We start from the raw sequence: 288,358 nt of genomic DNA, 5'->3' as shown, positions 1-288,358 counted from the left end.
AATATAAAACTTGCTTGAATCTGATTGTCTAGTGCTGCGTCCGGGTATTGTGTGTGCATGTTAGCTAAAGGAACTAGACATTTATATTAGACGGAGAGAGTCAATGTGGTATGCATACGTGGGAGACATTTGGAGAGTTCTCACATTGGGTGGCCATGCACAAACAGTAAGCGGTATACCAGTTCAATCTCTGGGGGGGTCAGCCGACACCCATTCTTCGAGTGGCGGGTGCTCGTCTGGATCTGTCATTCGTGGGTCTCCTTGGCTTCTTATCAGCACCCGCTTCGTTTGCGTGTGTATCCCAGCGCAGTCTGGATGAGGCGTCCACCCTGCCCTGGGGCTTCCTTGGAGCATTGTCCACCGTGTCACGGACCTGCCACCGTCCTGTCCATCCCCTGTGTGGGGCTGTGGAGGGCTGTTCTCTGGGGCTTTTGCAAGCGTCTTGTTCCCCTTTGCAGGTGTGAGTGGGGTGTATGGGCTATTCCCGTTGCGGCTCTTTTCCCAGGCGGCCCCGTTGTGGTGTGGGAAACAGGTTTTTCGTGTTATGAATGCCCGGGTGGGGCCTCTTCAGCAGTTCCCCAGTTTTACCAATCACTGGGACCGGGGCTTTGGCTGGTTGTCTGGGTCTGGGTGGTCTGACCCTGGTGTTGACCAGTGGCAGTGTTGGTGATTGTTGCTTTTTCGCTAGGCGTTTCCAGAAATGCTTGCAGAGGTTGTCAAATTTCTTCTGGAATGCTTCTGCCCAGTCACAGGGTGTCGGTCGCTCCTCTTGTGCAGTGGGGTCGTTGGCCATCTTTGTCAGGCCTCGTGTCTCCCAGTATTTGGATGCGTGCCCTGGAGTCATTATAGGTGAGTACTTTCTCCGCTTTGGCGGACCGGGATGACCCCCACCGGTCCAGGGGGGGGGGAACTAGGGCCCTGTCGCAGCTGCTCGGGTTGTCGCGGCTTCGGAAGAGCGGCCGTCTCTCCCACGCTCGCCGGGTTTATAGACCCCATACGTCCGTCGGGTGAGTGTGGCTTGAGGTGGCACTTAAGCGGTATCTCTGTGCTCAGGGCAAGGTCACCTCTCTCGTGGGTACCTTTTCACCGTGTTATAGCGCCGTGTGGGCTTGGTAATGTCGTTTATTCACCGCATGTAGTAGGAGCTGTTAAGTGTTGCTTCTTTCCAGCTCTGCGGTCAGGCCCCGCCCCACAGTGTGCCTTATTTTTAAAACATAAGGTTAGACAGAAAGGAATTATGTAAAAAATTGATTATTTGAATATTTACATGGCAAAAGTATACTATAAAAGTACTGTATGTTAAATATTCTGGTGTGCAATCATGCTAGATTTATAAGATCCCTCTTGTTAAAAGTTTCTCTTACTTATACTTTTTCTACACTGGATTCTGTTTTTATTTCTGCTGTGGCCGTGTACCAGAATGTTTCTGATTTCCACTATTTCTTTCAAGTTGGTATAGCTGTTCCCTTTATCATCACCAAAGCTCATAATTCTCCTTGTTCACAGGAACTGAGTGGAAGGTAGTCCTTGAATTGTGCTTCTATAATGAATGATATCTGTTTTCAAAAGACTTTGATATATAGGTGTGATGTGTAGGTCAGTTCTCATGTTGCACCATGTAAAATGAATCTGCCTCTAATAATAACTGCTTTTTCAGGCAAGAGATAATGATGGGAATTTTACACTCTGAACTAACAGAAATTATAGGAACACAACTAAGACTATAATACCTACTAATTTCTACAAAAGTGTAATTTAAAGAGGATAATGCATGCTTAAATTTAGCATTACTTCTGGATTGGAAAAAAAATAATAAAGTTTCAGGTCAGTAAACGTTACTGTAAGATTGACCCATCATTGTATGAGCCTAGACATTCTGCTACCTGTAAAGGGTTAATGTTTCCTTTCATTTATTACAAGGTGATTTTTATAAAAGTGATGATTCATATAATTATTGCATGTTACAAACGTAAGTCTTTAAAGCTTTTTATAAAATCTTTTAAAATGCCACCCGGGTCATAAGCCTTAGAAGATCTTTGGTTGCTAATAGCTCTAGAAATTTGAGTAATAGAAAGATCCTGTTCTAGTGTGTTTTTGACTCATCATTACTACTTAACCTCTGGAAAAGCTTGTTGAGACAGTCATTAGAAGGCTGGCATGAAGACGTATGCAAGCGTTTATAACATTTAGGAAAGAGTCCTCCATTTCTTTCATCTACAAGTTAAAAGAAAATTATGGGATTCTATTTATTGCTTGATTATGACTCAGAATCCATTTCAAATTACATTAAATTATTTGGTTTTACTGTGACTTAAAAAGAAAGTTGGCAATGCTGATGGTAGTTTCACATTTAAAGGGACCCTATAGGCACCCAGAGCATTTCATCTTATGCACTGGGTGCACTGGGTGCAGTGTCCCTGATCCATTAACCCTGCAATGTAAAACATTGCCGTTCTAGGGAAACTACAATGTTTATCTAGCAGGGTTAAGACTGCCTCTAGAGGTGCTTCCTGCTTTTTCACTTGAGTTTGACTCTGTGAAACTACGCTGGACATCCTTGCACTTTGCATGAGTATGTCCAGCGTCTAGAAAATCGCTATAGGAAAGCACTGAGGCATTGCTTGCCTATGGGGAAAGCCTAATGCATCTGGTGTTTGCCATGCATGCACATTAGGTCTCCCCATTGGCTGACGTTGGTGGAGGAGGAGCGCAACCCAGCTCAGAGGGACACCAGCACTGGAATTGGGTGGGTGTAAGAAGTTTTTTTTAACCCTTTATTTGTCAAGACATTTTGATGACATTTTGTGGAGTAATTGTTACTCAAATCCAAAAGACATGTTCGGCAATTAATTGTCTTAGCAACTCCACCAGGACACTGTTAAACAAGCATGTCAAACTTGCGGCCCGTGGGCCACATGCGGCCCACAATGGATATATTTGTGGCCCACCTGCCCTGGGGCCACTTTGTGCTGTGGCTGCAACCAGCCACAAGATAGGAAAGATATTTCCTGTCTGATTCTTGTCTTCCCTCCCACGGCCGATCATGTGCTCCTGCAGGCCACCCACTCCTGCTTGGGGGGCACTGTATTAATTGGGGGGATTGAGGGGATCAGTCTATTAAATTGGGAAGGGGGAGCAGTGTATTAATTTGAAGGAGGGGGACAGTATATTAATTTGAGGAAAGGAGGGGAGCAGTGTATTCAATTGGGGGAGGGAGTGGGGCAGTGTATTAGCGTGGTGGGAGGAGGGTCAGTGTATTCAATTAGAGTGGTGAAAGATAGGGGAGGGTATTAGATTAAGGGGCAGTGTATTAGAGTGGAGGGAGAGGAGCAGTGTATTGGATTTGGGAGCAATGTATTGGATTTGTGGGCAGTGTATTAGAATGGGGGAGGGGACAGTGCAATAGATTGGGTGTGCACACTTAACGCTCCTCATGGAGATGCTGATTAGCCGCACAGCTTGTTGCCACACCATTGTGTGGAAATCTATTCACAAACCAGACTTAACATAGGGCACGCGGTCATGCGTTTAGACTGGAAGAAAGAAGATTTAATCTAAGGCAAAGGAAAGGTTTTTTTTACTGTAAGAACAATAAGGATATGGAATTCTCAGCCTGAAGAAGAGGTTTCACAGATGTTTAAACAGCAACAGCAAAAACAGAATATTGAATGATATAATTTTTCAACTGTAGGGTAATATTTTCTTGATCCAAGCGTAAATCTGACTGACAATCTGGGGTCAAGAGGGATTTCTTTTTCTAGTTTGTTGCAAAATTGGAAGTGCTTCAAACTGGGCTTTTTGCCTTCTTTTGGCTCAACAGCAAAAAACAAATATGAGTAAGGCTGAAGTTGATGGACACGTCTCTTTTCAGCCTATGTAACTATGTAACAAGATAACATATTTTCTTTTTTTACAGCTGTGCAACAGCATACATTCACCATTTCAGTCCCATTACCAAACGTTTCTTAATATGTCAAAGTATTTGGACTGAAACATTGGTTATATGCAAATGCACGTCTTCTTAAAATAAATTAGCTCTTAAGTTTACTTTGAAGCCCTACGAGTGTGAGGACATCCAGTGTCAGTTAGGCAACTTTTTTCATGCTGTACTTTTCTAAATAAACCCTACGTTTCTATGAAAATGTAAGGTTTTTTGGGGGGGGTTTTTTACGGCCCACATAAACTTAAACCTTGTTTATTTGACCCGTGTTAGCCTTTGGCATGCTTGCAGTTTGTTCAGCACATAAACACCTTACCTGTGATTGCTCCCCCCCTATATAATTTTGTATCAGGAAAGGTTTTACATATATCAAAATGTACAATTATATGGGTAGCAAAATCAGAACAGAGCATAATAAAACACACACATGAATTTTAGTTGGTGTGATCCCAGGATAATATGTTGAAGAAAGAAAGATAAGCACTAAAGGGATAACATATGCTGGAGGGGGTAGGCAGGGGAGGTGGAAGGGGTAGGTACCAAAGGTGTGGATACTTATGAACCAATTTACACTTTGTGTTTGCACACATCTGACTTGCCAACATATTTATTGTTAACAACACTAACAACACACATCATGCTTAGGCAAGCTTACTGCTTATTTATACTTAAATAAGTAATTTTTTTGCTTGTTTTTAAAAAAAAAATATTGTATGTATTAAGAGTCTGCACAAGACTCCAAGAGAGGCAAAATGTGTTTTGAAGCCTGCACCAGATGCGAAACACGCTTCGAACCATTAACTGAAGTCTTCACGAAAGGTGAAATGCGATTTGAACATAACTGAAGAAGCCTCTATGAGAGGCGAAATGTGTTTTGATTGATCGTATATGTTTTACCTTTATAAAGGATCTTACACACTTTTACAAGAAGATTCCTGGATTCTTCAATATCGTTTTGGTGGGCCTTGGTCCTACTGATAATATGTGAGTATATATATATCTAGTGTACACTTGTTATGCTTACAGTATTTTCCAATGTTATTCACATCATCCATACAGCATATGAACATTAGACAAAGACTGCACTATTATTTTTTTTCTCTTTTTTGTCTTTGTATATGCCATAGGCCCCCTGTTTCAATATATCAGAGATATGTTTTTTTGTTTAGTGCTCTACCATTTGTGTATGTTTTTAATTTGGTTCTTTACTCCTCGATTTTTTTTGTTAAACTTTTTTTTCACTGTGCACAGAGTGGCACAACAGCAATAGAATGATAAACAACAATATAAAGCAGAACAGTATGTGGCATTTGAAAACACTGTAAATGCTGCAGTTCAAACTAGTTATAAAATAAAGAGATAACCACTGAGGTCCAACTCACTAAATCTTGACAGTAATGCACAAGGTAAACCAAATTTAGACGTTAGGGAAGTACGCCATTTGAAGGAGTGCGCTGTGGTTATAACTCATGCAGCTAGAGGTTGGCAAAGGTAAGTGGAGCAGATTCATATGGACCACAAGCCTCAGGTTGGACAAATCAGCGCCGGGGAATCTCGAGCAAATTATCCCCCGACACTGCAACAAGATTATTGGCATCTGCGGTCCGTAGGAACAAATGGCCAGGAATTAGAGCCTGAGTTTTGGTAGCTCTTGCTCAGCATATCTGATCTGTTAGGTAGTCAGACTCCACCACCCTACTCTTAGGTTTTTAGTCAGATAGCAGCACGTGATAATGTTTACTATCTTGAACTCTTTGCGTTCAGCAGCAAAAATACATTTATGTATGCCTCTTTCTCCCATCCATCCTAAGCCCCTCTGTGTGTCTCTTTGCCCCAGCACCTTGCCTACTTATCCCTTTCAGCCCCTCTGTGTCTTTTTCTTCCTTTTCCCAGCCTCTATGTGTGCCTCCCCAGTCCATATTTTGTTTGCCCCTTCCCCAGCTCCTCTCTTGCCCCTTTCCCAGTGTCTCTTTATGTCTCCCCAGCCCCCCTGGATGTCTCCCCTCCAAGCCTCTGTCTCTCTCTTTTGTGTCTTTTCACATTCCCCCCTCTCCTCTCCAAGTCTCTTCCCACCATCCTGTGCCTGAAAAATGGAGAGGTCAAATGCGCCCGTGACCATTGCCACGCATGCGCATTAGGTCTCCCCCGCCGGCTGACGTTGGCGGGGGAGCAGCGTGGGCGGAGCCTGACCCAGGGCCGAGGGACTAGGGAGAGGGGGACCTATTCAACCTCTAGTGCCTTGGCACTATAGGATCCCTTTAACCATTCACCAGGAAGAGACCATGGTTAAAAAAAAAAAAAGAAAAAAAAGGATGCACATAGAAGTGATGTTGTTTGATGGTCAATGTGTCTTTTCCCAATGTTTCCTCCATTTACCTGTTATCTTGGATTTTAGAAATGGCAGAGAGCTTCTCCAGACTTTCAGCATAGTCATATATCTTGTCAAGGTGATTTTAGTAAATAGGGCGTGTTCAGCAGAACTGAGCCTTTCAGTTAGTTTAAGCAAGTTCTTTTTTATTAATTAAGAAATTTAATGTGATGTTTTTCAACGTTTTGTGAATACTTTGTTAGAGGCAACTAGTGTCTGCTGCCTGTGTGGGTCTATATAGAGTTGATAGATAGTGACAGAAACATTAAATACAAGACAACTTTGTCAGAATCACTCAATGGGTTATTAACTAAACTATGAATTAATGCAAATTCTAAATAATCTCAAAGAAGCCAAAAGAGCTAAACTGAAATTATAGGTGATTTTTTTTTTTTTTTTTTAACAATTTCACTATTTTGGTCCAAATTTTTATATTCACTAGAATTCACAGTTTAGAGGATGATTGCCATTGCTACATATGTCATGATTTTAAAATCCATTTTTTTTTCAATGGTATTTAAATATTTAAAAAATGTTTTATCGGTAATGTTTGTTGCTTTTCCTCATAAACTATTGCATGCTATGCATGTTGGAAATAATAAATTATATAGCTAGAGAGTCATATCACACCAAACATTTGGATTACTTCTTCTACTTCAAAAATGGTCTTGTGTAAGGTTATTTAAATCCCACATCTGGAACAAATTTACTGTGTCTGTTTAACAGAGGAATCAAACATACCATTGTGGTGATTTATATCTTTCTAATTAAGAAATGCAATTATATTCAAGATAAAGAAAAACATTCTTATCTTGCAATTATGTTAATTAGTCATTTTTGTCATTAACTTCATATTCTCAACTTTTTATAATCTTCAACACCTAAAAGATGAGTAGATTATTTTAGGTTCTGAATTAATGTTTAAACATGCTTAGGGTGTAATGTTAAATGGATATTAGTGGTAGTTATAGGCTGAGAGTTATATTATTACCTGTAATAATATAATATGGTATTTTGAGTAAATTCGTCAGTTACAAATTTAACTTTGGTATGTGACCAATTGGATGATATTGTCTATCTTGATTTGTAGGTAGAAGTAATATACAATGTTTGCTCCATGTTATTACAGGAACATTTCGTTCAGTGATATACAATGTGACTTGTTTGATTGCCTGTTTAATACCTTTTAGTCCCAGTCTTACAGGAGGAAGAGGGGTATCAAGTTTTGAAGAAGTCTATCCGTAAAGTTGAGGATGATACTAGGTTTTAAATATCAAAGATTTGTGTTTGATAGATACATCATCGTTTCTTCACCACGTCATTGAGGTTGTTGTTTATGATTCATGTTTCACAGCATCAGCAATATGCTACCAGAATATAGCTCAAATTGGACTTTCGTCACATCTTTATTTCAAAGACATGTGGATACACAATGAAATCGGTTTTCCAGTAATTGTGCTTTACCTGAATAGTTACATATATAGATATTATGAACTGAATTACTGTCTAAAACAGGGACAGGCAACCTTCTGCACTCCAGATGTTGTGGACTACATCCTCCATAATGCTCTTACACCCATAATGCTGGCAAAGCATCAGGGGAGGTGTAGTCCAAAACATCTGGAGTGCCAAAACATGGGCGCATTGAGTGCAGAGGAATTGTTTTGGGATGCACATAATATCTTTAATATAATTAATTTACATAATAAAACTTCAAAAGCCCTTTTCTTAAATTTGTATAGTAGATAACCCCCTTATTTGTTATCCTTATGTGGGATTGCCATATTTAAGGATACTAACTTAGGGAACTATCTACTAAACACATGTATATAGATAAGCACACATAACCACACATATTCACACACACACACACACACACACACATACACACACACACACAATCATAGACCTATACACACATAATCACAGATCTATACACACACACACAATCACACAATGCAAACACACATATATAATCACACATGTACACACACATCACAAATACACACACAATCACAGACCTATACACACTGTCACATACATACACACATAATCACAGATGTATACACACACACACACACACACACAATGCCATACATACACAATCACAAACCTATACACAATCATAGACCTACACACACAATCACATACATACATATATACAATCATAGACGTACACACACACAATCACAGATGTACACACACAATTACAGACCCACATATGCACATACAATCACAGACCTATACACACAATCACATATATACACACACAATCACAGTTGTACACACACAGATGTGCACATACATTCACAGAACTATACACACACTTACATACACATAATCACAGATGTACACACATGGACATACACACATATACCTATACACACAATCACAGACATATAGACACTTAATCACAGATGCACACACACAGATACACACAATACACACAGGTATACACACAATCACAGACCCACACACAAACAATGTGCTCTGGGAGGGCTGGAATGGATCCTCTGGTTGCTGGTGGGCTGGAATCTTTGTGCTATTCCTGCACAGGTACCTTGCGCGCCCAGTAGTGATGCCACTGCTGGGATGACGTCATATCCCGGCGGCTGGCTCACTGCAGGGCATACGAGAGAGCTGTCCCGGTGGAACACACTATGTAAAGGGCTCCCTGCCTCCCTCGCCACCTGGCCGCATGTTGGACACCCCTGGTCTAAAATATTGTATACACTGTTGATAAATCATTCTAACACCAATGACAGTGTGAAATATATATTTTCCGCGTGAGCCTTTTTTTTTTGGACAATTTTTATAGTGTCATGCTTGCAATTTCGTCATACAACAGGTTAGAGAATATCTCCCTTATACAGTGTTTACAATAGTTGTGTAGCGTTGCATAACCTCGTCATATACAATGAATAGATTTGTATATCTTCACACGTCGCAAGGACCAATTGTATTTTAAGTAATGAGCTAAAGACAGAAGAGAAGTAATGAGAAGGAAGAGGTAAGAGAGTTGGAATGTGGGTTAAGAGAATCAGCTGCGCAGCCAGCGAAGCATGAGGGAGCAGAGGAGGTGACGAGGCTGGGAGAGGAGGACGAGGGTGTTTGATGCTTGGGACCAGTCCAACCATTTCGGGGTGCCTCCTGGGCCTACCAACCTCTGAGTTGCCTGTTTTGTTAGTGATCAAACTCCTATATGTGTCCTTCCTTGCTATTGTGTGTGTGTTTTTTTCCCTCCTCTCATTGGTTATTCAGCGCCCTGTCTTGTGTGTATGTTTCCCATATCTTTTTTGCCAAGGTGGGTTTAGGTCCAAACTGGTGTTGATGCATGACTTCATATGTCCAGTTGAGCGTGATTTGGTTTAGTAAGTGTGTAAGGTTAGGTGGTTTCCAGTATCTTGCAATGAGAACATTCGCTGAGGTAAGTGTGTGGTATGTGAGTGCTAGGTGTGTTTTGAGTAGTCGTTCGGGGAACATATATAGCAGACATAATTCTGGTTTAGAGGCTATTGGGGATTGAAGTATGTCCGACAGGAGTTTTGTTACCTGGATCCAGAAAGGTTTAAGAGTGGGGCACGTCCACTAGATGAGAAACATTGACCCTACTTCCTGCTCACAGCGCCAACATATATTCGTGGAGTTTGGCCATATCTTGTGTATCTTCTCCGGTACTAGGTACCATTGGTATAATATATTTCTAGATGTTGGGCACAGGAGGTGAGACCCCTATGTACCGTGTACGCTTTTTCCCATTGAATCGGCCTGAGCTCGCTTCCCGTGTCTCTGCTCCATACCTCTTTGTATGGTTCGCATGGTGATGTTTGGCTGCGTGATAGCATGTGAGAGCTTTGGGAGAGGGCTTTCTGGGTGGATTTGCATGACAGGCATGTCTTTTCGAACAGGTAGGTCAGTCGAACAGGTAGGAGTCTGGCGGGTAGGTCATATTGCTCTTTGAGGTGTGGAAATGTTTTTAGGCATCCATCCTGGTATAGGGGGAGAACGTGTGTGATGCCCTTGTCTATCCATAGTTTGTGGTTGAATCTGGGGATTGTTATGCTAATGGTTTGTTGTGGTGGTGTTGCCATTGGTACTTTGGGGTAGCTAACCATTATCCTTCTCACCCCGTCCCATGTGTTTATAAGCAAACGAGTGGTGGTAGGCAGTCAGATAGTTCTGGTCTACAGTTACTGTCTGTCCAGAATATAGTGTGTGGTCTATCCATTTTGAGCCAGAATGTTTAAATTTCGGTCCATTGTGGGGGGTGGGGGTACACATTGCGCTCCACCTTTATGAAAATTGTATAGGTTCTGTAACGGATCACCTGGCACCCCGACCGGATACCTTCCGTTGATGGATGCTCCTAGTGCTTCCCGAGGACTCCAAGCACCCTGCCAGACACTATAACAACACTATAACAACTGCAGACCCCACGAACCACCGCAGCTTGGTTGGGGTCTCGCCGTCTCCACCCACTCTGGACCCAAGACCAGGGTCCAGCTCCAGTAGGTCAACCTCTCCAATTCCAGAGAGCAGGAACAAGAACCAGCTCTTAGCAGAGCTTAGTGATTATACCCTGGGGGAGTATAGTGATTATAGCAATCCCCAGAGTGTAGTTCTCCAATCCCCCAAACATGAGCCAAAACTTCATGAAGGTCCAAGATGATCTGATTTTAAATAACACTCACAGACTTTTATGCAAGTCCCCATGCAAGGGGACATCCCACAGGGAGGGACAACATGTAACCAATCCCGTACAGTAAAACATAAAACACACCCAGCACCAACACATAAAATCCTCCCCTCTGCCTGTGATATAATTACTGAACACAATGGGTTAATGTACTTTATCACAGGCAGGAAAAATACACTTTTTCTACATATACTATAACTCTAAAAATATGCATCACATTCACACAAAATTACATATTCACAATCAATCCATTCAGGGGAACAACATATTTAAAAATGGCACGAATCAGACCACTTTTCAAAAGTTAGCAAAAGTATTTGTAAAACCCACTGCCAGCATGGCTTTCCGGCCCAAACCAGTTTCACAAGAGTCTTCTATCCTGGAGACAATGGAGAGGTAATCCAATTATATCCAGGGATAAAGACAGACTCCATTGAGCACATGTAAGCAAAAGACACAAAAAGACACAAAAATACATAACTCCTATCATACTGAACAGAACCCCCACATTCAACCCATCCCCACATGGCTTGGATCTGAGCGCTAAAAATATTCGAACAGCGCTCAGATGCCACAAACACAGTCAAATCGCCATGGGGTTTAAGTCTAGCATGGGCTGATGAGAGGGCCATAGTCATGAGGCAGGAGGCTGGCACTCAGGCTCCTCCAACAGCCATGGGAAAAGGGCCGCTTGTCACCTAACCATCTAGGGACAAAAGGCGTTTTGTCACAGGTTCGGTATACTCCATCGACTACCGGCTTATATAAGATTTTGGTGGCTATCCTACTCTTTTTGTTTTGCCAAATGAACTTCAAGAATAGGTTTGTGGTCGATCTTAAGTAAGTGGTTGGTAGGGGTATCTGTAGTGTCCTGAAGAGATATAATAACTTAGGTAATAACGACATTTTGATGGCCGCTATTCGGCCCAGCCATGAAAGGAATTTCCCCTCCCACGATTTGAGTGTGTTTTTAAATTCCTTAAGTAGTTTAGAATGGTTTGCCTGGAAAAGTTCAGAATGTTTTTTCATGGGTTTGATTCCTAAATATGTTAAGTAATCTAAATGCCAGTCCAGTGGGAATGCATCTTTTAGTCTTTGTCTCTCTCCTCCCCCTACCCCCACCGTCAGTGCTTGCCTTTTTGTGATATTCAGTTTATAGTACAAGGCAAGCCTTTTTTTTCTAACAGAGTGGATTGTAATGGTGACAATTTACATAGTGACATAGTTGTAAACCACTCACTAATTAGTAATCTCCAATTGCTATCTGCTGTTATTAAGTGACATCTTAGGGCAGCTATTTACAGACAAGGTTAGAAATGAGCCAGTACTGCCAAATTGTTATGTTTTTTTCCATACAGCTAACATGTTATACCTAGGAAAAAATGCAGATGTTTTGGGATCCTGATTACCAGCATACCAAATTGTTTCCTACAATCCGAGGAAACCTGTTACGCATTAGAATATTGTAGACTTGGATTATTGGAAATTGACTTCAAAACAAGAATAGACACTAGGATATCATCAGCGAACATAATTTCAATGGAATTGTGGGAGGAAAATCGAATTCTTTAGGCAATGTAAATCAGTGTGGGATCCAGTGCTCACATTTAAAAAAGAATTAGAGGCAGACCTGGCAGGAATCATTATTGATACAGGAGGTTAACAGAGGAACCTGTCAAATCAGACCACAGCTAGGGGCTGATATAAACTACTGTCATTACCTGAATAAATGTCAGGGATCTTACAGTATGGCTGCCTTGTGCATCCCCAGTGCATCCTGCCAAATACCATGTCAGCATCCAAGGATGATAATACACAGGGTATAGTTAGTTAGCTTAAAAATGTTCCTACACTTCCCTACAGGTTTGCCAATGTCCCTTGTGCACTTGATGTAATTTGTTAATAGGATGCAAATTCTCCATTGTGCAGTGTTCTCTTTGCTGCAAAACCAACAATACATAGACAACCCTTTCTGTACTTTGTTACATCTGTCCATTCAGTCATTTAAATTGCAGCTCCAATTCGACACATTCACTGTGAAAGAGATTCAGCATCTGGCAAAATCATAAATAACCATACTACTAATCTGTGACAAAACATATTTTCGCTAAATTTTGGATCTCAGATATGAAACTGATGCAGGCTGGGCAAATTGTTAAAATGTGAAAATATAAACCATCATGTAGTTAACAGTAAATCAATTCAGTGTATAATCAGCATCATTGTAACACATATATTTATCACCTTCCTAGTGTAGGTAGCTCTTTTCACTGTCTTTGGTTTTAATCTAACTCACAGTCAGTGCTGAATTAAGTATCTTACACTTTTTAATGGTTTTACTGTCTTTTTAAATAGATTATCTGTGGGTTTATAATAATGTAATATTCATATAACAATGGCTATATATGTAATAAATCTATTTATATAATTCTAGGAGTTTTCTAAATTTTGTTTTGTATGCATTTGTTTTTATTTTTATAATTTGTTTATCCCTCTTTGCATATACAATGGGACATTTCTAAAAATGGCGGTCCGGGATGATCTGAAAGGTGTGGGACTAGGAATGAGAAGATCCGGGAGTAATAAGATGACGCCTATAATTGTATGTGGATGAGTATGATGCGAGTATTGGAGGGCGGACACTATGACGTCAGAAGTGACACGATGCACCAAAGGGGAAGTGCCGCAGCCATTTTTCAACGCCAATTTTAAACTTTAACCCCTTAAGGACCAAACTTCTGGAATAAAAGGGAATCATGACATGTCACACATGTCACGTGTCCTTAAGGGGTTAAAAGAAAGATAATATAGGTTATTAAAGGGGCACAATAGTCACCTAAACAGCTTCATCTTAATGAAGCAGTTTTAGTATATAGATCAGTGATGGTGAACCTTTTTGAGCCCGAGTGCCCGAACCGCAATACATGCCAACTTTTTTTCCTCAAAGTGCCAACACGGCAATTAAACCTCAATACTGAGGTTTAAGTTTAGAAAAAAACAACTTGTACAGTTGTCCAAACTAATTAACAACTTTTGTTTTAAAAGAAGGACACAACAGAGAGTTCAATGATACAAATTTTAAATAATGATATAAATAGATAGAATTCAGCTTATATTTATTAGTATCTCCAACAAATGCAATACATACACACAGACTGCAGAACACATTCTCACACCGGCTGCTAAATACATACACACACCGTCCGCTACATACATACACACACACACACTGTCCACTAAATACACACACACACCATCCGCTAAAAACACAAACACACAGTCCGCTAAATACACACACACAGTCCGCTAAATACACACACAGTCCGCAAAATACACACACAGTACGCAAAATATACACACAATCCGCTGAATACATACACACATACTGCTGAGTACATACACACAGACTGCTGAGTACATACACACAGACTGCTGAATGCACACACACAGTCTGCTGAATACATACACTGCTGAATACACACAGACATGGACTGCTGAGTACACACACACAGACTGCTGAGTACATACACACACACACACACACAGACTGATGAATACACACACTGTTGAGTACACACAGACTGCTGAATACATACACACACACACACACACACACACAGACTGCTGAATACACACACACACAGACTGCTGAATACACACACAGACTGCTGAATACACCCACAAAGACTGCTGAATACACACACTGCTGAGTACACACAGTCTGCTGAATACACACACACACAGTCTGCTGAATACACACACATACAGACTGCTGAATACACACACATACTGCATTGAGGGGTGCAGTGTATGTGTGTAAGGGTGTGGAGTGCTTTGTGTGTGTCTGAGGGGTGCTGTGTGTGTGTCTCTGGGGTGCTGTGTGTGTGTGTGTGGGTGGGGTGCAGTGTGTGTGTGGGGGGGTGCAGTGTGTGTATGTGGGGAGGTGCTGTGTGTGTATGGAGGTGCTGTGTGTGCGGGCGGGTAGGGGTGCTGTATGTGTGGGCGGGTAGGGGTGCTGTGTGTATGGGCAGGTACGGGTGCTGTGTGTAGGGGGTACGGGTGCTGTGTGTAGACGGGTATGGTGATGTGTGTGGGAGGTAGGGTTGCTGTGCTGTGGGGGTAGGGGTGCTGTGGGGGTAGGGGTACTGTGCTGTGGGGGTAGGGGTGCTGTCCTGTGTTGGGGTTAGGGTTGCTGTGCTGTGGGGTTAGGGGTGCTGTGCTGTGGGGGTAGGGGTGCTGTGTTGGGGGTTGGGGTGCTGTGGATGGTAAGGGTGCTGTGGGGGTAGTGGTGCTGTGCTGTGGGTGGTAGGGGTGCTGTGCTGTGGGTGGTAGGGGTGCTGTATTGGGGATAGGGGTGCTGTATTGGGGATAGGGGTGCTGTGCTGTGGTTTCTAGGGGTGCTGTGGGCGCTGTGGGTGGTAGGGGTGCTGTGGGTGGTAGGGGTGCTGTGCTGTGGGTGGTAGGGGTGCTATGGGGATAGGGGTGCTGTGCTGTGGGTGGTAGGGGTGCTGTGGGTGGTAGGGGTGCTGTGTTGTGGGTGGTGAGGTGCTGTATTGGGGATAGGGGTGCTGTGGGGATAGGGGTGCTGTGCTGTGGGTGGTAGGGGTGCTGTGGGTGGTAGGGGTGCTGTGCTGTGGGTGGTAGGGGTGCTGTGGGTGGTAGGGGTGCTGTGCTGTGGGTGGTAGGGGTGCTGTGGGGATAGGGGTGCTGTGCTGTGGGTGGTAGGGGTGCTGTGCTGTGGGTGGTAAGGGTGCTGTGGGTAGTAGGGGTGCTGTGGGGATAGGGGTGCTGTGCTGTGGGTGGTAGGGGTGCTGTGGGTGGTAAGGTTGATGTGCTGTGGGTGGTAGGGGTGCTGTGCTGTGGGTGGTAGGGGTTCTGTGCTGTGGGTGGTAGGGGTGCTGTGGGGATAGGGGTGCTGTGCTGTGGGTGGTAGGGGTGCTGTGCTGTGGGTGGTAGGGGTGCTGTGGGTGGTAGGGGTGCTGTGCTGTGGGTGGTAGGGGTGCTGTGGGGATAGGGGTTCTGTGCTGTGGGTGGTAGGGGTGCTGTGGGGATAGGGGTGCTGTGCTGTGGGTGGTAGGGGTGCTGTGGGTGGTAGGGGTGCTGTGTTGTGGGTGGTAGGGGTGCTGTATTGGGGATAGGGGTGCTGTGGGGATAGGGGTGCTGTGCTGTGGGTGGTAGGGGTGCTGTGTTGGGGATAGGGGTGCTGTGCTGTGGGTGGTAGGGGTGCTGTGCTGTGGGGGTAGGGGGTAAAAATACATTAAAAAACAAAACAAGGGGGGCGGAGCCAACAGCCGAGGCGAGCGGTCGCAACTTCAGCGAGCTCCGTGCTGCACAAGCCAATATACTGCCCAAATCTACGAATATCACCCCCAAAATCGAGAAAAAAACCCCTCACTGCTTACCCCGACGATATAGGGAGCAATGGGGAAGAAAAACAAAAAAATTAAATCGGACGGGACTCGCCCAGGCGCAAGCATTGGAGACTTATGGCGGAGAGCATGCGAAGCCCAAGAGTCCCACATGGCGGACTATGCGGACTTTGCGGACGACCTCACCAACTCTGATGCCGTAACCTCGGACCAAGAAGAGGTGACCATACCCACTACCTGACCACAGATGCAGCCTAAGATTCCGTCGGATACGTCCCCGGTCACGAAGGCCGAGATGAGGGAGCTGCTGAAGGAGCTGCGACTAGGCCTCCAGGCTGACATGGCGGGTATGATAAAAGATATTCAGGGCCTGTCAGACCGACTGAGCACCGTCGAACGAGACTCCAAGAGCTATACCCAACAACTCACCACGCTACAACAAGAAGTGGCCTCCTTACAACGCCAGCACCTGCAAGTAGACCAGAAAATGGCGGCGATAGAAGACACGAGGCGGGCTCAAAACCTCAAAGTAAGGGGAATTGCAGACTCAATTTCCGACGCCGAAATCCCCCACCTCATACGACGCCTGGTGAGCACAATCCTCCCCACAAAACAGGCCAAAGTATGTGCATTGAAAACATATTTCGCATACCCAAACCCACGACGGCCCCCCGGGACACGATAATTACATTTCAGAAGCGCCAAGACAAATCGGCACTACTGGCCGCCCTTAGGGATCACTCTCCTTACACCTTTGAAGATATGTCCCTCACCTTCTATGCGGACCTGTCTAGAGGTACGATGGCATGGCGCGCATCCCTTAAGCCGCTCACCGCCTTACTCCGCACACACGGCATCAAGTACCAATGGCGCAAACCCCATAAACTACAGGTGCTTAAGGGGGAAGATTCTTACCTAATAGCCGACCTAACAGAGGCAAGAAGACACCTAACGGTTTGGGGCCTTCCTCACGACGCACTGCAACAACTGACTAGACACAACGCCACTCATACATGGAATCCAGCCACCTCCGAGACATTTGTCCCGAGAAGAACCTCCCCAACGGGACTATCACTGAGCCAGCCATGACACCTTCCGTGAAATAAGGATCCTCGCTTTTCCGCCGCAACAGTTCCCTGGTTTATAAGAACTGCACTGTTCATACAGTGGATTAACCCCTAACGGACACAAAGAATGGCAAGTGCATTTTTCTCCGACTTGACCTCCCACCTTCTGAGGAACTATCCACATGCTATAGGGGCACCAGGCCTTTACCTGACCGATGTAGGCTGAACAAGAAGGAATTACAAACTGTTTGCCTCGAGGACTGAAACTATTTGAGCCGATCAACCCACTACCACCCAATGGACTTACTCTTATTCCGAATGACTCATGCGGGTTTTCTCCGGCATTTGGCCTCAGTGGACTATTCATTATCAAAGTTTGTAATGCTAGTTATGTATAAGTAGTACAGGAGTAACTATGCCTAAGCACTCCGGGTAGAGTGCTGAGCGAAAGATCTGAGTCCACACGGACATCCATGTGAGGACGGTTACCCATTACCCACTGCCTGCAGGCACATACTAACTTTACTTCTTACTTTATGGTTTATTTCAGGCCGTTGGCTACCTTTATTTTTCCTTACAGGGGTGTAGTGAGACACTCAACCATGGTACTTGCCGCCACCCCAGCCTGAGAGGATACTAGATTGCCCTTTTCGTTCTGGCGGCTACCCATAAGGTACCGCAACTTACCCAACTGCAACACTTTAAGTTTTTATTGTTAGATTTGTTCATTAGCACTTGTGTGCTCAACTTGCTCCCAACAGCTGATATACACGAACCTATACACCTCAACAGAGGCCCAATGGGGCCTGAAATCAGCCCCTCAAACCCCCCCCCCCATACCCTAGATGACCAACCAACTACCAATAGCGACACACAGAGGCGTAAGTCCAGCGACATTATTAACCAACTCTCCCACACCCTAAGACACACGCCTAGCCATGGAACCTACTTACTGCAAACGGCAGGCCACACAAGCTTGCACACTATTACTATGTCTTAGCATGTTCTCAGCCTAATGTTACCTTCTTAATCTACCTAAACTGCTTCACCAAAGCTGGACTAGCCAGATCTGCCTGATTGTTGTTGCTCGACCCAAACTACCTACTTATTTTCGGCAGGTTGCCTTACCTTTACGGAGAGGCAGTTTCGCAGGTGTCTTAAAACCCAGCAAACTAAGCAAGACGGCATTCTAGTCGACCTGGCTTAATATTATAATCAGCATATAACACTGACTCTGGACCAGACGAGCACGCTTAGACTGTTCATTGTTATACACTTAACTCACCAGTTAAGCTCACCATCGTACTGATCTAGTCCTATAGTACATAGTGCTTCCTGATTTAACCTATTCTGTTAACCTATTCTGTTAACCTATTCTATTAACCTATTCTAGTAACACTCTCAAGTCTGACGTTCCCTAAGACTGATTCATCAGTCAGATGTCCTGTACTGTATGCATGTAACGTTAACTACCCGGCAACAACTGTTTTTACCCAGACTTGCAGGTTAATGCACATACTAGAAGGTGATAATACATAGTAACTTCATTTTAACTCACTTGCATGCTAAACTACAGTGAAGTATCTGTTAACCACTGTTCAACCTGTTATATCGAATTTGTTTATGCTCAAAAAAAAATAAAAAAAAATGTGCAATTACTAATGCCATGAACAATCCTATATGAATCTTTATATGAACGCTGTTGTGGCGTATGGAAATGTCATGTAACTACCTGCACAATCAAAAATAAAGAATTAAAAAAAAAAAAAAAAAGATATATTAATTCTGTACCCCCCCTCCCTTCCTCTTACCTTTGGTGAAGGAGGGGTGGGGGGGGGGAGACACAGCCATCCCTGGTAGTCCGGTGGTAAGTATGTTTCTGGCAGCTAGGAAGCAGCTCTCCTGTCCTTCCACGTGACGCTATGTGGAGCGTTGCCAAGGTAACGCGCGGCAACGCTCCACACAGCATCGCGCGGAGGACAGGAGAGCTGCTTCCTAGAGCCCTCCCCCTGTTCTCCCGACACGGAAGCAGAGTAGGCGCATACTCTGCATACAGCCAGCAGCCCCCTCTCCCGGCGTCCTATGGCTGTGTGCCAACAGAGAGGGCCCAGCGTGCCACCTGTGCCACGCATGCCATAGGTTCGCCATCACTGATATAGATCATGCCTCTGAAGTTTCACTGTTCAATTCACTGCCATTTAGGACTTAAATCACTTTGTTTCTGTTTATGTAGCCATTTCCGCACCTCCCCGGTCTCTGATTGACACAGCCTGCATGAAAAAAACTGGTTTCACTTTCAATCAAATGTAATTTACCTTAACCCCTTAAGGACCAACCTTCTGGAATAAAATGGAATCATGACATGTCACACACGTCATGTGTCCTTAAGGGGTTAAACAATTGTATCTCTTGCTCTGTAAATTGAACTTTAATCACATACAAGAGGCTCTTGCAGAGTCTAGCAAGCTATTAACATAGCAGGGGATAAGAAAATCTAAATTAAACAGAACTTGCAATAAAGCAAGGATAAACATTAGATTACTCTTTACAGTAAGTGTTTATGAAGGCTGTACAAGTCACATGCAGGGAGGTGTGACTTGGGTTTATAAACAAAATTATGCAGCGGCATGATCCATACACCAAAACTGTTTCATTAAGCTAAAGCTGTTTTGGTGGCCAGAGTGTCCCTTTAATATGCACCTGTTGAAGGTGTCCAGCTGAAACGCATTGTGACAATTTTATTCTTGAATGACTGGGATGCTGCATGTAACTTTTTGAAATGTAAGTATTTTTATGTTTTGTTTTCAATACATTTGTGTATCTTACTATAACCTGCTATATATTGTCCCATCTTATGTTCACTGGGAGGAATACACATCTGAAGTTTGACTCAAGGAACATCTGTGTTCTGCTTGAGTTGATATACACAAGCCAGTCATGTGCAGGCTCATTGAAATGTGAGTGGGATATAATAAAGGAAATATTTTTAAAGTGATTGCATGTACTATACAGACTATATTGCTCTATGTGAGCATTTCTGTTTTACAGTATCTTTTACAAATAATCTCCATAAGGTGAACATATATTTATTTAATTGCTATATCACTAATATTATAATTGTTCACCATTTACTGTGCTGTCCACTTTTTTGTAAATATTCTGTAGGTATCTTATGGGCCCGGAGCTGAAGGTTTGTGTAGGTGTCATGGTATAATTACATTACTTGGCATTGTAGTCGTATATGGAACTATCTTTGTATACTGTCCGTTCATTTATGGAACTATCTCTGTATACTGTCCGTTCATTTATGGAACTATCTCTGTATACTGTCCGTTCATTTATGGAACTATCTCTGTATACTGTCCGTTCATTTATGGAACTATCTCTGTATACTGTCCGTTCATTTATGGAACTATCTCTATATACTGTCCGTTCATTTATGGAACTATCTCTGTATACTGTCCGTTCATAAGACAATCTCCATATGGTTATATAAACTGATCAGTGCATGCATGTATAAAACTGTCTCTCAACTCATATTTAAAATTCAATGCATGCTTATCTGAAACATTTTCTTTTATGTGATTATACTAAATACACAAACTGTTATGCAAATAATGAACTTCATCTGGAACTATATCTTCAGACAAATAAAAAACAATCAAACAGATTTACAAAGCACCATGACCATACTTGATCTGTCAGTGACCAATCTCTGGAAAACCTTAGCTTTTTTATTTTCTTTTCAATGAGCCGCAGGGGAACTATCTTTATAAGAATGTATTATTAGGACTACAAGTGAAAATGCATATTACCTATTTCAAATTATGCTGAAATATATACATGGAGTTTCTGCTTAAGGTGGCCAGATACAGATTTAAACTCAGTCACTGACATATTCATTAGCAAGACGACTTTCTACAAAGACAGACAAACATTAATGTTTGCTGCTCTCCTTGTGTGAATGTTCAATAGGCCATGTATCTCCATGGAAATCCGCTGTAACCATGATCCTCCAATCACAGCCAGGTGCATGCTATATGCAATTTTTATAGATTAAAGTAAACTATCCAGTATTTGCAGCACTCACATCACTGGTGGGAGCTACAGCTTGTCTTGCTCAAAGAAGTTCTGCTTGTGTTCAACAGTTTTAGGGGATGTGACTTTATGGGGATGTGTTGTATTTTGGGGTACTTATTGGACTTTGTAAAAATGTGTGTTTTTTTCTGCCTGGGGATAATTAAGTTAATGCATTATCTGCCTTAATTATATCACAGGCAGAGGGGAGGGATTGTGTACGGTATGTGGGAGTGTCATTCATTGTCACATTGTTTTCATTGGTTTGTACACTTTGTGTCCCTGTGCCCAACAAGGTTCACCTGGGCGTCACCGTTGTTGGGAAACCTGCATAAAAGGCCAGCTTTGGCTTCCATTAAACAGACTTACTTCACCCTCAATCTAGAGTCTTGTTTCTTATTGGGGGGAAGCTGCTATATCACTACAAGGGATTGCTATAATCACTATACTCCCTTGGATTCTCTGAGCTCTTGAAGAGCTATTTCTGCTTGACTCTCTGGAGGAAGAGAACCTGGGGCCTTGTCGTAGGTCCACTGGAACCTGGAGCCTTGTCATAGGTCCAGGGTGGAGCCTTGTCGTAGGTCCAGGGTGGGTAGGAGACGGCAAGACCCCAACCAAGCTGCGGCGGTTGAGGGGTCTGCAGTGCTTATGGTGTCTGGTGGAGTGCTTGGAGCCCTCGGTGAGCACTCTGAGCATCTGTCAGCGGAGGTACCCAACCCGCGGTACAGGAAGCTCCGTTACAACGCCACAATAGATGGTGGCTTATTCTGAGCCTGCCATGAGGCCTACCAGGTGGAGGTTCAGGAAGCTGCGAAAATAGTTGCCCCAAGTGACGCTGCAAGCTGAAACACTTACCTGAGTTCACAGAGAGCAGACAGATCTTTGTAGCTCCAGCAGTTATCACAGCAGCAAACACACCACTCCTGTTACTTTTTTCTGACCACACAATCCACTATATACGAGCTGGTGCTTTTTTGGCTCCCTACCACTGAACGTGACTGTGTAATGCCTTTGATGGGAATCAGCTAGTTGGAGTTCCATGCCCAGGTCTGGATCAAAGCAAAAGGTCTCCCTCTCCTCTGGATCCCACACACTGCAGTTAATATTTTTTGCTGACCAGCCACCAAATGCAATTGTTATGGTTCCCTGCTTCTCTTTATTTATACCTTTGTTGCATGGTGCTATCATTTTTTCCCCTCAAGTTTAAGTAGAGGAAGTATGTGCACACATCCTTTCTTAGTTGGATCAACCAAAGCAAGTCCTACCTGAGGTATGAAATTGAACCTATTCACATTACATTGTGAAAGGCTTTGGGAAAACAAAGGTATAGGGCTATATTGTATTAAATTAAATTACATTACACCTATGTAATAGAATTGGAATTTTTCCTTTGACTTCTATGAAAAAAAAAAAAAAAGCGTTTCAGTTACAATGGATTAGATTATTTCATTTAATAGAGTCTAGCCTATAAGAGTGAAATAATAATCACACAATAATTCAGTTTAATAAAGGCCGTAGGCCATATATTAATAAGTGCAATTTGTTATCTACACTCGAGGAAAGACCTTGAGCACAATTGAAATGAATGCTGGACATTAGCCAAACATGCTTACAATAGTTTATAAATGATGTTGTAACTCCATCAAAAATCAATCTGAAAATAGTTTTTAGTTTCATGGTCTCCATGAAGAAAACGGTTTAAGGGACTCTCCAGTGCCAGGAAAACAAACCGTTTTCCTGGCACTGCAGGTCCCCTCTCCCTCCCACCCCCCATCCCAAGATGCTGAAGGGGTTAATACCCCTTCAGTGACTCACCTGTGTCCATCGCCGATTTCCCTTGGTGCTGGTTCAGGGTCCGCCCACGCTCCTCCCCCGCCGACGTCATCCAACGGGGGAGACCTATTGTGCTTGAGTGGCCGCAGGCGGGGGAGACCTAATGCGCATGCGCGGCAATGCCACGCACGCGCATTAGACCTCCCCATAGGAAAGCATTGAAAAATGCTTTCCATGCTTTCCTATGGGGATTTCAGCGACGCTGGAGGTCCTCACATAGCGTAGGACGTCCAGCCACGCTATAGCACAGAAAATCTGTGCTATGAACGAGGAAGTGCCCTCTAGTGGCTGTCTAGTTGACAGCCACTAGAGGAGGAGTTAACCCTGCAATGTAATTATTGCAGTTCATGAAAACTGAAATAATTACACCTGCAGGGTTAAGGGTAGTAGGAGTTGGCACCCAGACCACTCCAATGGGCAGAAGTGGTCTGGGTGCCTGGAGTGTCCCTTTCAGTGTTCAAGCATATCTTGCAGCTCAGTGTGTTTGCTCTAGAAATTTTTATCTCCTGCTCCATTTACCTTTAATCACACACAGGAGTCTGTTACAAGCTTAAGCAGAAAATTAATACCGATACCAATACATCTTAGTACATTTCTAATTTTACAATACTAATTTATTTTTAACCACAATTTGTCAAATACATAATACTCTGCTCCATTGACTCTTTGAAAATTGATCCACAATAGATGCTTTAATTAATATTTATCATAATGTGAGATTTTTTTGTCAATATATTAAATAATGCACTAAAATAACAGAGTACCCAGTCCTAAAATAAACCTTAATGCATTTCTATACCTCCTCACTTTACTTTAAGTCAAGGCAATGGCTAATCTCTACATCAGCGGTTCCCAAACTGTATGATGGGCAAACAGGGCCACCGCAAAATATTTCCCCAGGAAACATAACTGCTGAACAGGGGCCCGGTCGGGTGCCGTGGTCCTTTAGCCTCGACCAGGTCCCTGTAATGTCAGCTGGCTAGGAATAAGTGACAGCCTGTCACTTTCTACCAGGGCCGGACTGGCCCACCGGGATACCGGGAAATTTCTGGGGGCTGCGCATGTATGTGCACACGCTCTGAAGGGGCTGGCTGGCGGCCGCGTTGCACGCTGGAGCCACTGGGCCGGGTGGCAGCCTCGCCGGTCCGGCGGCACTCCTGTCACTAATGCTGAGGGCTGAAGGAGGAGGGAGGAGCATGTCTACCATGCTCCCTTGCGGTTCCCACAATTCCTTGCACAGTATGTGGGAACCGCGAGGGAGCATGGTAGAGATACATCCTCCTCCCTCCTCCTTTAAAAGACCACTATAGTGCCAGGAAAACATACTCGTATTCCTGGCACTATAGTGCCCTGAGGGTGCCCCCACCCTCATGGTCCCCCTCCCGCCGGGCTCTGGTGTGAGGAAGGGGTTAAACTTACCTCTTTCTCTAGTGCCGGGCGGGGAGCTCTCCTCTCCACCTCTGATCCTCCCTTTCGGCTGAATGCGCATGCGCGGCAAGAGCTGCGCGCGCATTCAGCCGGTCTCATAGGAAAGCATTTACAATGCTTTCCTATGGACGCTTGCGTGCTCTCACTGTGATTTTCACAGTGAGAATCACGCAAGCGCCTCTAGCGGCTGTCAGTGAGACAGCCACTAGAGGATTTGGGGGCTGGATTAACCCTATTATAAACATAGCAGTTTCTCTGAAACTGCTATGTTTATAATAAAAAGGGTTAATCCTAGAGGGACCTGGCACACAGACCACTTCAGTAAGCTGAAGTGGTCTGGGTGCCTAGAGTGGTCCTTTAACAAAACAGCAGCAACATTACATATAAAATAAAAGGTTATATTCTACAAAAAGAAAATAACCTTTTATAAATAACCCAAATATAATTGCATTCTGCATCAGAACTTCCTCGAAAAGTTTAGAAATGACTTTATAGTATACCTTTTATCGACACAACAAGACATTTCTTCAGCATAAAAATAGTACTTTTTAAAACGAAAACTTTGGAAGAAATATATTGTGTTGCCAGAAGTCAACCACAGTAGGAACAAGACTATGCAAAAGTGCTTGAAATACAAATATACATTTTAAATTCCCCCTTTTCAGATAAAGCTTTTCCAAAGTAAATAAATTATATTGCTTTCATATAAATAAAAAGAAAAGAGCAAAGAAGAACATGAGCATAAATTACTTGTGCAATTCATCACAAATAGTTGACACTTCAATCTAATCCAGCAAATGAAAATAGTGAAGTTTATAGAGTTGTATGAAGTAGGCAATTTAAACATGCTATAGCACAAGGTCATCAGAAAATGAATTCTGGAAGATGTCCCTTTTTATTCCTTTCTCCTTCTGAATCTATCAAATGGAAATGAACCTGACTGTGTAAATGACAGGCCCAATGTCCATTCATGAATAACAGGGATGGACCTGGAGATTTCTGCTGTTTTTGCATGCCCTTACGGAGACTGGGAAGCAACATCCTTCAAGCACTAAAAATAAAGATAATTTGGTTGCAAAGGTGAGGCATACCCCAAACTCTATTAACCGTGAATGATTTGCTCAGCATTTTTCAGTTATCTCCTTGCATTTACTTTGTGAGCTACAGAACGTTGTCATTAATTCTAATTACATTTCCTTTGGCGCTATATCTATGTTACATGGGGTGACGTGGCTTACAATTGATTGATTAACCAAAACAATCTAAAGATTCATTTTTTTAAGTGAAAGGTATGCATGATAAGAGATGTGATAGATCTAGTGTTTGTGATACCATCTTAATTCTTGCCTGAAGGGTTACACTCTGCCATTAATTCTTTTACCACCTGAGACCCATGTTTTGCTATCTCCTGGTGTTTTTTGATGTCCTTCTTTCCTGTGACACAAGAGAACATATTAAGAAAGTGATAGAATGCACCCACGCGAACACTTTGTAGAACCAGATAGTAACTTTGTTTTTGCTGCTGGGGAACTCATGCTATTCTGAATGTGCGGTGTGAACGTGCATACTAGGTAGGCTGACTGACATGCTGAAATATTTCCTATAAAGTACCCCAGGTTTTTACAAATTATTTTCTAAATGTTTGCTGCTGTTAATACAGAGCTTAGTACATTTTTCTGTAAATGTAAATCTGAAATCCTGTATTCTCATCTATTCAGCAATATCTTGATTACACTGATTGCTCTATGCCCGTCCAGTCACGAACCTTGTGCTCCCTGTGTAACCTTTCTGTATCATACAATTAGCCTGTGGAAATCACTATAACCAACACAAACAAAAGGGAGGATTGGTAGAATGAGCAAAACAGGCACAGTATCTGCATTTCTTCCTCTGCAATGGAATGCTAGCTGTGAAGGACCATAACTAGTTAATCCACAGAGACACAAGAATGCTGTCCTTCTGGAAAGAACATAACAGCTGTTTTGTGGTTTCTAGATGTATTGCCCAGGTAAAATGCTTGACACCATCAATGACTTATTATTGCCACAATATTGGTTTCAATTTCACTTTCCAGCTTTTTGAAATCAATAAGGCAGATTAGGCCGCAGACATTGGATGATTGACTGAAAACAAACAACAAATAATACCTAAAATGTGTGCCATTTAGATGAAAGAAGGACCAAAGTGTCCAGAAATTAGCAGTATGAAAGGGATTCCATAAAGGGTTTTCCAGAGATTTGGATCGTCAGTAATAACACTCAACCTTGAGCCATTATGTCACTGGGAGTCAAGCCCATGTCTCTGTTGAAGCCTGTTTGTATTCTATACCACTTCTGCAGTACCTGATTCACATAGTGTTCATGGATGTAGTGATTGGTTCATGCTCCTGTGATGTATGGTTTAGTTGTGGTGCAATGGTGTTTGTGTGAGTAATTTATAAAATTCTATTTGTAATAGTGCACTCATACTATCCTAGTTGAATGCACATGCGTTTTGCAGCAGATCTCCTATCTAATTCTGTTTCTCTGCTTTCTCTTTTTTTTTTTGTAAATATATTTTTATTTGTTTAACATAGATTCATATATCGTGGAAAAAGGGTGAGACTCGCAGGTCTTGCACGTATCCAATGTGATAAATAACTTAACTTTAAGTTCTAAAGATGCAGACGCATAGGTCTGGAAACATATTGGGAAAAGAGGGACACGCAGGCCCCGTAACGTACAACTTGTAACCATATTGACAGATATTATCAAGCGATCTTGTGGTTTGTGTTTTTTCCCTGTGAGTGCAGGTTCATGAATTTGTTGACTTGTTTGCTTTTGTGATGGTGTATCGCTATCAGTTTGTGTATGCTAATATTGTGAGGTTGTTGGTTTGTTGTTTGTTGCAAGTTTCGTTTATATTATCGTTTGATATTCAGTTTGGCATCACGTTTTAGCTTGCCAGATAGTTAGGACTCGCTCTTTTTTTCTTTTATATGTTTTTGTTTGATATGGAATTGCTCAGAGCATTAAACATGACTGGGATTTCATATGCAAAAGCAGTGAAGGACAGCGGAAATCACTGACAGAGGAACAAATATGGCGGCTACTGGGAGAAAGATTCAGTGCTCACAATAATTAGCTAAAAAAGTCAAACATAAGTCAAATAAATAAGCATTACCAGTCAAATGGAGTGTTTGCAAATTAAATCCTAATGGCAAACATGTTGCAGAAATAGTTGATGTGAAATTCAAAATAATAATCTAACTCAGCCATGGTCACAGCGTGGCTATTTTTGCCTTGTTTTATGTATTTGGATTTAATAGTTGAATAAAATAAGAATGTTGGGATAAAATAATCCATAAAGCCATGATAGAGTCCATTTAAATATAAATATTGCAATTGTGTATTCAGCCGTGATATAAAAATCACGTGATCTACAAATGCAAACCTAAGAGTGTGAGTCCTTAAAACCAGCAATGTAATCAGCATAATGTAATAGGGATCTCTCTCTCTCTCTCTCTCTCTCTCTCTCTCTCTCTCTCTCTCTCTTTTGTATTACCTAACGCCATGTGTGTATTGCTCACCATGAAGGTGGTTAAATCTAACAACTGCCTTAATCAGGCCATGTGTCCCTAATACAGACATTACACCTAATCCATCACATGCTGCAGATGTGCTTGCTTGGAATTTCTCACAGTTTGTGGTTTCCTAATGAAATGTACAGTGAGTGGCTATAATTTACAATGCTCTTGTAACATTCTGTTGAGCTATGGAAGCAGCTTAAGAAACAGCCAGCAATGCACCTTACAGAGTGCAATATCAGCATGTAAATTACAAGGTCTATTGAACATAAATTGAGACCGTATCAAAAATTCACTGTATGGCAGAACAGGAGTCTGTGTCTGCATGGTCAAAAGTCAGTGTTTCAGTCAAGATGTGTGGACGGTACTATAGCTTCAATATGTCATCTTAGTTTGGAAAATAAGCCCTATTTTATTTAGTCTGTGACAGTTTGGGAATCTGCCTTATCAAATGTCAGTGCTCGCGAAAGTACAAAGAAATTCCTAAACATAGAATATACAGAGACAAATCAGGCTGGCAAATTTAAGTGCAATTTAGTTTTGGGTAATTGGGATATTTACTATCAGATCAGATCAACAAACAAATCCTTTATAAAATCTAATTCTGTCATGTTTGCGTTATGCCAAAATTTATTTAAAAACAATTTGAAACCATATTGAAAAAAATAAAGAAATTGAGTGGGAAAAATTGAGGTTTGGGGTTTGTGATGCTAAAAAATGCAATTAGGCATTAGTCAGGGAGCCAGGGAGTGCACTGCTAATATGAGGAACTTGAAGGCACTGCTGTTATAGAGACAAAGTCCAAAATCCTGTCTTTCTGATGATTGGTACTGAGTGCAGCCCCCTGCAAGCCCCTCCATGTTAGCAAGTCACTTATATAAAAGTATAAATTGGTATTAAAGTTCAGAACTGCATTTCCCAGATCTCTGTCTGACAGGTTGGATGCTGAGCAACACAATCTAATAAATTCAGTCAGTAGGCACTGTGACAGTAGGCACCATCACCTGGACCTTCAGACAGACAATTTATGTAGGTTGCAGGACTTTTCTTATGTTTTCATCACCCTGTACCCATTATAGGTGCAGGGTGTGTGTAATGTAATTGTTTAGTGTTAAATGTTAGTGTGCTGTCTTGTATTGCTAATGCTTGCAATCAACTAGGTGGATTTGGCTGAGGAGCCTGTACAGCGCCACCTGTTGGTTGCAAGGATTTAGCAACCACTGTATGCACTACCTGAATAGCAAGGGTTGCTACTTTGCATATTCAGGGAGATTTGCATATTGCTATTTCAAGCAGGAGAGATGTTTTGTGTTAATTATTGTCTTTCCCACCCTTTATAAATATGTCATTATGTTATTATAAGTTCCTGTATGTTGTCTAATGTGATTTGAGTGTTTGTATTTTATTGAGTTGTCACAGTAAGCTTAATGTAATCATCATATGGGCTAGTCCCAAGAAAAATAAAATTTTGTATGTCAGGAACTTGTGTCCAGTGTGAATTTGATGGGATTTTAGTAATTGTTTACCTGTTTTAAGACAGATGTTATCACCATACATACATTTATAAGGACTTTTATATAGCTGGATACACATACACACATAGTAAATTTTCATTATTTGTATATTAATTTACAATTTTATTGAACTAGGTTGGCATCTTTGGGTATGGTTGCAGGCAGCTACAGTAGTGGGTTCCTGAGATTCATTCACATGTTAATTATAAGATTTGGCATATCTATACAGCCTACAATCTCCTTCCAGGGCTAACTGTTGATATCAGTTTAAAGAGTCTGGTACTCAAATACAGTCTTTAATGCAATATAGCTCAAATAGTGATTTCTAGGTTTGTTAACTTTTGCAAACTATTTATTATAGGAACAGACAGAAAATATACATATAATATACAATCCTCCTTTTTATGAAAACACAAAATAACATCACATTTAAAAAAAAAAAAAAATAATCCTGATAATGGCAGGGCAAAAACCTGATTCCTATAATAATATAACCAACATAGGAAATTCAACATTACTAAACAGCCTGCTAACTATGTATTACACCCCACAGATGATATAACACAAACATAAATGCGAGTAAAAAAGATAAGCCATCAATGGATCCTAATAGCCATCACTCCATCACGAGCAGGAGCAAGACAGAAATAGCCCATGCATGGCATTTATTGTTTAAAGGGATACTATGGTGTTAGGAATACAAATCTGGGTTGTACTCCTCCTCTTCCGACGTCAGCCGATGGCAAAGGGCCTTCCCCATAGGAAAGCATTGCTTTAATTATTTCCTATAAGGATTTTCTAGATGCTGAACACCCTCTTACACAGTGTGAGGACATCCAGCATTGTGCAAGAAGCGCCTCTAGTGGCTTCCTGGGAGAGAGCCACTAGAGACAGTCTTAACCCTGCAATAAAGTTCTCTAAAACTGTAATGTTTACATTGCATGGTTAAGGGAACAGGAGCACTGCTCCCATACCACTTCAATGAGATAACGTGGTATGGATGTCTATAGTGTCCCTTTATCAGGGCCAGATTAAGAGCCCAGTGGGCCTGGTGCTGACAATTATGATGGGCCTAATTACAAAATCGTATTGACCAAAAACACTAAAACAGTCCTACCTCCTAAGCGTCATGTATCTGATGGAAATGGTGCTGGAGGGAAACTCATAGGATGCAGCTATGAGAAAACATCCTATGCTAATCTCATGCTTTCATCTTTCAAGTAAACCCATACCCCCTAACAGCAGTGTCCAGTAAGTCTACGGATGGGGTAAAAGGGTGGGCCACTGACAAAAATCACATAACCAGAACTGCCGAAAGAGGCGAACATACACAAAAAGGGGGCATGTCTGTGTCCCCATATCTCCCAGTCCCTTAGTGTCTGTGTCTCCATGTTTACCAGTGTCCCCGTGACACTAGGGGACATTGAGAGACATTGGGGCACTGGGAGACATGGGGACACTGAGATACTAGGGAACACTGGGAGACCTGGGGACACTGAGACTCTTGGGGACACTGGGAGACATGGGGCACTGAGGCACTGTGATACATAGGGGACACTGTGAAATATAGGGGGCACTGGAGACTTGATAAAGACCTGGGTACAGGTCAGAACGTTGCGGTGTCCAATAAACCTGCTTAAATCTATCACAGTGAGTGCCTCAGACATGGGGACACTGGGAGACATTGGAACACTGAGACACTGGGAGACTAGGGGACTTTGGGAGACACTAGGGACACTGGCACACTACAGACACTGAGAGACACCAGGGACACTGGGAGACACGGGGATACTGAGATACTAGGGACACTGGCTGGGAGACATGGGGATACTGGAAGTGCCCCATGTCTCCCTGTGTCCTCCAGTGTCTCCGTGTCTCTCAGTGTCCCCTAGTGTCTCAGTGTCCCCATGTAGCTCAGTGTCCCCTAGTGTTTGTATCCCCATGTCTCCCAGTGTCCCTTAGAGTCGGTGTCCCCATGTCTCCCAGTGTCCCGATGTCACTAGGACACTAGGGGACACTTAGAGACATTGGGACACTGTGAGACATGGGGACACTGAGATACATGGGAACTCTGGTAGACTAGAGAAATCTGAGAGACTAGGGACACAGACACTAGAGACACTGGGAGACATGGGGACACAGAGACACCAGGGACACTGGGAGACATGGGGACACTGGGACACTAGGGACACTGACTGGGAGAGATGGGGACACTGAGAGACAAGGGGCCACTGGGAGACATGCAGCCACTGTGTCCCTAGTGTCTCAGGGTCCCCATTTTCTCCAGTGTCCTTATGTCATCTAGTGTCCCAATGTCTCAGCGTCCCCAAGTCTCTCACCATCCTCATGACTCACAGGCTCTGGACTCTCTGTGCAGAGCTGCTTCCCCATGGATCAGTGAGTAGAGAGAAGCAGGGAGGGAGATGCTCCCTATTCCATGGGCCTGGGCCTGGACCTGGAGCTGCAGCTCCACCAGCCCCTATATTAATCCAGCCCTGCCCTTTATACAATATGAATGCAGACAGAAAGCATCTTACCTTGTTATTATATACAAGCAAAGAGCAATTCACGGCATTGAAAGCTGAATATGCTTTTGTCAGTGTGTCATATGGTGTTTCAGTACAATGCTAATTGCATCAAGGTGGATTAGAATTCAGCTTTCAATGGACAACGTCTGTATCGTTTTCACACAGCAGTAAGCCTTGAAATATCTGTGGATATGTTCTGTTATGCAAGGGACAATTGTAGCATTTATAATACGCATTCCTACAAGATGCCAAAAAATACATTTAATAAAGTGTTCAACAATGGCCTTTTGACTAACATCGGACAATAACACTGGTGTGTTTGTGACAGAGTAATAGTACACTGTGTGCGTTTTTTGCCCTTTTACAATTTAATTTCAGCTCTCCTAAAGTTCAGATTGTGATACTGTTTGGCAATTCTGCTAATTGATTTTTTTCCCTATTCTGCGCACTAAGATAAAACTGAGTGATGAGCCTCTCTGCTTAATCCTTGAGATTTCTGAAGTGTTTGACATTTTTATGTAATTGATTTTTATTTGGAGTATCCATATCATTGACCTTTATGGTGTCTAATTTCATGTGTGGTTCGCTTTCCTCTCCTTAGAGAAGAAAATGGCCAGAGTTTCAATGGAGTGATGTCATCTTTGCAAAGAGGTGTTAAGACACTTTACACACCTTTAGGTGCACAGCATATAAAATGCATGCGGCGGTGACCTATAAAATGCATGCGGCGGAGGTCTATAAAATGCATGCGGCGGAGGCCTATAAAATGCATGCGGCGGTGACCTATAAAATGCATGCGGCGGAGGCCTATAAAATGCATGCTAGTAGAGCTTATGAATTTGTTTATAACCCTGGCAATCATCTCCATTTATTTTATGATGTAACTGCTGAGTCAGCTTGAGTTAATTAAGGGAGTGGTTTCTTAATTTTCACCTATGTGACTTTGTGTGTGACTATAAAACCCACAGTAGCAACTCACTGAGCTTGCTCACTAAGAGATTCTCTGTCTTAAAGTAGTATATCTTTAAGTAGGAGTTGGAACCCAGAGAAAGTAGAGCAACACAGAAGTTAAAACACAGATTTCAAATCTTGTAATTGTTGTAGTGGGGCAAGTATGAATGCTAGTGAAATTTGAGCTAAGGTTCACTGCACAGCCTGCTGTATTAATTGATTGGGAAGAAGAGCAACTGCTATCTTAAAATAATAAGGCTGCACAACTGGGTAATTTTTAAATAGATGTTTGCCTGGATCTTGTCACAACTGATAATGTTGACTTATTTTCAAACATTTAAGTTAGTGAGCACTTGGGAAATAGTGACCATAATATGGTATAATTTGAGATAAACCAGAAGAAAACTAATTTATATGGGCTGTACAAAAATGCTTAAAGGGACACTATAGTCACCAGAACAACTACAGCTTATTGAGTAGAATCATTACCTTCAGGCTTTTTGCTGTAAACACTGTCTTTTCAGAGAAAATGCAGTGTTTACATTACTTCACTTCACTGGCCACTCCTCAGATAGCTGTTAGAGATCCTTCCTGGGTCATGGCTGCCTAAAATGCATCCAAACATTCAGTATCTCCTCCTTCTACATGCAGACACTGAACTTTCCTCGTAGAGCTTCATTGATTCAATTCATCTCCATGAGGAGATGCTGATTGGCCAGTGCTGTGTTTGAATCATGCTGGCTCTTCCCCTGATCTGCCTCCTTGTCAGTCTCAGCCAATCCTATGGGGAAGCATTGTGATTGGATCAGGCTACCACTTCAGATGATGTCAGCAGACTGCTTGTTTTTTTTACTATGTTTATGGAGGCATGAGGAGCCCAGGGGGGCTAAATGGTGGTTTTAACACTATAGGGTCAGGAATACATGTTTGTGTTCCTGACCCTATAGTGATGGAAATCGTAGAAAGGCAAGCCAAGGTCAGTGGGAAGGAGAAGCAGCAAAGTCAAACAGTTCAAATTCAGCAACAGGGGGCGTGGCGGACTAAGCAGCAAGCAAGATGTGCTTAGACGGAGCTCCGCTGAAGAAACTAAACAATAGAGGACAAAACCCTTTAAAAAGCTCCAAAAACAACAAGCAACGACCCCCCACCCAGTCGACAAGATGGGGCGCAAAAACAAAAAAACATACACGCAAACATCCCGCAATATGCCCGACATCAGGCTCTCCTTCGAAAGACCTACTCCACGAGTCGCTCCCAAGATGGCGCCTGCGGAGCTGAGTGACAGCGAGGCCTCTGAGGCATCACAAGAGACAGAACAACCCACCGGCACTAACCCTGCAAGCTGCACTAACCGTGAGTCGAGCTCCGACGATGACTCCTCACCGGTGACCAAGAGGGACATAAGGGACCTCCTCTTGGAAATGAGGCAGGTCTGGAAGGCTGACTTAAGAGCAACACAGGCTGAACTAGGGACCCTGCGCACACAAGTTGCGGATGGGGAAACTAGAGAGAGAGCCAGAGACCAAGAGCTGCAGACAGCACAGAAGGAGATCCAAGCGTTCACCCACCAAGTCCAGATACTCACCAGAAGTGTGACAGTGCTATAAACAAGGCACAGACGGAAGAACATCCGACTTCGAGGAGTGCCAGAACAGATCTCAGGCGAGGAACTCCTGCCCTTCCTACACCACCAGCTGCACCACATGGGAGCCAAAAGAGACACTAACCCAGAGCTGGTGACTGCAGCGTTCCGGATCAGAAAAGCCGCAACCGCCCCAGAGGAAGCCCCTAGAGACATTATAGCTGTCACTAAGGACAATGCAGCTAGGTCCATTATAATGTCACGCTCTAGAGAGCTCAAAAGTGTCAGATTTCAGGGATCGACTGTAGCTATATATGGGGATCTCCCGTTCGCGGTGCTGGCAGCCAAAAGGCAACTAGCACCTGTGGCACAACAACTGAGAGAGGCAGGCATTAAATATAGATGGGGAGCGGAGGGTTACTTAATTACCCAAAAGGACGGAGAAACAATTACATTAACCCCCCACGGAGACCAAGCGGCATTCCTCCACAGCCTGCAAAGGTCCAGTACTGACCCAGTGCCGGCCCAAAAGGCCAAGACCAGCACAAAACGCTAACACTCTCCACCCGACGAGCAGGGAACACCACACAAACCGGTACACGACCCACCCGGCATCCACACAGGTTCCGGGGAGACTTTTCATGAGATACAGGATACAAACCTCGCTCGACGGGGGAGGGTAAGATCGTAAAGGGCCAATAGACACATGATTGTCATACTTCTCCTAAGCTTAAGAGCAATGCAGACAAGATACCATGTATATAATTGATGTTTAAACCCTACTTCCACCATGTAACAGACCCTGTTAGGAGGGGAGACCCCAAGCCGACAGCGACTTACACATATACCAATCTTTGACGCAGGTCCCCACAAGAACCCTTACTGACATAACCCCCACAGATGTACTACATAGATGTAATACTATATGAATAGACTGAATTAAGCAGTTGTTAAATCGTTGTCTATGTCACTATATTTCTCTCATAATGTGATTCAAGTGTGTTTTGTGTGAGAAAACTCAATAAAATACAAATTATAAAAAATTAAATAAAATTCAGCAACAGGTAGAAGAAACAGGAACAAGCTTGATTATAGCGTACAGGAACCACAGTTATCTAGAAAAGGTACAGATACAGGAAGTGGCTTATATAGGCCAAGAACTAGACACAGCTGAAGAGAGTTGGCACTAATATCATTGCTTGTAGAGTTAAGGTGATCAGATCTCAGGTAAATCTTCAAAAGGCAGGCTGGTGAACTGGTAAGGAAGAAGTAAGCAGCATTGAAACCATGAGTTGAAACCCAGCAGAGTCAGTTCCTAACAATTGCTCTCCTTTGTTTCCTGTTATCTTATGCACTTTACTGAAGGGATCTGCCTGGTGATCAGAAGAGGTTGTGTTGCCTCCAAAAAAGCACAGAAGTCCTTACAACAATATTGCACTACTTTCTTTTCCTCCTATTTTTCATATATATGAGCATTGGCTCGCCCAATCCTGTATGTAGGGGTAAGCTTTTATATTCAGTTGTAAAAATGTTATATTACTAGTTTTTGGGAGTGGGGGACATCACCTAAGCATCGAGTATCTGTATATGATAGTTTAACACAAGATAAAGTTCTACAGAAACGAGATAACGTTAATGTAAATAAAGCCCAGGCCATATGGTATTCACCAATGTGTGCTTAGGGAGCTTAGTGTAGAAATATCCATACCACTGTTTTTAATTTTTCAGGACTTTTCTCTTTCAGGAACTGCACCAGAGGATTGCAGAAAAGCAGATATGGTGACTATATTTAAATAGGCTTCACAAGCTCAACATTGAAACTATAGACCATTGAGCTCAACATCTGTGGTTGGGAAATTACTTGTATCGCTTTTAAGAGGTAAAAATATAATTATCAGTATTCAACATGGTGTTATGAAAGACAAGTCATCGCCAAACTAACTTAATTATGTCCTATGAAAAAGTTAGTAGAAAGATTAGGGTGAACCAGCATGTGTGATCTACTTGGATTTTTCTAAGGTATTTGATACAGTACCGCACAAAAGCTTACAAGTAAAACTGAAATCAGTTGGTTTAAACGTAAAATCGTGTTCTTGGATATAACGTTAGCATAGTAATTAGAGTGCAGACAGTAGTTGTAAATGGAAAATTTTTAAATTGGAAAAAACTGGTAAGTGGTGTGCCTTGTGGTTCTGTCCTGGGCCCACTTCTCTTTAATCAGTTTATAAATGATCTTGGAAGTCATTTGTTGGTGTTTGCAGATGACACAAAACTAGGTAAGAAATTACAGTCTGAACATGACAGAGAGATTTGGATCAATTTGGGAAACTAGGTAGGCAAGGAATACAGATGTATGTAAAGTCATGCATTTTGGAATAAGGAACCGACAAGCCACATACATTAAATGGGGTTGAGTAAAGCGTAACATTAAATTAATAGGACTTGAGAACAATTTATAGATCATAAACTAGGCAACGGTATGCAATGTCGATCTGCCGTTGCTATAGCTAGTAAGGTGCTTTTGTGTATAAAAGTGGGTATTGATTCAAGTGATCAAAATATAATTTTGGCTTTTTATAAATCAATGGTAAGACCCCACCTTAAATATGTAGTGCAATTTTGGGCACAGGTTTTTAAGAAAGATATTGCAGATCTATAAAAAGTGCAAATATCAATTGATATGTACAGTTGTGATCAAAAGTTTGCATCCCCTTACAGAAATTGTGAAATTTTGGCTTTGAAAATATGAATGATCACGCCCCAAAAAATATTTTATTGAAAGATAGTGATCATATGAAGCCATATATTATCACATAGTTGTTTGGCTTTTTTTAAAAATCATAATGATAACAGAAATCACCCAAATGGTCCTGATCATAAGTTTACATATCCTTGAATGTTCGGCCTTGTTACAGACACAGAAAGTGTGTGGCTGCTCACTGTTATAAAAAAAAACATGAAAAAAAAAACGGTGTCCCCTCTCCCGAGCCCCCACCTGTGCCGCGCGAGTGGGACCTACTGCCCCCCTGGCCCCCACCCCTGGGCGGCGGGTGGGGGCCCTCAATTAGAATAATGGGGGATACCCATTGTCCTTCCCCTGCCCCCACCCTTGAGCAGTGGATGGGGGCCCTAAATTACTTCAAGGGGGGGGCTATTGTCCTTTCCCCTGGCCACCACCCCTGAGTGGTGGGTGGGGGCCCTAAAGTAAAATAATGGGGGGACCTACTGTCCTCCACCCCGGCCCCCACCCCTGAGCAGCAGGTGGGGGCCCTAAAGTAAAATAAGGGGGGGCACCATTTGTCCTCCCCCGGCCCCAACCCCTGAGCAGTGGGTGGGGGCCCTGAATACCAATAAGGGGCGAGGGGACCTATTATCCTCCCCCCGGCCCCCACCCTTGAGCGGTGGGTGGGGGCCCTAAAGAAGAATAGGGGGGACCTTTTGTCCTCCCCCTGGCCCCCACCCCTGAGCCGCAGGTGGGGTCCCTAAAGAAGAATAAGGGGGGGACCTATTGTCCTTCCCAATCCCCTAGTCACCCCTCTCCCAAATTTTTTATAAATCCTTACCTACCCCCCTCACCCTAAAAATAGTGAGGGAGGAACACTGTAAGCAGTGGTGTATCCTGGTTTTGTGCTGCCCTAGGCAGGACAAAACTCAGGCGCCCGCCCTCCCCCCGCGCCACCCCCACCCAACCTTTCCCCCCGCCCCGCATTCTAAATACACACACACACATTCACTGACAGATACGCATACACTAGCTAACAGAAACACACACTCGCTAACAGAAACACACACACACTAACAGACACACTCACACTCAGTAACAGACAAAAACACTCATTAACAGACACACACTAACACACACACTCACTCACTAGCAGACACAAACTAGCAGACACACACACTCACTAACATACACACACACTCACAGGCAAACACACACTAACAGACACACACACACTAACAGACACACACAGTCAGACACACACACACACACACACTAACAGACACACACACACTAACAGACACACACACTAACAGACACAGACACACACACTAACAGACACACACACACTAACAGACACACACACACTAACAGACACAGACAGAAACACTAACAGACACACACTAACAGACACACACTAACAGACACAAACACTAACAGACACACACTGACACACACACTAACAGACACACACACAGACACACACACTAACAGACACAAACACTAACAGACACACACACTGACACACACACTAACAGACACACACACTGACACACACACACACACACACACACACTAACAGGCACACACTAACAGACACAGACACACACTCATCCACCCACATTAACACATTTTTTTTAAATTTATTTTTAACACATTTTTGTAAATTTATTTTTAACACATTTTTTTAATTTATTTTTAACACATTTTTTAAAATTTATTTTTAACACATTTTTTTTAAATTTATTTTTAACACATTTTTTTTACATTTATTTTTAACACTTTTTTTATTTTTTTATTTAACACCCCCCCCCAGCCTCCTTACCTTTGGGAATGCTGGGGAGGGGGGGTGTCTCTTCCTCCCTGGTGGTCCAGTGGCTGCTGGGCGATCGGGCGGCACTGCCTGGTGGGCGGGTGGCCGGCCGGCGAGGGAGCACTTCCCCATAGCTGTCAGGGGAAGTGCTCCCTCGCTGGCCGGCCACCCGCCCGCCCGCCAGGCAGTGCCGCCCGATCGCCCAGCAACCCGCCGGCATGTCTGTTAGCCGCAAGGCTAACAAGACATTTGCCTTGGGCATTTGGGGGCGGCTTTTTTTGCCGCCCCCTGGAAAATGCCGCCCAAGGCAAATGCCTTGTTTGCCTCGCGGCTAATACGCCCCTGACTGTAAGTACCCTGTAAAAAAAGAAATAAAACTTATCATTTGATGTCTTCTTTTTTCTAAAATCTTCTTTTTTCAGCCCCAAAAAAGGCCAAATAAAAACCCATAATATCCGGCGCACTTTAAACATTTTTTTTTACCTGTCAGAGCCCTCTGATTGGATGGCTTAAACCAACCAATCAGAGTGCTCTGAGCCAAATTGCAGGGCGGGGGGAAAGCTTTATAAGCCTTCCCCCACGCTGCGAGCTCAGTCTGCACAATGCCCTCCATGGGTGAATATGGATTACTTTTTCAGCATCTGAGTTTTTTTTTCGTCTGATTTTATTTTTGCGCTCTGTTTTTTTTTTTTTAAAGAAGACATCAAACGGTAAGTTTTATTTTTTATTTTATTTTTTTTACCGGTACTTAGTCATTGTTTCCCCCTTACTATTTTTAGGGTGAGGGGGGTAGTTAGGGATTTATAATTTTTTTTTAGGAGGGGGTGACTAGGGGATTGGGGACCCCTAGTCACCTGGGGGGGGCATTTTTATTTAGGGCCCCAACCCGCCACTCAGGGGTGGGGGCGAAGGGGGCAGGACAATAGTCCCCCCTATTGGTATTTAGGACCCCCACCCGCCGCTCAGGTCACAACCATAAGCGCTATGTTTGGAGAGGGGTCAGCAAGGCCTATAGTAAAAAGAATACCATCCCCACTGTGAAGCATGGTGTTGGCTTAATTATGTTTTGGGAGGGTGTGAGCTCTAAAGGCACAGGGAATCTTGTAAAAATTAATGGCAAGATGAATGCAGAATGTTATCAAAAAATACTGCCAGACAATTTGCATTCTTGTGCATGAAAGCTGCACATTAAACACTCTTGAACTTTCCAACATGACAGTGACCATAAGCACAGGGTCAAGCTGATCCTCCAGTGGCTACAGGAGAAAAAGGTGAAGGTTCTGGGGTGGCCATCACAGTCTCCTGACCTTAATATCATCAAGCCACTCTGAGGATATTTCAAACATGCGGTTCATGCAAGATGACCAAAGACTTTGCATGACCTGGAGGCATTTTGCCAAGACAAATGGGTAGCTATGCCACCTGCAAGAATTAAGGGCATCAAAGACTATTACAAAAGACTGCATGCTGTCGTTGACGCTAAAGTGGGCAATGCACAGTATTAGGAAATAAGGGTATGCAGACTTTTGAACAGGGGTCATTTAATTGTTTTCTTTGTTGTCATATTTTGTTTTATGATTGTGCTATTCTGTTATAACATACAGTTGAATATGAATCCCATAAGAAGTAAAATAAATGTGTTTTGTCTGCTCACTCATGTTTTCTTTAAAAATGATACATATATCACCAATTCCCCTAGGGAATGCAAACGTTTGAGCACAACTGTATAAGACAACTATTTTAAATAATTTGGAGAGCACATATAGGATTAGTGTAATCTGTATTTGTGTATAATCATGTACCAAGGTTATCCTAAGGCATGCTAGAGGTATAATGCAGATATTGGTACCTTTCTAAATATGTGATGGCAGTGCCGAGTGATACATGATTTTTACATCTCTCTACTGGGCAAAATTGGCTAAAGTGGAAATTTGAATCCTGATACACGTTTTGATGGCCACTAAAATGTTGATTGCCCACTATTGGAAGAACAAAAGCTGTTTATCTGGAGACTGCTAAAAAAAAATCAATTCAAAATCCAACTAAATATGGAATGTGGTCTTAAATGGATAAATAATAATTTTTTTAAAAATAGCATATACTGTAATAATTGGTTAGAGACGTTTGACATACTGTTGATGTAGTGGGATTTCACTGTAACTTATCAGCATATTGGACTTATTTCAAAGATGCAAAGTCCTAGATATTTAGATTGTTGGCAACAGTGGTATCCAGCAGGTAGTGGTCGCAGTAGTTGAAGGTGTAATTTATGATATGTACAGATTCAAAATTTTGTAATATAGTAATTGTTTTCCTTTTTAATACTTCATGTGTAAAATCGCAACTTTACATGTCTTTGCATCCAGATTTTATAAGTATTTTATTTTTATGTTCTATAAATAAGAATATTAATTCCCCCCCCCCCCAAATAAAAGAAGAAGACTGACAAAAAAAAAAGATACGGACAATACTCGATTACTTATCTTTCATTAAGTCATGACTTTTCATCATAAAATAGCAAGATCGTGTAACTTTTGTTCAGAACACAGAAGCTCATATTGTGCAAGTTAAAAGCTGGTGACAACTGAGGAGAAAACATCACAGATGGGCTTGAAATAATATTCCTAAAAGCAGACTCATGCAATCAAACCAATAATTTTTTTTTTTTAAAGTAAGGTTTATTAGTTATTCTAGGATGCAGGCAGACATGGCAATTTGGTGCAAGAAAAAAAAGGGGCCACACAGAAGGGAATTCTATAATTGAGAGATAAAAAGGGACACTGGCAATATGGAAGGAGAATTTAGTCTGTTTGTGGTTTAGTGGGGGCCTGGTCAGTGGTTTAGGATAGTCCTGGCCATTGGTTTAAATGGGGGCCCAAGATTTCACATGGCAGCTTTGGAGTGACATAATACTTCTAAGATAGGCCTCTGCAAAGATGGTGTGATGGACCGCCTGGCTCCCCGACTGGGTGCCTCTGCCAATCGCTGCTTCCTAGCTGTTGCCGAGTACCACAAGCACCGCACCGGACACCATAAGCACTGTAGCCCCTTAGCCGTCGCAGCTTGGCTGGGGTCTCGCCGTCCCTTCTCCCCCTGGACCAAATTCCTGGATCCAGTTCCCATTGAGAAGACCTCTCCTCCAAGGGAGTATAGCAGGTATAGCTGTGTAGCTCTTACAAGAGCTAGTTTGTTGCAAAATTGGACATGCTTCAAACAGTTTTTTTTTGCCTTCTTTTGGATCAACCGCAAAAAAACAAATGTAAGGAAGGCTGAACTTGATGGACGCAAGTCTCTTTTCAGTTATGTGACTATGTAACTATGTAACTATGATTATAGCAATCCAAGGAACAATCCCAAGAGCAGGGATTATAGCTGGTATAGCTTTCCCCTACAAGCACGAGACGAGGCTCTGTGTTGAGGGTAAAATATAACTAATTTTTTGGCAGCCACAACTGGCCTTATATGCAGGTCTCAATGCAAGGGGCACTACCTCCTGGACCTGAGAGTAGACTACAGTAAAAACATACACACGATTACATTGGCTTTCAGGTCCAGGACACTCCAATACAAAATAGGTCAATCCCTCCCCGTGCCTGTGAGATAATTACTTGAGTACACATATAAATAAATTATCTCTCAGTACAAGAAACATGCAATACAACAACACCCCAAAAGTACCCCTTCAACACATTGGAAACCCCTTTGATAGCCCCGATCTGGGGGACCAACATATCCAAAAATCACCCAGATTGGTTCAGGAGTTTGGGATTTCCATGGAAGTCATAATTTTGACCAAACGTGCACATGGTCTTATGCCCAAAACAGTTCCAGGGAATTAGGGCCAACGGTCGGACTCTTTTTATGGAGTACAAAAGTACATAAATCACATACGTTTTTAAAGGGCCCATAGTCTTTTGGCAGGAGGCTGGTAAGCAGGCCTCTCCAAGAACAGGTGGCAGAAGCATTTCTGCCACACATATTCCCCCCAAGGGAAGACTAACCAGGTACCTGACCTGCTTCTGGTCGGTACCTGAGTTAGTCGGGCAACCCACCCAAAAACAATTAGTTGGCAGGGTAGCCTCCAGCACCAGGCTCTGTCCTACAGGTCCAAGGCTGCTGAATGGGTGTTAGTTGCAAAAAAAGGAGCTGTGGCTGGACAAGGCTTACCGGGCACTAAAGTGGTATGCCACCTGGCGCGACCACTGGATGGCTGATGACAGTATGCCGGAGGCTGAGGACTACAATGACCTGGGCTTACTGTGGGAGGCCTTTGAAGAGGGCAGTGATTTTGGGAGTATCCCAGAGCCGATAATCAAGTCATATCCCCTGATAGCCCCGGTCTGTGGGACCAACATATCCAAAAATTACCCAGATCGGTTCAGGGGTTCGGGATTTCCATGGAAGTCACAATTTTGACAAACCGTGCACATGGTCCTATGCCCAAAACAGTTCCAGGGAATTAGGGCCAACGGTTGGTCTATCTTTAAGGAGTACAAAAGTACATAAATCACATAAGTTTTTAGAGGGCCCATAGTCTTTTGGCTGGAGGCTGGCAAGCAGGCAAGCATTTCTGACACAGATGGAATATTTTTAACTGTTGAGGGCCTTGAAGTCCATGGTTTCTAGAATGATGGCCTATATGGATGATGCCAGGAAGCTCACCTGTGTCAGATACACACACTAACAGACACAAACACTAACAGACACACACTGACACACACACTAACAGACACACACACAGACACACACACTAACAGACACAAACACTAACAGACACACACACTGACACACACACTAACAGACACACACACTGACACACACACACACACACACACACACTAACAGGCACACACTAACAGACACAGACACACACTCATCCACCCACATTAACACATTTTTTTTAAATTTATTTTTAACACATTTTTGTAAATTTATTTTTAACACATTTTTTTAATTTATTTTTAACACATTTTTTAAAATTTATTTTTAACACATTTTTTTTAAATTTATTTTTAACACATTTTTTTTACATTTATTTTTAACACTTTTTTTATTTTTTTATTTAACACCCCCCCCCAGCCTCCTTACCTTTGGGAATGCTGGGGAGGGGGGGTGTCTCTTCCTCCCTGGTGGTCCAGTGGCTGCTGGGCGATCGGGCGGCACTGCCTGGTGGGCGGGTGGCCGGCCGGCGAGGGAGCACTTCCCCATAGCTGTCAGGGGAAGTGCTCCCTCGCTGGCCGGCCACCCGCCCGCCCGCCAGGCAGTGCCGCCCGATCGCCCAGCAACCCGCCGGCATGTCTGTTAGCCGCAAGGCTAACAAGACATTTGCCTTGGGCATTTGGGGGCGGCTTTTTTTGCCGCCCCCTGGAAAATGCCGCCCAAGGCAAATGCCTTGTTTGCCTCGCGGCTAATACGCCCCTGACTGTAAGTACCCTGTAAAAAAAGAAATAAAACTTATCATTTGATGTCTTCTTTTTTCTAAAATCTTCTTTTTTCAGCCCCAAAAAAGGCCAAATAAAAACCCATAATATCCGGCGCACTTTAAACATTTTTTTTTACCTGTCAGAGCCCTCTGATTGGATGGCTTAAACCAACCAATCAGAGTGCTCTGAGCCAAATTGCAGGGCGGGGGGAAAGCTTTATAAGCCTTCCCCCACGCTGCGAGCTCAGTCTGCACAATGCCCTCCATGGGTGAATATGGATTACTTTTTCAGCATCTGAGTTTTTTTTTCGTCTGATTTTATTTTTGCGCTCTGTTTTTTTTTTTTTAAAGAAGACATCAAACGGTAAGTTTTATTTTTTATTTTATTTTTTTTACCGGTACTTAGTCATTGTTTCCCCCTTACTATTTTTAGGGTGAGGGGGGTAGTTAGGGATTTATAATTTTTTTTTAGGAGGGGGTGACTAGGGGATTGGGGACCCCTAGTCACCTGGGGGGGGCATTTTTATTTAGGGCCCCAACCCGCCACTCAGGGGTGGGGGCGAAGGGGGCAGGACAATAGTCCCCCCTATTGGTATTTAGGACCCCCACCCGCCGCTCAGGTCACAACCATAAGCGCTATGTTTGGAGAGGGGTCAGCAAGGCCTATAGTAAAAAGAATACCATCCCCACTGTGAAGCATGGTGTTGGCTTAATTATGTTTTGGGAGGGTGTGAGCTCTAAAGGCACAGGGAATCTTGTAAAAATTAATGGCAAGATGAATGCAGAATGTTATCAAAAAATACTGCCAGACAATTTGCATTCTTGTGCATGAAAGCTGCACATTAAACACTCTTGAACTTTCCAACATGACAGTGACCATAAGCACAGGGTCAAGCTGATCCTCCAGTGGCTACAGGAGAAAAAGGTGAAGGTTCTGGGGTGGCCATCACAGTCTCCTGACCTTAATATCATCAAGCCACTCTGAGGATATTTCAAACATGCGGTTCATGCAAGATGACCAAAGACTTTGCATGACCTGGAGGCATTTTGCCAAGACAAATGGGTAGCTATGCCACCTGCAAGAATTAAGGGCATCAAAGACTATTACAAAAGACTGCATGCTGTCGTTGACGCTAAAGTGGGCAATGCACAGTATTAGGAAATAAGGGTATGCAGACTTTTGAACAGGGGTCATTTAATTGTTTTCTTTGTTGTCATATTTTGTTTTATGATTGTGCTATTCTGTTATAACATACAGTTGAATATGAATCCCATAAGAAGTAAAATAAATGTGTTTTGTCTGCTCACTCATGTTTTCTTTAAAAATGATACATATATCACCAATTCCCCTAGGGAATGCAAACGTTTGAGCACAACTGTATAAGACAACTATTTTAAATAATTTGGAGAGCACATATAGGATTAGTGTAATCTGTATTTGTGTATAATCATGTACCAAGGTTATCCTAAGGCATGCTAGAGGTATAATGCAGATATTGGTACCTTTCTAAATATGTGATGGCAGTGCCGAGTGATACATGATTTTTACATCTCTCTACTGGGCAAAATTGGCTAAAGTGGAAATTTGAATCCTGATACACGTTTTGATGGCCACTAAAATGTTGATTGCCCACTATTGGAAGAACAAAAGCTGTTTATCTGGAGACTGCTAAAAAAAAATCAATTCAAAATCCAACTAAATATGGAATGTGGTCTTAAATGGATAAATAATAATTTTTTTAAAAATAGCATATACTGTAATAATTGGTTAGAGACGTTTGACATACTGTTGATGTAGTGGGATTTCACTGTAACTTATCAGCATATTGGACTTATTTCAAAGATGCAAAGTCCTAGATATTTAGATTGTTGGCAACAGTGGTATCCAGCAGGTAGTGGTCGCAGTAGTTGAAGGTGTAATTTATGATATGTACAGATTCAAAATTTTGTAATATAGTAATTGTTTTCCTTTTTAATACTTCATGTGTAAAATCGCAACTTTACATGTCTTTGCATCCAGATTTTATAAGTATTTTATTTTTATGTTCTATAAATAAGAATATTAATTCCCCCCCCCCCCAAATAAAAGAAGAAGACTGACAAAAAAAAAAGATACGGACAATACTCGATTACTTATCTTTCATTAAGTCATGACTTTTCATCATAAAATAGCAAGATCGTGTAACTTTTGTTCAGAACACAGAAGCTCATATTGTGCAAGTTAAAAGCTGGTGACAACTGAGGAGAAAACATCACAGATGGGCTTGAAATAATATTCCTAAAAGCAGACTCATGCAATCAAACCAATAATTTTTTTTTTTTAAAGTAAGGTTTATTAGTTATTCTAGGATGCAGGCAGACATGGCAATTTGGTGCAAGAAAAAAAAGGGGCCACACAGAAGGGAATTCTATAATTGAGAGATAAAAAGGGACACTGGCAATATGGAAGGAGAATTTAGTCTGTTTGTGGTTTAGTGGGGGCCTGGTCAGTGGTTTAGGATAGTCCTGGCCATTGGTTTAAATGGGGGCCCAAGATTTCACATGGCAGCTTTGGAGTGACATAATACTTCTAAGATAGGCCTCTGCAAAGATGGTGTGATGGACCGCCTGGCTCCCCGACTGGGTGCCTCTGCCAATCGCTGCTTCCTAGCTGTTGCCGAGTACCACAAGCACCGCACCGGACACCATAAGCACTGTAGCCCCTTAGCCGTCGCAGCTTGGCTGGGGTCTCGCCGTCCCTTCTCCCCCTGGACCAAATTCCTGGATCCAGTTCCCATTGAGAAGACCTCTCCTCCAAGGGAGTATAGCAGGTATAGCTGTGTAGCTCTTACAAGAGCTAGTTTGTTGCAAAATTGGACATGCTTCAAACAGTTTTTTTTTGCCTTCTTTTGGATCAACCGCAAAAAAACAAATGTAAGGAAGGCTGAACTTGATGGACGCAAGTCTCTTTTCAGTTATGTGACTATGTAACTATGTAACTATGATTATAGCAATCCAAGGAACAATCCCAAGAGCAGGGATTATAGCTGGTATAGCTTTCCCCTACAAGCACGAGACGAGGCTCTGTGTTGAGGGTAAAATATAACTAATTTTTTGGCAGCCACAACTGGCCTTATATGCAGGTCTCAATGCAAGGGGCACTACCTCCTGGACCTGAGAGTAGACTACAGTAAAAACATACACACGATTACATTGGCTTTCAGGTCCAGGACACTCCAATACAAAATAGGTCAATCCCTCCCCGTGCCTGTGAGATAATTACTTGAGTACACATATAAATAAATTATCTCTCAGTACAAGAAACATGCAATACAACAACACCCCAAAAGTACCCCTTCAACACATTGGAAACCCCTTTGATAGCCCCGATCTGGGGGACCAACATATCCAAAAATCACCCAGATTGGTTCAGGAGTTTGGGATTTCCATGGAAGTCATAATTTTGACCAAACGTGCACATGGTCTTATGCCCAAAACAGTTCCAGGGAATTAGGGCCAACGGTCGGACTCTTTTTATGGAGTACAAAAGTACATAAATCACATACGTTTTTAAAGGGCCCATAGTCTTTTGGCAGGAGGCTGGTAAGCAGGCCTCTCCAAGAACAGGTGGCAGAAGCATTTCTGCCACACATATTCCCCCCAAGGGAAGACTAACCAGGTACCTGACCTGCTTCTGGTCGGTACCTGAGTTAGTCGGGCAACCCACCCAAAAACAATTAGTTGGCAGGGTAGCCTCCAGCACCAGGCTCTGTCCTACAGGTCCAAGGCTGCTGAATGGGTGTTAGTTGCAAAAAAAGGAGCTGTGGCTGGACAAGGCTTACCGGGCACTAAAGTGGTATGCCACCTGGCGCGACCACTGGATGGCTGATGACAGTATGCCGGAGGCTGAGGACTACAATGACCTGGGCTTACTGTGGGAGGCCTTTGAAGAGGGCAGTGATTTTGGGAGTATCCCAGAGCCGATAATCAAGTCATATCCCCTGATAGCCCCGGTCTGTGGGACCAACATATCCAAAAATTACCCAGATCGGTTCAGGGGTTCGGGATTTCCATGGAAGTCACAATTTTGACAAACCGTGCACATGGTCCTATGCCCAAAACAGTTCCAGGGAATTAGGGCCAACGGTTGGTCTATCTTTAAGGAGTTCAAAAGTACATAAATCACATAAGTTTTTAGAGGGCCCATAGTCTTTTGGCTGGAGGCTGGCAAGCAGGCAAGCATTTCTGACACAGATGGAATATTTTTAACTGTTGAGGGCCTTGAAGTCCATGGTTTCTAGAATGATGGCCTATATGGATGATGCCAGGAAGCTCACCTGTGTCAGATACCTGGTTGAGATCCTAATAAGAACATCCAGGGTGAAGAAAGTTGAATCAGCACCTCCTACCTTTTCAGAGAAAGTATCTGGACTACATTTTTTGAGTTTTTCACTATACTAGGAAATGTTGAGAAGTAATCAGAAACTGGTCAGAAACTAGGTACGGTTACTGCATATACACCCTGTTCCAAATTATTATGCAAATTCCATTTAAGTGTCACTAAGACTAAATATTTTGTTTTTCAGTTTAACTCATGGATGGCATTGTGTCTCAGGGCTCTTTTGATCACTGAAAACAATCTCGGACAACTGTGATAATTAGATTGCCAGGTGAGCCCAATTTAAGGAAAAACTACTAAAGGAGGGTGTTCCACATTATTAAGCAAAGCACCATTTTCATGCAATATGGGGAAGAAAAGGGATCTCTCTGCTGCCGAAAAGAGTGAAATAGTTCAATGCCTTGGAAGAGGTATGAAAACATTAGATATTTAACGAAAATGTAAGCGTGATCATCGCACTATTAAGAGATTTGTGGCTGATTCACAGTACAGATGGGTTTGTGCAGATAAAGGCACATTGAGAAAGATTTCTGCCAGATCCATGCATCGGATCAAAAGAGCAGCTGCTAAAATACCATTACATAGCAGCAAACAGATATTTGAAGCTGCTGGTGCCTCTGGAGTCCCACGGACATCAAGGTGTAGAGTCCTCCAGAGTCTTGAAACTGTGCATAAACCTTCTATTCGGCAACCACTAACCAATGCTCACAAGCAGAAATGGCTGCATTGGGCAGAAAAATACATGAAGACTAATTTTGTCCTGTTCAGTCCTGTTCACTGATGAGTGCCGTGCAACCCTGGATGGTCCAGATGCATGGAGTAGTGGATGGTTGGTGGACAGCCACCCTGTTCCAACAAGGCTGCGACCTCAGCAAGGCGGTGGTGGAGTCATGTTTTGGGCCGGAATCATGGGAAGAGAGCTGGTCGGCCCCTTTAGGGTCCCCGAAGGTGTAAAGATGACCTCTGCAAAGTATGTGGAGCTTCTGACTGACCACTTTCTTCCCTGGTACAGAAGCAAGAACTATGCTTTCCGTAATAAAATCATCTTCATGCATGACAATGCACCATCTCATGCTGCAAAGAATGCCTCTGCATCAATGGCTGCTATGGGGATAAAGGAGAGAAAGTCATGGTGTGGCCTCCATCCTCCCCTGACCTCAATCCTATTGAGAACCTTTGGAGCATCCTCAAGTAAAATATCTATGAGGGTGGGAGGCAGTTTACATCCATACAGCAGCTCTGGGAGTCTATTCTGACATCTTGCAAACAAATTCAAGCAGAAACTGTCCAAAAACTCACAAGTTCAATGGATGCAAGACTTGTGAAGCTGCTATCAAATAAGGGGTCCTATGTTAAAATGTAATGTGACCTGTAAAAAAGGTTAAAATGTTGTTATAAGTTTGATTGAAATAGCTTTTGATTTCAGTAAATATGCTGCAAACCCAACAAATGACAATTTTCAGTTCTTTACAACCTATAAAGTGTTTTGAAACTTACTGTGCGTAATAATTTGGAACAGTGCATTGTAAGTTTTTAATGTTTTTAAAAAAATACTGTTATCATTACGAGGTTTGTTTAATAAAATGTTAATTGTACTCTTAATAGTTGATAACATGAGAATATTGCTGACTGTTATTTACATCAATTATTTAGGTAAATGCAAAAAATATAATTTGCATAATAATTTGGAAAAGGGTGTATAAGCACTAATAATGAACAATAGAATTATATGATATTTCAATTAGTAATGACAACCAACACATCGTACACAGTAATACAAAAAAAATGCTAAAACAACATGTTGAAGGGATTATGAATTACCAACAAGAAAGAGAAAAGGCTAGTAGTTCATAGGAAAAGTTATAAAAAAAAATAGCACAAGAATATCCTTAGTCAGCACTGTCTTTATTGTTTCACCTCTGTTTTTCTTCTGTGGTAGTATAGAATATGTTAATAATGTGTAGAACAAGATATATAAAAAAATATAAAAAACATATAAAGAAAAATTGAATGGCACAGAATGTTTTAATATTTCATACTGAAATGCTATTTTGGAGATTAAATTGCTGGATGCATATCTCTTTTTCCAAATACTATTAAAATATGTTGCAGAAATGTAAGTGGTCATTGGAATCCATGATGATATAATTCATACAGAAAGGAGATACACACATACAAGTGTATTTAATAAACATCGAACAGTGGCTCGGGAAATTTAGGCTCGGGAAAGAAAACAAGCATGATAATAAATACAGAGGCTTCAACAATTTTGATTTAGATGTCACTGCTCTCTGCAGTTCACTGTTTAATTAGAGAATACATTCCCTACTATAGCCATACTCAAACTGACCAGCATTTTTATGGAATGTAACTTGACATCTTATACTGTAATAAAAACAATATTTAACAAATGCCTCAACATTCCAAATTCATTTAAAAGCAAACATTAAATAGAAATTCTGAACAAATGTAAATTAATGCAGACTACATGGCCTAGCCAAAATAGCGAGTAGTTGTAGTGAGTATCTCTAGTGGGGATACTATACACTATGACATATATGGACATTGCATTTGAATATTGTAGTGTTAGTGGGATCACAATCTTGCCACTCCAATACTTTACAACAACACTTTTGTCCTTTTTGTATTGTTGTGCAATTTCCTGCCTCTTGAGTTTAGGTGCAGTGAGGTAAACAGGAAGTAGCAGGCCCAGTCTGATTGTCTGATTGTCAACCTGGAGGGTGAAACAAAGTTAATTTATTTAAAAAAAATATCAATTTCTTTTAAAATTTGCAATTTTTATATAATAAGAAAAAGAGGACATGCTCCACAGAGAAAGTACTCTAGCAAGCTGAAGTGCTTTAGGAGTCTGGAATGTCCTTTTTTGTCAATCTTAATCCTGCCATAGAGGAATTAACAACACTCTAGAATTGAAAAACTATATGATTTTAATACTTCAAAGATGTGTATTAGAAGATCCTATTCTCCTTCTGTTCCTGGAGATAACTAAGCAACTGCCAAATCAACATTAATGAACATCTGTTGATTGATTAGTTATCACGAGAAGGAAAAGACTATCAGCGTAATTAACTAAACATTGGATTTTGTCTGGATGAACAATATTCAGTGAAAGTGGCAAAATTCTGACTGGAATGACAATTCTCATATTTGCTAACATCAATTATGGCCGAAATTCAGTCACTCTGACTAAATCTGTATCATTCGGTTGGGAACATTCTGAGTCTATTAAAAACGCTTTTCCCCTCTGAATTCCATACAATGTATAGGATTTGGAATGGGTTTTTTTTAATAACAAAATCAGAAACAAACTCACCAAGCAGGATGTACATTCGCAAATTATCATTCAGTTTATTTTTGCAAGCAAATAATTATTTGAAGTACTATATGCTAGCAGCTAGTGGGCAAGTAATTAAAAATTCCTCAATGGCACGAAGGTTATTCATTTGACAGCTGGTCATCTCATGGGGGTCGATATTCATTCAGATAATAAAACATTATGCAAGAGAAGGCTTGCAGTCAAACAGTGCAATGACAATATTTAACTGTGTATGCACCATATGCAATTTCTTGAGATGTCAGTTTTTCAAAAATATATATGTTTGTGTTTTTGTTTTACATCATTGTAAAGGAAGGGGCTCCTATCATTAGATTCAGTTTGGAAGTATATATTGTGAGCTTAACCCCTTCAGGACGGAGTCAATAGTGCACGTTCTGATCAAAACAAAACGTAAACCGAAACTGGAATTTGCGCTATATGTCTGTTCACCCGTAGTTCCCCTCTTTCAAATGATATGCACCCACACTTATTATATATCATTTTGTTCAGGAGAAACAGGGCTTTAATCTATCATTAACTATTCATATATGGAACATCATTTATTATGAATAAAAGTAAAAAAAATGTGAGAAAATAAGATTTTTTTTTAAATTTGTATTTCCGTCTGACATTTTAACTGTGAATGTCATAATACATAATACTAAAAAAAATGCACATATTTGTAATCAGCGATGTCTCACGAGTACAACAGTACCCCCCATTAACAGGTTTTATGTTGTTTTGGAAAGTTACAGGGTCAAATATAGAACATTACATTTTCAAATTGAAATTTGCCAGATTGGTAATGTTACCTTTGAGACGGTGTGGTAGCCCAGGAATGAGAATTACCCCGATAATGGCATACCATTTGAAAAAGTAGACAAGCCAAGGTATTGAAAGTGGGGTATGTTTAGTCTTTTTTAGTAGCCACTTAGTCACAAACACTGGCCAAAGTTAGCGTTCATATTTGTTTTTGTGTGAAAAAAGCAAAAAACGAATATTTGGCCAGTGTTTGTGACTAAGTGGCTACTAAGAAAGACTGGACATACCCCACTTGCAATACCTCGGGTTGTCTACTTTTGCAAATGGTATGCCATCATGGGGGTAATTCTCATTCCTGGGCTACCATACGCTCTCAAAGGCAACATAACCAATCTGGCAAATTTCAATGTGAAAAAAATGAAATGCAAGCCTTATATGTGACTCTCTAACTTTCCAAAACACCATAAAACCTGTACATGGGGGGTACTGTTATTCTCGGGAGATTTCACTAAACACAAATATTAGTGTTTTAAAACAGTAAAACATATTACAACAATAATATAGACCATAAAAGTGCAGTTCGCTTGTAAAAAATGCAAAAAACGTCACTTTTACTTAAAATATCATCGTTGTAATACAATTTACCAGTCTGAAACACGAATATTTGAGTTCAGCCAAGTCTCCCGAGTAAAACAGTACCCCCTATGTACAGGTTTTATGGTGTCTTGGAGAGTTACAGGGTCAAATATAGTGCTTGCGAATTAAATTCTCTGCACTTTCTCCCTGTGTTGTCAGGCATGTCAATCAAATTTTAATTAATCAAATCACATAATTACATTAAAAGATTATTTAAAAATACATGTAGAATTTTAATATATATGCTTTTATAGGTATTTAAATTCTACGTGTATACTAATGTAATCTTTTATGTAATTATATGTATTTATCTATATATATATATTTGCGGTTATTTGTATTTTATATATATATAGATATATATAGAATGTCATTCTAAGTGTATTTTGTTACCGATATATATATATATATTAATAACAAAATACAGTTAGAATGAAATTACATATGCATATATAATTTATATTACATTTTGCTTCAATATTTTATTTATTTATTTTATTATTTTATTTATTTATTATTTTAATTATACGTATTTATATATAATATATATGTACATCTATTATATATATAATATATATACATATTATATATATGTAACGTCATTCTAAGTGTATTTTAATATTAATATATATACTTATATTAACATTAAAATACACTTTGTATGACGTTACATATATATAATATGCATATATATTATATATATAATATATACATATTATATATATATAAAAATATATTTAATTTATTTTTACACTTGTGTTTTATTTATTTTTTATACTTCCCACCAGCAGGGTGACTGTCTGATATTTCAAACAGTCCCCCTGCTGGCAGATCCACAGCCAGCTATAGGGGGCCATGTGATCGCTCTTTGAGATTTGCCGTGGGAGGGCTGCCTGGGCTGTGAGGCAGTCCTCCCGAAGCGGATCGCGGCGGAGGTAAGTACATCTTACCTCCTGGGGCTGCAAGCCGTTACGGCGTGCTATGCCGTCATAACGGCTTTAAAGCCCACTTAACCCGTGACGGCATAGCACGCCGTAACGGCGTTAAGGGGTTAAAGGACTTATAGTGCCAGGAAAACAAACTCGTTTTCTGGGCACGATAGGGTCTTTAGGTCCCCCCCACACTCAGGGTCCCACTCCCGCTGGGCTGAAGGGCTTAATCTCTTACCTTTCTCCAGCGCCGGGCTCCCTCCCTCTTCCAACGTCATCCGCTGAATGCGCATGCGCGGCAAGAGCCGCGCGCGCATTCAATCAGTTCATAGGAAAGAATTTCTCAATGCTTTCCTATAGACGTCAGCGTCTTCTCACTGTGATCTTCACAGTGGCTGGATTAAGTAGAGGCTGAATTAACCCTAATGTTTAACCCTAATTAACCCTAATGTTTACAGCTGCATGGTTAACCCTAGATGGACCTGGCACCCAGACCACTTAATTGAGCTGAAGTGGTCTGGGTGCCTATAGTTGTCCTTTAATCAAGTGCTGGCTAATAAAGCTCAGTCAGGGGACTGGTGAGCTCTGCTCTGAGCATGCCCTTCTCTAGCAGGCAGGGAGATCAGAGGATCTCTGTGCATGGCCCTGAGCTCCCTCCCTTCATTGAGGGAACATGGTCTGTACCAATTTTCAGTATGGACCACTTTAAGAGGGCCCTCATGGTTCCCCCTGCACACTGAGTCATTAATTGAGTTCAAACATTTTGTGTTCCTATGCCCATGACCTGAACTAAATTCTACTACATTTGGTTTCAAAACATCCCATAAATCCACCATGACTTTTCAACTTGTTGTTTAGATCTTTGTTTAATGTTCCACTTGTTTATCTTTGTTTCATTACTGATAACATTATTTCTCCTAATTGACTGTTATTTTATAGATACAAGATGTAAGACTCAAGTACAAATACTAAATAGAACATCTATTTGTAATTAACAACATAACGCTAAGGCTATAAAAACATTGCATAAAAAGACTTGGTTTATGAAGAAATTGTACCACAGGCTAAACTGGATTTCATCTCACTCTATTCAGATATAACATCCATTTTTACTCTTCAGATATAAGGTTATTAAAATGGTTAACCAATTCTCTGCTGCAGGCTAAAGAAAGTTGGAGAACTATAATTATTCTATGTCTCACTAATAAAAAAATGGTCAATTATGTCTCTATCAACACCCTAAGGAAAAGCAATAAAAAGCTTCACAAAGTTTCTGTGCAGTAAATAGTTGTTTTAGTGTTTATATTTCTGTATGTAGCAAAGAAATGGAAAGTGCTAAGGGAGTTGGGAAAAACATTTTATGGGATTTTCTAACAAGAATTACTGCCAAATTACTGAAATATGCTAGCACAAAATTGACTTAACGGTATGAATACAATGTGGAGGTAAGCAACAGTAAGTTTTATGTGAGATCAGGGGAACAGAAGTTTGACACAGCACTGCAGATCGAGACAGAAGGAATAATAATCTAGAATTATTTTTCACCCTCTTTATTTACTATACAAAACCAGGCAGCCTATACTTATTGACACATATATTGGCAGATTTCTCACATTTTAATTAGGGTTACTCATTAAAGTGTAAAATGTCAGTAATTCAAAGTGATTTCAAAAGGAAAATTTAACTTTTCATTTTTTTTTATATTGTTTACTTATTCCTATATTTAACCAATATGTATTTGTGGCTCAGTGGCGGCTCTCTAATTGGGCAGGCTGATCTTTATGGGCCTAGCTCCATAACCAAGGGCCCAACACCGGCAGGGAGCCTGGTGGCTTGCCCTGTATGCCGTCCGATGTGGGACCCTTCCGCACAGTCTACCCTGAGCGGGAGAGATCCCAGCACAGCCTCCAGCCTGCAGCTCCACCGGGTGCAGAGCTGCAGAGTGTCTCGCAATCTTCAGCCAGCAAGAAAGGAATCTTCCAAATATGGGAACCATTATCCCACTGCCTATCAAGAATCTAATAGGGATTCAACCAAGAAAAAACACTACACTAGACCAAATATCCCCCTCCACAAAAGATTTGACTGCTTAGAAAGATCCCCTGAACGAGGGTTTTTTCAGGGTATATATACCAAAGACAGACACAAAGATCACAAAATTTTGAGATCACTGGGGAAATGAATAAGAAGTGTAGAACAAGGGGAAATCGAAGAGGAACAACAATACAGAAAAAAAAGACAGAACAGATGGGAACCATAGGACCAGAAGGTATTTTTAATTTGGCCAACCGTACCCTTACTACTTCTCAAAATAGACTTCTAGGGAAGGGTCTTAAATATGCTCCCACTAAGGCCATAGATAAATTTAGCATATATGTGGATCTTCAAAGATTCAAAAGAAAATTATGTTTAAAAAAGGTTTTTCTCAATAATACGGATCCTCGTCTTGATGAGTTTATACACTCTGACCTTAAAGAACCTTCCTCTTTTTATCCGTATTCACTTATTTCAGATGAGATAACTACTTTTGAAAAAATGGTAATAAGAGAGGTTAATAGTGTAAAGAAACCAAAGAAATGGGAATTTAATTTAAACTATGAAGATAGGAACACTTTAAAGAATCTAAGGAAAAAAGTGATTAAGACGGCTGATAAGGGAGGGGGGATTGTTTTGATGGAAAAGGAAGAATATATCAAGGAATGCCAGAGACTATTGGGAGACGAACAGACGTATAAAAAAGCTAAAAGGGGACCCTATAAACGAGATGAAAATTTCCTACAATAAACTTATATATAGAGGAAAATTGTCAGGTATTTTGAACAACAAAGAATTCCAATTTTTAAATGTTCTGCATCCCAAGACCCCCATCTTTTACCATCTCCCTAAGGTCCACAAAGACAGCCACCACCCCCCATTGAGACCTATTGTGTCTGGCATCGGCTCTATATCCAGTAGACTCTCCCAATATATAGACAGATGCTTGCAATCTGTGGTTCCACAATGTCCTAGCCACCTTAGCCCCTTAAGGACACATGACAGGTGACATGTCATGATTCCCTTTTATTCCAGAAGTTTGGTCCTTAAGGGGTTAAAGACACATTGAGCATCCTTAATATTTTAAAAGATCAAGTATGGGAAGATGGTTACTATTTGGTTACAGCTGATGTTAGCTCATTATACACCAACATTACTCATGAACGCAGATGTAAGGCAACTAGGTTCTTTTTGGAAGAGTTTAATGAGTTTCCCAAGGACCAGATTAATTTGTTATCGAGGGCATCCAATTGATCCTTACAAACAACTACTTTTGGTTCAGGGAGGATTTTACCTTCAGATCTTTGAGACAGCGATGGCCAGCAGGTTTTGCTCCTAGTTACGCTAACTTGTTTATGTCTTCGTGGGAACACGAGCATATGTACGCAAGGTGGGACTGGGATGCGAACCTGGTGCTTTATCATCGATACATAGAGATTACATTATTAACCCAGTCTTTCGGCACACTTTAAACACCACCATAATAGTGATCCCACTCAATTGATGTTTATGGGTATCCAATAATTCATTTAAATTGGAGAGGAGAAGATCCCATCAAAAAGATGGGGCAACAGGAAATGAGGTGGATTTTCAATCTTAACACCATGATCCCAGCTAGTTTGAATAGCGACTTTGAAATGTGCCATTTTTATAATATTTGCATTGGATTTGTATACATTCCATTCTCGAGTTCAGTTATGAGCAGGTTCTCTATTTGGATAATGTGCTTCTTTTCTTTAATAATGAATTTAACATCACTCATTAATATAAGAGACTGCCATACTGGATATGAACAGATGACACACTGATTACTTTTATACATTTTTTGATTGTTAGTGGCATTATTTTTCTACATCATTGTGCAATAGAAGTTATTCTTTCTTTTTTAAGTTTTAAAATCTCAACTTTGTCTAATGTATCTTTCCCTTTAATGTTTATCATTATAATTCCCTTCTTTCTCCCCCCTCTATATGGAGCAACTAAAGAAAATTGCTTTCAACTAGCATTGATTTGCACACGATCAGTTTCAATAAACCTGGAAAAGCCTCATTGAAATATGGCGGGCATGGGCGATACGGCAATGACGAGCACATCTAACCTCGGAAGTAAGGGGATAAGGTGTTGTCAGGGGTCCGCGGGCGGCTAGGAGGGTAGGCTGCTCGCAACTTGCAGCACTCACCCTCAGTCCATCGCCGCCCGTGGTCTCCCCTCCTCCTACCTGTCGGCGAGCGGCGTCTCCTCTCCGCCGCTCACCGCTCGCATGCTTCACGCCTCCCAGCGGCAGCATGTATAACGCTGCATGCTGGAAGGTCGTTAATTTATGCAAACGCCGGGGTCACATGAGTGACCCGGCGTTAAAGCAACAGTACCACAATCACAGTGGGAGGCTTAGATATCTCCCACGTGTGATTATTAATTCTGATTGGAAGTTATCCAATCAGAATTAAACCTAGGGTATTTATACTTACCTTTCCTGTTCCTCCCTGCCCTGTTGTGGTCTTTGCTGTATAGTATTGATTCTGAACTTGTGATTTCTGGTTACGTACTCTCTGGCTTGTTATACTGACTTTGTGACTTTCTCCTACCCCTTTGACCTCGGCTTGTTTATCGTTATCCTGTCTTCTGGTTCCCCTGACTCGGCTTGTCTCCTGACTATTCTGTGTGTGCTTAGCCCGGCCACTCTAAGGTCCGGTACGGCACCTTTTCTGTGTGTGTGTGTGTCTGTTAGCGTGTTGGGTTCCAGGAATCGTGACATTACAACAGGGCTATTATGGAACCTGCTGTCATTCCACAGCTCCTAGTTAATCAGGAGGCTAGAATGGATGGTTTAGACCATCGTATGGATCAGTTTGCCCAGGCTTTACAAACCATACTGGCTCGTACGGCCCACTTGCAACCTGCCGTTCCAGAAGTTGTTGCTGCTGGGTCAGAACCCAGTCCTGATCCAGCAACCGCTCCTGCTCACGTGGTTCACATGACGCCACCTCGGCGCTATAGCAGTGATCCAGCATCGTGCCGTGGTTTCCTCAACCAAATTGATATTCATTTGGTGATGAATCCGCGCTCCTACCCCACTGACAGAACCAAAATTGCTTTTCTGATCAACCATTTGTCAGGGAAAGCTCTAGCATGGGCCAACCCCATGTGGGAGAACACATCCCCAATGTCCTTTGCAGACTTTCTAACAGCTTTCAAATGTACGTTTGATCAGCCCGGCCGGGTTGCTTCTGCTGGCAAAGCTCTGCTTAGGATCCGACAGGGCAGTAGATCAGTAGCGGATTATACCATTGAATTCCGCACTCTGGCAGCTGAAGTGGTTTGGAATAACCACTCTCTCGTAACAGCTTTTCAGGAGGGTTTGGCCGCTTACATATTAGACGAAATAGCATCCAGGGAATTGCCTGTTCTTCTGGATGATGTAATAGATTATATCATTCTAATTGACAACCGTATAAGAGAGAGGCGTAGTCAAAGAAGGATAAATACACAGGCATTACCTGCTTTACCCAGTACTGCACTACTAGCATTACCTCCCCCTAATCAACCACCTCCCGAACCCATGCAATTAGGTGCTGTAGGCTTATCTGAAGCTGAAAGAACGTACCGCAGAAGGGAGGGCTTGTGCCTTTATTGTGGTAAGAGGGGGCATCTCCAAAGTAACTGTCCTAGTTTACAGGGAAACTACAGCACCTAAGGCCTAGAGAGGGGTCGGCCTCGGGTGTTATGGTTTTTTCCCCTCATGTGTCCATCTCCAGACCATTCATTACGGTTACTCTTTTGGTCAATCAAACCACGGTTACAACTAAAGCCTTGATCGATTCAGGTGCTGCAGATAACTTTATCGATGAGAACTTTGCTAAAAACGCAGCCTTGAATCTGATCCAAAAGGCCACACCCTTGGCCGTTGAGGCCATAGATGGTAGACCACTTGAGAAACCTCTGGTGACCCATGAGACGCAAGAAATGGTTATGGCCGTGGGTGCCTTACACAAAGAAAGGATAACCTTCCAAATAATTGACTCCCCTACAGCTTCCATCATACTGGGCTTCCCCTGGTTAGTTAAGCATAACCCGGTACTTGATTGGGGTTGTTTGGATATACTCTCCTGGGGGGAATCCTGTCAACAAGACTGTATGCTCCGTTTACGTCCAGTTTGTTTACTCAATGTGCCTACAGCTAAACCACTTTCTGTTTCTGTCCCTCCTGTGTATGCAGACCTCGCATTGGTCTTTGAAAAAAGGGAAGCTGATAGACTACCCCCACACCGGGATTATGATTGTGCCATAAACTTGTTGCCTGGAACAATGCCTCCTAGGGGCAAGGTCATACAGGAATCCTTATGTAAAGGTTTTATCAGAAGGTCCTCCTCTCCGGCTGGTGCTGGTTTCTTTTTTGTTGCCAAGAAAGAGGGCGATTTAAGGCCATGTATAGACTATAGGGGCCTGAATAATATAACAGTTAAAAATGCGTATCCTATCCCTCTCATTACTGAGTTGTTTGACCGTGTCAAAGGTTCTAGATTTTTTACCAAACTAGACCTCAGGGGAGCTTATAACTTGGTTCGTATAAAAGAAAACGATGAATGGAAGACAGCGTTCAATACACGCAGTGGGCATTACGAGTATCTAGTTATGCCTTTCGGACTGTGTAATGCTCCTGCTGTCTTTCAGGACCTCATAAATGATGTCCTTAGAGATTTACTACACGTCTGTGCCGTGGTCTATCTCGATGATATACTTGTATTTTCTCCTGATCTGGAATCTCATCATGCCCATGTGAGGAAGGTACTTAAGAGATTGCTACAAAATGGTCTTTATTTTAAATTGGAGAAATGTTTATTCGACCAAAAATCAGTACAATTCCTAGGGTACATCATTTCTGAACAGGGGTTCAGCATGGATCCTTCAAAATTAGAAGCCATGTTGTCTTGGCCTCTTCCTCAAGGCCTTAAGGCAAAACAGCGATTTATAGGCTTTGCCAATTATTATCGCAGGTTTATTAAAAACTTTTCATCAGTCATTTCTCCTATCACTAAACTGACTAAAAAGGGTTTTCACCCCAGGGTTTGGACTCCTGAAGCCACGAAAGCCTTTGAGACTCTCAAAAAGGCATTTGCCACTGCCCCTGTGCTACACCATCCCGATCCTTCCCTTCCCTTTGTAATGGAAGTAGACGCTTCAGAATCAGGTGTGGGAGCTGTATTATCACAAAGACTATCCTATAACGAACCCCTCCACCCCTGTTGTTACTTTTCTAAAAAATTATCTGATTCGGAAAAGAATTACGACGTCGGGAACAGGGAACTATTAGCTATTGTGATGGCTTTTAAAGAGTGGAGATACTTATTAGAAGCAGCCAGACACGAAATCCTGGTTATAACTGATCATAAGAATCTCTCCTATATAGCTGATGCTAAAAGGTTGTCCTCTCGTCAAGCCAGATGGTCCTTATTTCTTTCACGCTTTCAGTTCATTATCACATATAGGCCTGGGTACCGTAATGTCAAGGCTGATGCTATCTCCCGACAATACGAACCTTTGGAGTCTATTGCCCCCGCTCCTGAACCCATTGTACTCACGTCTAAGATAATAGCCGCTACCCGTTATTTCATCCCTTTTCCTGGATGGTATCAAGGCATACCAAACCCAAGCACCCTCTGAGACACCTGTTGATAGATTATACGTGAAAGAAAAAGATAGAAAGAAATTGTTAGTTTTTTTTCACACCGCCAAAACGGCTGGTCACCCAGGTGTTACCAAAACATACAAGGGTCTCCTTCAACAGTTTTGGTGGCCTTCACTTAAGCAAGACGTAGTGGATTATGTGCAGGCTTGTCGTGTTTGTGCACAGTGTAAGTCCCCTACTGTTAAACCCCCTGGTCTCCTGCTGCCTCTATCCGTACCCAAGAAACCATGGACCCACTTATCCATGGACTTTATTGTTGATCTTCCTTCATCCGATGGAATGACAGTAATTTTGACTGTGACTGATAGGTTCTCTAAGATGGCACACTTTATTCCACTCAAAAAACTACCTTCTGCGGTTCAGTTGGCTCGGGTGTTTGCCAACGAGGTTTTCCGCTTGCATGGTATACCACAGGATATCGTATCCGACAGGGATCCTCAATTTGTCTCTCGGTTTTGGAGGGGCTTTTGTGCTGAGATGGGGATTTCCTTGTCATTTACCTCCTCCTATCATCCACAATCCAATGGAGCTGCCGAACGGGCAAATCAATCTGTGGAGTTGTATTTACGCTGCTTCACAAATGCACACCAGGACAACTGGTCTCACCTCCTTCCTTGGGCTGAATTCGCCAGAAACACTGTGACTTATTCGTCCACTGGCTTAAGTCCTTTTTTGGTTGCTTATGGGTTCCAACCCTCTGTCCTTCCCGGCGTATTCTCCGACAAGGGAATACCCGCTTTGGACGAGCACCTAACCTCCTTACGGAAGATGTGGGATCAGGTCCATGCTACTCTTTCTCGAGTGGCTGTTACTCAGAAGAGATTTGCTGATCGTCGTAGAGGTGCTGCTCCTTCTTATGTTCCGGGTGATAGGGTTTGGTTGTCCTCTAAGAATCTCCGCCTCAGGGTCCCCTCGATGAAATTTGCGCCCAGGTTCCTTGGCCCCTACAAGGTATTGCGTAGGGTCAATCCTGTGTCCTACTCCCTGGCCTTACCTCCTTCCATGTGTACACTTTTCACACCTCCCTTTTGAAGCCCCTGCTCTGTAATCGATTCTCTGGTCCTCTCAGGCATCCGGATTCCCTCCGCGCTGTCTCTAGTGATGTGTACGAAGTGGCTGCCCTGCTTGATTCTCGTTTTTCTCGGGGTCGCTTGCAATATCTGGTTGAATGGAAGGGATACGGCCCTGAGGAGTGGTCCTGGGTTTCTGCCTCTGACGTGAACGCGCCCTCTTTGGTCCGCGCCTTTCATGCGCGGTTTCCTTTGAAGCCTTCGGCTTCCCGCCCGTTGGGCGGTCCTCGGGGGGGGTTATGTCAGGGGTCCGCGGGCGGCTAGGAGGGTAGGCTGCTCGCAACTTGCAGCACTCACCCTCAGTCCATCGCGGTCTCCCCTCCTCCTACCTGTCGGCGAGCGGCGTCTCCTCTCCGCCACTCGCCTCTCGCATCCTTCACGCCTCCCAGCGGCAGCATGTATAACGCTGCACGCTGGAAGGTCGTTAATTTATGCAAACGCCGGGGTCACGTGAGTGACCCGGCGTTAAAGCAACAGTACCACAATCACAGTGGGAGGCTTAGATATCTCCCACGTGTGATTGTTAATTCTGATTGGAAGTTATCCAATCAGAATTAAACCTAGGGTATTTATACTTACCTTTCCTGTTCCTCCCTGCCCTGTTGTGGTCTTTGCTGTATAGTATTGATTCTGAACTTGTGATTTCTGGTTACGTACTCTCTGGCTTGTTATACTGACTTTGTGACTTTCTCCTACCCCTTTGACCTCGGCTTGTTTATCGTTATCCTGTCTTCTGGTTCCCCTGACTCGGCTTGTCTCCTGACTATTCTGTGTGTGCTTAGCCCGGCCACTCTAAGGTCCGGTACGGCACCTTTTCTGTGTGTGTGTGTGTGTGTGTGTGTGTCTGTTAGCGTGTTGGGTTCCAGGAATCGTGACAGGTGTATGATGCCACTTCCGGTACAGACTTAATGAGAAAACTAAGAAAATCTGAGGCGAACACACACCTCTTGAATGCAGAACTGGAATGGCTAATGATTATAAAGAATCACCAATGATAAACCAGACCGGCATATTTAAAAGAGGAAATCATATGGAGCAGACGATACCGATTGAGAAAGCCTGTGAGAAGGGTGAAACGTGTCTCGGATAGAGGAACTCTGCTGGACATTTACATTTGCACTTATATTTGTTGTTTTTATTTGTTTTTAAATACCAATAAATTCTTTATACCTTTAAGTCCATTCCTGGTCCTCTTGAACTGCTCTAAGAAGAGTGGTGTCCTCTATATAGACACCCAATCTATTCAACCCAGAGCCAGGTATTTAGGCTCTGGACAAGGTGAGCAATCACTCAAGTTGTTTACTATTCACTATATTTTCATACCTACTACACCATATTGTTCTTTGCTGTGTTGCTTTTGTTCCCCTATATTGAGGAAAAGTACTGTGACTCAAAGGGGAAAGTGCCGCGAGACAGCACTAAAGCGGAAGAGATTTGAGCCTGTCCTGTATTAGGCTCTTCCACTTGTGAGTTGACACTTTGCTAGATTACCTCACAATATACGCTACTTACACAGATTTAAACTATGTATTTCCTCTTGTGTTTTCTTTCATATATGTATTGAGACCACCTGGACCACATTATCGTTTTTATTTTATGATAAGACCAGACAACCCTTATTTAGGGTAGGTGTTCAATCTATAATACTTATCGCTCCACTCTCAAGGATAATTGCTTTTTGGCTCTTTTCCACTTTCTCTTTGTTTGCGTGATTTTGGTGGGTGAGAGGGATACCCACTAGAGTGTTGTAGTGTAACTCCATCTGACACTATTAACAGTTAAGTGCCTTTATTACACAGCTTTTTTTGTATATATTATTATGAAATGTTTATTATATTAAAGTCTATATAAACTATGCGTATAATAAAGAGCATTAAATTCCATCTACATATTGTGCTAGCAGAAATGCTAGAAAATGTAGAGATTTTAGTTTACAGCTCTTAAAGAATATGGTCCCTCCCTTACCTGTCAATTACATCCTCAACATTAGACATGTGTGCCAGATTGAGTGACAGGTGGTCCTTTTGCTCCCTGTCACTGTGTTACTCTCCCAGCAGGCGCTTGCTGGGGGAGTATGGGATGCACTTACGCCAGCGTGGTGGAAGTGAATCCAGCATGTTAATGTCAGCACTGGGAATTGCCATGCTTAGGGGAGTGACCCAAGCAGGGCCAATCAATCCACACTCACACACAGCCAAATCCCATATACAATCACACTTAGCCAGTGACACATATACACACAATCACTGTCTGCCAACTCTACACATGCATATTACACTCATCCAACCAACACAATCACACTCAGCCAACCCCCACACAATCTCACCACATACATCCCACTCAGGTGCATTGCCTATGGGATGTTAGAAGAGGCAGTAAGGGGGGCCCTTCTTTGATTTTTTAACAAGGCCCTGTGACTCCTAATTACTCCCCTGCATGAACCATTTTATATTGTAATGGTGGGGATTTCTACTTTCTAAACATGGGTCAATACAAGGGAATGTCACTAAGTTCCAAAGTGTTGATAGTAAAATTCAATAGTCTGGGCTGTTAGAGCTTTCGTGTTATTTTAGGGGTGATCAGCCTCAGCTATCTATAGGTTTGGGGGGCTCCATGGTGAATTCAGGTAAAAGAACAAACAAGCAAAGGATTAGATTATATTTTTGCATTTACTAAAAAAAAAAAGTGTTTTTAAAAGGATGAGAATTTTCAGAAAGCATATGGCAGTCACGTTACAGCAGAAATACAAACAAAGCATGTTCTACCAAGTCGGAAACTGTTAAACGGGGAGAAACAGTGTATCCAAAATGCCGGCATTGTACAGAAAAATAAAATTAAAAAAACATGTATACAAACTCATGAAGTTTCATTAAGTTGTAAAATGGTACCATCTGGGTCTCTTTTTTTATTTGCAATGCTAAACAAGAACTATACACAGAGTGACGTTATGCTACATTGCCAAATTACAGCTAAGCTCTGAAGCTTTTGTCTAGTTAAGTGGAATATCATCAGATTGGCAGTTTTAGATCTATTCATCTTAAACTGTGTTTATTGTTCTTTCAAACATTTTTGTATATTTAATTTTTTTTCATATAACACATATATGTCAGTTTTTTCTTTTTGACTCATTCCAGCTATGTTTCCTTCTACACTAGCATTAAAGTGCCATATAAAGCACTCTCCCAGTGAAAATCTCTGATTTCCATATCTTTTATAAATAAATGCAATTCAAAGAAGGAATTTCTTGGGATACACTGTTTCTGAAGGAGCAAGACAGCAAAAGCAATACATTTTAAAAATGTAATCCAAAGCTTGTCAATTATAAAGTCTCACATTGTAAAATGCAATGGGCAGGCAAGATATTATAAACAAATTAGTAGAATTAACACAGAGTGCAAAGAAGCACAAACAAATCAATGAAATGTGACACAATATGTATACCTCCCAAGTGTCCCTGTTTAGGAGAGACAGTCCTTATTTTGTGCCTATATTCTACCTTAATGTTTCCATTTTCTAGAAGCTGCACATTGTTTGTGTGTCCGCGTGTATACCAGAAATCCATAGCAATAATACATGTAGTGGAGCTGCAATACTAAGATCCAAAATCTCCACTGGGATTCTCGGAAGCAGGAAAGGAAGCGCTGTTTAGGAGATATAGCCCATTCCCCCAGTTACTGGACGACACACAGTTCTGGGCAGGGCCGCCATCAGGGGGTGACAACCGTGACAGTTGTCACGGGCCCGGCGGCCCTGGGGGGCCCGGACTGCTCTGGCAGTCCTGGGCCCCACTTTCCCTCTCTGCACACATAGATAGCGAATATCGCTATCTATGTGTGCAGCCGCGGGCCCCCGGCTCCCTGTTACCGCAGAGGGGGCCCAGGCAGCACACAGCTTCTTCTCTCTTGTAATAACTCTCGCGAGACCCGGTTGCCGTGGCAACGCTCCGCGGGTCTCGCGAGAGTTATTGGAACAGAGGAGAGAAGAGAAGCTGTGTGCTGCCTGGGCCCCCTCTGCGGTAAAGGGGAGCCGGGGCCCCCCCACCGGACCACCAGGGATCATGGAATCTCCCCCCTCCCTGGACAAGGTAAGCGGGGGGAAACATGTAATTAGATTAAAAAAAAAAAAAAATTATGTAAAAAATTTTCCCCCGTCCTCTGAGTCCCACTGGGTGGCCCATGCACTTAGGGCCACCCGGAGGGCTTGTATCAGCAGGGGCCCGGTCGGGCGCTCTTTCCCCCCACGACCGGGCCCCTTGCTTTCCGGCAGCCGGCTGGGAGGGAGTGAGGATGGGGGATCCTCACTCCCATCATCCTCAGGCACCACACTGGACCCCATAGAATCCACCCTCCAGCAAAAGGTAGGAAACTGGAGGGTGGGTTTAAAAATGTACATTTTACATGTGTGTCAGTATGTCTGTGTGTCAGTATGTCTGTTTGTCTGTGTGTCAATATATCTGTCTGTGTGTCTGTATATGTCTGTTTGTCTGTGTGTCAGTATGTCTGTTTGTGTGTCAGTATATCTGTTTGTCTGTGTGTCTGTGTGTCAATATATCTGTGTGTGTCAGTAGGTCTGTCTGTGTGTCAAAATATTTGTGTGTGTGTCAGTATGTCTATGTGTGTGTGTCAGTATGTCTGTCAGTGCATGTGCATGCATGTGTCAGTCTCTGTATTTGTCTGTGTGTGTCAGTATATGTGCCTGGATGTGTGTCAGTATTTCTCAGTGTATATGGGTGTCAGTGTGTCTGTCAGCCAGTATCTCGGTCAGTGTATGTGCCTGTGTGTGGGTGTCAGTATTTCTGTCAGTGTATGTGTGTCAGTATGTTGATCACTGTGTGTGTCAGTATGTCTGTATATAAGCCTGTGTGTGTCTGTCAGTACGTCTACCAGTGTATGTGTCTGTGTGTGTCAAATATATGTACCTGTGTGTCAGTATGTCTGTCAGTGTATGTGCCTGCTTATCTGTATGTAGTCGGTGTATGTATCTGTGTATCTGCTTGTGTGTCAGAGTATGTACCTGTGCATCTGAGCCGCAGCTTTATATACAAATACACCCCTCCATTCAAACTTCAACACTACATACAAGCACACTCCTACATTCAAAATCAAACACTACACATAAATGCACACTTGCATTCAAACTCCAGTACCACATACAAACACATTAACACAAACATACTTCATACAAACACATGCTTACATTCAAACACACAAAACAGTGCTAAATACAACCCTGCAAGCATGGGAAATTGGTAGAGCCCCACCTGTCAAAGCATTGTTAGAGTTGCACGACAGATGGGGTTCTACCTTTAGTCCAATCTTGCAATTGTGTGTCCCAATAAAATTAATTCTATTTAATGCCGCCACTGCATTGGGATGGATGCCGTGATTGCATACCAGGGAGTGAGGGGCGACGGCGGCAGGGCCCAGGGGGCCCAAGCAAGCGATTGCCCAGGGTCCAGTCGTTATTAAAGACGGCCCTGCACACACACACTGCATACACTGACACAACACACACACTGCATACACTGACACAACACACACTCTGCATACACTAACACAACACACACTGCATACACTAATACAACACACTCTGCATACACTGACACAACACACTCTGCATACACTGACACAACACACTCTGCATACACTGACACAAGACACACTCTGCAAACACTGACACAACACACACTCTGCATACACTAACACAACACACACTGCATACACTAATACTACACACTCTGCATACACTGACACAACACACTCTGCATACACTGACACAACACACTCTGCATACACTGACACAAGACACACTCTGCAAACACTGACACAACACACACTCTGCAAACACTGACACAACACACTCTGCAAACACTGACACAACACACACTCTGCAAACACTGACACAACACACACTGCATACACGAATACAACACACACACACTGCATACACTAACACACACACACTGCATACACTAACACACACACACTGCATACACTAATACAATACACACACTGCATTCACTAATACAACATGCACTCTGCATACACTACACACTAACACACTCACTGCATCCACTATACTGACACACACTCTGCATTCACTACACTAACACACACTCTGCATCCGCTACACACTAACACACTCTCTGCATTCACTACACATTAACACTCTGCATTCACTACACTAACACACACTCTGCATCCGCTACACATTAACACACACTCTGCATCCGCTACACATTAACACACACTCTGCATTCACTACAAATTTACACACACTACATTCATTACACTGACACACTCTGCATTCACTACACCCTAACACACACTCTGCATTTATTACACCCTAACACACACTCTGCATTTATTACACCCTAACACACACTCTGCATTTATTACACCCTAACACACACTCTGCATTTATTACACACTAACACACACTCTGCATTCACTAAACTATGCATACACTCTGTATTCACTATACTGACACACACTCTGCATTCACTACACTAACATACACTCTGCATTAACTGTACACACAGCATCCACTACACAAACATCCTGTATTCACAGTACACACACTACATCCACCATAAATTGAAACACTCTGCATTCACTATACACAGACACTGCGTCTAATACACACACTACATCCACTACAGACACTGCATCCACTAAACACATTTCATATAGTACATACAAACACTACATCCACTACACAAACACACACTACTCAAACACACTCTATGTTCACTATACACACTGCATCCGCTACACAAACACACACTCTGCATTCACTGCACAAACAGTATCTAATACACACAAACACTACATCCATTACACACATTCTAATTTACTTCCACCATACACACCACATTCAGTCCTGCATCATTGTCAGCGAACTAGGTAGGGCGTGGGCGGGCCCGGGAGGGAGGGGGGGGCAGACCTTGTGCTTTGTCAGGGGCCCCAAAATTTCTGATGGCAGCCCTGGTTCTGGGAGTCAACTGAGGTTTATTTGGTCACACATGGCTTTTTGGCACAGACCCCTACATGGGGTCTCCAACACAATACAACAGGGGTTTCAATCCCAAGATCCTGATGGGAGATTGAGGAGGGACAAAGCATTTAGTTTAAACGCACTGCTGGGGAAACAATAGGACAGGAAAAAAGGGGGAGGGGGGAAAGGCACAGACAAGCAATCCATTTAACATACCCTGCACCAATAATGTGCACAGTGTGACCAAAATACAAAAGGAATCTGGGGAAAATATACGAATAAGTGTAACTTCCGCCACAAGTAATGAGTCTTTTTAACTTCGATAAATGTGTTTAGATATCAGTCTGTATAAACAAGATACGTTGTTCTTGTTCTAAATTACATTTTAGTTGAATAAATTGTTATAAGCAAGTCACATAAAATTTCTCAGAATAGCCCTGCCCCTGGCCACACCCCCACTCACAGCCCTAAACTTAAAGTACACCTCTATGTCTATTTTAAATGTCGGGTGGTATGCATTATAACCCAATAATAACAGTCACAAATATATATAGTGGTGTTTGTGCAAATAAAAAAATTTAATCAAAAGTGAAATATTACGTAAAGTAAAATTATTCAAGAAAGTCAAGAACTATTTCAGGTGCAAAGTAAAATTCTATTAGTTTCCATGGTGATTGCTCTTAAAGGAGCACTATAAGCATCATAACTACTGCCCAGCATGATAATAGAAATTTGTTATAGGTCAAAATGATCAAGGCAAAGAATGTTCAGTTCTGAGGTAAAATATGAAATTAAAGAAATACTCAAATCACTTTAACCACTAAAGCTTATTGTAGTGCTTATTGCAAAGATTCAGCTGTCCATCTGGTTTCTGTCAGAACCTTTTGAGTGGTTTGAAAAACAAACAAACAATAACTAAATCTTGGTCCCTCAGCTTTATTTAGGGCAAAATTGCACTTTTGCATTAGCCTACTTGACTTTGGATTGCAGAGATTGAACCTTCTGGGAGACGATTGTTTTGTCTTGATAAATATAGTAGATAAAAAGGTTTCATTATATACCTGAGCATATGATGACAGACAATAGTGGCAAGGGAATATTTCATCACGCAATGTGGACCTTGAAAAGAAAGTAGAACATAATTTTCAGTTATACAACAGTAGTTAATATAGCTACTACATATATGCTTAATGTAGTAGATATAGTGCAAAGAATCTATGGTTTAAAACCCTTATTTTTTTTTTTTATGTAATTTATAAAATCCTCTGTAAAAATCTACAATACCCATACCCAGGTGTAAGGAAGTATGATGTGGGCCCACCCACATGTACTATTTTTTTTTTCTTAAATTCAAACAACTTTGCTTCCTTGGATTGAAAGAACAGAGGAAATGAATATGTTAATATTTATAAAATAGTAACAATATTTTGATTCATAAAAATGGTAAGTGAATGTGAAAAGATGTGTTCTATTTTCTTACCCCATTTAGCTTTTTCACTTATTTTATGTTCTGTAAAGGAAATATATTGGCTTATAAAGAGCCACGCGTAAGGGTAAAATGACTTACTGAGGAGATGGTATGAACACAGTCTTCAGCATAACAGGAATATTTATAAAATCTCACAGCACACACTTACTTTGGGTTAAATAAATATACAGCAATGGGTGCAGTCAGGTATTGTGAAAATTGAGTAATTAGTAATACATATATCACTAGCCATTTACAGACATTTCATTAGACAGATATGCAAACATAAATATCTATGAGTAAATTGCGACAAGCATCATTCATTAGTGTACCTTTGGCAGATAGTAGATGTGGCTCACATGACAAAATCCTACCAGTGGTTGGAAAATGCAGGACTGAAAGACAGCACAGAGGCATTAATCCTAGCAGCACAGGAACAGGCATTCAGCACCAGATAAATAAAAGTGGGGGTCTACCACACCAGGCAAAACCCAAGGTGCAGACTGTGCAAAGAGGCCTCTGAGACAAGTATCAGATTTTACTTTTAACATTATGTAAAGTCATGATTTTATTAATGGCACGGAGTGAGTATTGTGCTTTCTCTTTCTTTATTTCCCCTCAGCAGCAAAAGAAAATATGAGAGAAAATCATCAGTGAAAATATAAAATAGCATAGCAACACTGCAACCAATCAGGATCCAGTACAGTCAATAAAGGTGTGGTACTCCAAGACTCTTCCTCTTTCTTGCGTAGTCATCTGAAGACCACTAACACTGGAACCAAATTAAACCAACAGAACAGGAAACCTTGAAACGAAAACTCTAACTTTAACCGGAAGTTACTTCGGAATGATAATCCAATGAAAGCCAATGAAGAAGATGTATTCAAGCTAAAAGAGAAGAAAAATATGGTAGTATTGAAAGTTTGTGACTCAGATTCAACAACGATCTATCTAGACACAGTCATGACAATAAAATACTGGTAATAGATTCACCATAGAGCATAAAACCCAGGTACTCACCACCTAACTGTGTACGCGGCAATACTTACCAGAAACTATGGTTGGTGGACCAAATAGAAAGAAAATATATAAGTAAATCCGAAAAGGGAAGGGAAGGCAGGAATAATACTCGCCTCCATGTCATTGATAAAATCATGACTTTACGTCATGGTAATAGTTAAATCTATTATGCTTTTTCAAAGCTGAGCAACAACTAGAGAAGAAAAGTATTGCACTGGACAAGATAAAAATTACGAAATGTTGACTCATTCGCAGCTCATAGAATGTCTTCCAATCTACAACCTACCATCGAGGCCTTAGATACCATAGACAAAATGAGAAGAGAATACTGTGGTATCAATTCCTGCTGAGAATAATAAGCACTTGACTCAACGCGCCAAGGTTGGTGTGGACACAGGCAGGTGAGGCACTGGAAACGAGATGAACAGAGGTTCGAGCTGAGACAAACGTAACAATACTGTCCATCGTTCATATTCTTTAAGATATAACACTGGGTTTTCTGGGAGAGCTGAGTAAAAGACCTCTTAAGTCGAGGATTTCATCCTATGGGAAATATTGAAGGACATACCGTTCAGAACAAACACACGTGCTTGCCAGTCCAACGACATGTTTACATGAAAGTAAACAAAAAAGCATTAGCAGCTTTGCACACAACTGTTTAAGTGAAAGTTCGTGATTTGAAGGCCAAGCATCCAAAAAATTTAAAATCATGTTGTCATTTTCTCAAGCAGGTCAGCTAAGAGACGATTGCCAGGGTTAATGTTTGTTCTTTATTGGTTTGTTCTTTTGTTTATTCATGTTGTTTATTTATTTTGGTATTGGTACCTGGTGCTTGGTCCTTGTTTGGTTGCACCCTGGCTCAGAGTGATGGGATTGAGTTTAAAAAAAATAAGTCTTCATTATGTTTGTCACATGTTCCTATATTTGTTAATAAATGTATTTTTTTTTATAGAATAGTTAACTTTTTAGTTTTACTGACATTATTTATCAACCTAAGAAATCTATGCATATGTCAATGACATTACAAGACATTACATTTACAGGTGGAGTCCACCATTCATGTTATTCCCTGGTTGAATGACACTGTCTTAGACAGTTGTATATTCCATTTTAATTATGCTGTCAATGCATTTTGCTGCTAATTGACATATAGACCTGCAATGGTGTTTGTTTTGTTCTCAGTACTGTTATAGTAACACCTATTCAAAGCACACACATACTCTAAGCAATGTTTGAACCTATTAACTTTATTGGAAAGCAAAATTAATGTTTCTTGATATTTAATGTTTTTGTTTTTTTTATTAATGGTTTCTTGGTATTTAAAATGGTATTAATGTATCCATTTTATTAATCTTTTGGATGATTTACTAAACTAATATTGGTAGTTTTACATCATATATAGGAACTCTCTAACTACACCTCCCACAACATTCTAAGAATATAATGAAATGATAGACAATGCATTAAAGGAAAAAAAAGAAAAGAAAAATTTAATGTAAGCAATTTAAATATTAGCTTCTGAGAACATGTGGTCTGACATTGTCTTATAAGTGCATACATTGGATTATCCTTATATAAACGTACTGTAGACATTGGATTATCCTTCTATAAAATTACTATAGACATGGAATCCCATAACATTATACAATGCAATATCTAAATTAACAATTTTGTGTTATCTTAGGAAGATTAATCATAAAAAGGATCTTTGCTAAAGTGCTTAACATCTGAGAATGTCTCTAGCTCACAGGGGAATTTAATCATCTCTCAGAATAAAGCGGAGAGCTCACATTTAGATAGAAATTCATCCTTCTTATACACTAAAAGGCAGAGACCCTCTACATCCAGAGTCTTCATATCCAATCACTGTACCAAATCCTTACTCTAAACTGCTTAAGGAAATTAGACAGATCATTTAGCTAATTACTTTTACATCTTTTTTTCCCTCTTGTCTTTTTCTCTCTCTTTTTTTTAAAAGAAAAAAACCATGCTTGTTCTTTAAATTTAACAATAGTTATTTTGATTTGATGCATATTTTAATCTTGGTGTACATTAGATTTGCTAACTTTAAATGACAATGCGTGACAGTAAATCTGCTATAATCTGCTGATAATGCTCTAAGACTGCCATAGGTATTTAGACAACTATTACTGGTGCATATCATTTGACAATATCTAAACTCTTATCAGGGACCCTTTGCTACTGTGTATTCATAGCACAAATGATAATGCTCAATACATTTAGAAATGTAAGCAGCAAACTGTCCAAGTACATGTGGTATCTCATTATCGAATGTGATAACAAGAAGATAGGATGGGAATAAATTTGTCTGCAAGCTTGGTAAGGACTGGAGCTGTGAGTATTTTTTTTATTTTTTTTAACAACAGTCTTGTGCAATGATGGCCAGATTTATCCTTACTGCTGTCCCAATGCCAGTTTCCTTAATGTACCCCCTTCATATATACAAAAATGCAAACAGTTGTTGTATGTGAATGGATGGGTAAATGTGGCTAGTTTGGGGTAAGTGATTGGATGTAAGGTTTCATATATGGTGGAGGATAGCTTGTGATGTGTGTGTGGAGGGAATGCTGCATGTGGTGTGGTTGTGGGGATGCTGTTTGTGTGTCTGCGTGTGTGAGGGCTGCTGGTGGGGTTGTGTTTGCGGTGCCATCAGGGGGTGACCACCATGATGGTTGTTACGGACCCGGCGGTCCTGTGGGGCCCGGACTGCACAGGTAATCCAATGCGAGACATTGCAGGTCTATAAAATGGTGACCTTTTAGCATTTTATATAACCTTTGGTCATTTCAGCAGAACGGTATTGTTATATCGTCAGGGCTCCCTAACACTACTTAACTATGGCAACATTCCCACGCTGCTGTCTCCTGTGACGCCTCCCCTAACTGCTGAAATGCTATAATGGCTGTTGAAAGAGATGAATGCTAGGGCCAGCTTACATGCATGTACAGTAGAAAAATTTGGGGTAACCAACTAATGACTTAAATATACCCGAATGCCAGCCTATTTAAAACCTCTCAAACCTGTGATGTCCCTAAAGCTGATTCCTTTATTCGGGTGCTCGGCATGTCCAACGCTGGACACTACAATCAAGGCCCTTTATATAATGCAATACATATGCGTTGATGTCATGACCAGTGATAACGTGGAATTGCGCCATTCTCACTGCCCCTGAATGTTTTTGGGGCGTGGCCTTAAAGCAAAAGACATTCCCATATAAATAGGGTGCATTTTATCTTGTACAGTGCTCTATTGTGGTTCAAGTCTTGTTCCCTATAGTGCTACCTTTTTCAGTATAGTTTATCTATTTTATGGCTCAACTTGTTCTTGGAATTCCTGCTCTCGGCTATTCCTGGTGTCCATATATAATTGGCTATCCTTTGACTACTCTATTTTTGTAACACGTTAAGATGACCATTCTGTGGTGCAGTAATACATTCTCTTTTAGGTGTGCGGTTACACACTGCCTGCTGGTGTTTACTCTACTGTGACATGGATCATGGAAAGATCTTAAATATACAACACGTAAGACTGAAGTTGTATTAATTTACCAATATAAGATAAGTAGAATTATCTTATATGAGTAAATGTTAGCTTAGAAACAACTGCAGACTTTAACTGAGTTGGTACAATTGGTAGGATTGGAAGTATGGGGGACATCAGGATAATATTGTAGGGAGGTGACAAGGAACAGGTCTCCAGGTCAGGGGAAAAAAGACTTCATCCCAAAAATATATTTGATAACACCTCCTCCATTTTACCTTATGGTTAACCAATGCCTAGCCATGTATATGACTTACACACACACACAATGTTACAAATACACACAGTAGCACATATACACGCTCATACACAGATACACAAAAACTGTTACTCATAATCACAGATACACACACACACTGTTACGCATACATACACTGTTACACATACAGACACACACACACACTTTTCCACAAGCAATTTAAAAACAAACAGTTTATTCCCCACATTCTATGGTTACCTTCCCTGTTGTGTAGTTGAGATTCTTTACCCCTAGTTCCCCCCGAATCCTTTCCTAGTAGGTCTTCCCTGAACACACCTTGTTTTGCCACCTCTGTTCCCTCGACGTCAGTCCATTCCTTTCCAATCTATCAAATTAATTCTCTTGATAAAAAAATAATAATTTGGTCTCTTGTTTCCTTTAATCAATGGTAAGAGCACACCTTGAATATGCTGTGCAATTTTGGGCACCTGTTCTAAAGAAGGATATTATGGCACTAGAAAAAGTTCATAAACAAAGATCTCGCATTTAGACTGGAATAAAGGAAATTTAGTCTAAGGCAAATAATTTTTTTATTTTTTTTACAGTAAGAACAATAAGGATGTTGAATTATCTGCCTGAAGAAGTGGTTTTATCTGAGTCTATACAGATGTTTGAACAGCAACTGGATAAATACTTGCAAAACCATAATATCCATAGATACAATTTTAAAATGTGGGGTAACAGCTTCTTGATCCAAAAAGAATCTGATTTCCATTCTAGGGTCCAGAAGATTTTTTTTGTTTGTTTCTAGCAAAATTAGAAAGTGCTTCAAACTGGATTTTTTGCCTTCTTTTGGATCAACAGCAAAAACAGATGTGAGAAAGGCCGAACTTGATTGACGCAAGTCTCTTTTCAGCCAAAATATCTATGTAACTAACTACTATGTAACATTTCCGGTCTATTTCCTACCTCAGAGAGGCAGACATACAACAGGTCCTTCCTTCCCTTACCCTCCTGTGATGATCTGTTGTCTTTACCCTCCACAGATAGATTATCTCCTGTATTTACCCTCCAGAGATAGCTAATCTCCTCAACCCCATTTCCTTTTCCAGTTAGTAGAGTCTCTAGTCTCCTTGACCCTTTCCTCTTATGTATGTCTTTCCACCCAAGTCTCACCAACCCTTCTGCTTTTACAATTTCCCCTGTTCACTTTCTATACCTTCTCTGTCATTCTTCTGTCTTGTTCTCTTTTCTGATATTTGTCCCCAGTTACCTTTTTTTCCAGTAACCCTTTTCTCCCCACTCTCTGATCTGTTCCCTTCTCCTCTGAGTCCTTGAGGTTCGGCATCACAGATGGAGTACAGCCAGATTTCTAAGAGCTCAAAGTACAGATACTCACACTGCTCACACTGTGCATATGCTATGACACATGACTACAAGGTGAAAGCATGCCCCTAGGAACTGTACTGAGTTTAAAGCTATCATTGTCTGTGAGTAAGGGGAGAAAGACCAGGGTTGCATTTTACCATTTATACCAATGAGCCCTGATTCTCCAGTTGCCTGGCCAAACACAGAATAGGGTACTCGGGGCTGAATGTAGTAAAAAAAAAAAAAAAGTAATTTCCATTTTTTATTGTTAATGCAAGATAAAATAAAGCATGATTTGTCATATAATTCTTTTTATTTATGTTGTAAAATTACAGAATTTCTTCTGTAATATAATTCGTTTTTTTTCTTTTTAGAAAAAACATTACAATGAAAAATTGAATCAGTTTGGATTTAGGATTCAAAATATATTCCTATGGCTCATTTAGGACCCTGCTGTGACTACTAGAGAGTGAACAATATAACTATGGCTTCTGCTTTATGGCTATCCAGCCATGAGTTTTTCCATCAAGCACAATTACTATCCCACAGTGCTGAATGTTGGCCTGTCTTTCCAGTACAAATAATGTCAGTATAAAAATGTGCAACTATGAAACTAAAACACCTGGTCAGGTAATAGGGGCAGGGTAATAGTAGAACTAAATATACTGGCAGGACAGGTAGAATGTAATTATACAGAATCTTGGCCAATAAACTTAACTAGCACAGGTGGAGACAATTAAGAGTTAGTAAGATGCCAATAGTAGAGTAAAAAAGAAACATACAAATACAAAAAGAGAAGTCCTGCGCTTAAGCAGCAAGGACTACAACACACATCAGCCCCAATATATAGTAAAAACCAAAGAAAAGAAAATGTTACTTGCGCTTTTTCCTTAATCCCTATGTATATTTAGACAAATGGAGGTCATTTAGTTGCTCCAATGGCCATTGGAGGGATGCCCGCCTGCCAACGTCAAGGCAGACCCCCCTAAGCGGGTCCTAACACTGACCCTTCAGCCTGCTTCCTTGAGCGTCTGGCAAAGATATCTCTAATGAGACAGAAAGGGGTATTTTTTATATACACCCCTTTACTTATTAGCCCTTAATAGGGAACACATGGGATGGGTAGCAGCATTGTAACCAGGCTGTGTGATACAAAGTAAATACAAATACAAAAAGAGAAGTCCTGCGCTTAAGCAGCAAGGACTACAACACACATCAGCCCCAATATATAGTAAAAACCAAAGAAAAGAAAATGTCTGAATCAAAGTTAAAAGAACAGGCTAAGTACCATATTCACTTAATCGTAATGAGGTGATTTTTGGGCATAGATGCTGCCCTTGAACATCTATATGAGAAGATGATAAATTATTCCAAAGAGTTGTAGTTAATCATGTTTACTACAGTACAGTTTTAAGGCGTCTAATTGGTTTCCATTTGTTTTTAATGGAACTGAAACTTACTTTGCAATAACTGTCCTTTCAGGGATATTGCTTGGGCAAGTAGGTCCTATGTGGATCCCCACTCGTGTCTAACAGGGTTTGTAAAGCTGTCGGGACACTCTTATTGATGCAGGTGCAGACCAAATATATTATTAAGGGACACATTATTAAGGAACACAGTAGGGTCAGGAACACAAACATGTATTCCTGACCCTATATTATTAAAATCACTTGGCCACCGCTTATCCTCCAAAATATACATAAAATCTTACCTTATTTTTAGAGCCACGTGGGGGCCGCTGGCACTGGTTCCACCCCCAATCCACCTCCTTGGCTGACATTATCAGAAGTGATGATGTCAGCCAATTGGATTGGCTGAGTTCATCAATTCTGATGATCTCAGCCAATGAGGTGTGGCAGGGGTGGAGCCAAACACTGCCCTGGCCAATCAGCAGCTCTGCCTAGAGATGCATTGAATCAATGCATCTCTATGAGTAAAGTTAATTGTCTCCATGCAGAGCGTTAAGACGTCTGAGGAGTGGCCACTAGAGGTGTTTCTAGGCTGCAATGTAGGCACTGCTTTTTTTCTGAAAAGGCAGCGGTTACAACAAAAAGCCTGCAGGGACAGGCTATAAACACCAGAGTTGATAATAAATAAAAAGAATAAGACAGCGCTAGATAACTTTTGGCAGCAACCTTAACCCCTTAAGACCGCAGGACGTACCATGCCGTCCTTATTTGGGCGGCTCTAAACGCCGCAGGACGGCATGGTACGTCCTGGGCGGTCTTACCCCCCACGTGGCCGGCGGAACATGGCCGCTGCAGATCGCAGTAAAAGCAAACAGTATTATGACATTCACAGTTAGAATGTCACATAGAACTAAGAAAATTTAAAAAAAATCATATTTTCTCTCATTTTTTTATATTTTATTCATATTACGTTATGTTCCATACCTAAATATTTGATGTTAAATGAAAGCCCTGTTTCCCCTGAACAAAATGATATATAATAAGTGTGGGTGCATTTAATATGAAAGAGGTAAATTATTGTTGAACAGACATATAGTCAAAATCTGTGGTTTGTTTACATTTTTTTTGGTTCACAACTTGTACATTTGGCTGCGGTCTTAAGGGGTTAAAAAAAGGGAATCCCTCAAACCCTTTAAAATAAGATAAATAAATACAATAAAAAAGGCTGCGCACAAATATAAAATCCAATGGTTAAACAAAAAAGGAGAGAATTAGTCCAGCTATTATGTCCTTACAAGTGTCCTTGGATGTTGAGGTCTTCTACTTGTGTAGTGGTATCACTTGATATGAAAGATAAAAAGGAACAAGGAACAACCAATGGTGTAGTACGTAAAATTCAGGTATAGGCGTGAAAAATAATAGTATAAAACTCACATTTACCAGAGCTAATGTCCAGCTCTGGAGTGAAGTGCGTACAGCGGTTTAATCCCCGCTTATGGGATATAAAGCAGGTTCCTCTCCGTGAGTGGTTTTCAATTCTCGGGATAAAAAGAAGAAACAGCCAATAGTGCTCACTGTATGGCAATATAAATAAGAATAATAAAAAAATTTGTACTTACAAAATAAGAGCAGACACACTGCTCTTTGATGACAGCTTGGGTGGATTGATCCCCACCTAAGGATTTCTTTGGGTACAGGAAACTTCCAGGAGTATTCAAGGTTTTTTATAAAACCAGTAAAAAATGATAAAAATAACAATAAAAAGCCAGGGTAAAATAGAAGTTATGTGTCTATAAAAAAGATAATTGGCACAAGCAAATGACCAAAAAATACTTTAATATATAAAACACAATATTTTAAATATCCATAACGCGTTTCGTCACACAATGACTTTTTCAAATGGAATAACATGTTTAACCTGGCAGGTAGATATTATATAGGTAACAAAAATAAATAAAAATGAGACAGCGCTAGGTAACTAAAAAGCAGCAACCTATTAAAAGGGGATCCCTCAAACCCTTTAGAGCTAGATAAGTAAAAAATAATAATAAAAAGGCTGCGCTTACGATAAAAGCAGACACAGTGTAAAGTCCAAAGGGAGGAAAAAGTCCAACTGGTGTGTCCTTACAGGAGGTCTTTGCTGGTGGTGTCCTCTACCAATGTAGTAGTTCCTCTCATATGAAAGACAAAAGGGAAGAGATGGACAACCAATAGTGTAGTTTGCACAATACTGATGTGGATAGAAATAATAATAATAGTTGAGAACTCACATTTACCAGAGCTACTGTCCTAGCTCTGGAATAAAGCGCATACAGCGGTATAATCCCCGCTTATGGGATTTAAATGGGTTCCTCTCTGTGTTCTTGGTGTCCAATTCTCAAAAAGATAAAAAGAAACATCCGATAGTGCTCACTGTTTGGCAAAGTGAATAAAATAATAAAAGGGTATACTCACAAACCAAGAGCAGACCGACTGCTCTGTGTAGACAGCTTTGGTGGATTGATCCCCACCTAGGATTTCTTTAAAATGCAGGAAACTTCCAGGGTTTTTATCAAGGTGTAATAAAACCAATAAAGATTAAAAAGCCAGGGTAAAATAATTAAGTTTCTATAAAAAAGATATTTTGGCACAAACAAATGTCCAAAAAATACTTTAATATATTATAAAAACACAAATATAAATATCCATAACGCGTTTCGTCAGAGACTTTTTCAAATGGATTAACAGAAATTACCTGGCTAATAGATGTTATATAGGAGCATAACTGGTTTAAATTTGGCGCCAAAAATTGGTCTGACCAATCAGAAATAAGAACATATTAAAAAGCTTTAAAACGTGTGTTTAAAATAATCATATGTAGTTTATAATAGTATAACTTATTCCTGATATTTCTGAAGAAAAACGAGGGCAGGAAAGTATAGATTTAATCCTTTAAAGATAGTCATGTGACAAAGTACTTCCGCATTTTCGGAAGTTTTAGCCGCAATGTCTTATGGGAGTTGTAGTTAAATTTTTTTTTTTTTTTTTTTTTTTTTTTTTTTCCCAAAACGGAAGTTAAACCGAACTGACTCATGGGAAATGTAGTTATAATCACAGAGTCAGTAAAAACTGGCCAATAATAATTGCTTAAGGGAGTTAAACACTGCAGTTAAAAACTGGATGAATGATAAGAGATATTAAAGAAAATAGGGACTTAAATAATTAATTGGATAAAAACAAATAGTTTTTAAAATAAGAGCAAGTTATTTTGCAGTAAAATGGAAGTTTGGAAACAGCTTAAAATTATAAGTCTATATGGAAAACATTAAGAACATATACATTTAAAGGTACAGGCATAGTTAAACATACAAAATCATAAAAAGTTGTGTAAATCAAAATCTGCATTAAGACCATGGGGTATAAGAGTCTGAAGATTATACACCCATTCCATCTCTGTTTTTCCAAGCAGCTTTTTTATATCACCTCCACGCCAGGAGGTGGAACATTTTTTTATACCAATGCATTTTAGTAGGCGTGGGTCTTTATTGTGCATAATGAAATGTTTGGATACTGTATGATTTAAGTATCCATTTTTTATATTCCTGCAATGTTCGCTCAGTCTTATCTTCAGGCACCTTGTGGTCATCCCCACATATTGGAGGCCACATGGGCACTCAAGCAGGTAAATCACATTTTTTGTGTTGCAGCAAATAAAATCATAAATACTATACACTTTTTTTGTCCGATTCGACATAAAATTTGTGACTTTGGATGGAATAAAATTATCTGTAGTTTTACACACAATGCATTGTTTACATTTATAGAAACCTTTCGTCTGGGGAAAAAAGGATAGATTTCTGGGAGGAGATTTTTTAGTAAAATTTGTAGTTAAAATAGATTTAAAATTAGGTGCTCCTCTGAAAACAATATTTGGATGATTGGGTATGATGGGATTAAGTATTTCATCGTGTTTCAGTATATGCCAGTGTTTTCTTATTATTTTTTTGACATCATTATTTTTGTTATTAAAATTAAAAATAATTGGGAGTGCTATTGGTTCGATATTTTCTTTATTTTTGTACGTCAGAAGTTCTTTTCGTTCTTTTTGTTTAACTGTATTAATTGTAGTATTTAGATCTGACTCTAAATATTTTTTTTCCATAAATTTACTTTTTAAAAAATCTGCTTGCTCATTAAAATCAGTGAGTTCAGAACAGTTTCTACGAAGGCGTAAAAACTGACTTTTAGGGGCACTCTCGAGCCAAGGCTTATAATGGCAGCTTGATCTGTCTATAGCCGTATTTACACATACTTTTTTGAAGAACGTTTTTGTTTGAAGTTGTCCCTTGTTAATAAAAATATTGAGATCTAAAAAATTAATGGATTTATTGCTAAATTCATGTGTAAGAATAATACCCCTATCGTTATTGTTTAAATGATTAATAAAATCAATAAGATGGTGCTCTGGTCCATCCCAAATAAAAAAGAGGTCGTCTATGTATCTGAAGTAAGAGACTAGGTTTGCCCGCCATTGGTGGTTGCCCCAAATGGCTATAGATTCCCAGTCAGCCATAAACAAATTGGCATAACTGGGGGCAAACCTAGTCCCCATAGCAGTACCTCTCTTTTGTAAGTAAAATGAATCTAAAAACCAAAAGTAATTATTTTTTAAAATAATATTGATACCTTCTATTATAAATAGATATTATAATAGATATTATATTATAATAGATATTATATAGGAACATAATTATTGAATTTTTTGAATTTTGGCGCCAAAACTTGGTCCATCCAATCAGAATTAAAAGCACGTTTAAAACTTAAAATACGTTAATAACTTAATAGAAGCTTTGTTTATAATATAGCAACATGATTCTAATTAATATAAATCAAAAACGAGGGTGAGAAAGTATAAATTTAAACGTTTCAAAATGGTCACATGACCGGCATCACTTCCGCATTTCGGAAGTGTAGCCGCAATGCTCAATGGGAAATGTAGTTTAATTTGGCCGCGAGCGTTAAAATTTAAAATACGTTAAATAACTTAATAGGAGCTCTGTTTGTAATCTAGCAACATAGTTCTAATTAATATAAATCAAAAACGAGGGTGGGAAAGTGTGAATTTAAACGTTTTAAAAGTTTTAAAATGGTCACATGACCGGCGTCACTTCCGCATTTCGGAAGCATAGCCGCAATGCTCAGTGGGAAATGTAGTTCAATTTGGCCGCGAGCAACGGCCGTTTCCAATTACATTAAAACTTAGACATACCGTATATACTCGAGTATAAGCCGAGTTTTTCAGCCCATTTTTTGGGCTGAAAAACCCCAACTCGGCTTATACTCGAGTCAGAGTCTGTATTATGGCAATTTGCATTGCCATAATACAGACTGGGGGGAGAGGGGGGCTGGCAGAGCTGTACTTACCTTTCCTGCAGCTCCTGTCAGCTCTCTCCTCCGCGCCGTCCGTTCAGCACCTCGGTCAGCTCCCAGTGTAAGTCTCGCGAGAGCCGCGGCTCTCGCGAGACTTACACTGGGAGCTGACAGAGGGAGCTGCACAGACCGCGCGGAGGAGGAGAGAGCTGACAGGAGCTGCAGGAAAGGTAAGTACAGCTCTGCCAGCCCCCCTCTCCCCCCCACTGAACTACCAATGCTGGACCACCAGGGAAGGAGAGCCCCCCTCCCTGCCATATATCAAGCAGAGAGGGGGGACGAAAAAAAAAATATAAATAAAATAATAATAAAAAAAAGGGGTATAAGGACCACTATGGGAGGGGGGGGGGTATAAGGACCACTATGGGAGGGAGGGGGTGGGTTAAGGACCACTATGGGAGGGAGGGGGGTATAAGGACCGCTATGGGAGGGAGGGGGGTATAAGGACCGCTATGGGAGGGAGGGGGGGTATAAGGACCACTATGGGAGGGAGGGGGGAGGGGGGGTAAGGACCACTATGGGAGGGAGGGGGGGGGGGGGTAAGGACCACTATGGGAGGGAGGGGGGGGGGTAAGGACCACTATGGGAGGGAGGGGGGATAAGGACCACTATGGGAGGGAGGGTGGTATAAGGACCCCTATGGGAGGGAAGGGGGGATAAGGACCACTATGGGAGGGAGGGGGATAAGGACCACTATTGGAGGGAGGGGGGTATAAGGACCACTATGGGAGGGAGGGGGGGTATAAGGACCACTATGGGAGGGGGTGGGATAAGGACCACTATGGGAGGGAGGGGGGGTATAAGGACCATTATGGGAGGGAGGGGGGGGGGTATATGGACCACTATGGGAGGGATGGGGGGGGGATAAGGAACACTATGGGAGGGAGAAGGGGGATAAGGACCACTATGAGAGGGAGGGGGTGGGATAAGGACCACTATGGGAGGGGAGGGGGAAGTAAGGACCACTAGGGGAGGGGAGGGTAAGGACCACTAGGGGAGGGGTGAGTCAGGACCACTGGGGGGGGGGAGTGAAGGAACACGGGGGTGGGGAGGTAAGGACCACTGAGGGAGGAGGAGGGGAAGTCAGGACATATGGGGGGGCGGCAAAAAATGTTTTGCCTACGGCGGCAAATATCCTTGCACCGACCCTGCACACACTGCATTCACACACTGCATTCATGCACACACACACTGCATTCATGCACACACACACTGCATTCATGCACACACACGCTGCACTCATACACACACACATACGCACACACTGCATTCATTATACACACACTGTAAATAAATATTCAATTAATATATTTTTTTTAGGATCTAATTTTATTTAGAAATTTACCAGTAGCTGCTGCATTTCCCACCCTAGTCTTATACTCGAGTCAATAAGTTTTCCCAGTTTTTTGGGATAAAATTAGGGGCCTCGGCTTATATTCGGGTCGGCTTATACTCGAGTATATACGGTATATTTACCCATATTCATCTGATGTTAATTCAGAGATAAATTGTAAAAAACGAAAATGCCAAATATTATTTATGGACAGTTGAAAATGGTCACGTGATTATCGGCAATAGAGGCCGAAATGGATTATGGGAAATGTAGTTAAAAATGGAAGACTAAGAGGCAAATACCCAAAGGGGACTAGTAAAATAAGGGGAATAATATGGGAAGAAAACATAAATACATTTTAATAAAAGGAACAAATACACCTTATATTAAAAAGGGCCAATACTGGCAAAATGGGCAGGATAAATAAAAGGTTGGGTTATTAACAGGTAACAATAAGACCATGATATATGTAAATAAAATATGTAAATAAAATGAATGACAGTAAAATCTTGCTTTAAAGGTACAGGCATCAAATTATATAAATATTTATAAAAAATTATGTAAATCAAAATCTGCATTGAGGCCATGGGGTATAAGAGTCTGAAGTTTATACACCCATTCCATCTCTGTTTTTCCAAGTAACTTTTTTATATCAATCCACCCAAGCTGTCATCAAAGAGCAGTGTGTCTGCTCTTATTTTGTAAGTACAAATTTTTTTATTATTCTTATTTATATTGCCATACAGTGAGCACTATTGGCTGTTTCTTCTTTTTATCCCGAGAATTGAAAACCACTCACGGAGAGGAACCTGCTTTATATCCCATAAGCGGGGATTAAACCGCTGTACGCACTTCACTCCAGAGCTGGACATAGTTTTATACTATTATTTTTCACGCCTATACCTGAATTTTACGTACTACACCATTGGTTGTTCCTTGTTCCTTTTTATCTTTCATATCAAGTGATACCACTACACAAGTAGAAGACCTCAACATCCAAGGACACTTGTAAGGACATAATAGCTGGACTAATTCTCTCCTTTTTTGTTTAACCATTGGATTTTATATTTGTGCGCAGCCTTTTTTATTGTATTTATTTATAAACACCAGAGTAACTATATACCATTTTTTTTGTGTAAAAGATGCTCCCATGTATGAGATGACCCCTGTTTTTTGAGCCCAAAATTAAGAAATATCTATTTTAAACATCACAGAGAACAACTTTGATATTTTAGAGGTGACTTCTGAAGAGAACAACACACTTATGATTCTCATGCCTCCCCTGAGCTACAGTACTCTGTGAAGTTAATGACTCCATAGTGCATGGTGGGAGACTAGAGCTCCCTCAATACAGCAGGTGGTGTGAGGGCATGCTGGGACATCACATCAGTATTCCATCTGCTTCCTGATCACCATTTCCTCCCCCATAAATATAAATCAGAAAGCAAGACCTACCTGATGTGATGCAAACCTCAGGTAGGTGCAGGGCCGGACTGGGAATTAAAAGCAGCCCTGGAAAAAAAATATTTACCAGCCCCATAATGCGTTGCGCCAGCATAGTGTGCAGATACAGAGTTAGAAAATATAACAAAATTAAAAATTATTACTCGTGGAAAAAAAGCACATATAAGCTTTAAAAAAGTGCAGATTTATTTTAAGCAGACGTGCCTTTGCATGTAATCAATGTTTCAGTCCAACTACCATGACATATTATGGAAAGCTTGGTAATGGGACTGAAATGGTGAATGTATGTAGGGCACAACTGTAAAAAATTACGTTATCTTGTTTATTTTGAAGTCCTGTGGGTGCGCTCTTCACTTTAAATATGTTATTGTGCTGGAGTATGCACCTAGCAACAAGACTGGGCCAAAATCTGGTTATTACATATAGTACATATCAATGACATGTCTCTGTGTATTATGCATATATAAATGTACATGAATATTTGTGTAAATATTAAAGGCATAATTATTTATATATCTCTCTCTCTCTCTTGTGTCTCTTTCTCTTGTGTCTCTCTTTCTCTCTCTCTTGTGTCTCTTTCTCTCTCTCTTTCTCTAGTGTGTCTCTCTCTCTCTCTTGTGTCTCTCTCTTTCTCTCTCTCTTTATCTTGTGTCTTTCTCTCTTGTGTCTCTTCTGTCTCTCTCTTTATCTTGTGTCTTTCTCTCTTGTGTCTCTCTCTTGTGTCTCTCTCTCTCTTGTGTCTCTCTCTTTCTCTCTTGTGTCTCTCTCTTGTGTCTCTTGTGTCTCTCTCTTGTGTGTCTTGTGTCTCTCTCTTGTGTCTCTCTCTCTCTCTTGTGTCTCTCTCTTGTGTCCCTCTCTTGTGTCTCTCTCTTTCTCTCTTGTGTCTCTCTCTTTCTCTCTTGTGTCTCTCTCTTGTGTCTCTCTCTTTCTCTCTTGTGTCCCTCTCTTGTGTCTCTCTCTTTCTCTCTTGTGTCTCTCTCTTTCTCTCTTGTGTCTCTCTCTTGTGTCTCTCTCTTTCTCTCTTGTGTCTCTCTCTTCTGTCTCTCTCTCCCCTCCCTCCCCCCATTTACCTGAGAGGAGTCAGGGGGCCGGCCGCTTTCCACGCTGGAGCTGCCGCAGCCTCGCCGGTCCGGCGGCACTTCTAATGCTGAGGACGGAAGGAGGAGGAGGAGGAGGGAGGAGCATGTCTCTGTACCATGCTCCCTCGCGGTTCCTGTGCTGTGAATTGTGGGAACCGCGAGGGAGAATGGTACAGAGACATGCTCCTCCCTCCTCCTCCTCCTCCTCCTTCCGTCCCCAGCATTAGAAGTGCCGCCGGACCGGCGAGGCTGCGGCAGCTCCAGCGTGGAAAGCGGCCGGCCCCCTCAGTGTGCCACCGGACCGGCCATCCGGTGGCACATACCTCTGCAGCCCCCAGGTGCCGCGGCCCACCGGGAAATTTCCCGGTATCCCGGTGGGCCAGTCCGGCCCTGGGTAGGTGGTATGTCCCTGGAGCTCAGTTGGTGGTAAGTGCTGATAAATGCTTCAGCTCCCACGCATATTGGGACCTCTTCCTCCTTGCCCCAGCATTTGGAAGTGGATCGGAAGGGAGGGAGACCAGTAATGTGTGTGGGCCGTGGCACACTGAAATGTGGCAAGCGCCATCTTGGCTTATGCCGCGCTCCTTTTAACCCCTTGAGTGACATTCCGTATATAAGACAACCCCCAATTTTAGAATAAAAAAAATATTTTTCAAATATAGTCTTATACACAGTAAAATACAGTAATTGTTCTGGTGACTATAGTGTCTGTTTAAGTCTACCTAATGTGACTTGGGCTTGGTAGTTAAGTAAGTCAACTGTGTAATCTCAGAATCATACGTAGAATTCATTGCAAAATCAACTTGTCTTTTTATACCTCCAAAGGCAATAAAAAGTACTGAAGGATTGAAGGATTGGAGGAAGGCAGATGTGGTTACTATATTCCAAAAAGTGTTTAAAATCTTTGTCTGGAAATTATAGATCTGTGAACACAAGTAAGCTTAACTTCTGTGGCTTGGAAAGTATTTAAAGGGTTATTATAAGGGGGTAATATTTAAGAATTCATTAGGAAGAACATTGTTACTGGCAACAATCAGCATGGTTTTATGAAACATAGTTCATGTCAAACTAAGTTATTTGCATTTTCCTTACGAAGACGTAGGTAGAAGTATAGATCATGGTGTTGCAGTGGATGTGATCTACTTGGATTTTGCCAAGGTGTTTGATACAATTCCACACAGATTTAGTCTAGATTTAGTCTAGGAAAGAAAAGGTTATTTTACAGTAAGAACAATAAAGATGTGGAATGCTCTTCCTGAAGAAATTGTTTTATCATAGTTTGTACACATGTTTAACCAGAAACTGGATTTACACTTACCAAAAACATAATATTCAGAGATATTTTTAATTCACGGGGTAACAGCTTTTTTAACCAAGGAAAGATATGACTGCCATTCCAGGGTCCATAAGAATGTTTTTCCTAGTTTGTTTGCAAAATTCAAGAATGGCTTCAAAATGTTTTTTTTTGTTTTTTTTTTGCCTACTCTTGGATCAACAGCAAAAACAGATGTGAGAAAGGCTGAACTTGAAGGATGCATGTCTCTGCCTCTTTAACAGCCTATGTTTCAGCCTATGTAACTATGTAGTAGTAAATTGATTAATAACAGCATCTAGATGTCAGGACATAATTGGAAACTAGTAACAATTGTACCATTCCGAGTTAAAGGAACACTATAGTCACCTACATTACTTTAGCTAAATAAAGCAGTTTAGTGTATAGATCATTCCCCTGCAATTTCACTGCTCAATTCACTGCCATTTAGGAGTTAAATCCCTTTGTTTCTGTTTATGCAGCCCTAGCCACACGTCCCCTGGCTATGATTGACAGAGCCTGCATGAAGGAAGTGTTTATGGAAGGCTGTGCAAGTCACATGCAGGGAGGTGTGACTAGGGTTCATAAACAAAGGGATTTAACTCCTAAATGGCAGAGGATTGAGCAGTGAGGTCGCAGGAGCATGTTCTATACACCAAAACTGCTTCATTAAGCTAAAGTTGTTCCAGTGACTATAGTGTCCCTTTAACCCCTTAAGGACCAAACTTCTGGAATAAAAGGGAATCATGACGTGTCAGACACGTCATGTGTCCTTAAGGGGTTAATGCTTTTATAGTATAATTACTTTAAAATAATGTTATTATGAGATGAGCAATGGGATTGGGGCTAAATAATGTGATTTGGGTGGAGGGTGCTGGGTTTGGGGTTGCCACTCTCTGTGTATTAATGTTCCAATTTATAAAAGGGATCTATTTTTGCTATTGTTTACTGACAAATAAATTTTTTTTTGTAGAAAACAAACACATATATTTTAAATTAATTATCATATCTCATTTTTATTTCTTTGAAATCAAAAATGTGAAAATATGCCATTATAGCAAAATGTTGATGCATTGTAACATACAGTAACATGATAGGCATTAAGTTCTCTGCAGTTTTCACCACAGGCGAATAAAGTATCTTTACAATAAGCTGTGCCGTATACACGCTGACCTCTTTGTATAAAAGAATGGAAAAGTGAAAACCCAAACCATTTTCCACGGTTTGCAGTTATTTTACACAGATCCCAGAAGTCTTGCAAGAGAAAGTTTATTTTGCAACTCTATGTCTAGCAAGTACGAATTCCTTGTGAATTATTATTTTTTCTGTGTTTGGGTTGGGGTAATGTGATTGAGGCTTGGAGTGATTGGATATGGGATTGACAATGTGATTGGTGCTAAGGGTGATGAGAAAAGGGATTTGATTTGGGTCTTGGTTATGAAATTATAGTATAGAAAATGTGGCATTAGGGATGGCTTACTAGGCTTGTGGCATTAGGGATGGCTTACCAGGGCTAAGGTGATAAAATCAGACATGTCTAATGTAATTCAGCAGGAGGCAATTAAATTAAGGGGCAAGGAAATAGGGATTATCATGGGGGTAATGAGGGAATTATGGAGCCTCATACTAGAGCTTTGCAAAGTTTTACTCAATCTAAAGTCTCCTCTGCATAGCAAAAATACTTTCAGAACAAACATTGCAGGTCCTTCTTACTTAGTGAATATAATAAACTAGCAACTACTACACAGTGTGAGTCTCTCGCTGACTACACATAAAACAAGTCTATATACAAAAGTAAACTGAGTGGTTAAAACTGCCACCAGTGCAAATAAGGGAGCGCTTTAAAAATACTTACCCTTATATAATAAAAGATAATTAAACAACAATTTGCTAAACAAAAGAAGTGTGTGTGTGTGTGTGTGTGTGTGTGTCTTTGTAAAGTACAGATGTTGTGTCAAGCAAATTTATTTAATGTAAAAAATGTACTTACATTGAACAAAAATAACAAAACTAACACATAGGATTAGCACATTTATTGGTGTGATACCAAAAGCAAATGTATGTTTATCATTTTATAATTGCAGAGTTGTGTTTTAATTATATTTCTTAAAGTTCTCTGTTTGGTGTCTCTGCAGGAATTCATGAAACCCTATTACTTTTTTACCCTGTCTGTCTTTTTCAATGTGCCTACTGGGAAAAAAGGAATCTCATGCTGATTGCCTGTTGCAGTAACAAAATTTGCATCTTCACATAAAAAATTTAGATAAAAGTGAAGGAACAATTACAAAATGTTTGTTATTTTAACTCCATGGACACACGCACACAGTTATTATTGTGCTCCCTTACCTTCGGTCAAGAGTTTATATAGCTGTGGGAATGCCTAAAAGTGGAGTGATGCATCATCACATAACAAGAAGCTCCTCACTCAATGTGATATAGAAAGACCATAGTCAAAGAATCCAAAATCCCACTTAAAACAATGTGCAAGGAGTTCACACAAGCCATTAGACTATATTGATGTGCTAACTTTTGGCTTCCCTAGGCCACATTGAGCGAAGAGGAATTGTCTTGGGCCGCATATAAAATATATAATATAATGAATTTATATAATAAAACTTCAAAAGCTAGTTTCTTAATTTTTATATTTCGTTTGTTTAGTAGATACCTATCTAATTTGTTATCCTTATGTGCGACTGACATGTGTAAGGATACCAAATTAGGGAGCTATTTACTGAACACATACACATGTATATGCATTATTATTATTATAATAATTGCCATTTATATAGTGCCAACAGATTCCGTAGCGCTTTACAATATTATGAGAGGGGTATTTAACTATAAATAGGACAATTACAAAAAACTTATGGGAATAATAGGTTGAAGAGGACCCTGCATTCTAAGGAGGTGGGGTGTAAAACACATTAGGACTGGAATTTGCAGTCAAATAAGGTGGGCTGCCCTTTAGGAGAGAGCAAGAAACAGATATGCGAAGTAGATGTTAGTCTTGGAGACTATAAGCTCTCCTAAATATACACATAACCACAGATATACACATTAAATCACAGGTATACAGACACACATACAATCACAGACATACACACAATCACAAACCCACACATGTACACTTACAATCACAGACACACATACACACAATCACACGCACACACACACACACACACACACACACACACACGTAATCATATATATATATATATACGCACATACATACACACACAAACAATCACAGACATACACAAACACAATCACAGACCAACACACATGCAATCACAGACAAACATAATTACTTTCATACAGACACAAAAATCACACAAAAACATACATAGTGACACACAGACACATACTAACATACATTCAGACACACACACATATAGGGACATACACACACAAATACTGACAGATATACATACATACCGGCATACATACAAACTGACATAATATACATACTGAAATACATACACATAAATATAGATACATACACATACTGACATACATACTGAAATACATACATACATACAGATACATACATACATACACATACTGACATACATATATACAGACACATACATACAGATACAAAAATACATACACATACATACATACATACATACAGACAGATACATACATACATATACATACACATACTGACATACATACATACAGACACATACATACAGATACATACTGACATACATACACACAGACATACAGAGACATACATACATACACATACAGATACATACTGACATACATGCACATACAGATATACATACATACATGCACATACACATAGCTAATTTTTCAAACCTTTTTTTTGCAGGAGGGTGGCTGGGGCTGATAGGAGTTAGCGTGGCTCTTCCGTCCTCATGGCCTATCTTTCTCCCCTCAAATACACCCAAGGACGTATTAGCCGCGAGGCAAACAAGATATTTGCCCTGGGCATTTGGGGGCGACTTTTTTGCCGCCCCTTGGAAAATGCTGCCCAAGGCAAATGCCTTGTTTGCCTCGCGGCTAATATGTCCCTGGGTGTATTTGAGTGCAGTGTTAGCGTTGGAATGTAGGAGTGCATGCATTGCCACATGCATAGATACACACACTGACACATATATACACACACACACAGACATGCAGGTACACATACAAACTGACACACAAGTACACATATATAGACACAGGTATACATACACACAGGTACACAAACACACTGACACAAACACAGCCAGATACACACACACAGTCAGATATACACACTGACATAAACACAGCCAGATACACACACACCGTCAGATACACACACTGACACAAACACAGCCAGATGCACACACTGACAAAATGTCAAAAATACAACCAGATAAACACACACAGTCAGATACACACACACACACACACAGCCAGATACACACATACAGTCAGATACATACACTGACACAAACATTGCCAGATACACATGCTGGCACAAACATCGCTAAATACACATACTGACACAAACACAGTCAGATACACACACACACAGAGTCAGATACACACACTGACAAAACCACAGTCAGATACACACTCACAGTCAGATACACACACAGACAGATACACACACTGACAAAAACACAGCCAGATACATACACTGACACAAACTGTCAGGTTTCCTGCCCGCTTACCTCCTGCCGGAGATCCGGGTGCCGCGATCCCCTCCGGCATTCCGTCTGATGCTACACGCTTGTGTGTAGCGTGTATAAGTATGCGCCTGAATAAACTACCGAATTCTTCATTTGCCGAACCGAGCGTGGAATTTGGTAGACCGAATTTGGCGCATGAAAAGGATGTCAGAGGTTATATTAGGAGGTTAGGTACCTTCCACGAATAGTGGTCAATTCCAGGCGGAATTGGACCAATCAGAAGTAAGTGATACCTATTTATACTTACCTCTCCCATTCCTTGTTGCCCAGTTGTGGTTTTTGGTAGCCCAATAGCTCTTGTATTACATTTATCCTGTCCTCCGTACTCCTTTGACCTCGGCTTTCTTCATAGGTTTCCCTGTCTTCTCTACTCCTTTTGACCTCGGTTTGTTACTGACTCTGTGTATTCGTAAACCCAGTCATCCAGATACACACTGACTCAGACCCAGATACACAACTTATAAGTATCAATTTACATAGTTTAGCCACACTCCTATCTCCTTAGCTTTACAGAATGGCTTCCCTTAGGTCTAGTTGGAGCTCGATGGCTGAGGTTGATTGGAGTCTGAGGAACCTGGCTGCCTCAGTTCCTCTCCTCCTTGTTGGTGTGTGCCATCTCCTCCTCTCAGGGCCGGATTAACATAGGGGCTGATGGAGCTGCAGCTCCAGGCCCAGGCCCATGGAATAGGCCCATTTAAAAAAAAAAAAAAAAAAGTTTTTTTTTTTTGGTTTTTTTTTTACACACACTTCTCATAGGTTTGCCACCTGACTGGTATTTTACTGGCACAGCCAGTATTTGAGGCTGCCTGGCCATGCCAGTATTGCAGTAATATCAGCAAATGCAGGTATTTTTCTCAGAATAAATGGAGATTACTCTGCAATACCAGCACCGGCCAGTAGGGGTCACTGTGTGTGGAGAGATGCAGGGATAGGAAATTACAGCATATCCCTGCCTCTCTCTACTACTCACTGATCCGTGGGGGAGCAGCAACACAGCACAGAGTCCAGACAGCAGCTCTACAGCTCAGGTAAGTGAGGGATGGGGGGAAAGGCAGCAGGGACACATGGGGACACTGAGACACTAGGGGACACATGTGGACACTGAGACACTAGGGGACATATGGGGACACTGAGACACTAGGGGACACAGACACTAGGGGACACATGGGGACACAGACACTAGGACACACTGAGACACTAGGACACATGGGGACACAGACACTGGGAGACCTGGAAAACATGGGGTCACTGAGACACTAGGGGACACTGGGAGACACTATGTCCCCATTTCTCTCAGTGTCCCCATGTCCCCCATCCAGTGTCGCTAGTGTCTCGGTGTCCCCATGTCTCAGTGTGCCTAGTGTCCCCATGTGTCCCAGTGTCCCTATAAGTCCCAGTGTCCCCATGTCTATGTCCACAACTGTCCTCATGTCTCCCAGTGTCCCCAAGTATCTGTCTCCCAGCCAGTGTCCCCTAGTCTCCCAGTGTCCCCTAGTCTCCCAGTGTCTGTGTTCCCATGTCTCTGTCCCTAGTGTCTTAGTGTCCCCAAATGTTTCAGTTTCCCCATGTCTCCCAGTGTCTGTGTTCTTAGTGTCTCAGTGTGCCTAGTGTCCCCATGTCTCCCAGTGTCCCTATATGTCCCAGTGTCCCCATGTCCCCCATCCAGTGTCACTAGTGTCTCGGTGTCCCCATGTCTCTGTGTGCCTAGTGTCCCCATGTGTCCCAGTGTCCCTATATGTCCCAGTGTCCCCATGTATATGTCCAATACTGCCCCATGTCTCCCAGTATCCCCAAGTGTCTGTCTCCCAGCCAGTGTCCCCTAGTCTCCCAGTGTCCCCTAGTCTCCCAGTGTCTGTGTTCCCATGTCTCTGTGTCCCTAGTGTCTTAGTGTCCCCATGTCTCCCAGTGTCTGTGTCCCTAGTGTCTCAGTGTCCCCATTACCCCCAGTTTCCCTAAATGTCTCAGTGTCCCCATGTCTCCCAGTGTCCCCATGTCTCCCAGTGTCCCCATGTCTCTGTGTCCCCATGTCTCTGTGTCCCCGGGTCTCTGTGTCCCCATGTCTCTCAGTGTCCCTGCGTCTCTCAGTGTCCCCATGTCTCACTGTGTCCCCAGTATCCTAGTGACATGGGGACACACTGAGTCATGGGGACACTGGGAGACTGGGTGACATGGGGACACTGACACTGTGATACACTGGGTGACTTGCGAGACTGAGACACTGGGAGCAATCCATCTATACAGCAGAATCAAACTGTGAGTAGTTTGTTGGTGATTTTACAGAATTTTCTCTGATGTCACTCCTTGTGATTATACAAATGATTAAGGCTGGTATTTTGTTTCAAGAAAGGTGGCAACCCTAACTACTCTTCACATACTCTTGCTTAACCCCTTAAGGACACATGACATGTGTGACATGTCATGATTCCCTTTTATTCCAGAAGTTTGGTCCTTAAGGGGTTAAAGGAGCACTATAGGGTCAGGAACACAATCATGTATTACTGACCCTATTATGTTAAAACCACCACCCTGGCCCATTCTTGGCTCCGGAAGTATAGTAAAATATGCTGCTGGGTCTGCATCTGAACTAACTGTCTGCTGACATCATCAGAAGTGGTGGTCTGAGCAAATTACAACACTTCCCCATAGGATTGGCTGATACTGTCAACTAGGCAGATCAGGGGCAGAGCCAGCACAAGCTCAACATAGCCCTGGACAATCAGCATCTCCTCATAAAGATAAATTGAATCTATGCATCTCTATGAGGAAAGTTCAGTGTCTGCATGCAGAGGGTGGAGACACTGAATGGCAGGGCTGCACACTAGGCAGTACTGCCACAGGAAGCCCCTCTAGCAGCCATCTAAGGAGTGGCCAGTGGGGCTATTTTCTCTGGAAAGACAGTGTTTATTGCAAAAGGCCTGAATGGAATGATTCTACTTACCAGAACAAATACAAAAAGCTGTAGTTGTTCTGGTGACTATAGTGTCCTTTTAAGTTTGGAAGCTTAAGAGGGATGTATGGGAACAAAACCTGTGTGGACTGGCTGACAATAAAATTAGTTTAGGTAATGCTGTTGGTCTCTCTAACACTGTGGCATGTACCCTTTATTCTACACTCACTACATACACCTTTTCTCTGTCTCAGACTATATACCAGGAACTTCTGCCTGCTAGTAAGAAGGTAAGGAGACAAGTGGACCAGCGAGTGCTAGGGGACAGTCCTTAGAAAGCATTGAGCGAGCGCATCATTAGATGCATTTATGCCAAGCTCAGGGTGCTGTCTGCATAGTATGCCCTTAGTTGGACAGCCTGCATCATTGGCGGGCAGCCTGACATGCATTCATGCCAGGCTGTCCTTCAAATTCTTTGGACAGACATGCCCCCTTTTTGGGCATGTTCTCCCCTTTTGGCAGTTCTGGTTACGTGATTTGCACCAGTGGCCCACCCTTTTACCCCGCCCATTGACTTCCTGCTTCACTGGACACTGCTGTTAGGGGGTATGGATTTACTTGGAAGATGAAAGCATAAATTAGAGAGAGATTAGCATAGAGTATGTGTTTTCTTATAGCTGCATCCTATGAGTTTCCCTCCAGCACCATCTCCATCAGATACATGACGCTTGGGAGGTATGACTGATTTTGTGTTTTTGGTTGATAAAATTCCGTAATTAGGCCCATCATAATTGTCAGCACCAGGCCAAGTGTGCTCTTAATCCGGCCCTGCCTCCTCTTCCTCCTCTATGTGTGCCTCCTCCTCTCCAAGGGCACTCTGATACTTGGGAGGAAGTGATCTCACATCACTTCCTCCTAGCAGGCAGAAAGACAAGGGCCTGGTCCAGAGCACACTTAAAGGGCCACTTTAAGTTACCTGCTGCAGCCCACCGGGAAATTTCTCAGGATCCCAGTGGGCTGTCAGGTCCTGGTTGCAGGCAGGGCACCCACAGGGCAGTTGCTTTGGGCCCCTAAGGAGAAATTGTGCCCGGGGGCCCTGCTCCGTTTGCCACATGTTAAAGATGGCCCTGGCTGCACCATAGAAAGCAGAAGCCACACCTATCCATTCAGGCCCGCAAAGTCATCCTGCACAATCATCAGACTAGAGGCGTGCATGCCGATAATGTGGATTCTTAAAGTGGAAGTACCCATGAAGCAGGTAGGACACCTAAGGAGGTGTGTCCATTTTCTCCTACTTAAACCTGCTCATACCTGATACCTCTGCTTCCTGCCATGTTCAGTGTCTGCATTGCACCTGTCCTGATTATCTGGTATCTGACCTTTGGCTTGTCTCCTGTTTATGAACCTGTGCTTTTTGACCTGACCTATTGCTTGCCTAACTTCAGTTCTGCTGTATCCTTATCTTACCTTGCTTCAGACACTCTCAGCCAATTGCTGCATTTGGGACTTTATCTACTTAACTGTGACAGGTAAACTGTGCTGCCTGACCTGACCAAGCTTCTGCCATACTCTTATCTGTACCTTGCTGTGGACACTCTCAGCCATGTACTGTTTTTTAGGCTCTATCTATTGTTTGTAAACCTGCTCCTAAGAGCACAACCTAGCCTTCAGATGCCCTTCCTGTTGAGAAAACTGATATTTCCCGGAAGCCACAGCACAGTAGATCTCATACTACTGCCGTATGGGCATCCCAAATAGTCTTTTTTGGAAAACCCCCAGAGTTCCTTTCATAGGGAAATAGGATCATAGTTCAGAAGAGACCATGAGCGCAACCGCAGGATTCCTAAGGAATGAGTCATTAAGTCTTCTGGAACCGCAAGAGTTGCACAGATTTTTTTTAAACAAATATAAGCTAGCTAAAGGGACACTATAGGCACCCAGACCACTTCAGCTCATTAAAGTGGATGTGTCGCAGTTCCCCAGCCCCCTTAGTACTGCAATGTAAATCATTGCAGTTTTAGAGAAACTACAACAATTACATTGCAGGATTAAGACTGCCTCTAGTGACTAGAGGCACTTCCAGCTTGCTAGGTGACTTTCTGTTATCTAACTGATGCTGGATGTCCTCTCGCAGGCCAAGGAACTTTGGATTCTCTGATTACCAAAACCAACAGCATCTGGTTAATTAAATGTATGCAACAGGTGTCAAACTGAACCTAAATTGTGTGAAATTACAACTAATAAAATCTAATCAATAATTTTCTAAGTAAAAACCACAAAAGTGCCCAAACCATTCCACTTACAAAATGTTTTGTCTTTAAATAAAAACACAGGATTACCCTTTAGAGAAACTAAACTAAACTAAGCCATGGTGACTCCCATGGAAAAAAGGAAGAAGGTGACTCCCATGTAGGGAATGGGGAAAATAACTCCAATGGGAGAATGGAGACAGATCTATATCAACATGTCCATTGAAATTAGGGCATGTTTTTCTTTTAAAAATTACTCCACTTATAAGGATCATTGAATTAGGAATTGTCAAAAGCCTGCCAGCTTCATTCACAAAAATGTTTGTAGCTGTACCAGTGAAAATACAGTCAAAGGAAAAAACAAGTCAGTAAACAAAATAATTAAATATAATGTTTTTGACTTTCTATTGTCTGTTTGACTAAATAAACGGCACTTATTTCAATGCTACATTGCTGATTATGTTCAGTAATAAAGCAGAGCTATCAAAACAGCACAATATCTACAACACTTTACAGAAGCCATTTTGAAAAAAATACATTTTTTTTTAACTAATACCCAATATAACTAAAAAGATAAAAGCAACAACAAATAAATTAAAAGTATTTAGGTGGTTAAAATGGATATTAAAACAGTTCCTAATGTCTGTTGTCCTAAATAAATGGCACTTATTTAGACTTTGCATTGATGATTTTGTGCAGTAGTAAAGCAGAGCTATTACAACAGCACAGTTGACAGCATTTTACAGAAACCATTTTGAAAACTACAGAAACAAAAAAACATTTTAAACAATGCACAATATAACTCTCTGAAATGTCTTTTTAGGAATTAGACATTGTGGCGGAGCTCCCTGTACCCTTGGCTGGGTACCTCCGCCAAGGACCGCTTCCTAGCTGGAACAGGGGTTGACTGGGCCCTGCAACTGCTCCTTCCTGGAGCCGAATGGGGAATTAGCTCTAGTCCTTACAAGGACGTTTCCCGTTGAATCCCCTGAAAGCTGTAACAGCAGACACAGGAGTAAATCTTCTTTCCCTCCAATAACATGACGACACACAGTTTTGGAGTGTAAGCTGGAATAGCATTTTAATGGTGCCACACTTGGCATTATATGACAATCTGTCTAAATTAATTTCTTCTTTGCCAAGATAATCCATCCACCTCACAGGTGTGGCATATAAAGATGCTGATTAGACAGCATGATTATTGCACAGGTGTGCCTTAGGCTAGCCACAATAAAAGGCCACTCTAAAATGTGCAGTTTTAGTGTATTGTGTGAGTCGGGCAGTGCATATAGAGTGCAGGCAGTGTTTTCCTCTAACTTTTGGGATTAAAAGCAGTTATCTATATTCTGAAAAAATATGGCAATTATATATGTTCAAAACAACAGAGTTTGAAGGTGAGGGCTAGAGCTGACAGCTGTTTCCCAGATGAGAAAGGGAAGGACTAATATATTTATACACAGAATATAATTGTTTTCATTTTCTGTTTCATTTTATTGCCATACACATCCAATCTCCTGCAAAACTCTTGAAAATAGACAGTAGGAATTTAAAGAGAAAAATGCAATTAGGATTTTGTATTCTGCCTCCAAACCTGGTGCTATTTTTGTTGCAGTAATGAACCAATGTTACAGAAGGACTTTGATAAATAACCACAAATGCTCTGTGTGAACCTTATGTCACATACAATTTGTTTCATCATTCGTGGAGTTTCCAACAAAAATTAAACATGGAGGCTATATATCACTGTTTCCTATTCGGTAGAAAGCATTACAGTCAGATTTATCAGTGATAGAAAATACATCTATAGAAAGGGAATTACTTGGGGCAAAAATATGCTTCTTGTGCACTATTACGGTTTTAGCCAAAAATTAATTTTTAAGACAGCTCTAGATTTATGAAACAGAGTGCCTTACTCGTGATATGATACTCCAACAGCTGCACATATCCCAACAGCAAGCATTCTGAGGATAATGGGACTCGTAATCTAGGTATCTAGTGATAAAGGGTGACTACTTTTGTTGTTTTGATCAGGGACCTTTAAGAAAATGTATTATGTCCTGGCCAGTCCATGGCAGCATTAACTATTGGGTAGCTTCACCCACACACAGCAGAAATGATGGTAAATAGGACACCCAAACAGATTTTATCCTGTCCATAGCAGCAAAATGATTTGTTCATTTTTAGCGGGCCAAGTTTTTATTTTATTTTAAGCTCCTATGGCCAAATTTTAAAGTGTACCAGAGAGGGGGAGAGTTCAGCCTCTTTCTTCCTAAGAATTACGATATACAGTCCCTTTAAGATGTGTTTCTATGGGTGCACCCTTTATATTTACTGGGAGTCTGAACTAAACTAAACTTTCTTTAAAAGGATATGGTAATGGTTTATGGGGTGCATGAGGAAGGGACTAATTTACCCTTATGTGAGTTACCCTACTGCAGGTGAAACCCATGTCTGCAACAATCTAGCCATGCAGGTCCGCTGTCATAAGCTGAGAGCATCAGCTAAGCACTCTGAGCCAAATCCTGTATGTGACGAATTGCACTTCACCACTGGGTTTTGGAGGGGCCTGCTTGACAGCCTCTTGCCCCTTGGATGTATTGCTGCTTAAAAGCACTTTTTGTACATATTGGATTCTAAAACATTGTTCCTGCCCCTTTAAATACAATTGGAGAGGATTTGCACTTTCAAAGTGGCACTTCGGAAACAGTCGAAGTGTCGAAGTAGTCGAAGTGGTCGCCATTCGACATACGAACACGTGGCGGCGGGCATTTTAATTCAGTCGAACACGTTCAGCAGTGTTTGGTCGTCGAGTTCATGGATCTCAAATCGGTCACCCGAACACCGCTGAACTTTACCTTCTCCCGACTTCGACACTTCGACGGAAATCAAAGTGCGTTCGACAATTCGAACGCCCCTTTAACTTTGAGTAATTGCACAAACGGCCCTGTTCATGCATTCGAACGGAACTTAATATTTGAACTATTGGAAATAGACAGGTTGCACGGCCAAATTCTCTGGAACTGTTTTGGGCATGAAAATGTGCATGCGGTCGGTCAAATATGACTTCCATGAAACTTTTGAACCCCTGCTCTGATCTGGGTGACTTTTGGATATGTTGTTCACCCAGATCAGGGCTATCTGGGGATATCTGGGGATATGGGGATATGTTGTAGTTTGGGGTACTTTTTGAGATTTGTAAAAATTTATGTTTTTTCTGCCTGTGGATAATTTAGTTATTCCATTAGCTAGCTTAATTATATCACAGGCAGAGGGGAGGGCTTGCTGACTGTATGTGGGAGTGTTACTATGTTAATTATTGTTCCTATTGTTTTGGTGACTTTGTGTCCTGTGCTCCACAAGGTCCACGTGCGTGGTAACCTTGTGGGGAAAATGTGTATAAAAGAAATGCCTTTCTTCTCATTAAACCAGAGATCTGCTTAACCCACAATACATAGCCTCGTCTCGTGTTTGTAGAGAACTGCTATATTCACACTGGGGATTGCTATACGTTGTAAATTCCCCTGGGCTCTAATCACTTAGCTCTTTTAAGAGCTGTTCCTGTTACGCTCTCCTGGAGGAGAGGTCTCGTCCACACGGTCCTGGATGTCAGAGGTTGATCCAGAGTGGAAGGAAGATGGTGAGACTCCAGTTAAGCTACGGCGGTTGTGGAGTCTGCGGTGGTTGTGGTGTCTGGTGCGGTGCTTATAGTCCTCGGCGTCAGTTAGGAAGCATCCGTCAATGGAGGTGCCCAGTGGAGGTGCAATGGAGGTGCTAACCATATTAGCATAATGAAGGTATCTGAAAAGAGAAGCCAGATTCCTGGGAGCCCCAGGTAAGTTGTCAAACCATTTTAAAATTGATTGTGTTGCTTTGAGTGTTCCTGTAAACAGAGGTGTAACTAGAAACCACAGGGCTCCACCATACTTCTACCCCCTGCCACCTTCCCATATGTCTACCGCCCTGTCCCTTACATTTCCCCCCACACATGCATACAAACGCAGACACTCACATAGACACACACACATACACACAGACACACGCACACATACAAACACACACACATTCATACATACACACACACACACATACATACAGACAGACACACACATACAGACATACATACACATTCACACACAGACATGCATACACACACATACAAACATACACATATACAGACACATATACAATATGTTTAAGTCACCTTCCAGTTTCCTTCCTTTCAGGTGACTTTCCCTGGGGTCCAGTGGCTCAGCCTGATGGGAGTCAGAGTTCCCACCCTGACTCCCTCCTCTCCTTCCTCCTCCCGTGAGGTTCCCGGTGGTTGCTGGGAGGAACTCACTGGGGCAGTCACTTCCTCCCAGCTCTGATGTCATCACAGGGGGCCCGATCATGCTGTTAAAGCACACACACACACACACACACATACACACACATACAGACATACACATAAACATACATACATACATACACACAGACACATACATACAGACACATACATACACACACACATACATACAGACACACACACATACACACACACATACATACACACACACACACACATACATACAGACAGTCATACACACACATACATAAACACACAAACATTCATACATACACACACATACACAAACACACACACATACATACACATATACAAAAGGTTTAAGTCACCCTCCTGTTTCCTACCTTTTAGGTGCAGGAGAGTGACTTTCCCTGTGGTCCAGTGACTCAGCCTGATCACTCAGCCTGATCACTCTAACTCCCTCCTCTCCTTCCTCCTCCTGTGAGGCTCCCGGTGGTTGCCGGGGCAGTCACTTCCTCCCAGCTCTGATGTCATTACAGGGGGCCCGGTCGCGCTGTTAAAGGTCCCCTGGAAATACATTGCCATTGCCGGGTGGTCCTAACAGCAAGGGGCACCCAGTGGGCCTCTTCAATTCGGCCCGGCGGTTCGACCGCGCGGGCCAGGGCCGCGTTACTTAGCTGGCGGGCACCTCGAACTCAGGGGTCCGCAGAGCGGCCAAGCCCCCTGGAGTCATGGGCCCGGTCGCAGCTGCGACCCCTGTGACCTCAGTAGTTCCGCCACTGCCTGTAAGTAATTAACAAACATGCCCCATTGTAGCTAATCAATCAAGTTTTTCAGTCCTTTTTATGTAACGTATAGCTCTATTCTGCACATTCACTGTATGGAATACCTTTTCAGTGATAAGATTCTAAATTCAAAGCACAAACAAACCAATAAGAAAAAAAAAACTGCATAATTTGCCTTTTCTCAGCAGTTATCTAGCAAACACTTTAGGTTTAAATGTGTTTTCAATTCCCGACTCTGCATGTTAACAATGAATATGAAAATAATTGTCTGCTTCGTGCAGAGGAATTACTGTATGTTAATATTAAGGTAAATATTGTTAAACTTAATATGCCTTTCAAGTGAGATGTTTATTTCATATATTGTTCGTGCAATTTTCAATAATCTGCCAAATAAGATATTCCAGCATAATAAAATAAAATCCCTTCAAGTCGAATTATTTACAGATTTAACGGGTTATATGGGCATACTCCTGCGAGACATGAATATATTAGCTAATATTTATAAAAGGCTAATTTCAGACACAGTGGTATGCTAACCTGGCTGGTAATGCATAGCCATCTTCAATGATATGTTTGCAAATACCCCAAGAACTCTATTCACATAATAGCTATGCAAGATTAAAATTATAGCATTGATTTTTTAACTTGTTCATGCTCATCATTAAATCAGATTTTGTATTTAACTAATTAATTCTAGATTACATCAAAATGTGATTTTAAACACGTCTTTCCTTTTTTCAAGAGGCATTCATTTTGAGGGGATTCAGATTTGAATGAATACATGACTTAAAATGGGGATTACTTGTTTTATGTGACAAGAATATTGCCTTTTAATCATCAGAGTAGATTGATTCTCATGAAATAGTCCAGGGGAAATCAATTTCTGCTTTTATAAAGCACCAGGAGGGGGGATCCATTAGTTACTGAGGATCTTTTAACATTACACTAAGGAATATGTTCAGAGAAAGCCACAAGCCATTACTTATCAATAATTGTCAGAACAGAAAAGAAAAATGCCGTTTTCAGTTTAGATACTTTGGGGGGAAAGAGACCTAACAACTGTTTTAAGCCATAACAAAAGCACAATGAATTTTTGAAGAACTTCAAAGGCATACAAAAAAAACGAGGGCTTAAATATATATTAGGACTCCAACGCAGTTCAGAGCCTACTAAAATTGGAAACACGTTTTATATATATATATATATATATACATAACATTTATTTTATGCAAGGTACAGAGTTAGCTTATGCATTCGTACTTTACTGTATCTCTGTAAAAGGTATTCCTGTGGGAATAATTCCTAATTTTTATTATTCTTCAAGTGAATATAAATGGAATTACAAAAGTCTCTAGAAACCATTTTAACAGATAAATATAGGATCAGTGTTTACAACGGTAGATCCACAGTATGTATAAAAAGAGAACAAAATGTACAGATAATGACCCATCATGCAAATTACATGGGTTACTTAAAGAGACAATCCAGGCACCAATTAATATTTTGCAGAATACACAAATCCTGCCTCTTTAGCCACACCCCTTCACTTCAGAAAAAAACTTCCTTATTAAAGGTATGCACACAGCTCAACCACTGACAGTACTGGCTGCTGTGAACAACAAAACAACCTGCATTAGAAAATGGCAGCAAAGGGCACTCAAATGGCAGATGAAATTTAATGTGAAAAAATGCAAAGTTAAGTACTTTAGGACACAAGCAACTTACACCCTAAATGGTAGCGAATTAGCGATAACAACAAATTAGAAGAATTCGGGAATTATTATAGAGAATAAACAAGGCATAGTGTAACTAGGAAACACTTACTTAAAGAAATGAAAAGGAGGGCTTTCAGCAGTGGTGGTGCTGAATGGCTCATGCAATGCCTTTTAACTGCCCCTTCCTCTCAAGTTGATTTACGCCCACAGGAATTAGCATTAATGGACATTTTGGAACCTGAGGAGGAGGAGGCTGCAAAAGGGGAAGACTCTGAGGAGGAGCAAGGAATGTCCATATGCCTGAGTGATAGAAGTTTGCTTCAAGGAAGAAAGAAGAGTGACTAAATCAAGAGTGATTTATTCCCCTCCACTTATTAGAGGAAGCAAGAAGACGAGGATGGCGGGGAAGAGAAAGAAGAAGTCCAGTCAGCCTGCTGGTATTGGGCAAGTGCCGGTTATTGGTGACGGTGAGCAAGACGGTACCTCGTTTGCCGTGCCCTCCGAAGGAGCAGATAAGTCGGCTGGTGAGTCCTTTCCTGAGGTTTCTCAGCAGGCTAAGCTAGGATAGGCACTGGGTGTGTTACTTCAGGCGGGCAGTCCAGCTTTAGCCTGGGTTCAGGTGGATTTTTAAAAACTCTCACAGTCACCTATGCTTAGTAATAGCGCAGTTAGTCCTCCTGTCAGGAATAGTACAACTGTTAATCATTCTTGCTTAAAAGAGGATTGGCTTGAGAAGCTTCTCCATTTGGTTTTCATGTGGCAAATTGAGTCAAAGAAAAGATATGGAATGAAGAATATTTAGATATTCTTTCTTTGTTACCAGCATCTAAGGATTTCTTGTTAAAACAAAAAAGAGAGGGGGGAGGGGCCTGACCGCCATGCTGACCGGTCGCATGGCGGTCAGAGGCTCCTGCAAAATCTAGCCATCTGGGCCGAAAACTATGGCAAAAAATTTCTCATCTCAGCCTAGAGGTACAGCAAAGTGAGCAGGGAGCTGTGGGCACTACTGCAGACCCCGAGATCGGGAGCTTTGGAGACCCGGAGGGTTATACTCAGCTTTGGAGCCTGCGGCCTAAACGGGAGAGAAGCAGGGTGGACGGCCGCCACCCTGCTCTATATTCTAGCAGCCACACAGCAGCCCTGTGACACTCCTCACAGGCCCCGTCCCCCCCCCATGGGCCGGGGGGGTTATCCCGGTCCACAGTGGAGAGATCCGGCGCCATCAGGAGCAGATCCCACAAACCTTAGCCTGCTCCCGGACACCCGCGCTTTCTACACAAAATGGCGGCCCCACAGTCTGAAATAGAAAAGCTGACTACCAGCAGACAGGAACCACAACACTGCGGCAGGCTGGCTGGAACACCCACCCCTGGACTGTCTAACCACACCAGCAGAGGAAATGGCAGCCCAAGCCTTTGTGCCCAGCGATTGGGTCCGACCCCAATGCTGCCCTCCTGGGCATCGAGATGTGCGGGGATGTTCCTCACATCGCAACCTGGACGAATCACCCCAGCCAGGACCCCCGGATACAGAAGCAGGGCTTAAACCGACAGAGTGGTATTTACCGAATTCTCCTACTTGCTGGAACCCTGCCATCGCTTCCTGCACACAAGTCAGCAGCGGGAGTGTGCCAAAGATCACATACCGGAGGGGACTGTGTTCTGTCCTTGCCTGTAGAACCCAGGTTGACTTTTTGTTTCTCACCACCTTTTTCACACACCACTACACTTGCGCTGTATATTATATAGATACAAACAGAGTGACGAGAATGTTTTAAATGTCCGGAATCTTAATACCTACTCTGTGTTTATACTACTCAGGCCTGATGTGCTTACATAGAATGAATGTCTTAGAAGCTAACACAAATAGAAGCTAACACAAAAGCGGCGATGCATAGATGGCGCTGCGAGGATACTCTACAAAATAAGCGTGGTCAAAATTTATACTTAAAGCATGTTAACACTAAGAGTCATGAGACTAGCCAACTATATTGCTATTAACTGCTCTTCTGACGCCATTACTTATTTCTCAATAACATAAAATGTGCATTATTTCTCATGTCACACAATTGTTAAGCTCTACCTGACGTTAAGCATGCACCAGCTGTTGTGGCTGTGCAACCCTGTATGTCTTGCTTATGCACAAATAAAATAAAGAATTTAAAAAAAAAAAAAAAAAAAAAAAAAAAAAAGAGAGGATGACAGGAAATGCCCGGTCGTTTAACAACTGGTTACAAGCTTTTTGTATTTTTGCTAGTTTTTATTGTGAACGTCATCCTGATAAGGCTAGTGGCCTTTTTCAACACCTAGAGTCAATATTGGGGGCTTATAAAAATTTTGGTGGATTGCCTTGGTACAATTATGACAAAATATTTTGTCAAAAAACTATCTGTCCATAAGAATTTGCGTTGGGGTATGAAAGACGTGGGCTCTTGGGTGAGTATTATGCTTCCAAGCAGATTCCCATAGAGTCTAGTGAGATCAGGCTAATATGGCTCAGCTGCATCCTAAGGGAATTTGTTGGTCATTTAACGAGACGCCATGTATATGGCGAATTCGAAAACATGAATGGATTAATTGTGCTGGGAGTCATCCTTCCTTTCGGTGCTTTAAGAGACAGGGTGTCGTCAGGGAGCAGATTCCAAAAAGCATGGACTCCAGTGAGAATACCAAATATGCTCCTTTATTTAAAATGTGATCCAAATCAGCAGATAGTGCAGCTAATTAAAGAGGGTTTTTAATTTGGTTTTAAAATTCCTGTTTGTAGTTCATCAGTTCAGTTTGTTGAGAATCTCAGTTCAGTTGAGTTAAATTTAGAGGTAGTTAGTGAAAAGATCATGAAAGAAGTTTCTTTAGGGAGAATTGCAGGCCCCTTTTCTGTCTCATCCTTTGCGCATTGTAGGGGGTCTTCGTTGGATTCTGTTCCCCAAAAAAGAGAAGGGTGCCTTTAGACTAATTCACCATTTATCCTACCCCAAAGGTGATTCTTTGAATGACAAGGTGGACAACTCCATTATTTCAGAGTCATACTCTGCGTTCGAGGATGCATTGAAATGGGTGAGGCATTGTGGGAAGAATGCTCTCATGGCGTAAGTTGATATTGGGTCAGCTTTTAGATTACTCCCAATTCATCCTGATTGTTTTGGGTCATTGGGTTTCAAATTTGAAAGTAAATTTTACTTTGATAAATGTATGCCCATGGGTTGTGCTGCCTCTTGTTTTTATTTTAAAAGTTTTGCGTGCTTTCTGGAATGGGTTCTTAAAGATGTTTCAGGTTTACAATCAACTATTCATTACTTAGACGATTTCTTTTCATCGGGCAAGCTAGATCCTCTGACTGCCTCCAGTTATTGAACACTTTCATGTCTATTGCTCAGCAATTTGGCATTCCATTGGCAGGGAAGAAAAAGGTCTGGCCTAGTACTTGTTTGCAATTCTTAGGTATAATTATTGACTCTAAAAGAATGGAATTTCGTTTACTTGAAGATAAAATATTTAAAATGAAGCGAGAAATTGCCCAATTATTAAGCGTTAAGAAAACGACACTTTAGAGACTACAGTCTGTGTTAGGTTCTTTTGCATGAAGGGTAATGCTGATGGCCAGGGCCGGACTGGCCCACCGGGATACCGGGAAATTTCCCAGTGGGCCGTCAGCACCTGGGGCCGGGCAGACACCTGGGTCTGCTGGCGGCCGCAGGGGGAGCTCTTTTGGCGGCCGCAGGGGAGCTAGCTGTTCTGTCTCTGCTCCCCCGCCCTCGCACGCAGCTTAATGAGACGTCATATTCCGGCCCCGGTCTCTTTCTAGCACGCGAGAGCGGGGGAGCAGAGACAGAACAGCCAGCTCCCCCTGCGGCTGCTAAAAGAGCTCCCCCTGCGGCTGCCAGCAGACCTCCCCCAGCGGCCGCCAGCAGACTCCAAAAAGGTTTGTTGGCTCCTTGATATATTTTAAGAATATTTTAAGATCACAGTGACCACGCTTGAATATTCCTTTCGCTCCCTGGTACTTTTGGTTATCTAGGAAGTGGTCTTCTACCAGCATTAAATATATGCCTCTGATCATAGCTGGGGTAATATTCAATAGGCAAGGTTCCTATTCAATCGTTCTGTAATAAGCATTTTTCCCTAAAGTTATCTTCCTCCAGACTGTCAGTTTCCACACCACCAGTGTCCCAATCATACCTTCCATAAACTCCCAATTCTCCTTTCTTTATTTGCACCCTGATTTTACTATCCACAAATTTACTTGTGCCAAATACTCAATAAAAAATATATATATATATGGTTTATTTCTTTAAACTATCAAGATTCTCATTCCTACTCCTTCTTTATCTTCTTTTTCAGAATATATTCCAAAAGTGTTCTAAACCTTATATAAATTTTACATAGTCCACTAATCTTTTAATCTGGTCTACATCCCTTAATCCTACGCCTTATACTTGCAGTATCAGCCACCCTTTCATCTTTCAAACTGCTTCTAGAATATGCAACCACCTCTTTCTTCTCGCAATGCTTATAGTTCTGTTTCCTCCTCGCAGGTTCTCCAGTTCTACTGTGCATCCCTCCTTTCTTGGCTAGATATTATGAGTATATACAGGGAGTGCAGAATTATTAGGCAAGTTGTATTTTTGAGGATTAATTTTATTATTGAACAACAACCATGTTCTCAATGAACCCAAAAAACTCATTAATATCAAAGCTGAATATTTTTGGAAGTAGTTTCTAGTTTGTTTTTAGTTATAGCTATTTTAGGGGGATATCTGTGTGTGCAGGTGACTATTACTGTGCATAATTATTAGGCAACTTAACAAAAAACAAATATATACTCATTTCAATTATTTATTTTTACCAGTGAAACCAATATAACATCTCAACATTCACAAATATACATTTCTGACATTCAAAAACATAACAAAAACAAATCAGTGACCAATATAGCCACCTTTCTTTGCAAGGACACTCAAAAGCCTGCCATCCATGGATTCTGTCAGTGTTTTGATCTGTTCACCATCAACATTGCGTGCAGCAGCAACCACAGCCTCCCAGACACTGTTCAGAGAGGTGTACTGTTTTCCCTCCTTGTAAATCTCACATTTGATGATGGACCACAGGTTTTCAATGGGGTTCAGATCAGGTGAACAAGGAGGCCATGTCATTAGATTTTCTTCTTTTATACCCTTTCTTGCCAGCCACGCTGTGGAGTACTTGGACGCGTGTGATGGAGCATTGTCCTGCATGAAAATCATGTTTTTCTTGAAGGATGCAGACTTCTTCCTGTACCACTGCTTGAAGAAGGTGTCTTCCAGAAACTGGCAGTAGGACTGGGAGTTTAGCTTGACTCCATCTTCAACCCGAAAAGGCCCCACAAGCTCATCTTTGATGATACCAGCCCAAACCAGTACTCCACCTCCACCTTGCTGGCGTCTGAGTCGGACTGGAGCTCTCTGCCCTTTACCAATCCAGCCACGGGCCCATCCATCTGGCCCATCAAGACTCACTCTCATTTCATCAGTCCATAAAACCTTAGAAAAATCAGTCTTGAGATATTTCTTGGCCCAGTCTTGATGTTTCAGCTTGTGTGTCTTGTTCAGTGGTGGTCGTCTTTCAGCCTTTCTTACCTTGGCCATGTCTCTGAGTATTGCACACCTTGTGCTTTTGGGCACTCCAGTGATGTTGCAGCTCTGAAATATGGCCAAACTGGTGGCAAGTGGCATCTTGGCAGCTGCACGCTTGACTTTTCTCAGTTCATGGGCAGTTATTTTGCGCCTTGGTTTCTCCACACGCTTCTTGCGACCCTGTTGACTATTTTGAATGAAACGCTTGATTGTTCGATGATCACGCTTCAGAAGCTTTGCAATTTTAAGAGTGCTGCATCCCTCTGCAAGATATCTCACTATTTTTGACTTTTCTGAGCCTGTCCAGTCCTTCTTTTGACCCATTTTGCCAAAGGAAAGGAAGTTGCCTAATAATTATGCACACCTGATATAGGGTGCTGATGTCATTAGACCACACCCCTTCTCATTACAGAGATGCACATCACCTAATATGCTTTATTGGTAGTAGGCTTTCGAGCCTATACAGCTTGGAGTAAGACAACATGCATAAAGAGGATGATGTGGTCAAAATACTAATTTGCCTAATAATTCTGCACTCCCTGTATATATATATAAATATATATATATATATATATAGCAAACAATCAAAAAAGGGAGCACTCCAGGTCTTTAGTCAAGTGGAAAAAATTGTATTTACAGTATCAAAACATGATACAAATTCTGTGCAAAGAGAATCAACGTTTCGACCCTGCTGGGGTCTTTATAAAGATCTTGATAAAGACCCCAGCAGGGTCGAAACGTTGATTCTCTTTGCACAGAATTTGTATCATGTTTTGATACTGTAAATACATTTTTTTCCACTTGACTAAAGACCTGGAGTGCTCCTTTTTTTTGATTGTTTGCTATATTTGGACGCAGGATTGCACCTAGGCGTTTGTTCTATTAGAATTTGAATATAGGAGGAGTGCCTTGTTTACCTATTTATATATATATATATATATATATATATATATATATATATATATATAGTTATATATATATATATATATATATATATATATATTACTTAACTATCTGGGGTGGCAAGACATTGCCTTACATATTACATACAGCAATATATGGCGCAATGACTTATGGGGTTGGCATAACCACTATAGTTTTCCCTTTAACCCCACAGGGGTTGGCATAGATATTTTTCCAGGGCTGCTTTGTATCCCCAGTCTTGCCCTGCTGATGGCCAGGGCCTTTTCCAGACATATGTCTAGAGCATTAGCGGGTTTTTTAAATCTGCATCATCGTGCAAATATCCAGACAGATTAACCCCTTAAAGACACATGACATGTGTGACATGTCATGATTCCCTTTTATTCCAGAAGTTTGGTCCTTAAGGGGTTAAATAGGATTTACAAGTCTGGAATGCGTTTTTAAGTAATTTTATCAGTTCCATGATTTGGCAGAGTGATTTTGTGTCCAATTGGGAGTTAGATATTTTCACTAATGCAGCTGGTTTGCAAGGCTTTGGCATTTATTTCCAAGGGAAATGGGCGACCGCTTGGTGGCCTCTGACCTGGGAGAAAAATGGATGGACTATAATGATCAACCTTTTGGAGCTCTTTCCTATAGTAGCAGCCTTAGAAGTATGGGGTTCGGAGTTGGCAAATAGGAGAATTACTTTTCATTGTGACAACTTGGGAGTTGCTTGGGTAATTAATTCCCTTCGAGCTAAATCGATCTCCGCTATTAATATATTGAAAAGATCTGTTCTAATTTGTTTGGTTAAAAATATATGGGTAAAAGCAAGATATGTAAGTGGAAAAAGTAAGTGTATAGAGGATTCCTTGTCCCGTTTCAACTTCAAGTCTTTCAGGTCCCTCACACCTCTAGTGGAAGAATGTGGAACAAGGTTGCCCAAGCACATCTGGGATCTAATTTCGCCCAGATAAGTCGATTGCTGGGTCTATCGTTGTCTTCAATTACTTGGAAAGCATATTTACTCGCGTGGGATGAATGGAATCGGTTTATGGTTAATCTAAATAAGGACGCTACTGATCCTAACATACAGGATACTATTCAATTTGTTATCAATACAATTCAGTCAGGAGCTTCTAAGTTTTCCTTAAATAGATTGTTAGGAATATAATTTTTCCTTAAGGTTTTGGGTAAAAAAATCTATTTTTAAAGAATTTGTTATACAGCAAATTGTGAAAGGAGCTTGGGTTAAGAAACCACCTGTTCAGGATAACAGGGCACCTATTTCATTTCAACTATTGGGTGATTTGGTTAAGAATTTGGGCTCCATCTGTAATGATTCTTTTGAGATTCAATTATTTGCCACTGCTTTTATTTTAGCCTTCTTTGGAGCTTTTAGAATTTGTGTGTTAGTTTCTACTAACAAGTGCCACTCCGGCATACAATTTACCAATGTACACCTTCACGGTAAAACTTTACAGATATTAAGAAGATCAAAAACCGATCGACTGGGAAAAGGCAGATGGGTTCAGTTGGGAGCTACTCATCATGGCAATTTATGCCCAGTTAAAGTAGTCAAAACCTTTTTAAATATTCTCCCAAGAGTTCATAGTAGTTTTTTAATACATAGTTCAGGAGTTCTTCTTTCCAAGTTTCAATTTTGTAAAGTTCTCCAGTTATGATGCAAGCAGTTGGGTATTCAAGGGAAAAGGATAACATCTCATGCTTTATTTGTTTAGTATTGGTACTGCTACGGAGGCAGTATCACAAGGTTTGTCGAATTAGTTGGTTAAAAAAGTAGGGCGATGGTCATCAAATAGATACAAAATCCATGTTAGGCCTTAATGTTTTGTTAATATGATTACTTACTGTTTCTCTTTTCAGATAAAGGACCAATCATAGTGTGGATTGTTGGTCATTCATTTATCCACTGGGTACAGAGAAGAGCTGTGGAGAGATCGTACTGAGAAAATAGAATTAACAGTGGGAGGGTTAATGCGTTCGCGCTGCTGGCAGGTCACAAGGGCATCGGCATGGTCTGTGCGATGCCCTCGCGGACAAATAGTGCAGAGGTCCGCACTGACAGTGCTTGGATTGGAGCGCTTGTCCGCGAGGGCACTGTAAGGCAGGAAACCACAATATGTAAGGCCCCCTGAAGTAGCAGCTGGCGCCAAAACAGCTGAAGTAAATTAGTATTCAAAATAGCTGTAAAGTTTGGATTGGAGCTGTTCGCCGCCCTCCCTCCCTATAATTTTATTTTATTCCATGTCAAGGTTTTTTTATTGGGGTTAAGGTCACCTGCCTATTTTAAAGGGAGGGGGGACTAGCTGAGTTTGGTGATTTATATGTTTAAGTTCTGGCTAATAGGGCGGAACTCTGGTGATTCATGTGTTAAATCTCGGGGGGTTTAAAGACTGGAGATGTTTGGTTACAAGTTATATATTTTAAAGTGATTTAGTTACGGTATGTTATGTTTTGTAAACTAAATAAAAGACTTTTCACCACATATTTGAGTCTGTGTGTGTTATTATTTTACTGTACTTATTAGGTGTATTTATTAAATGTTGTTGTGTTTGGGTATGTCAAGTTAACCCCTGCAATGTACAAGCACTGACAAAACTTAAGAACAACTTTCTGATGGAGAAGTTTACAGCCCAGGTCAGAGGGACCATGAAAACCTTAATGAAGGTGCGGACCATCAGAGACCTATACTGACGGCTCTTAGTGGAGACGCAATTGAAAGGAGTGGGCGTTGTGCATGAAGTTGCTCCTTGTCCCAATTTCCGCTCCAACATATTCTCTTCCTCCTCTCTCCTTTATGTCTTTTCTTCTCCTACTCTTTCTCTCTAACCCACTGGCTTGACTCCTGAAGGGGATATTTCCTTTAGGGGGGGCAGAGGGCAGCAGCATGTTCCAGCCTTCTCATAAATTGATGGCAGATGGAGGTGTTCAAAGAATGTCCCTGTTTCACATATGTGTCTTTCTAACGTGTTAGTGACGCAGTCTACATTATCAAGTGATTTGGTACTATAAATACAGATCGCTGTCATCGCATATCAATGTTATTTTATGACACAACACACACGCTTGTCCTCCTGCACTATATACATGTATGCGGTATACATCAGGCCAATGTTGTTGTACACTACCTACTGCTCAACCGAAAACACAGGATGAGGGGACAAAAAAACAAAACAAAAAGACAATCATCCTAAAAATTATAATCTGCTAAATAGTGAATTATAGCTAAACTATGGTGATCTGCAGATTTTCTAATTCACAGATATAACAATCTCTTAAAAAGAGCTATACAATATATGTGTACCTATGTCAGCTGTTCTCACAAATCAGACACTATGAATACTCTGGGTGTTAGTCTTTCTTCCATAACATTTTAGCAGTGAATAAATGCAGTATGTACTCATTTCACTCTTTAAATGAGTCTCTTGGTGTATGGCAATGATTTTTTTTATTTTCTGTTAAAGGTGAATTACCTCTTTATTGCTTTTCTCAACTACTAAACAATTCTGCCGGATATTGACATTGTGAAACACCTTAACATAACAGAATTTACAGTTTTCATTTTAGGTTAGTTGCTGTTATGGATATCGGCCATGTCCATAAGATATTTTAAAATGGCAGAAGCTATTATTTTTTACACTCTTGGGACTAGCTAAGTGCATGTACTTGTGTCAAGGAATCAGTTATCTATGCAGGGCGAGATAATAAAATGTCTTCAACCTACATGGTCCATTATTAATGCCCTTTAACACAAACCAAATTTTTAGAGCTTGTTAAACCCAGGAATAATTACAAAAAAAAGTAATAATAAAATAAAATGCAAAACATTTAAATATAAAGTACTCTAGATGTAAAACTTAATTCATAACATGAAGAATACCCATAACAGCTAATACACTGTGTCTACTAGGTGACTGTGACTGTTCAATTAATTAACGGAGGGTTAATGATTAACATCTGTGCTGATGAATTAGAGAACACAAGAACTGTGACAGGTTTATTATAAGTGCCCTGATTTCACCGCAAAGATGATTATGTTCTACTAAAATGAACTGTTTTAAACTTATTTTTTCTTTATTTGTTTAATATAATTATATATAGTACACAAATATATGTAATATATATATATATATATACACATTACACCAGTAAAAAAGGTATATTTTTTATTTAAGTATATAAAGGTATATTAAATATATATACTGTTTTACAGGACAGAGCCACCAGTCTCCACACAGAATATAACTACGTGATGGGTGTTTACCAGGCAAGGGCTCTTTTATTTCTGCTAAAATAAGAGAGCAGTTAATTAGTATCATCTGCAGGGTTTCTAGTTTAAATGAATACTAGAAACTCACAAAGAGTACACACTGAGAAAAACACAGGAGCTAGAGGAGCAAAGAATGTAGGCTTAGAACTGTTATAATTGGTCTATAATTACTATGGCTTCATGTTGGAAGATAATAATCTTGCTACATGTTTGTCCACTTGGAATCAGTATCCCTGGGTGCCTTATTACCATAACAAGTGTGAGAAAACCGCATGCATGAAATTCAAAATGCTGGACCTCAATGGGCAGTTTGCACTGAGGGACGCAGACTCTAAGGAGAGGAGGTGTACAGATAATGGATGATTACTGGCTCTGTTTTGTGCTCCACTTCACAAATTTCTATAAGGTGCATACACGCAGCCCACCTCTAAATAACACTTGGGAGTTGAGACTGAATACCGGAGTGATCGAATGTGTTGATGCTTCATATTGACAATTTATTGACGTATAATTGTTTTATAGCAGTACGGAAAATCTTATGGAAATGGAATTAAATATGTGGAACTGCCTTTAAAAGGTACTCCGGAAGGTATACAAATATAGGTAAATTATCAACGAATGTACAGAGTTACAATCTCTTCAATTAATTCCAAGTATTATCCCCAAAACTGTAGAATAAAAAAGTCCAGGAAAGTTTGTAGTATATATTACATAAATAAAGCCAAATTCCCCTGATTGAGAAAAATATATCCAAGCACAATCCTTATACGATTAATAAATACAAGACAGAGTCTCTGAAAATATCAGGTCAGTTGTCAGTGGAATAGTGTCAGAGTCCCCACGAGTATCATACATTTCAATATTAAATGGGACATGCTTCTATTTACCATACCTCCCAATTGTCCCTATTTACAAAAAGACAGTCCCTTTTTTGGGCCCAAATCCCTCTGTCTTCTTTTCTATCCTAATGTCCCTCTTTTCCAAGTGCTCCACTTTCTTCTTGTGTCTGAGTGTTTGTTACACATCAATAATACTCACAGTAATGTGTCTTTAAATGCGTTATTAAATGTGTTTAGAAATCAGTCTATGTAAATAGTATACATTTGTCTTGTTCTAAATGATATTTTGGTTGCATAAATTGGTATAAGTAAGTCACCACAAATTTCCCAGAACAGCCCCCTGGCCTACACCCCTACTCACTGGTCTACACCCCTACTCACACCCCAGACTGGGGATACAAAGCAGCCCTGGAAAAAAAAATCTATACCAGCCCCATAAGTCATTGCGCCATATATTGTCGCATGTAATATGTAAAGCCATGTCTTGCCACCCCATATGATTGAGTAATATATATATATATATAAAAAAAAAAAATATATATATATATATATATAATATATTGCTTTTTCTAATATAAAATATTGGTGTTTTCAGAGTAAAACATTTAATTATACAGTAAGCATACTCACATGCAGACACAGACAATCTCACTGACACACACAAGCTCATTGATACACAGCCTCATAGACAAACAATCTCACTGATATACATAAGCTCATTGACATAAAAACACAAGCTCACTCACTAGCAGGCACACACACACATGCAAGCAAGCTCACTCACTAGCAGGCGCACACACACACACACAGCTTAATGTAGTGGTTCTGGTGTCTATAGCCTGTCCCTGCAGGCTTTTGAATGTAAACACTGACTTTTTGGAGAAAAGGCAGTGTTTACATTGCTTCCTAGTGACACCTCTAGTGACAGACACTCAGACGATCACTAGAGGCGCTTCCTGTGTCAGTGCGGATTGGCTGAGATCATCAAGCTTGATGATCTCAGTCATAGAGGCAGGGCCAGTCGAGGGGAGACCAGCACGACGTTGGAAAAAAAAAAGCTGAGTAAAACACTATTTTTAAAAACACACACAGACACCACGACAGACACACACACACACACACACACAATGACACATACATATACCATGACAGACACACACACACACACACACCATGACAGATACACACACCATGACAGACATACACACACCTTGACACACACATATACCATGACAGACACACCATGACACAGACCATGACACAGGCAGACACACACACACACCATGACAGACACACACACACACACACCATGACACAGACAGACACACACACACACACATCATGATACAGACACACCGTGACACAGACACACACACACACACCATGACAGACAGACACACACACCATGACACAGACACAAACACACACACACACACACCATGACACAGACACACACACACACACACCATGACACAGACAGACACAAACACACCATGGCAGACAGACACACACAGCATGACACAGACAGTCACACACACACACACACACACACCATGACAGACAGACACACACAGCATGACACAGACAGACACACCCACACACCATGACACAGACAGACACACGCACCATGACAGACAGACACACACAGCATGACACAGACACACACACACACACACACTCCCACTGACAGACTGACATTTGCTCTTTTTGCTACCTGTGGTTGGGCAGACAGATAGGTGTGCTGGCGACTGCAGGGAGAACTTGGATGGCGGCTGCAGGGGAAGCTGTGTGTTCTGTCTCTGCTCCCCAGCACGCAGCTTAATGAGACCAGGGCCGGAATACGACGTCACATTCCAGCCCCGGTCTTATTAAGCTGCGCGCGAGGGTGGGGGTGCAGAGACAGAACAGCCTGCTCCCCCTGTGGCCGGCATCCAAGTTCTCCCTGCGGCTGACATCCAAGTTCTCCCTGGGGCCGAAGGTCACCCAAATGTCTCCCTGGCCCCAGGTGCCGACGGCCCACCCGGAAATTTCCCGGTATCCCGCTGGGCCAGTCCGGCCCTGCTCACACCCCTAAAATTCTAAAATTAAAGAGTCCCTCTTTGTCCTTTTGAACTATTTGAAAGCATGCCCGGACTGGACATTGGGAAAACCGGGCAAATGCCCGGTGGTTCGCGATGGCCAGGGGCCGAGGCTGGCAGGGGTGATCACAGGATCTCCTCTGCCAGCCCTAGTAAGGGCGGCACTACCCGAGCGCTGGCCCTGCTTTGTGCCTTCATGGCTAGATCAAAAATCTCCCTCAATGGCCCACAGGCAGTGGCATGCGGCCAGCGGCGAGGGAGGGAAGGAAGGAGGAGGCCGGAGGCAGAAGGTTCCTCAGCCTGCAACCAGAGGAGCTGCAGGCTAAAACTGCTCACCCCCACCGGAGCACCAGGGCACTGTCCCCCTCCCTGAGGAAAAGGTAAGAAGAGGGGAGAGGGGACATAAAGTTTATTTATGTATTTTTTTTTAAATAATAAAAAATAATATGCTTATTTACTCTTATCCCAACCCCCCAATATATAGGCCCTATACCAGCACAGTCACACACAGCACCCTTTACACACACACAGAGCAACCCTCACACACACAGAGGACCTCTCTCACACACACAGAGCACCCGTCACACACACACAGAGCACTCCTCACACACACACACCACCCCACACATAGCACCCTTCACACACAGCACTCCACACACACACACAGCACACCTTACACAAAACGCACTCTTCACACACCTCTCTCACACAGAGCACCCCTCACACACACACACACACACACACACAGAGCACTCCTAACACACAGCATCCCACACACTCACACACACATACACACACAGCACCCCCACACACAGCACACCACACACAGCACCCCCCCCACACACAGCAACCCTCACACACACTCACCCCTCACATACACACAGCACTCCTCACACACACACACAGCACCTCTCACACACACATCACCCCTCTCACACACACACTGCACACCTCTCACACACACACTGCACCCCTCACACACACATTGCACCCATCATATACGCTGCACTCTTTCACTCATTATGTCCCTTATACTCACACTCTGCATTCCCTATGCACACACTAGATCCCTTGTACTGCGTTTCCTAAACACAGTCCAGTTCCCAGTCCAGCTCTGTTTGGAAGTATACAAGAGTTCCTAATTCTTTAACTATTTTCAGGCAGGTTCCCCTCATATTCAGCACCAGTCCAAAACAACACCCTGACATTTTTTTGACAATCCAAAGAGTAAAACTATAACAGAGAGCATTATAGTTGTGAACAGAAGTGTGTGCAATTCAGATTGACTATATCAATGTATCGTACATAGGGTTTCCAAAGCTCCCAGGTTTCCAGAACATGTATCACTTTTTCATGCTCATTGTACTATGCATAGTATGCCACAGGAATTAAATACAATTAATTAATAAAGGCAGTTCCTCTGTCATTACATATTATTTCTATATATTGCAGGGCAGTATTTTCATGTATTGCCCCAAAGCATGAAGATACAGGGACAGATCAGATTTCCCATTAAGCAGAGTGGGAAGCATTTATAAATTTTTTAGCTTAAATAGATACTATAGGCATCAAAACAGTAATCAAAATTATTCAAATAAGATTTTTTGTAAAAAAAAAAAAGCAATCAAAACAGGTCAACGCAACAAATGCTTTACTTGGTTTCCCCAAATTCAACTGCAAGAGCAACTTAGAATGACTTCTACAGTCTCAAAACAAGCCCCAGAGCATTACCGAACCACCAGCATACTTAACTGTCGGCAGAGTGTTCTTTTCAGCAGATGCTTCATTCCAGACATACAGCTGATCCATTGGGCCAAAACGGTCTAGTTCTGTTTTATCATTCTACAGAACAGAATCCCCAAACTTCTGTGGCTTATTTATACGATTTTGAGCATATTGGAGCGCTTTTGGGTCAGTAGTGAAATATGTCTTTGAAATCTGGCAGGGAAACCTTCTGCGATAGTATGCGCCTTACTGTGCTCACTGAAAGCACAGTGCCTGTTATCACCAAGTCTTGCTGCCGGTCTTATGCAGTCATTCAAGGGTTTCTCACAACTTGCATCTCAGAAATGTTATTGCAGTCATCAATAGCTTCCTTTTTCTGCCCTGTCCAGGTAGTGTAATCACTGTTCCTTCAACTTTAAATTTGCAAACTGTGCTTCCAACGGTGTGCCTAGGAACATTCAGTAACTTCGCTATTTTTTTGTATCCTGTTCCTTGTTTATGACGGGCGATTATCTCTTCTCTTAACTTTGTGGACCATTCTTTTGGCTTAGCCATATTTCTAACATGCAGTCAAACGTGATACTCAACAAACTCCTAGCCCGTTCAGATATTTCACATGTACAAGCTTGAGCACACCAGGTACAACTAATGAAACCCTTGATTAGCTGCATCAGGTGTGCTTGAAACAACACCTGTTTGCATATCTGAGCTGTTGTGAGGAATTCTACTCATGAGATTGAATAATTTTGAAACTGGAGAAGTCATTATAAGCTGTACTTTCAGTTGAATTTGGGGAAACCACTTGAAGCATTGCATGTGTTGAGCTATTTCAATTGCTTTTGGTTTTTTGTTCATTGCAAACAGCTGACAGTCTGTAAATTTTGACAATAAACCTGATTTTCAATGGGGTTGCATATTTTTTTCTGCTATAGATCAGCCCCCCTGCAGTCTCACTGCTCAACTATATCAGCTTGTTTCTGCTTATACAAGTCTAACCACAGCTCCCTTGACTGTGACTCACACAGCCAGCATAAAAAATGGTTTCATTTTCAATCAGATGTTAATTTAATTAGATGTTTTTATCTCCTGCTCTGTTAATGCTATAACAAAGCAGGAGATAAGAAATCCTAAAATAAATAGAATGTGCAAAGGAAGTTTAAACATTACATGTCTCTTTACAGGAAGTTTTAGGAAGGCTGTGCAAGGCACATAAAGGGAGGTTGACTGGGGCTGCATAAACAAAATGATTAAACTTCTAAATGGAAAATAATTGAGCAGTGATACTACAGGGGCATGATCTATACACCAAATCTCAGCTAAAGTTGTTTTGGTGACTATAGCGAACCTTAAAGTGGACTGATAGGGAAGGATAAGTATCCGCTACTGCAGATCAGCAATCAATCACAAGAGGGTGACTGGACTACAGAAGACATAAGAGGAAGAGTTCTTTTAAAACAACCATTCAAACTACACATGCCATAAACACCCCTTTTACATAACCCTAAATTTAACCCCTCCCAAAAAAACTAAAGTAGGTCCCTAATTTAAGTACTCAAAACATAAACCCTCAAAAAACATTTAATTTAATATGAAGTGTAATTCCCTTTAAAAACCAAACATCCAATGTACCCAAATACTAAATTCAACCCACCTCTATCCCTACACCCAATTAACCTATACCATAACTCGCCTAGGCATTCGCCTAGGGTGCCGGCCTGCTGTGTCGCCCACTGGGATATTTTCTGGTGGGCTTCCCCTGTCCTGAGCAACAGTGCTGGGCGAGCGGCTCTAGAGCCAACCCCCCTCAGCGCCGGGCCAATCCTCCAGTCGCCTGAAAATGGGGGCGCGTGGAGGAGCCTTGTCACAGGGGGGCCCCGAAGCTGTCCTTTAATCGGTATTGCAGAGCAGGCACCTGCTTCCCCTGATGGCAGGTGCCTGCTCTGCCAATGAATGCCAGAGGAGGAAGGCGATGGCAGTGTGGGTGGTGAGGGACGCTCTTCTTGCAGCTTCCCACTCCTCCCTTGCACACCCTCTGTGATGCCGGGAGCCGGAATATGATGTAATTCCAGCCCCGATATACTAAACAGCATGCTGGAGGAGTGAGGCGCTGCACCACACTGGACCCCAGGGTGGTAAGGATGCTGGATGTTTTAATCTGTGTGTCAGTGAGTGTGTGAGTGTTTGACTATCAGTGAGTGTGTTTGTATGTGTGTGTGTGTGTGTATCTGTCTGTCTGTCAGTGAGTGTATGTATGTCAGTGAGTGTCTGCCTGTGTGTGTGTCTGTCAGTGAGTGTACTAGTGTTTGATTGTCAGTGTGTGTGTGTGTCTGTCAGTGAGTGTCTGCCTGTGTTTGTGTGTGTGTGTCAGTGAGTGAGTGTATGTATGTCAGTAAGTGTCTGTTTGTCTCTGTGTGTGTGTGTGTGTGTGTGTCTGTCTGTCAGTGAGTGTATGTATGTCAGTTAGTGAGTGTATGTATGTCAGTGAGTGTGTGTGTGTCTGTCAGTGAGTGTCTGTGTGCCTGTCAGTGAGTGAGTGTATGTCTGACAGTCAATTTATGTGTGTGTGTGTGCCTTGCCATAACTACAATCCCATTTCAAGTGTTTAATCAGGTTAACTCTAAACTAACTCTGATTTATACCTTAAACTCCACTTTACCCTTACCTCGTCTAATACTATTTTTAACACCATATGCATACAGCTGTATATACTCGCTATATTAAGACATTATAAGCAGAAATATGAGCATACATATGCAATTGTCGAATATTATGATTTATAGAATTGTTTATGCCTGCAATGTCAAGATTTTTTTTTTGTTGCCTATGGGAACCTGACATGTAAATCCTGCCATGTGAGACATAGGATGTGTAGGGAGAAAAACGTGTTTTTTTGGGGGGGGCAGGGGGGTTTGCAGAAAATTTAGATATAGAGAACTCCCCCTAAATGGCAACTGTTATCAAACTTTCACTTCTCATTTTAGTAGTTTATTACATTTAATGGAACTTTATAATTATTTTTAAAATTATTATTAGGATTTTTTTTAAAATCACCTTTTTACCTGGCTGAACAGCCAACATGTCTGTAAAATGTGTAGTTCCTTTATCAATTTATTGAATTTATGAATTTGGTAAATACCCCTATTATGTTGCAAGTATGAACTAGCATGCTCATGCCCAAAGATATAATCTCATTGTTTGAATAATTTATTATCATGTACTCCCTTTGGAGTGGTTAGGATAAACTAACTAAGCAACCTACTTCTAGTACAAAGTATAAAATATTAGTGTGGCAACTTTCCCAGTTTAGTATGGGATTTCCACTAGTGCCCCTTTACACAAAACAATTCAACCTGCTTTATCTAAACACCTGGTCACTTTAGTCTGCCATTGCAGTAGCATTTAATGTTCTACTGCAGTGTGATTGAAACAAGGTACAAATAAAATAAATATATAGATATATACACAAATTTCTCAAATGTTAGATTGAGTGTTGATGACTGTATGTTAGATAGGAATCAGTAAATATTTATTTTTAAATAAAGATTAATATTACTTTGCTGAGCAGCATTACATTAGAGTGAAGTGCTCTTTATGCTGAAATAAAAAACATCTTATTGAACAGAGGTTCCTGCCTTGATTAAATATCATATCTAATAAAATGGTCTTGCCTTCTTATCTGAAACCGTTAAATCAGAAAGTTATTGACAGGTTGGCTATGACTAATACAAACGTGATTTTATTTTATTCCCTGGCCTTTAAATTAATGAAAATGCTAAACAGTGCAGGCTTATGATTGTAGCTCATTAGCACTTTGTTTGCATCTCATTTACACCCATGTCTATTATCTATAAATATATGCTTTCGGCATGTCATTATCTCCTAATATGAGTGTGAACATTGTATTATAGGTTAAATAGGTTAATGGCACATTAATAATCTAACATATAGTCCATCAAGGGTTAGGTTTAATGTTTGAATATTGATAAAACATTGTGTGCAAAATCCATCCATCCATCTCTCCCTTTTATAGACTTTGGCTGGTTTTTCCACCAATTAAATGTTTTGGAGACCCCCGAGGCCAGAATTCTTAAGAAGAAAAGAAGCGCTAATAGGGAGCTATGTTAGAGCAGGAGAAACGTTTGAAGAAGAAAGAATCCCAGCATTGACGGGCAGAAGGGAAATGTTGCCTGAGACTGTGTGTATATGTAACCCATGTCTGAGTTAACACGATACAGCAGGTGGAATCAAGGGCCACTGGCAGCACATCAGCTGTCAGTTTTATATCGAACCCACAACAGGCAAGGTCACCAGTGCACACAACTTGCGGCAAGAGAGAGTAGTCTGCAATAGCTGCCGAAGCCTGTCTTGATCCAAATATTTCACATAAGAGAGTTCCAAAGCATTGTATAATAATGCTGTTTGCACATACGGTGGTGCCCCTCTTTTTCTGAATCTGCCATAAGAAATCGCTCTTCTGGCTAAAGGCTAAAACCAGTAGGAGGTCTGAGATTTAAACGTAAACAAGGGGACATTTTATTTAAAAAACTTGAGTTTTTTAGAAATCTGCAAGCGCTAACATGTTTTATTGGTCTGGACTCCTGTGTGTCCTTGTTGCCATGTCTTCTGCTTCCTCAGGTTGCTCCTGCTTCCATCCACTGTGCAGGACACATATACACACCATGCAGGACTCTGCTTTAACCCCTTAAGGACCAAACTTCTGGAATAAAAGGGAATCATGACATGTCACACATGTCATGTGTCCTTAAGGGGTTAATCGTGTGACAGAGCTTTTTACATACATTGTCCCAGCCAGAGTCTGAAACATCTGGGCCTAGATAATAGTATTAACAATATTCACACCTGGGCCTTCACAGTGCTACATTCAGGAATGTCCGCTAGAACCCACCCTTAACGCTACAGTTGGCAACTAGGCTGAGCCCTGTGCTTCCCAAATGGTTGTGTTAATGTGCCGGAATATAATGTAACATGTCTTAGGCTCTGCTCTTTTGCTGTATTTAGAAACCCATGGGGAAGTCAAAGTGGGCGCGCAGGGTGCCTTTGCTTTGGAAATAGATTTATATTGTCTGTTGCTCCAGCCAGTGCTCATTATTGCTGCTTGTCCAACATACTTGCTGAAAAGAAAAGGCATCACCTGCTGACAGGGTTCATGCACAATGTGAACGTGCTGGGAAGGTGTGTGGATACTTCACAAAACAGCCTTGTTAGGTATGTGCTTCTCTTCCATGCTTCCTCCCTGTGATAGGTTATGAGGTATTCAGCTGCCATGGTGTATGTCCTGGCATTGCACAGACATATCATGTTGTCCTCTATCATACATTACTGCCACAAACCTCACCTCAAGGTGAATCTAAATAATACAATGAAAATCACCTATAATTTGTATTAACCTTTTCTTCACATGATGCTCTGTTTTCTTTTAAATGTTTATTACAAATTTAGCAATTGATGTTGCAGTCCAAGTTATATTATAAATATATCTAAAAAACTATTATTTGTTTCTCTACATACTATGCTCACTGACTGAATAGGGCAGAATTTATAACAATGTTTGGAGGGGTCAGGAAGCCAAGATGAAGGTACTCAGCTTCAGGACAGAAGTAAAATACAGTATGTGGATTTTTACATCTATTTTCTAACCAACACATACTTATTAAATATAGGAGAAAAGTAAATATTATATTACTATTACTGCAGGAAGTAACATTTCCCTTTTAGATCCAGGGATACAAAAACATAATACCTAATAATTGTAATAATAATTCATAATCATCCCAAGACATAATTTCCCCCCTTTAATAGTACTATAGCTCTGTTGTTCATCTGAGGTTGTTTTTACCTAATTTCAAGACCTACTAAGGAACAGATGATTGTTATTATAATATATATATATCTGTTATGCATTATCTGCATATCTTTTTTCAAATTATTTTAGTAAGCATTTTTCAGAATAATTCTAAACAAAAATAGTAAGCAAAATTAAGTGATAAAGTTAAGGAATAAAATAAGGAGGGGGATACCAGAAGGAGTTTCCATCCTTAAATATATAATTTAAAATTGAATTATTCAATATTTTACTTTTAATTATTTTTACTTACTAACAAATAGGCTTACTGACTGCAGTCTTTAGCAGACTTAAAGGGACACTATAGTCACCTGAACAACTTCAGCTTAATGAGGTTGTTCAGGTGAGTGCTACAGCTACCCGGAGCCTTTTTCTTGTAAGCACTGTATTTTCTGAGAAAATGCAGTGTTTACATTGCAAGCTTGGAACACCTCTTGTTGCAGTCAATCAGACGGCCACCAGAGGGACTTCCGAGTTCAGAGGCCCTAAAAAGGCCTCTCGTCCGATGCATTCTGGGTGAATGCATCAGACGGGCTATCAGCACACAAAGCACTGTGAACGCGCTTTGTGTGCTGATAGCCTGTCAGCACTGCTGTGGGCGTGGCTTCAGCTGACAGCTTCAGCTTCAGCTGACAGCTGAAGCCCGAACCCACAGGGACCTACTCTCCTTCCCCGGCCCCCACCACTGAGCGGTGGGTGGGGGCCCTAAAATTATCAATAAGGGGGGGGACCTACTGTCCCCCCCGGCCCCCACCCCTGTGCGGCGGGTGGGGGCCCTAAAATTATCAATAAGGGGGGGGACCTACTGTCCCCCCCGGCCCCCACCCCTGTGCGGCGGGTGGGGGCCCTAAAATTATCAATAAGGGGGGGACCTATTGTCCCCCCCCCCGGCCCCCACCCCTGAGCGGTGGGTGGGGGCCCTAAAATTATCGACAAGGGGGGGGACCTACTGTCCCCCCCCGGCCCCCACCCCTGTGCGGCGGGTGGGGGCCCTAAAATTATCAATAAGGGGGGGACCTACTGTCCCCCCCCGGCCCCCACCCCTGTGCGGCGGGTGGGGGCCCTAAAATGATCAATAAGGGGGGGGACCTATTGTCCCCCCCCGGCCCCCACCCCTGAGCGGTGGGTGGGGGCCCTAAAATTATCAATAAGGGGGGACCTACTGTCCCCCCCGGCCCCCACCCCTGAGCGGTGGGTGGGGGCCCTAAATACAAAGGGGGGGGGGACCCTAGTTAACCCTCCCCCCCCCCCCCCAAAAAAAAATTATCTCCCTACCTACCCCCCTCACCCTAAAAATAATGAGGGGGGAACATTAACTAAAAACCTGTAAAAAAAAAAAAAAAGAGATAAAAAAAACTTACCATTCGATGTTTTCTTTCTTCTAAAATCTTCTTTCTTCAGCCCAAAAAAGGCCAAATAAAAATCCATAATAACCGACGCAATTAAAAAAAAAAAAAAAAAAAAAAACGAGCGCAAAAAAAATAATCCATCTTCACCCATGGAGGGCTCCGCGCAGACTGAGCTCCGCAGGGTGGGGAAGGCTTATAAAGCCTTGCCCCGCCCTGCAATTAGGCTAAGAACACTCTGATTGGTGGGTTTAAACCAATCAGAGTGCTCTTTGTCATTTTACAAGCGTGGGAAAGTTCTTTGGAATTTTCCCACGCTTGTAAAATGACAGAGCACTGTGATTGGATGGATTTCAAGCCATCCAATCACAGTGCTCTGTGTCATTTTACAAGCGTGGGAAAGTTCTTTGGAATTTTCCCACGCTTGTAAAATGACACAGAGCACTGTGATTGGATGGATTTCAAGCCATCCAATCACAGTGCTCTGTGTCATTTTACAAGCGTGGGAAAGTTCTTTGGAATTTTCCCACGCTTGTAAAATGACACAGAGCACTGTGATTGGATGGCTTGAAACCCATCCAATCACAGTGCTCTGTGTCATTTTACAAGCGTGGGAAAATTCCAAAGAACTTTCCCACGCTTGTAAAATGACACAGAGCACTGTGATTGGATGGCTTGAAACCCATCCAATCACAGTGCTCTGTGTCATTTTACAAGCGTGGGAAAATTCCAAAGAACTTTCCCACGCTTGTAAAATGACACAGAGCACTGTGATTGGATGGCTTGAAACCCATCCAATCACAGTGCTCTGTGTCATTTTACAAGCGTGGGAAAATTCCAAAGAACTTTCCCACGCTTGTAAAATGACAAAGAGCACTCTGATTGGCTCAAACCCACCAATCAGAGTGTTCTTAGCCTAATTGCAGGGCGGGGCAAGGCTTTATAAGCCTTCCCCCGCCCTGCGGAGCTCAGTCTGCGCGGAGCCCTCCATGGGTGAAGATGGATTATTTTTTTTTGCGCTCGTTTTTTTTTTTTTTTTAATTGCGTCGGTTATTATGGATTTTTATTTGGCCTTTTTTGGGGCTGAAGAAAGAAGATTTTAGAAGAAAGAAAACATCGAATGGTAAGTTGATTTTATCTCTTTTTTTTTTTTTTACAGGTTTTTAGTTAATGGTCCCCCCTCATTATTTTTAGGGTGAGGGGGGTAGGTAGGGAGATAATTTTTTTTTTTGGGGGGGGGGAGGGTTAACTAGGGTCCCCCCCCCCTTTGTATTTAGGGCCCCCACCCACCGCTCAGGGGTGGGGGCCGGGGGGGACAGTAGGTCCCCCCTTATTGATAATTTTAGGGCCCCCACCCACCGCTCAGGGGTGGGGGCCGGGGGGGGACAATAGGTCCCCCCCTTATTGATCATATTAGGGCCCCCACCCGCCGCACAGGGGTGGGGGCCGGGGGGGGACAGTAGGTCCCCCCCTTATTGATAATTTTAGGGCCCCCACCCGCCGCTCAGGGGTGGGGGCCGGGGGGGGACAATAGGTCCCCCCCTTATTGATCATATTAGGGCCCCCACCCGCCGCACAGGGGTGGGGGCCGGGGGGGGACAGTAGGTCCCCCCCTTATTGATAATTTTAGGGCCCCCACCCGCCGCACAGGGGTGGGGGCCGGGGGGGACAGTAGGTCCCCCCCTTATCGATAATTTTAGGGCCCCCACCCGCCGCTCAGGGGTGGGGGCCGGGGGGGGACAGTAGGTCCCCCCCTCATTGATAATTTTAGGGCCCCCACCCGCCGCTCAGGGGTGGGGGCCGGGGGGGGACAGTAGGTCCCCCCCTTATTGATCATATTAGGGCCCCCACCCGCCGCACAGGGGTGGGGGCCGGGGGGGGACAGTAGGTCCCCCCCTTATTGATAATTTTAGGGCCCCCACCCGCCGCACAGGGGTGGGGGCCGGGGGGGACAGTAGGTCCCCCCCTTATCGATAATTTTAGGGCCCCCACCCACCGCTCAGGGGTGGGGGCCGGGGGGGGACAGTAGGTCCCCCCCTCATTGATAATTTTAGGGCCCCCACCCGCCGCTCAGGGGTGGGGGCTGGGGGGGGACAGTAGGTCCCCCCTTCATTGATAATTTTAGGGCCCCCACCCGCCGCACAGGGGTGGGGGCCGGGGGGGGGACAGTAGGTCCCCCCCTTATTGATAATTGTAGGGCCCCCACCCGCCGCACAGGGGTGGGGGCCGGGGGGGGACAGTAGGTCCCCCCCTTATTGATAATTTTAGAAAGCGAGCTGAGCTGTCAGTCAGACAGCTCAGCTCGCGAACGCGCATTCCGCGCACATGCGCGGTAAAGCGCTCAGGTTCTTCATAGGGCGGCATTCAATGCCGCTCTATGAAGAACGCGATTGGTCCAGCGCGAAGCCGTCCCATTGGGCCCCGCGATTTCGTCATTTTGACGAAAAAGGGGGCGCGGCCTAGCGGGGAGCTCGGCGCTGGAACGGAGGTAAGTGTTTAATATAAAAACACCGAAATTTTTTTTTTTAATCAATGAAAGTTCATATAAAAGCAAGAAGGAAGGCTGGGGAACCTGTCTTTCTTGCTTTTATATGGTGACTATAGAGTCCCTTTAAAAGCAAGGTACATTAATTGTGGTAATTTCAGTCTGCAGGAACAGGAATGCTGTGTATTATAATGCCTAAGGTTGGCTCAATTTATAGAACTCATAAAACCTAGGAGCTAACTACTATTTATTATTCTAACAAATAGCACTGCAGTCTGTTCTCAAATATTTAGGTATGCTGCTAGACCTCAATCTATCCTTTGGCCTATACATTGAAAAAAAAAATCTCCTCAAAACTTTATCCAAATTTAGGTGCCCTATACAGAAAAAAAATCTGCCTAAGCCCTACAGTAAGGAAACAGATAGTGCAACAAATGCTAATGCTGGTAATTTAATATGGGGATTTAGTGTATGTACCTGCGCCGCAAACCCACCTTTATAAACTTAAAACAGTGTATAATTCTTTCTGCCGTTTTGTACTAAGATGTAATTACTTGACCAGGACCGTCTCTAACATTAATAGATCCCTGGGAAAAGCATTTTATTGGGACACACACAAACACATACACTGACAGACAAACTGACACCCACAAACACATACACTGACAGACAAACTGACACCCACAAACACATACACTGACAGACATACTGACACACACAAAGACATCTACACTGGCAGACATACTGACACACACAGACACATATACTGACAGATATACACATACACTGACAGGCATATTGACACAGACATACACTGGCAGATATACTGACACACACACATACACGGACAGACATACTGACACATACACATAGACATACACTGACAGCCATACACACACACGCAAAATGGTACACTTTTAAACCCACCTCCCATTTCCTACCATGGAGGGTGACTTCCTTGGTGTCCAGAGTGGCAGCTAAGGCTGTTGGGTGCTAGCGTCTGGCTCTACTGGCCCAGCCCCGCTCTTCTCCTCTCCGCCTCCTTGGTGTCTCCTGCACAGCTGTCTGTTCTCTTTGGGATGAAAATGACTTGTGTTTGTCACTTCCTCCCAGCTGGCTGCCGCAAAGCAAAGTTTACAAATGCCCACCGGGTGGCCTTTAGTACATGGGCCACCCTGCGGTCCTCCTTAGTATGTGGGCCCTTGGCTGCACCGGGTTCCCATGGGCGAAAAAATAAATAGATGAGGGCAGTGGAGCCTACGGGGCAGCTGCTTTGGGCCCCCAGGAGTACCTGGGCCCTGAGGCAACTGCCTCGTTTGCCCCGCTTTAAAGACAGCCATGTACTTGACCCACTATGTCAACAGCTAAACTGGCTATTGCTGGAATCCCGACACACTCTTCATCTTTCAAGCCTTGTACACAAGAGCTTTTCTGGGAAGCTCCCACCCTGTTCTATTTAGCTGTTCCCACCTCCTATGGCAATATACCTCAGCACAGAATGCACCTGTCATGGTTGAATATATGTATTACCCGTTATGTGTTAAATTTATATATGAGTGTATGTGTATGTGTGTGTGTGTGTATATATATATTGTATATATTGTATCCCATTGTAACAATGCAATGTTTTGTAGACCCAAAACTACAGAAATCTTAATGTATCCTTCCTGGTAAAATATACAAAAAACTCACAATAAAACATTCAATAATTATTTAGCCTGGTTTTACTGAACAACTACATACACATTAACAACCTACAATTTACATGTGAGTTTTATATCTGAATTCCCCATCGCTTATATCAGCAATAATCATATTGTGATAAGCTTGTTAGACATAGCTTAGGTTTCCTAGTATATAAAATATAATTATATTAAGTAAGCAAGAACGGTAAAGGACAATTAAAAAGTAATAAAAAGAGAATTTTTAAAATTAAAATTGTCAGTTTTATATGGGAAAGATCGGGTGGAAATGAAATTTTTACTTCCATAATTAAAATAAAACTTTAATTCTAAGTGAAAAGCAGACCTGCCAGTCATCTGCCATGGATTCCTCCAATCTAAAATTGGTGTTTTAGCTCCCTCACCTGGATAAGCAATGTATAAACACATACTTGAAATGGTGCCTCCTTGCATGCAGGATCAGAACCGACACAGTGTGTTTGCTAAATAAGGGATAGGAACCCATGTTAAAAAAGAATTAACTATGTAAGTGCTGAAATGTTTAACATACAACTAGCTTGTAGCATTGTAAGAACCTAAAAAATATTTTGGAATTCATTCCTTTTAGCTGTGTTAAATACGTTGGAATTTTAGCATACTGCTTGTGGAGATTCATTTGAAATTGAAAGGCTGCATTGCCTTTCACCTTATAGTTTCCGATAAAGAGCAGGACAAATTAAAATGTAATGTATTGAGCCTGTGAACATTTTGTGCTATATGTAGAAGTTAAAATATGTAAAATGATATGCCAGAAACATATAAGTACAATGGGAATAGACAAAGTGTCGATTCACGAGGCATCGTGGGCACAGAATATTGTGTAATATCATGAGTGACAGTGGGGTTTAACCCCTTAAGGACACATGACGTGTGGCATGTCATGATTCCCTTTTATTCCAGAAGTTTGGTCCTTAAGGGGTTAAAACACTGAGCAGATTGGCAGATGTTTGCTAAGCAAACTTACTTACTTTAAAATATATTAAAGAGGAAAGGGGTGATGGGTTAAAAGTTTAGAAGGATTGGGGTTAGCCATTAACCTAAATGGTTAATGCAACATTTAGATAATATGCCCCAAGTAGACTGTTACAAGATGCAACTGAATCTTATTTTAGGTTAGGAGAAAAAATATTTAATTAGAGTATTAATGTCACAAGAAATAGTCCTCTAACAAGCAGATACAGAAGTCTAATAACAGACAGATGTAAATAAGGTTGTCTTAGGTAGACTTAAAAACAAGCTACATTATTAAAAACAAGCTACATTATTAAAAACAAGCTACATTATTAAAAACAAGCTACATTATTAAAAACAAGCTACATTATTGATGGTAATTTCAGTCTGCAGGAACAGTCACTATGTTGTATATTATAATGCCTAACGTTGGCTCAATTTATAGAACTCATAAAAGCTAGGAGCTAACTATTAGTTATTTTACTAACAAAAAGGCTCAGTGAAAGTATGTTGCAAAAGTCAACAATGTTTCAAACTAATCATACCATAACTACCGAGAAAGAATATGAATTATTTTTACACTATGATTAGTTTGAACTCTTATAACATTGATACAGGTCATATAAGGGTGCCGTTTAGCTATTATAGCCTTTATTGCAATTTGCAACATAAACTTTTCTCTTACTATTTTCTCTATTTTGCTCCATCACTAATTGGCAGAGTTTGAGGTGTTAATAATTCCTGTGCAAAGTCTGGTGGCACCCAATATCTTCCTTTATCTGAGAACCAGCAATTTATTATAGTTATAATTATTAGCTATTACTATTACTATTTAAAGTGGCATTATAATCACCAGAACAACTACAGTTTAATTTAGTGGTTCTGGTGTCTATACCCTGTCCCTGTAGGCATTTTAATGTAAACACTGCCTTTTCAGAAATAAGGCAGGGTTTACATTGATGCCTAAGGACACCTCCAGTGGTCACTCAGACGGCCACTAGAGGAGACATGCAGGTCCACACTCTGCATGCAGACTCTGAACTATCCTCCTCTATGAGGAGATGCTGATTGGCCAGGGCAGTGTTTGGCTCTGCCCTGTGCCCCACCTCTTTTGCTGAGATCACCAGAATTGCCAATCTCAGCTGATTCAATACTTTCTTAAGGGACCCGAGAGGTGCTGGAATAAAGGTGAGTAGACTACTTATTTAATGGGGCAGGAGGGGAGTAGGGGGGCCTAAATAGGGTTTTTAATACTATAGTGTCTGGAATACACCTGTTTATTCCTGATCCTATAGTGTTCCTTTAACCCCTTAAGGACACATGACGTGTGTGACACGTCATGATTGCCTTTTATTCCAGAAGTTTGGTCCTTAAGGGGTTAAAGGAACACTATAATCACCCCGACCATTTAATCTCAAGTGGTCTGAGCGCCGTGGTCTTTTAGTTATAACCTTGCAAGTTAAAATATTGTTGCTTTTTTTAAAAACTACAATGTTTACATTGCAGGGTTAAATTGACCTCTAATGGCTGCCTTCTTCTTCCTCAAGACAGAGTAAAACTTTCTAAAACAGAATTAAAACAGAGTATCAAATGCTGCTGACAGAAGCATTTAATTGGGGGAGCAAGATGTTTTGCTCAATTCACTGCCATTTAGGAATAAAATCTCTTCTATTTCTGTTTATGCAGTGCTAGTCACACCTCCCCTATCTGGGACTCACATTGTCTCCATGTAAACATGGTTTCCTTTTCAATCAGATCTTACAGTGCAGTCTGTTTCTTTTAGAATTTATTATCTCCTGCTCTGCTAATTGAACTTTAATCACACGTGAGCTTCTGCAGGTTCTAGTAGGTAAATTAACAGAGCATGAGACAAGACATTTTAGATTACACCTACCCAACAAATGTAGGCTTTTTTTTTTTTCAGTGACGCTGTGCGAGTCACAGCCAGGGGAAGTGTAGCTAGGGATGTATAAATAAAGTGATTTAACTCCTAAATGGCAGAGAATTGAGCAGTGAGACTACAGGGGCATGCTCTATACACTAAAACCACTTAATTAAACTAAAGATGTTTTAGTACTTATAGTGCCCTTCTATACATTGTGAACATGTTCCTTTAAGAATTATAATACCAGGGGTATTCAAAGCGCTTTTTAAAAATGTAATAATAAAATTAATTCCTCCACACCCTGAAGCTATGTACTTTGTTCATATGTTCTGCATTTCGAAAATCTAATAAAAATTCAAATATGAAAGAAATGTAATAAAATATTCTATTATAAATAGACCTATAGAAATTAAGCAGCCATTAGTCATACTAGTGGAATGTTACCCCTTAACGCTTCTTTTAAGCACTTAATTCACATATTTCCTTTATGAACAACTCCCAGGGCATTTAAAACATGAATGCGGCATGACTAGACATCTAGCACAAAACAGCAAAGCCCTAAAAAAGAAACTGCAAATACTAAAATGTGAATTCACGTATATTCTACAAGAAAAGACTTCTTGTCAATTAATAGGTATGCCATATGTGTTAGTTTTTCTGTTTTCACGTTTTTTTTTTTTTTTTTTTTAACAGTCCATTAATTTAACAATTAACACGGTATCATAGCAATTACCACTTTCAATAAATATGTGATAATGAGAACAAGAGAAAATTGTCAATACAAATGTTAACACATCTTAATACAGGTTTTGTCCGTATAATGTGGTAAAGCTGAGACCTTCATTTCCTATTACTTCACTATGCCTAATCATATTGACTTTTATCTGTTCCAGCTTTGCAGTACTGTTTCAATGAAATCCTTCCACTTGTAAATATAAAGATGGGATTTTAATGACAACTGGTATTTAACCTCTGCTGGCTAGTGGGACCTCTTCAGTTATGCCTTAAGGCAAGCTACACTATACAGAATGTGAAGAATTGGTGACATAACCCTCATTTGACGTGCCCGGTTGTTCTTAACTATATGTTGGCATGGTATTCTTTTCAGGTATTAAAGCATAGTAGGAGAACAAGTATAGTATAGTTATATAGCTGCAGAATACGTTATAAATAACAATGGATCATTATGACAGCAGCACAATAATAAATATTGGCCTTGATCATATTGGCAAACTTGTAATTTCGTAATGGTTTCTGAAATGTGGTTGGTATGTCCAGTTTGTTTTTGACATAATCACAGTACTAAAATGTCTTAAAATGTTGCTTGCAATTCCTATAAACTATGCCTCATTTTGTCATTGTAATAAATTGCATGAATTTTAGACCTATATCCTGAGATTGCAAGATTAATGACAAGCAGCATGGCTCTTTTAGTTTTTTGGGTTTTTTTTTTAACTACATCCCAGGTTGAAGGTTATTGGCATACAATGTGATAACATTACATAACATCTTGGGAGTTTATGACACTGTGGCACTAAGGCACTATAAAAAAAAAAAGTCCACCTGTAGAATGCTGTTTTAGATGCCCACGTTTGGCTATTGAATTTGACAGGGGAAAAAAGGTTCTATTAACGTGATGTTAAATCTTATCTGGAGTCATTGTAATTACTTAAGCTTGACGGTATATGGCTAAAATGCCAAATGTGTTGTTAAGTAGCATTGGAATTGTGTTACTGTGACATTATTAATGGCTCATTAATCATTAACATGTAGATAATTATCATACTATAGATTGTGAGTAGTGATTGTCTAGGAATAAGAATTACATTTACATAGAGAGATATGGGATTCTGGTTATAGACAACATGAAAATAATTAGAAATAACAACATTTAATAACAATGAAAAAGCAGAGTGCAATTTAAATATGCAAATGACCAAACTCTAAAAGGTCTTGAGTACTGCCCTTCATAGTGGTCAATCTGTATTCAGTATAAATTATTGTGTTGTCCACTATCCTGGAAGGGCTGGATTCAGGCCCGGACTGGCCATTGGGTAAACTGTGCAAATGAGATCACATGATCTTCCAGGCTGGCCCTTTCAGGGCTGAACGGGAGGAGAGGGTTTCGTGACCGGCAGGGAGATCCAGCATACAGCAATACCAATGGAACATTGGCAAGTCAGATTGCAATTACATCTATTTCTAGTCAGGAATAGGCTTCTCCAATCAGAGTGGGATATTGGGTTCCTAGCTCCACTTACTACATCAGATAGTAAGCCTACAGGGAACATTGCAACTTCTTGATTGTTTAGCTGGCAGGTGAAGCTATTAACAGGCAAGTGACATTCCTTACTATAATAGGAGATTTGTATAATAGAAACATAGAATGTGACGACAGATAAGAACCATTCGGCCCAACTAGTCTGCCCAATATTTCAAAATACTTTTAATTAGTGCCTGGCCTTATCTTATAGTTAGGATAGCCTTATGCCTATCCCATGCATGCTTCAACTCCTTTACTGTGTTAACCTCTACCACTTCAGCTGGAAGGGTATTCCATGCATCCACTACCCTCTCAGTAAAGTAATGCTTCCTGATATTATTTTTAAACCTTCGCCCCTCTAATTTAGGAATATGTCCTCTTGTTGTGGTAGTTTTTCTTTTATTAAATATAGTCTCCTCCTTTACTGTGTTGATTCCCTTTATGTATTTAAATGTTTCTATCATATTCCCCCTGTCTCGTCTTTCCTCCAAGCTATATATGTTAAGATCCTTTAACCTTTCCTGGTAAGTTTTATCCTGCAATCCATGACCCAGTTTAGTAGCCCTTCTCTGAACTCTCTCTAAAGTATCAATATCCTTCTGAAGATACGATCTCCAGTACTGCGTACAATACTCCAAGTGAAGTCTCACCAGTGTTCTGTACAATGGCATGATCACGTCCCTCTTTCTACTGCTAATACCTCTTCCTATACAACCAAGTATTCTGCTAGCATTTCCTGCTGCTCTATTACATTGTCTGCCTACCTTTAAATCATCAGAAATAATTACCCCTAAATCCCTTTCCTCAGATCTTGAGGTTAGGTTATCAAATATTCTGTACTCTGCCCTTGGTTTTTTATATCCAAGATGCATTATCTTGCACTTATCCACATTAAATGTCAGATGCCACAACTCTTTTATACATACATTTTTCTAGTTTACTTAAATCATTTTCCATTTGGCTCATCCCTCCTGGAACCTCAACCCTGTTACATGTCTTAGTATCATCAGCAAAAAGACATACCTTACCATTAAGATCTTCTGCAATATCACTAATAAAAATACTAAAGCGAATGGGTCCAAGTACAGATCCCTGAGGAACCCACTGGTGACAAGACCATGTTTCGAATATACTCCATTGACTACAACCCTCTGTTGCCTGTCACTCATCCACTTCCTTATCCATTCAACAATATTGGAATCCAAACTTAAAGATTGTAGTTTATTGATAAGCCTTCTATGTGCAACAGTGTCAAAAGTCTTACTGGAATCTAGGTAAGCAATGTCTACTGCACCACCCTGATCTATAATTTTAGTTACCCAATCAAAAAAATCAATAAGATTAGTTTGGCATGCTCTCCCTGAAGTTAACCCATGTTGTCTCTGATCTTGAAATCCATGTGATTTTAGATGTTCAACAATCCTATCCTTTAACATGATTCCCATTACTTTCCCCACTACTGAAGTAAGGCTTACTGGTCTATAGTTGCCCAACTCCTCCCTATTACCTTTCTTGTGAATGGGCACAACATTCGCTAACTTCCAATCTTCTGGCAATACTCCTGTTAACAATGATTGGTTAAATCTGTTAATGGCTTTGTTAGTGCACCACTAAGCTCTTTTAATAACTTTGGTTGTATTCCATCAGGTCCCATTGACTTATTTGTTTCTACTTTTGACAGTCGAAATAGAACCTCTTCCTTTGTAAACTCACATGTAACAAATTACTAATTTGTCCTTTTTCCTAAATGAGGACCCTTTCCTTCAATTTCATCTGTAAATACTGAACAAAAATATTAATTGAGTCAGTCAGCTAGACCTGTATCCTCTTCTACATACCTTCCTTCCTTCTTTTTTTTTTTTTTAATTCTTTATTTTGGTTGTGCACGGAATGAACAAACAGCCGGCATGTGCCACAACAGCGACATCCGGTAGATTAAATGAACATTGGTATTACATGTTATGGCATTTGTTATACAGGCACATTTTTATAACATTTATCTGATCTCTAGAATAGTAGTTTAGGTTCATGTTTTGTTTCGAATATGGTAGCAGAATGCACATATCATGGAGAAATAGGTATAGGAGAGAACATAGGTGGAGAGCATGACTTGTGCATGAGAATATACATAGAAGGTTAAGAAATAATAAAATAAAATTAACAGGATACCATTACTCATTACTAGTGTATATGTGGTAGTTGCATACTGTAGTCTAGGAGTGTGTAACATATAGTGATTATTAGGTTAGGCACGTCTATGGTTATGGTTGCAGGCACAACTATATATATTAGTTATTAATTTTCTGCAGTTAAATATAGGTTGAAGGTTATCATGTCGGAGCATATATTCACACAGATTATACTAGTACAAGCACGTATATTGCACACTTCCTGTCACGTCTATGTGTGAGAAGGTATAGAGAGATGTATAGTTGCTAGTGTGTTCACATGCAGGTAAACCAACAGCCATCTAGTGAGTTTGAACTATGCTTGGGATGCCACATTAGAATGTGTTAGCTAGCACTTAAACTATTACTTATCGATCACTCAGCAAAGGGTATGGGTATAACAGGTTAATGGTCGTTACTGTAAGCTTAGCCAGCAGTCCGGAAGCAGTTCGTGCATCAGGAGGCATATTCGGGGAAGTCCAGGGATATGCCCGACATTTTCCAATGTCCCGGCTACCTTCATCCGATCCCCTCTGGGCTCGCACTGTAGCCCCTGGGAGCCGCCATCCCCTGTGGTGTCAAGGACATATGTGCGTTTAGAAGCCATGCATCCGGCATTTGGTGATAGAGGTTTGCATATTGGGGGGGTCGGTGCTTCCCTGTCGGGCAGGTCTCTTCAGTACCCGTCCGGGGTCGTGGTCGCTTGAAGCGGAGGAGAGTGTTGGGTAGAGAGCTGGCCAGTCGTTGCCGCTTGTTCCGCCAGTCCCGCCGTCGGCGCCTCTTAGGGGAGCCGCCAATCGTAACCAGTCTGCGTCCGCTCTTAGGGCTTCAGGTCTCTGGAGGTATACTGGCAGGAGTGGTCAGTATTGGTGAAGCGGTGTGCAGATTTCTCTCTGCTATCTTAGCCCAGAAGGCAGCAAAGATTTCGTCGAGTTTGGACAGAGAGTGATTTGCTGGATCTCCGCTGGCCCCCATAACTGCCGATTGGCACATGGCATCCGCCATATTGGAGACGGTGGTCCTTGCGTCAGACAGTCTTTGGGGCAAACAGTAGGTATGCTGCTGGTGCCGGGATATCCCTCACCGGCGGGGGGGGGGGGGGGAGAGGGAGGCTCGTGGGTGGTCCCCTGCAGCTTTAGGGTCCGTTTCTAGGAAGTCTCGGGCTGGGTGATCGGCCGCCTCACCCTCGCCTTTGCCTCTACCCAGGTTGCGGGACTGAGCGTCGCAGTAGGCCCCAGCGATATGTCTCGAGTTCCCGGTGTCTCAGAGTTGCACTCGCGGTTTTATTGCAATCTCCTTTGCATCCTCTCATGTGTGGTGCAATTTAACGGAGTTTGTAGCTTGTTAGCCGGGTTATTTTAGCATAATTTGTAGTTTCAGACGGGAGCTCATGCTATCCACGTCTGATCAGCTCCACAGCCAGGCTCCGCCCCTCCCTTCTTTTGTTTTTAATCTAACTAATTCTGGTTTTACTTTTCTTTTCTCATTTATGTATCTAAAACATGCTTTGTCCCCTTTGTTTTACTGACTGTGCTGTTTTCTCTTCTATGTGTGATTTGAAAGCTCTTATAACTTGCTTAGCCTCTTTCTGCCTAATCGTATAGATCTGTCTATCTTCCTCACTCTGGCTTTTTTTTATACTTACTAAATGCTAACTTTTTGATTTTTACTATTTTGGCCACATCTGCGGAGTACCACAGTGGTTTCTTGAATGTTTTGCTTTTACTGGCAAGCCTAATGCAATTTTCTGTTGCCTTCTGCAGTGCAACTTTTAGATAATCATCAGAAGTGGTAGCCTGATCCAATCACAATGCTTCTCCATAGGATTGGCTGAGACTGACAAAGAGGCAGATCAGGAGCAGAGACAGCATGATTCAAACACAGCCCTGGCCAATCAGCATCTCCTCATATAGATGAATTGAATCAATGAATCTCTATGAGGAAAGTTCAGTGTCTGCATGCAGAGGGAGGAGATACTGAATGTTTGGATGCATTTTAGGCAGCCATGACCTAGGAAGGATCTCTAACAGCTATCTGAGGAGTGGCCAGTGAAGTTATCACTAGGCTGTAATGTAAACACCAGAACAAATTCAATAAGCTGTAGTTGTTCTGGTGACTATAGTGTCCCTTTAAATTGCTCCAGTCTGATAATGACTCCTTTACACATATTCTAATTTTAGAAAAGTCTGTTTTTCTAAAGTCTAAAACTTTTGTTTTTGTGTGGTGTGACTCAGTCACTGTTCTTATATTACATTCACTAACTTCCAATCTTCTGGGACTACTCCTGTTAACAATCATAATGGAAGAGAGCTGGAACATCCCACCATATCCACTTCAGTACAATGGGATTATAGTGCTCATTATGTCTGTTTAATCCATTTCGAAACATTGTGGAATTATGCCTAACCACGTACAAATTCACTGCTTATTAATAATGAAACATATACAAAGAAGAGCATTGTTGGTGCTCTTTTCTATTGTTCTAATTTAATAAAATAAAGTTCAGCTTTCATACACAGCAAAATAATGCAAACCAGTGGTTGCAAATATCCTTACAGTCAAAATTATGCCTTTTGGAGACATTTAGTTTCTGTGATTTAAATTACCTTCAAAATTCTACAGCAACAGCAGAGAAACAGATAGGCAGGTGTCTGTAGATGGGGGGGGGGGGGGGGGTCACTTCATATTCATAGCAGTTACTTAAAACAATAACATTTCCACTGTTCAACTGTCTCTAGATAACAAATTGGCAAAGAAGGTTTATCTATGCTCAGCTCATCATCCGTACCGACTACATTACCCATTACCCCAATTTACAGACAAAGATAATCATTAATGTGCATGATTATAAGCGCTTATATTAGTTATACAGTTTAACATGTTTATCCTCATAGTCAGGAACCACTGATATTGGGTTAAAAACAATGCCACAAACTCTGCACAATCCCAAGTGGGACCTATGCAAGTAGACTGATAACATATAGAGCCTTGAAGTGGAAAATGTTTTTTTTAAAAGTGCTCTGTGCTGAAAGGGCGCTTAAAAATATTTAAGAAATGTCAATTTGTGGGAGTCTTTTAACCCATTGATAATATAGAAACAGTGTAAGTAAAGAGCTAGAAGGGGAAATCCAACATTAGACCCTTCAGTGAAGCGCTAGACACATTTTACTTACAACCCTATAAAAGCATTGAGATAAAAAAAAGACTTTTTTTCTGTGCTAAATATGAGGAAAAAGAAAGAAACATAGTGCAGTATATACTAAAAATTAGGGATAATGTGGAAAAATAGTCAAACTCACAAAGGAGGAGCCAAGTAAAGGGACTGATCCAAATCACAATCGCCTTGGTGTATTAAACTGACACTCTCCTTTTTTTTCTCTTCTTTGGATAAACTCAAAGATAAACACAGAGATGAAAAATTCTGGTGTAGTATATAAAAAATGTAATATATATATACTGATATGCAGGGGCGTATTAGCCGCGAGGCAAACAAGGCATTTGCCTTGGGCGGCATTTTCCAGGGGGCGGCAAACGCCCAGGGCAAATGCCTTGTTAGCCTTGCGGCTAACTGACATGCCGTCTGGGCGGTCTGCTGGGCAGTGCTGGCGGGCGGGCGGCCGGCGAGGGAGCACTTCCTCTGAGCTGTCTGCTCAGCTCCCTCGCGCGCCGCACGTCATATTCCGGCTCCGCCTCCCAGCCTCACTGTGCGGCGCGCGAGGGAGCTGAGCAGACAGCTCAGAGGAAGTGCTCCCTCGCCGGCCGCCCGCCTGCCAGCACTGCCCAGCACGCCTGCCCGCCAGCACTGCCCAGCAGCCACTGGACCACCAGGGAGAAATAGGAACCCACCCCCCAGCATTCCCAAAGGTAAGGGGGGGGTAAATTTAAAATAAAAATAAAAATGTGTTAAATACGTGAGTGAGTGAGTATGTGTGTGTGTGTGAATGTCTGTTAGTGTGTGTGTGAATGTCTGTGTGTGTGTGTGTGTGTGTGTGTTAGTGTGTGTCTGTCTGTTAGTGTGTGTGTGTCTGTCTGTTAGTGTGTGTGTCTGTCTGTTAGTGTGTCTGTGTATGTCTGTTAGTGTGTCTGTGTATGTCTGTTAGTGTGTCTGTGTATGTCTGTTAGTGTGTGTGTGTATGTCTGTTAGTGTGTGTGTCTGTCTGTTAGTGTGTGTGTGTCTGTCTGTTAGTGTGTCTGTGTATGTCTGTTAGTGTGTGTGTCTGTCTGTTAGTGTGTGTGTGTCTGTCTGTTAGTGTGTCTGTGTATGTCTGTTAGTGTGTGTGTGTCTGTCTGTTAGTGTGTGTGTCTGTCTGTTAGTGTGTGTGTGTCTGTCTGTTAGTGTGTCTGTGTATGTCTGTTAGTGTGTCTGTGTATGTCTGTTAGTGTGTGTGTGTGTCTGTCTGTTAGTGTGTGTGTCTGTCTGTTAGTGTGTGTGTGTCTGTCTGTTAGTGTGTGTGTGAATGTCTGTTAGTGTGTGTGTGAATGTCTGTTAGTGTGTGTGTGTATGTCTGTTAGTGTGTCTGTGTATGTCTGTTAGTGTGTGTGTGAATGTCTGTTAGTGTTTCTGTGTATGTCTGTTAGTGTGTGTGTGTGTGTATGTTTGTTAGTGTGTGTCTGTTAGTGTGTGTGTGTGTATGTATGTCTGTTAGTGTGTATCTGCTAGTGAGTGTGTGTCTGTTAGTGAGTGTGTCTGTAAGTGTGTGTGTGTTTCTGTTAGCGAGTGTGTGTTTCTGTTAGCTAGTGTAAGCGTATCTGTAAGTGAATGTGTGTGTGTGTATTTAGAAGGCGGGGCGGGGGAAGGGTGGTGGTGGTGCGGGCGGGGGGAAGGGTTGGATGGGGGTGGCGCGGGTGGGAGGAGGGCGCCTGAGTTTTGTCCTGCCTAGGGCAGCACAAAACCAGGATACACCACTGCTGATATGTCACACAAATATTGCTCCCCTTAGGGAGATTCAAAAGCAAACCTGGCTCTAGGTATAAATGCTTGTTAGTCCACTAAAGGGGGGCAACTGTGTATTCTTGAGGTAGATGGAATGAGTAGCCGGTAGGAATTAATAATATAATCAAATCAAGTGGATTTCACCTTCTAGCCCTTTACTTACACTGCCTTGATGAGGAACAGTTTGTAAGTGCCAAGAATGTTGAATCTAAACTTAAGAACATATCTATCGCTGGAAGAATAAACCTACATGTACAAATAATGGCAGAAGATTCTTATGTTGTGCTGACCTTAATGTAGAAAGACTATTCACAGGAAACCTAAAAGGATTCCTCTTGCCTACGTGGAAGGATATATTGAGGACAGATTGTGATAATGTGCTCCATTTTGTATAATAAAGGGATACATTGTTGTCGATTAGCAGACCGGTCCAAGGGGAGACCCTGGCAGCATTCATCCCATTGTAGATACTAGGCTTACTATACTGTCTCTGCAAAACTAATACCACACAAGAGGGAAAATGAGCTTTAGAATTCTCATCCTTAAATATGCCTGGGGTCTCTCTTAAACTGTTAATTAATAAAGAAAGTCTAAATATTTCCCTGTAGAATGGACAGTTTAGTTTAATTGTGCTATGGAACAAGTCATTAGCAATCCCCAAGGGCAATGTTTGCTATTATAAGTAGCTTATTTCTGTGACCCCTACTGCTTGGAGAACGCAGTGGAGTGAATTATGTAGTTGAGGGTAAACTCCAGAGAATTTATAAATGTATAAATGGGTGTTTCAGTTTGTGGTGTAAATAATTTAAGCTATATGAATATTAGAGGATGTCTATTAATTAAAAAGGCAGTAATATAATAATGTTTAGCGAAGTAAAAGACAAAAGGAAGAAGCAATTAGTTGCTTATTGCAAATTAAACCTGAGGCAATTAAATGGGAATCGGTACATATTAGACTTTGCATAATATCACATTATGGGTGATGTGAGGTTTGTTCAATATAAACACTCAGGTACACAAAGCAATTTGCCTGTATGAATAATAATGTAAAAGTTAAAACTGTAAAAGTTAATTTGTTAAAAAAAAGTAGGAGTCTCAAGTTAAAAAGTCTTTCTTAGCAGTTTTAATTTTAATTTCATTTACAGATCATGAATAAAAGTGTTTATTATGAAGTTATATAGTTAGAAACTACTAAATAAAACTTATTTATCATAGAAAACCATCTTGTGTGCAATTCCCGTCATGCCTCATTGATATGTGCAGTGTTCAATTAGTTACAGTCCACACAGGTGGAATAACTCAGTATCATCATTATAAGCTGCCTCTTCAAGTAGTCCCAGGAGAATTGATCTATTACCCCTCTACTGATCAGCTTTATGGACTATTTCCCTTAAATTTGTTTGGTTAATATCTAAAGCAGGGGTAGGCAACTTTCTGCACTTTGAGTGCTGAATTTGACAAGCCCTGATCTAACGGGTGAGTTAAAAATAAGAATCCACAGCAATACTCATAAGACATTTATGGTTTCTCCATGGTCAGATTACTCAATGTTCTAAAACTGACCCCTTGTATTTCTTGTTCTTTTGTTACGTGTTAACACTACTTTGCTCTTGTATCAATAGTTTGGAAAAAATGTAAATATAAGCACCTTTTCCCCCCTCTGATTTTCTACAGATTAGGAGCTCCTCAGATGCTAGTCTGTCATTTCTGCTACAGATCTCAACCAGGCTCCAGTTTGGAAATTGGCTGGGAGCCTATCAAAGTGAAGCAAATATTACCTCTGATAAAAATCCACCACTATGGTAGAGGTGTGAGAGTATGACAGAATAAACAGGCACATGAATCATAAACACTGACAGATTTTTAAATGTAACTTAGAAGAAACCTAACATCCCAAAACAAAATCTGGCATCCGTCTACAGAATAAAAAATTAAATACTTGACCTGAAGAATGCATTTCTATTCTTACCTGCTCCCCCCTCACCAATTCTTTCCTGCCTTCTTTTTTTTTCTATTCTCTTTCTCCCTTTGGTAATATGGAGTTTTTATACTTTATGAATTAACATTAATTATAATATACATTGTATTTAGCTAAGTTATATTATTTTATCGTTTTTAATATTAAATAATGCTAAAAAATCCTTCGAAGTTATTAAACTGCACACTTTGTTGGACTATTGGCAGATCTTCCACCCCAACAAAAAGATTTTTCATGTTTTTTGTAAGTCTTTTAACTCATATTCTAGAATTGATTTGATATTACCCAGGCAGAAAGTCCAGAGAATTTAATTAGCTAGCGCTGTATTTAATCCTGTAACTTTCAAAGACATCATAAAACCTGTACATGGGGGGTACTGTTTTACTCGGAAGACTTCGCTGAACACAAATATTAGTGTTTCAAAACAGTAAAATGTATTACAACGATGATATCATCAGTGAAAGTAAAGTTTTTTGCATTTTTCACACACAAACAGCACTTACACTGACTATATAATTGTTGTGATATGTTTTACGGTTTTGAAACACTAAAATTTGTGTGTTTAGCGAAGTCTCCTGAGTATAACAGTATCCATCATGTACAGGTTTTATGGTGTTTTCAAAAGCTACAGAGTCAAATATAAGGCTTGTGTTTTAGTTTTTTCAAATTGAAATTCACCAGATTGGTTACGTTGTCTTTGAGACCGTATGGTAGCCCAGGAATGAGAATTACCGCCATGATGGTATACCATTTGCAAAAGTAGACAACCCAAGGTATTGCAAATGGGGTATGTCCAGTCTTTTTTATTAGCCACTTAGTCACAAACACTGGCTAAAATTGGCATTCAAATTAGGTTTTTTTTATTTTTCACACACAAACAAATATAAATGCTAACTTTGGCCAGTGTTTGTGACTAAGTGGCTACTAAGAAAGACTGGACATATCCAGTTTGCAATACCTGGGGTTGTCTACTATTGCAAATGGTATGCCATCATGGGGGTAATTCTCATTCCTGGGCTACCATACGATCTCAAAGGCAACGTAACCAACCTGGCAATTTTCAATGTAAAAAAAACAGAAAAATATAACATGCTATATTTGACCCTGTAACTTCCCAAAACACTATAAAACCTGTACATAGGGGGTATTGTTTTACACGAGAGATATTGCTAAATACAAATATGTGTATTTTATTGCAGAAAAAGCAAACAGTATTATGACATTCACAGTTAAAATGTCATGCAGAGCTAAAACAATAACATTTCTTAATTTCTCACTTTATTATATTTTATTCATATTAAATTATGTTTCATAGCTAAATATTTGATGTTAAATGAAAGCCCTATTTCTCCTGAATAAAATGATATAAAATAAGTGTGGGTGCACATAATGTAAAGAGGTGATTTACGGTTGAACAGACATATAGTCAAATCCCAAGTTTTCTTTACGTTTTATTTTGATCAAAACGTGTACATTTGGCTCAGTCCTTGAGGGGTTAAGGTAGGACTAGAAAAAGCTCATCGCATAATATTTGTATGTAAATGTGGGTCGAAGACTGTGGAGAGTGTTTCAAGGATAAATCATCCTTTAATTATGTTCAGGGGAACCCAAATCAATTCAAGAGCTAGGAGAAGCAATAAGGCACACGACACGTGGTGATAGTTGTGAATCCAGAAAAATTGCTTCAACTAAATTGTTATCCATTAACCATTCTTTATAATTGGCCACAAATTCTTTCCAAACCTGTGGGTCCAGGGAGCCTTCAGAAGGCATCCTAGCTTTCTTAAGAAGCTTCTTTACATCTTTAACTGTCTCTTTGCCCTTATGTTGTTTCCCTATGGTTAGGGCAGTATATTCCTCCTGAGTACTCTGTGAATTCCCCATCAAAAATACTTAAATGCAGCTGCTCACTTAAAGTCAAGACAAGAACATACTTAAAGGGACACCCCAGGCACCCTTAACCCTAAAAGTGTTATTACTGAATCCCCATAGGAAAGCATTGAGAGCATGCGCATTAGGTCTCCCCCGCCGGCTGACGTTGGCGGGGGAGGAGTGTGGGTGGGGCCTGACCCGGTGCCAAGGAACATCTGCGCTGGATTCAGGTAAGTCACTGAAGGGGTTTTAACATGGGATGGAGGGTGGGAGAGAGAGGGGCAGGTAAATGGATATGTTTTCCTGGCACTGGAGAGTCCCTTTAATCAGTGTAAAACACTTAGGACCACTAGTGGAATTTATTTACAGAACTTGTCTTCAGTTTAAACACAGGTCCCTTTACCTGTCCTGGTGAATTCTTATTCTGATCAGGAAATAAATACCTAGGCAGATAATAAGAATAACTTGGACCCCACAGACATATTCTTTAGTAAACTACTTTTACAAGACATTCCACCAGAACATAGTATGTCCCTTTAAATGTGTTCTTGGGAAATTACAATTTTAAAGTCTACAACTTACCTGGACACAGAAGAAGCACTGCTCTGAGAGTGAAGGTAATAGGTAGAAAAATAAACACATTTTTTTTACCTTGCTGCAGCACTCGTTCACAGTCAGAGAGGCACAGATTCTCCAGTTCCGGATAAGTGAACCGTCATTCCCGGGACTTGCGTCACCAAATTTGTCAAGCATAAATCATCCTTTAATTATGTTCAGGGGAACCCAAATCAATTGAAGCGCTTGGAGAAGCAATAAGGCACACGGCACGTGGTGGTAGTTGTGAATCCAGAAGAATTGCTTCTAGCTTTAATTGGGGGTAATTAGTTTTATACAGTGGGGGATAGGTGCTTACGTGCGAAGCATATTTACTATTTTTTTAACAGTCATAGGAAAGGAATGTAAGAAGAGACATATTTCTAAATGCCAAAAGATAAGCAGTTTACAGAAGTACTCCGGTGGGGACTAGTTGTTGTAAGAAAGAAAACTTCATGTACGACAAAGTTCATTTAAGCATAAAGCATTACATGAGTCCAAGTTAGAAATTTTAATATGCGCTAGCCATTTAAGGCACCTACAAGCTTGAGCCTTGGAATCAAGATGCATTCCTTCAAAAGTGTTAAGAATATGTCATTGTGAGATGTATGTGTTTTATGGATTGAAAACAATGAAAACCAATACAAATATTATGAAGAAAAAAAAATAAAAACATGGCAAAATAAGACACAAAACATGAAAGCACCAGAATAATGGTGGATAAAAAGCGACATATTTTATTTTGCCGGATTTCGTTTTAATACTGGGGGATGTTTTTTTGGCTAACTCTATGAGGGGGGAAGTCGTTTTTTGCTATGGACTGTTATGGATTGGGTGATTAGGTGATGGCGCTTGGACCAGAGTCTGCTAGGCTATCTCCCTAACAGCAGCCGCAGTAATACCAAGTCCAGGCAGTTCTTAGAAATAGGAGGCTCTGCAGTTAATAATTTTATACAATTAATAAGACTTTTTTTTGAGGCAGCTTATACCTCTTTAGTCAGCTAGACAGTTGGTGGGACGTATTTGAACGCTGGGCGGCTTTGAAATAGTAGTCGACCTTATGTAATTGAATTCATCTATGAGTCAGATCGGAGGGGAGGGGGATTACTACTATGGTCAGTTGGACTGGTTTCTTATATAGCGGCAGGCTGCCTCGAAGCAGCAGTTTAACTAAGTGTATATAAGAACTGAACTGACCGACTTACACACTCCCAATTGATATACATATATTTAATCAATAATCTAATCAATATTTTTGTTGATCCCCTTGGGGGAACCTCGATATAGGTGTGCTGTATATAAATCCCACAGACTTACCCTGTATTATCAGCTGTTTAGCAGGACTTCAAAACTGCATCCCGACCTAATTAACTACAAAGGTTGCCTAGGACCAGGTTACCTCTATTCTATATAGGTTACCAGATTAGGACTAAGTCTGCTTTTGAGACATATTTACCTGGTAATATGTGGTGTAGGATAGTAGGCTACTAGATAAATTCTTAGTCTGCCTTGGAGACATCCTAACCTGGTGACATTTGGTGTGTATGTTTCTATCTCCTATCCATTAGAGACATCTATAGACTAATGGATATCGACTTCTGCCCTTATCGATTGAGCAGTTCCACACGTTCTACCATCTTGCTGTAAATTTAGAGTGACACTTTATGTGAACACTCCCTTTCAGCTCACTATAGATTCTATATAACGAACTGTAACTTGGACGGACACTAAATAACTATACAGGGACTATATGTGTCTGGTCCTGATTTTATGTATCTACTATTAGAATCTACGGTTAGGAACCTTAGCTCTACGTTTAATAGCCAGGATATATATTTAAGCCCTTTATGCATAAAGGGTTAAGGGGGGAAAAATATCTGACCAAAAATATAGAATATACTGTATACCGTATTCTGCACTTAATACTATATCTCAGATATTTCTCTTCACCACCCCTACCACTATTGGGGTTTATCCAAATTGCATCCACCCAGCTTTTAATTTCACTGTACACGAGTGTTTCACCATTATTACACTGTTTATTTGTTTTGTCCGTAAGCGGCTAAATAAAGGGTATATCCCATAATTATTTTTACTTTTATTTAAATTTAGAGATATCATTCGGTGAAATAGACGCCCAACTGTTTCATCTTTATTGGTGCTACTATTTCACTATAGTCTTTTTCCTATATTTTATTTATAACCCACCCAAATGTAGGTGTGACTAAAGTAGACGTACACTGCAGAAAACTGCAAAAAGTTAAAAAGATTTGAGCAATCATAACAACAATGTATATCAATGAGGCTAAAACAAATCAAATGAGCATAGTGTTCCTTTAAGCATAGTATAGGTGTCCATTCAAGCACCTTACAAGCATTCATTGATGAAATTGATCAGAAATTGTTCTAAATATATATGTTTGGAGTCACAGCATAGGAGAAGTATAGATACAATTAGAACAATTTCTGCAATGGATCTCTCCTGTCTTCTTGTCAGTCATTCTCTCTTTTTTTTATTAAAAAAAAAGAAAAAAACAGCCTTACAGTCACCACAAATGGAGCAATATTTCTATATCTTCCCCTCCAACGCAAAGTGTGCCTTGGCTACGCCAAGACAGAACAATATTGTGATGCAACTTGCATATAAAATACATTTTAAAAAAATCAGAGAATCAAAGGAAAATGGTTAACAATTGTTTATTGAAAGGAGTCATTTTACAGAGATGTAACAGCTCCCGTTTAACATTGACATCTTTAGAAAAACTATCTATGAGCACAATTGTTGCTTGGTCCTTTTTTAAGCAAGCTATAAGAATAGTTTAAAAGTAAGGTTGACATGTTGTTTTCACTGTCACTAAGAAATGACAGGTTCGGGTGTTTTTATAGGAAATGTACTAGTAAATCTCATGAGAATTATTAGCCTTTTTTATTCAACGTGTCAAAATTTAAAATGTACCAACACATATCTGAAGTTCTGACTTTGACCAAAGTTAAATGATGGAGCTTCCAGCAAATATACTTTATCATTGCGAATGAGGAATTAAAGAGAGTGATCTTCAATATTGCTGAAATGTAAATATACATATTGGTTTGATATTAGATACAGAGAGACAGATCTTTTTTAGGGTCTACGTACTTGTTAAGACCTTCAGTGGTTATGGTACTGAGGGCTTCTATTCCTTTCCCAATAGCTGAGCATAAGTGATTATAACTGCAGTTAGGGTATAGAGGAATAGTGTAGATGAATGCAGCTTCCAAGATGATTCTCCCTAGCAAGTAAAATAATCCCAAAGCATGAGCCTAAACATCATGAAGGGTACAACAGGAATTAATCTTTATTGATGCCACACTGGAAGACCTTCCACAGTAATCAAAAGGAACAACCAATCATAATACAGTTTTACAGTAAAACCCTCCCTTCCTCTGCCTGAGAGATTCTGAGATAAGTTAAGGAATAACCCAATTATCTCCAGGCAGAGGACACACAATTTCCCCAAAACTTAGAACACCCCTTTACACACAAGGTATCCCCACAAATGACTTGTCCCCTGATAGCCCTGATCTGGGTGACCAACATATTCAAATTTCACCCAGATCGGTTCAGGGGTTCTCAAAAAGTATGGAAGTCTTAGTTCACCGACCGAACACGAGGCTCCTGCCCAAAACAGTTCCACGAATTCAGCGTGTGCGGTCGGTCAATTCAGAAAACAGTATAAAACAGAATTAAATCACAAATGGAGCCTCCTGGCTCATAGGAGCGATTGTTCCCCGTGTTCGTATGAACCAAACTACCGAATGGCGCTCTCCTGGCTGTTCGGCAACAAAAGGAAGCAGGCGTTTGTATGCTTCAGCGGTGGTTCGGGAAGTCAAGTATCCGATTTTAGTTCCAGACACTCGACGAGTAAGTCCCGCTGCCTCCTTTCGTGCAAACAAGATGGCCGCCGTTTTCTCTTCCACGTGGACGAACGGCGGCCACCACTTAATAGACAGTTCCCTTTGAAGGTAATGAGCTAGGAGGGTGGTCGGTGTTCGGTAGTTTAATCTACCAAACCAATAAAATCCCAAATAAATGAATACAGCTGAAAGTCACGAATGAGCAGAAGAAAATGCAGAAAATAAGTCTATTTTCTTCACAGTACTAAACAATCAGGGTCATTCACTACAGTGAATTTTAAATTGAAGGCCAATGTAGTCAAGCGTGAAGCATAGTTGACAGAAACATTTTCCAGTTTTTGGTTTTATTTTGTACCTTGAATTTGCCATTAACTTTGCATTCACTTTGAATGCTCACGGTAGTGGATAACATAGAAGGAGTTAACCCAGAGGAGATCTGACTTCCAAAATTTAGGCTAGAATCACAGATACAAAAAAAATCTCCAATTTAACATAGTTAGAATATTTTATTTTTTGACATTCTATCTTATCTGAGATTGTGAAATCCATTTGTCATATTTCTACAACTCACTGTTTTGCTGTTCCAATGGCTTTGCTGCCCTCACAGTCATGAAAATTACATTGAACAGAACCTTTAAGACAGGAAGACCTAACCCTAAATCCCTTTAATCTTAAAATGTTCTCACCATAAGAAATCTATGACAACATACCTCAACATGTCATGGTTGACTATATTTAACACCTGTTATGTGTTACATTTATATATGTGTGTATGTATATATATATTGTATATTGTATTATTTTTTGTAATATTATATTATACCCTATTGTAACAATGCAGTGTTTGTGGGCCCAGGACATATTTGAACGAGAGAAATCTCAATGTATCCTTCCTAATAAAATATTGTATAAATAAATCAACAAAGTCCCCCAATAGTCTTCACCATAAGTCTTTTTAACCTTAACCTACCCTAGTTGTGAATACTACCAATCTCTAAAACTCGTTAACGATTGCATCTTTATGTGGTGGGTTAATAAAATGCAGGGTCATTTCAATCTTTTTCAGTTGTCCAAAAAGCACATTTGGAAAGAAAAAGGAGAACAAAGTTGATTTGGTGACTGTCTGGGATATTTATGAAGGCAAAAGCTGGTGTAAGTCTGAAACAAAATGAAGACTAATCACTAGTGTGGCAAAACCAACCTCGCCACTGGGCATTGGAGAAGCCTGTTTGCCCACCTCCTGCCTGCTGACTATGGCCCCTGGGATATTTGGCCCTTTAAATACAGTATTTGGGCATATTGTATTTTATTATGCTGCTGGCCCTTTAAGAACAATCGGGGGACATACTGTGACTTTTGGGAACAATGCCCCTTTAAGACTATGGCCCCTGGAAGATATTGCCTGTTAAAGACTATTTTAGCAGATTGGATTTTAAAAGACTTGCTGCCCCTTTAAATTGTATTGGAGCAGTTCTGCAGCTTTAAATTGGCACTTCGGATGCAGCCGAAGTGCCGAAGTAGTCGAAGTGGTCGCCATTCGACAAACGAACACGTGGCAGTGGCCATCTTTGTTCATTCGAACGAGGTCAGCGGTATGTGTAGCCAAATCCATGGAACTGAAATCGGCTACACATTCTCCTACACTCCGTTTTCAGCTGCAGAGACTAAGTCCCGTTTGGCAGTTTGAACTCACTGCTATACTAAGCTAAATGCACGAACGGCCCCGTTCGAATGGGTCATTTTTCTGTGTAAAATAGACTGACCGCACGGCCCAAATCTATGGAACTGTTTTGGGCAGGAAAATGTGCTTGCGGTCGGTCATAAAGGACTCCCAGCTAACTTTTGATCTACTGGATGGATTTGTCTGATTTTTGAGATTTTTTATGTTTAAAGTGTGCTGATTCTGAATATGTAATTTGAAGATTGGATGTATATTTTTAAAGTTATAGTACATGTATAAAAACTGTATTTTTCCTGCTTGTAATAATTATGTTAACCCATTGTGTACCATAATTATATCACAGGCGGGAGGATTTTGAGGGGAGGATTTTGTGTATAACTGCTGGGGGTGTTTTCTGTAATGTAGGTGTTTTATTGGTTGTTCTGTAAAACCCTGTGGGCAGTACTATGTGTGTAGATTGTGAATAAAAGAGGCTGTATGTGCCAGTACAGTCAATTCTGCTTGACCTCAAAACGATGTGTTGTCTCGTTATTGGGGGAATTGGATTGTACGCTGATTGCCAGGAGTGTAAGCTAATTGTATGCTTTTCCTGTTCAGCTGTTTACGGCATTCATATGCTTGAGAGCATTCGTGGGCTTCTCCGGTTCGGTGGTTGTGGTGTCTGCTGCAGTGCTATGAGTCCTCAGGAAGTGCTAGGAGCATCCATCAACGGAGGTACCCAGTCGGGGTGCCCGTCGATCCGTTACAACTAGTATAGTATATGTCACTTTGCACTCACATTAGCATGTGTTTCCCTTGATAAACTCCCTATGACTCCTAAATAGGAGGTAGTTGATGTCACGGGTGGCGGTACAGAGACCGGGACCCCTGTGTGCCTGATGATGATATGAGTCAACCTCGTGGAAATGAAACAATCAGGGCCTGGTGCAGGGTAACCACACGCCACTAGGGTTTGTGCGGCCACATACCAGGGCCCTGATGCAGCTTCTGTAGCTCCCAGGAGCTAGGAGAAAATATGCAGACCTCCCAGGATGGCTCTGCAGCAGATATGTATCCAGTACTAGAAACAAGGCAAGATAACAAGACAAGACTAGACTAGACGAACCCAGAACTGGAGCAGGACAGAAAGCAGAGTCCAGAACATGTACACAAGACATGAGGGAAACCAGAACAAGGCATGGACGGGACAGGACTGTACATGAACTGGGAAGACAAAATAAAATAAGACAAGAGATACAAGGCAAAACAAGAGGAGACATAACAAAGTATTAATATGTGTAATAAACATTGGACATTTAGACTTACGTAAATGGCCAAGATGTATGCAGCCCATCACTGCCCCAAAGTACTCCAATCATGGTGGGTCCTAACTGCCTAGATATGCATGACTAAATAAACAATAATAAAACACACACAGCACTTACCTGCAAAGGAATGAGCAGAGGAAATGAAACCACTACCTGCAGGACCAGACTGAAACAAAAAGGATTAATGGCAAAGGAACGGGTGTGGCAACAAATAACAAACATTAAAAGGAATCCAAGAGACTGGGAATGGGAATTCCAGGAACAAAATAAAGGAATGAACTCAGAAAACACAGCATAAAGAAAACCAGACATAGAATAGAAAACCAGAAAAAAACAAGAAAAACTAAACAAGAATTGTAAAAAGAGTACTGGATACCAGAAGCCAGAAATGATCTGCAGCAGGAACAGGAAGTGACAGTTGAAATGTATACATTAAAGGACCACTATAGTGCCAGGAAAAAAAAATAGTTTTCCTGGCACTATAGGGTCTTTAGGTCCCCCCCACCCTCAGGGTTCCACTCCTGCTGGGCTCAAGGGGATAAAACCCCTTCAGCCACTTACCTTTCTCCAGCGCTGGTCTCCCTCAGCGCTTGGGAACTCTCCTCCTCCTGCCGACGTCACCGCCTAATGCGCATGCGCGGCAAGAGCCACGGGCGCATTCAAACCGCCCATAGGAAAGCATTTCTCAATGCTTTCCTATGGACGTCCAGCATCTTCTCATTGTGATTTTCACAGTGAGAAGCGCAGAAGCACCTCTACCGGCTGTCAGGGAGATAGCCACTAGAGGCAGGATTAACCCTCAGTGACACATAGCAGTTTCTCTGAAACTGCTATGTTTTCAGCTGCAGGGTTAACACTAGACGGACCTGGCACCCAGATCACGTCTTTGAGTTGAAGTGGTCTGGGTACCTATAATGGTCCTTTAAATCTTTTTTGAAAAAAAGGAATACCTGCTTTCCCTGGGACAACTATATTTGCTCTTAGTGTAGGACAGAGAGGTAGTACCTTCAAAGAGCTAGATAGACAGACAGATAGACATAGATATATAAAACAAATGTGGCCACTTAAAACTTTTTTTTCCCTATACTGATACAATTAGGACTCTTTCTGCACACAATGTTTGGTAAACCTGTTAAAATGTATAAATTGTGGTACAAGCAACATTCTTTTTGAGGTGTGTGAAGGTTTATTCACTCACTACCAGCAAGCAGCAAGAGGACTTCTAATATTAAAACATAACTTTTTAAACTGTTTCTGTCACATGAACTGCAACTTTAAAGAACCCGTTTGTCAGCTCTGTCCCCTGGTCTCCAGTTTCAATGTGGAAGCTTAGGACTGGTTGCCACTAATAAGAAGAGATAGCCAGCTGAAGAGAGGAATGTACCTCTCTTACACAGTTTTGTGACTGGGGATCTAGTGATAGGATGAGCGGACACTCTCAGCCCATCAACACGCCCAGTACGAGACTTCAGAGGCAGACTGGTGCCATCTTCACAACTCCTCTGTAAATCCACTTTAATTCCACAGTATGATACTTTGTCATTTTTGAATGACAGGCACATGTCATAATGTCAATGGTTTGTTTACCAAAGCTACTGTGCTTTTCCTGTACGAAAATACTAAATAATAAAATAAATAATAATGTGTATATTTCTTCTTCTCATTATCTATGTTGCATGGTAAAAAAAAATTTAATTTTGTTGTTCTCAGAATTAAATTTGAGAATCAAGCAGTTTGTCCTTGAAACTAATAAACATAGTTACAAAGGTATTTCTTTTAAAGAATTATCCTTTTTTATTTTTTTTTATTTTTTTTTATTTTTTTGTAGTTCTTACAACTGGCGTACTAGTCGTATTACTATAGAGACATTCATTAAGTATAAATGGAAGTTATCTGGTCATGTTTCATATAAATCTTATGCTATTTGTTTAAGCAATTTTATTTCCTTAGCAATCCAGATTTAGAAGTGTCAGACACAAGATTTAAAAAAAAAATCTGTTCTGCTGTTGTTTTTTGGAAATATAAATATGTTTCAAGTTAGCGAGTGCTTCTCATGTTATTTTATATGTTTCTCAAACTATACTGTTTTCATAATTTAATGGCGGTCAAATTAAGACGCCAGACCTGGTTTTACCAGGTTATTGTCATTTCTTTACCAGGGTCATTAACGTTGCTTTCCTAAGGGTTATGATCTTCAATGCAAAAAATATACTGTGCATGGATTATTAACTAATTAGCTCAATGCACTGTTCTTCCAACTTAATATTTATTTATTTTTTGCTATATGAAAGGTGGCACTAATGTGATAACCCATACCTTCTAGAACTTTAAACAGCCAAATAGAGACCCCTTTCGAGTTAGTGTTTGTGATTGGGGATATGTCCAGGGGGTTTAACTACACCAAGCCATTTTAAGAGACTTTGTGACTTGTTAGTAACAATTTATGTTACTGAAAATTTTACTGTGAACATTATAAATGTACTTTATTTATATAAATTAAATTACCCCCACCCCTCTTTTTTTTTTTTTTTACTGTAGTGTAGTGTCATGTCATTGCTGTGCTACTCTTTGATTTACATATATACTCCAAACACTCTAAACAGCTAGAACAAAGGGGCAACTAGGATATAAAAGAGGCACAGAGACATTTTGGAGGAATAATAATCAACTTGGAAAGCTGAAAAATATCCTATAAAATAACTGTGTTGATTATGGCTAAAAAAAACAGAGCAGAGTTTGTACGCTAAAAACAGAGCAGACGGGTAATGAACCTGGCAACAAAGTACACACTGATTCAATCAGTGTTTAATTGTTTAAACCACAACGTGAGTAATGATGAGTTTAGTAAGATGGACTTGTGTCACTAGTAGTTTTTAAACAATCTATTTCCTCTTCACAGGAATTTAACGGGATTTGTTTGTGAACAGTGAGTCACTTATAGGAGAATGAATGGATGCATCATTAATATGATTGGGGTTTAGCCAAAAAGGTTGGGGTTTAGCCACATACCACTATTTTTCTTGCAGCTAACCAGGTCCAAGTGGCAATTTGACATTGTTTTAATGTTAAACAGGGGGCCACCCTAAAAATAAAAATACTGCTTTGGCCAATATACAATTTATCCATTTTTGCTACTATATAACAATAAGATACATTTACTGCATTTATACACTCAAATATTACATTTAGTTTTTCACAGTGTTATTCACAATTGTTTGAATAGTTGTGAATTAAAAGTGACTTAAAAACTTTAGGGAAAAATAGCTTAAAGGAACACTATAGTCACCTAGATTACTTTAGCTAAATAAAGCAGTTTTCGTGTATAGATCATTCCCCTGCAATTTCACTGCTCAATTCACTGTCATTTAGGAGTTAAATCACTTTGTTTCTGTTTATGTAGCCCTAGCCACACCTCCCCTGGCTATGATTGACAGAGCCTGCATGAAAAAAAAACTGGTTTCACTTTCAAACAGATGTAATTTACCTTAAATAATTGTACCTCAATCTCTAAATTGAACTTTAATCACATACAGGAGGCTCTTGCAGGGTCTAGCAAGCTATTAACATAGCAGGGGATAAGAAAATCTTAATTAAACAAAACTTGCAATAAAGAAAGCCTAAATAGGGCTCTCTTTACAGGAAGTGTTTATGGAAGGCTGTGCAAGACACATGCAGGGAGGTGTGACTAGGGTTCATAAACAAAGGGATTTAACTCCCAAATGGCAGAGGATTGAGTAGTGAGGCTGCAGGGGCATGTTCTATACACCAAAACTGCTTCATTAAGCTAAAGTTGTTCATGTGACTACCGTGTCCCTTTAATTAAAAACAATGCTGACTCTTTAGAACTTTACACTTTAGTAAATTACAATTTTAGTGTATTTATATTCATCTGTATTCATATGCAAAGTTTTGCAAGATGGTAGTATGTAATTTATAAATATGGAATATAAATTAAAACCCTGGAGAAAACGAAAAAGTAATGGTTTGGGAATTAGAATTTAAAGTAGCGGGCAAGGTAAGCATGCTGCAAAACACAAGTTAAAGGGGTTTACTCAAAACACCATGACCACTTGTGATTTGAAGTGATCAATGTTCCTCGGCCTGGGTGTGCAGAATTTTGCTATGAAACACTGCACATGTGGAGTTTAAACCCCCTTCTCTTGGCAGTGCCATTGGGGTGTCATCAGTCAGCCCAAAACCAGGCTCGCTAATGTAAATTCTGTGCAATTTTAATTGTTCCAAAATTCAGTCATTGGCTAAATGTGGTCAGTCGATGTTCCAAAAGCACGTCACTGGTTCACCAGGGAGTCTCAGAGCTTGTGAAGTTACTCCACCTATGGCAGTGTAATAAGCCAACCTGAAACAATAGTTCCAAGATGGCTAGTTACAATTACATATTTTCTGTATGGACTTTTATTCATCAGCTGGGAGTGATCAGCTGACACTCTCAGGCAATGAATGGCCAGCAGGACCAGCATCTGGCATCAGCAGCTCTGTAAAAGCACAAGGTGATTCAACTGCCATTGAGAGAGGGATCCAGGTAAGAGGCAACCCATCTCGAAACAGGTGGTGGGACCCAGACAAGAGGCAAGTAGTTGTAAAACAGCTTAGGATTTGTATTATACATTTTTATTATATTTGGAGATTTACAACTAACTCTCCCAACAAATAGACCTCACTTAGGGTTAATATATGGTGCTTATATTACGGTTACTAGGAACTACTCATTTTTTATTACTTTACTCTTATGCCTCTGACTCCAGCGACATTCAGAGGGCACTATTGTTTTCTATTTAAAGGAACACTATAGGGTCAGGAACAAAAATATGTATTCCTGACCCTAGAGTGTTAAAACCACCATCTATCCCCCCTGCCCTCCCTAAGTATAGTAAACTCTTACTTGTATTCAAGTCTTAAGCTGCTGGCTCTGCCTCAGACATGCCCCTGTCTCCTGAAGGGAATTATTCTACTCACCAGAACAAATGCCATAAATGGTAATTTCCACTGAACTAGACACAGCCACTCTCTTGCCTGAAACCTTGAACATAGTAACAATATATCTTGATAATATTTGATGCAATATTTGTTGTTCCCATCATAGTATTTTCCCAAGGAAACTGTTGAACAATTTTTCTATAGAGATCGGCTTATACCGACTCCATTAGGATTGCTGTTAAATTCCATGAACTGCGGTTAAACTTTACATTCCAAATACTAATTATTATTATCATTATTCAATTTTTTTTTATTGTTTTTCCTTATTATTCCTTTCACTACTTTTTCACATTATTTCCTATCTTTGGTGTTTTTGCATCAACTATTGGCAGATTCACTTATTTTATTACTTTGAGGGGTTTAAAACCTTCGGTCATCTGGTTGACATCTCTCTATTTTGAGCTATTGTATATACAGTGTTAGATAAGATCTCGTGTCTAGTATCATTCTTCAGAGATGGCACTCGTTTCATTTGCAAGACTTCAGGGGCAGCATTTATGCCCAATAAGCACTTCATTAAGATGAAATACATTTTGTGCTTAGACTGTCCCTTACAAAAAAAACAGTGTAGAATGGTCATTATTTAAAATAATCTAATCAAAATTGTCAATCAGGAAGTACACCTCTTAATTTCTTTGGAATTTTACTGACATTTACTGACATTTCGCTAATTATGCTGTAATCAAGCTGATTAATATGAACATAATTCATTATTTATAAAAAAAAATGACAATTGTACAGCAGGGTTTCATAGTAATGGGGGCATATTATTAGCTATAAAAATGCAGGACAGTGTCACAAAGTGTGTCAAAGGTAATTACACCTCTTTAAATTCAAATTTGGAAACTATGAGCTTTTATAAAGAAAATAGTTCCTATAAAATATCCTTGATTGTTTAATTTGAGGCTCCACTCTTCCCACACTGCATAATGCCTTCACAGTAATTGCATTTAATGGCAGTGTTGGATGTAAGGCTAATAAGGATAATAGGGTTTCACTGAGTCCACAAGTCTTCATTGCGCCACAGAGCTTGAGGAGCCACTGGGCCATTATGGTTACATTAATTACCTCTCATCTTATGGCAGCAGCAATTGTTTTGGTGAGTCCCGTAAATACCACACATACAGTCATAGGAAAAAGAAAATACACTCTCGTTGGATTCTGTGGTTTTTTGTTTTTCTTAATTTGTATTTTATTGGATTTTCCATTTCCAAAAGCATCTGTGTCATTTTATAATGGTATGATAACAATTGTTAATAGACATACATGAAGGTATATGTGGGTAGCGACAAGCTTGGAACACCTCAATCTCTAAGTATACAATCGGTTCATAGGTAGTAGGATGGAATTCTATGGTTTTACATATCAGGGCAAAACAAAACAAGCACAAATCATCACCCCTCCAAAACCTTGCATTACAGTTTGTATGAGGTGTTTCTGCTGATATGATGTGTTTGGTTTTTGCCAAACGTTGCACTGTGCAATATGGCCAAACATCTCCACTTTGGTCTTGTCTTTTCCAGAAGTATTTTGTGGTTTGTTCAGATGCAACTTTGCAAACCTAAGCTGTGCTACCATGTTCTTTTTAGAGGCTTTCTCCTGGTAACCTTTCCAATCAAACCTTTCCAATCAAACCAATTGTACTATCATGAACTTTAACATTTAAAAAAAATATATATATATATAATTCTTCATTTTTGTTAGTGCATGTCTTGACAGGTAGCAATACATAGACATTTGCTGGATATTATTGACAATATGCTGATGCGGTAAAAGCAAGTAATGCCTGGACATTGCACTTTTTTTTTTTTGTATAATAAGGTAGAAAACATGTCAGTAGGTCATTTAAACATTGTAAACATGAAATACATCAAGGGAGAGGGAGACATAGATGGTGGGTATAACATGCTGTGGTTGACGCTACTGCTGTGAGACATGGCACTAAGATGTAAGTAACATATATTAACATGCTTATCCTATATGGGATTAGCCCAACTGAGAGAGTCCATAGTGCGTTTCTTGAAGGTTATTGGAGGTTGTTAGAGGCTGGTTAGGTGGTAGCATTACCTCAGAGCAGTGAGTTTAACCGGCTCTGGTCTTGGAGATGGAGGGAACTTTAACATTTTTAAATGCTGAGGACTGTAGAGTCTGAGATGTAACTCTTTGTTTTTTTTCAATTTCTCTGAGCATTGCACAGCTTGACTGTGGGGTGAAGTCGCTGGGATGTCCACTCCTGGGAAGACTGCCTTGAATGTTTTCCACATTCTAATAATCTTTCTCACTGTAGTGAATGATGGTCTTTAAATGATTTGGAAATGGCTTTATAACCCTTCCTAGCAACAATTGCTTCTCTAAGATTATACTGATGTCTGCCCTCATTGGCATTGCTTTTAAAACACACCGAAATGCCCCACACCAGCACACTACTAAAACATCAGCTTTAATAGAGGTGGTCACATTTGCTGATCATCAATTAATCTACGGCATTTATTAGCAGCACCTTTTTGTAACTTCGCCTCTTAATTCCTATGGAAGCAGTGAGGATGTGCCTAGTTTTACCACACACAGTTTCTCCATTTTGTCTTATTTTTTGTTAAATAAACCATGACATGGTGTAATATGTCATGCGATGTTGTTCATCTGAGGTTGTATTTACCTAATTGTGAGACCTGCTAAGAAACTGTTGATTATAATTATGTCGTGATATATAAAACCATAGAATTCGAAGAGGATGCACATTATTTTACCCATTACTGTAATAAAGGGAGGAAAAGGGTTGGTTGTCTATATGAAGACTAAAAGAAAGTCGTGGTGGACACCATACATGTTTATTGCACATGAGAGTAAATGTTTAAATGTACACTCTTAGCACTAGAACCATTACGCCAGAATTTAGTGGCTTTGATGATAAAAGGTAGTATTTACATTACATTGTTAGGTCACCTCTAGTGTCTGTCACTTAGTCCTGCACTCATTGAAGGACAGACGTTCTGTGTGCTCACATTAATTGGAGAGACTGGTGCTGCGAGGCAGTAGCCCTACAAGAGTTTACTATGGGGAAGCATTGGATTGGTTGAGATCATCTGTAATCTTCATCCCAGCTGGTGCCTCTAGGGTAGAAAGGTAAGTAAATGTTCTTTATAAAAGCTTTTCGGAGGTGGGACGCAATCAATCTAAAAAATCAATCTAACATTAGACATTAAAATTATACTTGTAACGGTAGAGTGTTCCATTTTGCTATACATAATAATATGTTGATTGTTGTATTCCCTACCTTGATATCTGAGGAATGCACATCTTATTAGCAAGGTTTTGTAATGTGAGTTTATACTTCATCCATGGAAGAGTCCTCGGAGCAGTAGGGGTACCGAATAGCCTTGCAATGCAAGGCTGAATGATGGGAGTGAGTTAGAATTGCCCTTAAAGGACCACTATAGTGCCAGGAAAGCATACTCGTTTTCCTGGCACTATAGTGCCCTGAGGGTGCCCCCACCCTCAGGGACCCCCTCCCGCCAGGCTCTGGAGAGAGAAAAGGGGTTAAAACTTACCTTTCTCCAGCGCCGGGCGGGGAGCTCTTCTCCTCCGATCCTCCTCCTCTCCTCCCATTCGGCTGAATGCGCACGTGCGGCAAGAGCTGCGCGCACATTCAGCCGGTCTCATAGGAAAGCATTATCAATGCTTTCCTATGGACTCTTGCGTGCTCTCACTGTGATTTTCACAGTGAGAATCACGCAAGCGCCTCTAGCGGCTGTCAATGAGACAGCCGCTAGAGGCTTTGAGGGCTGGATTAACCCATTTATAAACATAGCAGTTTCTCTGAAACTGCTATGTTTATAAAAAAATGGGTTAACCCTAGCTGGACCTGGCACCCAGACCACTTCATTAAGCTGAAGTGGTCTGGGTGCCTAGAGTGGTCCTTTAAGGCAGTACATAGGCTGATTACTAAACAGAGTTCTATACGCTTCATTATCTCTATTATTGTGAATGCAGGTCTTCAGTAAACTTGACAGCTTTAGAAATAATGAGTCTTAAATACATACATTGCACAGCAAAATAAACTGTAATCTACCCACAATGCTTCTACAAATGAGGAATAAACTCAGTAGGCTTGGTAAGGTTAATCATGGAGTGCATCTCCGTATGATCTATTTGTCCCTGGCAGATCATTTTAAAGTTACAAAGAAGAGATATTGCAAGCTTTTTTTAGTAATACAATTAAAATTCTGACACAGCAGATAGTACTCTGTAGCCTTCCAGTTTTCATAGCTGCTATCAGCTTCTAATTATGCCAGCTCAAATATGCCATTAAATTAGGAGAAAATGAGCTATAATTCAAAGGAAATTGTGTATAGTTGTACAGAGACCCGTGGCTGCAGTTACCTTGCAAAAAAATTGTATCTTTCTCTGATCTGCATTACTAATACCTATCAAGCAGCAGGTGGACGGTTAACAATAGGGCTATAGGCTTTTGTTTGGGGATTTCAAGAGATATTGCCTCTGACACCAGTCAACAAGGCACACCTAAATCAAACCTTAATGTGCTCTTCTATGCTTAAATTATACCTGGAATCCATTTCATTAATGTTAATCTCCCCCTGAGAAAATGTTTGCTAGAGCAGAGAAATTCAGATTCCAGAATCCCTGCTAATTATTCCCTTAAAACTGTGTTTTTAGGATTCTCATATTACTTACAATGCACGTGTGTTATTGCATACAGCTGTAGAAATTACAATTCTAGTCCTACAGCAGCGTATTAGATAGATGAACCCCCCATTACAATTTACACTGTAGCCATCTGGACATAGTAACCTTCCTGGGCTATACCTTATGCCATAATACTACTAATAAATAATCTTGCACAATATGGAATGCAAATTATGAATTAGTTTGCCAGTGGTTGCAAAGACATTATAATGAGCATAAGGCTGATCTGGCACCAGGAAAGGTCAAAGAAATGAATACAGATAAGCAATAGAAATATAGCAAAGCAAAGTTTAAACACATTGCATATTACTTATAATCAGGGCCGGCAGCCATTGTGCTGCCTTGGTCCAAGGATGAAATGCTGCCCCCCCACCACCTGGGAGTTAAATGTGTGCCTGTGTGTACTCGGGATGTAGTGTGTCTGTGTGTGTGCTGGGGATGTTGCATGTGTCTGTGCGTGCTGGGGATATAGTATATGTCTGTGAGTGTTGGGGATGTAGCTTGTGTCTGTGTGTATGCTGGGGATGTAGCTTGTGTCTTTGTGTACACTGCAGCCAATACACTTACCAATAAACTGTGTCTGTGTACATACATGTGTGCCAGTGTTTGTATCTGTGTGTCAGTGATTGTATCTGTTTGTCTATGTATCTGCATGTGTAGCAGTGTTTGTGTTTGTGTCTGTTTGTCTGTATATCTGCATGTGTATCAGTATGTCTGTATATCTTCATGTGAAACTGTATGTGTGTCTGTGCCTCTGCATGTGTGTCGGTATATGTGTCGGTACATGCAGATACTGACACACATACAGATGTACAGACACACTGATACGCCTGCAGATACACAGATATACACACACACATATACAGACACTGACACATACAGATACACACACTGCCACACATGCAAATACACAGACATACAAACACACACTACACAAACAGATACACATCACACACATACAGTATACACAAACTACACACAGATACACAGATAAACACACAAATACACAGATACACACAATACACACATACAAACAGCTATACACACTACATTATTATTATTATTTTATTATTTATATAGCGTCAACAAATTCCGTAGCGCTGTACAATGGGTGGACTAACAGACAGATAATTGAGATCAGACCACTGGACGTACAGGAACAGAGGGGGTTGAGGGCCCTGCTCGATGAGCTTACATGCAAGAGGGAGTGGGGTTTAGTGACACAAAGGGTTAAAGTAGGGGAATTAAATAGTTTGTTAGAGAAGGGTTTATTGAGTGCTTGGTTTGTCATTTTTGACAGTTGCAGGAAAGGAGTCATGGGGTGGGGGATGAGAAACATGCTGACAGTGTAATTGATACGCTTTAATGAAGAAGTGAGATTTCAAAGATGGTTTGAAGGAGTGGAGGCTGGGTGAAAGTCGGATTGTGGAGGGAAGGGAGTTCCACAGAAGAGGTGCAGCCCTGGAGAAGTCTTGAAGGCGAGCTTCAGAGGTGGGGATCCGGGCAGAGGATATGCGTAGGTCTTGGGCTGAGCGCAGGGGTCTCGATGGGACATACTTGTATGTTGGAGCAGCATTATGTAGGCATTTGTAAGCAAGCGCCAGAATTTTGAAATGGGCCCTGTATCTAACTGGAAGCCAATGCAGGGACTGACAGAGCGTGGAGGCATGGGAGGTGCGACTGGACAGGCAGATAAGCCTTGCATTCATTATAGATTGCAGCGGTGCAAGCTGGGAACATGTAAGACCGGTGAGAAGGGGATTGCAATAGTCAAGGCGAGAGAGAACAACAGCATGAACCAGTACCTTAGCCGCGTCCGGCGTTAGATATACATACCACATATACACAGATACCCACACTACACATATACAAACCCACAGATACCCACACTACACACACACACAGATACACACACACTACATACAGATACACACACACATGTCACACATACAAACAGATCCACACACTACACATACATTATACACATACAAACAGCTACACACGCACACAACCACACAGCTACACACACATACAAGCACACATTAAAATAATTGAGCCACCCAGCAGGTTCTTACCTTCTCCTGGCTGTGGCTGGTGGGAGTTGGCAGCCTGCTCTCCCGATCCGGCCCCACCCTCACGGCTCCCTCCTCCTGCGTGGCTGTTTGAGTGAGCTGTCACTTCTTCCCAGCTCTGTGTGCAGGATAGAAGGGACCCGGTCGCGCTGTTAAAGCGCTACAGCGCACGACCGGGACCCTCATTGCATATGTCCACCCGATGGACCCTCAGAAAGGTTCCCAACCCGTGTGGTGCTGCTTAACCGCCTCCATGGGTTGGGAACTTCTGTTTTAGATTATGACAAGGTGCCAAAATGCCGCCCCTGTCAGGGTGCCACCTGGAGCAGAGGCTCCACCGCGGTCTATTGACAGGCAGGCACTGCTTATAATGCATACTTGGGATGACAAATCAAAGCCAGTGTAGCATGCAATCAGTAATAATTTGCTCATCGAGAAGTGAGGAAAAAAAGCTATGGTAGTGGAACTAGACAGTTCGTCTGAGTCAACAAAATAAACAATTAAAAGACAACTGTTTGGAGAGCGAGTGTTGCATTATATGCTTAACCTTTGTGCCTGTTTTAGATTTTTTTTCCTGGTTCTTATGAATATAATCAGGTTTCGGAATTAAACCACTGCACTCATGTATGTAAAACAATAGTAAATATTTAAACACACGTAGACATACGAATTTAAGAAAAGAGAAGATACAGTTAATATAAGGAAAAAATCTTACAAGTCACAAGCTGAAGTATTGTATATAGTATAGCGTTTTGTATAATAATACATTCCAATCACCAGTAACCTTCCTTACAGTTTGAGGGTCCAAGAAGCCCCAAGGAACCGTATGAAAATAATGTGTCCGTATCTCCATAGAAAAATAGGTTCTTTTAGTTTATTTTCTAAATGGAAAATTGTAGAGAAATAACTTGTAATTTTATTTTATTTAAAAGGATCATAGGGGTTTTGGTGCCAGAAGAGCCCTTGCACACTTCCAAGTTAATTATTCAACCCGTTTATGAATGTTTTTTACTATTTACCTGGGATCTGCCAGGCACCACTCATAGCCTCCAAGAGAGCTGGAAGCTCTTGCACAGATTTTCCATTAGCTCCTCTGAGCAGAGCTATTGGTTAATTGGCATGGAGCATCAACTGAGTGCTCTCAGCCAATAAGCTAAGCCCTGCACCACTGGGTTAGATCATTGTGTAGAGCTTCTGGTTCTCCTGGAGCAGGTGAACAGTGCCTGGAGAACCCCAAGTAAATTGTCAAACCTTTACCTGCACCTATAATAAGTGTCCCTGTAAGGCAAAAATATTTTAATTGGAAAATGCAGAATACTGCTGTACTGTAGAATGGAATCTAAATATTGCCAGTGAAATAAATGAATGAATTATACCCTGCCTCCCCACCCACAAAACAAAGAAATAGGGGTAGCAACCCTCAAAAACCACAAACAATTTTCCATTTAATGGATTTTTAACTAAACTTCAGTCTGTTTCTCTACTCGCTGTTTCCATTCACTGAATAGTATCGAAACCCATACAGCTTTCCATATGCACTGTGTAGCATGACTGCTAATGTGAAGGGGTGAGCGAAATTATTTTGTACTGAGAGCTTGGCTTTGTTAAAGCGTATTCATTTTTGTCAAAGAAAGAGACAAAATGTTCTATTGATCGTCTGAGCAAATTTATTTGGTTAACATTGACTATCGCTATCACAGCTTTTCCAGAATTTGCAAACCATTGAACATTTTCACATATTTTCTTTCAGTCAAATGAGAGTTGATGATTCACTCAACACTGTTAAAATTAAATTAGTACACACAATCCCGTTTGTCAATTTTATGCTCAGGCAGGAAATAAAATGTATTATTTAGTCTTTAAAAAAAAAAAACAATCACAACGAATGCCAACATTTTAAAGGGTAATTCTTAAACAAATAATATTTTCTGCTCCACTACTATATATATCTGGTATATAATTATGTGCATTCCAAAAATGTATTCCTGGTTTTAAAAATTGTAATTCTTTGCTTTCATGCCTGCTCATTTAACACATCTACAGCAACCTACATGCCGCATTGCTTACCTGTGCAGCAGCCTGTATAGGTGTTCAGCAACCTGCATGCCATCCTACCTCTGCGATGGCCTGGTCAACCCTGTACTTACTGCATCAGCCTGCATGGCTGCATGACAGTCAGTAGGTCTACCTAGCTTTGTAACCTCATGTCTGTCAGTCATCTTTCTTGCAGTTTGCATCTTCCCTATATCTACAGCAACATGAGTAGTTTAATCTTAACATGAGTAGTTTTAACCTTGTCTGCACCAGCATGCTTGCCCACATACCTCTGCAGCAGCAAGGAATTAAAAGACAAGTCGGGAACGTTCTCCAATTCATCTGTTTTTACAATTTCATATAAAACTATTATTATTATTTATATAGCGCCAGCAAAATTCCATAGTGCTGTACGATGGTTGAACTAACAGACACGTAATTGTAACCAGACAAATGGACGAACAGGAACAGAGGGGTTGAGGGCCCTGCTCAATGAGCTTACATGCTAGAGGGAGTGACACAAAGGGTATAAGTAGGGGTAATGAAATAGGTTGCTAGAAAAGTATTCACTGGGAACTTAGTAGGTTATTTTTGACAGATGCAGGAGAGAAGTCATGGGGGAGGGGGGAGGGAAAGAAAATCCGCTAACAGTTTTAATGATATGCTATCCTGAAGAAGTGTGTTTTCAAAGATTTTTTGAAGGAGTGGTGAAAGTCTAATGGAGAAGGGAAGGGAGTTCCACAGAAAAGGTGCAGCCCTGGAGAAGTCTTGGAGGTGAGCATCAGATGTGGGAGTACGGACAGAGGATAGGCTTAGGTCTTCGGCAGAGCACAGAGGCCTCGATGGGGCATACTTGTGTGTTAGGGAGAATAGGTAGGTTGGAGCAGCATTATGTAGGGACTTGTAAGCAAGCACCAGAATCTTAAATTGAGCCCTATGTCTAACTGGAAGCCAATGTAGGGACTGACAGAGGGGGGAGGCGTGGGAGGTGCAGGTGTCAGGAAAATGATCCTCGCCAACGCGGTCATAATAAATTGCAGCGGTGCAATCTGGGAACTCGTAAGACCACTGAGAAGGGGATTGCAGTAGTTAAGATTGTCTCCTGGTTCAAATACTGATTGGGCCAGAGGCACCAGTCCCTTTGGCCCTCTTTAAAAAATACACTCCAACCAACTCAATCAACTGGTGACCAAGGGTCACTAGCTCTGTCCTGACCACCAAAATAACCACCTGCTCACATACTAAACAATTTTCTCTGCTAACCCACCTATCTGCACTTCCTTATAATAAATTAGGTGATATTATTATTATTCATTTTTTTGGAGGGGGGTGAGGGGGGGGAAGGATTGTGCGGAGGTAACTTAAAAATAATCCAGCTCTAGAAAGCCACTGCTGCCTTAGAAAGCATTAACTTTACTGTGATTGGATGGCTTTCAAAGCCATATATAATAAAGCTGCTATTTTGTCCTAATGTTGTGTGTTAACTAAATTAGATAGTGATTGTTTTAATACATCACATTTTCCCTTTCTGAGACAATTGTAAATTGAAATTTATTTCTTTGGCTACCTGGTGACATTCCTTTTTGAGAGGGTCCAATTTCTGTTCCTTCATGAATCCATCTGTCCCGGTACACAAAGGTGAAATGGTCCACAAAACCCAAACTTGCAGAGGTGACTTTATAGTGATTTTATGGATTCTTACAGGGTTATTAACGTTAAAATTGTCAGGAATTCAGAGTAAAATTGTAATTGTTAGACCATTAGCCAAAATTGACGTTTAGTTGAATTAGGAGAATTTTTCAAATTCATTTACATTTAAATTTGAAATACACTCTGAATTCCTCACAATGCTCTTTTTAGCAAAGAACCCTGTGACCAGTGGTTAATTATTGGTCAACTTACAAGTCTGTGCTTAGTGTGAAGTATTCATAAAATTCACATTACAAGACTCCAAGACTAGCAATTCTCAGTACAGAGAACTCAGAAGGAAACAGATCAATAGCTGTGAAGATGCATTGGGTGCACATTACTTAACAGCAGTTATGCATTGCAATATAAATCGTTGAGGACCACATTCGACAGGCTGAGCTAAAAGTCAATAGAAATATATTAAAGCTCTTTGCAAATGTTTACCTAGAAGATAACATAACTTATACTGCACATAATACATTTCCCAGGGTTAATGAACTTCAGCAGACAATTACTTGCTACATTCTTTGGCCCGGAGGTTGCTCATGTTGAGGTTTTATTGCATGTTTATTTCAAGAAGTGTCTTGGGGTTTATTCCAAACAAAGAATCCTGGAATGTGTTCCATCTTTATATGAATGTCTTTATAGGAGGAGGTCTTTACTAATGAATGTCTTTACTTCTATACTGCCAATTACAGCATTTTCTCTTTCGCCCCTTCAAATAAAGATCCAGCACATTCCTTGTTTTGTCAGTCATCCTTTGCTGTTTGCTGTGTTCAATTTTATGTAGTTCTTCTTCTCCTTTGCTGTGCTGCCCCAAGCTTTTATTCATGTTTGCTTTCACTGATGCATGTAAATAACTGACACCAATAAATGACAGGCTTGCAGCCAGCAGCGTGATTGAAGAATATGGCTTAATCACCAGTGACAGGCGAGAGGGAAATTGGTAAAACACCATCAGGTTAAAGGTTCCTTAAGGCATCTTTCTGCAGAGCGAATTAGCTGGTTATCCTGGCATCTCTAGCATGTTGGAGAAAATTCTAAACATGGATTTTCAAAAGCATTATTGGGAGGTGACGGAGGCATGATTTTAACCCCTTATAGACCAAAATTAGGCAAATACATTGTTAGCGTGGCAATCCAGATAAGCCTTTGATCCGAAATCTGTTCAAAGGAATTACATTAATCAAGTATGCCATGAATCTTAAGATAAAATACCTTTTACAACATTATAAGCGGGAATTAGCTGATTTTAATAAAGTCCACTGTTGCTTAATTACTTCGAAACTGTAGGATCTACATCGATAATCAATAAAACATGCAAGCGAACAATGGCATACAGCTATAAGCTATAGCTAAGAATTTTTTCCCCTTGTAATTATCTAAAAGTAGTCTACTATAGGTGAGCGAGTTTATACTTTTGAAAATATATGCTATGTTTGATTTGTTTTGGAGGGGGCATGCACGTGCTTCTGGGAAAGTCTGGAAAGTCTTGACTTAAATGAGAATTGCTGGGAATGCAAAATTTAGGCCAAAATAGTCGATGAGAAAAATTCTCCAAGTCAATTCTGTTTTTTCTGTTTGACCAGTGTCGGAACTAACGTAGAGAGCGCCTTGGTGCAAAATTTTTTGGGCCCCTAAAGACACATGCCCATCGGGTGGCCACAAATGCCCAATGAGCCCACGTGTAACCACAACACCAGCACTGGCTTTAGTTCCGCCGCTGCATCTTCCTTATTACAGGAAAGACACCATTTCATGAAAACTAGAAAACCTTTTCAGGCAATGCAAGATAATTTCCCATGGCGTTTAGAAGGAGCTATGGGGAAGTGTGTGTGTGTGTGTACAGTATATAGGAGTCTGTTTATGGTATACTATTTGTAACTAAAGGCTGTAGTGTGAGCACATGCTCAAGTATAGGAGCTTTTGAGATTGTGTGTGAGCTGAGAGGGCCTGTAAAGTGTGCGCATGTGCATCTAGAGGCTGCAATGTGAGTGCATGTGTATTGTGGTTGCATTGTGTGCTTATCAAGGAGCTGTAGTGTGTATGTATGTATGCATGCATATATATGGGAACAGGGCCGGCCTTAGGGGTGTGCGAGCCGGCTGCCAGGGTGGAGGATTAATTGTTCTCCACCCAGGATAAAAAAAAAAAATGGCGGAGGTGGGGCTTAGCGAGGGTGGGGCTCAATGATGTGGGAGCGGGGCTAGAAATGTCAGGTAATTGCTGCATGGGAAGCAGGAAAGAGTCTCTGCTTCCCCAACAACCAGAATCCAGGACCTGCACTACTTAAACCTCCATAATGAATAGAGGTAAATATGTGTGATTGTCTGCCTGTGTGTGTGACTGCCTGCGTGTGTGTCACTGTCTGCCTGTGTGTGCCTGTCTGCGTGTGTGTGTGTGTGTGTGTGTGACTGTCTGCCTCTGTGTGTGTGTGTGTATGTGACTGTCTGCCTGTGTGTGCCTGTGTGTGTGTGTATGTGTGATTGTCCTCCTGTGTGTGTGTGTGACTGTCTGCCTGCCTGTGTGTGTGTGTGTGTGTGACTGTCTGCCTGTGTGTGACGGTCTTCCTCCGTGTGTGTGTGGCTGTGTGTGTGTGTGTGGCAGTCTGCCTGTGTGTCTGTGGCTGTCTGCCTGTGCGTGTGTGTGACTGTCTGTCTGCCTGTGTGTGTGTGGCTGTCTGCATGTAACGGTGTGTGTGTGACACTGTATATGTGGCTCTATGTATGTGACTGTCCATCTGTACCTGTGTGTGTTTGTAATTGTCTGCCTGTAACTGTGTGTGACTGTCTTCCTATAACTCTGTGTGTTAATCTCACTACACTTCTATACACACATTATAATTGGATGACAGGGGAGGGGCGATGCGAAGATGTTTCGCACAGGGCGCCTAAAGGCCTAAGGCTGGCCCTGTATGGGAAAGTCAGTGTGTGGGGGTGAATGTATGTGGGGATGAAGTGTGTGTGTGTGTGGGTGAAGAGATAATGTGTGAGAGGTGCACTGTGTGTATGGAGAGTTATACTCTGTGTGGGTGGGAGTGTACTGTATGTGGAGGGTTCACTGTCTATAAGGATATACAGTGTGCATAGAGATTGGGATGGGGAAGAGGTTTACAATTTTTACTTAATAATAGTTTTTTTTTAAAAAACAATAATATTCCCCTTTTCTGTTCTTACGTTGCAGGGAGGAGGTGGCATAATCAGATCTGCTGTGGTTCAAAAGGCTGCCTATCCACCGGGTACAGAGGAAGTCATGAGAAGATAGGTATCTCTCATGGAGCTCAAGACTGACCCATACATAAAACCCTTTAACACTATACAGAGAAAATTGAAGATTATGCTAGCTTTAGTGTACTAATAATCTTAATTTTAATAAAGACAGGAGGCGAGTATTTTGCATATCTCTCTTTACTAAAACTCCATAGCAGTAAAGAAAGTGATAACAAGAACCAATCAAAAAACAGTAGGAGGTATAGTATTCCCAGTGAACAGGCTCCTCCCCCTCTTTCAACTAGCGACATCGCAGACGGCAAAGTTCAAATAATGTTGATTCGAAAACCAGTCTTGGGTCTGTAACAGAAGAATAAATCCGAGAGTCTTAGGACCATCCATGTGGAGTGTAAGGGAAACTTGGGGAATCAATCCAAACCAGTTAGGATAAACTTGGGATAATCCACGTAGCGATAGTTGGAGGTCCACGTTGAGTTACGCTGAAACGAGAGTGTGGAATAGGTTAGGTACTAGTCGAGAGACTTTGAAAGCATGGGAGACTTTCGTACAGTATTTTTATGTAAGATTATATAATTAAATAGTAATATATCGGTAATACATACATTTCCTTCTAAAGAAACATAGGGCACAACAATCATGATTTAAGATCTTTACAGAATGCGTAGAACAGTCGAATATGCAGGGAGAGACTAGATCCTAGTAGAAGATAGGAGAATAGGAGAAGGACAGTATAGAAAATGTAGAAGACCGAAAGGGTGGGTATGGGTGGGAAAATACTCGCCTCCTGTCTTTATTAAAATTAAGATTATTAGTACACTAAAGCTAGCATAATCTTCAATTTTATTACATGACAGGAGGCTTCGTATTTTGCATTTTTAACGCTGATGTAATAAGGAAAAAGCCGCGCAGGAGATCGGTCTAAAGTAGAAGGTCCGGAAAGTGGATTCGCGGGACCAGTCAGCTGAGCGTAGGACATCTGATAGTGAAGCTCCGGCTGAAAAGGCCGAAGAAGCAGCCGCGCCTCTCACCAAGTGTGCCCCGAAAGAGGCGTCTACGCCTGCTAGTGACAAGATCCAGCATACCCATCTAGCGAGAGTGGTAGAGGAAACTGGATTGTGAGGTTTGACATAGGAGATCAGAAGTTGACCGGAGGGAGTCGGGCGGAGAGAGGCGGTAGCCGTCATGTAGCTGCGTAAGGTTGTGACCACGCACAATTGGGGTTCCGTGAGGAAAAAGGGATAAAAAATAGTGGTAGAGTTAGATTTGGTGCATCGGGAGACATGGAATGTCACCCCTTCAGGATCCATTGAGAAGGCATTGGCTTTGAAGGCTCTAACGTCGGATACCCGACGAAAGGAAACTAGGCAGAGCAACAACGTCATTTTGGCTGAAAGTTGGCGGAGTGAGAGTCTGTCGTTAGGCGGCCATTCTCTTAAGAAGTTGAGGACGAGGTCCACATCCCATAGTTGATTGTATTTGGGGGCCGGAGGGCGTTTGAGTCGCATGGCCCTCAGTAGTCTACATACCATAGGATCCTTGCCCACCGGAATTCCTTGGATGGGGATATGGGCCGCTGATATCGCTGATCGGACTACGTTAATGGTCCTATAAGATTTTCCTGTTGTAAAAAGTGACGTCAGGAAGTTCAGGACGGTGGGAATAGGTGCCGTAAGTGGATTGAGGTCCCGTTCCAAGCACCAAGAGGACCAGGAGGCCCAAGCAGAGATGTAGCATAGTCTCGTCCCCGGTGCCCATGACTCCCATAAGAGGTCCCTAGCAGTCTGCGATAGTTCGCTGACTCGCCAGGTGCCCCGGAAAGAGTCCAAGCCACCAGGGAGAGTCTCTCTTCCATTATCAGCGGGTGGGGGTTCCCCTTCGGATCGCTGAGGAGAGTCGGATGGGACGGTAGTAAGAGCGGATCTGCGTAGGATAGCGCTAGCAGGTCCGGGAACCACGGTTGACTCTGCCATAGGGGGTAATCAGGAGCAGAGAGATCTGGTGTGTCTTCATATAATGGAGAGTCCTCGCTATCATGGCGAATGGGGGAAATGCGTAGGCGCCGAAGGGGGGCCAGGTCTGGAGGAAAGCGTCCACTGCTCTGCATTCTGGGTCCGGGAGCCAGCTGAAGAAGTCTGGCGTTTGTCTGTTGTTGCGGACTGCAAAGAGGTCTAGATGGAAGGGTCCTCTCCTTCTCGAGAGGGCATTGAATATCTCTGGATCCAGCATCCAATCGCTGCCATCTCTCCAATGTCGAGAGAACCAGTCGGCTGTTAAATTCGTCTCCCCTGGGAGGTATTCCACCTTGAGGGAAATGTTGCGTGGGCGACAGAAGTCGAACACCTCTTTCGTGAGTTCGGATAGGAGTCGTGAGCGGGCTCCGCCTAAGCGGTTGATGTAGCGGACGGCTGAGATGTTGTCCATCCTGAGGAGAATGCAACAATTCGATTTGTCCTTTGCCAGACTGCGTATGGCGAAGGAGCCTGCCAGTAGTTCGAGGCAGTTGATGTGTAGGTTGAGTTCCTGTGGAGTCCAGGTTCCCCCTGTCGATACATCCTCGCTCGTGGCGCCCCAACCCCAAAGGCTGGCGTCCGACTCCAGTACGAAATCTGGGGTTTCGCCGAAGATAGCTCGGCCGTTCCAGGCCTGCATGCTGTCCAGCCACCATTGAAGTTCCTCCCGGACTTCTGCCGTCACTGGTACGGGTTGATCGTAAGTGGGGTTCCGGCGGAGGAAGGATGCTTTGAGGCGTTGCATCGCCCTGTAGTGGAGCGGGCCCGGGAAGATGGCCTGGATGGATGCCGAGAGAAGGCCTACGATTCGAGCTAGGTTGCGTAGGGGAACTGATTGGCATCGGATCATCTTGCGGATTTCCTTCCGAATCGCTGCGATCTTGGTCGTCGGTAGTCGGAGCGTGCTGGAGACCGAGTCGATTTCGAAACCCAGGAACTGTATGGTTTGGGACGGAGTTGTAGCGGATTTCTGATGGTTTATCGTAAACCCTAGGGATTCTAGGAGTTCCATGGCAAAACGTGTGTGTAGTCTGAGTCTTGACTTGACGGAGCAGAAGATTAGGAGGTCGTCCAGGTATATAATGCAGCGAATTCCTCTTGCGCGCAGATGAGTAACTACCGGCTTCAACAGTTTGGTGAAACACCATGGGGCCGAACGGGAGGCAAGTGAATTGCCATGGTTGGTCGTTCCACAGGAAGCGGAGGAAGCATCTGCTGTCGATATGTACCGGTACTGACAGGTAGGCATCCTTGAGGTCCAATCTTGTGAACCGTCGCCGTCTTGTGGGAGGTCCCGTAAAAGGTGGATTCCCTCCATTTTGAAGTGGCGGTAGACCACGTGAGCGTTGAGTGTACGTAGGTTTATGACCGGTCTGAGGTCTCCTGTCTTCTTTTTCACTAAGAAAATGTTGCTGAAGAATCCTCCGGTGTCTGTGGCGGGTTCTATCGCCCCTTTGTTGTAGAGTTCCTGAAGTTCGGCTTGGATGAGCTTTGAGTCCTCTGTCGAACAGTTGATCGGTCGTGGTGGGGACTCTTGGTAAGGTGTACTGACGAAATCTATGATGTATCCCTGTACCGTCTGGAGTATCTAAGCGTCTGATGAAATGGTCGTCCAGTTCTGAAAGAAAAGAGAGAGACACCTGCATGCAAGGTGGTCATAGGTAGATGATAGCTTACCTGGAGTGAATCGGGATCTGCCACGTCCTCGGGTACTGCGTCCTCTGTCTGAGCCTCTTGAGAAGGTGAAAGGCTGGCGGTATCCCGTTTCTGGGTAGAAGGGTTGCGGTCTTGAGGATCGGGGGCCTGATGGCCAGAAACGGCTGGCAGCACGGCCCCTGTGGCGGCCAGCCCGTCCAAAAAATCGTCTGCTAGGTACATGATGCGTGATAGGGGTCCGGAGGTATCTAAGAGTTTGTCTTGGACTCCTTTGAATCCCCTCTCCACCCCGCGGCGGGGGTTGTGACCGCCTCTACTCATGAAAGTAGTGATTACTTGGTCAAATTCAGGTGTCATGGCTACTTGATCAGGTAGGGAAGGGCGGGGGCATTCCGATCTCAGTCGGTTACGAACTACCTTATCCATGGGTTTACGCATCCATAAGTGCATAAACTTAGCCAGGTGTTCCGGTGGTGTCCAGTCTGTCGAGCGGGGGTGTCTGATGTTACGTGGATCGAAGAGTGTCTGGCCCATGGGGTCCAGGATAGCTTCGTCCTGAGGCAGGGTGTTGTCCCCTGTCCATTGCCATTCTGCAGCGAGAGAGTCCGAATCCCCTGCATGAAAGGGTTTAGATCTTGAGTCCCAGGCGTCGTCGTCAGAATGGGACGCGTTAGCTTGCCATTCATCCAAGATGGCCATAGTGCCATCGATATCTTCTTCCTCCTCTGAGGATAGAACTTGGGTAGGAGCAGGGGCGACAGATGTTGTTGTTTTTCTCCGCTTGGTGGGTCTTTTGCCTTTGTTCAATTTGGGGTCTGTTTCCCCTTTCCAATGGCGTTTACTAGCCCGGGTGTCGTCTTTAGACTGGGTTTCAGAGTCTTCAGACTCAGTGTCTTGGCGTGTGTGGCGTGGTTTGGAGCGTTCTGGTTGAGCGGCCATCATGTGTGATAGGGCCTTTTCCATAGATGCGGCCACTGCTGCATTAACCATGGATTGAAAATCCACTGGGGTAGTTTGTGAGTCTTCCATAATGTTAAGAAAGGACTTGGCACTGTTAAGAGGGCAGTAAGGCAGGGGTCAACGTTAGGAGAGTATCCTACGGTAGTTATGGTACCAGCAGTACCAGATATAACCCCAGCAGGGTAGTATTGGGTTTTTAGTCTGGGCAGCACCCAGTATACAGAGGTTGCAAGAGCAGAGCTCTGATAGGCAGTCTGGGCAGCACCCAGTATACAGAGATTACAACAGTAGAGCTCTGATAGGCAGCCTGGGCAGCACCCAGTATACAGAGGTTACAACAGTAGAGCTCTGATAGGCATTCACCTTTATGGGGTTTCACCCCAAGGAGCACAGGGTATTGAGCCCTATAGTGCACATATACCACAGGAGTAACAGAGACTGTCTGTGGGGACCCCTGCCTGGATGAGAGCAATGTGAGTTGATAGCAATCTGAAATAGTAATGGGATATGTATGAGCAACTGGATGTGACAACAGGCGGATTAACATAAACCTGAGCAGAAAAGGATATAAATATATATGCTTACCTTGGAATAACCGAGTAGATGCAGATCTCAGCAACCGAGTGTGTGTGAGGCTCCAAAATGGCGGCCGCGGGTCTCGCGATTCGCGAGATCCAAGATGGCCGCCGTCACACTGAAAGTGTGGGAAAGTAGATCCGGCCACCGGCCGGAGCGTTAAAACGCGCGGTTAGGTGGCCGGGAGTGGCAAGGGCTGTGTAGCCAAGGATTCCTTAGTGAAAGGGGACTGAAAAAACGGCGAAAATGTCCGGAATAAAACGGAAAACCGGGAGGGATATCAGGGTGCCCAGAGTAAGAAGGGCAAAGGTAAATAAAGGAGCCCCAAGCAAATTGGAAAAAATTAGAAAGTGAGGCAATAAGATATAAGCAAAGTGAGGCAATAAGAAATAAGAGTGAAAACAGAAAATAACAAGGTTAACAAAGTCAAATAAAATCAATAATGAATAAATATGAGGAGCTCAATATTCTGACCTGTCTGCTGATGGAGCAGTAAAGAAAGAGGGGGAGGAGCCTGTTCACTGGGAATACTATACCTCCTACTGTTTTTTGATTGGTTCTTGTTATCACTTTCTTTACTGCTATGGAGTTTTAGTAAAGAGAGATATGCAAAATACGAAGCCTCCTGTCATGTAATAAAATTTGGCCTAACACTGAGGGACACATTTAAATATCTAAGAGTGAAGGGTATAGTATCAAAATATGTAATTAGAGAGGATACTTCTAAAGAGCTCCAACTTTTGAGTAAACTAATCCAACACGAAGACTATAAAAATGTAGTAACCTAGGCGCAACACAGGCACATCATAACTACACCAACTCACCATTGTCCACACGGAGCGCCAACACCAACAGACCCGCAATCCGCAAGTACTGCCACCAAACATCCAGCTTCACCCTACTCACGAGGGTATACAAAACATACGGACACACCTAGATAGTACAGCATACACAGTTCCATATGTTGATGTTATTTCTGATTACGTTATTGTTTGACCCAAAATTTGGTGCAACATTTAAACTATATTCTTTCAAAATGTTATTGGAGCACTCACGTGCACATCTGTCTGTGAAACTCAAATATCCTGCACCACAAACGAAAAATAAAGAATTTAAAAAAAAAAAAATGTAGTAACTAAGTGCTTAGAATTGAGAAGACTATTAAAATCAGAATCAACTCCTCCAGCACTTAAAAAATGAGAGCAAGAACTGGAAAAGATCCTGAAAAAAATACCTATAGCAACATCCATTGTTTAATCTTAAACAAGTTACAATTTAAGCTGATGAACAGATGGCACTTAGTACCAGAAAGAATTGCTAAAATGTATGTAAATAATACAGATTTATGCTGGGGATGTGGCACTTTTAGAGGTGATCAGATTCATATTTGGTGGTCATGTCCTTTACTATGGAAAATGACAGAAGAATTCTTTGCAACCTGGATCGTGCACAAATATGAGTTTTCCTCAATGAGAGTGCTTCTGCATATGTCTCTTAATAATGTAAATAGAAATGAGAACAGAATATTCTTACATCTAGTAATGGCGGTGAAAATTTCCATCGCAAGAAATTGGAAGTCTTCAGTAGTTAGCAACAGGCCAGTTATAAAGGCACAAATGACATACCAATGTAGAATGGAAAGAGGTATAACTAATTTTATAAATAATAGAAAAAATTAGCTCCCATTCTGAAATCAAATATTAAAGGAATTAAAAGAAATATAATTTAATATATATATATATATATATATATATATATATATATATATATATATATATATATGCACACACAGAATACTAATTCTCATGAGTAGAATCTGGAGCGAAGCAGAAAATAAAGAAAAAGGCAAATTGACAACAAAGTTATGACTAGTGTAGCACAGATATCTATATTTGTACTAGGGTATTGACATTGTTTACAGTAGCACCTATGAACACCAAGTCCTATTTTATGTCTTGTTTGTAATTATGTTATGTGATATGTGATTGTGTCATTCTTTTTTACATGTACGAAATAAGTGTATAAAGAAAACTAAATAAAAAAAATAAAATAAAAAAAAGACTGACCCATACACACACACACACACACATAGACTGACCCATACAAACCCACAGACAAACCCCCCACACATAGAGTGACCCATACACACACACAAACTGACCCATACACACACAGACAGACCTCCCCCACATATACACAGACTGACCCATACACACACACAGACTGACCCATACACACACACAGACTGACCCATACACACACACACAGACTGACCCATACACACACACACAGACTGACCCCCCCCCACACATTCACAGACTGACCCCCCCACACACAGACAGACCCCCACACATTTAGACAGACCCTCCCCCCCCCCCCCCACACACACACACACACAGACACATTCCCTTGATTTATGCACTACCAAAGATCCACAAGGATTTGAAAAGCCCTCCCGGACTACCAACTGTCGCCGGCATGGAATCAGGTTTCCAACCCTTGTCAATCTTTTTGGACTCCTTATTACAACCGTGTGCACTTGGCATTCAGTCTTTTATTAAGGATACCACAGATTTCCTAACTAAACCACATAATTTTGATGAACAACGGGCTGTGTCCTTTTGGTGCACGATGGATGTGAGTAGCCTGTACACCTCCATCCCTCATGATGGGGTTGTCAAGGCTGTCACAAAACATATGCTGCAAATTGATATTGATGAGACACAGCATGGATTTGCCATTAATCTCCTTAAGAAGGTCCTGCATGAGAACTTTTTTTTGTACGGAAATAGCTATTATAAACAACTACGGGGTATTACAATAGGGTCCAATGTGGCCCCATCGTATGCAAACCTTTTCATGGCTTGCTTTGAAGAGGACTTTGTCGACACCCACCCTCTTTTTGGTTTTGTCAAACTGTGGCTCCGCTTCATAGATTATATTTTTCTTCCATGGTCGTGGACCAATTGAGGCCCTATTGGAATTTCAGACGTCTATGAATCAATTTCTTCCCACTATCAAATTCACTATGGAGTATGATCCAGTACGGATCCATTTTTTGGATGTGGAGGTTGTGAAGGAATCAAATGAGTCTACATTTGATGTGTACTCTAAGCCACTGATAGGAACGCATATCTACATTTCTCATCATTCCATCCACCCAAACTCAAAGAGGGGTTAACATACTTGCAACTATTACGCCTTAGGAGAATTATCTTAGATAATGAGACATTGGAACGACGGGCAGATGGAATGATGAGGAAGTTTAAGGATAGGGGTTAATATTATTATTATTTTATTATTTATATAGCGCCAGCAAATTCTGTAGCGCTGTACAATGGGTGTACTAACAGACACGTAATTGTAACCAGACAAATGGATGCTCAGGAACAGAGGGGTTGAGGGCTCTGCTAAAGGGAGTGGGGTATAGTGACACATAGAGTATAAGTAGGGGTAATGAAATAGGTTGCTAGAAAAGTAATCACTGAGAACTTGGTAGGTTATTTTTGACAGTTGCAGGAGGGGAGTCATGGCGGGTGAGTGGATGAAAACTCGCTAACAGTTTAAATGATATGCTTTCCTGAAGAAGTGTGTTTTCAAAGATTTTTTGAAGGAGTGGAGACTGGGTGAAAGTCTAACAGAGAAGGTAAGGGAGATCCAGAGAAAAGGTGCAGCCCTGGAGAATTCTTGGGGGCGAGCATCAGATGTGGGAGTACGGACAGAGGATAGGCGTAGGTCTTCGGCAGAGCGCAGGGACATATTTGTGTATTAGGGAGGATAGGTAGGTTGGAGCAGCATTGTGTAGGGACTTGTAAGCAAGCACCAGAATCTTAAATTGAGCCCTATATCTAACTGGGAGCCAATGTAGGGACTGACAGAGGGGGGCGAGGCATGGAAGGTGCGGGCGGACAGGAAAGTGAGCCTCGACGCCGCATTCATTATAGATTGCAGCTGTGCAATCTGGGAACACATAAGACCACTGAGAAGGTGATTGCAGTAGTCAAGGCGAGAAAGAACAACGGCATGTACCAGCACCTTAGCTCATCTGGTGTTAAATAGGGGTGGATGTGAGCTATGTTTTTGAGATGGAAGCGGTAGGATTTGACGATCGACTGGACATGAGGGGTGAAGGAGAGGTAGGAGTCAAAGAGAACATCTAGGCAGTGAGCCTGCGAGGTAGAGGTGATGGTGGCACCGTTGACTTGGAGGGAGACAGACACGGGAGTAGAAACACTTGAGGGAGGAAAGACCAGAAGTTCTGTTTTGGACAGGTTGAGTTTAAGGAAGTGAGCAGCCATCCAGTTGGAAATATCCACATGATTTACTGCAGGGACAATAAGAAAGGGTTTTACACCCTGTGATTAGAGAGAATAAAGGGATTGAGAGTAGGTGTATCCCTTTTATACATACATTATCCACCAAATCTAAACAAACCACATAGATTATCAAAAGACACTGGTATGTTCTGAGCAATGATGTTGATTTGCAGGAGGTATTTGGGAGTGCTCCCATAATGGCCTATAAAAATTCCTCAGAAAAGATTTGATGCGAGAGCCAATATGGACATAGATAGGACTAAGTCATGGTTATCACCTCCTAGAGGAATGTTTAGATGTGGGAGATGTGTGAACTGTAACGTTATGAAAAACAATTCATTCACACATCCCAGTTTGGGTCAGAAGATTCATCTGAGATCCTATATGAACTGTCAGTCTGAGTTTGTCATCTATCTGATTAACTGTCCCTGTGAAAAGAGATATATGGGACAGACTACAAGACATCTGACCATAAGAATTGGGGAACTCAAAGTGCGATCAGAAAACAATCATTAACATCGTCAGTAGCCAGACATTTCAATGAGATGGGACATCGAGTCTCACAACTTCAAGTTAAAGAACAAGTTAAAACTCCATCGAGGGGTGGTAATAGATTTTGTGTCGTAGAGAAATGTGATGGATTTACAGTATTATGTAATAAAAATATTTTCATATAAATTCATATATTGACCATAAGATATAATATAATATAATATACTCACTTGTTCATTCAAGATTGACTGTTGTGGTCCCTATATATTATTTATTTTTCTTTTTTTTAGATATATATATTTTTTTCATTATTCTCTGTATAGGAGTTGCATGGGTGGACAAGCGTTCATTCACGTATACTCCCTTTGGCCGCACTCTCACACCCAGAACTACAGAGCATGCCGATTGCCTGCCCCGACTTCATGAATCTGGGATTGTGGCCAAAAGTTTCCTTTCTTTTTTCTTTTCTTCTTTTTTCCTGTTCTTCTTTATTTAGTAATTTATTTATTTTTTTATATGATTTTATTAATATTTAATTGTATTATTTGATGGTATATATGGGGCCCCGTATATGTTTATATATCTTTATATTTTCTTTTTGTTAATTATTTATAGTGTATACTCATCTTGTTTTGTATGTATACCTTGTATATTTTCTTGTATATCTTGTATTTAGACATTTATAATACTGTCTCATCTGATGAATTTGTATGTACTGTTATATCTCATACATTTATGAGACTATATACATGGATGTTCAATACATGGGATGTATTCTACCTTGTTGTGAATTAGGTTGGACTTTCCATATGTGTATATTGTAATCACCACTTCTTACACTAGAGTGGCTATTTTCTGCTAGATGCGTATGATTAGATGGTTAGGCCTATTTACGGCAGTTTTTCAGGTTTACCTTTCTATATTTTTTTTTTCCCTAGGTATGATATGACGTTCCTTTGTGTCCTATACACAAGTAACCCTGACCTATTCGCGGCTGTTTTTTTAGGTCTGGCTCAGGAGATTTTTTTGGTCCCATGGCATCACTAAAGGTTTGATACGACGTGGTTACGTCTGACATCACGGGATGATGTCAGATGGACACGGAACTCACTCCGCTCGGATCCATCACATTTACCGTCTTTTTCTCCGCCCCCCCAGATGTGTTTGGTTTTAATCAGGCAATTACCATCAGATATTTCCTATGGTATATAAATAGGAATAGAGGCCATCAAGTTATATATTTTCCCTGAGGAAGACGTCGAAACATTGGGGTCGTTGTCTCCTGCTCTTGGGTCAGTATGCCTGCTTTGTTATGGGTTTATGGGCTTCTTATTTGAGCCCTTACTATTGCATGTATAGTGGTTATTGGTATGCTATGTTGATGTTTTTATACCTGTACTGTTATCTGCACTTTCTTTATACAATCTATACTTATCCACTGTATAAATAAAACCTTTTTTATATGCAAAGTTATTCTGGTGTGCTTGGGGTTATTTTCTACAGTAATGGGCTTAACCCTAGAAAAGTTTGAAGATTAACAAAAATAAAATGTTGAGAGTCGGTCCTCCCTCACACACACACACACACACCAGAACGGGGGGAGGAGGGGGTTAAGTCTAAAAAAAAAAAACACCCTATGTACTTTCATTTATTCCGGTAGTGCTAGAATATAAGAACACACAGTCTTTATTGATATTAAGTAACGCCATAAAATAATTTACACACAACAATAAAAAAGTGATTATAAAAAAACTGAAAATAGTGATAATGAAAAGGGGAAATTGGACTGAAAGCCTCAGATTGCTAGTTCTCCTCACTGGTTACATATCTGATAAAAAAAAATGTAACCATTTCAAACTGATGCTACAAAGTAAACTTGTATATGGTTAAATGCTAAACTTTAGAAGTACTGTAACAGGAATGTATAAACATATGCTCACAGTGCATTAAGTCAGGAAAGAAGGAATTCCGTATATAATATACACTTCCCCTAGATTGGAAGCCCACATATGTCCAGGTAATCTCAAATAGACATAGTGTTTCTATCAAGCATTAGAAGTTAGAGTTAGAGCTTCAAGTAACAGAGAAAAAAATATTATATAATATAAGCACCTGGGGCAAAACACTCTGCAGTGCAATTCAAATCAGTGCTGAGCCCGATACACTCTCATATACTGACTGGAGTACTAACGGTAGAAAACTGCCACAATTAAGGTACATAAAATAACTCTTATTCATCTCAATATATGAGTCTGAACAAAAGAGAGGGCTCCCTACATATAACCCGACCAGCCCTAAAGTCCGATACGAGGAGAAACAGAGGCTGGCGATCTTACAAACCAATAGATCGCTGAGAAGCAGTGAATATTGTATCAATTAATGAAGAGAGAGTCGTATACATCCCTAAACAGTAAGGGATACTAACTGAACTAATTTTAAAGTAACCTCCCACCAAACTGCTCGAGGCAGTCCCGCTAACACTACATATAAGTAGATCTAATCCATGTGGAGATATTAAATAGCAGTTATGTCCAAACTTAAAACACACAAACATCAGGCGTTCCCTACAGCTGTTACTGTTGACAACTGCGAGAAATGACAAGCTTGGTGGCTCCGCCCAGTGTCAAGCTTTGTCAGGCAAAAAAATACTGAGACAAAGTAGTTCCTGGGAAGTATTTCCCAATCACTTTAAAGTATCTCCAACTCTGTACCGACATCATTACGCTGCTGATTCCTGGCACCAGCGGTGGTATTTGAAAAAAGTGGAGGAGTGGAGGATTACCTGAAGGGATATTTAAAACAAGCTGTTATAGTCAGAGTCTACTATACTTGGCTCTGCAAATTGTGAGTTGAAATTTGGCACCTATAATAAGATTGCATACATAATACAGTATTATGCTATGGATTATTCTTATATTTAGGTGGAGCTCACATATGTTGAAGGACAAGTGTGAATAAGTATAATATTTGTTTATATTTTTATTATCACACCTATCTCTTGCGCCCCCTATCTTTCTTGTATTTGTATTACTGTTATGTGTCTTTAGAGTGGTTTTGGACACTGGGGAAGTCGCACATATATACATAAGGAGTGCCACTCAGAACACTCTGTTTCACTTGCACTTTGTGTGTTAAGCTAGTTTATAAAGTAGTTCCTACTTTGTCTCAGTATATCTTTTGACTGGGTTGTAGTTTCAGGGAAATTCCAAAACAGTCAGTCTGAGTATTTCAGAAAGATGCTTTCTTTATAAAATGATAATTTTGGTGGTGGTGGGGAGGAAGGAGGAGATAAGGGGAGACACGTCACAGTGCTGCTTTAAGAAAACAGTATTATGTAATAAACATATTTTTTATATAAATTCATATATTGACCATAAGATTAACTGTTAACTCCTGCTTCAATAAAATGACAGGTATTCATGTGAGACAAGTAGTGTTTCCTATGCAGCACAAATGACTATATAGTACACATCAGCCCCATTACATGCATTCAAAAAACTAAGAACAAAGTTACCTGTGCACTATCCCAAATAAGTGTGAGTCCTAAACTAGCAATTTATCAGCAATGTATAGCTGCTTTCAGCTAAAATTCTAAAACTCTCTAATGACACAGAAAGGGGTATTTTCTATGAACAGCTACACAATCATTAACCCTAAAAGGGACCACATGGGCTGGGCAAACAAAGTGCAAACAAAATGAGCGCAGGGCTTAATCTTGCTAGAGATTTTGCCTCTTTTTCTGAAAGGAGCAAGGTGCTTATCTATGAGGTTTTGCCTTGATGTGGCAGATGAGCCTGCTCTTAAATGGTCGTTGGGGTGATACTAAAAATCATCCAGTTATTTAAATATGCATAGAGATTTGGGATAGTGTCCAAGTAATTTTTTTCTTTGCTTTTATTATTGAAGGAATGGCTCTGCCCTTCCTATAATAATCCCACTTTATACATCTATGGATTAACAAGTTAAGCCATTGAAAATAGAAGAGCCAGTTATGACAATAGGTGGCTAGAAGGTCATTCAATTACATTATTTCTGTGTATACACAGTCTGAGGAACTACAGTTCCCTTTACATGTCGAAGTTTGAAGAAATCACAACATATCCTAGGAGGACTTAATCGCTGCTTGTTCCCTCCGCTCTGCCCGTGACCACCTCCTGACCACTGCCCACACCCGTACGGCCAACTCGCGCTTGCAGGACCTCTCACAGGCGGCTCCTTTCCTATGGAATAGCCTGCCTACCGCCATCAGACTCTCCCCTAGTCTTCAATCATTTAAGAAGGGCCTTAAAACCCATCTCTTCAGGAAAGCTTATGGCCTCCCAGAGTAACCTCTACCTTACATACCTGTCTCTTGCTCTCTCCTATAGGACAGTGCTTTTGTCACGATTCTGGGAACCAAAACACGCTAACATACACACAGAAAAGGTGCAGTACCGGGCTTTAGAGTGGCCGGGCTAAGCACACAAAGAATAGTCAGGAGACAAGCCGAGTAAGGGGAACCAGAAGACAGAATAACGAGAGACAAGCCGAGGTCAAAGGGTAGGAGTAAGTCACAAGGTCGGATAAACAAGCCAGAGAGTACGTAAACCAGAGAGAACCACAAGTAGAACAGCAATACTAGAAAGCAAAGACCACAACAGGACAGAGAGAGACAGGAAAGGTAAGTATTTAAACCCATTGCTTAACTCTGATTGGATAATTTCCAATCAGAGTTAACAATCACACGTGGGAGATATTTATACCTCCCACTGTGATTGAGGCACTGTGCCTTAATGCCGGGTCAGGTGGCTGACCCCGGCGTTTACAAAACTGGGCGGTCTCCTAGCGTGCAGCGTCATGCATGCTGCCGCTGGGGGACAAAGAGGAAGACGCGGGCGGCATCCGAGGCTGGGAGGATGCCGCTCGCCGAGCGCACGAGGAGAAGGGGACCGCGGACGGCTGGAGGGTGAGTGCCGCGAGCGGACTGCAGCCTCCCCTCGCAGCCGCCCACGGGATCCTGACATTTTTACTCTCTCCTCCAGCTATGTTTCACTCCCACCCTATTTGATATTTCCTGTCCTAACGTGTCTTACACCCCACCTCCTATAGACTGTAAGCTTGTTCGAGCAGGGTCCTCTTCAACCTATTGTTTCTGTAAGTTTTCTTGTAATTGTCCTATTTATTGTTACATCCCCCCTCTCATAATATTGTAAAGCGCTACGGAATCTGTTGGCGCTATATAAATGGCAATAATAATAATAATAATAATAATAATAATAATATACGGGGATCTATGCAAAAGAGTATTTAAGGAAAAAAACGTCCAACTTTATACACAATTCAGAAATAAATTAATAATGTAACAAAGCACCTAATGGTGTAGAAATCAGATTTTTGCCAGAAGCAATCCAGTCTCGTCCTCTGATTTCTGAGAACACACATCATACATTGAAAATCTGTATCAATATTTAGTAGTCAACAGGCGGACCAAGATTACATAAGAATCTGGAACACGTTTAAGGTCAGGGCAGGGCATCAGCATAGGGAACAACAAAAATATTTATTGATCACTAGAAAGAATCTCCTAAACCTAAATACAGAGTAACATAGTTAAAGGGAAGAACTGGCACACGGAAATCATTGTTCAATGTCTCTGAAGTCAAACATAAATCTGTCAGGATATATCCAGAACATCAGTGGTTTAATAAATCAAAAGGCTAGCAGATAGGCTGAGTGACTACTGGTTTAAATAGGCTAGAGGCGACTCTTGATGGCCACAGGTGTCGCTAATTGAAAGTGTCTGTTAGATGCTTCTGATTTCATTATATTTTCAGAAGACTGCTGTTGCCAGGGAGCCTTGTTCTAATCCTGGCAGTACCAGGTAAAATAATAGAACTGTGGGACGGCTGTGAAATTTGTGCTCAGAATAGTTTTTCAGAAATAGATAAATCAATTTTTTTTCCCAAATTTCAAACAGATGGATACTGGCTGAGAATTTAATTTTTGATAAGAAAGAATAAATATGCAGAATGAATACATTTATTACAACAAACACTGTAGTCATGTTATGTAACTTGTTTAATATGCGTTTGTATGAATTGTGCTGCACATTTGTGATTTGCTTTTACAGGTAGCTAAAAATGTAAGCAGGTCATATTATTTTATTTTAAATCCTTAATTGTGCCTCTTCCTAGTTATGGAACATTTAAGAGAGAGGGCACAGGTGCAAGATGTTTTTTTTTGGGGGGGGGGGCTTCCTGTAGCAGAAGAGGTTTGCAGGCTAGTCTGTTAAAGGGAAACTCCAGTGCCAGAAAAACGATCCGTTTTTCTGGCACTGGAGGGTCCCTCTCCCTCCCACCCACCAATCCCCGGTTACTGAAGGGGTGAAAACCCCTTCAGTGACTTACCTGGGACAGCGGCGATGTCCCTCGCCGCTGTCTCCGCCTCCGCGACGCTCCTCCTAGTGATTACGTCGGCCGGTGGGCGAGACTAATCTCGCTCACCGGCCGAGGAGACCTAATGCGCATGCGCGGAAATTCCGCGCATGCGCATTACGTCTCCCCCATAGGAAAGCATTGAAAAATCATTTCAATGCTTTCCTATGGGGTTTTGAGCGACGCTGGAGGTCCTCACACAGCGTGAGGACGTCCAGCGACGCTCTAGCACAGGAAACCTGTGCTAGAACCCAGGAAGTGACCTCTAGTGGCTGTCTAATAGACAGCCACTAGAGGTGGAGTTAACCCTGCAATGTAAATATTGCAGTTTATGAAAAACTGCAATAATTACACTTGCAGGGTTAAGGGTAGTGGGAGTTGGCACCCAGACCACTCCAATGAGCAGAAGTGGTCTGGGTGCCTGGAGTGTCCCTTTAACCAACTTTGTGAGGGAACTCACCCTCCAGCCCTGAAAGGTTAAACGATCCAAATATCGAGGCATGCGTATTTAAGATTTTAATCACAAAGGACACAGTAAAAACGACCAGCTGGACTGGGACAGATTGGGACTTTGAGGGTTAATCTCTACTGACAACAAAAGGTTAATATTGTGGAAGCACAGACCAATGTGGGCATTGGGCAGCAAAGGGTTAAAGCAACACTACAGTCACCAGAACGACTACAGCTCAATGTAGGTGTTCTGGTGAGTATAGCATGTTCTTGCAGGCTTTTTGATGTAAACACTGCCTTTTCCGGTAAAAGGCAGTGTTTACATTACAGCCTAGAGACACCTCAAGTGGCAGTCACTCAGATGCCCTCTAGAGGTGCTTCCTGGGGCTGTAATGCACAATATGGAGGAATTTTGTTCAGTATCTCCATGATCTGGATGGGGTCCCTGAACGTTCCCTATAGAGATGCACTGATTCAATGTATTTCTATGAGGAGATGATTATTGGACAACGCAACCCCTGTGCCCCCTCCTTGGCTGAGATAATCAGAAGTGATCATATCAGCCAATCCAATGCTTTCCTATAGGAGGTGCGGCAGGGCGGCACGGAGCAAAGCCAGTGCCAGCAGACCCACATGGCCCTAAATAAAGGTGAGTTTTACAGTATTTAAGGGGGGTAAGGGGGCTGGCCACCTAAATAGTGTTTTTAACACTATAGGTTCAGGTATACACTTTGAATACACCTTACAGTGCTCTTTTAATATTGTGTGGGACTGCTGCAGTTTACCCAATTTAATCTTTCAGTTCTCCTTTGTACTTGTTTTAAAATGCAGTTCTCCATCTCATGGTTCGCAAACTGAGTAACCATGGTCACTGTATCTGACAGTGAGTAAATCCTTCCCTTCATAGCCTCCTGGCACATAGCAGTAAACATTCCCAAACTTTACAGAGGCTCTGTGGATATCACTACCCAGCCATGGAGAAACTCGGCTAGTAATTGCAAGAACCCTGGTAACCAGAATAGTAATAAAAGGTCTGTCCGGAAAGTATCCAGATATGTAATATGAAAAATAGACATTTATTAAAGAAGATACAAGAAACATTGTACATTGGACATTGATGCCACAGTCCCCTAGTCCAGGGGTAGGCAACCTTCGGCACTGCAGATGCTGTGGACTACATCTCCCACAATGCTCTTACAGCCATAATGCTGGCAAAGCATCATGGGAGGTGTAGTCCAAAACATCTGCAGGGCCGAAGGTTGCCTATCCCTGCCCTAGTCCCCTTGAAAGTAGGCACCTTGGGACTTCACACAGTTATCCCAAAGTCTCTTCCCCTGTTCAAAACACTCTGAAAAATCTTTTGCTAGAATCGTCATCAGCTGCTTCGTCATATTTACCTGAATATCATCAATGGTCTGAAATCTCTTCCCTTTCAAAGATAATTTGAGTTTTGGGGAAAGCCACAACAGATTCTCGACTATATTTGAAGCATTTGTGCACACTCTTATTTGCGCTGCACTCACTGCATCATCCCTAAAAGCTTTATGAATCATCTGAATAGTTTACATGGAGGAATGTTTAAGCTTAATGCACAATTTGATGCAGATTCGTGGCTCTTCTCACTCAGTCATTTTGAATGATGCCACATAGCACACATGCTCACTTAATGGCATCTAGCGCGCCATTGGACTAGTACAGTGAATTTGTCATTGTTCACGCATGCGCATTCCAGTCCACTGGAAACCACATAGGTTACATCAATGTCGAGCACACTGTTCTTGTTATATTAATGATAGCTGGACTTTTTCTGGACAGATCTCGTATGTGTTTTTTACACCATAGGTAGCTAGGGGTATCTTCTATTTCAGGGGTAAGCAAGATTCGGCAATCCTGATGTTGCTGGGAGATGCAGTGTGTATGTATTCAGCAGTCTGTGTGTGTGTGTGTGTGTGTGTATATTCAGCAGTCTATGTGTGTGTGTGTATTTAGCAGGCTGTGTGTGTGTCTGCCTCTTTTCTCCTCTAATTACCCATTAGTTCCTTTAACTCCCTTAATTGCAACTTGGGCTTTTTTAAATGAGTTATGTCCCATTTGTGCCTCTTCATACCCAATCTATTTCCTCACTTGCACCTCTTCCACTCTCAAATTGGCTCACCTTATATCTCAACCAATTTCCATCATGTAGAAGCTCGTTAGTAGCATGGCCAAGCAAGATAATGATAGACACCTGGCACTGCTGCTCTTTCTCTCAAACAGGTGTTCTCCATGCCATTCTGTATGAAGCGGTGGCACTGCTAGTGTGGAGAAGGCAGGGACATGACATCAAGTCATCTACCCCCCTTTGTTATCCTGCAGCTCCTGTGTCAATCTCATATGTCCATATGCAGTATTATGCCACTCAGCAACATTACTGGCAAAAAAATAGCAGGTGGGTTAGGGAGATCCAACAATCCAAGGTGTCAATATTCAGCCAAATGCTGGTATCTGCTTAGAGGAGCCCATGAAAGTTTCCAAGAGTGAGATGATTTATTTTTTAAGCTCTGGAACCATTACTACTAGACTATGATCCAAGTCTAACAAGTCAATTTAGTCAAGTTTAGGGTTACGAATTGTGTTGCAATGAGGGTTAGTGGTTGATGGATTTTTTGCTGTAACATTATTGTTTTTGATGTTAAGAAACATTGCACGATAAAAAAGGGGCGGAGCCTAGCAGCCAAGCTGAATGGCCGCACATCAGAGGAGCTCCTTACTAAAATCGACTGAAACCAACAAAAAACCAAACTAAATAATAAAATCGCCTGCTCCCCAACCTCTGGGACGAGAGCTTACCACGGCGACAAGGTGGAAACAAACAAGCGGCGAAGACATTCCGGGGATCGACCTGAGGCCCATAGGCCTACTCAGACGGCATGGGGGAAGCGGCCGATCCCTCTGCTACCTGCAGCCAACCAAGTTGGAGGTCTCCCAGATACACGCTCTCTCCCCTCCCCTGCCGGTGAGGGATATCCCGGCACACAGCTCGCAACTCAGGGGTAAGGCCCCAACCCAAGAGCACCAGCATTGAAAGCTCGACGCAGCACAATATGGCGGACGCCACGTGCCAGCCAGAACGCAGTCCCCCACTGCCACCACTCTCAGAACGGCTAGACCGCCTGTTGGCCGAATTCTGGGCCAAGCTTTCAGCCCACAAGAGTTCTCCAGCAGAGTCCCCATTGACACCCACCCCATGGGCTGCCACACTACAGCCTGCTGCCCCAGGAAGGGACCCAACTACAGTATGGAAGGCGGGGAGGAGAAGGCGGGAGACCAGACACACACCTCAGCGGGTCAGCATCAGACCACCAGCGGTGAGTCCACTGACGAAACAGCGACAAAACCTGGGACTATCGGCCCAAATCCCCCCTCCCCCCACAAAGCTCGCTACCCCTCATGAGTGAACATACCATGGCCCACCGACTCCCGAGCCCAAATAAGCCCAATACAGTCACCAACAGGCTCTAGGAGGCAAGGGGGGATCTCCCTACACCCATCCACTCACCTCAGCGGAAGCCTCCACCCGATGCGAGCAGCATGGCCCCCACATCGAACAAAAGGCACCTAACGCACTCACCTTGAAACAGGGGACCTGGCCCGCTATGCACCCGAACCCCCACTGGCTACCACGCCAGACACCGGCACTGAGGCAGACGGGATCGGTTAAACCTGAACTGCACGGCACATAAAATGGACGCTACATCATCTTCCTAACAGAAGGTGTACACTTAACCAGTGCCTGCCCCTGAGTTAGCCTTCTTGCTAGCTAGTTTACTGACACTTTGTTTGCATACTCTATTATGCACTGAGCTCTTATTACTTCTTCGCTATAGGCATGCACAGTGCACTTACCTTAATCGCTACTGTTAAGCTGTTTCAACAACCTATCACACACTGTGGAATTTCACTTTTGCCTCTAGCGACTTGCCACGAGCATACAGTGAATATAACCCTCATCACACCCGTTAAGCTGTTAAAAATACCTAACTCACTCTGCACTACTGAAAGCGAGAGTAGCCTACACTCCACTACTGCATCACTCTGTAACTTCTTAAACATGTACTTGCCCAAGGAAGAACAGCAAAAAGCACACTCTCAATATTAGGCTAACCCACTCTCGCTACAAGAATAACACAGCTTATAATCGTTTATTATTTACTAACATATTTAGCACAAACGACATTACGCATAATCTTTTCTGGCTGCCCATACAAATGTTACCTGTTTAAACAGAAAAATGTGCAATCTAACCATGTTATAACAATGTAAGCTTTAATATGCTTGTTGATGCTGTTATGGCACTGCAGGCTTGTATGTTAATCCTATTGCATGAAAAAAAAACAAAAAAAAAACATTGCACAGTGCTGGGCAAGCACCCTTGCACAGCACACACTGGATTGAAAACAGTCACACAAAAAAAAAGGATTTTCTTTCTTCAGTTAAAAAGAAAACATCTAACAATTGTATATTGGTAAGCTAGTCTAACACTGGGATCAATGACCTAGACTAGGCAAAATGCATAAACACAACAGTCCACAAAATAAGGATTTTCTTTTATCCAAACAGTTAAAAAAAACAACAACCACTTTTAACAACTGTATATTAGTAAAAGTTTCTCACAATAGGATGAATAACAAAATACCTACCAATTTCAATCTACTGCCTCCTACTCGTTGTTTTCTGTAGTGCTCCTGACAATACTAGCTGCTAGATATAGCATAGAGCTAATGCTGGTCTATATCATTTAACATGTTTATAAATGATCTTGAAGACAGCATTGAAAGTCATGTTTCAGTGTTTGCAGATGACACAAAACTTTGTAAAATAATACAATGTGAGCAAGATATTACTTTGGTGCAGAGGGATTTAGATAGACTGGAGGACTGGGCACTCAAATGGCAGATGAAATTTAATGTTGAAAAATGCAAAGTTATGCACTTCGGTGTAAAGAATACACAAGCAACGTATACCCTTAATGGAAGCGAATTAGGGATAACAACACACGAAAAGGACTTGGGAATTGTTATAGACAACAAACTATGCAACAATGTGCAATGTCAATCAGCAGTGGCCAAGGCACTGCATGAAAAAGGGCATTCATTCTCGGGACGAGAATATCATTTTGCCTCTTTATAAATCACTGGTAAGACCACACATTGAATATGCTGTGCAATTTTGGGCACCTGTTCTAAAGAAGGATATTATGGCACTAGAAAAAGTGCAGAGGCGGGCTACAAAATTAATAAAAGGAATGGAACATATCAGCTATGAAGAAAGGTTAACAAATTTAAACCTATTTAGTTTAGAAAAACGTCGCCTGAGAGGGGATATGATAACATTATACAAATATATTCGAGGCCAATACAAACCATTGTGTGGAAATCTATTCACAAACTGGACTTTACATAGGACACGAGGTCATGCGTTTAGACTAGAAGAAAGAAGATTTCGTCTAAGTCAAAGGAAAGGTTTTTTTACTGTAAGAACAATCAGGATGTGGAATTCTCTGCCTGAAGAAGTGGTTTTATCAGAGTCCATACAGATGTTCAAACAGCTACTAGATGCATACTTGCAAAAACAGAATATTGAAGGATATAATCTTTCAATGTAGGGTAATAACTGCTTGATCCAAGGATAAATCTGACTGCCATTCTGGGGTCAAGAAGGAATTTTTTTCCTAGCTTGTTGCAAAATTGGAAGTGCTTCAAACTGTTTTTTTTTTTGCCTTCTTTTGGATCAACAGCAAAAAACATATGTGAGGAAGGCTGAACTTGATGGACGCAAGTCTCTTTTCAGCTATGTAACTATGTAACTATATAAACAAATAACGTTTCACAACTGTGTATTGGTAAACATAATCTCACAATAAGATGAATGATAAAATGCCTCCTAACCCAAGTGCTTATGTCTCATTCAATGTTTTCTCAAGTGCTCCTGGCAGTTATAGGACTAGATGCAGCATAAAGCTAAATATTGCTTCACAGTAGAATCAATGACCCAGGCTATTTCCTACTCCCACATTAACCCTGTATCATTTCTGGTCTGTCTCCCACAACAGATGAAGTCATAGGGTCTAGAAGAACCCAGCTTAGAAGTAAAGTTGTTTGATTGTTACATAGTTACATAGGCTGAAAAGAGACATGTGTCCATCAAGTTCATCCTTCCTCACATCTGTTTGTATCTGTTAAGAGAAGACAAAAAAAAAACACTTTGAAGCACTTCCTATTTTGCAATAAACTAGGGAAAAAAATATTCTTGACCACAGAATGGCAGTCAGATGTATCCCTGGACCAAGAAGCTATTACCCTACAATTAAAAAATGATATCCTTTAATATTATGTTTTTGCAACTATGCATCTAGTTGTTGTTTAAACATCTGTGCAGACATCGCTCATGTGTGCAATCGCTCATCTTTTTCAATCTTTTTGGTCACCCTTAACCACCAATAATCTTTTTGTTTTCCATATCTTGATTGGACAGGAGATCCATCCCACATGACTTAGCAGATCTTTTGCCCAGCTCCCTTTATTCTTGTGCAAGGACTGGCACTCCAAAATATGTATGAAACCGAGCAGGTTTGGGCTTGCGCAAGTTGTTTCTATAACATTTTGACCCATGGCTGCTTGGAAATCAGAAGTTCCTCTGATAATGCGATCAGCATGAATCCCACTAGCCATTTGTTTGCCAAAAGAGTCAGCTGACCACTGTCATGCAATGAATGCAATTTGACACATAGAAATATGCACACATTCAACAGTATTCTGCCCAGAACTCTTGTTCCAGGCTAGACAATGATACCACAATGAAGCTGCCGGAGTTGCTATTACAATACATTTTCTAATCCTGCTGCTAATTGCTCCTGATCTTGGAGAAATGGTGCATTTGCCTTTTTTGTCATAGCTGAACAAATCAACAACTAACCTCATCATAAGAAAAAGGACAAGGATTATTTAAGCTTCTGGAAACCTAATAAACTGATAAGCACAACAAACATAAATAATTCAATACAATTCTGCCTAGTCTCGACTTCTTTACCTTTATTTAGTTAAATGAATGGGTTGGTCAATCCTGGACTGCTCAGGTTCTGCATCCATGGGATATTTGGCCATACTGCTGAAGGGGAAAGTGCTGTGTATCTAGTGCTCCGTATCTAGACAAAAAAAAGGTGGAAAAAAAAAGAGTTAAAGAAGGGACACAAATATTCTTCAATTCAGCTGGTTTATAAAACATATTCCACCACTTGCTGTGCACATATTGAGTAAGAGGGACCGTCTGTGCTGTAAAGCTTTCCTGATCACAAATCTAAATTGTGTGATGTCAGGTAGAGAAATGAAGCTGGGTGCTTTCTATAACCTTCTGTAGTCTTTTTTTCCCTAGTATCTTAACTATGTGTATTAAATAGAATGATGGCATCAAACACCACTGATCGTTAAAAGGTATTCTAATTTCTCTTTAATCATGCAAGCTTGGATATGAATAAAGCTCCACCAAGGTAACTCAAGGGCACAACAGGAATAAAATTCTTCTTATGGTGTAATCTTAAAGAGAATTGCACTAATAAAAGTCGCAAATAAATATTTCCATGCAGTATATTTAAAAATATATATATATGTTTTATTTTTTATTTTTTTCATAAATAGTTCCAAGATATTTTTTTTTTTCCCAAGGATAACAGGTATATTTCTCTTGATTGATAGGAACTACTGTTGGTGTTATTACAAACAATACTCCTGGATATTGTGGATATAAAATGTATGAGTTCCTGTCACTTCCCACCACATAATATTTATGGACGTAGGATTTTCAATAGTTTTGTGTAAAAAAAAGTAGTCAGAACTGAATAAGCATATCGCAAAAGAGAATCTGACATAAAATATAGCCACAGTTTACTTACAGAACAGTGATTGTAACTTACGACAGGCAAACAATTGCTTCAAACAGTGCAAATTGTCTTGTTTCCTGCTGACATTGTTTATTGAAGTAGCATTCATCCAGTGCACAGATATGCCATGGAATGACAATCATTGAAACAGCACCATGCATGTATTAGGGTCTAGCAACTGCACAGGGTTTGTGTTATCTGTTTACATTGTGAATGTAGAGCATGAAAAAAAAAATGTATTCACTCTTATTGCAGAATTAAAAAAAAATATGTTAAACAAAGAAAAAAATAAAATAAAATGGATGCTGCTTGTTCTTTACCCTATAGGATGATATAACATATGTCTGAGAAATGCTTTTTCATATATATATATATATATATATATATATTGCTAAAAAATATAAAGGGAACACAAAAATAACACATCCTAGATCTGAATGAATTACATATTCTTCTGAAATACTTTGTTCTTTACATAGGCGAATGTGCTGACAACAAAATCACACAAATATAAAAAAAATGGAAATCAAATTTTTAAATCCATGGAGGTCTGGATTTGGAGTCACACTCAAAATTAAAGTGGAAAAACACACTACATGCTGATCCAACTTTGATGTAATGTCCTTAAAACAAGTCAAAACGAGGCTCAGTAGAGTGTGTGGCCTCCATGTGCCTGTATGACCTCCCTACAACGCCTGTGCATTCTCCTGATGAGGTGGCGGATGGTCTCCTGAGGGATCTCCTCCCAGACCTGGACTAAAGCATCTGCCAACTCCTGGACAGTCTGTGGTGCAACGTGACATTGGTGGATGGAGCGAGACATGATGTCCCAGATGTGCTCAATTGGATTCAGGTCTGGGGAAGGGGCAGACCAGTCCATAGCATCAATGCCTTTGTCTTTCAGGAACTGCTGCCACACTCCAGCCACATGAGGTCTTGCATTAGGAGGAACCCAGGGCCAACCGCACCAGCATATGGTCTCACAAGGGGTCTGAGGATCTCATCTCGGTACCTAATGGCAGTCAGGCTACCTCTGGCAAGCACATGGAGGGCTGTGCGGCCCCCTAAAGAAATGCCACCCCACACCATTACTGACCCACTGCCAAACCGGTCATGCTGGAGGATGTTGCAGGCAGCAGAACGTTCTTCACGGCGTCTCCAGACTCTGTCACGTCTGTCACATGTGCTCAGTGTGAACCTGCTTTCATCTGTGAAGAGCATAGGGCGCCAGAGGCGAATTTGCCAATCTCGGTGTTCTCTGGCAAATGCCAAATGTCCTGCATGGTGTTGGGCTGTAAGCACAACCCCCACCTGTGGACGTCGGGCCCTCATATCACCCTCATGGAGTCTGTTTCTGACCATTTGAGCAGACACATGCACATTTGTGGCCTGCTGGAGGTCGTTTTGCAGGGCTCTGGCAGTGCTCCTCCTGTTCCTCCTTGCACAAAGGCGGAGGTAGCGGTCCTGCTGCTGGGTTGTTGCCCTCCTACGGCCTCCTCCACGTCTCCTAATGTACTGGCCTGTCTCCTGGTAGCGCCTCCATGCTCTGGGAACTACGCTGACAGACACAGCAAACCTTCTTGCCACAGCTCGCATTGATGTGCCATCCTGGATGAGCTGCACTACCTGAGCCACTTGTGTGGGTTGTAGACTCCGTCTCATGCTACCACTAGAGTGAAAGCACCGCCAGCATTCAAAAGTGACCAAAACATCAGCCAGGAAGCATAGGAACTGAGAAGTGGTCTGTGGTCACCACCTGCAGAACCACTTCTTTATTGGGGGTGTCTTGCTAATTGCCTATAATTTCCACCTGTTTCTATCCCATTTGCACAACAGCATGTGAATTTGATTGTCACTCAGTGTTACTTCCTAAGTGGACAGTTTGATTTCACAGAACTGTGATTGACTTGGAGTTACATTGCGTTGTTCAAGTGTCCCCTTTATTTTTTTGAGCAGTGTATATATATATATATATATATATATATATATATATATATATATATATATATATATATATATATATATATTTATGTATGATATTTTGCAAGTGTTATATACTGATCAGCCACGACATTAAAATCACTGACAGGTGAAGTGAATAACATTGATTAGATTGTTACAATGACACATTTTAAGGGGTGGGCTATGTTAGACAGCAAGTGAACTGTCAGTTCTTGAATTTCAAGTATTGGAAGCAGGAACAATGGGCAAATGAAAAGATCTGAGTTACTCTGACACGGGCAAAATAGTGGTGGTTAGATGACTGAGTGGGAACATCTCCAAAACTGCAAGTTATGTGGGTTGTTCCTAGTATGCAGTGGTTAGTACCTACCACAAGTGGTGCATGGAAGGACAACCAGCAGCAGGGTCATGGGCGCCCAAAGGCTCATTGATGCACGTGGGAAGCTAAGGCTAGACAGTCTGAACTAATCTAACAGAAGACCTACTGTAGCTGAAATTGCGGAAAAACGTACTACAGGCTATGATAGGAAGGTGTCTGAACACACAGTGCATCACAATTTGTTGCTTATAGTGCTGCATAGCCACATACTGGTCAGAGTGCCCATGATGACACCTGTCCACTGTTGAAAGTGCCTTCAGTGGGGAGAACTGAACCACAGAGCAATGGAAGATGGTTGCCTGGTCCGGTAAATGATGTTTCTCTGAAAAGGCAGTATTTACATTAAAAGGTCTGCAAGGATAGGCTATAGACACCGGAACCACTAAATGAAGCAGTAATGGTTCTGGTGACTATAGTATCCCTTTAAGAGTTATCTAAATTGGTGTTTCTTCTGCTGCCTGGCCGTGTTATCGATTGTTTTCTGATTAACACTCTTTTCTTTTTTTAGAGCTGATATAATTCATGCCTCTTTAATCAATACTAACATGTAAGAGAAGCTTTATTCAGGATATCTTTGATTGGAATGTATTCACCCCACAAATGCACATTTTTGTCCATAACACATCTACTTCTTCTTTCTTTTTAATAGTGGATAATGCACAATGATACTGATTATTTTATTTGTTACAGACATTTTATGACTTATGCGATTTGAAGAGTTAGAAGCTCTCCTGCGCTAGACCAGAAAAGCAACATATTTAGCTCATTAGGTATAATACTAATTCATATTTTAGAAAAAAAATCTCAAGTACATGGTACAAAATAAACCTTCAAATATATACCATCTTGTGAATAAGAAGCAAATTCTATAACAACAGCAAAGACTCTGAGAGCAGAAACGGTACCATCTAAAGAACTATAATGACATTATTACACTAGTTCACTCTTTAGACATACGATTATAAATTGCTGACTACGTTATGTAGTGTCTGTTTGGTTGCTGAAATTATTATGTAGTGCACACAACAGGAAAATCATCTGAAACAAAAACAGAAGTGCAGAAACGTTAAAGCAGCTCTGTCACTTCTGAGTATGTCACAAAGATATAATTGTTATGAAATACTCATATTACTACATTAGAATTCCACTGGCAAAATCTGATAAAAAGTTGATAAAAGTTGACAAACGGCAGAACTACACCATCAACTTTTGTCCAATTTCAGCAGTCATCACAAATTATGGCTGTGGGATTCAGGCATTGTCTTGCACATCATGAGGCATAATCTATGGAAGCTGCTGTGGTCTTGCAGAATCCTCCATAAACCTCAGTGTTGTACTATTATAATGCATGCATGAGAGTATAGCACTGACGCAAAGTGTCTGCAGCTGCAGAGGATGCCCCCAGCTTTAGATAAGTAAACCTACCTTCCTCTGCACCTCATGGCCATTGGAACTTAATCAGCAATGTCACCGTCGGGGTGAAAACAACCCCAAAAGTAACAGATCCACTTTAAAATGTATGCAGCATGGCTAGTGGAGTACAATCCAACATATAACATACTTGAATAACAAATAATAAAGCCTATTTCTTGTTTCTTCAATGTTTAGATTTTTATTGAATAGTTTTTTCATGGCCAGAAAATATAAACAAAAACATTGGTACAAAAGAATAATGGCAATTTACACACACGAAGCAGGAAGAGAAAAATACAGTTCTGAGATCAGAAATATAAAACACAGATAATTATACACCAACGAATATATATCAACATAACAAATGTCAGGTAAGGAAAATATGCACTATAAAGATAAATAACTACTGCAAAGTAATACAATTTAAATAATACAAAATGTCTTAGATGCACTGTTTAATGGTACTACCTGCAGCTGCAAGCAGACTCTTCCACACAGACAGACTGCTGAATACAGACATAATGCTGAACACACACACACTGACTGACAGCAGTGAGGGTTGTAGAGAGAGAGAGAGAGAGAGTGTGTGTGTGTGTGTAGTGCAGTGTGTGTGTGTGTGTGTGTGTGTGTGTATAGAGGTGCAGGGTGTGCATGTGGGTGCAGTGTGAGTGTGTGTAGGGGCAGGTCTGTTCATCAGTAATTTTGGTGCCCCCAACACAACTCAAGGTCTGGACCCCCGGGGGCCCATCTACACACACACACACACACACACATACAGACACACAGACATACATACTGACACACAGACACATATTAACATACATACAGACACACAAATGCATAAGGACATACATACAGACATACACATACATACATACTGACATACATACAGACACACATACAAGCATACTGATAAAAGCACTACAGTATTTGTTGGCACTATAAAAATGATAATAAAAAAATAACATACATACATACTGACATACATACACACACATACATACTGACATACATACAGACACTGACATACATACATACACACACACACACTCACATACAGACAGACACAAACATACATACACATGCGCGCACACACACACACATACAGACACTGACATATATACACACTGACACACACATTCATACAGACACACACATTCATACTGACACACGCATACTGACAAACATGTACAGACACACACACAGACATACATACACACTGACACACACATTCAGAAAGACACACATACATACTGACACACATACACACACACACACACACATGCATACTGACACACACATACAGACACACACACACACACACACACACACACACACAGACATACATACTGATGTACATACATACTTTATAAAGACACACACACATACATACATACATACATACATGCATACATACAGAAACACACACATGTAGCTCATTTTTCAGCCACCCTCCTGTTTCTTAACTTTTCAGTGCAGGAGCGTGGCTGAGGCTGATGGGAGTCATTCTGGCTCTCTCTCTTCACGGCTTCTGCTCTGTCTCTCCTCCTGCGTGGAGTGAGCTGGGAGGAAGTGACATTTTTAAAGGGGCCCGGTTGCGCTATTACACGGCTGCAACGCTGACCTGGGCCCTGAAGATACATGGCCCATCAGGTGGCCCTTATCCACGCTCGATGGGCATGAGACCTCAGGCAACCTAATGTTAAACCTTTGAAGCAGGGGAGGTTGAGACCTTAAAAAACTTGTTCATCTCATTCCATATACTTAAACGTAACCCCTCAAACTCAATTGGCAAGGACATACCCCTGCCACAACCCCGCTGTTTTACACCTAAAATCAGCGGGGGGCCCCACCACAACCAGCCATAGCCTGTTCCACCACTTCTAGCAGTGCTAGATTAACATAGAATAAATACTGCACCAGTAAATGAAATGACAATTCGTGATCAATCTAAAAAACACAAATAACACAACATAGTGCAAAATGTGTATATATATAATGATAGACTCCTCATGTAGAGTAAAACTCACAGGATTTAAAGCCGTCCAAGACTCTATGTAACATGCAGGAGGGCGCCTAAAAAGGCTAAAATGATATCCTTGAGGAGAGCAGCACAGGATACAAAGTGCAGAATCCAAAATTTATTGTACAAATAAACAATTAAAACAGGGACAATACGCAGTGTATAAATAGTAAAATATACTAAGCACAAAGCCTAAATAAAACACAGCAGAGTAAATAAGAAAAAGTCCCAGATACAATACTTTGGTCTAGCAGCAACCGCGTTTCAACTCCAGCCGGAGTCCTCCTCAGTGCACCATTAACATAGGCCTCATCCGACCTCCAGCAAGTGCACCCATCCCCTCGAGATAACTAGGAAACATCCGGCCAAACCCCCAAGACAAAACTAGAAACCCATCTCGTCCGATTCCCGACGGCAGCGCACCAGGGCACTCACATTGCTGAGCGCACTGCCAACAGGAACTGGCGATAGCCTCAGCCCGGCCCCTGAGAACCTCTGGTAAGAAACAGAATGCGTAACATGTCCAGATTTAAAAGCACCCAAATCCCAAACAGCCACCGAACCCAGGTCATTCCACCCAGACAGATGACAAAAAACCCCAGTAACCCTTGGAGGAGGCTGACCCAGGATGAGGAGGAGCCACACCTCCTTCATGTATCTGGTGCCAGACCACCGAACCTCCACTCCCGAAGGCGTAAGATCTAACCACTCGCCCTCCGACTCCTGTCCCAAATGACATATGAGCATCCCACCCCCCTTATTCCGGGGTGGGGGGGGAGGGAGGAGAGAAAGTAACCACGGAGAGAAATCCATTTGGAGAGTGGCAGGGTTAACCCAAGGAACCTACCACCCTGACCCCCACCATTCAAGCCCCGTGAACCAGTGGCACAAGCACGCCCAGCCTTGCGGCGTCTGTAGCCGCCCCCTAACCGGACTGAAATGCCCCCTGAACTCTCCACCATCCTTACCCAGGAATTCAAGCCCCAATTAGAGCACCCCAACGACATGGACGCAGGCGAGAAAACCCGGCTTCGAGAGGAGGCTGAACAACCCAGGGGCGGAAAAGCCCTCACCGAAAGAAAACAGGACACATGTGGGAACCCGGCGCTCCCCCCAATTGGAACGGTATATTTCCAACTATCCTGGGAACCTAGCACATCCTGTTAGGAGCCTAACCGTTACCCTGTGCATTCCATCTACCTCAAGAGAAAGCAGAAAGGGCCCGGTTATGTCAACCCCGCAACATCCAAGAACGGAACAGATTCTATTGATGAATCAGCCAACCTCTACCAACTTACCTTTCCCAAATACAAAAGCTGTCGAGCGGCAAAAGCCTGAAGGAAGTCCATTCCGATGCTTACTCGATCCACCAAAACCCCTTCCCACCTGCAGATGACCATAACATGAACGGGAAGCCGCCAAGGAAATGCTCTCATCCGGCCTGATCGGTCACACTTTACTGTAGTGGGCCCCAGACCGCTAGACCGAGCGACCACGTCTCCACTGCCTTATAATTTGGCCCCGCAGAGCCCCCCGCCTGAAGTACGTCCTACCGTGAACAAGATAGAACCCCCGGGAAAAACCCCGCCTGACCAGACACTTCCAGACTCAAGTAGCACCGAGCTAGGCGCTGCAACCAGGGTACCACCGGGGTAGAGGGTACTGCCACATGATATAGACAGCCTGCACCACCCTACGATTGTCACAATGAAAGAGCTTCCCACCTCTCCGGGAGTTGGGTACCCCACGCCTACCATGCCACCAGAATGGGGAAGCTCCAAGACAGCCAGTCTGCAAGAGCCCCGATGCTTGCCAGCTTACTGAGCAAGAGTCAGCACACCATGGAAAAAACCCAATTAGGCCCCAAAAAACCCCAAACCCGCTGCAGCGGCAACAGGTGCAAGTCAGTGGAAGGGACTTAGGGGGCCTGATTGCACCAGCCACCATTAATGGAGGCCCAAAAGGAAAACCCCATAATGCCCCAAGGGCAACACCGACAGGCAAAGCCAAGCTTACCCAGGAGGGCGACATTAAGAGCCACCGGTGCGGGGGCACATTGCCACAGAACACTGACTGTCAGAAATACGGCCCGGAAAACAGATGGAACGACAACCGAGTAAATAAGAAATCATGCGAAATTGACCCTGCCCCTCTGCAGGCACCATGTCCCAAGGGGGGGGGGGTTCCCACGGAGCGGACTTCGGGAGCATCCTAAATTTGGTCAGGAGGTAAGCCTACCAAGTTTTCTTGGTAAGCCGCTCCCGCACCACCCGAAGGAAGTCTCATATGGGCCGAAAGGTCCTGCTCGGAGAGCACCCACGTCCCCTATCCCGACAGATCGCCCGCATGAAAAAAACGTGAGGGACGGGATGGGCCCCCCTGCGACCGGAACCCTCAAGCTGGAACGGCACGAGGACCCCATTTTCCGTCCGCAAATTCCCACCAACCCAGCTCACCCTAGGAACGACACGCGTCCCAGAGAGTGTCCTGACAGCAGAACAACGTGGAGCATACCCAGGGAGTCCTCTCCCCGACACTGCTATCCATAACATACGATGCCCTGACACACTCCTTGCGCGCAATGGGGCGCAACCAATTATGGTATTTTTCCCCCACACACCACCTGGAGTCCATCCCAAGCACGGGGCCCCCCGCGGCATGAGGGAACATATCACTAAGAAAAAAAAACCTCACCACTGCCCCCTAGTATAACGCGACATGCGCAAGTCAAGCAGGCCATACTAGCACCCCGCAGCAGCGTCGAGAGCCACCCTAACCGCCTGCCTCTTGGGAGGCAACACCAGCACTATAAGCTGCGCAGGATGCTGCAGGAAACTGTACTATAACATGATAAATACTGATAAAAAGGGGGGGGGTTAAATAACCGGAGTGGACACCCTGGTAAGCGGCATCCATTTACCGAAAGAAGGACAGACAGGAACAGAAAGAAAACAGGGGGACACCAGGGGAGGAGATGAGCCCCCCCCGAAGCGCCAACAGGGGGGGAGAAACCGAAGACAAGAAGGGGGGGAAACTGAAAAAAGGGGGGGCGCCATCCTCACTGGCAGAGGAGGCCCTCAGGAGAGGTCCCCCCACCCCCAACGGCAGTAAAGCAGTCCCCTCTCGGCCCCGCAGGGCCCACTCACTGCCGGGGCCCAGTCCCAGGCCCCACCATCGCGCCCGCCATGCGGCGGTTCAGGAAGGCTTCTGGCCTTCCACAGCTTCCGGCGCGAATCCCAACGCCGGAGGCCGCCGCCCGTGATCCGGCTGCAGGTGGGGGAGGCCGCAAGTCCCGCGCGGCGGTATTAGGCCCTGCATCCTCCGTGGCAGTTGTAGGCCGCGTGTCCGGAGCCTCAGACATGCGGCCGGGTGAAGCCTCGGGCCCGGGCTCCACCTCCTCAACCGGGCCCGAGGAGCAGCATCAGCGGGGGTAGCGGAGCCGGCGGGCGGGAATGCTGGCCGGCACCATCGCGGCCCCCAGGAGCAGGGGCCACAGGGAAGGCCCCAGATGGATGAAGACAGGCCGCGGGGGGGGGAAATCCCACACCGGCAGACAGCCAGGGGTGGGGGGGAGCAGGGGCCACAGGGAAGGCCCCAGAGGGACCCAGGCCGCGGGGGTGAGCACCCACACTGGCAGCCACCATGGAAGAGGGGTAGCGGAGCCGGCGGGCGGGAATGCTGGCCGGCACCATCGCGGCCCCCAGGAGCAGGGGCCACAGGGAAGGCCCCAGATGGATGAAGACAGGCCGCGGGGGGGGGAAATCCCACACCGGCAGACAGCCAGGGGTGGGGGGGAGCAGGGGCCACAGGGAAGGCCCCAGAGGGACACAAGTTGCAGGGGGGAGCACCCACACCAGCAGCCATCCCCAGGGGAGAGGAGTCAGGCAGCCACCCAGGGGAGAGGGGAGCATGGGCCACAGGGAAGGCCCCAGATGGAGAGAGGCCGCGGGGGGAAGCACCCACACCAGCAGCCACCCAGGGGAGAGGATCTAGGAGAGCACCTGAATCAGGAGTTGCCAGCCACCATCCATGCTGCAGCAGCTCTGAGGGAAGCCAGAAAGCCTCAACCTCCATCCCTCAAGCTGTGTAAAACTGCAGGCCCAGGCGGACAAGAAGCTGTTTGCTGGCCCGAATCGCAAGTGGCACTGAGGTAAGACCTCCCCCACACTAACTTACACAGAACATAATCCCACCCACACACTCTTTCCCAACCAATCCCATGCATCTATCCCCACACTCCTACACGTGCCCTTGTCTGCGCTATCTCCCCAGGGCCTACACAGAAGCCTCTCAATGAAAGTCAGTGCTGGGTAAAGAGGGGAAGAAATGCGAGCTGTCTTTATTCATATTTCCCCAAAGAAATACATGCATGCTTTTTTTTGATGGTATATCTACTAAACTGTAAAAAAAAAATACACTAATAATGGAGTGTTCCTTTAATTATACAGCTAGGTATGGGGTTTTGCTCTGACCATGAGTCTACATGAGGACTTACAAAAACAAAGGATTATCCATGAATTGGAAAATTCTCAGGAATTTAAAGTAAATTTCAAATTTAAGGCCAAAATGGCTACACTGGAAAAATCATCCAAGTAAATTATACTTCCAGTTGAGTTACTTTACGTTAAATTTGAAACTCACTTTAATTCACTTTAAATTCCCAGAAAGGATCACTTTAGTGAATAACCTTACCTGTAACGACTCTACAGTAGCAATAACTCACCACTTTTGGACAACTTAAATAGAATTTAGTCCTAAGGACTGTGCGCCCTTTACACTATGATTTATTCGAGTAACAGCCAAAACTAAGTGCTCACCTATAAAGTTGATGGTATGAAAATATGTCAGAATTCTACTTAACTGCGTATTCTTGATCAGGCAATCCATCAGCTACGAAGCACAACCTGAACCTTGCGTGGCCACCCTTTGTCCACAGCAGGCATAACTTTTAAGATATTATCTATTTCTGTTCCTGAATATCGACAACATATATTACAAAATATAATGTAAAATGTATCTGCATAGAAGATTTAATTTTACATTCCTTCTAGCTATGAATATATATCTTTAAAAAAAATCTTGAAATGCAAATGAAATAATGTACATGTTGCACACGGAATATGCAAATATCACAAATGAAAAAGATATAAAAAGAATTTAATACCTGCATTGTTGATGAACTGGTATAGCTGCTACACTTGAAAAACAACTATCCGTAAAAATAAGAAAAATGGAATAGTAAAATCTAACCCTATTTGCAATTCAAGAACATATTGTTAATGGAAAGAGAAACATTAATTCTTCTGTACCGAATCACACTTGTGCTTAAACCATTATTCTTTTTAGTAATGTACTACAACTAAGTAGTGATATTAAAATATCTAGTTCTTTTCAGAGTCCAGAGTAAAAGATATGCTAAGATGGAAATTAAATCACAATTCCTTTTAAGAGATAAAATTGCTTGTTCTTTCTGCTTCTGATTTTAATAGACTTCTAGAATACAGTGAACAGAGAACTTAAGTAACTGCATGTTTTTGAACATACTTTTTTAAATATAGTTTTCTTTTAGTTTAAACATTCATTAACCCTTTTACTAAGGGAATCTTGCATACACAATTGCAAAGGTAATTCACCAGATTTGTGTATACACAATTTGTGTATTCTGTACACCAGATTTGTGAATACACAATTTAAACAAATGCAAAATAAATGTGTTTATTTGTAACTTAATTTAATTTGCAGTTGCTGCACAGACAGCAGAGCTGACACTACCATTATAGACCATTACAGGCCAGTGGGAAGATCTATAGCTCTGTCTGCCCTGCACTGTTCACTGTGCAGATCTGTACTTTCAACTGGCTCTGGTCTACGCCTCCATTGTCTATGCTCCTTCCCGGTCAGAGATCAGAAGTTTGTATTCAAAGAGGTCTACAGACCTACAGTATTCCGAGAGGTGCAGACCTGCCTTGCAACCAATCAGACATCCAGGGTGTGACAAACTCCCCTTGTTCTGTGAGTTTGCCACAGGTTTTTGGAGGGGCCTGTTTGCCAGCCCCCTACCCTGGGACTATGGCCCCTGTGTCAAATCCTGGTTAGAACCACTGTGTGTGCCCTTTTTAAACTTGGAACTCCCGAACTTCCAAAGCCATCCGAAATGCCATTCAAACACGTGATGGCGGCGGCCATCTTGTTTAGTCGAACGCATCCAGCGGTGTTTGGTCATTGAGTGCATAAAACTCAAATCGGACACTCAACGGCACGAACACAAATAAACTTTTACCTTCCATGGAGGTTCGGCTATTCGAACGGGAGTCGAAAGGCATTCGGTAAAAATAAACCCACGAACAAGAGACACATAATGAGATTATCCACGAACGGCTATGTTCGGTAATTCAAACGGTATTTCGACTATTTATGGGGATATGTTGTGTTTTGGGGTACTTATGAGACTTTATAAAATATGTGTTTTTTCTGCCTGGAGATAATTCAGTTACATACTGTACTTTACTCAATTATCTCCCATGCAGAGGGGAGGGATTGTGTGCTGTGTGTGGGAGTGTTGTACATTTAATTACTGTTCTGCTTGGTTTGTAAGCTTTGTGTCCCTGTCCCCTACAAGGTCCATGTGGGCGTATACCTTGCTTAGGGACTTGCATAAAAGGCCAGCTGTGGCTTCCATTAGACACTTTGTTTTACCCTTCATGTTCATGTTTGGGGGATTGGAGAACTACATTCACTCTGGGGATTGCTATAATAACTATACTCCCCTGAGTATAATCACTAAGCTCTTGTAAGAGCTGTTCCTGCTACGCTATCTGGACTAGGAGAGGTCTACCTACTGGAAGCTGGATCTGGGTCTTGGGTCCAGAGTGGGTGGAGGATGGTGAGACCCCAACCAAGCTGCAGCAGTTCATGGGGTTTACGGTGGTTATGGTGTTCCAGTGCAGTGCTCATGGTACTCGCAAGTACTAAGAAGCAGCGATTGAAGGTGGTACCTGGTCGGGGTGCCAGGCGGTCCGTCACACAGGGAAATTACTAAACCGCCAGTGAATTGATTATTGTTCCCATTACTGTATGTGTGTATATGTACCGTATTTACTCGAATCTTATGTGCACCTTTTTTTGAAAATAAAGTTTCTAAAACTTAAATTTGCATTAGATCCAATGGTGCATTACATTGTGGCAAATTTAGCAAAACTAGTGGACCTCTCAAGGTTTTTTTGTTTTTTTTAAATGGTGATCAATGCTTTTTTGGCACTTTTGTCATGCATTCATTCCACCACAATTTCGGTTTAAGTATACCCTTATATATTGTATATGATTTTTAAAAGAGAAATAAGACTTCCTTTTGATACCCTATAAGTATAATGTAAAAAAATTAAGCGAAAAAACTTGAATAATTTCTACACAACTGAAAAAACTAACTCAAAATAGATTCCATAATTAGTTCTGATTGTTAAAATGTCTTATATGTTATTCTTAGACGTTATAAAACCAAATACTGCAAAGAGTGAATTATGGTTTTCAAGCCACAAAGTCTGCAAAATTTGGCATGCTGAGATTACAACTTTTATAGTAGTCACAGAATCTAAAACAGCTACACAAAAGTATACATTCGTAGAAAGTACATCACCCAGGCACCCATTTAAGTAAGAGCATGTTGACACTTTTCATTTAACCATTTTATTACAAACCTTGGTCAAATTATTTAATTATTCTTATTATTTGTGCATTAAAGCATTAATTTATTTGTACAAAAAGCATTCAATATTTTTTTCCACGTGTGTTTTATTTTGGTTAAATTCACAGACCACTTGTATCCCAGTACTGCAGACAACCCATATGTGTTTGCCGCTGCTGTTATGGATAACAATGATATCCCACATGTATATCCTTTCCCCTAAATTTGCCCTTAATCCAACCCCTAATCCAACCCCTAAACCAACCCTTAATCTACCCATAATCCAACCTACAATCAAACCAATAGTCCAACTTCAAATCCTGCCCCATAAACATCCCTTCCACCTCCTAAACCCACCTTGCAGGGATTCCCTCTGCTTGGATCAGTATGGACATCAGCAGAGGAATTTCCTAGCTCACACAGTATAGAGTGCTCTATTGTGTGATTGCAGTATGAGAGGGTGGGCTCCCTTTTATAAATTAACCTTGTTACACTGGCAGTCAATCATACAAACAGTTCTCTTACTTACTGGTATCATTAGCTCAGTAGAGCTAAACTCAAGAGGTAGACTGTACATGGTCAATTGACCATGTGCACATGTGTGCTGTGGGGTTAGGAGAGATAATTTAGCTCCACACACTACACTTGCTCGGTCAGCGTCACAAGGGTATCAGCTTCTCAGCATTCTGATTGGAGCACTTGTTTGAGAGGACATTTTTGGCTGGAAAATCTAGTATAAAAGCAGTTTTGTGGTAATGGTTTGACTGAATCAAACAGCTAAATGGGCGCCATCAAGTATAATTCCTTCAGCTGCTGCCTTGCCCTCCTTCCCTATTTATTATTTTATTAGGGTTAAGGTCACCTACCTATTAAAGTGGGAGCTGAACTATATGGTATTGGTTATTGATATGATTAAGTTCAGGCTATATAAGGCAGAACTGTGGTAAGTCATGGGTTAAATCTATGGGTGTTTTTTTTTGGAGATTTATAGTTACAAGTATGTTGTCTTGAAAGAGATTAAAGTTATTGTTACAATGTGTTTGCAAATTGAATACAAGATCACAACCTTGTCTTGCACATATCTGTCAGTGTGTTTTTATTGCAGTTTATACATATATGTGTGTGTTTGTATTGTATATTATAATAAATTCTAACCACTGCAGTGCACAAGCAATTGCCCAGAGCCCGTGCCTTGATTGTACAGCCACAGTAAATCTAGAATGGGTTGGAAGGGGAGGGTTTGCAAAGGCAGTAGACAACAGAACTGCAGTTTTTGCTGTTTTTAGATATACCCCTAATGAAAAAATGCATTATCAAATGCATTATCAAATGCATTATCAAATGCATGCATGCTTTTATTTGGAATATATATTCTAAACAGTGATTTAAAGCATTTTTTTACATTTTATTTGGGCAGTTTAGTGTCCCTTTAATACCGCCTGCACGGGAAATTGGGAAAGGCTTTCAATAGAGTAAATACTCAATAGAGTATTTTTGATCATGCTGTGCGCATGCAGAGTTGGGAAACTCGCAGCATGTGTTTCTGCGGTAAAGCACATGCTGGATCCATTAAAAAGTTATATACACCATATATTCTGGTTTTCAGTTCCACAATGTTGGCAGGTATGCCGGCGCGGTGGCAGGCAGTTGATTTATCTGCATAAGAAGTCTTGACACAAACCATTTGTTTTGCCGAACAAATTTGCGGTCTGCAGAACAGCAAAATCAGTACAAATCATCCTAAAGGTAAAAACAATCAAACAGTGCATTAGATAAAGCTGAAAAAGAAGAAGTATCGGAGAACGCGTAGGGGCATTTGAGGCCAGAAATAACTGACATCTTTAAATACATTTCCTAATTCGGAATCCATCTTGTAAAAGCAAAAATAACCTTTTTGTTCTCATCAACAAAAACTGTGTTCATGCATTATGACATCAGACTAAGTCTTGAAGCCATTTTACTATTTACGCAGAGATTTCACTGCATTATGTAAAAAATAAACTGTCAAATATGTGCTGTCCCGCAGTAACAAGAAGCTAAGCCCACATATGTCAAGTACTGGTATGTTGTAAACTAAAGGAACAGCAGCCAGAAGCAGTATTCCTGCAAAGAAAACCGTGACCTTAGTTTTTCAAGATATGTTTTTCCATTATAGGCTTGCTCTTCTCACTTTTCTGAGTAGAACTTTTGCTTAATAAATTAAGTTAAAATTTGATCAAAGGTGTCTACAAGTTTTGCACAGGTGGCAGTCAGTGGAGGTTCTATCAGGTCCAGATATACACAACACACGTGGATATTTATCTCACATAAAGTGTAAAGATAATAGATATTTGATTAATATAACTAGCATTTCTTAAATGAACATTATAGTGTGAGGAATACAAACATGTATTCCTGACATTATATTGATAAAACCAATATTTAGGTTGGAGGGACAGGCTATACACACCAGAACAGCTATATTAAGCTATAGTTGTTCTGGTCCCTTTAAATATGCCCCAATTTTTTCTTTAAGTTTAACATTTTACTTTGCTTAGTCTAAAATAAAAATGTCAGTCTTTTTATTTCTTTCAAATTAGCATAACAGTGAACATGCCGCAATTTTCACAAAGAGTTCTCCCAGCCTCTTTCTTTTCATTCTAAATACAGGAAAATAAATAGTTTGCACTTTAAGCTTTCATGAAAGTAGTATGTACTTTAAGCTTTCATGAAAGTAGTATGTACTTTACGTTTTCAAATCTTAATGTCATCAAAAGATGTAAAATGTACTTATAAGGACCCTGTAAATGTCTTGAGTTTTTACTGACTTGTCAGAATTTGTTGAGATGGAGCACATTGAGAGTAAAATGTTTACCACTACAAAAATACACACTGATAGTGGGATTTGGATAGTGAGTTTGCTTTTGATAAGGTCAAGTGACCCAAAATTAGTTGGAAAAGGTAGTGAATCATCATTGGTCTTGAAACATGGTAAAATTTCAAACTTCAATGTGTCATATTGGGACAATCCAATTTTATATATGTGTATATTTATAGACAGTTTTTGCATAGTCCATCAGGGACAGCATACACTGAGAGGCACAACCAAGTTGTTGTGATTGTGCACATCTCAACAACTTGTGATGTGCACAATAAAACCCATATTATGCACAGATGGGAGTAGTTGAGAATGACAGGGCTAAGATTCTGTGGGACTTTCAGATCCAGACAGACAAGCAAGTAGTGGCAAACCAACCCTGATATCGTGGTAGTAGGCAAGGAACGAAAGACGGCAGTGGTGGATGTGGCAATACCCAGTAGCTATAACATCAGGAACAAGGAACATGAGAATGTGGACAAATATTGACAAGGAGTGAAATGAAAGCTAGAAAGTATGTGAAAAGTAAATGCAGTAGTAGTCCCAATTGGGATAGGAGCACTCGGGGCTGTGACTCCCAAGTTGAGGGAGTGACTTCAACAGATTCCAGGTGAGACATCTGAGACCGCTGTCTAGAAGAGTGAGGTTTTATGAATAGATAATAAACTGTGCAGAACCCTTAGACTCCCAGGCCTCTGGTAGAGGACAAGAGAATGAGGAATATATACCAGCCAGGAGGGTTGAGAAAATCAGTATAACATAAGGATATATATACATTGAGGGGAAAAAGTAGTTGATCCCCTGCTGATTTTAAACATTTGCCCACTGACAAAGAAATGATGTGTAATTTTAATGGTAGGTGCATTTTAACAGTGAGGCACAGAATAACAACAATAACAAAAAAAATCCATAAAAACACATGTCAAGAAAGTTATAAATTGATTTGCATGTCAATGAGTGAAATAAGTATTTTATCCCCTATCAATCAGCAAGAGTTTTTATAAAGGTAACGAGCTGAGATTAGTAGCTCTCTCTTAAAGGGAGTACTCCCAATCTCAGCTCATTACCTTTATAAAAGACACCTGTCCACAGAAGCAATCAATCAGATTCCAAACTATCCACCATGGCCAAGACCAAAGAGTTGTCCAAGAATGTCAGGGACAATATTGTAGACCTACACAAGGCTGGAATGGGCTACAAAACCATCGCCAAGCAGCTTGGTGAGAAGGGGACAACAGTTGGTGTGATTATTCGCAAATGGAAGAAACACAAAATAACTGTCAGTCTCCCTCTGTCTGGTCCTCCATGCAAGATCTCACCTTGTGGAGTTTCAATGATCATTAGAATGGTGAGGAATCAGCCTCAGCCTTGAGATCTTGTTAAAGATCTCAAGGCAGCTGGGACCATAGTCACCAAGAAAACAATTGGTAACACACTATGCCGTGAAGGACTGAAATCCTGCAGCGCCCGCAAGGTCCCCCTGCTCAAGAAAGCACATGTACAGGCCTGTCTGAAGTTTGCCAATGAAAATCTGAATGATTAAGAGGAGAACTGGGTGAAAGTGTTGTGGTCAGATGAGACCAAAATCAAGCTCTTTGGCATCAACTCAACGTGTTTGGAGGAGGTGGAATTGTGCCTATGACCCCAAGACCACCCCCTCCCCTATATATACACACACACACACACACACACACACACATACATACACATACACACACTTACATTTAAATCAATTTATATGTATGTATATTTCCTTGCCATATCCATGGCAGCACATCTGTGGGTAGCCCCATGCCTATTGCTAATAAGACAGGAAGCTAATTATAATGAAGGTAAATATACTGCTCTTTCCTAGATCAAATGTTGCTATTCCCGTGTCTGTTTCAAAGTCAATGGTGCTACCATTAGCTCTACTTCCCAGGCTCGCTACATGTGTGTTATCTGACTCCAGCCTCTCCTTCATCTCTCATGTCCAGTTGATCACCAAATTCTGCTGCTTCCATCTCAAAAACATAGTGTGAATCCGCCTCTATTTACCGTCACACATAGCTAAGGTGTTGGTCCACGTTGCTATTCTCTCTCATCTTGACTACTGCAATCTGCTTCTCAGTGGTCTGGCATGTTCCCAACTTGTCCTGCCACAGTCTATTTTAAATGCGGCTGTATGGCTCATTGGAGCAGAGCTCCTTGTACCCCTGGCTAGGTTCCTACCTGGAAAAGGGGACAAACCACAGCACTTCTGCCCACAGTCGCCGTGGCCTAACTGGGGCCCTGGAACCCCTCCTTCCTGGAGCCAAATGGGGAATTAGCTCTAGTCCTTACAAGGACTTTCCCCGTTAAATCTCTTGCAAGCTGGAACAGCAGACACAGGAGTAAATCTTCTTTCCCTCCAATAACAGGATGACACACAGTTTTGGAGTTTAAGCTGGAATAGATTTTAATGGTGGCCACACTGGCCTTTTATGACAATCCTCATGCAAGGGGTACGACCACATGGACCCTGTTGGGGACAGAGACACAAACTTCCAAACCAATAACAACACATTTACAATGTAAGGTACTCCCACACAAGGCAAGCAATCCCTCCCCTCTGCCTGGGAGATAATTGGATCAGATACTGCATTAGCCCAATTATCTCCAAGCAGAAAAAACACATGTTTCTAAAAAAAAGTCCCAAAAGTACCCCAAAACACATGGCATCCCCCGATAGCCCTGATCTGGGTGACCAACATATCCAAAAATCACCCAGATCAGTTCAGGAATTTCTTGGAAGTTATTTATTTAACTGACCGCAGGCATGGTCCCATAGCTGAAAATAGTTCCATAGAATTGCGGCTAAGTGCCGCTGGAGGATCAACAGGGAACCGCGTAGTTTTCATGCTGAAAATAGTTCCAGGGTATTCGCGGCTAAGTCCCCCTGAAATCTATTCGCGGTTTTGGTCAATGCGAACAAGATGGCCACAGAGGTGCAAATTGCAACAATGTATCAATTAAGCTTTACAAGCTTCAGGATGGTCTTCAGGCTGTTCAGTAAACTAACCATATAATTCAAATAGACAAACTGAGACTTTTATATTGCAGTCTACAGGGTCCATAGTCTGTGGCAGTAGGCTGGCAAGCAGGCTCCTCCAGGAGCTCGTGGCAAACTCAGGTAAAAAGGGGAGTTTGTCACACTCATCTTCCTGTCCACCCTCACCTCCCACGCCACCCCCTCTGTCAGTCCTTACAAGATATAGTGCTCAATTTAAAATTCTGGTACTCGCTTACAAATCTCTACATAATGCGGCTCCTACCTATCCTCCACAACACATAATTATGTCCCAACTAGGGCCCTACACTCGGCCAAAGACCTTTCTTTATCCTCTGTTCATACTCTCACTTCCCCACCCCCCGTAAAGTGGATTTTAATGAACCATTATTTCTGGTTTGGGGAACAATTTTATCTTCAGATCTGTGGGACGGCGATGGGAACGAAGTTTGATCCCAGCTACGCAAATTTATTTATGTCACTCTGGGAACAAGAATGTATCCATGAGGATGCAAACCTCGTTACCTATCGCAGTTACATATGCAATATATGTTTTATTTTTAGAGTAGAAGAACAGTCACTTAATACTTTAACTCACTTGAATACCAATGATTGGGGTATTAAACTCACCAGCCATTTTAGTAAAACATCAGTAGAATTTTTAGATCTCAACATATATGTGGAAGAAGGTGGACTCAAAACTTGCACTTTTTTCAAGAGAGTTGACATCAACAACTACATAGGGGAAAATAGTTGTCATTTCTCCCTGTGGCTGTTGAACACCCCCAAAGCACAGCTCCTACGAATTAACCACAACTGTACAGATAATGGGAAATTCCAAGAACAATCCTTAAGAATAATTAAAGACTTCAAAAAGAGAGGATATCAAAGTGAACTGTTAGAAAGAGCCTATGTAGAAGTCGAAAGTGAAGACAGAAATTAACTAATTAAATATAAGGAGAAAAAATGAATCAAGATTTTCAAAATCTGAATTTTATCTGTGATCTGTGATTTTAATTACGATTGTGGTAATTTAAAGAAAATAATCAAAAAATATTGGCCGATCCAGAGGAGCGATCCTATTCTTAACTCCCTACTTCCTGAGAAATCCACTATTACATATAGGGGTGTAGGTAATTTAAAAAGTAATTAAGTACACAACCATATACCACAAAAAACATTTTTTGTTTAAATGAGTCTAACAGATTTTATGGTTGCGGCTCATGTGGAGTACTAAAAGTACAAAACTAATTAGGAACATACAAGGAATATCAAAAAAGGTTTTGAAAAACACAGTGTTTCATTGCACTTTAAGGAGAAACATAATAGTGATCCCCACCTAATGGAATTGATAGGAATTCAAAAAGTCATCATGAATTGAAGAGGAGGGGACCTGATCAAACATATAGGACAAACAGAGATGCAATGGATCTTTAACCTAATACTATGCAACCGTATGGACTTAATGACGACTTCGAATTATGTAATTTTCTATAAAGAATATTAATTTATATTTTATTTTTATTTTTATAAACATGCTATTTAAATTTTTAAATTGAACTTTTCATTTATATATTTTATAGAATTATGAGTACTGTAATAATGTAGATATGAAATCGTCATTAGTGACATATTGAAATCACCTTTCTTACGGAAAATTGACATATATATATAGATTTTTTTTCCACAATATCACCATTTCACTTGTTATTATGACCATACAGCTATTATGTAAATATATAGTATTTATGTCCTATTTATCATCATCCTAACACCTATGTTCTGTTCTTGATAATATGCTTTTTATGAGCATAATGTTTTAGGAAGAAATCTTATTTTGTGAAGAACGATTAATTTTATGTGGACACTCGTCCTTTCCAATACTTTGCACTTCATATCTGAGAGTCAAATAGAACTGTCAAATACTGTGGTTACATCGCAGTTTTAAAAATTCAATTTGTTTGGGTGCTAAATAGTACATTTGGGGTGTGCACTTCAAATCTGAGAGTCAAATAGAACCGTAAAATACTGTGGTTACATCGCAGTTTTAAAAATTCTAATTTTTTTGGCGCTAAATAGTACATTTGGGGTGTGCACTTCATATCTGGTGTATGTGTGCAACACTGGCTAGTTACCGCTTCTCAATAAAGTCTAAAGACAGATAAATGTTGCCTATGGTGCAGGAAGTATAGAAGGCAAGAAACTACCAGATAACAAGCTGCTATATTTAAAACAGTTATCAATAGCAAAGAGGTACTTAAACAATATTGTAATTCTGGGGCAAACTGAGAGGTCAGTTTATAGGGAAAACTGTTGCCTGGATACAATTCTAAAACAATTTCCATATGTCCTTTGCAGACTTTACAATTTAACATTTTCAGTGATTTTAAACATGTGAATAAAAAAATATTTAAAAAAACCCAACTCTGAAGCATGTTTGTCATTCTGGATGTTCAGTTGGCCTGCAAAATAATAATGAGTTATTAAAGTATACCGCACAAGTTTTACATAGGTTGCCATTATACTGTATATGAAATATTTGGAGATACAATTTAGATTACTTGCACTTTGAATCTTTAACACTCCACGCAGCATTACCACTCCAGCTTGACAACTTTCCATGGGAGGAAGTTACCAGCAGGCCCCCAGGTGCCTGCGGCTCCTGTTTAGGACCTGCCAGCATAGGAACGTGCTACCAACACCCAGTGAAACCAAGGTAAGCTGTCAAATCGCAAGCTGGCTACTTACACTGGGGGGCTCCAGGACACACCTGGGACCATAATCTTTATCACTAATCTACAGGCTGTACCAATTATAGTGTTTGCCATTTCAGTAAGTTATTCTTAGTGAACTTTACATTCTGGAAAAACACTGCTGTGGCTTTCTGCAGTGTGCAGACCGGCAAGGAGGGCAGTGTTGAGGAGTGGGTGGAAGATGATGTGGAGGATGATGAGGTCCTAGACCTGATGAATGAAGGTCATGCGACCCGAGTGACGTGTGCAGTTTTGGAGGAAGAGGCGGTGGTTGCACAGAGGCACCAGCACAGTATAAGAGGGAGCAGGGTGCAAAAGCGGAGCGGCCGTCCCCTAGCCTGCTACTGCCCACCACACCCAGGGACCGAGCACACCAAAGCCAGCTCCAAGGAGTTCCCTGGCGTGGCAGTTCTTCACACAATGTGCTGACGACAAGACACGAGTGGTTTGCACACTGTGCAATCAGATCCTGAAGCGAGGCATAAACGTTCTAATCCTGAGCACAACCTGCATGACCAGGCATCTACATGCAAAGCACGAGCTGCAGTGGAGTAAGCACCTCAAAAACCAAGAAAGGTCTCAGGTTCCTCCTGCTTCCTCTTCTGCTGCTGTCTTGGCCTCTTCCCCCACCCCGCAAACAGAGGATGTGGCAGCAACGCCACCATGTCCGTCACCGTCCCCAAGCATCTCCACACTGTCCCATGGAAGCGTTCAGCTGTCCATCTCCTAAACACTGGAGATAAAGAGGAAGTACCCCCCTACCCACTCGCGATCCCTGGCCCTGAATGCCAGCATTTCAAAATTCCAGGCCTTTGAAATGCTGTAATTCCGTCTGGTGGAGACGGACAGTTTTAAAAACCTGATGACGTTATTGGATTGCAAGAAATGCACTGCAGGCCGCAAATGTTTCTTGTTTTATATGTCCCAATATTTTGGGGGCTACCCCAATTAAAAAAAAAAGAAAAGAAAAACCAAACAAATAAAAAACAGTGTTGGCTACCTCCTCCTACTCCACTGCCGCTTCCACCTACACCGCCACGGTTGCCACCTACTCAACCTCTTAGTCCACATCCACCTCCTCCTCCTAGTTCAAGATTATTATTTAAATTTTTTATGTATTTTATGTTATTTTAAGTTATTTCCCTATCCACATTTGTTTGCAGGGCACTTGTCCTACTCTTACACACTCAGAGCCAAGTCAGAAGCTCTATATAAGATGAGAAGCAACCTGTACCTTTATATGGATTTACTTTATTGAGGATTTCTACACCAGGGTCAGGTCTGCTTCCCTGTTCTCTCTCATTTTTTTTATCTCCATTAATGAGGTTTTCGCCTAATGTGAACGCATAGGGTGTGTGTCACCTTAAAGTACACAAAAGTGGAAGAGATCAGAGCCGGTCCTGAAGAGGCTATGAATCGTGTGAGTGAATTCAATAAGACATCATCCTCACTATTTATTCACAATTTTATTGTACTCTATTTGTTTATTTGGTTCCTTTTAGGAATTCCTCTACTAAAATATATTTTAACCCTTAGGGGTAAGTGTTGATTAATCTTAGCGCTACACACTCCTCACTATCTAACATTGGTTTGTGAAATAGTGGCTTGCTTCTAACTGTAATTTTTATGAATGACAAACAATCAAAAATACATAAATAAACAGACTACATACTTAGAGCTTATGAGCTCCCCTTTATTTTGTGTTTAGAAGTTTCCTTTTTTAGTGTTTTTTTGTCCTTTTGTTTCAATTACTGTTCTTTTTTTAAACATATATAAATAAATGTAGTTTTTATTACATTATATTCATATAGGGACCCTTGGTCATTTCTTTGTTTTATGTATCCTGCAGTATTAGCTAAGCATCCCGCACCACCACCAGACAAGCTCAGTGTAGAGAGCTCCTGGCAGCACAGGAGGAGGAGACTTGCGCTCGGCTAACTACAGTATGTTGCAAATTGTTCACCAACGTATTCACTACTTACCTTTGGGAGGTCAGGGCATTACTGGTGCTGTTACCCTTGTGCTCTGTAGTTGTTAAGATGCTTGGAGTGTACCTTTAGAGAGAGAGTTTAGGACACATAAGATGTACACCTAGGGAGTCATCTTCATTCTTTAGCAGAGTTCCTAAATGTGCATAAAATATAATCTGACTTGATTTGGTGATCTGTATGCTGCCCTATCTGCTGTAATTGAGAAACTATTGTTTATTTGATATGATCTGGAAAATAAATTTACTAATTTCCAGATTTTATTTTAACCAAATATGTTATTTAATGGTGAATAACAAACATTATAATCAACATTATTCATTAATATTTTAAATTAAATTGTTATAAACTGTATACACGCAAAAAAAAAAAAGGAAAGACATTTAAAACACACAATAATAAAATAAAATAATGTTAATTCTGTATGTAATTACATATAGGCTGACTGTATTATTAAAGTTCAAAGATCTCCCGATGGTCTGTCTATTTAATACGTTGAATATCTATCATTAGCTATACTGATCTATTTTTTATTAATACACATTTTATTATTATTTAATAACATCATACCAAGAAACATGAATGATTTTCCATCTAGGATTTACACATATTTGGATTCCTATATATACATATATCGCTAATCTATTTTTATATCTATTTAACATCAGGAATTTAAAATGTAATAAAGCATTCCATGCACCCAATGTTATGTTAATATGTCTAATATTAATGTGACCATATTCTTTTTATTTTGACAATGACCACACTATGTATTAACTCTTTTTATTACATCCTCTAAAACAATTTTCATTATATTCTGGGTAAAATATATTCAAAAGGGAAGGAACTACGTGAGTTTTATGTAGTAGTTATAGATCGTGAATAAAAACTCACAGTTATTGCATACTTCTCCGTCATTTCTAGAATATTTTTCCATGCATTACATTTCAAAATAACTCCAATATCTTTACACCATTTTAGTCTTCATGTTAACTCATTACTATATATATTAGCACACAATAAAAGCTGTAAAAATCTTTGCAAATATTTCCAATTCGGCTCATTCAAATACAACTTAAAATGAGTTATCAATTATTATTTTATAAATAACGTATTCACTCGTTCACTGGAAAGCTTGTTAGGTTTAAAATAATATCATGTAATTTATTGTAACATTTTTGTTTTTTTGATATACCTAAAAAAGCTAAAATCGTGTAAATTTACACATTATTTTTATATACACAGATCTTTTTACTGAAATATTTAGATAAATAATTTTAAAGATGATATTAAAAAAAAAAAAAAAGCGATTATATATTGCAGTATTTCAGACCAGGTATATATTTGCATAGAAACATTTGTTTTTTCAGTGATATATATCTTCGATACTACAATTTAATTTGAGAAACTGCAGTAATTACATTGCAGGACTAAGTCTGCCTCTAGTGGCTGTCAGACAGCCACAACGGGCAATTCCTGGTAGCTAACCTACTTTTGGTCACCTAACTGACGCGGGGCGTCCTCACGCTCTGCATGATATTCAGCATCAGTAAAATGCCTTTATGAAAGTATTGAAGCAACGCTTTCCTATGGGGAGGAACTGCGCATTAGCCCCCCGCCCCTTGGTTAATGTCTGAGAAGGCGGAGCGCCGACGGGTGTGTGTGGGAAGGGGGGAGGTGGCACAAGGGATGGGGGTACCAGAGGGCTTTATAGTGTAATGAATACAGATTTATTCCTAACACTATAGATTTCCTTTAATGAAACAGTTTTCATGTATAGATCATGCAGTTGCAATTTCATTGTTCAATTCTCTGCCATTAAGGAGTTAAATCACTTTGTGCCGCGCGCATTCAAACAGTCCATAGGAAATAATTTCTCAATGCTTTCCTATGGACGTTCTGCACGCTGGATGCGAATTTCAGGAAGACAGCCACTAGAGGTTAGATTAACCCTGCAATGTAAACTTAGAAGTTTCTCTGAAACTGCTATGTTTACATCTGAAGGGTTGAAACCTGGGGGACCTGGGACACAGACCACTTCATTTAGCTGAAGTGGTCTGGGTGACTATAGTGTCCCTTTAACTACCAGACTGGCAGAGAATTGAGCCGTGACACTACAGGGGCATGATCTATACACCCAAACTACTTCATTAATCTAAAGTTGTTTTTATGCCTATAGTATAACTTTAATGCCACAGACTATATTTCTCCCAGAAACTTCCATCCGGGTGGCAGTAAATTAAATCTTATTTCTCCCATCATCATTCTAAATTAAATATTTTATAAATCTCCAGTTTCACTCGTTACCAGAAAAGGGCCATATGGATAATAGAGAAACACATCTGTTTTATTTAGATAATTTTTGCTATGCCTCTAAAAACACATTGTATAGGAACAATTTCCTTTTTTTGAATCCATAAACAAATAACACAATTAAGAGAACAGAACAAAAAGCAATCTCCCATTGCTTAACATCATATGTCTATTCCTTTTTTGTTCGTTTTTACAGATTATCTGCATTGCGTCGTCATCACAGCAAAAACAAAACAAAACAAAAAAATAACTAAAAACGGCTTACTCAAATAAGGTCTAGAGAATTGTCTACATCCAAGGGTATCTGATAGCCACATAACAACACATTATTTAGTATGGTAGGAGGTCAGCCTGAGGAATGAACGTTTCCCTCTAGAGAGCAAGACCAGAGACATACTGAGTTTTATTTCTTGGATGACATTAACAATCTTTGTGAACCAGTCTCTGTTCGGTAGGAAAAAACGCTATGCTGTTAAAACAACATAAATATATAAAACTCTGGATAGTATTTTGCATTCAGTGCAGCTTAACATAAAAGTAGTTTTATGCATGTCCCAAAACGTAGATTATATAGCTTTCACCAAGAGATAATAGATGTGATATCCAGTGTTGACTGCAAGGATAAATAAGCATTACGCAAATGTTTTAATTTAAATTATTCCTTTAGCAGAATGAAAATGCATCCTTCTCTAATATGAATCTTCCAGGGCAGTGTTGTAACATTTTATAGTACTACAGCTATTCTTAAATAATCTACATTTGGGAATGGTGCGCAAGCAAATATTTTGTTATCTGAAATTTTTCTTTAGCTATTTGTATATCTCTCAGTTTAAGTATTTATAAAAGCATGTATGTTTATATGTACAGTTATGGGAAAAAGAAAGTACACCCTCTTTAGATTCTATGGTTTATCATTTCAGGACATAATAGTAATGATCTGTTCCTGAGCAGGTCTTAAAGGGACACTATAGGCCTTAGGCCTTTAGGCGCCCATGTGCGAAAAATCTTCACAGCGCACACAGTTAAACATATACACTGTCAAATCCACCACATGCACACAGTTGCAGGCAGAGTCACATACACAGGATCAGGCAAAAACACACAGGTAAAGGCAGTAACACACATACACAGTTATGGGCAGATACACACACTCACACACAATTACAGCCCCACACACACCCACACAGGCAGGCAGTCACACACAGAAAGACATCCACACACGCACAGAGGCAGACAGTCACACACACACACACACACACACACGCAGACAGTCACACACACACACACACAGACAGTCACACAGGCAGACAGTCACACACACACAGAGGCAGACAGTCACACACACACACACACACACACACACACACACACACAGGCAGACAGTCACACACACACAGGTAGGCAGTCACACACACACAGGCAGACAGTCAAACACACAGACAGCCACACACACAGACAGACAGCCACACACACAGACAGACAGCCACACACACAGATAGACAATCACACATAGTTACCACTGTTTATTATGGAGGAGTGGAGGCAGTGCAACCCCTAGAGACTGGCTGTTGGGGAAGCAGGGACTCCTTCCTGCTTCCCCTGCAGCAGTTACCTGGCACTTTTAGCTCTGCCCCCACCATCAGTTTAGCTCTGCCTCTGCTGCACGGGAAGCACTGCCCCCACTGCAATATTATTATTATTATTATTTTTTTTTTTAAATAATCCTAGCCGGCCATGTGCGGCTGCACGGCTCGCACACCCCTAAGGCTGGCCCTGTATAGCAATACCTTGATTCTTTTCTTTTTCAGCTTTTCTGTTATAGATTTGCCGGTGTGGGAATCTAGTATAATAGGACAAGAAGGAGAAGCAATTATCTGAAATTTAACTACCTTGTAGTTGGTTCATTTAGTACCCAGTTTTAGCTCTATCTGTGGTGAAAGACCCAGATGAGGCTTCAAAATGGTACTCAATTTGATTAAGGAATCACCGACATTCATGAATATAATCTTCAAAATGCGGGGGTGCAGATAGGGTGATAGTAGATGCCCTATATACGATAGGTGAAGGTACAGTAGGTGGGGGTGTAACCAGTGGCGTACACACATTTCATGGGGCCCCGGTGCGAAACTGATCCGTAGGCCCCCCTCGCCTCCCCCTTCCTTCCCCTCTCTCCACCGATCCGTGGGCCCCCCCCCCGACACATACATACATACAGACACACACACACAAACAGACAGACAGACATACACATACAAAATGTTTCCTATTGTGACTTTTCTGGGGGGCTCTGATAGCTGGGAGGAGTGACTTTGGTATACAAAGGAGTTTATGATCAACTCAATGACTGCAAAACAAGTCCAAATTATCACCCCTCCACCACCTTACTTGACAGTTGGTATGAGGTGTTTGTGTTGATATGCTGTGTTTGGTTTTCGCCAAACATGGTGCTCTGCATTATGGTCAAACATCTCCACTATGGTCTCGTTTGTTCAAAGGACTACAAAACCTCTACCTGTGGAGTACTGTTATACTCAGGAGACTTCGCTGAACACAAATAATAGTGTTTTAGAACAGTGAAACCTATCACAGCAATAATATCATCAGTGAAAGTGCCGTTTGTGTGTGAAAAATGCAAAAAACTTCACTTTCACTGACCATATCATCGCTGTGTTATTTTTTACTGTTTTGAAAGACTAATTTTTGTGTTCAGCGAAGTCTCCCGAGTAAAACAGTACCCCCCATGTACAGGTTTTAGGGTGTCATAGAAAGTTATAGGGTTAAACATAGTGCTAGCAAATTAAATTCTCTGGACTTTCAGCCTGGGTTCTCAGGCAGGTCCCTCAAATTGCAATCAATAAAATTACTTAATTATGTAATAATATTACATAAATATGCATGTAGAATTTGAACATATATATATATTTATATACATATTTATATATTTGAAGTCTACGTGTATATTTATGAAATTATTTATGTAATTATGTATATGGACATATGTATATTTCGTATTATTTTTATTTATTTTTTATGCATAGATATATATATAATTTCATTCTAAATGTATTTTAATATAAATATATATGTTAATATCAAAATACCATTATAATAAAATTACATATATATATATATATACGTATATATATATATATATATATATATATATATAATTTTTTAAAAATTATTAAAAATTATTTTTACATATTTTAATTTCTTTTTATATACGTATTATTTATATTTTATAATAATATATATACACACAATATATATAGTTATTATATATATATACACGTGTGTAATTTAATTATACGTGTATTTTTATATTAATATATGTATATATAAATATAAAAATACACTTAGTATGACATTATATATATATATATATATATATATATATATATACACATATATTTTTACTGTTAGCACAGACAGTCCCCCTGCAGGCAGATACACAGACACCTATTGCGGTCATGTGATCGAGCGATCATGTGACCGCAGGGTCCTGATCTGCCGCGGGGAGACTGCCTGGGCAGACAGGCAGTCCCCTTGGACCGGAAGGAGCGCTGATCAGGTAAGTACCCCAAGACGTTATGACGGTTCAGGACCGTCATCGGTCCTCAAGGGGATGTTTCCGTCATCAGTCGTCAAGGGGTTAATAAAGTTTTAAAACAGTTTAAAATTAATTAATATTATATATAAAAATGAAATTCAAAATAAAAATAAATAATTTAAAAATATATATATTTGTGTAATTTCATTCTAACGGTATTTTGATATTAATATATATTGATATAAAAATACACTTAGAACAAAATTTATATCTATATACATAAATCACTATATACCTATATATAAGTAAAAATAATTTTAAAAAATTATATATATACACACACACACGTTTTATTCTACGTATATATTTATGTCATGTTTTTACATAATTAAGTCATTTTATTCATCACAATTTACGGGACCTGCCTGATAACCCAGGCATAAAGTCCAGAGCATTTAACTTGCTAGCACTATATTTAACCCTGTAACTTTTCAAGACACAATAAAACCTGTACATGTTCTGATTTACTCGGGAGACTTCACTTGAACACAAATATTAGTGTTTCAAAACAGTAAAATGTATCACAACGATGATATTGTCAGTGAAAGTGACATTTTTCGCATTTTTCACACACAAATGGCACCAACACTGCCGATATAATTGTTGTGATACGTTTTATGGTTTTGAAACACTAAGATTTGTGTTCAGCAAAGTCTGAGTATAACAGTAACCCTCATGTACAGGTTTTATGGTGTTTTCAAAAGTTAAAGAGTCAAATATAAGGCTTGTGTTTTAGTTTTTTCACATTGAAATTTCCAGGTTGGTTACGTTGCCTTTGAAACCATATGGTAGCCCAGGAATGAGAATTACCCCCATGATGGCATACCATTTGCAAAATGGGGTTTGTCCAGTCTATTTTAGTAGCCACTTAGTCACAAACACTGGCCAAAATTGGCGTTCAAATTAGTTTTTTGCATTTTTCACGCACAAACAAATATTACTGCTAACTTTAGCCACAGCCACACACAGCACTCACTCTCTCTTACTTACCGTCAGCTTGGGATGGAGGAGGAGTGGAGTCAGTCCCTGGTGAGTAGTAGTTGAGGAAGCAAGTACTCCTTCCTGCTTCCCCTCTGTGTGCAGCAGTAGCAGCAGCGGGTGGAGGCCAACTTTAGCTCTGCCCCAGCTGCCGATTTGGCTCTGCCTCCAGTGCCGATTTGGCTTTGCCCCTAGCTCTCCGTGAAGTTGTCCTGCTCCTGCTCCTGGCCCCTGCATGTGTGAGCTTTGTCGGTTGCCGAGCTCCTCTGCTGCAATGGTGTCCTGTGCAGCCACACAGTGCACACTTGTCAGGATTACTAATTGATCCGGCACGCAGAATTGTATCACACCTAGGACTAAGGTTAACGTCTAACCGGACCTTAGAATGGCCGGACTTAACGTCTCCAAGAATAGTCAGAATACTTGCCGAGGTCAGGGATAGAGAATCAGACAGCGATGAGAAAAGGCCAAAAGTCAAGGATACCAGAAATAAGGGAATCAGAACGAAGCCAAAGACAAATACCAAAAAAAAAATATCAAGATCAGGAACACACTCTCGGATTACCATCAGGCAGAAACCACGAGAGGGCAATGAGAGAATGTAAAAAATGAGTTTAAATAACCATCCTGTTATTCGGATTGGTTGTAACTGGCCACACGCACGCTGACATCATCAACGTGGGCAGCGATGGGGCAGCGGCCGGCGTCCCTAGACATGCTGGGTTTATCAGATATCCGGGCACATAGTTGCAGATGGGCACAACTACTCCTGTCAGGACGGTAAATACCATCATAAACATTTCTATGTGCGGATGAATCCGTTACAACACCTCCCCAAAGCCAGCTCTGGTGGCACCTACCTACCTGGTGGCACCCTGGGCGGACCGCCCCCCTTTTTCCCCCCTTAGTACACCACTGAACACAGGAAAGTGTGCATAAATTATTATTGCAATATGGAATATTGTCTTTTAATGTAATTTGTGTAGTGCCTTAAGGACCTGCCGGTCTGGCAGTGATGGTATTGTCAATGTCAAAAGGGGTTCATTTGATTGTATGGAGGTCAAAAGATGTTAGATCTTTTGAAGCTGGGACCCCCCACCGAAGTCAGATTACAGAAGGGGTCGTTTGAATGACATAGGGATGTGAAAAGGATTTTACCATATAGATGCAAATTAATCAAGGCTCTGCAAGGTGTGAGGTTCTACACTTGGAAAAAGTCTGAATGTCCCTTCATCCATATGGCATGAACCTTGTAACTGATGAGGTAATCTCTTGATATGTTAATGGCCATTAGCCTTGTTCCAGGATCCTATCCAAAGTAAGGAAAAAACATTCATATTTACCCCACAGAAGAATAATCAAGCCTCATTTTTGTTATATTTGGAATGTGACAAGCGTAATAATGAATTCATAGATGCAATTATTATTTCTGTGGCAGGTACATAAAAGATAGAGCCAAATGTTTCCATTTGGATTGAGGTTGGTCTGGAACAAAGGAGGTGGTCACTTATTTCTATAGGTACGTCTTAACTCCACCCCGGGGCAAAACTTGATAATCCACAGGGTATATATCCAATGATTTGGAGGGGTGTTCGTGTACTTGCTTGGGGCAAAAATCGAATTTTGAGTAAGTCACCATCTTCCTTGCCGGAGACCCCCTGGGCAGAAGTTTTGCTTTGAAAACCTAAGTAAGTAAGTGTTTAGGACTTCTATATCGTGAGTAGGGGCATGTCTACTAAACAGAGTCCCTAAAAGGAGTCCCGTAGTGTCCCCCCTCCCGAGCCATGAGCCATGAGCTGCGGGTGGGGGCCCTAAATGAAAATGGACCTTATATTTCAGACTGGGCCCCTTAAAACAGCATTAACACCCAGCACTCCCAAGCAACCAAGTCCTGCTGAATCTTCAGAGCAGAGGTATCATCTCTGGAAGATTGCCCACCCCACACCATGGTCATCAACTTACTTATAGATAGTGCACATCAGCTGGTTTCCTTAACACACCAATCAAGTCACTAAACCTCTCCTCACCTGAATTCATTTAACACACTGCATCCTTACAATGGTTTAAACACTCATTGATATTTGTGTGTGTTTGTATATATGATCTACATATCTATATAATACACATTTTCTCTAATGTTCTTCATTCTATTTTTCACTTTAACACTAACTTCTCTCATTACTAAAATATCCCTTTCCTTTCACTTACCTGTCTCTGGCAACACCATCATCATTACTTCCACCTTACTCCCCTCCCCTCTCTATTCATCCCATGCCCTCTACACATACTTTTCCAGCCTATCTCCACCAACTCCTCCCAATTCCTCTACATACATACCCTCCTACAAAACTTTCAAATCCTACTCCCACCTTTGTCCTTCGGTGGTCTCCAACTTACCCACAACCCAAGAAACTCTGAATGTAAAGGTGGTGGTGTTGGGTTTCTCCTCTCCCCTCACTGCTCTTTTAAACCTCTTCCCATCCCCCCCCCTCTTTCCCGTCATTTGAAATACACTCAATTTGCCTTTTCAAACCCTTCTCTGCTAGTATTGCTGTTATTTACCGTCCCCCTGGTTCCCCTATTCTCTTCCTTGACCACTTTGCTGCCTGGCTACCCTATTTCCTCTCTTCTAACATTCCATCCCTAATTTTCGGGGACTTCAATATTCCTATAAACCCACCTTTGACCTCTGCAGACACTAAACTACTTTCAATTACTTCCTCCCTCGGGCTATCGCAGTGGGCAAATTCTCCCACCCATGTAGATGGCAATACCCTTGACCTAATCTTCACTTATGCATGTACAGTATCTAATATCTGCAACACTCCATATCCACTCTCTGATCACCACCTCTTATCATTTGCTTTCGCGTACCCCCTCACCCAACAACCTCAGCCTAACCCCCCTCAACTCAGGAGGGACCTTAATTCTCTTGATCTCCAACAGTTGTCAGCTGACATTGATTCACAACTGCTGTCCATCCCTTCCCTCTCCTGTCCTTCACTGGCCATCTCCATATATAACTCTACTCTTACATCTTGTAGCAGTACTTACCCTCTCCAGGGGCCGGCCGGGGTCCTCTCTTCTCGCCGCGCGCGGTCCTGCTCCTGCACGAGCCGCGCGCGGCTCAGCCAACGACGAGATCAGTCGGGCGGGCAGTGACCGCGAGAAGCGGTCACGTGTCCCGCCTGATACTAAGAGCGCGCCGCGCGTCTCGGGCGCGCTCTTAAAGGGACAGTGGGAGACAAAATTAGAATCAGTCTCCCATTGGCCCCTGTCATGCCACGTTCCCCATACACTCACGTTTTGGGGGCGTGGATATGACAGGGGCCAATCAAAGTGAACATTAGGGTATTTATACTCCCCTTTTTCTTTTGCACCTTGCCCTATCGTGGTTTCTGTCCAGTTCCCTTTAGTGCTTGTATCGTTCAGTTGGTTTTTTGGTGCTTGACCTTGGCTTTGTTCCTGACTCCGCTCTCTCTTTATCCTTGCTTGTTTATCCGCTGGTTTGTCTTCTGTGTACCAGTCCTCGGCTTGTTCTACTTTACGCTGTCTCTCCGTTCCCTTGACCTCGGCTTGTTCTGGACTCTGTCTTTTCTTGTACTCGTCTAGTCCGGCCATTCTAAGGTCCGGTAAGACGAATCCTGGTTTCTTGTCTCTTGACTATCTGGACTATTCCTGCGTGTTGGGGTATATTACCGTGACACATCTGTCTTGAACACTCCAAACAAGCACCTCAAGGAGGACCCGCCCCCAACCATGGCATACTAAATCAACGCGCTACCTGCAAAGATGCTCCGGTTGTGCTGAACGCTCCTGGAGGAAGTCTCGCACCCAATCAGACTTTCTCCATTATAGATTCATATTGTGTTCATACAGTGCAGCCCTTGCCCTTGCCAAACAGTCCTATTTTTCCTCTCTCATTAGTTCATGTTCCCGCAACCTCAGGCGTCTTTTTGACACCTTTAATTCTCTTCTTCGCCCTACTGTGGCCACCCCCCAAACTAACCTTACTGCTGATAACTTTGCATGTTACTTCACTGACAAGATTGAACAGCTAAGGAAAGAATTCTCCCCTCCTTGCCTTTCTGTTTCTCAATCACACATAGATCATGCCTTTCCTACCCTTCAGACATTCTCCCCAGCTACTGACCAAGAGGTGGCTGCTCTTCTTTGCTCCTCTCGCCCCACCACTTGCCCGCTCGATCCTGTCCCATCTCACCTTATCAGATCTCTCTCCACTTGTCTCGTGCCTTCTCTAACACACATCTTCAACTGCTCGCTCTCTTCTGGCATCGTCCCTGCTGTCCTTAAACATGCCACTGTAGTACCTATACTAAAAAAACCATCCCTCGACCCGTCCACCCCCTCTAACTACCGTCCCATATCCCTGCTCCCTTTTTCCTCAAAGCTTCTGGAAAGACTTGTCTTTACCTGTGTGTCTCATTTCCTCAATTCCAACTCTCTCCTTGACCCACTTCAATCTGGCTTCTGCCCTCTCCACTCTACAGAGACTGCCCTTATCAAAGTTACTAATGACCTAATCGCAGCTAAATCCAACGGCCACTACTCCATACTAATTCTTCTTGACCTCTCAGCGGCCTTTGACACCGTTGATCATGCTCTCCTTCTTCAAACTCTTCAATCGCTTGGTCTCTGTTACTCTGTCCTCTCATGGTTTTCCTCTTATCTCTCCCAACGCTCATTCAGTGTCTCTTTTTCTAATGATACCTCCTCCCCTCGCCCTGTCTCGGTTGGAGTCCCCCAAGGCTCCGTCCTTGGTCCCCTTCTATTTTCTCTTTATACTGCCTCTCTTGGCAAACTTATTACCTCTTTTGGATTCCACTACCACCTGTACGCTGATGACACCCAGCTATATCTCTCCTCCCCGGACCTCTCCCCTGCCATCCTGCAACATGTCACTGCTTGCCTTTCTTCCATCTCTGACTGGATGTCCTCCCGCTTTCTGAAACTCAATCTCTCAAAAACTGAGCTCCTTATCTTTCCTCCTCCTAATACTGATCCTCCTCTTTCGCTCTCCCTTCAAGTTTGTGGTACCAACATCAGTCCATCCTTGCAAGTGCGCTGTCTTGGCATCATACTTGACTCTGGTCTCACCTTTGAGCCTCACATCCAGCATGTTGCCAAATCCTGTAGATTCCATCTTAAAAACTTAGCCCGCATCCGCCCCTTTCTTGCACCAGATACTACCAAGGAGCTTGTCCATGCTCTAGTAATTTCCCGCATGGATTATTGTAACCCTCTCCTGATTGGTCTTCCCAAAAGCCGTACTGCACCCCTACAGTCCGTAATGAACGCTGCTGCTAGACTGATTTTCCTCTCTAGTCGTTTCTCTCACACCTCACCCCTCTGCCAGTCCTTACATTGGCTTCCTGTATGCTATAGGAGTCAATTCAAGGTACTAACTCACACCTATAAAGCACTGAACAACTCTAGCCCCTCTTATATCTCCTCACAGATCCATAGGTATGTCCCTTCTCGGTCTCTCCGCTCTGCCCGTGACGACCTCTTGTCCGTTGTCCGCACCCGTATGGCCAAATTGCGCTTGCAGGACTTGTCGCGGGCGGCTCCCTTCCTATGGAATAGCCTGCCTACCGCCATCAGACTCTCCCCTAGTCTTGCATCTTTTAAGAAGTGCCTTAAAACCCATCTCTTTAGGAAAGCTTATGGCCTCCAAGACTAACCCCTACCTTACATACCTGTCTCTTGCCCTCTCCTAAAGGGCAGCCCACCTTATTTGATTGCAAATTCCTGTCCTAATGTGTTTTACACCCCACCTCCTACAGAATGTAAGCTCGATTGAGCAGGGTCCTCTTCAACCTATTGTTCCTGTAAGTTTATTTGTAATTGTCCTATTTATAGTTAAATCCCCTCTCATAATATTGTAAATCGCTACGGAATCTGTTGGCGCTATATAAATAGCAATAATAATAATAATAATAATAATAATAATAATACCCACACAAAGATTGCGGCGCCCAAGACCTAGGACTGGGCACAAAATAAAGATGAAAAAATAGGTAATATGGGGGGCTTAGGGGCATAACTAGAGGGACAATTAGATGTAGTGGAGTCGGGAGGGGGGGTGTTATAAAAAAGCTAGATTTGGCCATGACAGTGCTTTAAATCCCTGGTATCTGATTCATGTGTAGTGAAACTTTGGACTGGAGGTTGCTTGCCAGGAACTAAATATGCCCGATTCATTAACAATGAATTGTATGTAAAAAATATCTACTTAGGGCGCAGATAACTGAGAACTAACGCTCGGGCAGTAGAGCTGTCAATAACATAGGACCCTCTTAGTGGTTAGCTGGTGAGTAATTAGGCCAGCTATGTCAGCTTTGAAACGTGCCGTAGATGGCTCGTGCAATTGAGAGGGAGTAGTGTACTTCCTTCTGAAAGGTGTGTGTGTGGGTGGTGGGGAGGAATTAACCCCTTCCCGACCGGTGACGGAAATTTTCCGTCAACCTTGTCCTTCAGTTAAGGACCGTTGACGGAAAATTTCCGTCATTTACTAAAGTTAACCCCAGATCGCCGCAATCGCGGCGATCGCTGGGTTAACGGTGCTCCGGTCTGCCTCTGTATTAGAGGCAGACCGGGAGCACCCGATCGGGCTGCCCAAGCACCGGTGCTCGCTCTGACAGCATGTCAGAGTTAGAACATGTGATCCAAACACTCACCTTCCGCCTCCCTGCACTTCCGGGTTCTGTGTGAAGTGCAGGGAGACGGATCTTCACTGATCCTGCCCCCGGTGGAAAAAAAATAATTAAAGTTAAATCCCACCCCCCCCCCCTTTCCCCTGTTTTAATAAAATTAACCCCTTCCCTGCCAATTGATCACTGACTACAGTGATCAATTGGCAGGGTATACATTTTAATGTCATCTGATTTTTTTTTTAACCCCTGAGGGTTAATTATTATTTTTTTTTAACCCTCAGGGGTTAAATTTATTTTATTAATTAATTTAAATATTTAAAAATTATATGTTTAGCTAGCTGGGATGGGTGGAATTTAGTGGGGAATTGGGGAATTTGGTGTTAGGCTAACTAGTTACATTAGGTGTTAACGTTACATTTTTTTTATAATAAGCTTTAAAAAGGTAAAACAAAAATTATTTTTTTACTGTTTTAGTAACGTTTAAGTAAAAAAAAATACCACCCCCCTTTACCCAGTCTAAATAAAAATTAACCCCTTCCCTGCCAGTTGATCACTGCCTACAGTGATCAACATACAGATCGCAGTATTATACTGTGATCTAATTCTTTTTAACCCCTGAGGATTAACTTGTATTAATTTTTTAACCCTCAGGGGTTCAATTTATTTAATTAATTCATTTAAATATTTTAGAATTATATATTTTGCTAGCTGGGGTGGGAGTTATGGGAAAATGGGTAATTTACTGTTAGTGCTGCTTACTGCTAGTTAGGGGTTAACGGTAAAAGAAAAGTTTAGAAAAAAATGTAAAAGTGTAAAAAAAGTTAAGAAAATGTAAAACATTTAATAAGTAAAAAAAAAGTTTCAAAACGGGTTTTACAAAGTAAAAAAAGTTTTACAAAGTAAAAAAATATTTACAAAGTAAAAAAATACATTAAAGAATGCTCATTACCACTACACTTGGTACAAGCTAGCGGAAAAATGATCCCACGCTAAGGTTCAAAATATGCCTTTTGAATTACCCTGGGATGTCTTCTTTACGAAATGGTATGCCTTTATGGAGTAATTGGATTATATAGCCTTGTAAAATACTCTAAAATGAGACATGGACACAGCGTAAAAATTCAAAGTTTGAAAAAAACTGGAATGGCTGTGTCTCAAATGTGCCCCTTCTATGTCCACATATACCTGGCAAAGGTACATACGGGGATATTGCTGTACTCAGCCGACATAGCTGAGCAACATATTAAGTATTATACAGTCGTCGTACACATAAGGTTTGCAAAATATACTGCGCAAACTCACTTTGTGTGTCAAAAAGGCAGAAAAAATGCGTATTACCACTGCACTTGGTACAAGCTAGCGGAAAAATGATCCCACGCTAAGGTTCAAAAAATGCCTTTTGAATTGACCTGGGATGTCTTCTTTAAGAAATGGCATGCCTTTATAGTGTAGTTGTAATATGTAGCCTGCTCAAGTGCTCTAAAGTGGGACACGGACGCATCAAAACCCTCCATGAAAATTCACACTTAAAAACCTGAACTTTTACAGCACTGTAACTTCACAAATTAGTGTCTAGGTCATACATTGGGCATATTGTTTTACTCAGAAGGCTTAGCTGAGCATAATTTGGGGGGTTTGAACTTAGTGGTACATATGAAATGTACAAAATGCCCAGCAAAAATGTAATCCATATGTAAAAAATGCCCCAAATTATATTTTACCACATACTTTGGCATATATTGGTGAAAAAATGGGGGCATGTTAAAGCACAATATGCACCATATGAGATACCCTGAGGTGTCTACTTTTACAAATGGTAGGCCTTTGTGAGTTTTTTTTGAACAGTCAAATTGCTATAATACCCCAAATTGAAGCATAGGCCCATTAAATCCGCCTCTCAAAATTATACTGTAAATGTTGAAACGGACAGGTCTCCTATATGGCACTGTAGCTTCACGAAATAGTGCCAAAGACATACAATGGGGGTACCGTTGTACTCAGCAGAAGTAACTGAACACATAATAAAACCTTGTACAGGAATAGCACACACCAACTTTACAAAATACACATGAGAAGTTCTTTGTTATAAGTTTGTGTGCCAAAAACCCCAAAATACAAAATTTTACTCCAATATTTAGCAGAGATTGGCGGTGAAATGGCTACTTAGAAAGTGTCAAAACAACCTTAGGACAATAGCCTGTGATGTCTACTTTATATAAATATATACTTTTGTGTGGCAATTTTGTTTTCTTTTATGGCTATTAAGCTTACAAGACAAACATACCAAATTCTAAAATCGCTCCATATTAAAAGTTTATTTTACTCCTTGTGCTTTGTGACCTGTAACTACCAAAAAAAAACTGAAAATCCCAGACACATTATATATTCTGTAAATCAGAACAACTAAATGAGTTTATTTTTAATTACTTTCTTTAACCTGCACTAATTAAGCACACATTATTATTGCAAAAACTGTAAAAAAAAACACAACATTTTTCTTTTTGTTTGCATTTTTCTGTATTTTTTTAATAATAAATAAGCATTTATATATATATATATATATATATATATATATATTACATCAAATTAAAGCCCTTTCTGTCCTCTAAAAAACAGTATATAATATGCGTCGGTGCAATAAACGAGAGAGATGCAAATTGAAGTTGAACGCATACAGCAAGAAAATGCAAAAATGTCTTGTGTCATTAAGCGTAAGACAAGCTTCTGAAGCTGTGTCCTTAAGGGGTTAACTAGGCAAGGTGTCTGGCCTCTAGCTTACAGAGCCAGGTGAGAGGTGCGAGTTGATAATATATTTTGATTACATTGGAATTTCAGTTAAATTCCAACGAAGACAATAAGAGTATTTCATAAAGATTTTATTTATATAAAATACTCAAAAGTAATATCACCATGATACAGCCATGACATTGAGGCATGGGTAATTTGTATTCATGTTTTTTATTTTGCAGCATAAAAGCTAAATGTGCTGCACCAATACGTGGAGTAGCATACCGACAGAACAGAGAGTTTTGCAAAGTAAAAACCAGAGTATATCTGACTGTCCAACATACATATTTTGTAATCTATAGCATTCATCACCAGGATTTAATTAATTGTTTTTCTCAAATAAAAATCGCATAGATTAAATCAAATCACCTACAACAATTTTTTTTTTCACGGATGAACTAAATGTGTCTGTCATACACAAGTCTAGCTCCCATTCCAAATAGCAATTTTCCAGGCTAGCCATGGGTGTCTTGCGAAGTTGCATTTTCTGTCTACCTATTGGCAGGAAAAGACTAAAACTGCTACTGCAGACTACTTAAAAGACAGTTTAGGCACACTCCAGGGCAAAAAACACAACTTAAGTGCATTTAATAGGTTTTGACATCATATTCATGCTGCATTTTTCTCTACATTCCAATCTCTTTAATTCATCTAAAAAAAGAAGAAAAAAATGCAGCTTTTTGCAGTGTAACTATTCCCTTTTCTCTACACCGCCACTTTTCACTAAGCAACTTCATTATTAGACACGCTCTGGGTGTGCACTCAGTACAGACAATGAGAAATCTGTGTGAGCTTAACTGCTGGCACCACTCCTCTACAAAGCCACTGCCCATATATTATCTTCCTTTTTTAACCTTAGAACAGCTTGGAAATGCTAAACAAAGGCTCAGACTGAACATTGGGAAAACTGGCCATATGCTTGTGGGTCATTATGGCCATGGGCCGAGGTTAACAAGAGCGATAATGAATACCCCCAGAGGGGCCTCTGCAGGGGCCTCTGAAGATCTCCCTCACCTACCACTTTAATGCCAGAGGTTCTTTGCAACTATATCAGAGTACTACAATGGCAACAAATTGATAATTCTGCGAGCGCCGTCCCAGAAGGAGTAGTCTACACTTGCTGGGGGGGTAGGGGTACAGACAGCTGCAACTCCCACCAGAGTACAGGTATTCTCCTGCCTGGCCCAAGGTTTTTACGCTTGCGCATTAGCCCCAATCCCTCCCACACTTCACAGTCCCTACCCTCCACGTAGTACAGACCCTTTCTTCCATTCACTACAGCCCCTGATTCTTTTGTTTCAGGTATTGTACCGGAGGATTGGAGGAAGGCAGATGTAGTTCCTATATTTAAAAAGGGTTCAAAATCCTTGCCTGGAAATTATAGACCTGTGAGCTTAACTTCTGTGACTGGGAAATTATTTGAACGGCTATTAAGGGATAATATTCAGGAATTCATTGGGAAGAACTGTGTTATTAGCAATAATCAGCATGGTTTTATGAAACATAGGTCATGTCAAACTAACCTAATTGCATTCTAAGAAGAAGTAAGTAGAAATATAGATCAGGGTGTTGCAGTGGATGTGATCTACTTGGATTTTGCCAAGGCATTTGATACGGTTCCTCACAATAGGTTAGTCTTCAAACTAAAAGAAATTGGTCTAGATGAATATTCTTGTTCTTGGGTAGAACATTGGCTTAAGGATAGAGTACAGCGAGTTGTCATAAATGGTAAATTTTCAGGCTGGACAAAAGTGGTAAGTGGTGTCCCTCAGGGTTCTGTTTTGGGACCGCTTCTATTTAACATATTTATAAATGATCTTGAAATGGGCATTGAAAGCCATGTATCAGTGTTTACAGATGACACAAAACTTTGTAAAGTAATAAAATGTGAGCAGGATATTGCCTTGCTGCAGAGGGATTTGGATAGATTGGGGGACTGGGCACTAAAATGGCAGATGAAATTTAACGTAGAAAAATGCAAAGTTATGCACTGTGGGGTTAAGAATGCACAAGCAATTTACACCCTAAATGGTAGTGAACTAGGGAAAACCACACACGAGAAGGATTTGGGAATTGTTATAGACAACAAATTAGGTAGCAATATGCAATGTCAATCTGCCGTTGCTAAGGCCAGTAAGGTTTTGTCATGTATAAATAGGGGCATAAATTCTCTAGATGAAAATATAATTTTGCCTCTTTATAAATCGCTGGTAAGACCACACCTTGAATATGCTGTGCAATTTTGGGCACCTGTTCTAAAGAAGGATATCATGGCAGTAGAAAAAGTGCAGAGACGAGCTACAAAATTGATAAAAGGAATGGAGCATTTTAGTTATGAAGAAAGGTTAAAAAATGTAAATCTCTTCAGTTTGGAAAAACGGCGCCTTAGAGGGGATATGATAACATTATACAAATATATTCGGGGCCAGTACAAACCATTATCTGGAAATCTATTCATAAACAGGGCTATACATAGGACACGAGGTCACACATTTAGGCTTGAAGAAAGGAGATTTCATCTAAGGCAAAGAAAAGTTTTTTTTACAGTAAGAGCAATAAGTATATGGAATTCCTTGCTGGAAGAGGTGGTTTTGTCAGAGTCTATACAGATGTTTAAATTGCAATTGGATAAATACTTGCAAAAACATAACATACAGGGATACAATTTCTAATTAGTGGGGTAATAGCTGCTTGATCCAAGGAGACATCTGACTGCTATTTTGGGGTCAAGAAGGAATTTTTTCCTAGTTTGTTGCAAAATTGGAAGCGCTTCAGACTGGGTTTTTTGCCTTCTTTTGGATCAACAGCAAAAGCAAATGTGAGGAAGACTGAACTTGATGGACGCAAGTCTCTTTTCAGCTATGTAACTATGTAACTATGTAACTATGTAAATCCAATGTACTACAGCTGCTAACTCCCCACATGCTGCAACCCCTGTCCCTACCATATGCTACAGCCCTATTTTCAATTATTTGTTTTTAATACTTCCCATTAGATGCTATCCCTCCCACACTTTACATCCCCTATCCTCTACAGCCCCTATCTCCCAAACCTACAGCCCCTAAGCCCCAATATACCACAGCCCCTAACTTCACACGTTACAAGCCCTATCCCCCATATACTACAGCCGCTATCATGACCACATAATACTCCATTCTCACACACACTACAGCCCCTATTCCCCATAAATACACTATAGCCATTGCCCCCAAACATCCATATGACCCCTGCCATATGGTGCTTTAAGTGTTCCTTTAAGGACCGATTTGGTGAAATCATTGAACTTGGCTATATTAACATATTTATTTTAGCCTAAATGTTGCAATTCAGATTTAAACTGACTGGTGGAAAAAAGTCCTAGTTTGTGTCTGAAATGATAATAAATGTAATTATTCAATAATTCATTGATAAATAGTCATGTCCCGAACGGTTCACTGGCGAATAGTTCCTGGCGAACATCGCATGTTCGCGTTCGCCACAGATGGCGAACATATGCGATGTTCGGTCCACCCCCATTCATCATCATGAGTAAACTTTGACCCTGTACCTCACAGTCAGCAGACACATTCCAGCCAATCAGCAGCAGACCCCCCTCCCAGACCCTCCCACCTCCTAGACAGCATAAAATTTAGATTAATTCTGAAGCTGCATTCTTTTTTTTTGTGTTTATTATACATTATCCTCCATAGCCAGTAACCTGTGTTTATTATACATTATCCTCCATAGCCAGTAACCTGTGTTTATTATACATTATCCCCCATAGCCAGTAACCTGTGTTTATTATACATTATCCCCCCATAGCCAGTAACCTGTTTTTATTATACATTATCCCCCATAGCCAGTAACCTGTGTTTATTATACATTATCCCCCCATAGCCAGTAACCTGTGTTTATAATACATTATCCCCCCATAGCCAGTAACCTGTGTTTATTATACATTATTCCTCCCATAGCCAGTAACCTGTGTTTATTATACATTATCCCTCCCATAGCCAGTAACCTGTGTTTATTATACATTATCCTCCCATAGCCAGTAACCTGTGTTTATTATACATTATTCCTCCCATAGCCAGTAACCTGTGTTTATTATACATTATCCTCCCCATAGCCAGTAACCTGTGTTTATTATACATTATTCCTCCCATAGCCAGTAACCTGTGTTTATTATACATTATCCCTCCCATAGCCAGTAACCTGTGTTTATTATACATTATCCCCCCATAGCCAGTAACCTGTGTTTATTATACATTATCCTCCCCACAGCCAGTAACCTGTGTTTATTATACATTATCCCTCCCATAGCCAGTAACCTGTGTTTATTATACATTATCCCCCATAGCCAGTAACCTGTGTTTATTATACATTATCCCCCCATAGCCAGTAACCTGTGTTTATAATACATTATCCCCCCATAGCCAGTAACCTGTGTTTATTATACATTATTCCTCCCATAGCCAGTAACCTGTGTTTATTATACATTATCCCTCCCATAGCCAGTAACCTGTGTTTATTATACATTATCCTCCCATAGCCAGTAACCTGTGTTTATTATACATTATTCCTCCCATAGCCAGTAACCTGTGTTTATTATACATTATCCTCCCCATAGCCAGTAACCTGTGTTTATTATACATTATTCCTCCCATAGCCAGTAACCTGTGTTTATTATACATTATCCCTCCCATAGCCAGTAACCTGTGTTTATTATACATTATCCCCCCATAGCCAGTAACCTGTGTTTATTATACATTATCCTCCCCACAGCCAGTAACCTGTGTTTATTATACATTATCCCCCCATAGCCAGTAACCTGTGTTTATTATAATTTATCCCTCCCATAGCCAGTAACCTGTGTTTATTATACATTATCCCTCCCATAGCCAGTAATCTGTGTTTATTATACATTATCCTCCCATAGCCAGTAACATGTGCTTATTATACATTATCCCCCCCCATAGCCAGTAACCTGTGTTTATTAACCCCTTCAGGACGGAGTCAATAGTGCACGTTCTGATCAAAACAAAACGTAAACAAAAAATGGAATTTGCGCTATATGTCTGTTCAACCGTAATTCACCTCTTTCATATTAAATGCACCCACACTTATTATATATCATTTTGTGCAGGAGAAACAGGGCTTTCATTTCATATAAAATATTTATATATGAAACAATTTATTATGAATAAAATAAAAAAAAACTGTAAGAACTTAGAATTTTTTTTTTTTAATTTGTAGTTCCGCCTCACATTTTAGCTGTAAATGTCATAATACTGTTAGGTTTTACTGCAACAAAATGCACATATTTGTAATCAGCGATGTCTCACGAGTACAACAGTACCCCCCATTAACAGGTTTTATGGTGTTTTGGAAAGTTACAGGGTCAAATATAGAACGTTCCATTTTCAAATTGAAATTTGCCAGATTAGTAATGTTACCTTTGAGACGGTGTGGTAGCCCAGGAATGAGAATTACCCCCATAATGGCATACCATTTGAAAAAGTAGACAACCCAAGGTATTGAACGTGGGGTATGTTTAGTCTTTTTTAGTAGCCACTTAGTCACAAACACTGGCCAAAGTTAGCGTTCATATTTGTTTTTGTGTGAAAAAAGCAAAAAACTAATATTTGGCCAGTGTTTATGACTAAGTGGCTACTAAAAATTACTGGACATACCCCATTTGCAATACCTTGGGTTGTCTACTTTTGCAAATGGTATGCCATCATGGGGGTAATTCTTATTCCTGGGCTACCATACGGTCTCAAAGGCAACATAACTAATCTGGCAAATTTCAATGTAAAAAAAATGAAATGCGAGCCTTATATGTGACTCTCTAACTTTCCAAAAAACCATAAAACCTGTACATGGAGGGTACTGTTATTCTTGGGAGATTTCACTAAACACAAATATTAGTGTTTTAAAACAGTAAAACATATTACAACAATAATATAGTCCATAAAAGTGCAGTTTGTTTATAAAAAATGCAAAAAACTTCACTTTTACTTAAAATATCATCATTGTAATACAATTTACCAGTTTTAAACACTAATATTTGAGTTCAGCGAAGTCTCCCGAGTAAAACAGTACCCCCTATATACAGGTTTTATGGTGTCTTGGAGAGTTACAGGGTCAAATATAGTGCTTGCGAATTAAATTCTCTGCACTTTCTCCCTGTGTTGTCAGGCATGTCAATCAAATTTTAATTAATTAAATGACATAATTATGTTAAAAAATTACTTAAATATACACGTAGAATTTTAATATATATGCATTTATAGGTATTTAAATTCTACATGTATACTAATGTAATCTTTCATGTAATTATATGTATTTATCTATCTATATATATTTGCGGTTATTTGTATTTTATATATAGATAGATATATATAGAATGTCATTCTAAGTGTATTCTGTTTCCAATATATATATATTAATAACAAAATACAGTTAGAATGAAATTACATATGAATATATAATTTATTTTAAATTTTGTTTCAATATTTTATTTATTTATTTTATTATTTTATTTATTTATTATTGTAATTATACGTATATATATATAATATATATATGTAGATCTATTATATATATAATATATATATATACATATTATATATGTAACGTCATTCTAAGTGTATTTTAATACTAATATATATACTAATATTAATATTAAAATACATTACGTATGACGTTACATATATATAATATGTATATATATTATATATATTATATATATACATATATTATATATATATATAAATACTTGTATTTTATTTTAACATGTGTATTTAATTTGTTTTTTACACTACCTACCAGCAGGGGGACTCTCTAATATTTTAGACAGTCCCCCTGCTGGCAGATCCATAGCCAGCTATAGGGGGCCATGTGATCGCTCTTTGAGAGCGATCACATGGCCCCCGGGGGCCTCATTTGCCAGAGGGGGGCTGCCTGGGCTCTCAGGCAGACCCCCAGAAGAGGATCGCGGCGGAGGTAAGTATAGCTTACCTCCTGGGGGCTTCAGCCGTTACGGCGTTCTATGCCGCCGCAACGGCTTTAAAGCCCTTTAAAGCCGCGACGGCATAGAACGCCGTAACGGCGTTAAGGGGTTAAACATTATCCCTCCCATAGCCAGTAACCTGTGTTTATTATACATTATCCTCCCATAGCCAGTAACCTGTGCTTAATATACATTATCCTCCAATAGCCAGTAACCTGTGTTTATTATACATTATCCTCCCATAACCAGTAACCTGTGTTTATTATACATTATCCTCCATAGCCAGTAACCTGTGCTTATTATACATTATCTCCCCCATAGCCAGTAATCTGTGTTTATTATACATTATCCTCCCATAGCCAGTAACCTGTGTTTATTATACATTATCCCTCCCATAGCCAGTAACCTGTGTTTATTATACATTATCCCCCCCATAGCCAGTAACCTGTCAATGAAATCAGTGAGGACAAGGAACGGGACATGGCTAGCTTGGTATCCAACCTTGTGCAAATGGGGAGTTTGCGGTTGTGCAAATGGACTGTTTGCGGTTGTTTGCGGTGCGTTAAACGGGGAGTTTGGTCTGTCACTGTGAAGCGGGCGTAACCCTTACACTACCTGATCGATACAACATCACACTGATGTTTTAAAGCACGTTATTCCAAACAATTTAGGAATGTTAGGTGAGTTATGCCCTTTATGGATTAAAACCAGACTCTGCATCAACTATGTAATTTTCCATGCGAGTTTTGCCATGGATCCCCCTCCAGCATGCCACAGTCCAGGTGTTAGTCCCCTTGAAACAACTTTTCCATCACTATTGTGGCCAGAAAGAGTCCCCGTGGGTTTTAAAATTCGCCTGCCCATTGAAGTCTATGGCGGTTCGCCGGGTTCGCCTGTTCGCAAACATTTGCGGAAGTTCGCGTTCGCCATTCGCGAAACGGAAATTTCATGTTCGCGACATCACTATTGATAAATATGCCTTTAACCCCTTAAGGACCAAACTTCTGGAATAAAAGGGAATCATGACATGTCCCACATGTCATGTGTCCTTAAGGGGTTAATAAGAGGAAGGATTGTATAGAATTGTAGATTATACTAGCTTTAGTGTAACTATAATCTTAATTTTATTAATGACAGGAGGCGAATATTTGCTTAAGTCTCTCTTTACTAGAACTCCACAGCAGCACATTAACATAGAGAGATAAACACCAAAGACAAAAACATAAGGTATCTATATAAGGCTCCTCCTAAGCCACCATTTCCTCTTTCACGCTGCGACAAAGTAACGTACACAACAATAACAATAACTAAATAAAGAAAAATTTTCAACATAACAATGAATGCCATCTGGAAAAACTTCGGATAATAGATGAACTTGATCTTCATCCCGCCAAACAGCTGATTCTATGAACTGAAGTCGAACCAGTAAACTGAAACGAAATAAACAGTCGAAAACCCTGATTAGTGAACGAAATGTACTGATAAAACATAAATCCCACGATCCAGTACTGATAGAAAAAAGACATGAAATCCATCACTAATGACCGTCAATACAATATAACATGCACTTCCCACAAACATCACCCCAGACTACCAAACCTAGCCCAGATAATCAAAACAAATCAACAGGAATACAGTCAATGCAATCCATCCAAAACAAGGGGGGGAAAAACCAAACTGGGTGGGAAATATTCGCCTCCTGTCATTAATAAAATTAAGATTATAGTTACACTAAAGCTAGTATAATCTACAATTTTATAGCATGACAGGAGGCTTCATATTTGCTGTTTTAACGCTCCGACAGCAAAGCAAAATAAACATAGTCCGACGGTCCAAAATAAACTGGCGCAAAACCTCCTCACAGGACCGGACCGCCACATACAAAAAACGTCCCGAGGAGAAACGCCCATCAAGGAAAAACTCGGAAACAGTAGCGCCGCTAACAGAATGCACTCCAAGAGTCACATTCACCCCTGCCAGTGTCAATAACCATCTCATCCAGCGAGACTGGACAGGGCGAAGGATCGGACATCAGAAACACGTCTGAACGAAACCAGACCCAACAAGAGGGCAAACGCAGAAGAAAAACTGGCGAAGGGAAAAAAACAAGAAACTCCGGCCGAAACCCGAAGAATAAACGCTAGAACCATACTTACCTCCCAGAGGGGAGAGAACTTAGGCGCCGGAGGATGTGCCAGCCTCATCCCACGTAAAAGTCTGCAGACCAGCGGGTCCTGACCGATGGGAAAAAAACCTCCAAATGGAACACGTGCCGCCTAAATAAATGACTAATCACAAGACCAGACGGCACGACTGTCCCAAATCATCGAGGAGGGACAAGACACTCAGCAAGTTGGTCGACGACACTAAGGACACACGCCGACCACAACTAGAAGAAACACCCGGGGAATAAAGGCGAACGGAGGAAACACCTATGCTTCCTGAGAAAACGACCGCACCTGTCGAAACGCGACCACCAACGCGCACGTTGGATCCGGGAGCCAACCAAAGCACGTCCAAATCTGACGGTCGTCCCGGAGGCGAATAGACCCACCATGAACAAAACCTTAGCGATGCACGAGTACGATGAAGATGGGTCGAAAGAATTCCCAGTCGCTGGCATCCTTCCAAATTCAGGAGAATCCGCCATCAGGTTCGACTCACACAGTAGATACTCTGCCTGTAATGCGATGTAGCGCTGGAAGCATAAGCCGGAAATCTCCTTCGTCACCTCCAGTGTGCGAGACCGAGCGCCTCCCAAGCGGTCGGTATATTGTACCGCTGAGACCTCGACTCTCCGAAGGAGGGCGCAACAGCCCGACATGTGACCTGCCAGGCTCCGAACAGCCAACGAACCTGCAATCAATCCAGGCAGTTGACGTGGATCTCCGATTCCTTGTCCGACCGCGGGCCACCCGCGGACCCAGATGTGTACGTGGCATCCCAACCCCAAGGCTTGCAGTCAGTTCCAGAACGAAATCCGGGGTCGGCCTGAATATTGCCTTGCCGTTCCATGCGGACGTGTGCGGAAGCCACCGTTCAGACCGGCTTTCACACCTGGGAACAGGGAAACCATCCAGTCTGAAGAGGGCCACCTGCGTAGAACAGGGGTCTTCAGCCGTTGCACGGTCCCGTGGTGTAGTGGGCCCAGGTATATTGTCTGTATTGAAGCTGAGAGAAGGCCCACCATGTGAGCAAACATTTGGCGGAGAATCCGGACTTGCCGTAATATCCTTCTCATCACCTCCTGGGTGGATGCCATCAGTGTCAAAGGCAGACGGAGAATGCAATCCGTCGCATTGTCCAGAAATAACAGGAAACGGACGTCCTCTGGCCAGAATCGGGTGACCACTGGCGTCAGCAGCTCGGAGAAGCACTAAGGGGCCGAGCTGAGGTCAAACGGGAGGTATGTGAATTGGCGAGGGACGCCCTTCCAGGCGAAGCGAAGCAAACCGCGACCACTCTTGCCCACCAGGATGGAGAGGTAAGCATCCCCCAGGTCCAGTCATCTGAACAAGACTCCCGGCCGGGGAAGGTCCCGAAGGAGATGAATGCCCTCCAACTTGAAGTGGGTGCAGACAACAAAAGTGTTCCAGTCCTAAATCTGACCATCGGGCAGAGCTCCCCCGACGTCATCTTTACTAGAAACGAGCTGGGAAGGCCCCTCGTAGGATAGTAGGATAGCGCCAGTGGCGAGCAGAGTCCGAACCTCCGAAGCTATCAAAGAACGTTGAACCCTCGCAATGAAGGAGACACTCGGAGGTCCAACCTGCGTCGGTGGGAGGGAAGTCCATGACCTAAATCCGTACCGTCTGACGGATCCATGCATTTGAAGACACTTCCTGCCCCCTGTCTCTGCCGGGAGACAATCCGTCTGTATGTACTAGGGGTGAACTGAAAGTGGCAGGAGATGTACTCACCCGTAGGAAATCTCGCCCGTCCTCTTTCACAGTCTCCACGCCCTCCACCCGCTCTTAGAGCGTAGGGAGGTCTGGGCTGGTAAGGTGGGAAAAAAGGATGGGTCACGGGATCTGTGGGGTCCGAAGACCATCCGGGATAACAGTGAGCGAAACACCTTCTTTATAGAGGACTGCGCTTTAACCAGGGAAGGAAATACGTTGATGCGTTTCTGTAGCTCCCTAATGACAGGTGCCCTGAACAGTAGGTCTTACTGTCAGAGGGGCCCAATTCTTTAGATCCTAGCTCCGATAGTTTGGCGTCCATACGGAACAGAGCCGTTTACCTGCGTACGGTGCAGAACCGCATTAGCATCGCCTAGAAGGCACATGGGGTGTAGTGCCCAATCCCGCATGATGGTCGGGTCCAGGTTCGTACCTACCCTGTAGACCTCGTCCGCCAGGACCAACATCCTGCACAGGGGACCCAGCATATCTTGTTGTCTATCCTGCTCTGAGCGGAGGCTTTCCTGGGGTCCCGACCCAGAGGATTCAAGTACGAGGCCACCAGGGGATCAAAATCTGGGGTCGCTGCCACCTTGTCCGGCAGGACGGGCCTGGGGTAGCTCGCTCGCAGCTCTTCGCGGGCCTCCCCTTAAGGGATCTGCGGATCCAGTAGTGCACTAATTGTGCCGAGTGGGCGGGCAGTGACCATTTCGAGGGTCTGTGGCATCTGATAGACCGAGGGATAAACAGAGGCTCTCTTGTAGCGTCCAAAAAGCATCGTCCCCCAGCATCGCCGTGGGGGTCTCCGTCGCCGGCGCGTCTTCATCCTCCTCGCGCCAACCGGGACCTTCCCCACGGTCCTCATCCAAACATCTCCCTCATCCGAGGGAAACTGGTCTGCCCGCCACTCCTCCAGCAGGCCAATATAGGGGGGGGGGGGGTAAGGAGGCCACCTCCCCTGCGCCCGAAAGACGGTGGCGCCTGGCCGGTGAGGTTTCATAACCTCGAACCATGTCGCTTCGCCGGAGTCTTGTCCTTCCGGGAGCGTGGTTCAGGGCCTTCACCCTTCCAATAGCGCATTAGCGCACTTGCCTGCTCTCGATCCTGAGAGTCTGACTCCGCCGAGTCGTCTGCCAAGCGGGGGAATCCTCTCGCACCCCTGTCCATTCGTGGACGAGGAAGGGCCCTAGGCAGAGCTTCCTCAACAGAGGCGGCCACAGCCGCATTAAACAGTGCCTGCAAAGCTTGCTCCCGTGCAGAGGCTTCCATAACGTCTGAGATGACGGCACGTGATACCTAACTGAATAGAGAACAGGTATCACTCGCAGGCAGTAGGGGCAGCACCCCTAGTATGGCAGAGGCAAGTATTAAACGCATGCGGGCTCAACAAAACTTGGTCCAGGGTACGGAGCCACCAGGTCAATAGCATGCGTAATATGGCACAGACAAAGCAGGCCAATCATGGGGCACAGACAAAGCAGGCCAATCAAGGGGCACAGACAAAGCAGGCCAATCAAGGGGCACCGACAAAGCGGGCCAATCATAAGGGCACAGACAAAGCAGGCCAATCATAATGGCACAGACAAAGCAGGCCAGTATACGGGCACGGGTAGGACCGTCCCAGTGGTACATGAGGCAGGAACGTAGGTCCTTCTGGTAGATATGCAGGAATTACTTGACATATCGTGCGTGCAGGGTAGAGGTGTAGTCATGCCTCCAGACCAGTCTCGGTCAATGATAGTGCGGTGATGTGAAGCGGGTCCTACGCAGGAGGCATGCAGTGGAATGCCTAGAGCCACCTAGAGCCCTAGGGCACATGCAATAATGGCATCCACAGAAGAAGCCTGCAAAGCCATACAACACATGCACTGAGAGCAAACTGTAGGCAGAGGTAGAGAAAAACCCCCCAAACCTGCCCAGAGAAACACAGCACATGTGTAGTAATGACCCCCTACACAGAGGGAGCTAAGCAGCCAGACAGGCAGCCAGTACAATAAAAGCGGACACTGCGCCTTTAAGAAATAAACGGTAGTGCGCGGCAGTAGACAGAAAAAGAGCCGTGCACCCTGCAAAATTAAAACCTTTATGCAGTGAGAATATGGAAAGAAAGAAAATTGCTAATTTCAATTGGCGGCTAACTCCCACTAATCTCGGCCAGGCCAGGGCATAGTGGTGACAGGGCTATGCTCAGATAGGAGAATCCTGTGTGACATCCTGCAAGTCACTTCGTACAGAGCAATAACTGGAATCGGAAAGCAAGATGTATACACTGCCCACAGCCCCTCACTGTCCGGCCACGTGGACGCGGGGGCAAGGGCATTCAGAAGCGGAGGCACCCGCGGTAACAATTCAGCACCCTGTTCCATCCCCACGCCGCTCGGGAAGCAGCTTCAAGCGACCGGGGCGCGGGCAGGGAGGCAATGAGAGGATTCCCGCTCGGCGGACGAAGCCGGCGGGCGGGAATCAATACAAGGGACACGTGGGACCGCTGGAGTCTTTCTCCGCGGTCCCAACGGTCGGCACGGGGAGCGGTCGGAAGACCGCTTCTCGGCGACCGCAACGGAGAACCAGAGCACAACATAAAAGAAAAAACTAACCAAAACAATAAAAACTATGAAAAAGAAAAAATGCAAAGTGAAACCTCATGCAAAGGAGAGGAAAAACAGTGGCAAATATAACAGATTAGAAAGGCAAAGCCCAAATCCCAGAAACAGCCACATAAATAAATGCAGCAATACTTTAAACCCAAGACAAGAGCATAAAACCACAAATTACATATAATAGACACACAGCCACCCATATATAACAGGAGGCAGTGGTACTCTGACCTGTACTGTTCTGCGGAGCAGCAAAGAAAGAGGAAATGGTGGCTTAGGAGGAGCCTTATATAGATACCTTATGTTTTTGTCTTTGGTGTTTATCTCTCTATGTTAATGTGCTGCTGTGGAGTTCTAGTAAAGAGAGACTTAAGCAAATATGAAGCCTCCTGTCATGCTATAAAATTGTGGTTTTGGGCTCAGACTATATTTAATTTCCAAAGAGTAAGACATTTAACAGCATATACTAAAGTTCGTACAAAAACATTACCAATGATGTTCCCTTTACTTCATGATTCAATAAAGTTTGTTTTCACTTTATGTCATGCAGGTTTTAAAAAGTGATAAACAGGAATGGTTAAAAAGACATAAAGTAGGGTACAAGGTCACAAACAATCTTGAAGTCGTCTATTCATATGTACCTGCATAAAATTCCTTATGTGATCTCACTTTTTATATTGACAAAAGTAAATAAATCAATCCCAGTTTCCTTGGTTTATTTATTACCCTTGAACAATAGCAAATGCCCTGGTCTCCTGTGAGTACATGGTACGCAAGTGAATTTATTTAATGGTTTTATAGCTTATATCCCACTCAGCTTTCCAATTCACAATATACAAAACAAATAATAGAAGCAAGTTTTTTTTTATAACCAAATATTTCATAGGTGAAAAGTGGTAGGGATTTAGACTTTGTAATTTAAAGCACACTTTTTGTATATAAAAACATGCATGCATGTATGTATAATGCATATTCTGCAGGATTCTTCATTGCTTGATTACTTAATATTATACACCTTCTTCTGAATTCTACATTCTATAGGGCAACTCTTTTCTTGTGCGTCCATCAATGGGAATATGTAATATGTGTCCCTGAAAACAAGGTGGATCTGGCAAATATAAAGGCGAGAGCCTGAAGTTGTGGGAGGGACTAGTTTATTTTATTTAAAGCAATCCACTTCTCTAGCCAGTATCTTGATCGGTGCAGCACGTATAATAAGGTTAGTGAATGATCTCACATGCAAAAAAAAGCCACCTTTGGTTAAACTTCCACACAACACAATAAACATGCACATTACTGAGATACTACATCACATGTTGACCTTATACCCTAACAAAACATATTTTCATGTCAACATATCAAATGAAAAACCAACTATAAGATATTCGGGAAACTAGTCGACCTCAAACACCTAAGCGACTCCCCATAATAGTGATCTATCTAGTGATCCGCTCTGTTTGAGTCTCATAATAACTTAGCTGTTAAGAATGCAATATACTAGGAATACTATGGATTCCTTAGACCTATAGAATTTACTAGCGAAAGCTCTACTAAAACAGAGCAGTGTTTCCAACGTTGGCCATTTAATAAAACACTAAGACCATTACACAGTTTGCATGCCACAAACGAAAACCAGCCAAACCAACCATTGTTTTCACTTCATTGCTCTATTTTAACTACCAGGAAATTCATGTAAGAATTTTTGCTGATTAGATTAGGCCTGAATCATACACTTTATTCGGGACACTCATTCCAAATAGGGGCATCATGCACTGCTTCTAGTAAAAACATACAAGTCAATATTATTAAGACATTTGGGCACTAGAAAACATCAGCATACTGTCGTTATATTCTCCAACTGGAAACAGAACTCAGACAAGCTTTCTAAAATGTAATGGAATAATTGTAATTAGTTGTAACCTGCTGATTTAATAAATTACGTATTTTGCATTAAATGTTTGCCCTCTGTATTTTACCGGATTACCGGTACGTCAGTTTCGGCACATATCAACCAACCTATGTAACGTTTATTACTGTATGTTATGTTTTTTTTCTTAAAGCCTTTAGTGTCCCACCCCCAATATATATATATATACAAACACACACATGTCACAGAGTATCTAGTATCTAGAGTATCTTACCCTTTCCAGGGGCCGGCCGGGGTCCTCTGTTCGAGCCGCGCATGGTCCTGCTGCTGCACGAGCCGCACGCGTCTCATCTGACGACTGGAACAGGAGGACAGGCAGTGACTGCGAGAAGCGGTCACGTGTCCCGCCTGACTCTAAGAGCGCGCCGCGGGTCTCGGGCGCGCTCTTAAAGGGACAGTGGGAGCCTAAATTGGAAAAGGCCTCCCATTGGTCCCTGTCATACCACACTCCCCATACACTTACCTTTTGGGGGAGTGGATATGACAGGGGCCAATCAAAATAGGTGTTTAGTTATTTATACTCACCTTTTTCCCTTAGTTCCTTGCCCTATCGTGGTTTCTCTTTCAGCTCCCTTTAGCGCTTCTTGTGTTCAGTTGTGTTCCTTCGTACTTGACCTTGGCTTTGTTTTCTGACTACGTTATCTCTTTATCCTTATCTGTTCTGTTTGCCGGCTTGCTGTTTTCTGTGTACCAGACCCCGGCTAGTCCTAGTTTACGCTGTCTCTTTGTGCCCTTGACCTCGGATCGTTCCTGACTCTGTACTTCTCCTATATACGTCGAGTCCGGCCACTCTAAGGTCCAGTAGACGTATCTCCCCTCTGTGTTGTCTTCTGTTTAGCTGAATCCTGTGTGTTGGGGTATATTTTCGTTACAACAGCAAGGTCTGCTGCTTAGCAGGGGCGGAGCTTTTGCACATGAAGCAGAACTAACATACATGGGCGGGGCTTGTGTTGTGGGGGTGGAGCCTGCGGCCACAAGGCAGAGCAGGAGTCTGTGTGTCGGGGAAGGGAAACTGTCAGAGCTCCCTCCGGCTCCAGCAGCCTCAATGTAGGTCCCAGCAATTCTCTCCAGCCCCCAGCAGCTCTCTATAGCCCCCAGCGCCTCCCTCCTGAACTCCCTCGGACTCAGGGCTGCCACCAGAAATTTTGGGGCCCCTAACTCAGCTCAGGGTCTGGGCCCCCTGGGACCCGCCTCCAATCCCGCCCACAGGGTCCGCCTCCAAATCCCGCCCACAGAAATACACACAGACACAAAAACACACACTGATACAAAAGGACACAGACACACAAAAAAATACATACTAACAGACACACATACTGAAACAGAAATACACACATATAGGCATACGTACTGACACACACATACTGAGACATACACACATATACAGACACACAGGCATATATAGTGACAGATAGACACATACTAACATACATACAGACACACATGCATGAGGACTTACACATACATACACCGACATTACATACATACACACAGACATACATTAATTCATACTGGCATACATACATATATACATACATACAGACATATTGACATACACACACAGACATAGTCACAGACATTCTGACATACACACAGACATTCTGACATACACAAAGACATACACACAGACATTCTGACATACACACAGACGTACTGACATACACACAGACATTCTGACATACACACAAACATTCTAACATACATACAGACATACTGACATACACACAGACATACTGACATACATACAGACATTCTGACATACACACAGACATAGTGACATACACACAGACATTCTAACATACATACAGACATTCTAACATACACACATACATTCTAACATACACACAGACATACTGCAATACATACAGACATACTGACATACACACAGACATTCTGACATACACACAGACATACTGACATACATACAGACATTCTGACATACACACAGACATTCTGACATACACACAGACATACTGACATACGTACAGACATACACAGACATTCTTACATACATACTGACATACACACAGACATACTGACATACACACAGACATACTGACATACACACAGACATACTGACATACGTACAGACATACTGACATACACACAGACATTCTGACATACACACAGACATACTGACATACGTACAGACATACTGACATACATTCTTACATACATACTGTCATACACACAGACATACTGACATACATACAGACATTCTAACATACACACATACATTCTAACATACACACAGACATACTGCAATACATACAGACATACTGACTTACACACAGACATTCTGACATACACACAGACATACTGACATACGTACAGACATACACAGACATTATTACATACATACTGACATACACACAGACATACTGACATACACACAGACATACTGACATACGTACAGACATACTGACATACACACAGACATTCTGACATACACACAGACATACTGACATACGTACAGACATACTGACATACATTCTTACATACATACTGACATACACACAGACATACTGACATACATACAGACATTCTGACATACACACAGACATACATATATTCTGACATACACAGACATTCTGACATACACACAGACATACTGACATACGTACAGACATTCTGACATACACACAGACATACTGACATACGTACAGACATACTGACATACGTACAGACATACTGACATACACCGACATTCTTACATACATACTGACATACACACAGACATACTGACATACACACAGGCACACAGACATACTGACATACGTACAGACATACTGACATACACACAGACACACAGACATACTGACATACGTACAGACATACTGACATACACACAGACATTCTGACATACGTACAGACATACTGACATACACACAGACACACAGACATACACAGACATTCTGACATACACACAGACATACTGACATACACACAGATATTCTGACATACATACAGACATACACACAGACATACTGACATACATACAGACATACTGACATACATACAGACATTCTGACATACACACAGACATACTGACATACATACAGATATTCTGACATACATACAGACATACTGACATACACACAGACATACTGACTTTCATACAGACATACTGACATACATACAGACATACTGACATACATACAGACATTCTGACATACATACAGACATACTGACATAAGTACAGACATACTGACATACACAGACATTCTTACATACATACTGACATACACACAGACATACTGACATACATACAGCCATACTGTCATATATACAGACATTATGACATACACACAGACATACTGACATACATACAGATATTCTGACATACATACAGACATACTGACATACACACAGACATACTGACATACATACAGACATACTGACATACATACAGACATACTGACATACATACAGACATTCTGACATACATACAGACATACATACATTCTGACATACACACAGACATACATACAATTACACAATTACAGCTAATTTTTCTTACCTTTTTTTGCAGGTGGAAGGCTGTGGCTGATGGGAGTCAGCGTGGCTCCAGCGGCGGTTGTCTTTCTTCCCTCCCGCGCGGCGCTGAGGGGAGGGGAGGGAGCTGGTGGAAGTGACGGCCCCTTCCTCCCAGCATTAATTTGCGGCTGGGATTTTTTTTTAAAAGGGCCCGGTCACGCTTTTGCACGGCCGCAGCGCTGACCGGGCCCCTGAAGATACAGGGCCCATCGGGTGGCCCTAAGTGAGTGGGCCACCCGATGGGCCCCATCAGCATGCGCTACACGTGGGGCCTGGGCGGCCGGGCCCGTGACAACCGTTATGGTTGTCACCCCCTGATGGCGGCCCTGCTCGGACTGTAACAGGCTGTTACAGTCCAAGGGAAGATAATGAAAGCACATGGCCCAGCAAGTTGCCGGGAATGTGGCGGGAGAGTTAATTGGCCGGGACAGATTCCAGTTTGCTGGGACTGTTCCTGCAAAAATGGGACAGTTGGCAATTATGTGAGCCCCATCTATGGAGATGCTGGTATAGGTCCTGGTCATCTGTTAGGAGATATCCTCAGGCCTGTCAGCGGTGAGCAGCAATTACCAGTTGCTGCGGATGTTTTCTCTCAGTATGTTGAATTTGAGCAGCAAAGGTATACAAGCAGAAATACAACGCACTGAAAGAAAACATCCCCAAATCATGCTGTATTACCCTTCACTCTGTTATATTAATCCCTGCACCCCTAACAATAAACCCACACTGTCTGTCCATGTATTAGGAATATATAGATAAACTGGCCAAAATTAAGTAGCATTCATCCAAATAATATATAACTGCTGTTTTTATAAAATGTTTTAAGGTACATCACCCCAGCTACTGCCCTACTTTGGTTTGGATAGTCCCAACAATGGGAACTATGTTGGGATTTTTAACTGTTCCAAGCATTGTGATGTAATTTAATAAACAAGCTTTTATTACATTTGTTATTAAATCACACAATATGCCCCTATAGACATTATAGTTTTGTTACAGTCATATTTATGTATTCTATATCCTAAATTAATGAACAACCTTCAACAATCTACTATAAATCATTTATGAAACAACAAACTTTAATTTTCAGCAGATTGTTAAATATCAGATCCGTTAGAAAAAGACTCCCAATCCTACAAATTAGAAATGAGACCAGAAAATAGATTAAACCAGCAGGTTTCTTAGTATCGAAAAGCTATAGCAAGGAATCTCAGAAATCATATTCAATACAATATTTAAAACCGGATTCTTCTTTCTCGTTTATCAATGTGGGACAGTCAGATGCTATGCTCCCCTTAGAATTGCTAAGAAGAGCATCAGAAAAGCTAGCATCAAAACAGCTTGAAATGTATGATCAGCGGGATAAAGCAAGGATGGCAACAAACACTGTGATAAGCGTAAACTCATTACGCAGACAGTGAGCACAATTCAGCATGTATCCTGTCCAGAGATTGCTAAATAATACGAGAGAAAATTTCTCTACTTAGTTTTGTTTTCCTATGGCTGAGACATTTAATTACCTCACTAGAGGCCCATCAAATTCTTATTTTTGAGCAACATCATGGTACATGATTATCAGAAAATGTTTAACTGTGTTTCAAAAGCTGTTAAATGCGGAAAGTGAGGTAATTTCTTTGAAAGCAGTGATTTTAAAAATTAATAAACAGTCAGACTTTCAGCTCTGAACTTAACCCATTCATGCTATTAGAGTGTTCCGTCCTGCAGGAGGTGAGCTTATACGTGGTTAGTAGGCATTGCACGCCTCAATTATTTAGCCCTCTCCAGTCCACCTTGCTTCCCAGAGCTCCATTCGCCATTTGGAGCTCTGCCTGGCAAACCAGATGGTCCCTATGCAGTCAATGATGGTGATCACTGTTACAAATTGTCAGCCAATTATTTGTAACATTGTCTGAAACATTGTCTCTGCCCTTCTCTTCCACTCTCTTTGATCTGAGATGAGAAAGGCAGAGAGAGATCTTTGCCTAAACTGTGTTAAGACTTTAAAAGTGTTAAAAAACAAAACGAAAAAGAAAAAAACAATTTTTTCTTTATAACCTTTCACTGCTGATCATAGTATTAACTATATATTATTAACTATATATATAGTATTAACTATATATTAACTAACATGTCTGATTAGGGTGATTAGTACCCTGGTACCATTAATATATATATATATATATATATATATATATATATATATATATATATATATATATATATATATATATATATATATATATATATATATATATATATATATATATATAACCCTTTTTGTCAGCTGAAGCAGTTTTTATTTTTTTCTAATCATTTCCTTGCTTTCTGATCACTGTGATGTACAGTATCTGTGTTGTACGGTACTGTATCAGTGATAGTGTGAATAAAGGGTTCTCTGATAAAGCTAACACTATTTTATTTTTTGGGGAGTTGTTTCTATAAAAAAAATTTAAAATAATAATTTTAGTGCTGGATGCAGCTGTTCGATCTGTTTGATTTATTTTAACTTTTGAGTTGGGTGTTGGGTTTTCTGTGACTGGCAGTAGGAATTGAGGGGTAAGTAGTATTAGACAGGTAGGCAAATTAATTAAATTATCACCTTAGTGACATCTTAAATGAATCCTCCTAAAATGGCATGCAAATATAGGTCGGAAGACACATATGACATTCTGGCAGCCTCTGATAGTGGCACTCTCACAGACAGTGACACTATGACAGCCTCTGACATTGAGCCCCTAAGTAAGTACTATAGTGAGGGTGCCCCACTACCATCTACAAGATGGTGCTTAGGATGCCCTACACTACCAGAGGAAAACTTGCTACTGCCAATCCTTGCTGCCCCAGACAACAGTAAATGTTTTGTGAGCCAGTGAACTATGTTAGCCTCTTTATGTCAGACAACATATTTGCCAGCCAGTATCTTTCTGGAAAACCAGCTTCACAGTACAAAAAACAAGTGACACCCCACTGATGTCGCGAAAATTAAAAAAATGTTGTGATGTAGTAATGGATATTGTGAAAAAGCCAAGTATCAGCTCCTACTGGCACAAGCACCCTATCCTATCCTACGATTCCTCCATTTTAACGATAATTCACTTTGCCCCTCTTGTCCATCTTGACAGACTCTACAAAATTCAGCCACTTATCCAACTCCTATTTGCCAATTTTTCCAAAATGTTATCCCCAACCAAAACATTTGCATTGACATATCCTTTAAAAGTAGACAGCTTTTCCTAAAATATATCCCATCAAAGCAATCACGATGCATTAAATTCTATAAATTATGCAAATCCACTACTGGCAATACCTGGGGTTTATGGATTACTAGGGTTAGTGCCATGTTCTCTCAAAGGTGACATAGGCAGAGAAAATCACTTTGTCAATTTTTAAAGTTGAAAATGGCACCTGATATATATGGCTGCCCACAGCTACAACCACCATAGGATGAAACAAAAAAAAAAAAAAAAGCAATAAAACCAGAAAACATACAAATCAAGGAAAAACAAGTGTATCAAATAGAAAACCAGATAACTCTGTATAAGAGAAGGAAGCTAAGCCTCTGGATACACGGAGCCCTGGAAAGAAGCAAGCACTGGAACACAGGAAAGCAGCTTGATCAGACAGAACAAAATTAATGAACTGGCAAACAAGAAAGGGCAAGTCTTAACTAAATAGTGATGAGAATAATTGCAAGGAAAAGCCAGTTGGGTACAGAGTCAGATCTCAATCTGAGTACAGAAGCCTAAAATAGCACCACAGAAAAGTAGTGGCACTGTGAGGTACTGCACCAGACTGATGAGAGAAATGAGAATTGCGACAATCATTCTCATTCCTGGGCTGCTGTACCGTCTCAAAGGTTAAATAGGCCCAGCAAACCAATCTGGAAAATTTCAAGATTCAGCTGTCACCTTTTATTGCAGTGAAAGCCAATAGTATTATGACATTTACAGTAATAATGCCATGCCATGGAAAATAACAATTTCTCTTTCCCTTTTTTTTTTATTTTATTCATATTAATTTATGTTTCATATATAAACATTTGATGTGAAATCAAACGCCTATTTCTCCTGAACAAACTTATAGTTAATAAGTGTTGGTGCATGTAATATGAAAGAGGTAAATTATCGTATAATAAACATTATACAGTTGTGCTCAAAAGTTTGCATACCCTTGGAGAATTGGTAATATATGTACCATTTTTAAAGAAAACATGAGTGAGCAGGCAAAACACATTTCTTTTACTTCTTATGGGATTCATATTTAACTGTAGGTTATAACAGAATGGCACAATCATAAAACAAAATATGACAAAAAAAATAATAATTAAATGCCCCCTGTTCAGAAATCTGCATGCCCTTAATACTGTGTAATGTTCCCTTTAGCATCAATCACAGCATGCAGTCTTTTATAATAGTTATCTATGAGGCCCCTAATTCTTGCATGTGGCATAGCTGCCCATTCATCATGGCAAAATGCCGCCAAGTCATGCAAGTCTTTTGCTGTCTTGCATGAACTGCACGTTTGAGATCTCCCCAGAGTTGCTCGATGATATTAAGGTGAAGAGACTGTGATGGCCACTCCAGAACCTTCACCTTTTTCTGCTGCAGCCACTGGAGGATCAGCTTGACCTTGTTCTTAGGGTCATTGTCATGCCATCAATTTTCACAAGATTCCCCATGCCTTTAGAGCTCACACATCCCCAAAACATCAGTGAGCCACCACCATGCCTCACAGTGGGGATGGTATTCATTCCACTGTAGGCCTTGTTGACCCCTCTGTGGCATTGGCACAGTAAAGGCTTCTTTCTGGCAACTCGACCATGAAGCTCATTTTTGTTCAAGTATCGTCATATTTTATTCCTTGAAACAACCACACCGTCTTTTTCCAGAGCAGCCTGTATTTCTCCTGAGGTTACCTGTGGGTTTTTCTTTGTATCCCAAACAATTCTTCCGGCACTTGTGGCTGAAATCTTTCTTCAACTACCTGTCAATGGCTTGGTATAAATATTTCTCTGAATTTCCACTTCTTAATTAGTGATTAACAGTACTGACTGACATTTTCAAGGCTCTGCATATCTTTTTATATCCTTTTCCATCTTTATAAAGTTTATTTCCCTTGTTACACAGGTCTTTTGACAGTTCTTTTCTGATCCGCCTGGTTCAGTATCTAGCCTGCTCAGTGCATCCACGTGAGAGCTAACAAACTCACTGAATATTTATACACAGACACTAATTGCAATTTAAAAAGCCACACGTCAGGGAAAGTAACCTTTGATTGCCATTTTAACCTGCGTGTGTCACCTTTTGTGTCTGTAACAAGGCTAAACATTCAAGGTGATAATAAATGACTTTATATGATCACTATACTTTAATAAAATCATTTTTTTGCATGATCAGTCCAATGTCAACATTTCACAATTTCTGCCAGGGTATGCAAACATTTGAGCACAACTGTAGCCCAAATTCTAGGTTTTGTTTTGGTCAGTACAATAGTCTCTGTCCTTAAGGGGTTAGTCTTGTGTAGAATTTAAAAGGACTGTTGCAGAGACAAGAGAAAGGGGACAGTTCTGGAATTGTGTAATGAGTAGCAGCACGTAAAGGACAATCCAAGCATTAGTTCCTCTATAACTACATTAACTACTTTCTACTTCCTTTTTGATCCCTGACCTTGATTTGAATTTAGACACACTAAGAATACTGAGTTCCTACATTGGAAAAGAAAAGAGGAACAAAGGGATTGGGCCCAAAATAGAGACTGGATTGGCTGAGATCATCAAAATTGATGATCTCAGCTATGGAGGCGTGGCCAGCCACGGCAAGACCAGTGTGGCGCTGGGAAAAAAGGTGAGTAAAATCACCCTTTTAAAGGGAGGCAAGGGTGGCTGGAAACCTAAATAGTTATTTTACCACTACAGTGTCAGGAATACATGTTAGTCAATCATATTTTAAAGTTAATTTTGAAATTCCTTTAGTGGCGTTGTCGGACCTCTGCTGGCTGGCTGCATGTCAGAATGGACGGATCTGGCCTTTATTCAACTATTAAGCAGAGAAAAGCTCAGCCAGACCTAACATATATCATGATTACAAGGCTAGTGCTAGGCTGCTAACGTGCCCTGGGACAGGTGCTATGAAACTCCAGAGGAAGGACTGCAGACCTGTGGCCTATTGGGCTGGGAGCACAGTGGACAGCCGCCTCTCTGCTCTCATGCCTGATCGCTACGCATTGGCTTCTGAAATTCCATCTTGCTGGTTCCGTTTCCCCCCCCCCCTCTGGACCGGTAGGGGTTATCCCGTTCCCCACTGGAAGGCATTGCAACTGACATCGATGGGGCATGCAGCCAGAGCCCCAGTGCTGAGGTTGCGGGGACCCCCCCAGGAGCACCAAACACGTCTCATGGGGGCACCTGGTGTCGGCTCCAGTGGGGCTTGGGGCTGGTGGAGCGGATTCTGATGAACCTGTCTGTGTGCTGGGACTTTTGCACCGACTTTCCTGTCGGACACAGCGGAGGTCGGAGGGGGTGCGGGCGTCTCTCACGGGCTGCCATGCTTTTGTTTGCTACATGGTCTTTAGCAATTTGTAATATAGGAGCAGTTACAAGTGCATGCCCACCAGCATTACTATTGATGTATAAGAGTATGTTCCTCATCCTGAGCAGTAAGCCTCACTATTATAAGTCTGTCAGTATAGGGCATGAATGTTAGCAAGGTCGAAGTTGTTTTATTCTACAAAGGTGTCCCAATTGATCACTTCTGCAGCTGAGCCTAATCACCTAGTGGTATTCACATCATGGAATTAGCTCCAGTTCTAACCTATAACTTTTCACATTCTTTCTCTGTTAATTCTATAAAGTTGTGTTCTTGATGTTTTTTCTCATTAACTGTAAAATGTGCAGTGTTTTTGACATTTCCTGTCACACCTACATCTTTATGTATGTTGTCATCGATACTCCTATGAAATGTCTAACCAAGCTTGTATGATACATAATGCACAATAAAAAATAAAGAATGTAAAAAAAAAATTGAAATCCCCTTGAGTGCTTGACAAATAACACTACAGTGAATAACCTATGGGTTTATACACTAAACTCTGAATTCGATCAAATTCAGATTGCAAAATTTAGGCTAAAACAGCCAAAGTTGGGATTTATAACTGAATTAAAAAGTTTGCAAATCAGCTATTGCTGCCCAAATTTTGTAATTTAGATTATAATTCTGTAACATGTAATAAACATTTAAGGGGTATTGTGTTTGTTTTTTACCACAATGATACTACTATACTAGGGGCGTACAAATAGTTGTTCTTGTGATATGCAATTTGAAGCTTTCAATTGATTTTTTCAGATAAGAGTTTTCACCAATGTATGATCTTACACTTAGGATTGCAGTAGACATTATTCACAGACAGTACTAGTCATCTTCTGTGAGGTTTAATTGCCTCCAATACAGATGATATGTTAAGAACATAATGATGTTGGATTCGCCTAGCTTCATGTCATGAAAGGGTTAATATGAAAAGATAACAAGAACCATACGTAGCACGGAGGACATCGTGGATATGATATTTTAAGATAATTCAAAATCCTTCAAGAGGCAGTAAAACCTAATGTAGCATGTTATTTATTTATAGTTTTCCCTATTTGTCTTTATCATAATTTTTTTCAATTTGGTATCGAAGTGATAAAAATGTACGTTTTATTACAATACTTTTTTCACTAAATCGTTTAATTGTGGGAAAACAGTACCTATAACAACTATAGGCATTGCTAGGCTGTGCTCAGGGGGCTGAAGTCTTAGTTAGAGGAGGGGGCAGGACCAGGGCCGTCTTTAAGGAGGGGCAAAAGGGGCAGCTGCCCCGGGCCCAGTTACTCCTGGGGGCCCTAAGGCAGCTGCCCCATGGGCCCCCTGCAGCACCTGAGGTAATCAGGGGTCCCCAGCCCTTTAATACTGCTCCGGACCAGGGCCCGGTAATATGGGGGGTGGCTGAATACATACTCACAGCTAGCCCCCTTACACACTGCCCTGTGAGTCTCTTTGTTTCCAGGGCATGCTGGGAGGAAGTGAGGTCAGATCGCCTCCTCCCAGTAAGAACAGATCACTTCCTTCTCAGTGCCGCTGGGGAGGGGGCACACACCACACAGGGAATGCAAGCATTGTGGAGGAGAGGGACTGGGGCAGCTGAATGCAGACTCCCATCAGCAGGGGAGGGCTGGCAGCCTTAGGCCTGGGGGGCAAATCCAGTCAAGTGGCCTATTACACCAAGAGGAGAGTAAAAACACCTTTCCCATGTGATTGAAAGTGTGTGTGGGGGGGGGGGGAGCAGTCACCTAAACAGACAATCAATGACAGGCACACACACTTGCTGATTTGGCACACACTAAAAAACACACACTCACTGACAGGCACACGCACACACACACACACACACAGAAAGACACATTGTTACAGGCATACTGACTCAGACAGACAGACATACTGACACACACAGGCATACTGGCTGACACAGACAAATTGGCACACACACAGAGACATACTTGCACACAGACATACTGACACACACACAGAGATACATACTGGTACTCACACAGACACACACAGAAAGACACACTGTTACAGGCATACTGACTCAGACAGACAGACATACTGACACACACACACACAGGCATACTGGCTGACACACACACAGACAAACCGGCACACACACAGAGACATACTTGCACACACATAGACAGACATACTTGCACACACATAGACATACATACTGACACACACACAGACAGACATACTGGCACACACATAGACAGACATACTGATGCACACACACAGACATACTGATGCACACACACACAGACATACTGACATACTAACGCACACACTGACATACTGACGCACACACACACACATACATACTGACATACTGACTGACATAGACATACTGACTGACACAGACATACTGACACACACAGACATACTCATACACACACACACAAATTTTACACTTTTAAAACCAGTGGACAGGGGCTGAGTAAGGGGACAGGGCTGTAGTGGGGGACAGGGGGTGGTAGTGGAGGGTATAAGCTGTAATTGGGGGTTTAGGAAATGTACGGGGGATAGGGGCTGAAGCAAGTTGATGGCTACAATTTGGGAAAGGGGCTGTGGTGTGGGTAATATGGGTTGCAATTGGGGGAGAGGAGCTGTAGTGGGGATGTTATGGGGCTGTGGTGGGGGGCATGGGGCTGAGAAAGGGGGCAGGAGCTGAGAGGGGGGAAAGGAGCAGGGAAAGGGTGGGACAGGGGCTGACCAAGGGGACAGGGGCTGAGGCGGGGGGACAGGGGCTGACCAAGGGGACAGGGGCTGAGGAGGGGGGACAGGGGCTGACCAAGGGGACAGGGGCTGAGGAGGGGGGACAGGGGCTGAGGAGGGGGGGGACAAAGGCTGAGGTAGGGGGCAGGGGCTGAGGTAAGAGCTGACTAAGGGGACAGGGGCTGACGAAGGGGAGGTGGGGACAGGGGCTGAGGTGGGGACGGACTGACTAAGGCTGAGGTGGGGACTGGGGCTGAGGTGGGGACAGGGGCTGAGATGGGGACAAGGGCTGAGGTAGGGGACAGGGGCTGAGGTAGGGGACAGGGGCTGAGGAGGGGGGCAGGGGCTGAGGTAGGGGACAGGGGCTGAGGAGGGGGCAGGGGCTGAGGGGGCAGGGGCTGACTAACGGGACAGGGCTGAGGAGGGGGTCAGGGGCTGACTAAGGGGACAGGGGCTGAGGAGAGGACAGGGGCTGAGGAGGGGGCAGGGGCTGAGGGAGCAGGGGCTGACTAAGGGGACAGGGCTGAGATGGGGACAGGGCTGAGATGGGGACAGGGGCTGAGATGGGGACAGGGGCTGAGGTAGGGGACATGGGCTGAGGTAGGGGACAGGGGCTGACTAAGGGGACAGGGCTGAGGAGGGGGCAGGGGCTGACTAAGGGGACAGGGCTGAGGAGGGGGGCAGGGGCTGACTAAGGGGACAGGGCTGAGGAGGGGGCAGGGGCTGAGGAGGGGGCAGGGGCTGACTAAGGGGACAGGGCTGAGGAGGGGGACAGGGGCTGACTAATGCCTCGTTTCCACTGAGCGGATCGGTTCGGTTCAGTTCGGTACGGTTCGCTATTTTGGGTGTTTCCATTATGAAAGTGGTCCATACAAGCGAACCGTACCAATCCATTCAGGGTCCTGCTTCAGATGTAGGGCCATAGAAAATGGAACGGTTCGGTTAGGGCGGAACTACTATACAATCCATTGATTGGTGGACAGGAAGAGCATTTTTTCTAAACCCTGCATGGCCCTGAAGGTCTGACTTGCAGTGGAAACGCTCACCAGAATGGGCTGGTCCATTTTAAACCTTCCAAACTGTACCAACCCGAACCGATCCGCTCAGTGGAAACGAGGCATAAGGGGACAGGGCTGAGGAGGGGGCAGGGGCTGACTAAGGGGACAGGGCTGAGGAGGGGGGCAGGGGCTGACTAAGGGGACAGGGCTGAGGAGGGGGCAGGGGCTGACTAAGGGGACAGGGCTGAGGAGGGGGGCAGGGGCTGACTAAGGGGACAGGGCTGAGGAGGGGGGCAGGGGCTGACTAAGGGGACAGGGCTGAGGAGAAGGGCAGGGGCTGACTAAGGGGACAGGGCTGAGGAGAGGACAGGGGCTGAGGAGGGGGGCAGGGGCTGACTAAGGGGACAGGGCTGAGGAGGGGACAGGGCTGAGGAGGGGAATAAAAAAAAACCCACTAAAGTGTATTTCCCCCCCCTCCCTGAGTCTTACCTTAGGCCAGGGAGGGGTGGACAGCAGCCAGCAGGAGCGGCAACCAGCAGCAGCCAGTGAAGTCGTCCTCTCCTAATGATGTCAGGAGGAGGGGCCGTGACTTCCTCTGCTCTTCTCCCAGACTCCCCAGCGGTCCTGTGAGAAGCGCAGTGCAAATCACGCCCCCTCCTCCTGACATCATCAGGAGAGGCCGGCCGACTCCACTGACTGCAGACTGCAAGAAGAGTGAGGGAAGTTGAAAAATCTGACTCCTCAGCCAGAAGCAGGGGATTCAGATTTTTCCTTTTTTTGCTTGGTGTGGTCGGCCCTGGGTTTAGGGCGGCCTGGGGGGCAATTGCCTCCCTGCCCTCCTTCCCAGCCCGCCCCTGCCCATCAGTCAGGGCCAGTAAGCTCCCACTGGACCCCAGGAAAGCCACCCCACTGTACCCAAAAGGTAAGGAGACAGGAGGGGGGCTAAATATGTTTTGTTTTTATTCATCAGACATTACTAACACCCATGTGTTGGTGTTTGCAATGAAACACACAGGGGATAACTACATGTTACAAATTCTAGAAGAACCTGACAGTTCCCAATTAAATATAAAGAAATAAAACATTGACAAATATTTATTTTAACTATGTAAGAACATAGTTGAGACATTATATTGGCCAAGGATGTTGGGAGTTGCTATCCAGAAGCTGCTAGAGGGCAGAGATTAAAATCTGTAAATTGACACATATATGTGTGTGTACATGGGTCTCAGTAAGTGTGTGTATCTAGCTGTGTTTGTGTCAGTGTGTGTGTGTGTCTGGCTGTGTGTCAGTGTGTATGTATACCTGTGTGTATGTATGTGTCGGTGTGTAAGTCTCCATCTGAGTGTGTGGTAATGGATACATCCCAGCATTTTAATGCCAACACTGCACACAAATACACTCCTATATTCCATCACTAGCACTGTACACAAATACACCCCGGCATGTGTACCTCTGTGTATGTGTGTATCCGAGTGTGTGTACATATGTGTCGATGTGTGTGTGTGTCTCTGTGTGACTGTGCCAGTGTGTGTATGTTGATGTGTGTATCAAAGTGCATGTATCTGTGTGCCAAAGGGTGTGTATCTGTGTATGTGTGTGTATATGCCAGTATGTGTCAAGGTGTTTATGTGTGTATCTGCGTATTAATGTGTATGTTTATATGTGTTAATATGTATGTACATACATCCCAGATCAAACAGAACATGGAAACACACCCATGCAAACACAAACATTACATATAAACAAACCCCTTTGCTGAAACACCAATACTACACACAAATGTACATATGCATTTAAAAGACAACACTACATCCAAACACCCCCCTGCATGCAAATGTAAACAATACATGCAAACACACCCCTTGTATTAAAACGCTAAAATTATATTAAAACATCAACTCTACAGACAAAAGCATGCCTGCATTTAAAAGCCAACACTACAGACAAACACCACCCCCTGCATTTAACCCCATCACTTCACACAAGTACACCTCTGCATTCCAATGGTAACAGCACATACACATACACCCCTACATGCACACATACACTCTATACAAAAACATGCTTACCTTCAAATGCACAAACACTGCTCACAAATACAACCCTGTAAGGATTGTAGATCCCCAGCTGTCATAGCATTGCTTGACTTATATGAAAGATGGGGATTTCTCTTTTCTTCCCTCTTGCGATACAGGGAAGGCCTGAAAAATTCTTGGGCACTCTATACATTAGTTCTGCCGCTTAGTTGGAGTTGAGGTTGTGATTGCATGCCCGAGAGGTGGGGAGCCAGAGTCCAAGGGGCCCAGGAAAATGTTTGCCCAGGGTCCAATCAATATTAAAGGACCACTCTAGTGCCAGGAAAACATACTCGTTTTCCTGGCACTAGAGTGCCCTGAGGGTGCCCCCACCCTCAGGGTCCCCCTCCCCCCTCCCACCCGGCTCTGGAAAGGGGAAAAGGGTTAAAACTTACCTTTTTCCAGCACTGGGCGGGGAGCTCTCCTCCTCTCTGCCTCCGTTCCGCCCCTTCGGCTGAATGCGCACGCGCGGCAAGATCTGCACGCGCATTCAGCCGGTCGCATAGGAAAGCATTTACAATGCTTTCCTATGGACGCTTGCGTGCTCTCACTGTGATTTTCACAGTGAGAATCACGCAAGCGCCTCTAGCGGCTGTCAATGAGACAGCCACTAGAGGCTTTGGGGGAAGGCTTAACCAATTTATAAACATAGCAGTTTCTATGGGTTAACCCTATCTGGACCTGGCACCATTAAGCTGAAGTGGTCTGGGTGCCTAGAGTGGTCCTTTAAAGACGGCCCTGGGCAGGACGATATTGGTGTTTTGTTTTTTAGAATTTTTAATGTTACAATATGAAGCTGCTTTATAAAAAGAAAGATGCAGGGCTCGAGTTCACTCTCGCGAGATCTGAGCAACGCTCAGATCTTGCGAGAGGAACCAGGCGGAGCTGCTGGCTAGAGCTCCCCGGGTCGTCTCCTGCCTCCCTCCCTGCCTGTGGGCCGGTGAGGGAGATCTTGAATCTCCCCACTGGCCCATGGAGGCACACAGCAGGGCCCACACTCGGATAGCGTCAGTTCTGCATGGACCGATAGGGGAGATCCTGTGATCTCCTCTGCCAGCCTCAATTGATGTGCGGGCCGCGGGGATTAGGGTGTGTCCAGGCACACCCGGCACACCTTATGCGCACACCTATGGTAGTCAAACAGTTTGAGTCCTTAAAGTAAGTGTGAGAGAGAGTATGTGTGTGTGTGTGTGTGTGTATGTGTGTATGTGTATGTGTGTGTCTCTCTCTCTCTTCTTGGCAGGTCACTCCTGGCACCATACCCACTAAAGGTTGCAAAAAAAATGCTGTAAAAATTAGCAATTTATTGTATGAAGCAAATTTTCCAAAAATAAAGTTAATATTCCATCACCTTTTTTTGCAAACCGTGCAATATGAGAAACATAGATACAGTTAGAGAGGATGATATTAGCCTATAAAATAGATACAGTTCTGACATATTATTTATTATTTCTCTCAAACATCCCAATTTCCTCTATGGCTGGCAGTTCTCTTGTATCCTGCAACTGGATATCTGCGGTCACACTGTGCTGAATGCAGTTAGGGCACTAGGATTATGCATAGAGCACTTTTTGCATAACATGCCCTGATCGGTGTAAATGGTGTGTGCATTCTAGCCAGGCTCACACATCTACCTTTTGGGCAGATTGCCCATTTTAATAAATTGTCAAAAATCTGTCACAGGTACCCTATTACAGACTCTCTTCAGCCTTGTACTGCACAAAGCTCCAGGGGGATGGATATCCCAGGCCAGTGGGTAAATCTCATAAGAGCAGACAATAGACTGTTAGAACAGGACAATAGACTGTTACAACATTTTATGTTGTGGTAGACTGATGCAATACATGATTGTATACTTCTAAATATACATGTGTATGTGTCTGTGAGTGTGTGCATGTCTGTCAGTGTGTGTCTGTGAGTCTGTGATTGTGTGTCTGTCAGATTGTGTCAAATCAGCGAATGTGTGTATGTCAGTGTATTTGAGAGAGTGTGTGTCTGTCAGTCAAAGTGTGTGTTAGACTTTAATAGAAAGAAGTGTGACCTTGACAGGAAGGGGTGGGGCAAATTTAAATTAGGGGTGCCCGAGTTCCGTTATGCCTGGGGCAGCACAGATCCAAAATATACCACTGAATGTGAACACAACCTTTCTCATACTAACTATCTTCAAGGACAGTGGTTTCCAAAGTTACCATATTTTTCAATGTCTTACAAAGTGTACTATATATTTTGCTGGTTAGCTTTCTGCTTCAGTTGCCTTTAGTGCATTCTTTTTGCAAATTAATGAATCCGCGGATTCTCCTGAGGGTGCAAAATATATAAACATTCTACCTAGCTTTAGTTATCAAGCAAAAATGTTGTCAAAATCATTGTGGTCGTTGGCAGCAGTGCATTTAATGCATCATCATTTTATTTATTTTTTTGCAAGATGAAATATGATAACCTTCGATTTAATTACATTTTATATGCAAAAACATATATAGGTGTTATTTTACAACCAAGGGCAGCAATCACTGACGGGTGAGTTTTTCAAATAAATTACAAACAAACTCTTTCTGTTCTCCTGAAATGTGTAGATCACTGTCTATGCAAAACTGTACATCTTGAAATGTGATTGAAAATTTATCATTGTGGCATGAAATTCCAAAGACTACTCTCCAAGTAGGCAATACAATTATGTAGATATCTCACTCTTCTACCACCACTACATAAATATCATCAATCCAAGGTTTCTATAAGATAATATCATGCATAAATTCTTGGCCATCACCATAAAACATTTTATTCTTCAAACAATCTCATGTTTGTCATTGCTTGAAAGCAAACATTCTGTTCTAAATGCAAAAGTGGCTAAGGCATATCGGAGTGTACAATAGGAATAAATATATTAACGTGGAAAAAATTAATACTTTGTAAAATAGGATCAGTCTTTCTATGTGAAGATAATAACATTTTGAATAAGCTTAATTTGATTGTAGTTTCTATCAAATTCTGTTTGATCAGTGTGATATTGTACTTGCGAAGACAACACATTATTTATACTAATACCTTGAGATAATTTTAACATTATCCTGGTTTAGAACAAGTAGTTGTTTATTTTATCAAAAAAGTCACAGTATATCTGAATAGAATGTATCCCACACAGAAATAAACAAAATACAATTTGTGTTGTGAAGACATATCGCCAAGATGAGTGGATTATAAATGTAACCAGGTTTTGAAATGACACAGTGACTAGTCGGCTATGGAATCACAGTCACATACATTCTGCTCTGCTCACTCGGAGTAACCATCTTATATGTATGTTTGTATGTTTTGTGCTAGTTCTGTTTTAGCTCATCCCATTTGGGTTGAATACAGAAGATTTTGAAAGACTGGGCCATCACTTTAGCCATCAAACTGTCTGGGCCAGCATCAAAAGCATGTAGAACTGATCTCAGTGTGGATTAAAATACTGAGAAAGAGCATTTACTAGTCTTACAGGCAAACGTTTAAAGATTTACAAAAAAAGGAATGTGACTCATATTTAGAATGGGCATATACATTACTTCTGTCTGTCTCTAATTGCTGGCAAGGCTGTTAAATGTCTACAGTGGAACAGGGATTGCAATTACTCATGCTGGAGCAGAGCTATTATTATTATTATTATTATTATTATTATTGGTATTTATAATAAGAGGGGGATTTACCAAATGAGACAATAACAAAATGTAACAGGAACAATAGGTAGTTGAGGACCCTGTTCAAACAAGCCTACAGTCTAGTATGCTATCAGCATACTTTCCCCAGAGATCAGGTACTAACTAGGTTAAGGACCGCTACCCTCTTACAGTAACCTCAAACATTATTTCAATCTGCCAATATTGGCAATGCAAAATCGTTCTGTGGCTTGAGAAATACCTTCAACCAAACCTCCAAGACTGCCATCCTATCCAAATGTGGAGCAGGAATACGCTGTTAATCCTGCCAGCAACTGGGGCACATTCAAAGTAACTGTTTTTCACGGAGGGCATACAGCCATTGGCAGAAAGTTATTCCTACAATGTCAAGGAGGAGTGCCCACTACCTTGTAGAGCAGATTAGAAATCAGCACCCAAGCCAGTTCACAGACTCTGACCAGATACCACTTAACTGAGAGTTGGTTTTGTTTTGTTCCACAGGTAAACCCTGTGCCAGCATTCAGAAAGGATAACCATAAATGACACCAGACAGTGCAATCTGTAGAAAGTATCAGGGAAGTCCATGCACAAACTGGCCACAGCTAAAATATGCCTTGATTGGGGCAGTGGCAACCATTGAATTGAAGTTGGCATTATAAAAGATTTGCCGACTGATGTCTTTGTAGGAAATTGTCTGATACAACCTACGTCAACGGTTGCAGGACCCAACAATTCAGGATATATGACAAATACCATACCTTGGCACAGTCCCTACAAATGCATAGTGGGGTCAAGGGTAACAGTGATGTCAGCTATAGTCCCAGGAAACAGACACTGTTGAGTGGAATTGTGTATGGGAACTGGAATAAAAACATTGTAATATTTAAGTAACATTTTCAAATTATTTGCCAACTAACTTGAGTTAGTTATGGGTCTGGTATCTGTTATAGGTCTAGTACCATTGGGAGAAGAAATGTAACAGGAAGGTTGCCATTGAAGTCTTTCTTTACTTACATTGTTCTGAGAAGGTTTAAGCTGCGTAATTTACATATATTTGCATCTGTTATTTATATGTCTCACTGTAAGTTAAATGATGTGTTTCTAGAGGCTCGTCCTAGTGGTGAATAATGTTATTGAGGTAATCTCCTCAAGGTCAAAATGCCAGAAAATACAAGAAATAAACGCGTTCTCAGATTAACCACAAAATGGAAACCACGACAGAGTATCAAACAAATGGTCAAGTGAGTTTAAATAGCCCAAGAAGGGTTCCCATTGGTTACTTGCTTGGGAAGCAAAATCCAAATAAGTTATGGTGGGGAAAAATTGTGATTGAATCTTTTCCTAAGTTGTGTTCCAAGCTGTTGTATACAGCAAACACAGACTAAAAGGAATCCATGTTTAAAATGGATTGAGGCAAAAAATTTGATTCTTTGTTAAACTAATTTGCATATGCCCACCCAGAATATTTTGCGGTAGTAACATCACTTCAGATTTATGATTTCTGTGGGAAAAGCAAGTCTTATGGCTTGACTGGTGTGCAGATTTGCTTAACATTGTATTAATTATTTATATATATATACATATATATATACACACACACACACACACACATATATAAATTTAACATATAACAGGTGATAAATATATTCAACCATGACAGCTGCATTCTGTGCTGAGGTATATTGCCACAGATCTCTTTAAAGATTTTAGATTGAATGAAGATTTGACTGTGTCCCTGTGGTTATTCCATAATTGCGGAGTATACAGTATAATATTGTATTATACGTTTTAGTAAGCCTTCAGAATGTAGCATTACATGACAGTTCCGCTTTGGAATACTGTCCATATTGGGGAGTAAGCTTGCGCACAAGATGTAGTAGATTACAGAGGCTCTCTAGACTCTGATAACGCTGAGGCAAGAAAAAACCTACACTTCCTGCAGTTTTCCCATATATCCACATAAAGTGCTTGCATCATCTAGCCTGTAATCATGTGTGTGTGTGTGTGTGTCTCTATGTATATATGTATGCGCATACAAATATCAGTAAGAATTTTCAAAATTCATAAACTCTTACATATTACGACTTTATCTAGGTGACTTTGTAAAGAACGATTGCCATGTACTGTGCACTTCTTTACTTTGCTAGAAAAATACTCAATCATAAAACCTTTCTACATAAAAAGATGATCCTTCTATTTCCAGACATATTAAATACAAATATTTTATGAAAAATGTGAGCTAGTTTCAAGTGCAATCATTTAATAGAAGATTATTTCTAAAAAGTGACAAGGAAGGAGGTGTATAGGTGGAGAATAAATACTAGAAAATAGGCTGCTATAAAATATTGCAACTTGATGAACTTGCAAATACATACTTAACAATACAAACTTTTACACTTTCTGAAACTCAAAACCATGATTGATAAATATTCTGACTGCATTAATAACATAGATACACTAGTGCATTTACGTGCTAACAGAATTTACGCAAATGTAAATAAAACAAATTAAAGGAACACTAAGCGTTAGGGTAATGCAAACCTGTATGCTAAATGCTAAAGTCCTACTGCATGTTTGGATTTAGCCAGGGCCAGATTAAGAGCCCAGTGGGCCTGGAGATGACAATTAGGATCGGCCTAATTACAGAATCTTATCGACCAAAAACACTAAAACAACCATACCTCCCAAGCGTCGTGTATCTTATGGTGTTGGAGGGAAAGGATGCAGATATACGAAAACACATACTCCATGCCAATCTCTCTCTAATTTATGCTCTCATCTTTTAAGTAAATCCATACCCCCTAATAGTAGTGTCCAGTGAAGCAGGAAGTCAATGAGCAGGGCAAAAGGGTGTGCCACTGACGCGAATCACGTGACCAGACCTGCCAAGGGGTGAACATGTCCAAAAAGGGGGCATGTTTGTCCAAAGAATTGGAAGGTCAGCCTGGCATGAATGCATGTCAGGCTGCCTGCCAATCATGCAGGCTGTCCAACTAAGGGCATACTATGCAGGCAGCACCCTGAGCTTGACATAAATGCATCAAATGATGTGCCTACTCCACGCTTTCTAAGGATTGTCCCCTAGCACTAACATGTTCACTTGTCTCCTTACCTTCTTACTAGCAGGCAGAAGTTCCTGGTATATAGTCTGGGACAGAGTAAAGGTGTATGTAGTGAGTGTAGAAGAAAGGGGACATGCCACAGTGTTTGAAGCCCATGGAATAAGCAAAGCTAGGTGGAATGGGCCTTGACATAGCTAGGAGGCAGGCCTGTGGAGGAGTGTGACTTGATTGGTTATTTGGTAAAAGGGGAGTGGCCTAGTCATATAAGAATTCGCCATTTTAAAATTGGGTTCCATTTTAATTTAAAATCTTTACCTGTTGTTAGCTGTTGCTGGCTTCTGGTGGGGATTTTTTCTTCTTTGTTTTACAGATGGATTCCATGGCTGAGAGTGATATGGCAGCGATCCTCGAGGGTGTGAAGGCAGCAATCCGGCAGCATGGGGCAGCAGTTGGGGGCAGCACTGAGCATGGCGGGTCCGTCGGCGGCGCCGGCGCGCAGGACATCGCGCCGGACCAGGCCTCCACAACGCCTGAGCCCTGATGCCGGTGCTGGCGCGGTTAGGAGCCGCAGCCCGTCAGCAGGCATGACAGGGACCTGTAGCAGGAGAAGCGGCGGCCGGGCTAGGATCCGCGGAGGTAGCGGCCCGGGGGCGACCGCACACCAAGGTCGGCAGGCAGTGTCTGGGGTGTGTGGTCAGGACAAGATGGCGCCACGCCGCCCGGCGGCGGCAAGGAGCGCAGTGTCACCGGAGGCAGCAGACCCGTTACCAGCAGCGGGCTCTGCTGGGAGCAAGGAGCAGCCAGCAGGAAGGAGTAATCGCGGTGAGTCGTCCCCTGGGGCAGTTAGGGCAAAAAGGGGAAAAGGGCAGGGGTTGGCAAATGAGGCCCTCTTACCCCAGTCAGGTTCCGCTGAGGATGGGTCAGCCAGTAAGGGCTTGGACAACAGGGGACAGTCAGCACCTACCGCCTATTCCAGGGTAGGTAGGGAAGCGCCCAGAGCACGCAGCAGGTTGCAGCAGGCTAGGGCCAGGCCACAAGCACCCCTTCCCAAAGCGCAGCAGCCGCGGGCGACAGGCCAGAAAACAGATCATAGGGCGCTGGTGACAGGCGGCGGGGTCACAGCAGGCAGTGGCATGGCCCCCTCCCGGACTGGCGCAGTGATGGCGGCGCTGTAGGCCAACAGATCAGCGGGTGGGCAGGGACTGCCGCGTTCAGGAGAGGACAGACAGCCTCAAAAGGTGGCGCAGAGACAGTGGGGGTGATAGGAGATCTAGCCATCGCTCCAGGAGTAACCGGCGGAGCAGGCAGCGCAGTAGCAGCGGAGAGTCTGCGGATGGGCGTTGCCGTGGCTCACCTGTTCGGGGATCAGTCTCGCGGGGGAGTGCCTCCAGGTCAGTGAGCGGGGGCTCTCCCGACAGGCGGGGCAGAGGTTTTTCCGGGGACAGATATGGCCAAAAGGGCCAGCAGGCCAGGAGTAGCAGTCCACATAGAGGCTCAATGGGTGAGGTCAGGGAGGACTTGGGTTCTGATGACGGCCTCCCCAGTTTTGCTTCTTTCGTTCACAGGCCATTGGAGGTCGGGTCAGCAGGCCGCAGGAGGCCTCAGGACGGCAGGGATTTTGCAGCAGCCTCGCCAGGACCATCACACGGCGGAGTTCGTGATGCAGCCCCAGGATCAGCGACACCATGGGGTTTGGTCGGTGAGTTACACAGTACACCACACTCTGGAGATTTGTTAGAGGGTTTAAAAACATTCCTTACATCGTGGAGTTCAGGTTTGTATAGGGGGGATTCGTTTAGCAAGGCTTGGTTGCCAGGGTCGTCGGGTTTGGGGTCGGGGGAGAAACCGGTCTCCGAACGGGCGGGGAGCAGTGCAGGTGAGTTGGCAGCAGGGTCAGCGGGGTCAGTAGCCACAGAAGTGGTGGCTGAGAGGGACATGCTAGTAGGGGAGATTCCAGATGCAGCGAGGCAGAACGTGCATGTGTCGTTTGCGGGTCCACTGGGGTGTCACCTCAGAGTGGAGGTTAAAGAAAGGTTGTGGAAAGGGGAATTTGTGGAGATCTTCTCCCTTCTCCCTTTAGAGGAGTACCTAGACCTGAAGGAAGAGGACAAAAAAGATTCTAAGAAAGAGGAGGAAGAAAAGCGGCGTCGGTATAGGAAAATCCCGAAAACTTTCGGGAATTGGCTGCGAGCCTTTTGCATACTGGCGAGTGTGCTGGGGGAAAAGGCTCCGGAAAAATGTTCGCAATTATTCTGTTACTTAGACGGGGTGTGGGAGTCTTACCGCACATATGGGGGACTAGCCTGGTGGCGGTACGATGAACAGTTCCGTCAGAGGCTATCGGCTAATCCAGGAATGAGGTGGGACCAGATGGACCTGCCATTATGGATGAAGCTGATGATGGCTCAAAAGGCGGCTCCCTTTCAAGGGGGGGCTGGCGTCGGTGCCTCTTCCACCTCGTCGGCTGCGCAAAGGAAGGGATTTTGCTGGCTCTATAATGAAGGCCAATGTAAGTGGGGCTCCGCATGCGGTGGGGGGCATGGTTACAACCGGTGTTTCAAGCGGGGCAAACCCGCATCAACAAGCACGGCCGGAGGTGCTTCAGCACCATCCGCTGCCTCTGGGGCGGTCACCGGTGAGGGTAGACGCGATGCTCCCTTGGCTAAACAGCTACGGTAAGCGGGAGGATGCCCGTTTATTGTTTGAGGGATTTACAAAGGGTTTCATCATTCCATTCCGGGAACGGGTTGTGGTTCCTCGTTTCCGTAATCTGCGCTCAGTGGGCGAACATCATGATGTCGTATGTGAGAAATTGCTTCATGAGGTTCGCCTGAGCCGGATGGCGGGACCGTATAGGGAGCCACCGCTACCTGATCTTAGGGTTTCCCCTTTATGCGTAGTGCCAAAGAAGGAGGCGGGAAAATTTCGCCTTATCCACCACTTGTCATACCCGAAAGGGTCATCAGTCAATGATGACATTGACGGGGCTCTCTGTTCTGTTTCCTACGCATCATTCGACCAAGCGGTCGAGCTGGTAAGGGAAGCAGGACGTGGAGCGTTGTTGGCTAAGGCAGATATAGAAGCGGCTTTCCGCCTTTTGCCCATTCACCCAATGTGTCACCACTTATTAGGTTGTTATCTTGATGGAAACTATTTTGTGGATCTGTGTTTGCCCATGGGATGCTCCATTTCCTGTGCGTACTTTGAGAAATTTAGTACGTTCCTGGAATGGGTAGTGAGGAAGGAAGCGGGCACCAAGTTTGTGGTCCATTACCTGGACGATTTCTTGTGTGTCGGGCCGGCCGGCTCTGACGCTTGCCGCTTCAGGTTACGGTGTCTTGAATGGGTTAGTCAGGTTTTTGGGGTACCTCTGGCTCGCGACAAAACCGTGGGGCCTATTACATGCCTTAGTTTTTTGGGGCTTGAAATAGATACGGTCGCGGGGGAATGCAGGTTACCATGGGATAAGTTAGAGTCCCAACGCGATGCCATTTCGGAGTTGCGTGGGGCAAAGAAGGCGACACTGCGGGCTATACAGTCTTTGTTGTGGCGGTTGAATTTTGCATGTCACATTATTCCGGTAGGAAGGGTATTTAACCGGTTCCTAGCCAAAGCCACGGCAGGAGTGCGGTCGCCTCATCATTTTATCAGAGTCACCGCTCCGATGAAGGAGGACTTGGGTGTATGGGAGGCCTTCCTGAAGGATTTCAATGGACGGGTCTTTTTTAGGGAAAGGAGTATCAAATCACAAGAGTTGGAACTTTTTACCGATGCGTCAGGAAGCATAGGTTTCGGGGCCTACTTTGCGGGTCAGTGGTGTGCGGAGAAATGGCCAGAACGTTGGGCAGTCAGCCCACTGATTCGGAACTTGGCTTTTCTCAAGTTGTTCCCATTATTGGTAGCGCTCTCCTTGTGGGGCCAGGTCTTACGCAATAGGAGAGTGGTTTTCTTTACAGACAATATGGCCGTTGTGGAGGCTGTGAACAATCTTTCAGCATCATCAGTCCCAGTGGTGCGTCTACTTCGTCGGTTTGTTTTGTATTGCATGCAGTTGAATATTGTTTTTCGTGCACGTCATGTCCCTGGATTCTTGAACGTAATTGCTGATGCACTTTCTCGCTTTCAGTGGGAAAAATTTCGGGTGGAGGCTCCGAACGCACAAAGGGAGGGTCTGCCATGTCCGGATCACATGTGGCGGCTCGGGACCTCTTGCTTGGAAGACTGATCAGAGATTCGTTGGCTCCGGGCACGTTGGCGGCGTATAGTAAAATGTGGAAAAGGTGGGACGAAGCATTAGGCTGTACGGGGGACATGGTATCTGCAAAGGTACGTCTCGAGACTCTATTATGGTTGCTTTGCCGGCTGTTCGCAGCGGGGGCTTCTCCGGCAGTGGTTGGCCGGAACTTGGCAGCATTGGCGTTCCTCTTCAAGCTCCGTGGGTGGGAGGATTTGACGAAGTCTTTTATTGTGCGGCAGGCAGTCAAGGGTTATCGCAAAGGGAAGTTATTATCTGACAGTAGGAGGCCGGTGTCTTTTACGTTGCTTCAACAACTATTGCGAGCCCTGCCGAGTTTATGTTTGTTATTTAAGGTGGCTTTTATATGGGCATTTTTCGGGGCTTTTCGGGTGAGTGAGATTGTAAGTGGCAGCAAGCTTAGGCAAGGTGGTCTCCAGTTCGCGGACGTGGACTTCGGGGTAGAACTGGTAGCTATTCGACTGCGGCGCTCGAAGTCTGATGTCTTTGGGAGAGGTCGTACAATTAAACTATCTGCAATACCTCAGGTAGAGGCTTGCCCGGTGAGCAGTGCTCGGCGATACGTGGAGATTCGTCCAAAGGGGCAGGGTCAGTTTTTTCGCCATGCGGACGGTTCGGCGTTGTCGAAATTTCAGTTCACTAGGGTCTTTAAGTTGGGATTGGAACGCCTGGGCCTGGATCCCACGCAATTTGGCATCCACTCGTTCAGGATCGGGGCTGCCACGGAGGCGGCGAGGTTGGGCCTAGGGGATGAGTTAGTTAAAAAGATTGGGAGATGGGAATCGCTCAGGTTCCGTTCATATGTCCGACCTGATCTTTTAATGTAAAACAAGTTGATGTTATGGGGTACAATTACGATGGCCCTGTGGTTATAAGTTATTTCTTTTCATTTTCAGGTGGAGTCACATGGATAGTAGGCCATTCATATGTCTACTGGGCGGAACGGAGAGCTGCAGTTCGGAGACAAGGCACGCAGCTCGACTTTCCGTCGGATGTGTTACGTTTGTTGTGGTTTGGTTTTCGGGGTTATGGTTGGAGAGATACGTGTTTGGAGTTATTTCGGAAGATAGGTCAGGGGGAAGTCCCCGATTTTATATTGTTCCACACAGGGGGGAATAATTTTGGGCTGGTGCCGCAAAGGGAATTAGTTCGTGGTATAAAGAGGGACGTGGATAAGTTGAGGTCTTTGCTTCCCGGGGTGGTTATTGTTTGGTCGGAAACGGTACCGCGTTTCCATTGGCGTCATGCGCGGGATTTCGCAGCTATGGCAAGATATAGACGCAAGTTCAATAAGTTGTTGGCGATTTTTATTAAGAGGTCTGGGGGGGTAGTAGTGAGGCACAGGGAACTAGAGGATATGCTACCAGGATACTTCAGGCGTGATGGAGTTCATTTATCGGAGGTGGGTTTGGATTTTCTTAATTTGGGCTTCCAGGACGGTTTGAGACAGGCTTTGTTTATTCGGGGTGGGTGCGCGCAGGAGGCTTGAGGTGGTCAAGCTCTGTGCTGTGGCGGGGGATGGATTAGTTTAATTGGGGGTAGGTCAGTTTTTGGTAAGTGGGATAGGTCAGGAGGAATACTTACCTTTAGATTTGGTGGTAGGTTCGAGCTCGGCGGTAGCTACGAACCTGGGGGTGTAGGGGTGTCTCGGTATGCCCCTACACTGGAAATGGATGCCCATGGTGGCTGGGATAATGGTGTAGGGGTGTCTTGGTATGCCCCTGCAGTGGAAAGTGATGCCCTTGGTGGCTATGATAATGGCGTAGGGGTGTCTTGGTATGCCCCTACAATTGGAAATGGATGCCCTGGGTGGCTATGTTAATGTTTATGTTATTTATGCTATGTTACACTGTTATATGGATGTATTATGTAAATATGTTTGAGGTCATTGTCTGGGTATTTAGTTATGTTAATTGGGGGGATGTCTTTCAAGCGTTGTGGACAATGACCTTTTCAATTTATATTTTATTTTATATATAATTAATAAAGCCGTGGAATATTTTGCCAACTAATTCATGTGTCTGTGATTATTGAAGGTTATAATTGGTTTATAACAGGAATAGGCCAAAAAGACTACAATGCGCATGTCAAGAGAAACCAAAGTCTGCATTACCTAAACTAATTTTATTGTCAGCCAGTCCACACAAGTTTTGTTGCCATACATCCCTCTTAATCTTCCAAACTTAAAGGGACACTATAGTCATCCAGAGCAACTACAGCTTATTGTATTTGTTCTAGTAAGTAGAATCATTCCCTTCAGGATTTTTGCATTATAAACTGTCTTTTCAGAGAAAATAACTCCACTAGCCACTCCTTAGATGGCTGCTAGAGGTGCTTCCTAGGGCAGTACTGCCTAGTGTGCATCACTGCCATTCAGGGTCTTCACCCTCTGCATGCAGACACTGAACTTTCCTCATAGAGATGCATTGATTCAATTTATCTTTATGAGGAGATGCTGATTGGCAAGTGCTATGTTTGACTTGTACTTGCTCTGCCTCTGATCTGCCTAGTTGACAGTCTCAGCCAATCTTCAGATGATGTCAATGCAGAGGCAGAGCCCGCATCTGCAGACTTAAATACAAGTAAGATTTTACTATATTTAGGGAGGCAACAGGGGTTCAGGGGGGCTAGATGGTGTTTTTTTACATAATAGGGTCAGAAATACATGATTGTGCTCCTGACCCTATAGTGTTTCTTTAAGCAAGAGTATATCAAGAGTAGTTATGGTTGCCACCTTTCTTGGGGAAAAAAATATCAGCCTTAATCATTTGTATAATTAGTTATGCATGACATTACATGATGCAAATCACAAGGAGTGACATAAGAGAAAATTCTGTAAAATCACCAACAAACTACTCACAGTTTGATTCTGCTGTATAGATGAATTGCTCCCAGTGTCTCCCTGTCTCCCAGTGTCTCAGTCTCGCAAGTCACCCAGTGTCTCAGTGTCCCTATGTATCACAGTGTCAGTGTCCCCATGTCACCCAGTCGCATAGTCTCCCAGTGTCCCCATTTCTCCCCGTGTCCCCATGTCTCAGTGTGTCCCCATGTCACTAGGATACTAGGGGACACATTGAGACATGGGGACACTGGGAGACATGGGGGCACTTGTGAATACAGACATGGGGACACTGGGAGACATAGGGACACAGACATTTGGGGACACTGGGAGAAATGGGGACACTGAGGCACTAGGGACACAGAGACATTTGGGGACACTAATACACTAGGGACATTGAGAGACATGGGAACACAGAACACAGACACTGTCTCAGTGTCTCCCAATGTCCCTATGTCTCACAGCGTCCCCACGTGTCTCAGCATCTCCATGTCTCACAGTGTCCCCTAGTGTCTCAGTGTCCCCATATTTTCCAGTGTCCACAAATGTCTCAGTGTCCCCAGGTCTCCCAGTGCCTGTGTCCCCTAGTGTCTCAGTGTCCCCATGTCTCCCTGCTGCCTTTCCTTCCATCCCTCACTTACCTGTGCTGTGTAGCTGCTCCCCCACGGATCAGTGAGTAGTAGAGAGAGGCCGGGATATTCTGTAACTTCCTATCCCTGTCTTTCTCCAGACACAGTGACCCCTACTGGCCGGTGCTGGTATTGCAAAGTAATCTCCATTTATACTGAGAAAAATACCTGCATTTGTATTGCCGGTATTACTGCAATACCTGCACAGCCAGGCAGCCTCAAATACCATTGTAGAGACGTAATTTTCTTGGCTTCTTCTCCAATCCAATGTTCCTTACAGAGGATCTTTCCTGATGAGTTGCACATTCGCGGCAAGCACCATGCACATATCCAATTAAATGCTTTTGGTCACATGTCTGAGTGAATTTGGTTGTTGTTGTGGAAGCACCTCTAGGGGTTGTGTGGGGGACAAGCTCTAAAGGTGTGTTTAACCCTGAAATGTAAACATTGCAGTTTCTACAAAACTACACTTTGCCACTGCAAAGTCTTTAGTGCTCCTATAAGAAAAGCAGCAAATATCAGCAAAAACCAGCTTCCCAAATCTGAAATTAAAAGGTAAGCCTAGGCACTATAACCACTACAGAGCATTATAGTGCATATGATGTCAGAAATTCCCTCGTGCCATCCCTCAGACCATTTTCAGGCTGGCCACAGTGAGCTGTGCGGCCGCACAGGGTGCCATGGAGCAGGGGGCACCATGCAGCCGACATAGCTCACACATAGCAAGGTGTGCAGGGGGAGCTAAAGACGGTACCCAGGTGTAAGGGCGGGGCTTACCGAGCGATGGGGCGGAGCTTATCGGGAGGCAGAAGCCCGTTATAACTGTTGCACAGGAAGTGGGAAGCAGGAAGGAGTCCCTGCTCTCCCAACAACTTGACTACAGGATCTGCACTGCCTCCACTACCCCCTTCCGGCCATAATGGAAAGAAGTAATTGTCTGTGTGCCTCTCTGTGTGTGTGTGACTGTCTGCCTGTGTGTGACTGTAACTGTGTGTGACTGTCTGCCTGTTACTGAGTGTGTGTGACTGTCTGCCTGTAACTGAGTGTTTGTGACTGTGTGACTGACTGTCTACCTGTAACTGTGTGTGTGTGTGTGTGTGTGTGTGTGACTGTCTGCCTGTAACTGAGTGTAAAACGGGGGATGTAGGGAAGCATCGCTTAACAATTAAAGTCCTTGTGTGGAGTCCAATGGAGCCAATATAAGGGAGAGAAAAAAAATGGGACAGGAAAACTAATATAGTGTAGTATGTCTATAACAGCAGAAGCAGAATAT

Source organism: Pelobates fuscus, chromosome 1 (assembly GCF_036172605.1).
Source record: "Pelobates fuscus isolate aPelFus1 chromosome 1, aPelFus1.pri, whole genome shotgun sequence".
Lineage (NCBI taxonomy): Eukaryota > Metazoa > Chordata > Amphibia > Anura > Pelobatidae > Pelobates > Pelobates fuscus.
Note: the sequence above shows the minus strand (reverse complement) of the source record.